The 288358-nt window shown below is 47.6% G+C and overlaps 2 protein-coding genes, 1 long non-coding RNA gene and 1 pseudogene across 3 annotated transcripts; 2 read left to right on the forward strand and 2 right to left on the reverse strand.

The window, feature by feature from the left end:
* Positions 1–47687: 47687 nt before the first annotated feature.
* On the reverse strand, positions 47688–90736 carry LOC107518832. The gene is made up of 4 exons (XR_001598955.2): positions 90364–90736; positions 86519–86619; positions 81010–81148; positions 47688–48231 (listed from the first exon to the last, which is right to left on the reverse strand). It is a non-coding gene; the product is annotated as an uncharacterized LOC107518832 (long non-coding RNA).
* Positions 90508–145184, forward strand: WARS2 (tryptophanyl tRNA synthetase 2, mitochondrial). The gene is given in 10 exon segments (XM_036235028.1): positions 90508–90598; positions 102954–103001; positions 107057–107139; positions 107461–107491; positions 107493–107543; positions 118241–118498; positions 129562–129642; positions 132439–132524; positions 139566–139684; positions 141250–145184. Coding segments are annotated over 10 exon segments (1296 nt in total). The 5' UTR covers position 90508; the 3' UTR covers positions 141699–145184.
* Positions 102468–102586, reverse strand: LOC118613155 (annotated as a pseudogene).
* A 29954-nt stretch (positions 145185–175138) lies between the features above and the next one.
* TBX15 (T-box transcription factor 15) lies at positions 175139–264526 on the forward strand. The gene is made up of 8 exons (XM_016160900.2): positions 175139–175343; positions 221058–221271; positions 225650–225751; positions 227350–227521; positions 228628–228795; positions 239550–239614; positions 251690–251787; positions 262031–264526. The coding sequence occupies exons 1-8, from the start codon at positions 175139–175141 to the stop codon at positions 262813–262815; spliced, it is 1809 nt and encodes a 602-aa protein (XP_016016386.1). The 3' UTR covers positions 262816–264526.
* The last annotated feature ends 23832 nt before the right edge of the window (positions 264527–288358 follow it).

Raw genomic sequence — 288358 nt, forward strand, 5'->3', positions numbered from 1 at the left:
AGGATACTTGTTTCTCTTAACTTTCATTTATTTTTATTACTAAATTTATTGGGGCGGTATTGGTTAATCATGTTATATAAGTTTATCATTAACTGAGTCAGTGAGGCCCTTTCCCACATGCTCCATGCATGCCATCGAGAGCCTCATACAGCTGCTCTGCCAATGAAATGTTGATTTAAATGCTGTTAGTACGTAACGCTTGCCAAGCCAAAGAGATGGTAAACGTCATCCGTCACAGCGGCTACTTCGGGGCTTGGCATCGACGTTTGTTGAATGACTGAATAACCTTCCTGCAGACCTAGTAGAGGACGCAGCTCACGGCAGATGGTTGAAGGTCCCAGTTAGGGATTCAGGGGCCTGGGTTCCTGTCCCCGTTTTTCCAAGCTGTGCGGGTTACCGTGGCTCACTGGGTCTAACCGTCCTTGCCTATAAAACACGCAGGTGGGACCAGGTGATCTCCTGGATTTCTTCATTTTCGAAAGGCAGCGAACTCTTAAGCACTCTTATCAGCGGTGACGTGAACACGCCAGTGCCGCCGCCCCACGTTCACGGCCTACGTGCCGTGAGCGAGTGCTCCCACTGGGTCCCCCGAAACCCGCCTGAGTGACTGTGATGGCCGGCCCTGTTGTGAAAGCGACAACATTAACGCACACAGAAACGGAACGCCCCTCTCAAGCTTGCTTAAGCCGTGTAAGTGGCACGGCCGGGTCTGAGCTCGGCAAACGGACTCTGAATCTGGGCCCTCGAACAGACCGTCTCTAAAGCCCCATTCCATCGGACGTGTCCCGAGCCCCTAGACTCATGGATACACAGGCGCGAGTTGCCGGCCCCCCACGAGGCTGCGCGAGGCACCGGCCAGGGGGCGTCCGGGTCCCGTCCCGCTGCTGACGGGGTGCGCGGGCTCCGTTCGGATGGCAGAGTGTGGGGGGGGGGCGGGCTTAGACTTGGGAGTCACGACGCCTGCGAATGAATGCCGGCTCCACGGCTGGGCAGCTGCGGGGGACCCAGGCCCCCGCACTCGGCGAGTCTCGGTGCTCTCCTCTCGGGCGTGGAAACCGCCATCGGCATGCCTCTCCCCCGACCCCGCAGCACCGTCCCGAGGATCAAAAGGACGGCTGTGGGAGAGCGCTTTGTAAATTTCAAGTGCCATACAAATATGAGTTGTTATCATTTCCAGCTGGGCTCGTCTGGGACTACTTCAATGAGGGCGTTATGAATGATTGATAAGACTTTATGTGGTATTTGTGCTTTAAGGGGGAACAAGTCTTAAGTCAAATGACTGACTCTCTGGTATGGAATGTTGGTTGCAGCATCGTAGCCAGAGGGATTTGGGCAAGTGAATGGGGTATTGGGCCCAAATCCAAAATACCGGTCGGCTTAGCTTAGATTCCAGGGTTAGGAATTTCTATTAAATATTGATTATCATTTAGTTATTCATCGAACAAGCCAAAGAAAGTCAGTATTAATATTAGCAAATATTTATTTGAATGCATTGTTCTAAGTGTTTTTACAGGTGCGTAAATTTAATCCTTAAAACGATCCAATGGGAGGATTATCTGGATGGGGAATGTGACTATCCTCATTTCCTGACTGAGGAAAATAGGCTCAGAGACGTTAAAGAGCTTTTCTAGGGTCGCACAGCTAATCAGCGGTGGCGCTTGGGTTTGACTCCAGAGCCAGAAGGAACGTGGAAGGGTTAGGAGGAGGGAGGGAAAAGGAAGGGAAAGAAGGAAGGAGAAAGTCTGTACACCAAGTATTCCTCGGGCGTATTATTCTGAGACCCAGGGAAGGCAGAGGTCCAGAAGCGAATACTGTCCCAATGAAGCGTGTCCTGAGGCAGCCAGAGATCCTCGGACCGCTCCTTGCCGTAGGGCAGAGCACGCTCATCTCCGCCTCTGTGGACGATGAGGAAGCCACTCCCGCTGTGATGAAGACATGAGCCAGGGCTGTGGGGTTACACGGGAGCGTGAAGAGGGCCGGACAGGTCCAGGCGAGTCCTCCTCGGGAAGTCACGGCACCCAGCCAGGCAGGGGTGGGGACAGAAGCCGGAAACCGCACGATGTCGGCGGAACTACCAGCGATTAGGTAGCGTGCAATGTGAAAGGCAACCAGAGGTAAGGCAGGAGGCTCAGGGGGCGAGAGGTGTGAGCCAGGTAGATCACGTGCGCCGGGAAGCCTCCCCGACGAGACGGGAAGCCTGGGCTTTATTTTGTAGGTGACAGAGAGCCCTGGGTGGCTTTAAGCAGAATTAGATTTTTAACTTAGATATCGACTCTGACTAGAGCAGGGAGGGTGGGCGTGGTGGGTAGCGGGCAGGGCAGGAGATGGGAAGACTGGCCACTACTCCAAGCGAGAGCTCATGGGCTCTGTGACTAGGGGATCCACTCTAGAGCCGATGCAGAGATGTAGGCGCCATCCTCAGAAGCAGTCGGGGGCTGGATTGAGGCAGGGTGGCTAAGGTGGGACAACATCTCCTGATTCAATGACTCGTCCGACTGGAGCGCTCCTGGCAGAGGGAGGTTCGGGACGCTGGACGAGGGGCGATTCTGAGGAACGATTTGGCCAGCAGCAGATGGGAGGAAAGTGAAACCCGGAGACGCGCTCAGGGCTACAGATGTTTGATTGGTTAAAAACTAATCTGTTAACTACGGCTGTCCATGTGAGGCTAGATGCCAGACGTGGAAGTCAGGCTGGGACAGGGCTCGCCGCAGTAACAAGCGGTCCCCAGATCTCAGTGGTAGGAGACAACAACAAAGCGTATTCCTCACTCATACTGCAAGTCAAACATGTCTTATTCAGGGGCTCTGTTTCACACCATCATCTAGGGACCTCGGGTGACAAGACTACATCATCTTGTAACTTCAGCATCCAGAACACGAATCCACTTCAGTCCCCTGCGCAAGAGAAGAGAGACTAAAGGGTCACACGCAAGTGACATACATCGCGTCTGCTCACATATCATTGCCAGGGCTGCACGGGCTGGAAGGCGTAGGTAGCGGAGTGAAAGCCATTTGCGGGGAGCGTTACTGTCTTGGCTACAGAAGGCGTCAGAGTATGAGAGGTGCTGAATCCAGGAGGAGGCTGGGATCCGTTAAGGAAGAAGAGCCCACAGAGTGAAGAGAGAGTGGCCACGGATACAACCTTACAGAACTGCCAGGTGAAAGAGAGGAGCCCAAGGAACAGACTGATAAGTGGCATTAAAAAAAGAGGTAAGAACCAAGCCGGCACACAGGTCTGTAAGGAGGCCAGGGACGAAGACCGAAGTCCCTACGGCATCCGGCAGCCGAGAGAGGCTGGAGAACATTCGCGTAGCTGTGTTTCTATGGAGGGAACACTGCACCGGACTTTTGTTACAGGGCCGCGCGGCACAGGGCTCTCTGCTCCTGAGGCCGCAGCGCCGAGACCGATGCTAAAAGTGACGGCGACTCAGCTGGGGATCCGTCTTTATCTCGCGATACCACTTAAAAGGCTTGGGCGCAGACCGTGACAGCCGAAATGGGCCTTCAGCTGCGTAAACTGTCAGACGAAGAGGGGCTTTTACCTGCTCCTCATTAATCTCCCCGCGTCCTGGCGACATCCAAACTCGACACGTTTATCCGAAGCCCTTGGGCGGAACTGGGAACTCACTCTCGTGGTTTTCTATCGCCCCGGGAGAAGGGGGTGCATTACTTCCTTTTTTTATTTTTTCACTTGAGAAAACTGACCTAAAAATGAGTGGTTGATGATATTATGACACTACAGCTGTTGAGCACTTGGCACTCGGGGACAGAGGAACATGGAAGAGACGTTTGTCGGGCACCTGCTACACGCCAGGCGATTCGCATACACGATTTCCCTTCATTTTCATAACCGCGTAGTAAAAGAGGGCTCTCTTATCCTCGCTCTGTAGAAGCGGCAACGTGGAGCAGAAGGCTCCGGTTCGCAGGCTCCTGGGGCTCCGTGTCATTCGCGGTTCCCTAAGTAGACCCTGGACGTGGGCTTCCTCCACGCCTGCTCCTCGGAGGATGGCTGTGCGCGGCTCAGTTCCCAGCAACCCAAAGCCGCAGGAAGGCAGATGAAAGGCGTCGCGAGCCGCGGACCTCCGCCACGCCTGCGGACCGACCGGCTTCCAGGTTTTGGCCACATGCGCCGAGGGGCCCCTTCCATCTGCAGGCCTGTCAGGCTGCCCCGCTCCCTTGGGCTTCTTTCCTCCCTCCTTGGAGTTTCTTCAATAAAACATTTCACTCCCTTGAAAAGCATCTCCCCTGAGTGGCGTGGGGAGGGCCCGATCTGGTTCCATTTAGCTCTCTGGGGATGAGGGGGAGGCACCCTCCCTCCACATAACTTTCCCGGCAAGTGGCATCTCCGTTTCCTCTTCCTCGAAACCTATGAAAAAATAAATTCCGGTTTACCTGGCCTCCCAACTCACAGGCCTCCTGGAGCCCGTCCCCTGCAGTCTGCCGCGCACTGTGGCTCCTGGGTCCACAGACCCCCGACTCCCCGGAAGATGCGAGAAGAAGGGAGAGACTGAGTGTGAGCCGGCCTCCTGGCCGCGCCTCGGACTTCGCCTTTCTTAGTGGTGGCTTGAGGAAGGAGAGGGGCCCTGGCTTTGCTTGCCAGCCGGCTGCCGTCACCTCCCCACAGAACCCCTGAAGAAGCCGATTCACGGGATCAGACCAATGACCACACTGGCAGCTTTTAAATCCGGTTGTTCTGAACTGCAGCCAGGCCGAGGACCCCTGGAGGCCATCCAGGCTGAGGACCCCTGGAGGCCATCTGGGCCGAGGACCCCTGGAGGCCATCCAGGCCAGGTCTTCCACCCCCACGAAGGTTTCAGACCCAAACAGTGGGATCCGAGAAATGTTCCCTCCTAAACCATCGATACCCCAAGAACTATGTTTCTAAAATTAAAATTTCAGGCCCACGGACAGATCGGGGGAGGGGCTGATATTTTATCGAAAGCCGTCACCCTCCCTGGTACCCTTCCTGTTACGCTGCCTGCTTGCGGCGACCGGCGTGGGCGCCGGGGACAGCTCAGCTCTAGCTCCACCCCTTACTGCTGTGTGACCTGGGCCAGCCCTTTAAAAATGTCTCTAAATTGCAGTCTTCATATCCATAAAATGGGGACAATGAGCTCACCTACTAGATAAAGTTATCACGAGGAGTAAATGAAACAATCCGGGTCCTCCCACGAGTTAGAATTATGCTAACGACGACTGTATTACTGCTGCGATTATCATCACCGCTGGTCTCTTTGTAACTCCCTGGGTCCGCCACGAGGGAGCCAGCGCACTCTCGTCCGGACTCCGGGCCTGAGGCCCTCCTCTGTGAGCTGTGGGAGGCAGGGGCTTGGTGCCCGGGAACCTTTCCAATTCCAGTTTTGGCTCCATGATTTGTTACTGGTCTGTGATCCACCCTGACCCCCGTCCTCGCCAGATCGCCCAGCACAACCCTCAGACTCCACCTGACAAAGCTGACATGTGATCTTGTTCCAGTTCGCTCTCCAGGAATGGCACCTGCCTCTCCCACCTACTCGACTGCTCAAGCTAAAGACCCGGGAGTCATTTTAGACACCTAATGTTTGCTCCCTGCCCACCACCACTCCCAAAAAACCAACCATCCAAGCAAGCAAGCAACCAACCAACCAACAAAAGCCCATAAGCAATCACCTACTACGGCCTGCCAATTCTAATTCTCAAATCAATCTTACATGCATCCCCTCTGCTGCTCACACTTCTGGCCTCACATACCATGTTACCACTCGGGAGATACAACTGTGATCACGCTGTTCGCTTGCTCAGAACTCTCCAGGGGTCTGCTCTCATCCATCAGGTCGAACCCGGCTTACAACACAGACACCTTACAGGCAACACAAACTCATGGTATGGATTGCTGGTAAAAACAAACAAACAACAAACAAACAAAAACATGCACTCGGGCTGTCTGCACTGTGACCTGACGAGGTATGTTGCTTTTTAAAACTCTGTGCGAGCCAAACAACACATCTCTTCGCCGTGACGCCCTCGGGCCACCAGTCTGAATCACTCCTGGTCTACCGTATAAACTCTGGTTCCTTTGGTACGCCCTGCAAGGCCTTTGCTGCTGTGGATCCGGTTCCCTCTCCAGCCGGGCCCCGACGTCGCTCCCCTTGCTCTTCATGCCCGAGGAAGCCGGGATCACTAGGAGCGCCCTGCTCCTACGCCTCGTGCGTCTGCTCATGCCGTGGCCTCTGCACAGAACGCCCCTCTTCTTAATGCTCCTCCAGTCGAATGTGGTTTATATTTGCCAGTCTAGTTCAAAGGCGACCTAGTTCCCTCCAGTTAACACCGTTCCCCCTCCCACTCCTAATCTAACAATGACCACGGTGCATTACTTATTCGCATGTCTCTTTCCTCCACTAGTCTCATCAACTCCTTAAGGCGGGGCTGTCTCCAGCCCTCAGCGCAGAGTCTAATCAGTACACAAACGGAGGAATGGCATTAGCTAACATTCCCTGTGCTTCCTGACTCCCGGGCACTGACCTAAGCTTTCCTACGTGTATTATCTTTTGATCCCTCCATCGGGCACACCAAAAACGAGAGAAGAGAGGCAAGCCCAGAGTGGGTCCCTGGGTAACACGTGCTCCGGCTGGTCCTAGGGCTCCACGCTCAGCTGGAGGCGATCGAGGACGTCGGCGAGAGGAGGGCATGAGCATCCGGGATGCTCCGCCGTGACCCATGACTCCCACTCTCCTACTGCACTGAAATTAGTTTTTTAGTTCCCTATAAGACGGAGAAGTTCTTGAGGACAGTTGTGCAGTTTCCGTCTCAGAATTCTCAGCACCTGACGTCACGCCTGGCACACAGTGCAAATGCCCGATGGATGAATGGCAATTCTCACAGGTCTCTTACCACGTGACTTTGGGACGCTCTGAAGTCCTGCTACGGGCCTCTAGGAGGCTCGGTGGTTTCTCTGACCTTTTCCTTCAGCAGTGTGCTGGGTATCTTAGATATATACGTGATATATTAATGACTATAACTATATGCTGCTTCTGAGATAAAGGGAAAAAAGGAAAGATGGAAGGGAAGAGAGAAAACCAATAAAAAAGAGGGAAATAAAGTACTAAATAGATGGATAAGGATATTAAAAAAACACTGACAGTTCCTACCGCATGCTTTGAACATAAATCTTCGACACAGTTCATTTGTCACACTACAACATATTTTCCTGCAATTAAGCTACATGGCTACAAGGTGACAGTCAAGTAATAACATGTCTCATCGAGATTTAGCAAAGCCTGGCGTTCCAAGCTACGGCTTTAAGATAGTTTACACCGCTGGAAAACACACTTTATTAAAACAGATAACATTAAGGAAACGAAGTAAGAATCAAGACATATACTTTTCAAGGAAAACATGAAAGCATCCAAATTCTTCAAATATCAATGTATTTCTTGACTATCGTACCATAGTTAAAATTCCTATCCCGAATTTCAACTGCTATAGTTCTTCCGACAATTTCTAAGATCGAATAGAGATATTAAGCCGTTCGCTCACCTGTTCAAACTCTTCTCAGTTCCCTTCCTCCCACGTACCATCCCCGGCCTCCCGATCCGCCCCTCACTGCCCGGCTCTTCTCATTCCTGCTGTGAGGTAAGACTCGAGACGCAGCTGACTCTGCGACCCCGCTGGTCCCTGAGGTTCTGAGTCTTCTCTCTTTCTTTTCATTCCCGCTTGCACGCAAGCCCACTCTTTCCTGAGCGCATCTCCTTCTCATTGCATCTTGCCAAACGCAGCCCACCGGGACCAGACAACTAGTCAGCAAAAAGGAAATGAATTACTGATACATGTGACAACATGGATACTGTGCTGAATGAGAGAAGCCGATACATACTGTCCGATTCCACTTATATAAAATCCTAAGACATGCCGGCCAACGCGTTGTGACAGAAAGCACGTCGTGCTCGTCTGGGGAAGGCAGGGCACAGCGAGGAGGAGGGTTACAAAGAAGCCCAGGAAAACTGCTCACTATCCTAATTACGGTGTTGATTTCGTGAAGATACACACGTCAAAACTCATCCAGTTGCACACTTTAAATCAGTGCGGCTCATCGTACGTCAATTATATCTTAATAAAGGGGTTAACTAAAAAGCCAATGCAGACGAATGACAGAGAATTTCAAACCAAACAACTAAGAAACCCCGGGTGCCAGAGTGGCGTCTTTGTTCAGCTTACGAGCTCCCGGTGGAGTGAAGAGTCTCAAGTCCTGACTACATCGCTTCTAACTTCTGAGGGTCCTGGATTTATCGTTTGTGAAATGAGAGCCACGACTTCTCACTCTGCCACCTTCCTCGAGAGGGTCACCGTGAAGACCGAAAGCGACGATGCACGTGAGGGCGGCCTGCGCACCGCGGCACGCCGCGCCGCTGCGGACTCCGGGCGCAGCCGAGACGGGCCGCCCGCACGTGAGTCCTGCCCAGCACGCACGCTTCACGCCAGCTCAACCCCTAACCCCCCGAAGATGAAGTCTAATTCGTCGTGCAAGTTTCTCGAAGGGCAGTGAAACCCAGTCTTCAGGGCACGACACATCCCACACACATAACAGATTCTGGAATGAATCGGCGGCAGCCCCGACGAGAACGGGGGAGGGAGACAGATGCCTCCACACACATGCCAGGCGCGCAAGACCCACCCAGACACGGCGGAGGCCAGGGCAGGGAAACACGGCCAGCGTGGAGACTTGTCGTGTTTCCTGCCAGGGGCTGTTACAGGGAGCGGTGACCCCGTAACGCAGCTGGCCCTGGCGCCGAGGCCCTCCGCATCCGGAGCCAAGCTTTCTTGGAAGTGACCTGGTTTCTTCTTGGCTTCTCACACCAGCCAGTGAGAATAATGGGGCCTCAAGTCACACTCATTTAGCTCAAGTGAAAGACAGCAAACAGAGTAAGAGGTGAATGTGCTCGGAGTCACCTTCCTGTTATCGATCTGATCTTACATCCAGTTGGCACTGCACCGTTCATTTGCATTCATCTGTGGTTATTGAATTTTTTTTTTGCCCAACTCTCTCCAGGGACCTCGAATGTGCAGGACCCACTGTTTGAGTCCAGCTTTCCCCCGCAGACCTAGGGGACACTAAGTGTGGGCGGAAGGAACACCCCTGGGTGGGGCTGCAGAGGACGCGCCCAAAGCCTGGGCGAGCGTTCCCTGGCTGAGCTGTGCCTGAAGGAAGCGGCGGGAACGCAATGCAGGAAGTCTGAGACCTGAGACGCCACTCGGATGGGGGGAAGGGCGGGGTGGTGGAGGAGCGCGTGCAGAGGACAAGAGCAGAATTAGAGAAAACGTGGGGAAGAGTCAGAGAATAATGTGGCCTCGAACGCCGGAGGGCCGGTCAGAAGCCAAGGAGCAGACAGAAGGGCATCTTCCTGACAAACGTCTCAGGGGAGGCCGGGACTCCACGCACCTCCCTGGCTGGGGCTGGGTTCCTGAGACCGAGTGCACCAGTCACCGAGGACACCTGAGGCCTTTCTGGCCGGGGTCCTCTTCATCCAGCACGTAGGCTGGGAGGAGTGGAGACCCACGGGCATATCACAGGCTCTTGGTAGAAACTTCACTGCAGCGATTGCTGCATCTTGGAGGAAGAGAGCCCCTCGTCGGGGGCTGGAAACACATTTCTCCATCTCCCAAAATACATCCTAGCTCAGCTGCCCGAGCATCGCCCATGCACACGCTGCTCTCAGGTGGCCCTAGATCCCGGGGGAGGGGTTCCTGGTAGAACGCGCCTTTCCCATAAGGAGAGTGACGCTTTGAGTGAGGGGTGCTGGGAAGGCCCGCTGCACAACAGAACAGAATTCCTCTGTAGGCGCTTCAGAGTCTCTCACTAAAGATTTATTTGTTAGTGTGAAGTCTGTGTCTTTCTGAAACCTTCAGAATTTTCCTAAGAGGAAAGAGCTGCCAAGCTCCGGCCCCCACGCCGGCCAGTGTGCGCTGACTATGGTTAGCGGCACTGACTCTAAGTCCGAATCGCCAGAGCCCGGTGTCCCAGGGGAGAGGGAACTCCCATGGGGGACAAAGGTCATAGAGGCGGAGGGGACAGGGAGGCGAGCAAGAAAGGGTCCAAGGCCAAGCCCACTTATGCCGCCTTCTCGCTCAGCGTCAGGAGTCCAGTGTCTGCCTTCACTGACTGGAAGTCGTTCGGCAAATGTGGCATCGCAAACTTCAGGTAAAGGAGCACGGAGCGGAAGGGTGCTCGTCGCCAGGTGGGAGGTGCATGCCGTGGTCACCGTGAGAGGGGCAGGTCCTGGGCTTTGGCACCGGGGGGTGCTTCCCTGGCGCCATTTGCAGGCCCCCCCGCCCCCAAAGGTGAGTCCACGCTCAGCCAAGGCGGGCGCACCTCCTCTGTCAACAAACACCATTCCCCGTGTCTGCACGGCGCCTCTAGCAAAGCCAGCCTGGCCGTGCCGGGCGCTGGTCCTGCCAAGCGTCTGTGCACTGTTAGGGGCTTGGCTAAGAAGCGCGGACTGCAGTTTGAAACATAAAAAGCATGAAATCCTTCCAGATCCTGGAGATTCCTTCTTGCCCCATGCTGCGAGGAGCCTTGCTTTTGAGCCAAAGTCGCTCCTGCAAGCTCCAGGCTAAGTGAGTGAAAGTGTGCTTCTCCAACTGGGCTACACGTACCTCAGGGGGCACGTGACAAGGTAGTCCTGGGGACCACGGGATAATCTCCTGCATCTTCCTACGGGGGCAATTTTCCTCAGTAGGAACCAGCTGAAAGGATTTTTCAGTATGGAATATAATCAAAACTGTATACGAGATTTCAAAAAAGTCATTCCAAGCTTTCCTCCTGGGAGTCTGGGCCTCCCAGACTGTCAGGAGTCACGCCTCACAGAGGGACAGCTTAACCCCCAAGCCCGCCACAGTTCTGAGGTGCTTCCCAGAAATCCTATGGGTCCATACTAGCCATTTCGGAAATTAATTCTACTAGTAGAATATAATTCTTTAACTTCGAGGCTTTGAACCCTGGTGACATGAAGACACCTGCCTCCGTCTCAAGACACCTTCGGTCACTCACCAGCCGCGTCCACTTCGGGGTGGAGTGACCACCAACATCGCCTGCCTCGGGGCAGATCCGGGTTTTGTGTAGCATGAAGCTTATATAATTCGTATTTAAGAAAAGGAATGTAAAAATAGCTTTTGTGAATTTACAAAAACATATGAAGAACACATAGCTAGGCTCTCCCGAGGACCAAGACGGAGTCGGCACGACTGAGGGACTGAACATCAAGCTCGTCCGCCTGACGGTATCTGCTCTGCTCCTACGCTCAAACGTATTTATATATTTACGTATTTGCTGGAGGTGGCGGCGGCGCAGGGACGCTAGTGATACATTGTTTTCTCTTCCAGATGTAACGATCTGTGTTTTTCCAAGCTGCGTCTCATTTTGCAGCTTCCTGCCCACATTTCCCAGTCTCTCTGGGTCCGAATCTATTTCTTCTTCCTGGCTGGGCTTTCGGACAGCTCGTCGGGAGGTGGTCCAGGGCATTCGAACAGTGGCCTTGGCCCAGGAGCATGGAATCTCCCGAGAGGCAGCGGGCGCCTCTGGCGGGGCGTTGGGATGGTCCGATCGACAAGTTTGAGCACCGGCGCTGGAGGTGCACCGGTCCACGCCGAGGCCCTTTCTGAGGCAGGTCACATGGAAGCCATCAGCCCCGGTACCACCTGCTAGCCAACTCGAAGGCAGCCAAGCCTGGGGACCAGAGAGCTGCCATGGCAAAGGGCAAAAGTACCCCAGACATACCCCAAACCAGCCAGGAATGCAGTGGGAGGAGTTTCACACTGCAGAAGATGTTCTATTCTCCCACCTGGCCGCCAAAAAAAAAAAAAAAATAAGGATATGATGGACATTGGCTGGAGTTGTTCTTATTCACACAGCACACTGCAGTGGAGGTGAGACGGATCACAAGCCCACCGGCCATTTTCAAAGGCCTCTCCCTCTGCATTCGTAAAAATCTCCCCTTCTAAAGCCGACCGCCCGCCTCTCCTCTGAGCCCTCCTCACGCGCCAGGACCAGGATGCGCTCGAACCACGCCGGCTTCCCGGACGTGCCCTGCCTTCTCCTATTCCTGCCTCGCACTCCACGCGTCAGCCGAGGGGAAGCTTCCGGCCGCTGCTGGGCGGATCCTTAGGGCCTCCGGGAGCAACGGCCGCTCCTCTCTGTGCCCTCTGCATCTGGCCGACCGCCAGGGTGAAGCCGCGGGCGGGGCGTCGGAAGCCGCGGCTCTGTAGCCAGGCGACAGGCACCTGGAACCTGGCCCCTGCGGGTCTCTCTGGTCCGACTTAATGGTTTGCACAGACCTTGCGTGCAGAACGGTTTCCTCTCTCGCTGGTGAGAGGATGCGGCATGCCACGGCTCCTCCGACCCCCAGGAGGACAGGGGAGCATGGGGGCGTCGCTTACCTGTGGAACTAAATGCGGCACGGCGGGCGGAACGGGGTTGGCTGCCACCATCACGACCGCCGTCGGTGCCACGCACGGCTCGGGAGGGACAGGGGACCGAGAGCACAGACGCCGCCCTGCACCGCCCGGGGACACGAGGCCGCCCTCTCCTGCACCCCCTGCACCCCCTGCACCCCCTGCCTGCAGTCCCGCCTCAGGCTTACTCCTTTCCCGCTCTCTCTCACCCATCCTCGAGGTACAGAAACGAGGCGATCGCACGTTTCAGTTCGAGACGCCCTTCTCGGGTCGGGGCAGACTATAAAATTTCAGGTTCAAAGTTCTCTCCTTCCTGGCACATTCTGAAGATGTTAATGACCCCCTCGGCGTCTCGTTTTCAGGGTTGAGACGTCTGACATCAATTAGATTCTTGTTCTTTTGTAGTGAGTCTTCCTTTACCCTAGAAGCTGGTTTTGATACTTTTAATTTTCATTATAATACGTTTTCAGGAGAGTTTTTTTCTTATCAATCCTGTTCAGTATTCGGAGTATTTACGAATCTCCGAAGGCCACTCGCTAGGTAGACAGAGGGAAGACGCACAGGAACAGCCTGTGGAGTCGAAACTGCAGATGTCAGCCTCCCAGAATGCACTCACACCTGCCCACGGCAAACATTCCGGACGGGCTTCACGGGCGCTGCCGTTACTCGATGAACGTTTGTGAGTGGGCGAGCGGATGAATGGATGAGAAGCACCCTGCCTGGCACACAGTAAATTTGAGGTAGCGATTATTATTATTCACAGAAGTGCCACGTAAGGAAAGAAAGACACAAAGACTAGACCCCTGCCTTGAGGAGCGCTCAGTCTAGTGGGAACAGGCAGATGAACTTGCAGTACTTACTGCATCATAATGTACACGCGGAGTACCAGAGCATCGCAGAAGAGGGAGTCACTCTCAGAGAAGCCTTCCCAGAGAAAGTAGAGCTGAGTTTTGAGGATGGGGTGAGATAGGGCAGGACAGGACACCAAGCAGTGGGTCTCTTTGGGTTTCCCAGCCAAAGAGAAAGGCTTAGGCCACGGCGTGTGTGTGGTGGTGGGGGGTGGGAGGGGGGCGGGGAGGGGGAAAGGGAGGGCAGAAGGGAAGGAGGCAGAGCAAGAGGAACGAGATTATCTTCAGAAGGGCGCGAAGGCTGCCTAGGTCCACATAACCCCTCATGTGCCCTGAGTAGGTTTACAGATGAGGAGGCTGGGCAGAGAAAGGCGAAGAGAGTTGCCACGATCACCCGGACATGAGAGGCAGAGCCAGGTGTCAGGCCCAGGTTGTCTGCCTCCAAGTCGCATCTTTGGACATCAAAGAGCAGCAGGTACCGGGATGCAGTAAACGCCCGCCACGAGGTTTTCCCCTTAGCCCTTATCTCCAAAAGACAAGCAGGGAGAAAACTCCATCGTAACTCTTCTTGGGCGTGCCTGCCTTGCCTGCCGCAAACACGAACCCAGCTTGAGGGGAGCAGGTTCCCGGAGCAGCTTAGAGAGGAGCGGGGGGCCAGGGACTCATGGGAGCAAGCAGCAGGGTCCTGGGAACTGGACCACAGGGCCCCTCCCACTCGGCACTGGAGGAAGAAAGACTCTTAGAAGCCCTGAGTGAGGAAAAGAGATGAGTCCTCTTCTCGAGTCACAGAAAATAAAAAGAATCATGAGGCATGAAGAAGTCCAACAGGGACCTCATTCTTTTCATTCCTTCTGGAGGACAACTCTTATTTTTTTAACGTCCTCACGATGTAACTGGGGACGCCGACATGCACCGAGAGGCTCAGGACAACTAACGATCCCATTTTGCAGACAAGAGGAGCTCGGCCAGGGGAGGCCGACCCAGGGACTTGCCCAGCCCGCAGTGTGGCCCGGCAAGCGAGCAGACCTGACTCATGAGAGTCCCGGTTTCTCCATCAAGGGCGATTTCCCCACAGTGAAGTCCGAAGGCAGCCTGAGCTCGAGATCTGCCCGGGCGATGATGCTTCAGGCATCGGTGCCGCCTGTGCGGCTTGAGCCGTTTGTCTTATAAACAGGAGCACATTTCTGGTTAACTGTTTTCTCTGGAGAGAGTGTAATTGGAGTTTGGGCTGTGGTTCTCCCGACGCCACTAGCAAATCCAGGGCCATTACCCGGAGCTCCTCTAAGCTGGCCAAAGGAAAAGCCGGGGCTGGCAGTCAGCGGAGGTTGCAGATGGCGCTGCAGAGGACCAGAGGGCGCTTTCAGATGCACGCGATGTGAAACTTGCCCCATTTCATACCTGTCTGAAGCTCCAAAATTTGACATGCAGAAGGCACATGAGGTCGGAATGCGGAACCAGGGCCGCCGGGGCAGGAAAGCACACTTGCAGAGAGGCTGGGGCACTTGCAGAGCCAGGAAAGACACTGACACTCGTACCTCTTTGGCCGCGTAATCTCTTCACGGGCCTGAAAGCAGCTGGGGATCGCTGGTATTCCCGGGGACGGGGACCTGGTCACAGCCGGGTTAAAGCCGCACGGCCGCCCTGACCTCTAGGGAGCTGAGTATCAGGCCTAATGAAACGCAACACGCCTCTGACATCGGAGCCTGTCTGACCACACATCAAAGGGAAGGAAGTGGACGCTTTGATCGGCTCAGCACCCCTCGGCTACAGAACATTTTAACAAAAGGAAGAGGGAGCTGGTGTGTGTGTGTGTGTGTGTGTGTGTGTGGGGAGGGGGTGGCTCAGGGACTTTGGTTTTCCTTTCTGCTGTTAATGGTCTTCCAGTTATGGGGGTGGTGGGAAGTCAAGCTTTGGGGGGTGCTCCTAGCGTGCCTTCCGTGGCAGAGGTCTCAATCTAGTTTCCTGAATCGCCCCCTGCCTGTGCTGTGATTCCTGAATTTTAATATTAGAGTTTCATTTATTTAGCTGGTGCCTTGACGCTTATTAGGACATAAACCCCTCCTGTGAAAGGCAACAGCGTAAGCCACGCTATCCTACCAAAAAGTGCCATTTTTACAATGCGTTCAAGATCTTGTCACTATAGTAGTCGAAACCATTTTGGCTCCTGGTGACCAGAGTGTGAAGTGTGAAGGTCTCACGCGGGGCACACGTTACATCTGTGACCTGGCCCCTGTCTGTCCCTCCCTGCCAGACACAGGAATCTCAAGGGTCCCAAACTGCCTTGTGGCTGCTCTCTGGGATGGGATGCCGGCCCAAGATGCGGGATGAAATCACACTCACCTGTTATCCTGGTACCTGACATGGAGTAGGCCACGAAACGGTTTAGCATATAAATGAATAAATAAAAAAAAAACGTGTACCACTACGTATCTGCTTTCTTTCTGTCCTGCAGGTTTTCAATGCATCGGGCAGTGCGAGGACAGAGAGGAGGGGCTGGGGCCTGCCCAGGCGGACAGGGCGGCTGGCAGAGGCGAGTCGGCCTCCTGCCCAGCGCGGCCTGGTGCTGGCCTCGCTCAGGGAGGTACCGACGGCGAGGTGGCAGGGACCCGACTCTGAGCTGGTGCGCTGGCGTTCTGAGGGCACGGGGCGGGCGGGCACACCTCGCTGGCGTGGGGAAGGGGGAAAGGGGTGGCAGCAGCCAGAAGAGGGGTTCAGGGCTGAGGAGGAAAGCAATGCGCAGGGAACCTGGGGGGTGGGGGGACCGGAGGGGGATGCTGCCCCACCCGCGCTGGCACCCACGGCAGAAACACAGCTGCCCGTGAACTCTGTAGAGCCCAGAATCCTGGAGATGTTTCCCCTCGATAATTAAAGTAGCATCCATCGCAAAGAAGATCAGAATTATGATTTTTATCCGATTGGAGCCCCAAACCTGCTCTGTTACAGCAGTCGGTTGCTAGAAAGATGACTCTAGGGTCACAGCGAAAAGATTATATAGTCTGTTTTGGGGAACAAGCAATACAGAAGAGGTTTGGGTTTGGACATCCGAAGATGCTCGGGAAGCATGGCGGCTCCTTCCGAGCATCCGAAGGATGATCGTGAGCGTTAGGCGCACCCCCTGCAACGTCGGAGACTGCATTGGGAATGAAAAGTGGAAGCTTCAGGGGAGCAAATTTTGGCTCAACATAAAAGAAGAATTTTATGACAAATCTATGGAAATGGGCTACCTTACCTCAGGTGTTCAAGGGCCGAGAGGTGTGTAAGCCAAGGTTAGAAGGCCACTTTGAAGATGGCTGGGTTTGATGACTACCAAGGCTGCTCACACCCTCACACATTCTTCCTGTAATGATCCTATGAAGCCAGCGGCTGAATGGGACCTCAGAGAACTCCACAGGTGGTAATGGAGACCAAGTAACTTAAATACTCACGCCTTTTACTTTTAAGTTTCGCAAAGGGCTTAGGTGGAATGGAGACGTGGTCCCTCAATTCGATTCGAGTGACCTCCTTGCAGGTGGAAACCAGTGCAGACGCCTTGCCTCCCACAATGCCCCTTCCTCTTTTCCTTTCCAACCTCATCAGGAACTCAGTTCTCAAGCGATACGCGCACAGGCTTCCAGAGACCCCGGCATTCTTCCTTCTGCTAAGTTCTTGGCTCCACCTAGTGGTGCGACTTGATGTTTTGCACACGGTGGGTGCAGCGTTGGGGCTGGAATGAGTGGCTTTCCAAGGATGCTCGGGTCACTTGAACAGGAAGTGATCCTGTCAGTCGATCATGGAAACGATCCTTGATTTGAGCCCTCTCCCTGTGGACCGGGAGCTAGTTGACTTGAGTTGATGATGGTACCTTCCACTTTGCACCTTTAGGACGTCTGGCTTTGTGGTGTCTATATTATTCCACATGGTATTTATTAGCAAGGAAGGGACCTACTGCTTCTCAAACTGTGCATCACGGAGCCCAAGGGGTTCCGAAGAGGTGTTTCGAGAATCACCGACGGCAGTGAAGTAAGCCAGGCCTGGCGGGATCCACCTCCCTCTCTATCCACTCTCCTTAGTCTCCACCTTCCTATAAACTCTTCGACACTGTGTCCATGCTACTTTTTCTCTTTTACAGATTTTGTGTCAACTTTACAAAAGAAAAGTTTATGGTGCTAGAAATTATATGGAAGATTCTAATCTTTCATTTCCCCTCATTTTAGGGTAAATCAAGACCAGCAGATCAACGACTTGCCCGAGTTCACGGAGCTGGCTCTGTTGAAACCATGAACTCACACCTCTTGGAGGCCGCACTGGGGCTGGCATCGCCCACAGGCACCTTTGCGGTCAGCCCAGAGTCCCCGGCCCCCTTCCTCCTTCACGTGTGGAGAAACAGGATTTTAGGTTCCAGAAATAACATTGTGTATTGTTGCCTCACTCTCGTAAAAGAGTTAGTTTTAAAACAGGACAACCGGGTCCTGAAGAAAGCTAGTGATTCGTTAAAAATACACGATTTGTCCACCAGCGACCAATCGATCGCCCTCACCCCTCTCTCGCCCTCCATGCTCGGTTTAGGGCTCTGTGCTTAAGGCCTCCTATGACAGGAACGAACGAATGAAGGGCAAACCCGTGAAGAGAAGTAGACACCTGGCCAGGGTCCGGCTGACGTCTGCATCATGATGCTCAAAGACGAGAGTTTTCGGAATTCTGACTGCAGCGAACGCACAGACAGCTCGCTATGAATCCGACTGTCTTAATTCAATAATTATGCTCCTCGTTTGATTGCTTGTCTTTCTACTAGAATGTAAATGCCCTGAAGGCAGCAACTATGTCTGCCTTGCTTATTACTGCATTTCAACATCTAGCTCGCCGCTGCCACAAAGCACTCAATAAATAACTGTTATACGAATACAAATATATCTCTCACGAAGCGGCCTCGGACCTTAAAAGTACCTAATTATATCAGTTCATTATTTATCATCAGCATTACCTTCGGCGGCCAGCTAGACCAAACATAGCCTGGGTCTCGAAAGCTTAATGATGACAAGGACGATGACATCCACACAGATGGTTTTCTGTCCTACTACAAAAAAATTGAGCTAAAACGTTATCCAGTTTTAAAAGCTTGTATTAGAGTACACAATCTGGGAACTTTTGAGGCGGGCATATCAAATATGCTGTGTGGGGTTTTGCTTCTCGACAAGAGACGGTGTTATTGCTATTACTAGAACGTAACCGTATAAGACATAAATGGATACTAGGGAAAAGGAAGGAGTTGTTTTAGGCCAGTATTCTACAGTTGGTTTGTTGATTGATGACTGCTAACTCCAATAATGGAATGTTTTTCTATTTAATAATAAACTGTTAGCAACTCTCTTTGGGTTCGGGTCCTGTTATCAAGGAGTCTCCCACTCTACGTACATTTAGCCAAATGTAACCCAGATTTCTGGAACAAGTGTCCAAATATGCAGCTCACTTGTCATTAGTCACAGGAAAACAGGACTCCAGAAGGTGATAACAGTTATTAAAATGAATAATGTAGTGTAAATGTGTATTCGGTGTATTCGTTTATTGAAAGTTAATAGTGAATTAGTAACTGAAAGAAGGTGCGGAACACACAGTAACTGCCTAGTGAGTGCTAATTCTCCGATCACATGAGAAATGAGTAGGTTTCGTGGTCCTCTGGGGAGACTGGGAGCGTAGTTTAAGGAGACCACACAGAAACATCTTCCAGCAATCAACGCGGCTCCTTAGGAGGAGATAATTGCTCTTTCCGCACCAGGATCGTAAGAGGTTAGGGATTGGATGCAGCTCAGAAAGCCATTGCTAGGACGTGCAGAAGGATTTCAGACAAGCGGATGCTCACATCAGTCCCATTTCTGTCTGTCACTATTGGAAAAATGTAGCCCCCAAGTTATTTACAAAAAATTGAGAAAACTTTAATTATATAGATTATGGACAGGTCAAATACCATTGGTCTGCAGCACGCACAGAGAGAGAGAGCTGGATGCTGGGGGTTCGGGCTGGGCAAGGGCTCTGCCTCCACACTGGGGTGGGGAAGTCTCATCTGGGCTCTATCTGCAGAGATACAGGGCTTTATGGAAAGAAGAGAAAGAGAAAAAAAGGCATAATGGTTAAGTGGAAAGATAAGAGAGAGGGGGGAGGGGACTGATTCCCAAAATCAGAGCGAGAGATTAGGGACAGTAAAGGGTTGTATTTATCTAAGGAATTCTGCTATGCAAACCCTAATATGGCCCAGCGATCTGGAGTTCTCGCTATATAACCTCAAGACCACAGAACTAACCAGCAGTGAAATATCCACCTGTCTTCAATATCGCCATCCACAGTAGCCAAATCTCAGTGCCCTTATCTGTGAAACAGGAATTATGATACCTTCCTCGAAGGGGCGTTAGATAGACTAAACTGCATCGTGCACGTGGCCTGGGAAGCATTCTACGAGTATTATGTGATCTCAAACACGTCTTCAAAAATATTCTGTTTTTGTGAAGATCTAGATTACGATGGCAAATACGTTTCAGACTTGAACACTAACTTCTGAAGGTTAAAAGTGGCTAGTGCCACTGCGCATAGTGCCGAGTCTTCTGGTGACAAATCTTAGTGAGACAACAACAGGCTCCGTGATCAGTCAGCAATATCTGTCATGGGTAAGAGAGGGGTGTGTGACGACGTGTGTATTTCCTGTTGATGACAAAGTGGCTCATGTGAAAATTCAAACTCCTCTGGAACTGAAATTTTCACTTTTTCATAAACGAGTCTAATGTACATACACACACACAGACACACACACACACAGACACACAAACATACACAATATTTTTTTTTTCTTTTTACAGGTCCAAGATCTCAAGGATCATGACTATGGCAGGCATCTCTCTACAGGACTCCCAGGATGAGTATTTCTCTGCGAACTGTATATTAATAAGCTGCTGATCCCTTTACTTCGGCGTCGTTCTTCTGACGCTACCTGCCGTGACTGGAGTATATAGCTCAAGCGTACATTGGATGAGTTCATCTCCACGTTAAAATGACTCAAGTACTAGCCGCCGCTGTTCATGAAAGAAGATGCATTAAGCATAAACGTACTTTGCCACATTTGGTCCTGTGAAATATTCCTGGTCAACTACCTTCCCCTCCCGGCAACCCTCATTATCGCAATTCCTCTGCCCCTCTGGAGCAAGGTCCTACAAGCAAAGAAAGGTCCCTGAGATTATTCCTAGCGGGATGGCAAAGGGTGGTTACGCCACAATGGCTTTCTGGAAAGGGCGCCCCAGGCACTGGGCACGGGCAGCCCAGGAGCCGCCGAAGCAGGCTGGAATGCTGCCCACTGCTGCCGGGTCTAATTTTTTCCTAAGAAGCAGGTGATCTGGATTTTTATACGAAATCTGATTTTTCAATGTTGACAGCCAATTTTCCATTTTGGTGGCTCAGCTCTGGCCCGAGGGCTCCCGGCCTGCCGCCTCTGACTCGGGGTGCCCGTTGAAGGGGTGCCTCTCAGGAGCCTCCCCTGCCTGAACCCAGAGCCCCGGCCGTCACCTCCCCGCCTCTCAGCCCCCTCTCCCCTCTCCATCTCCCTTCCGCGCCCTGTTCCCTTGCGCCTGTCGAGGGTTCTCGGTCGAGACCGGTGGGGGAAGAGTTGACGCCTGCGGCCCGTGGGAAAATGGGTTGACCTCTGAGAACAGTCAGAGGAACAGGGCCCGCGGGGCGTGCAGAGGCGAGCGGGGGTGGGGGGCGCGACCCGTGCGGAGCTCTCTTGAGCTCTGCACGATGGGCGATGTTCTCCTTTAACAAGCATCAGCCAAGGTCAGATTGACAAGTCAACACTGAAACCGTATCCAAACGAGACGCCCTAATTACGGGGAGAGAGCAGAGAGGGGCCGGAGGAAAGAGTCCAGCGGACGAGACCGACTCCAGAGCCTCCCCTCTCTAGGCCTGCTGGCAGGCTTGGGGCGCGTTTGATAAGGTGAAGGGAAATTGCGAAATTAGAACTGGCAACTTATACAGAGAGGCCCGGCGCAAGGCCGCGGGCCCGAGGCGGGCTGAGAAAGTTGAGGAATTGTGGGGGAAAGAGGATTTGGCAGCCCGACTTCCTGTGGCTGTATCCAAGGCTAATTAGTTTGCAGTGTTGTGTGTGTGCCTGGATGGGAATGATCCCAGCACCGAGAGGCACGGGGGCGAGGAAATCGAAAACACGTGCGCCGTGGAGAAAGCGAGGGGAAGGGGCTGGGGGGGGGGTGGAGGCGGGGGGAGGCCCGGCCTCCCGGCTGCGTTTTCTGTTCTTCGGGAGAGGGCTCTCCTCGTTTCGTTTCATGACCAGTAAATCACCACCGCGGCCCTGCCCGTCACATCTCCCAACTGCCGCAGAACTCATTAAACATCAAAAGACCGCCCATCAGTTCTGCTTAGTTAGAAGTCTGACTTACGAGAGGTCTAACCGGGGAGGAGTTTGCGTGTTTTTAATAATGGCTTAAGGACCTTCTTAGCACCCCATAAATTACTTAACGCAACAAACTCTTCCTGCAGCCCCAGCCGGCCTCTCAAAGTTGCTGAACCGACCCGGACCTGCTGCGCCCATGGCAATGGCTTGTGGGCGTGCCGGGCCAGAAGGCAGCAGAGTGTGGCGTTCGTGGTTCCGAGCCCGGTATTAAAAGCGCGTTACCTGGCTGCGTCTGTCCTCCCTGTGAATGTGCGGCTCGGAATTCCTTTGTCTTTGCATTTCTGACTCACCGTCTAAGAAGGGAACCTGGCCGCGGAGTCGCGTTGCCAGGCACCTCGTACCAACAGGAAATGGCTGAGTTGAGAGATGGATTAGTAACTAAGGGCCATAAAGCCAGAGCTCGGCCCCAACCTCGAGGATACATGCTCGACAGACACTTAAATCAATAAATATTTATTGAGTGCCTACTCTGGGTTAGATCTGAGACAGACAAAAATAAATTCAGACATTTTGACTCTCCTAAAAGAGTCCAAAGTGTTACAGACACGCAGGACCATTCTGAGGTTTAAAAAAAAAAAACCCAACCAAAAAAAAATGAAAGGATGAAATTTCCTCCACCAGTACCCGGCAGAAGTTCCTTGGGTGTTGAGTGTATTTTGCTGTCACCGTTTGGTGACATCTACCTCCTGTGTGCCCAGTCCCGTGAGGGACACTACCTGAGCAAAGCCACGGTGTCTCCTCAAGGGAAACTTCAAAGAACTCTGACTCCGGGCATCACGTCCTCGCTAAGAGAACACGGGGCCATGAGCTCAGTGCATACCTTCGGCCTCCATTTTCTTTCCCACCCACTGGACAAGGACACAGAAGTGTCCAAGCACGTGTCTAGGCGTCATCCCCTCTACGGAGCAGTCTGTCTGGCCTGAGGCTGCTACTGAGACAAAAATCAATCGGGGTGACCATCACACTATGAATTAATTTGTTGTTTCTGGCACGCCTACACGGTGCCGGGAACCGAACCGCACTGGCCGAGGTGATCGGGACGCCCGCCGTCACCTCAGACACCTCCTCCGCCTGGTGAGAGACACAGCCCCCCACGGCGAGGGAAACGCCTGAAGCACAGAGAGGGGGGTCCCATGGCGACACGAGGTGAGCAGGAAAGGCGTCCTCAGCAAGGACGACGCAGTGGCTGAGTCTTAAAGAGCCCGCCGGCCGGAAGTGGGGCGCGGAAACGCTCCCGCTCCGGCCGTCTGTCTCCCCGAGTCCCAGCTGGTTTCGTTACATGCGAAGGGGACCCGCACGCCTACGTGACCCGCGGCCCGGAGCGCCCGATGGGCAGGCAGACGCGATGGCGGCGCCTGGTCGGGGCCTCGCCTTCCTGCGGCAGCGCCGGCTTCACGGGGCTCCGCGCGGCTTCTCGTTTCGCCCTCGCTGTCTTGGGACGGAGGCAGGAGAGCACTATTTGATCCCTGTGCAAAGTGCGAAGACTCACAGGCTAAGGACCAGTGCGCGAGACCGACGACTTGAAGAGGGACACGGAAGAGGAACGTGGCGGAAGGGATGGAGAGCCAGGCGGGGAGGGGAAGCCACTGTTCTGAACACCTGGGCCACGTGCGGCCGTCGGCCTCGAAGCGCACCACCGCGTCTGGCTGAGGCAGGGCCTCCGCGAAGGCCTGGGGGCCTGGGCGAGGAGCCAGGGGCACGCCATTCGGAGTCACGCCGAGAGCCACAGAGGTGGCAGCGTGGGCCCCGGGCTTGTCCTTTCCACGATGAGTGGTGTCAGACCGGCTCGGGGCGGGGTCGGCAGGGGTTCAGGGCCAGGACCACCGGAACGATGACTTTTCTGCCATCCTCTCTTCCCATCTCTAGATGCCGCGGCCCACAGGTTTAACTCTAGACCCCACTCGAGTGCCTCCTCCTCCAGCAAGCCTTCCCTGACTTCACGAGCTCGGTCAGAGACCCGCCGGAACCACCACCGCACGGTCGCCACAGGACACTGAGCTCTTGGCGACTCCGACTCTCCCATCAGGCTGCAGGCCTCCTGAGGGCAAGGATCAGGCTCCTACAGTCCCAGCACTTTCTTCAGAGACTAGGAAACAGCAGGTACCCAAGTTTGCTGAGTAACTAAAGGAATGGCTTTGTGTGCACAGAAGAATACCACCGGACCCTCCGCACAATGACGTCTGTGTCTTCTACATGAAGTGTCTAGATCTGGAGTCTACAGGATGCTTTTTTATTTTTATTTTTTAAATCTGAACACTTTCTAGAAACAAGCTAGGTTCCAAAACACTATTTGTGACGGTCTTTTGATGTGTCGGCTTGACTAGACCACAGTACCCAGTTATTCAGTGAATTCAAACGAAATACCTTCACAATCTCGGTGTTGCTGTGAAGGTATTTTGTAAATGTATTTAAAACCCATAATTGGTAGGTTTTAAATAAGGGAGATGATTTTAGATGACCCGGGTGGGCCTGACTCAATCAGTTGAAGGGCCTTAAGCGCGGAGCTGAGGCTCCTCTGAAGAAATTCTGCCTGTGGGGAGCGGCTTCAGCCCGCCAGCCGCTCCGCCCCGTCCCTCCCCCTGCCCTGCGGGTTTTGGACTTGCCTAGCTAGCCCCCACAACCACATACGCCGATTCCTGGCAATAAATCTCTTAATACATATGCTTCTTGGATTTAATCCTGACTGATACACTATAAATTCAAAATGTCGGAAAGGGCTGAGCTCACAGTTCCTCTCCCGCATTTTCAGTAAATAAGAAGATGCCCGACTCCCCAAGCTTTAAATCCTTGCTGATGTAAGAACGTATCGGCATTCTTTTTTCTACTTCTTGCTGATACATTCTATCAAGAAGAATCTTTTCCTAACATGGGCCCGTTTGATCTATGTTAAAGCCATTGATCTAACCTACCTCCTCAACTACGTCTGCAGGTGTGATGGGGAATAGGACTCCTTAGCAGTCAAGGTTAGATCGGACTGGGCTGCCTTGCTACCCTGGAGTAGGACAGACACGAACTGGCTTTAACGTTATAGAAGTGTCCACGACTCATCCCAGAAGTTTAAGCAGCAGAAGTTTTTACCATGCTTAGTTCCAGGTTCTAGAAAAACACCCCCAGCCTACCTCGCACTGTTTGGTTCCAGCTGGCTGGATGACCTCGGAAGAAAATGAAGCGCAGGTGGGGACGACCAAACAGGCGCCGAGCGCCCCAACTCTCCAGCTGCACGCGGCACGGTTTCCCACGCCGCCCGCCCCTGCGTCCTCTGCCTGTCACTGTTGGCTGTGCAGGCGGAGCGCCCTCCTCAGGCTTCGTGACTGCCTCTGCCTGCGGGGACGGTGTCTGCCGCCTAAAAATGCACTCCTCGTGGATGCACAACCTTCCATTTATTCTCTCACCACCTTCTGTTTTAAAAAATCGTCTCTCCCCTCACCTTGTCATGTTTACTACGCTCTTCTTCTCAGTGGCGAGCTAAACGTTCTCACTGTTTTTGTACTTTGAAGGTATGCGGAGTAAAAAAATGTCTACGAGACATCTCCAAGTCATGCACGTACGCGACAAATATGCCAAATATTAAAGAACGAGCGCTTGGCGGGGCCCCGCGTGGCAGGGCATTGGCCGACGGCGCCATCTCTCGGTCACCGGCGGAGCTGGATTCGATGCAGCTCTGTTCTTATCTACAAAGCATTATTCTTGTGACAGTTCCTGCGAGAAGGGACTTCTGTCACGAGTTCACATACCCTAGGAGTATCTTCTTTCAGTGACTCTTAAAGCCTAATAACTTTGGTAAGGACGACCCAGGTCACCAAGCGATGGGAGCTGGTCCTTTCAGGAAGCCAAGGGAGCCCACTGAGAGTGATCCGCATGAGCCTCTAAATGCCCCCATCACAGTGCTGAGGCTGTTTTCAAGTGATGTCATGGCTGGCAGGGTGACGGCCATGACCTGGACCAGAGAGGCCCTGCTCTGGCTGCACATTGGAGCCTCCGGGGTGAGGCGCAGGCACAGGCATTTTTTTTTTTAAAGTCCCCCCATTGATTTCAGTGTCCAGTCTGGGCTAAAATCCACTTTCCCAAAGGAAGAAGTGAAAGACACGAAGAGTTAACATTCCACGCACTTGTCAAAGTCGCCGCCTGCCTCACCCCAGCACCTACTCTCGTAGGCCACAGCGCCAGTTACCAAACCTACTCTCAGGGAACAGTGGAGACAAAGAGGCTTCCTGACTTCCCCAAGATCGACCGACGCATTCGCGGCAGGTCCGGTCAAGAACTTGGCACTCGGGGTCCTCGGCCGTAAGAGCTGGGAGACGGGAGCTCTCGAGTCCCTGCGGCTTCCGGGCTCTCTGAGGTTTTAATGTGTTGCTGGTGGCTCACTGTCTTGCTCCTGCCCAGGGCACTCTGGCCATGACCCTGGCCAGGTCGGAGAGCGGGCTGCAGGTGAGAAAAAGCTGAGCCTGCCCCTCTGTGGAAAGCCCAACCCCAGGACTTGGATGTGGCTGGAATGTCTTTGTCACCCCCAAATCCCTATGTTGAAATCCTAACACCGAAGATGATGGCCTTTGGAAGGTGCCTATGTCCTGAGGTGGGGCCTTGATGAGTGAGGCCCCACAGAGGTCCCAGCCCCTTCCACACGTGGGGGTGCAGTGAGAAGGCGCCAGCTATGGACCAAGACGAGGGCCCCTGCCAGAACCCAACCACGATGGTGCCCCGGTCTTGGACCGCCGTCCTCCGGAACCGAGATAAGCTCCTGTCGTGTAGGAGCGACCCCGCGGGACGGACGAGGGCAGGCTTGCGGCGGTGCTGAGCGGGACTGGCTCGGCCTCCCGGACACGATGGAAATGCACTGGCCCGAGTTTAGGGGTGCTAAGCCACCCTACTGTTCTAGCAGCTAAAAAAGAAATCTTACAAATTTCGACCCAGGAAGGATGAGACAGTTTAAACAAACCAACAACCTGAATGCTAAAATATTTAAGCGCAGGTGTTACCAAACGCTAAAATATTTTTTAAAAATCTAACTCGAATGGAGAGGGAAAAATGCTTAAAACGAACACGCCACTTGTGTGACCACACGGAGCTGTGACAGTGCTGGAAACCGGCAGGCGGGGCTCCGCCCTCCCGCCCGTTCACGGGGCGCACTCGGCCGGCGACGCCCGTCACGCGCTCCGCACCTGGCCGCCGCCGCCCCCGTCCACCTCGTTCCACCCCACGGCCCCCCGGCCCTCCTCTCCTGCTGCCTCGGCGCCTCACACCGCGGGCCCAGGCAACGCGCGGGTCCAGGCAACGCGCGGGTCCCCACACCACCCCCCGCTGCTCACGCCTTTGCACACGCACACGCACCTTTCCCTCTTCTTCGCTGCACCTCCCCTCTCGCCCACCCGACGAATTCTACCTGTTCTCTCAGAACCCGACATGCTGCGACGTCCTCCCTGGATAGGCGACTGTAGGCACGAACGAACATTCGGCAAACGAAAAACGCGAAGTGCTAATAAGTACTTAAATCCGTTCGCTCCCGCTCGTAGTGTAAGAAAATCAAAGTTAGCAACGGAACATGATTCATCCTGAAGGTGCAAAGAGTAAAAATGATAACGAAGATATGGCGAAGGAGACATCCTTGTTCATTTCTGGTGACATTTACAAAAAGCAAACTGGAGATATGTGTTAAAAGCCTTAAGAATATTATGTACCCAGTAATTCCACTTCTGGGAATCAATTCTAAAAAAATAACTGGAAACTCAGAAAAAAGTTTTAACTTCCAGGTTGACTGCAGACGTAACGGCTCAAAATTAAATAACCTAAGTTCTAAATACTGCGAGAATGGTGAAGGAAAACGTATCTTTGAGATAAAACACTACGCTGGCACTAGAGATAGACCTGAGGGGGACAGAAACACGTATCAGTTGGGAGGATTTTGACTGTAATTCAGAAAATCAAAGTCATGAAATAGAAAATTCCAGAAGTGATACGGGACTTCAGGCCTGGTTTGAGCCAACGTTCTTCCAAAACGTAGACCCTCTTGTCCCTAATCACGCGTAGGGGGCACGACACCGTCTGGGCTCCGTCTACGTCACTCTTCATTTCTATCACGTGCGCCTCCACGTGCAGGTAGCCAGGCTGGCCATGGCACTGCAAGGGCTCATGCAGCCCAAAAGCAACCATGCGACCACCACCCAAATTACTACGTCCCTTTTTAACTTATCGCGGGCTTTTTGAAGCTAATTGGACACACCACTCTGTGTGCAATGAAAGGACTTCGCAACGGTGTATTTCCATTCGGGCTGCGTCTTTTGTACCATTTTGCTTGGATAACATGTATTTATGTTATAAACTATACGATATGATTTTATAGTTTTGTACGAAAGCATGTCTTTAAAAGAAATCAAAAGGAGAAAAAATAGGTTTCTATTTACCTACATAATTACCATTTCTGGTAGTCTTCATTCCTTCCGATTGGGCCAAGTTTTAGCTCCTTAAACATTTCTAATTTTTCAAAATATTACTATGTATAAGTTAAATTATGGTTGAATTACCCCCTTCATAAGTTATATATCCTAAAAATTGCCTAAGCCTTATGCTTTTCTACTTGGTAATTTGAAAAAATGCCTTTGAAAATGGCGCCGTAGTCCAATTATAAACGAATAGAGTACATTACCTAAAATGAAAGGTAGCTTCCCTCTGAAATCTAGATTTGTTTTCTAGCCAAAAGAAAAAATAGCAAAAGATGTTGATTTAAAATAAAATAAAAATTTTAAAAGGCGAGTTCTGTTAATTTTAATTCTCAAGTTACAATCCATGGTAACCTCATCTGCGAAGTAAAAAAGTTTGCTTGATACTCAATCGGAGAAAGTTTCCACACACGTCTCAAGTATCCTTTGTTCGCTGCCTTGTCATACCCCATAATTCAGTTATCACAACGCATCCTTAATTCATTATTTGAAACTTATACTTAATTTTCTACACTTAAAGTAATCTGATGTTTTCTTTTCCATTCAGCAAATATCAATTTCACCATTTCTGTTTTCTATCAAGAGGTGAGGTCAAGTAGGAAGAATGAGGTTAAAAACTGTGTCTTCTTCAGTCTAATGAAAAAACTGTTTTACTTCGTCACAAAGGGCGTTATTCTATTTTCTTTTTTTAAAGTCAGGGTCAGTGATGAGTAATTTGCATACATTAAAATGTACCATTTTTAGGTGCAATGAATTTTGACAGTCTAGTAGCCACCACCACATCAAAGAATAAAACATGTTCTTCTTTTGTTAACCAATGTCGGCATAAAAAATAAATTAATTAAAAAAATAAATAATAATAATAATAATAATAATGATGATGTTCCTCAACCCCAAAGTTCTCTCGTGTCTCTTTGCTGTTAATCTCCTCCCAACATTTCTAGTCCACCAACAACCACCAAGCTTTCTGTCCCTGTAAGTTTGCTTTTTCCAGAATGTCATAGAAATGTAATCGCTTAGTACGTAGCATTTTGAGCCTCGTTTCACTTAATCACGACTCATCTGAGGTTCACTTGTGATGTTGCATGTATCAATAGTTTGCAGTATTTTATTGCTGAGTAATATTCCGTCATATGGATGTACCACCACGTTTTACTGACTTATTCGATAGTTGATGGACATTTGAATAATTTCAGTTTTGGGCGATCGTGGATAAAGCCACTGTAAACATCCGTGCGAATGTTTGTGTATGGGCACATGTTTTCATTTCTCTCGGATAAATGACTAGGGGTGGGACTGCTGAGTCATAATTACCAGACATATTTAGTTCTATAAGAAACCGCTAACCTGTTTCCCAAAGCAGCTGTACGATCTGCAGTGTATAACAAGTTCCACTGTTCAGCATTCTTGCCAGTAACTTTCTAAGAGGTGTTGGCTGCGATTTAAATTTGCATTTCCCTAATTACCAATGTCATTAAATAGTTTTCATGCGCTTTTTTGCCATCCATGTATTGTCTTTGATTTGAAATGTTTGTTCAAATGTTTTGCTCAGTTTTAAATTGGGACGTTTGTTTTCTAAACTCGAGTTATGAGGGTCCTTCGTAGGTTTTGGATATGTGTTTTGAAAACATTTTCCCCTAGCCTATGTCTTCATTTACACTTTATTAAAAGTATCATTCATTTATGGGTTGTGCTTTTTGTATCCTAGCTAATAAATCTTTTCTAATCCCAGGTCACAAAGATTTTCTCCTATGTTTTCTTCTGGAAGTTTTAAACTTTTAGGTTTTACATTTAGGTCTGTGAGCCATTCTCTAGTTAATTTTTGTATATGGCATAATGCATGGTGTTGTCCAACCACTCAGCATCATTTGCTAGAAAAGACTATTTTTTTTCACCACTGAATTGCTCTGCCCTATTTCTGGATTCCTCACTAATCTTTGGTTTTCATTTCACTAATAACCCACGGTTGTGACGAATGTGGTTTCCTAGTAAGTCTTGAAAACGTGTAATGTGAGTCCTCTAACTTTGTTCTTTTTCAAAATAGCTTTGACTCTTTTGGTTCTTTTGATTTTTCTTATAAATTTCGGCATTAGCTTGTGGAGTTCTACAAAGAACCTGCTAGGATTGATTGGAATTGCATTGACTCCACAGATCAACCTGCAGAAAACATGTTAATTATTGAGTTTTCCAATTAATGAACACAGTATATCTTTTGTTGATTTTAAGCACTGTTTCTCTTATCATACTTTTAGGTTTTCAGCCTACGAGTCTTGCACATATTGTATTAGGTTTTCCCCTCAATATTTCAAGTTTCTATGTAGATGCTACAGAGGCAATCATGTTATCTGTGATTATATAGAGTTGTGTTTATTTTTTTCCAATTTGCATGTTTTCTATTTCTTGCCTTACTGCACTGACGACAACTTGCAGTACGATGTCGAATCATCGTGAATGAGAGGGGCAGGCTCACCGTGTTTCTGACATTAGTGATTCGGTCGCTCACCATTAAGTGTCATGTTAGCTGTAGATTTTTCAGATGCCCTTGATCAACCCGAGGTCGGTACCTAGAATTCCTGGATTGCTTAGAGTTTTATCATGGATGGTTGTTGACTTTTGTCGTTATCTTTCTTGATCTAGTGAAAGGATCATACAGTTTTTTATTCTTTAATTTGCTCACCTCGTAAATTATTTTGAATGATTTTCAAATATTAAACAATATTGCATTCCAGGAACCCAGTTTTCACGATGGATTATCATTTTATATTGCTAGATCTGATTTATTTGCTAATACTATTTGTAGAAGCTTTTATATCTGTATTCATGAGGAACATTAGTTTGTAGTTTTATTTTCTTGTAATGTCTTTTGCTGTTTTTGCTATCAGGATAATACTGGCCTCGTAAAATGAGTTGGGAAGTTTTTCTTCCTATTATTTTTAATTTTCTTTTATGGAATTGATATCTTCCATGCAGAATTCAGGAAAAGCTTTAAATTCAAATTTTTAAGTCAACAGAAGACTGTATAGCTCATCTTGAGTAAGCTTTGCTGATTTTGATCTTTCAAGGAATCTGTTCATTTTACCTAAGCTGTCAAATTTATCGACGTAAAGGTGCTCATCGCATTTCCTTGTCATCTTTTTAACGTTCCCCTGTTGCTGGTGACAGCTCAAGACTCAGCTCAGCTCCTTCGCTTTACCAGGTGGCTTGGTGTCTGCCACAGGGCATGCTGGGTTCAGGGTCAGTCAGGGGTGTGGGCCGCAGGCTTCCTCCTCTGCTGTCGCCACGTAAACAGAAATGCAGCAGCATGTTCTGAGGCTTGAGGGAGATGGGCGGAATGTGTTGGGAGTCACAGAGGAAAGGCCGGTCAGTTCCGAGGCGCGGGCGAGTGTCGGGTGAGACTCGGTGTGAGTGAGTGTGGGCCGGGCGCACAGGGGTGTGGTTGGGAGAACTGGCCATTCAGGTCTGAGATCACAGACCTGGACCCACCTGGTGCTTTTAGGAAATGTGCAGGGATGCCGGTGCCCCTGGAGCATGGGGTCTGAGAGGACGGAGACGGGGCTGGGGAGGAGAGCCCTAACGTTGAAGCGTTTGGACTTCACCTCGTAGAGGGTCCTAAGCCACTGAGGAGCCTTCGTCGGGAGGTTGGCGGGATCACGTATGTGTTTTAGGAAAACCCTGGCGTTCATTCCTGCACGTTCTTGATGCCTGTCAGGGCCCCTCCCCGAGGAGCTGGTCTGATGGGGGCAAGAAGCGGGGTCAGCACAGAAGAAACGTGGTCTTTAGAACCATCTGGTCTAAAATAAGACTACAGTCCTCTATTGTGTGCTACACTGAGCCTCTTTTCATGCCAGATACGGTCTGGGGACCAGATCTGTTTGGACATGGTTTGGGTGGAAAGCTGGTTGTCTTTTCCAAAGACAATTTGGATTTCAAGAGGAAAATCACAGCCCCAGAGCTCCAAGCAAAGGGGCATTACAGGCGAGCCAGACTGTGCACGACTGAATGCCACGAAGTAACCACCACCAAGTCTACGTGAGGGCACACCCAGGAGGGCAGCTGAGGCCACGGGTTTCTCGGAATAAAACCGGGAAGCGTTATCAGACGCTATTACTGTCTGGAAATCAGAAATAAAGGAATGAAGATGAATTCAATTCTCTTTCTGGAAATAGGACAAAAAGGTTCAAGATGGTCGCTTGGAGCTGTGGAAGGAACAAAATAATGGGGAGTGGGGAGTGCGCGCAGCAGAAACGGCGGGTCCGTCGCGAGCCGCGCTTTCCTCCTCGGGGCCAGCAGGTCACAGCCAGAGCGTGGCAGCCGCTGACGCCAGGAACCTAGGGGAGAGTCTGGCAGCGGTTCTCAGGCTGAACCCTGGACCGGCCTACATGTCATCACCACGTGACACTTACACTCGGTGCGGCAGTCGGTGTCTGCCCGCACCAACCGGCTGAATTCACTGCCGCGCGACGGTGGATTAAAGCTAAGGCTGGCTTCGCTGCGGTCTTTTCAGAAACGGCCCCACTTGTCTGTCCCGCGTGCCGCCGAGGTCCCCCGAAAAGAATGGCGCTTTGTGGGGTGTTGGACGCATGAGGACACCTGGTTTCAAGTCCCAGCTCTAGTATTTACTCAAAATTAAGCCTAATTTCTTCAACTATAAAGTAGAAATAATGGCACTTGTCAACATGGTCATTACTGATGAGTTATTAAAGAGTCTTGTTAAGGGTTAGTCAGATGTTAATTAACAGCAGTGCTGACCAATGAGAGTGGACAGGATCCAGAGCTAAGCAGCTGAACACAGTGGCCATAAGCTCCGTGTGGCTCTTTGAAACGTGGCTGCCCTGAATTGAGACGTACTGCTACAGTTGGTACTGAAAAATGAAGAACATCTCAGTTTTCACATAAATTATAATAAAAATTATAAGCAATTCTTATATTCTATTATTAAAATTAATCTCTTCTGTCTCTTTTTACTTATTTTAATGTAGCTGCTAGAAAATTTAAAGGTATCGAGTGGCTTGCATTCGGGGCTGAGGTCATGTTTCTAACAGGCAGCCCTGCTCTGGGCTATTTCCCATCCATGACACGAGTGACAAGGAACGTGGGGACTTTAGACCCAGCTTTCAAAGAGAGGCCAGGACACATGTGACGAATGCGTTTATCTCACTCATTCGTTCGCGTTTAGATTCGTTTCAGACGTGCACTGAGCACCTACTCGGTGCCAAGGACTGAGCACGGCGTGACCGGGGCTCTTTGGGGGGGCAGAGGGAAGGGAGGTGTACACCGTAACCACGGATGACGGCGGGGGCATCTCCACGAGGCCACGGGACTCCTCGGCCATCAGGAATGGGTTTGGCTCTGCCTCAGTAGCACCAAATTTGGGGCCCCCAAATGGATCTTCGAGGTAAGAGGAAACGGGAAATCTTGGTCTGAACGTTCTTGCTGCAGCCGGGCAGGCTTCGAGGGTTTCTCTGCTGCACGTGGACCGGAACGAAGGACAGACTCTCAGCTAAGGGAGTCCGAAGGAGCGCAGTGCTTCGGAGGCCACGGGCCCAGTCTGATCCCTGCACGGGCCACCTCGCTTTGCTCTGATCCATGCCCCAGACCAGCCCCTGCAAACTCCAGCCGGCGGCTTGTCTGTGCCTCTGAATGACTCGGGGGACGGCGGGTGAGCATGCGAAAGGACAGGGCCCGTCTCTCACCACCACTGGGGCAATGACCGGCACGTCCTTGACCAACAGTGAGCGCTCTCGGCAGCAGAGCCCATGTGACTCCGTGTGTCACGCTGGACCCAACAAAAGCCACTCTCCCCTGCACAGCTCTGAAGTCACTGGCCGGAGCGGAGCTGGTAGGACGAGGCCCCTGGCCGCCGTGACCGCGGGGCACAGCAGAACACAGGCAGCAGTCACTGGCATGCAGACTTTCTGAAGCGCACGGGGCCACCTCACCTGACCCACGGAGACTGTTTAGACTTGGAAATACGGACACCCATCCAGATGCCTACAGAAAGGTGGCGTGTCTGAATTCCAGGCTGGGAATCAGCCCCACGCACCTCACTGAAGCAATGCTGACAGAGGGCTGGTCTGGGACCTCCAGCTACACAAATAAATACTGAGCAGGGTCTAACAGGGAGACCCTCGCCACCCAATTTTTTCCAGATGGCAGTGATGGATAGCTGTATGTTTATGTTTACTTGGTTTCCCAGGTGACTGGTGTCTTGGCTTCCACTGGTCATGGCTTGATGAGCTTTTCTCGAAGATGTGAGCAGCCTACCCCAACCGCCCAGCGCTCAGAACTCAGGTCTACACCACACTCCACACCGTCAAGAGGGTATTGTGCTCCTTGGATGGCTAGTTAACTCTTTACTCACCACTGCTTCCCTGAGCCTCTCCTTGTAAATTTCCATAACCAGCACGACAAGATTCAAATCTAAATCCACAGGAAGAAACTGTGGTGGCAGGATAATGGCCCCTCAAAGATTTCCGCATCCGAACCCCACGAATGTGTTCTGTTTCATGGCGAAGGGGAGTTAAGGCTGCAGATGGAATTGAGGTTGCCACCCCTTGATCTTAAAATGGGGAGACTATCCTGGACCACCCGGGCGGGTCCATCGTAATCGTAAGTGTCCCTTAATGTGGAGGAGACAGGCGGAGGACAAGGTCAGAGTGACGTGATGTAAGAGGGACCTGACTTGTCACTGCAGGAGAAAGGGGGCCACAACCCAGCTTTCCAGAAACTGGAAAAGGCAGGAGGGAATTCACTCCCACGGCACCCAGAAGGGAACTCGGCCCTGCTGACACCTTGATCTTAGCCCAGTGAGACCCTGGTTGAACTTCCAAATATAGGACCGTGAGATAATAAAACTGTCTTGTTTTAAGCCACTGAGTTTAGGGCAATTTGTTACAGCAGCAATCATAGAAAACCAATACAGACTCAGGTAAGGTAAACCCGGGCTTGGCCTCCAAACTCTGCGGGATGTAAGTACTCATCCCCTCAGCATAAAGTAACCTAATGGAAGACACTCCTCCCCAGGGCGGGCGAGGCTGGTGTCCACGCTGCTTCCCACAGAGCACAGGACAGTCGGGCTGACGGAAGCCCGATCGCCCAGTCCTGACCCCACGCGGGTCGGGAGAAAGAGCACGGGAGGCCGTGTCTCCGATCCCGGCTTTGCCATTTGCGGCTTCTGTGATCTTGAGTCAGTCGGTCTTCTGCTCAGTGCCGTAAGGGGGACCGCACACACTCACAGGGTTGCTGTAAGGAGCGAGTAAAGCGAGGTGTGTGCAGAACCCATCTCGGGGGCCTGGGGGGGTGGGGCAAGGCAGGACGCCGGCAAATCCTGTCCCCTTCCACCCTCTCTGCACCTCTCCTGCCCTCTCTGATCCGGGGACCCTGGGCTGAGGTAGTTTCTCAGTACCTCTTGCTAGGACGGTGTCAACAGCTCCCAAAGGGCCAACAGCAGACTCCTCTCCTCCTTGACAGCTTCTAGAACAATCTTCCTAAAACACAGCTTCCCTCCTGACATGTCCCCGCCTGCCCGTCTTCCGGGAGCTGTTCCCAGGAGCTGCTACCTTCGGACTCCGCCGCCGCCCCCTTCTCCACCACGGCCCTCTAGCCCGGCTTCCCTTCCTGTCGCTCGCTGCCTCCTCCCTGTGCCTTCGCGCCCTCTCCTTTACCCAGGGAGCAACTCTTGTCTTTTAAGGCCTGTTTTAAATGTCCCCGCGTTTGCCAAGCCTTGTCTGGTTCCTCTGAGAGGTAAGCGCTGCCCCCCACCCCCCGTTCCCATCACCCCATGCACGCTGCAGAGCTCAGAGGGCGTTCTGACTGTTAAATACGCCGGCCTCCCCCTCCACCCTGGAGTTCTCTTGTGACAGACAGGTGCACTTTGCACCTTTGTTCTCAGAGCTGAGAACACCTGCTTTGCGTATAACATATACTTAATTTGTTTTTATGGGTATGAATGAATTAATGAACCAACAGATGATACACAAGCGACCCACATCTTTAAAGCTGTTGCCAAGGAATTCGAGCCTACCCTTCACGTCCCAGGTTAGATGGCCCGAGGACGGCCCTTCTATGATACTGTACACACAGTAAGTCTTCTCACAGGACAGGGTTAGCCGGTAACTCTTCACCATTCTGTTCTCTCCTTACTTTGGTTCTCCAAAGTCTATTACCCTTAAATTCCCAGGAAGTGTGTTTTACTAATATAATGGTGGTGGAAAAAATACGGAATGTTTTCGTCTACGCCTGGTCAACTCCTTCCGCCCTGGGAAAGGTACCTTCTGTCTTTCAGGAATTGCTGCCCCGACCCCGAACATCAACTACGGCCGTGGAACTGGAGGGAGGGCTGCCTGTCACAGCAGAAAGGTGGGGACAGGACCCCCACCTATCCGATCGGAACACTTCTTCGCAATTTTTCAAAACTGAAGCCGGAAGAGCTTTTTTCCTTTTCCAGAAGCATTATAACACCGTCATTATAATGCCAGTAGCCATGAAACCTACCAGGTCAAGGAAACCAGGGAAACCATACCTAGAAAGAAGGAAAAGAAGTAAGACGGGCGCCCCGATAGGCTCGAGTGTCCCAGTTCCGGTCCCTGAGGTTCTTGGAGCTTCCATGGTCTACACCTGCCATTAATCCCCTTTTCAACTTACACGTTAGTTAAACTTGGGGGCCCTGTCGCTTGCAACTTAGGGTGATCCTTGTTCCTACTGGATCCCTGACTACTAATCCTGACCTTCTAGTTTCTGGAGTCTCAGTTCCTGTGGTCCCTTAGAAGCGACATGACTGCCCCTGGTATTCCTCTAACTCTCGATGGACCAAAGGCAGGGTTCACAGGTCACTCTTCCACTTAGAATCCTTCAGTGGTTTCTCCTTGCCTTACGAGAGAGTCGAAAGTCCTTGGGACAAAAGGGTCGGGGCCTCTACACAGCCAGCCTTTTGTGTGTGTGTTTTTTGATCACTATGCACTTTAACGGGCCCCCCGCCCCACCCTCTTTCTGAGTTCCCTGAACCGGTCTTGCCTTCCCTCACCTCTGCTCCCATGCAGATACCATCCCCTCCTTTACCAGGAGCACGCTGACCCTGCTCTCTATCTGCTACTTCTTAAAATCGCAGCCCCACCTCCTGTGAGCCGGGAAGGCTTCCTCAGCGCGCCTCTCGCCTGGCCTGGTCCCAGGGGGCTCCGCACCCCCACTTATCACGCGACATACCGCACTGCGCTTTTAACTTTTTAATTTATTCTACTCAAATAAGAGGAATGTACCACCGCCTCTCAACGGCGCTTTCTGCCAAAATGTCAACACGCTCTCCTTAAACTTTCAGAAAAGTTGTTTATGCATCTGTCACTCCACGTGCATATGTCACATCCTTTTTATTTATAAATGAGGTAATACTAGACGTGCCGCTCTGCATCTCTCTTCCCTCACTTGCGTGAGAAAATATTTCCATTCCAACACATGTTTGCTTTAACATTTGTAATGGCCAAACAGTACTCCAGGGCAGCGACAAAGGATAGCCCTATTTCATGAATCTCATAAGGGTAAATATTTGTGCTGTTTTCAGATTTTAAAATTCTTCATCTATCTTAGGCTTTTTTATTCTTATCTCTCTCTGTCTCTCTCTTTTTTAAAATCTTAGGCTATTTTTATAAGTATGTCTCTGAGATAAATTCTTTGGAGTGGTTCGAAAGATATTTAAAAATTTTCAGATATATTGCCAAATTATAGTCCAAAAAGTTAACACTAATTTAAATTCCTACAAACAGTACAAAAATTTTTCTTACTTTGATATTTTCTTTCCAATAACAAATATGTAAAACTTTCTAATGTCTGCCTATCTGTTGGATAAAAAATCTTTTTGTTTTGAATTACATTTTAAAAATCCTCAGTGAGGCTGGGCATCTTTTCATATATTTCAGGTCGTTTGTATTTTATCATTTTCTGAGAACATCCTGTTTATATATTGGCTCTCTTTTTTTTAATTTGGAAAAGCTCTTTGAAGCAAGAAAATTAACTCTTTATTCGTTATGTTTGTTTTGAACATTTTACCAATATGTTATTTGTCTTTGGACTTTGGCCATGCATATTTTTTGGCCATATAAATGTTTTAAAGTTCTCAAATGTAATCTATTAGATTCCTTTATGGCTTCTGGGTGCATTGTGTGTTGAATGTGTTTTCTTAGCAGGAAATCCAGATCTAGGATTCAAAAGAGAAAATCACCCTTCACGGGATTACTTTAAGAGCCATGGAGATGTGAAAAGGTATAAGGAGTTTTATTACAAAATGCTTCTGTTCTGGGTCCTAAGGAGATCCTGTCTCAGCTCCTAACAGCCGGCAAGGTGAGGAGGGCCAGACAGTCTTAATTGAGGATTTCTTAACTTAATTGAGGTTGGGTTTCAACTCCAGCCTTGGGAGAAGCCGTATCTCTCTAAGCATCTCCCTTGTTGGCGCACGGATCCCGCCCGCCTGCTTGCCGAGCAGGCTGAGAACAGTCCCTAACCACGTGGAGCCACAGCTAAGAGAGCCAAGTCCACTCCTGGGTTCTCCCCCACATGTCCCTCTGTGTCATGACATAGAAAACGTAAGGATCGCCGTTTGGAGAGGTCGGCGTCCAGGCCAGCTAGGAGGAGGGACTGGCTCAGGACGGTGGCACTTCCAGCTCCCTCCACACAGGCATAACCTCCGGGACACCTGCCACCGCAGGCAGCTGTCAGAGGCAGCCGCACCGCCACTCAGGCATGACCACCCTGCTGCCCCCCCCAGCTCTCGCGTCAGGAAGCGCAGGTGAAGCACGACTTCCTCCCAGACAGGAAGTGCTCTAGGTGCTCCATGTGTGTAGTCACCGGCAGTTACTGAGCCTTGGTTATCTATCATCTCCGTGGTCGTGTTTGGGCCACGCCGGCCGCTTTTCTTGCTGCATCAATGCTGGGAGAGGATGACAGGGTTAAAAGTGGGCTTGGGAGAGGATTAGGTTCTGGAAGCAGGAGTGAAGAAAATGCCCAAGCCCACTGAAGAAAACCCGAGTCCCGGATCTGGCCAGATTCGGACGGCAGGTCCCCACAAGAGACGATCCAAGACTGGAGCAGAGGCAGAGTCAGAATCTGTGGTCAAGTCCAAGGACGAAGACATGAAGAGCGAATACGGAGAAAAGCGTGGAAGTCAAGTCCAGTTAACTTCTCACAGGCAGCGGGACGGCGTCCGTTACGAGCCCCAGAACCGTGCGCCGTGGGGACAACTCTTAATTTCGAAGGCAAGGGTTGCAACCCTGAAGTTCAGAGACAGAACGACAGCTGGCAGAACTGTGGCTGGAGCAGCTACGATGCCGCCAGAGCGCCACGGGTCCAGGAGGACAGTGGGCCAGGGGAGGGAGCGACCCCGGGGGGGCCCTCGGGCATGTGGTCCTCTGGGCTCCGGTCCCCGCTCCGACTCCGGAGCCTTCCTCCTATCCTCGGCTTTAGCTCTTCAATTTAATTCTATTGCTCCTAGCTTAAGTCCTGGTTTAACTTCTCTTTTTTGCTTTTTAATTGTTTTTAAAAAGTAATGAATGATCACTAAAATAGTCAAGTAACATAAAAGTATATAAAGTAAAAAGTGAAGTCCCTTCTTACACTCCGCTCCCACCTCCCAGCGGACATCGACGTTAACAATGAGATCTGTACACATTTAGGATTCTTCTAGGGCCATGCGCATACGCAGGTTACGTTTTAAACGTATGGGCACCTCGCTTTTCCTCACTCACACGCCTCAGACGCCCGTCCTGTTTCGGCACAGAACTGACCCTGAACAACACAGGTTCGAATGGGCGGGTCCACTTACTTGGATTTATTTCAACAAATGCCGTACATGTACTTTTTCTTCCTTATGATTTTCTAGTAACATTTTCTTTTCTCTAGCTTACTTTACTGTTAAGAATACAGCATATCATACATATAACATGTAAAATATGTGTTGACCGACTGTTCACATTATTGGTCAATAGTAGGCTATTAGCAGTTACGTTTCAGGGAGTCAAAAGTTATACAGGGAGTTTTAAGTGCATGGGGTCAGCACCCCCGACCCCGACATTGTCCCAGGGCCACCTGTATATGTATCTACTACATTCATGTTGATGGCTGCAGAGGCGTCATGATAAGAACATGCAAAATGCATGAACACTCTCACAAGGGTGTTCTTGCTTACCGCGTGTTTCGCAGGATAGATTTAAATTTTGCTATTAACCATTTCATACAATGTACGGTTTACCTACTGTCTTCCCCTTCTTATTTCGCTGAATGCTCATGAGTTTCTCTTTGTGTAAAGAGGCACAGCACGAGTTTGGGGGACTCAGAACAGTAAATGGCTCCTTAAGTTCACATGGTTAATAAAGGAAAGAACTAGGACTTGACCGCCACCCTCCTAAGTTCGAAGCCCATGCCCAAGCCCCGTTTCCCCTCTGCCTCTCAAGAACAGAGCTTGTGTCTCTCTCTGATCAGTAGCTGTCTATCCCTTTGGAACGTCTACGATCTCTAGAGAAACTCAGGTCTGTTGGCTGGTTGGATTTGGGGCTGCCGTCATTTGTGACTTAGGGCTATCGATTTTGCTCATAAAAATGTTTTTAGCAAATTGAATATTCTGGTATGTGGCCCAAGGTGACCGAGGGCAACATCTCCAGGAGAAGATAACTGGCAGGGCGCCCAGAGGCCTCGTGGTGACCTTATCTAGTAAGTGACAGCGTCGGAATTGGAACCAGACCCACCTGACTCCAAGCTGAAGGCCTTTTCCATTTACTCTCCGCACCTCCGCATGAGGGCAAGGTGCTCAGGGCAGAGGATCAATGCATTCTTTCTTTATAGGCAAATTACACAGAAGCCAACTTCTCAGAAGGTGGCCTGCTGAGCATGGAATCAGATCGAGGAGAGTTCAGGGTCTTAAGAAGCTAATTTCAGCTCAAGTAGCTGAAGGCAAGCTTACCCACGACGGGGGGAGGGCGGGTCACACACTCGAAAACCAACAGAGGCTCAAGGAATGTAACGGGGGAGAGTGAGGCAGGCCAGGGAGCGGGCGATGACAGGGAAGGGGGGGACTGTGGCAAACTGTCGAGCGCCCTTCTAAGGGGAGCGGCTGCTCCTTCAGAGCGCCAGCCCACTGCTGCCAGTACGGTTCATCCGGGTTTCCCCAATTTTTCAACGAAGAGCAAGATACCTAAATTTTTCCATGTGGAATTAGCTGACGACACTTAAAAGTACTATGAGTCTACACAGTGTGGGCCCAGCAGGAGCGGCCAATCAGGAGCCAGTCTGTGGCCTTTCACAGCAGGAAAACGTTTACTAAGAGAACCGCAATGCTCGAAGCCTTTCACAAATGGCTCTTTGGGCCTCGCAAAGATGAGGATTGGTGCTCTTCGGATTTTCCCTTTTAGTCTCCGTTTACAGCCATTTCCCAGGTAGAGTGGAACATATTCCGTTCCATTTCCTCTTACTAAGCCATGTCTCCTGGGGACGGTTTCCGCTCAATGTGTGGTTGGGCTGACTCCCACGCTGTTGGTCCCTCCGGTGTGATGACGGCCGTCGTCATTATTTTTGGAGTTGCCCTTATTCTTATACTCTGTGGCTCATCGCTGCCGCTGAGTGTGAATTTTACCAATACGACTCTCTTATGTATAACTTCATTAGCTTACGGATTCATTTTTTTGTTTTGCCTTTTTTTTTTTTGTTTTTTAATGATTTATAATACCCTTAATAAGATTCAGGGAAGTCACGGCTTACAGGAGAGAAAGGAAGAAATGAACACTCTTCTAGATCCGGAAATCACAAGAGCAACTGGACTGGATTTTCATTCAAAATGAAGACTGAACTTTCCTCCCAGATCTCCGCGATGCTGGAATTGACCCGCCTCCCATCCCAGTGGAGAGACGGCTGCTCCTGCCCTGGGGCGCACAGCAGCCGCAGGACCAGTTAAACCATCGCTGGATGCCGGAGACAACGCTCTAGGGAAAGGAAGGCGGCTCCTCCCCTTACGCACATCATGCCAGTCAGAACACGGCCCTAACGTGCCCCGCACAGCTCCAGAAGAAGTAAACTTGTGGATTTGGGCACGGGGACTCCGTCAGCATCTTCAAATAATCATGCCCATAATCAGCTAAAAAGGCCATTTCACGTCTCCGTCTCACCGGGTAGCTTCCCAAGTGCCCCCCGCCCCCGAAACATCCTTCCTTCCCTCTGCGGGTTTCAGGCTTCCGGGAAGGAAGGTCTCTTCATTTTCTCTTTGTCCCAACTTTTTACTTGGAAAAAATTTAAAATCTGCACACAAAGGTTGAAAGAATACCATACTAAACACGAGTCGCACTTGAAGTGCTTTGCCAGGTATTAACATCTAATTCCACATACAGTGGTGTGCTGATAAATCGGGTCTCTAGGGTGGGGAAAAGCTCTCATTTGCTGTATTTGCCAATTTCTGCGGAGTAAAAACTCCTGCCATGGCTGCTTTCAAGCAAATTTTAAGCCAAGAGTTTAACAAATGGCTTGCAAAATTTCTGAAATATTTATCTGCTCTCAGAAGCTGGTAAGAGCCAGTTCCAGTACACATTATTTTTCCTGAACTATTTTCAATAACTTGCAGATACAGTGGCACTGAACCAAATGACTTCAATATGTGTCTCTTAAGAATAAGGACATTCTCAAACTACTCATAACATTATTACACTTAAGAAAAAGTTAGCAACACATTTCATAATATTATCTAATATATATTTCCCAAATGTCCTTTATAGTACTGTTTAAAAAATGGAGAAGCCAGTAAAGATTGCATATTATATATGGTGTTTTCTTTAGTCTCTTTTCATCTAGAATGATCCCCTTGACTTGAGATTTTTAAATGACGTTGATTTTTTTTGAAGAGTCTGAGGTCAATTGCCTATAAAATGTCTCACATTCTAGATTTATGCGGTTGTTTTGCAAGATTAGATTCAAGTTAAATACTTCTTGGTAAAAATAATTCAAAGGTGTACCTTGTATCAGGTAGGCCTCATATCGAAATGCTCAGATACTGTGAGATGACCCCACTATTGGTGGTGCTAACACTTAGAGCAGTAACCACCAAGTCTCCCCATCTTTTAACAAGGCAACCTTCCCCTGTGAAATTAATAAATGACTCGCGGGGAGATATCCTGATGGAGTGCGAACACCGCGTCACCTCGACTTTCACTCTGGGTCTAGCATCTGCTGCTGACCCTTGCCTGAGTCCATTATTGCATTAGGGGCTGAAATACTGTGATTTCCTAATGCTCTCTCTCTTACATTTATTATGTTTATTTTTTTTCTTGAAAACTACCCCTCCCTGCTTTTGAGTATAATTACAGACTCATGGACTTTTTTCAAAAAACTTCAATGGATTATAATCCATTACTGTCATTTTCTTTTTGATGTTCAAATTATCCCAAACGTGGCCAGTGGGAGTCCCTTCACGCAGGATTCTGTGTGCTCGTGACACGGCCTCATTGATCTCTACGTGTTCCCTTTCTTCCTGGTACGGCGAGAGCCCTCAGGCTCACTTGGGTCGGTCGCGCGGCGGAGCCGGCAGCGGCTACTTCTTCAAAGAGCCCTGACGTCTTTAACGGGAAACGATATTAGAAATCGAGATCTGGGGGCACGGTGTGCTCACTGCCGCAGCGACGGTCTCGCGTTTAGGCCCGTGATTAGGGGGCAATTTATAAAAAAATAACAAATAATATATATTTGTGTATATATACATTTATACACATATATGTATACACTACATATGTGTGCATATATGATGTATACATACATGTATAGGTATATACTATATAGGCATATATGTGCACACTGCATATACACATACACACGTATACACTCTACATACATGTGTATACTATGCGCACATGTGTTTATACTATGTATACATACATATATGCATACTCTCCATACACACATATACTGCACACATATACGTATATACTACATATACACACATGCACTACGTGTACACACACACACACACACACACACACACACACACTATATGTAACTCACCCACCCCCGGGGCCCAGAATGGGATCTTATGTAGAGATAGGGTCTTTACAGAGGTAATCAAGTTGACGTGAAGTCATGTAGGGTGGCTCTAATCCAATATGACTGGCGTCTTTATTTCAAGGGGAAATTTGGGCACAGAGACGACGTGAAAACAGGGGAAGACGGTCACTCACAGGCCAGGGAGAGGAGCCCGGGGCAGGTCCTTCTCTCGCAGCCCTCAGAAGGCACCAGCCCTGCCGGCTCTGCGATTTTGGGCCGAGCCGTGAGAGGATGGGTTTCTGGCCATCTAGCGCGTGGTACTTCACTACGCAGCCCTGGCAAACTGATACTCTATGATGACGAATCACCATCTTAAAACGACGCGTATTCATCGTCTTACATTTCTGTATAAGTCTGGTATGGCTCTCACTCAAGGTATCAGGCAAAAATCGAGGTGTCGGCAAAAATCGAGGTGTTGCTCTCTGGATTTTTTAGGGGACAATGTGCTTTCTCGCTCATTTGGGGTGTTGGCAGTATTCCGCACCTTGTGGCTGAGGGAGCAAGGTCAGTTTCCCTGACTGTCAGCTGGGAGCGGTTCCCAGCTTCTGGAGGCCCCTGGCACGCTATGGCTCCCGGCCCCCTTATTCTACCTTCGAAACCGGCGACGGCGGGTCGAGTCCTCCCCACGATTTGGCTCGCCCCCGCCTCCCGCCCCCGGCTGCATCTCTCTCACCTACTCTCCTGCCTTTCTATCCACTGTCAAGAGCCCGTGGTGTTTCACCGGGCCCACTCAGATAATGCAGGATGATCTCCCTAAATTAAGGTAACCTTAATCCTATCTGCAAAGTTACTTTTGCCATGTAATATAACATATTTACAGGTCCCAGGTGCGGATGTTTTGGGAAGGGGGAGATTATTCTGTCTACATGATGACATCGATATATTTAGTTATTTGCTTTATCTAACAATATGCAAAGAAAAGTTTTGGAATTCCAAAAGCATTTTATTATTATGAAATAACCAACTAAGTAAAATTAAAACTTCCTTGAAGTTCTTTCCATCCCTAGAATATTTCCCACAGAGAAAGTGCACATAGAATTTTACTTGAATTTCTTTCTCTGTGTGATTAGGTTAAGGTTATGAATTTGATATATAGCTCAATTTATTTCTTTGTTTGAATTCAGTTTTAAGGTTTCTTTTATGTTTTATCTTCTCACATTTAATTTTATTTTGTGAATAAGTTAAATATTTATATAGCTCAGGAGTCAAAACTACATGAAAAGATAGACCTACAGAAGTCTCATTTGCATCCCTAACCCAACTCCTAAATCCTGCGGATGGGGTGGGGGGCCTGCTTGTCAGATCGTTGTCACCGCTGCCAAGCATTGTTTTATTTTACAGTATTTTTCAGTAGTTTTTCACAGTAACTTCTACTTAAATTTTGTCTTACTACAATAATGTTTTCTGCAAAAAAATTAAGGAACTCTTAATTTCTAAGAGCAAAAAGAAGATAAAGTCATCCATAACTCCGCCGCACAATACTAACAGTTGGTGCCGTTTGTAACCTTTTTTTTTTTTTCCATTTAATAAACATGCTGTGAACATTTTTTCCACATCATGTCATTAACCGTTCTTCTCCAACATCGTATCAATGGAATGTTTCTGAACGCGAACTGACATTTACAGAACGTTCGGGGAAGACCGAGACAGCCGAGGCTGGAGAGTGGGGAGGGCCCGGAGGCCGGGGGTGTGAGGCAGGGGTGGACGGTGCACCGAGGTGGCGAGCGGTGGGAACGGGCAGCCCCGGAGCAGTCTCGGCAGCACCCCGGATGGAGGCGGGGACTGCGCCAAAGCTCAGTCCGCGGGGAGAGGTCACCTTCCCTACCTTTGATCCATAAATTTATCTCTGTGGTAGAGATTCAGGGATGAAAGTCAACCTCACAGAGGAGCAACTTCTTTTAGGGGAACAGCAGCCTTTAAACCCCAGAGCCCAGGCTTGACGCTTGAGTATTAAAAAAGACAGCGCTGTGGGTCACCACGTTGCCATTTGCTGTGATCTAGAGTGAGTCTCTTAAGCACCTTGAACTCCTTTCTCCATGAGATGGGCGTGATGATATTTACTCCACAGTTGTTATGAGAATTAAATAAAACGACGCACGTGAGATGCTGGCCCACGGCTGGCAGGTATTTAGGTGGAGGGGGTTATCGCTGTAAGAGACGCAACGCTGTAGAGAAACGGCTTCCCTGCACATCATCCCACGACTTGCCCCTTCCCTAGAGACTCGTCGTGGCCAACCTGGCACGTGTTTGGCAGCGAGACGGAGTTACTTCTGAAACAGTCTCCTTCGTGAGCAGCTGTCTGCACTGGCACGCGGAGGCCTGGGGCTTGCCTCCTGAGCTGAAGAGAGATTCTGTGGGTGCCGGGAGCGCCCAGAGGTTGCCCGGGAATGCCGCAGAGGTGCACACGGCAGAAGCGAGGAGGACCCTAAATCAATACTGACAGACTCGGTCCTTACTCTTCCTTCCTTCCTTCCCCTTCTGCGAGCTCACGAGTACCTCTGCCCCGATATTTATCTACCGTCTCAGAATACAGACACCGACTGCAATACAGACACTGTCAAATCTCCAGGCAAATTAGTCTCCTTCGGTTGAAGACTGTGCTTCCTCTCAGTGGAGATGACTTCCCACGCTAAGTCTGAGGCTCGAACGGCGTGGTGCATCTGAAAGCGCCCAGCATGATGGCCGAGCGGAGTGGACGCGCACTGCTGAGTTTCTTTGGGGAACCTCTCTAAGGCTGTCTCTCGATAGGCCAGCGGTAAGTAAACCAGGCCAGAACGCAGGGCTGTTTCAGCTGCCTGGTAACCATCGAGCATATGCTCGACAGATGCACCAGAGTAGCCATCACGCCCACCCCACCCCCAACCTGCCACCACCACCAACTCTCCAATACAGCAAGAAACACAAAATATCCATCCTCCTAAATTTTGTCCCGTGGGGTTGGAGGAAGAGGAAACTTAGACCCAACCGCCCATGCCCCGTTTGCCGTAGATGACAGGAAGAGCACTTCTACGTGGCGGTAAAATGCTCCTCCGGAGAACGCGGTGGGACCCGAGGATCTTCCAGAGAAAGGGAACCATTTGCTTGGTATCTAGTACCACAGGTCGAGTCCTGTTATATGCCCTTGCGAGTCTTACTTTCCAACGAGCCTATGAGGTAGGTATTATTGTGACCTTCATTTACTGGATGAGGAAACGAGGACTCAGAAGGACCGAGGCCACACGCGGCATGACGGGGCGGCTACCTCCCCATCGCCACGCTTCTTTTAGGTTAGTTTCCCAGCACATGTTCCTGTCACCTCGGTGGCTTTACAGACCAACAAGCCTGCAGCCCACGCAGAGCCCACAGAGCGGTACATCTCTGGACCAGCCTGCTCGGCTTCATCAGATCCCAAACATGTCAAATTCGGTGCGATTAGTATGGAACTCCACCGTCTGCTAGAGCATTCAACTCTGTCTACTGCACACCGTCAGACCCACGGTGATGAGACGGAACTGTGAAGGTGGAGGCTCATGCTGTTTAGGTGAAAGCCTGACTTATTCATCCGTTTGCTAAGAACAAATCAGTCCTGACACTCTGCGGGTCACCTGGCTTCGTGTTACAATTATTTATCTTACAATTATTTGTCTTACATTATCTGCCCACCCCGGAGCACGGCAAATGAGGCCAGTATCATTTTCTGATTCATCACCGAATCCCTGACAGCGGCTACCATGCTTTGCTCACAGTCAACACGCAATGAATTCGAGAAACCGAAATTCTTTAAAACTATGATAAAATTACATGAAGAGAATTGTTAAGTACGGTAATTAAAGTTTCACATCTTCTGGTCAAAGAGCAGATGTGGTTTGAAGCCTTACCTTGCAGAGTGTGCGCAGGTAAGCAGTGCCCGGAAGTGGAGCCGATCCCAGTTTGTGGACTGGGAAGTCCAGTGCAGGGGGTCGGTGGCTCTGCAGCTCACCACCCCAAATCGCCAACCACGCCGGGAAGGAAGCCATACTTGACCAGGCACCAGTGGCGAATACCTCCTCCAAGATGACGCGAGGTACCTAAGAACAAGTGTAATAAGAATTAAACACGAAGCCAAACCAAGCACCTGTGAGCTGGGCCTTGCCACTATGACACACTGGGGTCACCTTGTTACCTTGTTAGTAACTTCTGAGAGGCTGAGATGGTAGTGTCCGTGCAAAGCTGTCTGGGCCCTGCCTGGGCCCTGGTCTCCTCACTTCTCAAACGGGAATAATACTTACACTTACTCCATCAGACTGACGTGAGGGTTAAACGAAGTAATACACTGGATGAGCTTAAAACAGTGCCTGGCGCACGAAGTAAGAGCGAGCTCATCATCAGTATTATTGTTCCTGCCGCGGTTGTCGTTAAAGACAGAGCGACATGGAAATTTCAGGAGATAAAAGGCTGGCCAACCTCAACTAAATTCTAGGTCAAAGTCACTTTGTTTTACAAACCTAGATTTAACAACCAGACCTGAACACTGAATAAAAACACTTGGCTTCCTTAACTTGGCCTTCGAGTGCGTCCGAAGCCTCAGACGTGGTTGGAGATCTTTCCAAATCTCCAGTGGGTCTTCTGGACCGGATAAGGTCAAAGATTAAAAACCAAAACACCCCTCCTTTCTTTCCTGTCTATCCCCGCTCTGCACCCCCCCCCCCCCCGCTGGAGATCACCTCGCCAGGGTCCCACGAGCACCCCGTGTCTAATTATTGTCACTCTCATTCTTTCCCCGCCGAGTATGTCCTCTTTATCCCTGGATCCTCTATGCGTTTCCCCGTGACCACGAACCTCATTCATCACTCGTTCTCTGAATCCCTGTGGCACTCACCACCTGGCTCACATGGGTCTCTGCAATTTCCTGTATGTTAATCTTATTTCTCAGAGAGCGATGAACTCTGCGAAGGCAGGCCAGACACCTGGCGCGCCGGGTTAAAGTGTGCTCTGAATTCCTGCTGTCTGGTACGTACATGATTTCACCCTGATATTTCTCTGTTTCTTTGGGAAAAAATTTCCAGTGCATGTGATGGCTTGAGAGAATCTAGTCATGCATTACGAAAGACCTTCGAAGAAAATGTAGAACACCACAAACCAGACATTTGCTTTAAATAATTATTTCCTAGGTGCTAATTTTAAACCGTCTTCTGTTCTCACAGAAGGTGCGGCTCCTTTGATTCTTGACTTGTAAGGCAGGGCTCTTCTCTCCCCGGTTTCTGCCGAGCACGGCCCCTCCCAGTTTTGAAGGCAGTCTGACAAAGACTGCTGTTTTTCTAGGGGCTCAGACCCCGATCTGGAGGTCTGGGGACCGATCTTTGGCTGTATATCTGCACCATATCTGCAGGGCTTGGTGTTGAGCTTGACGAGCCAGAGCTACCCCTCTCTCCCATCAGACAGCCTGGTATGTGTGACCGAGCTTCTGCTTCTACTTCCTACTGGACGCCGCCCTCACGAGCTGACGGCCTGCACTGAGCCCCAGCCCGCTCGGCCAGCCAGCCTGGCGCTGTCAGCTCCCAGCCGTGGCAGTGAACAGAACACTGCTAGCCAAACAGCTTCAACTTTCAGTGCTCTTCGGGGACAAGCCTGTTTGCTGAAGATCGAGGCCGAGATCAAGGTTAACTCACAGCAGGGAAATGCTTACAGTGAAACAGTAACCCCGAACGAACTCGTGTCGGGCCTAACTCTATGTTACCACCCTACCCTGACTGCCACCACACTGGTTCGTCATACTGGAGAGCAACTGTTTCAATCAAGTCCGAAACCAGTGGCCCACTCGGGCCGCGGACCCTGGGCAGTCGATCGTCTTTCCACATGGGCTCCTGAGCCACGGCTGATGCCAGCTTCCCACTCTCTGCCTCCGACCCCTACAACGAAATCTTTGCCCAGCTTGGTGCCATTTCCTCTGAGACCGGACTTGCTAGTTTTCCTTCATGGGAACCAAAGTTCGAAGATAAATCTAAGGATGAGAGACCACACCAGTCCCCTCCAAGCTGCCTGGAGGCCCCCACCTGGTTACAACGGCAAGTTTAGAGTCCTTTAACCGAGGCCCAGGAGCTGCCATCGGCTCATCGAAACACGGTGTCCTGGTGCCATTCTCCAGCCCTCATTCCCCTAACGCTGTCATTTCCGACTAAGAAGGTTTTTATTCGGTGTATCTGTTTGCCAAAGCCTATATAAATCAGAGCGCGCGCTTTGCAAGGCTTAGGTTTGATTAATCTTAAAAAATTGAGACGCTGCATGAGTGGGGTTTGAGATTAAGTGTGCAAAGATGTTAGGAGCGGCCTCCCCACCAGCCTCCAGATGGAGATGGATGAGGGGCAGCGCCGGGTTTGAGCTGCCCGTAATTGAAAAAGTGTGTGCCCCAAATACCATGTTGATCCTGCATTTCTCTGAGAGCCATAATTCTAAGGCCTCTCCTTGGAAGATCGATAAGGTGAATGTCTTCAACTGTAAGGGTCCCAGATCCTCTTGGCACTTATGATCCTTAGAGACCAGGGTTAGGGATGCTGAGAATAAAATAAAAGGTACTGCGAAGGAGGAGGAGGGGACGAATTCCCTGAAGGCAGACGGGCCCTTGGATGCCCTGGGCGAGCAGCACGGACCTGGAGAAGAGCCGCGTCTGCGAACGTGTGAACATCAGGAGTGCCAGGGCGAGCTACACCAGTCCCGTCGGCCGAGCCCGGGGGCTGTGCCCGTGGCGGCCACCGCGGTCCTCCCGGAGGCAGCCAGGGCGCAGCCAGAGCTGCCAGGCGCCCGATTCCGGGGCCTCCGTTCACACGCTTGTCTACGTAGGTGAATGTGGTCCCTCGAGCCCTGTGATATGGTAGCTGTGAGCAGCCGCAGCCACAGGAGAGACCACAGGGCAGGATCACAGGGCTCCCGGTCGCCTGCCTGGCCGGACCCTGCAGCTATCACCTAACCTGCCGCTCGGTCACTGACGGCCCAGCCCCCCCATTCCCACCTCCCCCACGCCTGCTTCCACAACTCCTCCTGTTTTAAATGACATACTGCGGACCCCAAAACAGAAACAACCATCGGTTAGACCCCGGACCGCGACTCTCTCCAGAAAATTAACTTGGTTCTTTGCTCCTTCTGGAATACTTAAATGCTGACATTTAAAAGTTTCTAGTTTTCTGGGAGTGTGTATTCACAGCCATCACCCATACACAAATAATTCAGAGGACATTTCTAGTCAAGCACAGGCCCAAAGCTATAAAAGCAACTTTCAGTGTGGATCATAAATGAAATTTAAATATTATAAAGTTGCCAAGAACCTTGCCGTGGCGCTTTATTTCCGATGCAGGTCTGCGATTAAAGGTCATGCACAGTCATGAGCAGAAGAGTGGTCTGTGAGGAAAAGAACAGTGCTTGGTCCTCCCTGTTTTGTTTTGTTTTTTGGTTTTTTTTTTTCGAAACGGGAAAACATGGCTGCGCATCTACCTGAGAGGCTCACGGGGTGCATGCGACTATTCTTGCAACTTACTCAGAGGTTTAAATTTTTATAAGATAAAGAGTTAAATAAAACAAAACAAAAAGCCATCTTCCCACTAAGTGCCTAATTCTGCAAACACCCCCACCTCCCACAAACATAAGCAAACAAGACAAAGGGAAGAGTGTGCCCCCCCCACCCACTGCTTGGCTCGTGTGCACCCTGAAATTCTTCGGCACTTGTTGAAAAGCCGCGTAGGGGCTGCTCAGTCAGAAGTCTGGCCACTTCGGATCAGACCAGATGACAGACTGACAGCATACACCAAGGGGTGCTTTTGTCCTGGACCCCCCCCCCTCCCCGCCCCAGAGGACAGAGGAGGGGCCCTGCCAGGCCCACAGGTGTAGCCACATATTCCCGACTGGGTGAGGAGCCACAGTCAGAAATTCTTTTCCGAGGGGCTAAGAACCCAGCATATGTGACTGATTAGAGCTAATATCTCATTTCTAATTCCATTGATTCCTTGAAAAGAGCAAGTCCCAGAGACCATGGCTATTCTCAGCAGTTTCGACTCCTCCCCCACTGCTCACTGCCTCTGAGCAGGAGGCGGCCAGCAAGGGCTCAGGCCCTCGCCCAGCACCGGTGGGGCGCTGTGCCCTACTCACACGGCCGGTCAGGGCACCACAAACCCGTCCACAGGCCCCTCCCGCCTCCCATCTTTCCCATTTCCAAGCTGTGGCCGTGGCAAAGCCAAGAATAACACCAAAAAGACTCCTCTCTGGGCCCGAGAATTCTCCAGCGTCCAAAGCGTGTCGCTTCTCCTCGGCCTTTCGACCTTCTGTGGCTCGGTGGGGAAGCCTCTCCCATGGCCTTCCTTTCTGTTGTCACAGGAAATAAAGAGAAAGCCTGGCCCCAGACGCCCAAATAAAAGATTTTAGTCCCCAGAGTGGCTTTTCCAGTGCGGACACAGCAACGTCCCAGGAGGCCCGGCCCTCGTGGCCCTCGGCCAGCTGAGGGAAGGATGGTGGACTTGCTCGGCCAGCCCTGCCGAGCGGAGCGGGCTCCGCGCAAAGCCCGGCCGCTGTCCCCATGGTGTCCTCAGCACGAGTGTGCAGCCGCACTGCGCTGGTCCCACGGGACCCCCTCCGCACTCTCCAGGACAGCCAGCCTGGTCTCTGGGGGCCCTGTGTTGTCATGGATGCCTCGAACCTGGAACAACGACCTGACGTCTAGTTCCAGCCCTACCACCGAGTAGCTGTGTGACCTTGGACAGGTCTCCTGATTTTTGTCTCTTTTCCTGCATCAGTGAGAACGAGAGGCTTAAACCGGAATCCAGTGTTTTCTGAAGGGCACAGAGAAGGGTCTGCGCTGGCGCTGGTTTCCCCGTGAGGTCGCCGCCTGGGTGCCAGAGGCGACCGCACACCTCTGCATTTGGTCTCTTTTCTTCTGACTTGGAGAACAGAACAAGCTGAATGCAACCTCATGGTTCACATTTATACAGCAAAAGTCAGCGCCCCCAAAGCCAGCACTGGGGATCGAATGATGATAAATGGAAACTAGCTTTATCATCCAAAAGTACCCCCTCAAACTCTGAAGAAATATTGATAATCACTCTCCATCTGCTGAATAAATCAGAACAAGACTGGAGACCCTACCCAACACTGTCGGAGCGTGGAGGACAGCCAGGAAAGTACTAGAGTTTCATGAAAACCGATCTCAGGAGAACTGACATAAATAAAATATGTCAAAGTTTTAAAGAGGAAAATGAAAATAAAAGGAACAGCCGAAGTATTTGCTGTTTATTATTAGCCTCGCCGTAAAGAACTTTTGTAGAAAGAGCACAGGTCTAGGACTCAGGACGCTTGACTTCCACTAATCTGGTCTCCACCACTGACTCCCACCTAAACTTGGCGAGATCATCTCCCTTCTCTATTCAGGCTACCTCGCCTGGCGACTGTGAGGCGAAAATAAAACATATAAAAATTCTTTGGGAGGAAAAACTGCCTAAAACCTAAGATGCTCCATGAATAAACAGCACGGTTAATTACAAACGATAGCGGCACCGCTTCACGCACCTCCTGGAAAGAGCTGTGACAGGTGGCAGCTGCTGCACGGCGCCCCCTGCAGGCTGGCCCAGGCGCCCGCGCCAGGCTGGAGCCCAGGATTTCCAGTGCTATGGACACTGAGGGGGTCTGGGCTCAGCCTGGGAGAAGCAGTGAGCCCCGCGGTGGGGATGAGCAGGGGCTGGAGGAAGGGGGAAGCTGAGCGAGAAAGCTCGGTGGAGTCTCTATTGCCCACACTCCTATGACGCTATCATTAAGACCCACGGTCCCCTCCCCACCGACAAGTCCCAGATCTGCTGGACGGGGCCCAGAGTTTAAAAAGTGAGGCTGCCATTTCTCCTGTCCTCTCTCCCTCCTCTTCAATCCAATACTCGGGGAGAAACTCGGGTTCTCCCTAGGTCATCCCAAAGTGTGGGGCGGCCCTGGGCGACCGACGGCCGGTGGTGGCTCGGGGTGGGAGAGCTCAGGTTAGGGGACCTCCGCCAGCATGAAGAGCTGCGGGTTCGCGTATAGGTTGCTGATGCCGCCAGTGAAGATCTGTTATGGTCCCCGCCCCCAAACAGCACAGTAAATGCAGTCTAGGTCTCAGGGACCAATCGGCCATGTAAATGGACCCGAACGTCTTCTGGGGATAAAGAGGAGACAGCTGTAATGATGGCGGAACGTAGCTGGAAACTCAGACTGGGATAAGTCCAGGAATTCATAGGAACCTCTGCACGTTTACGTAAATGTGGCCAAACGCCAGGATTGCCAGCACGTACCGCATGGAAAACCCAAAACCTTTCTTCTGTGGGGAGGGGGCTCTCTGAGACAGTCTATCTAGGAGCGAGCTTAAAAACGCATGGCGTGGGAAGCAGTGTACGTGATCCGAGCTACGCGTAATAATCTTTGGGAGTTCGACATCGCGGGGAAAATTCTCCATTTTAAAAAGCCGTGATTTCTGGCTTTCCCCTCTTCTTCATCCTCCTTTTCCAGATCCTGAGCTTCTGATGCCAATGGAATGCCTGAGGCTGCTGCAAACCGCCACGATTCTCAGGCCTCTGGGATTACGGGTGTGGGCAGGGGAACGTCTGGCTTTCGAGCAGTGATATAGAGTGAAGGGTTCCCCAAAGAGATGCAGAGGAGATTGAGTTATCAGCTGGCTTGGCAGCCATGACAGGGTCAATTTCCACAGATTTTAGGAGGTTGAGAAGAAAGTTACGTTATCTGAACAAAATAAGTATTTCAAAGAATTGTGGGATTTTAGCATGAGAGAAGAATGTAAGAATCGTTGTATCTTAAAGAGGAAGAACTCTTCCCCAAAGAAGTAAAGGGGCTTCTTGAAAATGGATTCTATCGGAACCGTGACTTCCACTTGAAAATGTGTGTAAAGAGGAAAAACAGCTGGAAGAGGAAGAGGCAAATGCAGGAAGATACTCGTTTCACAGGGACAGAAAGAGACAGAAAAAGGAAGAATGATGAAATAAATGAGATACTTAAGAAAGAAAAAAGGCAGTCTTGTAAGAGGGCAGAAGTGGCTATTGCACAAATATGAGAAAGATACCGTGGCACACGTTTGACGAGATGCCAACACGTTCAACAGCATTCCAGGCTTTCCTTTCTCGACTTCCTCTGTGTGAAGAACCAACCCTCGAACTTAACCAAATGGGGCATCTTGGAAGAATCCAGATTTCGAGACAACCTGGAGCACTTGAAAGGCTGCCACCTGCTTTGACGAATAGATGCTGGAAAATCAGTGCCTGGGAGAGACGCGGGAAATCACCTTTTCCCTTTTTTGATTCTTGTTTTCCCCCCTCGGCCACACCTAAACCATCCCAGAGACATGAAACTCTAGCGGCCCCGTCCCCAGAAGGGGCCGACTGCCTTGCGGCATCTGGCCCGGTGCCCTCGCGTTGTCACAGCTCATAGCTCATCTTTCTCCGTGCCCTGGGCGGCTGATCTGAATGTAGAGCTTGCACGGACTTCAAAGGAAGCTGGCAGGATGGAGATGGGGCCTCGCTGCTTTAATCAAGATGGATTAGAAACCTTCGCTTATCAAGTAGAAAACTGAAACCAGCAACAGAGAACTAATTGACACTGACTCCAAAGGAAACCGCGATCGAGAAGGTGCAGGGAGCTCAGATAGGTTATACTTAAAGTGGCAAGTCCCTCCTGACAGCTGGTGATGGAGTGTTTACTGCTTGCCTCCAAAAGTAACGTCGGCACCTGGAATAAGACAGCCTCCTATAAGGTATCAGATGATAAGTTCGGGAAACATGCAAAAGCTCAAAGACACCGTTTCCACGAGCATGCAGTGATGATGATATTCCTCCCTTGAGTCTGGAATATCGAGCCGCTTTGGCCGATGGAGGGAGCTGGCCACGGCCCGTGACGCTGCTCCTCAGCGGGACGTCACTCCGCACTCCACCCGCCTCTTCTCTTCTCGGGCTCTCCTTCACGTGGGGAGCATCCACATGCGATGCATCGAATGCTGACTTGGGTTCTAAGTTATTTTTCCCCGAGTTGGTCCCCTTCAAGGAAGCACTGAGTCTGGCACGCAGCAGGTACTCAAAGATGCTTGTTGATTAAATGAGGAAGTAAGAAACTAATGTATCATTTCTGTAACTGGCCCGAGTACCCAACGCAGTGCCGAGCACAGAGATATCTGAGCCTTGTTCATAACATGCTTTGCCCTGGGGACAGGATGGGGTCCCAGCAGCTCAAGACTAAGGTGTTTATAATGTTCTTTCTCAGGGGATGCCTGAAGGTCACTTGGAAACCTTTCTGTGCCAGAGCAGGAAGAAGCCTTGGGGGAAAAGGTGGCCGGGGAAGACGTGCCTGCAGCTGGTCCTGACCATGAATTTCTCATCGGTTTTTCTATGAACTATTTTTTTTTTTTTAAAGTTCTCTCCTTCTTCTAAGACAAAGAAAAATGGTTTCTAGGACCTCTAGGTCTTATAGTTTCCAAAGCAGGACTCGTTCAGAAATAGGACCCAAAGAGAAAGACGGGCACTAACAGATAAAGAGTTTTTCACTCTCCCTTAGGGAGATTTTTCAAATTACACAAACGAGGACATTGGCCCTTCTCCCCGCTCTGCTCCCCAGCAGGTCTGCTGCTTCTGCAGTACAAGTTCAAGTACAATCGAAGAGCAGGTGCGAAGGGTACTGGAGGGCTGATACTGCCCCTGATGTTTTAAGGGGCAGAGGAGAGACAGAAGAAGAAAATAGACAGAACTAATAACAAAAGCCGAATCTCCCTAGCAGCGTGTAAAATACTTTGAAAATATTTTCCAAAGAAGATACACAAGTGCGAAACAAGCACATGAAAAAATGCTCAGCATCATTAGCCATTAGGGAAATCAAAACCACAATGAGAGGCCACTTCACACTCACTAGGATGAGCAAAATAAGAAAGACAGACAATAACAAGTGTTGATGAGGATCTGGAGGAACTGGGACCCTTGGGCATTGCTAGTTGGAATATAAAATGGTGTCGCTTCCTTGGAAGACAGTTCCTTAAAAAATTAAACGCAGACTTATGCGACCCAGCGGTTCCACTAAGTATCCATCCAGCAGAACGGAAAACATAAGTACACAGAAAAAATGGTACACGACTGTTCACCGCAGCACTATGCATAATAATCGAAAGGTGGAAGCAACTCAAACGTCCTTCAACGCACAAACAGACAAAATGTTCACACCCACATAATGAAATATCACTCAGCCATAAGAATAGAATGAAGCACTAATACACGCTGTAACCCAGACGAACCTTGAAAAGATAAGTGAAAGAAGTCAGATACAAAAGGCTACATATTTTTTGATTCCACTTATATGAAATATCCAGGATGGGGAAACGCCGGGAGACGGAATGCAGATTAGTGGTTGCCAGGGGCTGAGGTAAGGCAGAGTCGCTGCGCACGGGCCAGGGTTTCTTTTAGGAGTAATGAACATGTTCTAGTGGTAATGGATGCACAACTTTTTGAATATATTAAAGATCACTGAATTGTACAAGGGCAAATTGTATAGTATGTGAATTATATATCACTAAAAACTTGTTTTGTTTGGTTTTTTAAAGAATCTGGTATTGCTCAAAGGATAACTAGGACCCTGCTGGGAACTCTGATCTCAACTTGACAAGTCTCCCTAGTTACGCAGGTACCAGCCTCCTCGTCCCCTCAATCCACAACCCCCAGTCCAGTGCAGCCCAGATCCGCCACCCCTAACTACTCCTAAAGAAAAAAAATAGGAGGCGCGTCGGTCAGCAGCTGGAGGCGAGCGATACACCCGAGCTTGGCAGACAGTCCCTGTACGAGGGCAGGGAGGAGGCTGGACCTGGGAACGAGCATAAGGGAAGACGAACTGCCGAATCTCCAGAAGACGTCACGTGCGGACTGTGGGAGGCAGGCAGTGTCTTCAGAGAGGCTGCTTTGGAATCCCTGCCCATGTGCTGACGACGCGTTCGTGTGACCAACATAACCCGCTGTAGACAATAAATGTATCTGACTAGAAGACAGGAGGTCAACTCTGAGCAAACGTGAGGCTTGTCTGCCTGCTGGGCTCCTCCCTGGGTTCCTGCTTTGCTGGCCTGACCTCTCCCCTGGTCCGGAGGCTGCCAGTTGCCCACCCTTTATCCCCTTCTCTCTCCGAGGATGGGTGACATCTCCGAAGGGATGGCTGTGTATTGCATGATTCGTTGCTTATTTAACTAACCATGCAATACATGATTTTTACAGTTAACCTTTTACTGAGTTAACAGTAAAAAAACCCAAATATCTAGGGAACCAGCCGTGTTTTTGGAAAATAGCTTTCCTCCTGCCTTTCTATGCAAATTGTAACACTGGGGAAAAAAAAAGAGTACTGAATTAGAGTATTTCAACAAATTCATGAATAAAGAATAACAGAACTAGAATACCAGTGTGATCTTAATGAATTAAGAAGCGTTCACTAATACCACAAAAAGAGAGACGTTACGACACACATGCCTCCTGACGAAGAACCCAGAGCTTCTCACACTCCTCCGCCCCCCAAGAAACCGGGAACCTGGGCTGGGATCCGTGGAACTCAGACACTAGCCGGGCAGGCCACGCTCTGCTCTAGGGGAGTGAGCAGCGGAGGCCGGACTGCAGGAACCCGACAGATCCGTGAGGTCACGCCTTCGGTAAAGGGGTGGTAAGGCAAATAAGGAGATGGAGGGGAAAACCTATGGATTAGAGGATGCGCAAGACATGTTTTGTTAAAAAAAAAAAAAAACTCAGGCACAACAGAACTAGCGTTTCGGGGGCGCACACTTAGGCGATGAGACCCCGAAGCGGGGAAATGACGCGACAATAGGGCAGCGGTTCCTCCGCCAGGCAGCGAGGGTGGCGGCTGGCGGGGGCCGCGGGGGGGTTCGGGGGGGGGGTCCCGGGGAGTCGTGGGGGGGCGGGCGCCGAGCCCACCGTCGGGCGGGGGCCGCGTGGCGCGCCGCTGGGCCGCCCCCGACCGACCGACCACGGGGACGCCCGCCGCCCCCGGGGGCAGAGAAGCGCGGCCTCCGCGTCTGCCGGGTGCGCGTCTGTCAGCGCCAACACTTGGGTCAATAAATAGTCCCGCGATGCGCCCTTCCAGCTGACCTGCGCCACCCGCTCTGCTGGAGGAGAAAATAAACAGGGCTGCGGGCTCGGGGCTTCTGCCCCCGCAGGGCTGCCGTTGTGCTGTGTGTGAGCCCAGAGCAAACGCGGCGTCGTGCCTCCTCGGGCCCTTGGGACTCGTGCGGCGACCGTCTGGCATGGCCCCGAATCCGTCCCCGTGCGTTACACCGCGATGCGATGCCGTCGACATGTCAGCTATGAGAGGGTAACGTTTCGGGGGGTTCGTCGATCAATGAGCAGCTCTCTCCGTAACCTGCCCGCGCGGGGATCCCCAGCTTCTGTCCTCGTCCTCTGTGCCCCGGCCGTCTGCTCCCTGCATCCGCTCCGGCGTTTCCTCTCACTGCTACTGCCCGGGTACCTGTCTCCGTCACCAGCCCGGGAGCCACTGATTCAAGAAGTGTTTACTGAGCAATCTGCATATGAAAGCATTATGCTCGAGGAAGTGGCAAACAAAACAGTACTTCCCAGACCTAAGAGGCAGATATTAAACAAAAATACAAACGAATGCACAGCTGCACATGCTGCGGATGCTAAGAACGAAAAGAAAAAGGCAAGACGAGTGACTGCACAGGGAGATCTGCTTACCATCGCTGTATCAGGCAAGGCTTCGTGAGAAAGAGTAGGAGGGGGTGGCCGGGCTAAGGGCGAGAGTGTGTCCACAGCACAGGGGCGAGAGGGACACAGGCGGCCCCCAGGGATGGGGAGGCAGGCAGGGCCGTAACTCGAAGAGCCTGGTGGACCTTGATAAGGATCTCAGATTTTAACCTAAGTGCAATGGGAAGAAGCACGTTTAGAAACTGGGAGACCCATTAGGCGAGTCTCTTAATAGACAAAAGGAGTGACTAACAGGGCGAGGACTAGCGTGGAGAAGGCAGTGAGGGAGAAAAGTCAGCAGCTCTGAGATGTACCCGAGAGGTGGGTCTGGTAGGAATGCTGGGCGGACGTGACAGGTGAGAGTCATCTCACGACTTCTAGAAAGAACACCGAGGTAGGTGAATGTACCGCCTACCAGCATAACCCAACAGCCAAACGATACGACAAGACTAGCACATACATGTGCAAATGCTACATGATGACTGACTTCGTTTACAAATGTTGCTACAAAAACCCTAAATAAAAAAATCAGCACACTTAACCCAGCAATATAATACTCGCGGCTACCATCTATTAAGTATTAATATTCAATCTATTATTAAGTATTAACATTTACCACAGGGAAATCACCGTTCTAATGCTCACAGTAACTGCACAGATCTGCACATCACTCAGTTACTTACGTCGGCATTTACCTCCACAACCACTACATGAGCACTACGACCATCCACTTATTATCCATTCTCATTAGTTCTTGTCTGTTATCATGCACTTCCCTGAAGGGCGAGCTGTGGCTCAGAAAAATGAACTGCTTCCCCTGTGTCAACGTGGATGCCTCTCCCAGCCATAACGGAGAAGCCAGAGACTTCTTTCCACGTACAATTCCACTGATAGTAGTTCAAGAACGGACAATACCAAGCCGTGGTGTCAGGACAGGGGTGTCCTCTGTGGGGAGGTGCTGGCTGGGAAGGAACACGGGGGAGCCTTCTGGGGAGCGGGAAAGGTTGTTTCTAGATCTAGATGGTTGTTATGTGATCCAACACGGACCATGTTGTAAAGAAGATTTGTGCACTTTATTGTGCATATTTCACTTCGATTTTAATAAAAGGAAACGACAACCTAGGAAAAGGTATTTGGAGAACATATAGAAGACAAAATTAGGTATCTTTATATGTAGAGAGAGCCTTTAAAACCAATTAAAATTTAAAAATCAATCTATTAGTGGACAAAGGACATAAACACATGGTTCATGAATAAAGAAATATAAATGGAAAATAGGTATAAAGGAAACGTGTTTAAATAGTAAAGAAATGCAAGCTAAATATCAATGACAATTTTCTCCTAATAGACTAAAATAAAAACAATTGATAATAGCAAGTATTATGATAATGTGGGGAAATCCGGACTCGAATGTTGCTTGTGGAAGTATAAATTGTTACCAATTTTCTGAAGCCAATTTGATGGCATGTACTAAAAGTTTTTTCGACTACTTGAAATAGCAATCCTATTTTTCTCAATTCATCATAAGGAATTACTTCCAAGCATGCATTTTGCTACATGAATGTTCAACATAAGTCTCTTGATAAAAGTAAAATTTTGGAAAGTACCCATGAATAGATGGTTTAGTAAAAAAAATTATTGTATGTTCATACAATAGCACAATATACAGCCATTAAAAATGACGATGTTGATTAATATCTATTAACACGAAACGATGCCCACAACGTATTGTTTAAATTTTTTAAATTGGGTACAAATCACATATAATTATTATGTGTGTATACATACAAATATATTTGTGTGTATGTACGTATAGATATATGTGTATAATGCACACACTGTATAATTAGATGGGTATGAACTAAAATGACTAGAGCAGTTATCTTTTGGTACAATTATTGGATGATACTTATTTCTTCCTTATAATTTTTCTGTACTTCATGATTTTTTTTATAATAATATATAAATCCAAAATAAAAAAGAAAGCACAGTTGGCTAGATTTCTGGGCAATTTGCATGTATAAGCTTCGTCTACCTTATTTTTCTATGAATAGTAAAATAATGTTTAACAGGTAGTGGCCACCACTCATACAGCGCAGGTGTCCTTACCTGGGGCATTGATTTGCACCTGGGTAGAGCAGTTTGAGGCTAAGACCTTTTGAACAATTCTTCCGAGTTTTGGGAGTTTCCTACGTGGTAACCCCCAAGAAAGAGCCAGCGGTCACAGCCCCCAGGCTCCCTCATTGCTGCCTAGCTACACGTGAACTGGGTGTTGCCAGCCAGACACACCCATGAGTCCTCCGCCTGGAAGCTAACGCGACAAAGCGGCAGATGTGAATGGCGTCCCCCCGCCCCGCCCCCCCCTCCGCAACCCCAGGCGGCCACGGCCACGGGGGCTCCTGGCACCCAGGACCAGGCGTGACCAGCCAGCGCAAGCTTCAGCATCTCTCTGAGAAGCCGGAGCGGTTGCCAAGCGCTGGCAGCCACGTGTTTTCGCTGGAGCGAGCGCTACGGTCTCATCTGCTGTTGTGTTTGGCCTCATCTCTTCTACGTCTGCTTCTCTTGCCCTCTCGAGAATTCTGTGAGTTGCTTAATATTTTTAACAAATAATTTTTCTGCCTAAACGAGCCACAGTGGATCCCATTCTTCGCAACAAAGAACTGTGCCTAACAGTATTACCTTTATCTCTATTTTATAGATGAAGAAATTGCGTTTTTCAAAAATGGAGATTTCCCAGCTAGTAAATACTGAGGCAAGACACAAGTCCAAGACTTCTGAGTCACTTCTAGGCTCTTTAGGAATCTAAAATTAAGATATTCTAATTTCGCCATGAGTGAAGCTCACAATAAAAATAAATGTTACCATGTAATAAATAATTACTATGTGCCAAAATTGCACACCAGCTTTGAGAAGAATCCCAGAGATCATCTAACCACCCTAATTTACAGATGAGGAGACCAGGGCCCAGAACATGATGGACTTTGCCCAGCGTCACCAAGAGAAGTAACGGCAAAGCAAGGAAAGAAAAACCAGGTTTGTATCTCACATGCTCTTTGTATCGGCCGAGGGCGAAGCCGTTTCTTAACCCACACGGAAATATTTTTATCGCACAAGGCCAATGCCTCAATGAAAAAATTTGTTTAAATTTCAGAAGGAATAAATATTAAATGGATGAGGAATAACGACATTTAAAACTGTCAACCGGTTACTCCGATACTCTGGACTATACCACCATCACCCCCCCTCGGGGGGTGTAACTGAGAAGCCTAAAATAGCTTTGGAGAGAACCTCATGAAAACAGTGCCTGGGGGAACTGAGATCGCATTTCCACCTGGCTCTGAAATACAGGATTTGATGCAAGGAAACCGTCCTTTCTGCAGAAATTGGGAAAGTTGTTAGATCCCCTGTTAATCCATAGGAAAATGTAAGGTTGAGCGTCTGAATGTTTTTAAAGCAAAATTTTAAAACAGACATTACTATCTACTCATGCATAGATAATAATTTTTGTTTCAATAAAATCCAAGATTTGTTGTACCCTAAGGGTCATTTTTCTTGACTCTAGGGGAAAAAAAAAGTCTTGTGTCATACGAGGAAAACTGAACCTTTCAATTTCTGATTCATTTCCCTTTAAATCATCCAAATATTACTTTTTATGGGCTATGTAATAGCCAAACCGTCTCCAAGGGGGTATTAAAGCATTTCAAGCCTTGTTTTCCTTAAAATAAAATAAAGTAAGTGTTAAAATGGAGGAAGTAGGATCCAAATCAATCTGCTTGATCTACAAAAGTTCTCATCAGTCCAAGATCTCAAATGTCTAAGTGGGTCCTGAATTTTTAAAATTCTCCTTTTCCTATTAAGACTTGACCCTTGCATGGAGACTGCTTTGGGTATTTAAAATCTATTTTCCTATCTGAAGAAGAATAAATTTTGTCCCTGAAACCAGAGCACCCTATTTTTCTCCACCAGAAATTACCTCGAGATGGCTCAGGGTGAAGGTATTATAACAATCTAAACCAAGTGCTGGTTTACATGGAATCCAATAGACGATTATCAGGAAACTATACTTAACTAAGTTTACTTTTCAAAACCACTGAGTGGTTCAAATAGTTGAGTATGCAGTTCATTAAGGGCTGAATTAAGTAGAACAACACATTACTACAATGTGGATTTCTTCCCTTTGTATTGCTGTTTTTGAGATGAACACCTCTGAACAGCTGAAAGGAATCAGGTTACTTTTGCCTTACTCTTCTTTACCTTACTTAGTTCTCCCATGAGCCTACTTAATGAATAACTTGGATAACTTGGAATAAAGGTTTAAGAAGTCTGAGATGGAAGAAGGCCTTTCTCACACAATAGTTTAAGACACTGTGCCAGTTTGTACAACAGAAGACATCCACCGTGAGCTCCTCATTTCCAGACAAGTAGAGGAGTGACCATCTGGGTTTTTGGCTGGATAAAGACTACCTTGAATCTGAAGACAGACTGGCAGAGATAACAACATAGCATCTTAAGCAGAAGTTAGAGGAAGCTGTTCAGAAATGAACTAATTCATTCCATTAATATTTATTCCTTGCCAACTATGGACAGGCCATATGTCTGGCACTGGTGATATGACAGTGAACTAGAGAGACAGGCATTTTCAAGGAAACTGGATGACCAGAGAGATCTGTTTTTGTGGGGAGGCATGATTTGTTAATAACAAATATTGATTCTGGGACTGCGTAGGGGCATGTTTTACATTTTCAGAGAAAGGAAACATGGAAGTACAAATACCCATTGATGACTCTTTTAGGCCGGTGATATTCAGCCAATGTTCCGTATACCCTCTCCTGCTCTACTTGTCCAACAGCCCCACTCATCATAACACAAATGATTCATTCCAACTTAGTTTACCCTTAGTCTGTATCTCGCCTCCGCCCTACCCAATCCCAGCTTCTGTCTTTGGCTCCTACTTGAAAATTGAAGTAATTGAACTTATACGATCCCAGCTCTTCTCTTAGTCACCTTCAAACTTGTACACTTAATGCGATCCCAATATATTAAAATTCGTGTACATATTCAAGGAAATCTTGAAAATAAGTGAGAGATAATTAGTTCTACTAGATAATGGCAAATTTTTTTGTAACTTTAACAAGTAAAAAAGTTTGCAGTTCAATAAAAAAAAATGGAAAAGTAAAGGAATAGAATAAAGAGTTCAGAAACAGACGCAAATATCTATAAAAGTCTGGCTCATGATAAGGTGACATTCCAAACCTGGTGCGAGGAAGAGAATTCAAAATATGATGTTGCACAACTGGCTAACTGGAAAAAATAGGAAAACTGTATTTCTCTCATCAAAAAATAAATTCCAGATGGATTAAAGATATAAGTGTATAAAACAAAGATCTAGAAGAAAACATGAGGAATGACAGAGACCTTATCTTACTGAACAAAAAACAAATATATATTTAAAAAAATGATTTTAAAACACTGGAAATTAGGCAAGAAAGGACAGCAGTGCCTGACAGATGGGAAAGAAAGGCGCGACCCCCAGACTGGCCCGGCTCACTGCCTGGCTCACTGGCCAGGTTCAAGGCTGCACTATGTGGAACAAGAAGTCCAGAGAGCCAAGCTGAGGAGGTGGAGCTGGGGATCCAGAAAGGGCAAAGCAGCCAGAGCTCAGGGGATGGAGGACTAGAGGGAGCAGAGCTGCACAGCCAGGCAGAGAGCGAGCTCCGGAGGTCTTCGGAGCGTCTCCTTGCAGTATGCAGCTCAGCATGCTGAGCAAACGAGTGCGAGCAAACCGGTAGAGGCCCCACAGGCTGGGCAGGCGGCTGCTGGGAAGGACTAGAGAGAATGACGCCGCACGAAGGGCTGGAAAGTGTTCCCATGGCCGCCAACCACAGTGAAAACCCTCAGAACTCACAGGCCGTCAGGGAAGGAGCTCAGTAGAGCTGCTCTGGTCCTACCAACGAAGCTTAACAGCCAGCTCTCAACGGGTGAATGTTTTTCAAGTAACTTAACTGTGATTGAGGGCAAAACCCAAGAAAGGATGTGTGCTGGAAGTACAAGAGTAATCAGCATCCGAAAAGGTCAAATTCTGGCACTCAATAAGAAATTACGGGGCATGCAACGAAGCAGGAAAATCTGACCCATAATGGGAAGAAAAATCGATCCTTAGAAACAGACCCAGAAGTGATTAAAATAAAGGAATTAGTATACAAGGACGTTAAATTAGTTATTATAAATATAATCCATACATCCACGAAGCCGAAGAAAAGATCAAGCATTCCAGGCCTTACCCTCATATTTATCATCTACTCGGTTACTCACGTAGAAACCCCGCACGGTCGTTTCTGAATATCATCTTCCTCTTTCTTATTCACGTGCTTTAGTTCAGGTTTGCTCGCCAAACAATTGGAACATGACAGTAACTTCATAGTTACCTTCCTGCCTTTGGTCTGTCTCACTTCCAAGATAACCTTCCCACCAGCGCTAGAAAATTCGAAAGCCAACATCTCTTTTCCTTTTACTTCCACATTTAAGGCCCCTTGATGGCTCGTCATAGACAACAAAAATCCAACCTCCCTAACTTGTCAACAGAAAGAATATGCATATCTACAAAGTAAGTGAAAAATTGAATGATAAAAAATAATTGATCCAAAATAATTTTTTTAAAAGAAAAATAAAACAGAAAAAAAGCACAAAATAAGATGTAGATTTAAATCCAAATATATCAGTAATTATATTAGCTGTTAATGGATTAAATATTTTAATGAAAGACAGATTGTCACTCTGGATTAAAAAAACAACAATATAGTGCTATTTATATAAGACACATCTAAAACATAAGAATACAGGGAGACTGAAAGAAACATATGGAAAAAGATATGCCACGTAAACACCAAATGAAAGCTTCTACATATGTTAGAGCACACAAAATAATCTCTTGAGCTTTAAAAAAACCCCAAAACATTATTAATGATAAAGAGAGTCACCTAATAATCATAAAAGGCCTGATTCACCAGGAAGGTAAGAAAGCCCTAAATTTGTGTATACCTACTTGATGGTGGCCGCCGCCAAAAATTCTTGGAAGAAAAAATTCTACTCTTGTACCAACTTTTCCAGGAAACAGAAAAAGATCTCAAAGGACCTAACTCATCAAATGAAGCTAGAATAACATTGTTAATCAAGCAAAAGCTAACAAAGTCAATTCCAGAAAGAAAAATACACACCTGTCTCATTTCTGAACAAGGATATGAAAATCCTAAGAAAGTATCAGCAAAGAAATTCTAGCAATATATAAAAAAGACAATATGTAGTGACCAAGCTGGGTGTCTCCCTGGAATGCAAGATTGATTTAACATTTAAAATAATTTTTTGACGTAATTTACTTAAAGAATAAAGGAGAAATTCACATGATCATCTTAATAGATGCAGAAAGGGTACTTGACAACGTTCAACATCTACTCATGATAGAAAGAAATTCTTTAATGTGACAAAGAAACATACTTCGACATTACACATGATGGTGGAATTTTAAATAAATGCTTCTCCTTTGAGGTAAGCGACAAGCGAGATGTCCACTATCTTTTATCTTTCACTTCCCTTTAACATTGCATTAGATGTTGTGACATATACAGTAAGGCAGAAAAAGAAAAATAGTTAAAAAGATCGGAAAGAAACAAAAACAAAATTCATTATTAGACAATGACATGACCGTATATGCAGAAAACCCCAAATTATCTACAGATAATTATATTTAATAAAACTTTAGAAATGTTAGTTTTACTTCTATATGCAGCCACAAACAGTTAAAAAATAAAACTAAGAAAATGATATCATTTTAAATAGCATTTTAAAAATTAATTACCTAGGAATATATCTAACAAAAGATGTGCAAAAATTTTGAGGGAAAACTTGTAACATTTTACTGAGAAACATTTATTAAAGAAGCCTAAATAAATGAAGAAGCATGATGTTTTGATTTGGAAAAATCAATAGTCTAAAGATGTTAGCTATCCCAAATTACTTTATAGATTTAATCACATTCTAAACAGATTTTTGCAGGGTAGGAAGGGGGACATGAAGTTGGATTGCTACCTTAAACAATACCCAAAGTTCAATTTACAAACCTGCAAAATTTTTAAGGTTTTAGAAAATAAATAGGAGAACACCTTCCTGACCCACACAAAGAGGATTATTTATTATACCTGACACAAAAGCACTAATCATAAAAGGAAAAGATTGATAAATTGACCACATTTAAATTAAAAACTTTATTCATGGATAGAAACCATAAAGAAAGAGAAAGAACAAAGCACAGAATTGGAGAAGATATTTGCAGCACATGTAACTGACAAATGAATACTGTCCTGCCTGAATATAAAAAGGATCCCTACAAACAAACGAACAAACAAACAAACAAAATCAACCTAGCAGAGATACAAGCAGAAGACTCAAGAGGCCATTTACAAAGGAGGAATTTCAATTGGCCAATTAGCATATTCTCTTGGTCTCTACTGCAAGGAAATGCACATTAAAACCACAGGAAAGTCTACCACAGACTCACTGGGTTCACAGAATCAGTGCAGTCTGATAACATCAGGTGTGACAAGGATGTGGAGCCCAGGGGACTCCGCCACTCTTGCGGGGAGGAGGGTAGACATTAGTGCAACCTCCTTTGAAAATCAGAAATTACACATACCCTATGACCCAGAATTCTATTTCTGAGTACTTGAGCTGGAGAAATTTCTGCACTGTCAACCACAATACACGTGCAAAACTGCTCACAGCATCACGGCTCCTATTTGCCCCAAACTAAAAATAACTCACCTGTCCATCAATAGTAGAACGGGTAAACAAATCGTGTTATGTTCATATGATGAACTATTACACAGCAAAAACGCAGATAAACCTGACAAACTTCAAGAAGCCAGACACAAAAGGATATAGTATTATTACATTTATGTAAAGTTTAAAAACAGATATAACATAGTTTAGAAAATATCCTGCCTTAAAAAGGGACATATGTATCAGTGGTAAAACTTGAAAAAGTCTTAACAAAACAAATGTGCAAGGTCAGGTACATAATACTATCACTAAACTCTGCGTCATTCCACAGAAAACACGAGTAAGGACAAATTTTGCCCCTCTATGTCGTGTGTCATTCTGTCGTCAACAGTGAAGCCCACAGGCAAGAATCACCCATGAAGCCGGCTGGTTTACTCACAAGGCCTAGACCACTTAAGACTCAAAGATTCTCTTTCCAGTAAATAAGACGTGATCGGAATGGATAGTTCTTAACAGAAAGATCTGATCTTCAATAGTATTAAATCGGTCTTTTGAGCAAGTTCCCCAGTATTTTGATTTATAATTTTTAATAGAAAACTCAGATAGTTTTAGCCTTAATTCTTCAGATTCAGAACTTGCGGTCACATAATCACAATGAAGAGAATCGCTGTCACATACGGAGTGCCCGCGTTTTAGTTGAGAGTTAAAAATGTCTTGCGCTCTGGCTACGTTCTTGCTGCACTGCAAACATTTTCTCACGTAATTTCCATGGCAATCCTGCAATGTAAGGATATTTATAACTGTTTTGCAAATGACGTTCACAGAGATTAGGTAATTTGTACGTACAGCTAATACGCTAATGACTCTTAACTAGGAATGTCAAAAGCACAAATGTAATGAAGACTTTATGTAATATAAAGGTAACATTTTAAATCTATAGATAAAAAATAGATTATTCAATAAATGACATTGGGACAACTGGGTAGCCACTGGGAAAACATAAAGCTTAGCTTACCTGTCATTTCTATAAGTACCAGAAGAAACCACGGGATTTTTAAAAAACAATCTCAAAGTGGGAAAAACTCATCTAAGTAATGTTAGAAAACCAAAACCCAGGAAACGTGAAATAAAAGGTGAATATATTCATCCATGTAAACAGAAAAGAATGGCAAACAGGAAAGTATATTTGCAACTCATACCATGAAGAACCGGTCTCTGTAATATATAAAGAGCGCTGCCGAATCAAAAGAAGACCAGCAACTCAATAGAAATGTGAAGAAAGGAAATGGGCTGCCCACTGAAAAGGGAGTTCAAATGGCTCTTAAATTTGTGAAAAGAAACCAACCTCACTCATGATAAGAGAAATACATAGCAGTGACTTACTTTTTCCATCAGATGGTCAAAATTCTCAAAATTCTGTACGTGTGCGGGCATGGGCAACAGGTGTTCTCAAACATTAACGGCGAGTGTATCAGGTCACAAGTCAGTAAGGTTTGGACTAGACGACCTGCTGCACATACCCTGTACCCCAGGGATTTACCCTACACATCTACTCACACGTGTGCGAAACGCTTGAGTTACTCGGTGAGGCGTCAGTAATAATGATTATAAAAAACCAGAAAGAATATAAGTGCTCATTGATTATGGACCATAAAATTATAGTGCATGTGTAGTACAGATACTACGTAGCCATAAAAGTACTGAAGGAGTTATTTATGTGCGAATATGGACCAACCAATCTCCGAATCTCCAAGACACGTTTATTGCTAAGAGAAAAAGCAAGGAGAAGAGCAATGCGTACAGTATGCCACCATTTGCATAAAAGCTGAGGGGAGGAGATGTACAGGCACACACAGATACAAATACAGACTCGGTCGCACACGCAGAACGCATCTCTGGAGCAATCCACACAGACACGCGTTACTGGGGCGGCCGCATTACCGTTCTGCGGCTAGGTGACGACCGAAGCAATACTTCCTGTTCATTGTATGTACTTTTGTACCTTTTGGATTCTGAACTAAATGTGACTATCTACCTACGCCAATCAACTAAGCGATCAATAAGAACATTTAAAAGCAAACCCCGGCACATCACTATGGCCCCCAGCTCCGGCCAGCCAAGTTTCCTGCCCGTCTCTACCTCCCTTGCTTCTACAGGTTGTCACCGCTGAGGAAAACTGGGGACAGAGGTTGACAAGTGTGGGGTTCCTTCCTCCGCGTGCACCCAGCCAAGGGTGGCGCTCGGCATGGGTTCGCGACAGCCTGCCTTTCAATCCACAGGGGCGGAGGATTTAGCTTATTTTTAAATTGGGCGGAATTCAGAAAAGAACTGCCAACATGATTAAATAGACTGGAGAGGCTGGTTCATCAAGAAAGGTGAAAAGACCTACGTGTGTGTAGTCTGGCTGAATGACAGCGGAGCCGGGCTGTGGTCAACACGTAACAAGTACTCGACGAGCTCAAACACCAGGACAGGAAGGAAAGAGTCGAGGATGCGAAGAGGAGAAAGACGGAGATATGAAAGACAAACAAAGTGCCTTGGGCCTTCTGCCTGTCTCTATGTCCAGACGAACCTCTTCGGGAAGGCAGTGGGCAGTGCCTGGATCAATCACGTCTGAGAAAAACCTTTACCTTTGCAGTCAGGAGCCCGCAGCAGCCCCAGGCCAGGGCGGTGAGACATTGCAGGCGAGGCCTTTCGGCATTGAGCTCCCTTTTCCTGCCTCCTGGCTCCTTAAACTGATGCTCTCCTGGATCCAAGTGGCCACACTGCCTGCCTTTTCTCCCTTCCCCAAGATACCCAGTGAGGGTCAGACCGCCCGTGGGGAGGGTGTATTAATGGCTTGTTCATAGTCAAACATGTTCATATTCAAACGAGTGCCTATGACGAAGCTGGAAAAAAAAGACTGCAGTTCCTGCCGAGGAGCCCATGACAGCTTGCGACAGCTCTGCTACCAAGAAGTGACTGGTCAGGTGGCCAGGTTGTCACAGAGCGGGTTAGCAGATGGGCTGATTAGGCCTATCTCCCTAATCAGCCTCTCATTAAGCCTACCCCTGGAGCGCAGAGGAATTTATATTACAGCAGCAACGTAATATAATATACAGCAACCATGTTTTGTAAAGCAAGACTCGGTTAAGAAGATGCGGAGGATGCACGCATTCCAGCTTCTTAAGGTGCGCACTGGTCGGTGCTCACTTTGGTGGCTGGCGGGCTTGGCGATTCTTCAGAGCACGTTCCATGGGATTCCCCGGGACTCTCCGTGGAGCACCTGAGACCACAGGGAAGCCAGGTGGGCGAGGCTCTGGGCCCCGAGTCCCGCTGCTTGCGCCATAGTCACATTTTCACATTCTATGTAACTTTTCACTTGAAAAATTATTTCCCCTGCTCGAAAAACTAGAAATTACTGGCTTAGGTATTAAACTTATTAATGGCGATCATCTGATAAAAAAAAGTTGGTTTCATTATCTCAAATGGCAGACATATTGCAGAATACCTGAACAAAAGGACATGGATATATCGTACTGTCTCTTCTCAAACATCCCAGCCTATATCGACATGAGCTGAGATATAAAAACACCAGTAACCATGACTTAGGTGCTAGAGAAGGTTCTAGACATCATTGACTGAAACGTTTAGGGGGAGAGGAAGAAATGCTACATGAAGACGAACTTTGAAAACTCTTAGTTAACCATCTGGAGGGTGACAGCGGCGATGGAGGGAACGGACAGGTGGGTGGAGTGTGCGCTAACCATCCGATTAAAGGTTTCCAAGTCGTGGAGGATTCAGAAACGGTGAAGCCCAGGATTTGGTGAACCTCTCTGAGTTTGAAAGCAGCAGATACACAACAAACGAGAGGAAGTACTACCCCACGAAGCAGGGAGTGAACTTAGGAAACCTAGGACCTCACGTGGGCGTTCAGGATGAAAACATAAACTGGGTACGGAAGAGATTCGGACACAGCGTGGACCACACGAGCTCGTCGGGTCTTGACTTCCGTGCGTGAATCTTAAAGACCCGTGACAGGAAATTGGGATAAGCTAGAAATGTCTTGAAGTCCATCCTAACCTTTTTGGGTCACTGTTATGCAGGGGAATCATTACTTTCCACACACGATCCCATAATTCTACTTTCAGACTCAGATACTGGGCAATCCATGTATTGACGTGTATTCTTATGAAATGTTTTCATATAACGCCGACTGCCGGCATCTCCTCTATAGCCAAGTTTTCCTAAAGTGGTGGGATATAAAGTCAATTTATCAGACACGCACTGCTGTTACTGGCTGTGTGGGAACATGTGTGTGCTTTGCGTGCTTGGCTTTATGCTTTATCATAACACAGATGATAACCACGATAAGCAAGTACTTACGTCACACCCTGTTGAATGCTTTTACTAATTGCTACAGACATGCCATCACTCCTGATTAAAACGTCACCAAAGGCTGGCTTCGTGCCACAAATAAAGTTATTGTAGCTACGGACGGACACTTAAAGCTCTTCATTAAAGCTACCTTTATTACTGAAATTCCTGAAGGAAAAAGAATCAACGTTGTTACTGTAAATCTAAGCCTCTATCTTCTAGCACTTCATCTGGCTCAGAAACAATGGGCTTTGGGGCACAGGAGGTGATTTAAGAACACAATCTCTGCATGACAACAGAGCTGCCGGCACCTGGGAGCTCTGATTCACGGCACAACATCATCCGCAGGAGGGAACGCGATTCGGGAAGAAGAAACAGCGAGCTGGGGTTCGGGCTGGTCTGGGGAGACACGAGTGAGCCCCGTGAGACAGTCCGCTCCAGCACGAGAGGCCTGTGGCCTGCCCGTCACAGGGAAGGGGCTGCTGCCGAATTAAACAGCTGCGAGTGACCTTCCAAGGTCATCTAGTCCATACCCTTTAGGCAGAAACCCTTAGAATCCATAGTAATTGGATGATAAGGCAGCCTGAGGGAGCGCATTCCAGAATCACTCCAACATTGACCTTGGCTGCCAGGAAATTCTTCTTGGGTTTAATCTAATTGCTCATGCTATGGCTAAAATGCTTTTGTTTTTGTTTTCTGTTTTCTTCTACTGAGAGACTAATAAGCTGGTCAGGTAAGATTAAGGAACCAAAGGAACCTGACCCGCCCAGAGGTGGTGAATTCAAAACTAGGAAACTCGTTCTGGACCCATTCTTCTTCCCGGGCCTAACGAACAGCAGATGCTTTTCTTGGCAGGCGGAGGGCACTGGCAGGAGGCAGTTGGTCTATCTGTCTATGGATGACTAAAATTCTTGAGGCTCAGGGTACGACGCACCAGGGAATGATTTGCTAGTGCCAACCAAAAGAAGAAAAGAAAAAGTAGCGGGGAGAGGAAAAAGAGCAGCGATTAAAAAATCTGTAAAGATACTGAGCTCGGCGGGTTTGAGCCTAGTACTTGAGGGTGTGAACGTGTGCGTATGTGTGTGTGTTGTTGGGGGGGGGTGTCTCTTTTTCACCCAGGTAATGACTGTATGAGCCCCATAAGGAGATGGTTAAATCAAACACTCAGAAGACTGCCCTTAAGAGGGGGAAAATATGTCAATCACACTTTGCCTTTGACACAAGGAAATTCCTTGAAAGTGAGAATGGAGAGTGGAAGGGAGGGAGACCGTCTCCTGATGTGGGTGGCCAGGAAACCAGGGGGCCGGAAAAGCATGAGAGGGGAGAGGGAGAAAGAGACAGAGAGGGAAAAGAACACAAGATTGAATTCTAATCAAAATGCTATGAGGCGTTCACACCAGGCCTTGAGAGAATATTAACAAGGTTACCCGAGGGGGGGGCCTTTAGCCCCAGGAATTATTAGCGAATATGGAATTATATTTGCAGAAACATTACCAGATGCAAGGAGCTAAATGTCCTGCAGATGTGGAAGGGGCCGGCGTGCGCTCCAAACGGGCGGCGGCCTTGTTAGTTTTACCCTACTCACAAGCTCCTGACGGGTCACACTCTGGAATGACCGCCACGCCACCAGGCCCGCTTCCCACTGCTGCTTGCATCCCCCACCCCACCCGCCCCAAAAGGAGCATCTGCCCAGGCCCAGGCGGGGTGGCCCTGGGGCAGGTTGGACCCATCTACCCACGCACCTCCACCACCTCCGGGTCTCACAGCGCCTCGCCAGCACCCAGGTGATCTGGGCGGGGGGTTTGGAAAGATAAAATTGCTCAGAGTTGGGTAAATAAATCACAGCGATTTCAAACATAACCAGCTGACGCTGGGGGAAGGAGATGGCCAAGGACAAGAGGAACGAAGTCTCCTTCTGATATGCCGCCCTCGGATCCTCGAGACTCAGGTCCACGTAGATCCCATCCTGCCGCTGAACGAGGCCTGTCTCGTCTCTGCGGCTGGGCAAGTTGCTGCCTTGTGGGACTCTCTTGAATCTGGAACCCCAAGTCCCCACCGCCTTGCTCACTTACAGTAAGCCTTGCCACTCTGGGGGAAGGAACCGACAGGACAGGTAGAGGCAGCTGACCACGAAGTCAACGGCACGAGCCTCTCCCGAGTCCCCGGCAGGGGCTCTATCCCTGCCTGGGCATGGTTGTGTGTCTCTGTAAAGCTCACAGAACTGAGGGATTTAACATCAACTAGTTAATACTGCCCTGACTCCCCCTCGGCCCCTTTTCCCTTCGTGTGGGTTTGCTTTGGAGTTGAGCTGAAGACATATTTCGCTTCAGTGGAGTGGGATGTGTTACGTGGTTCACAGCACTCCTGTGTGTAGTTGACGGCTAGTCAACCAGCTCCCGGAGTGGATTCCAGAAGTACCCCTACCATTGTCTGTTCACCCAGGGAGCTGGGGGGCCACGGTGTGTCCGGAGTGTAAATGCATCTGATGATGTCCAGCCCCCAAATTAAGAGACTACTGGAGGAGAAATAAAAATTGAAATGTACAGAGTTGGAAGCTAGTGCATACAAAGCTTATCTAAATCTTACAATTCTTTCATTAAACCCCCATAGACGTTTTTCCAAAATTAGCAACTGTAAAATTTTGCATACGTTACAAGTAACAAGTTCTAGTGCTGAAAAAATTTTTCTTAAACTATCAATAATAAAAAACAAATTCCGATGAATCATACTAAAGGAAAGTTGAAATATGTTTTCATTCTCTCTACACAACCAAATTAGAAAGCATGGAAAGATTACAAATTTTCTGTCATGTAAAGAGGCCATCAAAATATGCAGCATAGGTAGATCTGTGTGTGTGTATGTATACACACGCATATAACATAGAAGCATTTCGGGTAGTTAAATAGAAATAAACTAAATAAATTAACACTTCATGCTGTTTTCCTGGAATCTGTGATGTATGTAGTGTTTGTCCATTTGTTAGTTATTTTGTGTGATCTATTGCAATTTCTTCTTTCATCCAAATAACTATTACCTAATTCTATAAATATAATTGTGTGCTCTTTTTCTTAAAGAAGGCCTCCACTATTGTATAAGCTTCAGATGCAATATAACCCAAATTTGTCTCTGGTGCTGTGTAAGCAATTTTCACTTTCTTTTATTTCACTTAGCAACCAATAAGGAAGGCCTTGTTCATACCCTTTTAAAAAGGAAGAACCTTGGTTTAGTTGCACTGCTTGTATATAAACCTGAACCAAGGTCTGTCTCAGGCCAAAGGCAGTAAATTGGTCCTGGCCCTAACTGTGTTTCCCACCCCCACCAGAGGGCATGCTGATTCCCCAAGAAATCTTCCCATGCTTTGTCTAGTTGGGTTTAATGGCTTCCACTGACACCCTTCCCCCCACCTCCCTAACCCATCTGCCCCTTGAACTGGCTCATTGTTAAAAGATCTGAAAGATCTCACTGTCAGAAAACGTCTTCATTTCCTCTGCATAACTCTGAAATGTGCCCTGTGGACCCTTCGGTCAATTCCTTCTTCTTGTGATGCTTGACAATTTTTTTTTTTTTCATGGTGTTTACACTCCATAGAAACAGGAAAGAAGTTTCAAAGCATCTGGGCTGGAGGACATACCCTCTTTGAAATCTTTTTTTTTTTTTAATTGAAATTCGAAACACACCCTCTCCTGGAAGCCCACCTGATTAATTCCAGGCAGCAACACTCCATGCCATCCTCCCGAAGTCTGCTCACAACTTGCTATTGGCTATTTGCGACCGCACGGGACGTGTCTGCCTATATGCTCTTCTTTATTAGAAAAGTCAAGATTAGCAAAGCCTAACCATTTTTACTACTTAAACTCAAATGCATATTTAGATTCCAAAATTTCTGTGGAAACTCAGGAAGCAAAGTCTGTGTTTTCCTTCACTATATACCTCAGTATCGGTCATGTTGCTTTCAAAATGAAAAATGTGCAAGCTCGTTTTGTGTGAACACAGAAAACCTCCCTTAGTGGTGGACCGAGAGCTCACCAAGCTCCCGGCCTGGTTCTGCCAAATGCTAACGTATGGCTTTAGCTCGTTCAGTGTGTGAGGGCGGCAAGCGAAAATGCTTCGGTTTCTCTATCTGTAAAGTAAGAATCGTGTTGTTTCTTTCCCAAAAGTCTTCACGAAAGTCTCATGGGGAAGAAGAGATCAATGATTAATGACTGAAAGCTCCTGGGCAAACACAAAGTGCTGTAATCCCTCACTGCCCCAGAGACGGGCACCCAGGACCCGATGCTAGCCCCTGAGGTGGAAGGCAATCCTGATAAACTTTGGGCCCTGTGCATGAATCCAAGCATCCTTTGGTCTGGCGAGGACAGTCTGGACTCATGTGCCTTGACTTCCGCCACTGACACTCTGTCCATGGCCCTCCCAGGCTCACACCCAGCCCCCCAGTAACGTGAAGTCTGCCTTTCCGGTTGTGGAGAAGCAACACGTGGGAAGCTGTAAAATGCACCATTGTGAGGTCATCAGAGTTTCACCTCCCTTTTTCGGGGAACATGCTTGCTCGACTCACGCCACAGCATTATTAAGAAAACTATTTGAGATAAAAACTCAGCTCTTCGTCTAGTTTGGACATTTCCTATGAGGAGCCCTTGGCTAGCTCTGGAAAGAGTCTGCAAGCGAAACCCATTTTCTGTCGTGACTGAGAAGAACTGGCGTGTGCTTGACGAGTACGCACATCTCTCTCTCGGTAGAAGCTGTAAAGGTTATTTTAAAAGGACACCAGGGATCCGGGCATGTTCTTAGATGATTGTGCTTGTCAAACGTGACGTATTCCTGGTCTTCAGGAATAACACGGCCATGTGAAATCACCCTGGACGCGAATCTGATCCAAGAACAAATTCAGAAAACTCCGGCTGCATGCTTATGCAACCAACTCCGCCTGTACCGGACTGTCTCGTCCTAAAACGACTTTCTTTTTACTCCCTTCTTTAAGAGAATAAGAGAAAATAAGGTGGCTCCTATTAGAGAAGAACCACGAAGCCTCGTCATATTTCATGAGACAGAGGATGAGACAATACGAGGAACCTGGGCTTTGGAATCAGACAGGCCCAGGTCCGGAGTCTTAACAGTGTTGGTTCCTGGGCATGGGGTCTTGAGACGGTTGTCTAACTTACCTAAGCCCATTTCCTTATCCATAAAGAGGGGCTAAATATAGATAGATAGATAGATAGATAGATAGATAGATAGGCGGACAGAGATAGAGATATCTCATAGTGAAGGCTGAATTAGATATTGTATAAAGTGTCTGACAGAGTGCCCAACTTACAATAGATAATCAGTACATAAGAGCTAGTAATAATCATAATAATAAAAATATATTCCTGAATTGTCCACAAATCTATCACAGCAAATCAAACTTTCTGAGAATCTATGTGCAGGGAAGTATGGGAAGGGAAACTACAATGACACACAACAGGAAAACTACCTTCGACTCTCAGACCATTTAGTGCCGTTTTTGCAAACGCTAGTCCAGGTATCTCTTTATGTATTCTTTGCTTCCGCCTAAAACATATGCCAACCACAGCATAAGTTCTTAAGTTGGACAAGTTCTAAGTGCTTTACCATAATATACTCATGCCTCAGAAACATTGCATACCATAAAACTGCACATTAAAATAAAAGGGAAATGGAGAAAAACATCTTACGCTTCGTAACCAGAGCACTAACAAAAATGTTAGAAATACTATTTACAAAAGCATTTAAAAAAAATACGAAAAGGTGAATGATAAACCTGACAAATTACAAACTACTGCTAAGAGAAATTTTGAAAGACCTAAAATATGGAGAGATACTGCATTCGTGGATCGTAGGATTCAATACTGCCAATATGTCAATTCTTTCCAAGTTGACCTATAAATTCAGTGCTTTCCCAATCAAAATACCTACAGGCTTTTTTTCTGTAGAAATTGACAAGCTGAAATTTTCACATAATTTGACAAATTTGAAAATTTGTGTTAAAATGACAAGGTCCTAGAATACCGAAAACACTTCGAAAAGGCAGAACAAAGTCAGAGAACTCACAGTACCTGACTTCAAGACATACTATAAAGCTTTAGTAATCAAGGCAGTGTGTATTGGTGTAACGGAAGAAAAACAGATCTATGGAACAGAACAGAGAGGCCAGAAATAGACTCGCTCGCAAATGGTCTACTGGTTTTGACAAAGGTGCAAAGGTAATGAAACAGAGAAAGGACAGTTTTTTGATAAATGGCACTGGCACCATTTTATATTCACACTCAAAAAAGTGAAGGTCAACTTACAACTCACGGCATATACCAAAAATTAACTCAATATGGACTATACATCTTAATGTAAAACTTCAAATTCCAAAACTTCAAGCAGTTTATTTGCTGAACCATGTAAGTCACAAGTACTGTGATATTTCACCCTAAGAACTTCAGCATGTACTTGAAAAAATTATGTGATGGTTCTATGTTTCCAGGTTACTGTTATCACACCAACAAAGTTAATGCTGATACTGCACGACCTGATGATAGTCTATATTCAAATCTCCTTATTTGAGTCAATACTGTCTTGCTATTTTTCAATCTAGGAACAAGTCAAGGGTTATGCGTGGCATTTAGTTTTTAAGTCTCTTTATCACCCTTAATCTAAAATAGTCCTCCTGCCTTCAGTCTTTAAACATTTTTATGACACTGACATTTTTCAAAAGCCCATGCCAGTAGTCTTGAAAGCTGTCCACTTCATGGGGTTTATACGCTTTGACACTACCGCTGTCAATCAAGCATTTGTTTTTGAATTTCGTAAATACAGCTGAGAGAACCATTGCTTAGCAGCAGCCACACTAAAGGAATTTCCTCTCTTACTGAAGGTTATAATTTAATTCCCGATATTCCAGTTCCCTTTGTCTAGGAAAATCACGCTTGAGTTCTACAAATTCCATGTTAGACTGCAGGCCTTTTCTTGTTTGCCAATTGTTACAGAAACATTCTTTGTAGCCGACCAAACTAGACCTGAAATGGTTGTAACTCAGTTAGTTTCCCCTTAAATCTGGACATTGTTTTACAAAGAATTCTTCCCCCCAAAACTCTTCTGCTAGAGATGATTGTGAGAGTGGGACACATGGGTTTTCTAAACTAAAGAAAATGGTAAACCTGGGGACAGATCCGAGTTTTTCAGTTTATGTAAGGAAAAGAAGAACAGAACATACTCTATCCTAGAAAAATTAAATCTGAAAAACATGGATTGTATTGTCCTTAAGATGCAAGAAAGAAAAGCCCTTGGCTGAACCCCAGGGTTAACTTATGATAGTATTTATATGTTGTTATAAAAACAAACTCCCAGTGATGCGAGCAAATGGGAAGCACACACACTGTTGTTAGGTGTATACACTGGTTAACATTTTTGGAGATAAGTTAGGAGATACTTATCAAGATGTAAATACATATAATCTCAGAATTGAGTCATTTGACTTTTAGAAATTGACCCTGAAGACATTAGCTTTGCTTTCTTATATGTGCAAATACATATTTGCAAAGGTGTTCACTGAAGCATTGTTTGTAATAGTAATGATCTAAAAACAATCCAAACATTGACCAAAATAGATGGCACAAATAAACAAATAATGATACTCTTCTAAGTAGAGATATAGATGTTTACTGATATGTAAAGATGGTTAAGACACAATAAGGGGAAAAAATGAAGTTGTAGAGCTTGTGGGGAAAGACAGCGTACGGGTGTTTGTGACGTCTTTGTAACGTGCACAGAACACTTCCGGAAAGGCGTGAAACAAACAGCCAACAGTGCCTCTTGTGGTAGCGGGGTTCCCGAGTTGGGCTAGGATCCTGAAGAAGAGAACTTCTACTTCTTGTTTTGTGTTTTAAGAGTTTTGTTGTTTTTGTTTTTTTTACCATGTACATATATTCTTTTTAAAACGGGGGGAAAAAAGTAAATAAGCAATTTCCACATTCTTGGAAACTGACTCCTACTCACAGTTTCTTGTAAAGTAGGTCACGATGCCTTCATTTCTTGTTGTCCCCTGCAATTTTTCTTTTTGCTACATCCTTCCTTTTCAATAGCCACTCCGCGTGATGCTAGAAAATAGCCGAGTTTTGTCTAAGTTACGGCAGGCCTGGAAGAGAAAAGATAAGCCAGTTGGGCTTTGTCTTACATGATTAATTGTTGTGTTACAGTAACACATTGAAACTCCCAGGCAAAGACGCCGAGATAGGCTTCTGCAAAAGGAAAATGAGCACGAAATCTGAAGTGAAGAGCCTGGGATGGAGACGTGCAGAACATCCGCTTCCCGGCCAGGATCCCAGCATCCCCGATTGTTTGTTATCTGTTTCCTTTCTCAGTCGTGGAACCTGAAAATAGTTTTCTCACACCAACATGACATTACAATTGTAAGATATGGATGCTCCTTACTTTGTTGTGGGGGAAGATTTGACCAGTATCTGTTTGAGAAAGATTAAGAATTACTAAAACTTACCAGACTAAGGCTTTATGAAATAATACCTGGCCATCTTGGACCTACAGAACTTTTTCCCAGCCACACAGAGAGATAAGTATTGGCTAACTCGCCGCTGGCTTAGGCGAAGACCAGATGGCGCTGGACTGCAGGGCCATTGCCGCCCCGTTCTGAGAAGTCACGGCTGCAGCTCACAGCTGCGGCATACGATGCTGGCCACGTCATTCCACGGCACCAACACCTTCTGAAAGCACTGGATGGCATATGTAAATCACAATCAAATGAATATTTAATTTCATTTTTAGAATATTTAGAAGTGTTTTTGCAATCCCCCTGGAGAACTGTGGACTCCTTGGACCGTCTCAGAGCCAGGGCTGATGATCCCTGCCAGGGAAGAGGCTGGTGCCAACTGCTTCTGAGAAATCGGGAATGGTATGAAATGGCCCTGGGATGTGTCGCTCTCACTTTGTGTGATTTGAATTTAAAAAATTCATCAAGAGTTGACCTCCCTAAGAAGGTAGCTGAACTGTATTGCTGTTCAAGGATTTCTTGAAACCCTGTTTTGCCAATTAAGTGAAAGCAAAGTCTAAGTACTTCCCCCACCATCGCTGGCCAATTTCAGCGATGGAAAACCATCTGCGCCCTGGCTGAGCCTGGAACAACTGAATGCTCTGCGCGGCTCCCCCCACCCGTCCTGTGTCCCATCCAAACGCTGACTTCGGCTTCGGTCTGCAAGCGACTGAGGGCACGGGCAGGTGCTGTTGCAGTCGTGTGAAAACCTAAGCTGGTGTCTGCAGCCCACTTCACAGTTTTCAAAGCATCTTTCCCTCACGTGCCTGTGCTCCTTCTCATACACAACGAGTTCGAGGGCAATTAAAACAGTTATTATGTACTCCAGCTGCGCCCCGTCCCCAGCCTGTCAAACCAGGCAGAAATGTCATTCATTTGGTGAATATTTGAGAATTGTTGAAACTTTTTTATGTTTTGATACAAATAATCAATAAACGTTGAAACCATTTTCTAGCCTTCCAAAATGAGTTTGATTTCAAATGTTTCAAAAATTTGTCCAAACTAGCAGCAACACTGTTTCATATTACTCTGTTCAATGAAGCAGTTATTCATCAAGTACTCCTGGTGCGCAGGGTCTGTCACATACTAACTCAAGCAAGACTGGTCACTGCTCTGGAAGGATCTTAGGGGTCTGTGGAGAACGAAGCCAGCAGATGGGATGGGTTGAGACACCCTGTGAAAGACGGGAGCACAGGGTGCCAGTGGAGCACCAGGAAGGGCGCTCACCCTATCTGGGGAGAACACGTCTCCTGTGGCTTTAAAATCGAGAGCCACCGCATCTTCGCAGTACGTTACAGAGAAACATGCCGTTTGGATTCTAGAGAGCCAAGCACCGTGGTCGACACTGGAGATAAAAGAAAATTCTTGAATTGCACACACTTACAGCTTAATAGGGGTCACGAGTGAACAGAAATTGCCCCCACCGAATGCAAGTGTCACCAGGGAGGGAAGCAGGGTTTCGGCGGAGACCCAGAGGACAGCATTGGGGTGGAGGGGTCAATAAGTAGAGAATCCTGAAGGTAACTTCTCAGTTGAGTGGTCTGATGGCTGCTCAGGTTTGGGCCCTTCGGGCTTGCCCTTCCCTGGCCTGGGTGTTTTGCTGGCCAGAGCCAGCCATCTTGTGGGTGCCTTTTCCCCATCTGGCCCCTTCACCCCCTTGTCTCCGGTGCCCTGGCTTGACACAGGCATGTCAGGCCCTTTCCCGGGCACCTGTTTAGAGTAGCACCCAATGGCGCTCATAAGGAGCTACAGCCATAATGGGCTAATGGCGGGGCGTGGGAAAAAATGCAACGAACAGGAACAAAGCCCCCGGGATTATGCATGTTCACACCTTATTCTCTTTACCTTCACCTTCGCCTACTGAACAGCTGATTCAATTGCAGATCCATGCTTCCTTCGTGCAGTTATCACTCCTATGGGCACCCTGCTCCTCTTCCCAACTCAAAATCCCATTCAGCACCTGCTTCGAGAGCCAGCTCAGCCCTCACCTCAGAGCAGCCAGGGCACTCGGGGGACGTGGTACCCTTTGCCACCATCTTTGGATGAGGAGACTAGGGCCCAGCCCCTTAGGAAGCCTGTCCGAGGTCATACGAATCCTAAGCAGTGGACCCAAGACAGCCCCTAAAGTGTAATGTGAAGGAAATTAAAGGATCTTGATACAAAGACATTTTCCCTGAAATCTTGTTTGTTATTTGCAGAGCACCAGGAGGTCCTCGGGTTAAAAACGTGACATGTGTATGAGCATAAACTTAATAGTTAAGGACTATTAACTATAGTCCTATAAAGGAACCTTGAGCATTAGCTGGTTCAACCACTCCCATTTTTTTAGAGAAAAAACAGGCTGACAGGTTCAAGACTTCTGAATGTCGCTTTGCTAGTTACGACAGAGTCAGCAACGGGAATAAAGTCCAGTGTTCTTCTCAAGACCCCGACTGCCTCCTAGAACACGGCCTCTTCCCTCTTGCCTCGCACTGCCTCAGCCGTCCGAATGGAAGCCGATCCTCTCAGATATGGACAGATGCTTATGAAGAGATGCTGGCAGACGGAAAACTTGATGATAAATAGGGAAATGAGGCAAGCGCAAGGCCTAAATCCAGAAATAAATCATATCTCCACATAGTGTTTACAGAAATTGTGTTTTGAATAATTTCCGTAGAAATTATTTTACCCGCCACAGGAATGCTGCTCCCTCCCCCAGGGACTCGACCAAACAAAAAGAGAAGCAGAATGGAGGAGAGGCCGTCATTTAGATTTATATGGAAAGCATTAGTTGGAACCTAAGTAACAACCTTCAACTCATCAGAATATTTGACGCATTCTGCTTCCTAGTGGAAAGACCAGAACCACAGGACACAGGCACGTACCAGAGATTTTAAAAGGGTTTCTAGGGCTTATTTTGGGCTTTGAAAAATTTTCCCCAATTCCCTGCACTGTCTTTAAAATACGTCACCGCGTTGGACCCTCTTTCCCTCACATGTGTTCATTTGTCCCTCAAATCGACCCGCCAATATTTGTTGAGCCTTCCTCTGGTGTCCCAAACACTCTGCTCTGTCGAAGATGAAAACATGGCCTCGCCTTCAAGTTTAAGCCTGGGTAGAAAATTTTCCTAAGAAGATGTAGATTTCTATCACTTTTTGTCCCAGTTACATTTCTGGTTCTGCAGACGGACAGCAGCTCTGTCCTGGAGATTTCCGTCTGGTCTCCCGGATCCGCTGTCCACTACATAGCATCCTGTGCTGGCCTTCTGGGGGACGGAGAAAGAACTGGCCTTTATGGATGAGACAAATCATGTTCCTTTGTCCTGAGGCTCCGCAGAGGGGAGGAAACAGGAAGATCAGAAGATCGGAGAAGATGGGGAGAGAGAGAGGCGGGGTGCTGCCTGCCCCCCACCAGCACCCCAGCACACACCTCAGTCTCCAGGGGTGGACAGTGGGTACCTTCCTCCCCTGAGGACCACAGCGCCTGCTGGATAATCCTCTCTTAGAACCCACTTTTGGATTAGCAGCTGTCATACAAATCATCGCGATTGCCAATTAGGAAATAATGAGTATATTTCCGAGAAATGACAAAAAGCAATCCAGTTGGGAACTCAGTGAACTGCTGCCTAAAGTAGCTAGGTAGAACAAAAATAGGTCAAGGTACTCCTCCTACTTACCCTTCAAAAAGAGATCTGTGGTCAGCCACTCCATGTTCAGTTAGCTGAGAAAAGATTCACATTCTTTGTCTATCGCAAACCTAACCTTGCCATGAGAAGATGACAAACAGGGCCAGTCTTACTTGGTTGACAGTAGGTGCCTGGAGCGCAGTCTTGAGAGATATTTTTAGGCCCATTCTCTATGTCTGTATCTCAGTACCTGCCATGGCGGAACCGAGGCTGTCCTACGAGAAGGCAGGGTTCTTTGGAAAAGACACTCAAACTGGAGAAAACAGAAGGTGGCAGGAAAAGAGGAAGATGAAATCTGAGCGGGACTGACTCTATAAAAGAAGACACAGGCGTGGTTCTGCAGGAGCGGAGCCGGGCTGTTGAGGGCGGGTCACTGGGAGTTGGAGCCAACTCGCTGGGACGTGACACACACGTCTGCCATGGACACGGAGTCAGGGGATATGCCCTGGAATGAGGATCCAGACTGTAATATCTAGCTCTGTATCTCTGAATGAATCTAATTCTGGATGGAACAGAAACTAGTTCCTAGAACCGTAGGAGTCACAATGTAAATCATCTAATCCTTCTATTTTTTCTTTATTTTACAAATAGGGAAAACAGAGGCACATAAAGGTTAAGTGGTGCACTGAGATCGGTGCAAATTTTCTCTGAGTTCACGCTCAGTTCTACTTATTATGGAAAACATAGTAAATGAAGAAAACCATAGCTGACTGCAATTGCCAGTAGCTTTTGGAAAGTCCGCGGGACTCTAACTGCTGGAGACGGGGTATGACTGAGACAGTGGGGTTAACACCCTCCCTGTTTTCAGAGACATCCAGATAACTTTTGACGTTGTTTCTAGAAAGATCAAGATCGAAGCAGCAGTCACCACTGGGATCCTCGCATTACCCGAGATAGACAGGCTGTGGGACGGGAAGGGGTCCTGCGTTAGCCTGATTACACAGACAAAACAGAAAAAGGCCTGTCTCCGGGACGCCCCAGGCAGCTTTTTGGAGAGCTTGCTACCGTTCTTTTCGTAAAACACAAACTCAGAAGTGGGAAATCTGTTCACCGTCATGAAGTCGCTGGAAACAAAGGGTGGTGATTTAAGGACAGAATGAGTGTGCAGGTAACAGAGGTCTTCTCTTTAGGGCCGTGCCATCTGGAAAAGCTGCAGCATGCAAGCAGAGACAACCAAGCAAAAGGCTCTTTCTAAACTTGAATTTGCTAATTTCTAAGCTCCGTTTCCTCCACGGAGTGTATGTCCTAAGACTGAGGGTGAACAATGGGGATAGGGAACATTGAAAATAGTCTCTTACCTTTCTCCAGAATTATTTTCTCCATTCTAGATCCATACTTCATGAAGGGAGCAATTCTCTGTCTTCTTTGAAGACTTGTATTCTGATGTTGAAACAGTAGTCTGAAAAATTATCAAGAGAAAACATTAACTACGAACAGGAACTCCAGGGTCTGCAACGTGCCACGTGATCCTCCCTCCTCCTGGTTCTGCACACTAAAGACTCTACAAGGAATGGAGTCAGTTCTTTGACGATCGATGCACACGAATTACTCACTTAGGTCTGCGCTGACTCTCCCCACCCTCCCCACCTGCACCCAACCCCAATCAAAATGTCTTCACTGTAGAGTGGGAAAGAGAGTCCTTAAGACTCTCAGAAGTTCAATCTGGAAAAAAACTATGGCCTCGGTCCTTAATTTTAAGGAAAGACATTCTGAGAAAAATTCTATTTTGCTATCCTCATCGGCCAGTCTCTCCCTTAATTTTGCTGGATGGCGTATTCCAGGAAAAAGGTGATGGTAATTTTTTCCTTAACACCCCTGAGTAGCTTTCCCCAAAACCAGAGAAGCCTCCCACACAAAGAAGATGCTGTGACTTGCACTTCCTCAAAAGCTACAGCATCTTTCAATGTCAGGGGTGGAGAGATTAGAGAATCGGCTCTTTAATAATCAGCCATTTAGTTGTCCCATGAAGCATGGCACAAGGATGAGCCTTGCCCTTGGACCAGCCCTAGTCATGGCTACTTCAGCTTTATAGCGCTGTCACTTAAAGTAGGGGACTCGTCTGGAAAAAGTTCTTTCTATCTCTGCTCTTATTTGTTCATGCGATTTTTGTCAAGATGCTCAATATCGTTGGACCAGTTTCATCAGCTATAAAATGAAGGGTAGAACTAGAATTAAGCCAAAGATGGAAAAAAAAAAATCTCCAAATCGCCATTATGGTTTCCCACATATTTCAATGACTCTTGGAAGTTATCTCCCTCAAGGGTAGACTCTGCCTCACTTTAAGTCCTTATAACAAGTCCAGCGTAAGACAGTATGGTCAGAGAACTGTAGCTGTACCCCATACTAAGAAGAGAAAGGTTGCTTTCATCATAGAATCTTCCTCTATATTTAAAAAACGCATTCAATATAAATACAAGGTCAGAGGTGAATGGACTGTGCTTTAAGTAAGTTTTGAACACAGATGCCATCTAGTCTTTGCATTCTGCAAAATTCTTCTCTAACTGAATAAATGTGTAGGGTAACTCTCCATTACCTTGATCAGCATCTAATTCCAACCTGACACTTAGAATTAAATTAGAGAAACAAAATTGATACTTTGAGACTTGAGGGCTGATTATACTACAAGAGCTAAATGTGGATTTAAACTCCTTATCCCACTTAAATCTAACTAGATATAAACTCTCCATTACTGGAGAATAGAGGTGTGTCTGCAGAGGAGGGGGTTCCCCTTGATGTCTTGGACAAGGAAACCTAACCCTTTCTTCTGACACACATGGTTGCAATAGAAAGCGTTCTCCAACTGCCAGTCTGGTTTTAATCTATTGTTTCAAGCAGGATAGGATTTGTAGGGAGTGTTAAGAAAAGAGCAAAATCACCAGAACTTACTATAAAAGTGTTGATGAGAAATCGAATTTTAAACAAGTATTCCAAATGGCAGGCATGAACATATATAGCCATACTGTACATGCTGTGTGACTATAAAAGTTTTTAAGTTTATCTAAAGTCTGCTTTTAGTATTTACATCTCATTTTACTAAACTTCTTTGGCTTACCAAATGATAGCAATGGCAAAATACTGCAATAAATAAAGTGGTGCTTCATTTAAACTTGTCAGACAACGAGCTAGTCCATAAGTGAACTTCTCGTTATGCAATTTTTCTTTAAAAGATACAGTGAATAATATATCTTTTCCTCAAGATTCAGGATTAACATTTTAAATCGTTATTAAAATGTGCAGAAAATACTGTACTTCTAGAAGAGCACAAGACAGCGAGCTTAGATAAGTGATGTTTTCGGTGATACTTTCCCCGACAGCAAAAGTTTTCAGAATGTTGTTGTAAAAAGTACAAAAGCTTGCTTATACTAGGTTTGGTGTCTTTTCTGCTGTCATTTCTCCCTCCTGGCTGTTAAAAGCATACTGATCTCTGACGATTAGCCATGTACTTTGTCAAAATAAAATTTGGATTTAGAAGATATGTCCATTCTCGGTAAGGGACTATCTTATATGCTAGGGGAAGTGTCAAGAGTTGCCCAGTCACCACTGTAGCGGGGTACACAATTTGTTACTTCTAAGTGTGAAAACAATTTACTTTGAAAAAATACAGATTTGAAGTGATTATACTTGTGTTCTGATATACATTCTTCTATTGGAGTATGTGTTCCATGGAAATAGTCTCAGTCATGATGGTCTTGGCAGATGAAAGCCTAAATTTGCTGTGTGAGGAAATAAAAAGGGGCAGGCTCTTTGACGGCTTTCTGCTGTAACCCTCATCTTATTTCTCGGCTTTATCTTACAATCGGATGGCTTAGGACGTCGTAAATTGAATCCCGCTAATTCCTAAGGTCACTGAATCTAATTAGTAACATACCTGTACAAAAACTGTATTTTAATGCTTTGCTGGGCGTATGAGTATAAAGCATTTGGGCATTTACAGAACTGCATATTTACAAGGGATACTTATACCGTTATAAATATTAATCATCACTTCCATTGGCAACATCTCTTTCCTGGGTTTCAGTATTACCACATTTGGGGAGGGGGGCTTAAGTATCTTTTGGCTATTTTTTACTTTCCATCATCCAACCATCCACTTCCATTCCACAAACACTACCTGACAGTCTCAGGCTTCCTTGGTGTCAATTACCATCTGCTTTGTAGTTCAGCCCTCTCTCCTGAGCTCCAGACCTACCTACCTAATGAGCGTCATATTCGGGAGTACTATAAGCACCTCAAATTTAACAGACACAAAACCAAACTGATAAGTTTCATTTAAGAATAAGACTCAATTTCCTTAGCTTCTCCCAACCCCGTCATCCCTACAATTTCTTCCCCGCTTATTTCTATATTATACCAATTATGCTTAAACTTCACCAGCACTTTGTACCATTTGTGAGATTTTAACGTATGGTTTTAATTTATAAATTTTAACCTGTTAGATTCATTTAGGAATATGGGCATCCTTACTCATCTCCTACCTCTGCCTATGGCAATGTAACTTTCAGTGTTCGTTGAACGGATAAACACAACGAAACACATAAAGGAATTCTGACGAATTTGTTATATTTTACTGATATCTCTCTGAGCTTTCTGGGTGCATTTACAGAAGCAAGAGCACGATTAACCCCTCCTTTAATTGAACCCCAAACACGGAACTCTTCCATCAGGTGTCACCTTTTTCTGAGGGCTTCCCTGGACCAGGCTGAAGTACAGCAATCCTAATGACTCCTCCTCCCCCATCTTGGTGTTTGGTCCTGTAATACCTAAAACAGCTCATCATTTACTTATCCACTCCCCTACAAGATCATGCACTTCCCGAAGACAAGATATTTTTTCCTTTGCACCTTCAGTACCTAGCAGATGGTGGGGTTCAACAAACGTCTCCGTATCAGATGAATTGAGGCCCTAGAGGTCTCAAAAGACCACTTACTGCTCTCTAAAGAGACTGGGAAGGCCCTGTTCCTAGAGAAACTTCTTAAAAGATGCAGCTGGATGGCTAGGATCTGAAAAGCAACTTACTTGACTTTTTTCCTGTCTAAAATGCCGCTAATATCCCCAGAGGAACCTCTCCTTGCAAGACGCCCGGGCAAAGACTAGGTCTCCAGAGCAAATACTAAAGTCAACCCCACCCCATTCCTATCCCCACCTGCTCTGCAAAGATGATTTCCCCCTGCACGGCTGCCCGCGCCCGAAGGCATTGGCGCATGCTCAGCAAGCAAAAGAGCTTGTAAACCTGGGACCGGACTCTGGGCAGACGTCACTCAAGAAGAGAAAGCTCCGCCCTTCTCAAGATGGCGCTGTACTCAATGAGAAAGGCGCATAGGTGCTGGAGATTCATCCGGGCACTTCACAAAGCACCTGACGCTGCTCCCGCTCCCCAGGTAACCAAAGCTGGCCCTTCTCCCGCCGCCTTTCCATCCCGCTGGGTCCTTCTCGTCCCCTCTCCCTCCTTCCGTTTGATTTTCTCTTTTCGTTTCCTCTGGAGAATCCTGCACCGTTTCTCTTTTAAACCCGACTCGCCGAGACTGCCCTCTTACAACGGAGCGTGGTGACGTAGCAGGGCTGCGTGGTGACGTAACGCGCCCCCTGGTGGGAGGGGCGTGACGCCGTCCGCGCGCGGGGGCTGCTCGCCTTCTCGTGGTTCTGTTACGGTTCGGCTGCGTGTTCCCAAACTGCAAGCCATGGGGGCGCGCGGAGAAATTAGAAAAGACTCCTTGTTGTGCATTGAGAGGTTTAACGCTTGACGCCTTCCCTCCGGCCGTGCGGTGCTGGAGCAAATGATGCACCTTCCGCTCTGGTTCAAGTCGATCTGTATCTAACAGGATTGTGAGGAATTAACAGCAGACGGCCGAAGTGCGTCGCCTTGCCCTGCGCCTGGCAGCGCTGCTCTGTCGTGCTGAGGGCATGACACGGTCTTCAGTCCGTCTCGTCAGTATTTGGAATTTTACCCTCCTGGCAAAAGAAAAAATATATATCTCCCGTTTCATTCAGACATTTACTTCACTCATTCAAACATTTGCCATACGTGTTCTAAGTGCAATCTCAGCGGTGGACACTTTGCCATGGGTCTCTTGGGAAATGTCTTCTGGGAACTAAGGAGAAATGAGATGCTGTGGTTATTAGGTGATTTCTTGGCATCCTTGTGTATTCATTGTTGTAATGCGTAGGTGTGAGGATTTCATATGATAACGTGCAGTGAAAAGAGCGCTAGGCCGGAAGTTAGTGAACGGGTCAAGGAATTTGTCAGCCACTTGCTAGCTGTGTGGCATGACGAGTCACTTCATCTCGCTGAGTTTATTCTCTGTCTATGTGGGTGGAGGAAGGGTTGAGCTGATGGACACGTTAATGCTCCTTTAGGCTTCGGAAAATCTATGGCTCCATAATTATGAAGCCAAAGTACAGCAATGAGATTGATTATGAAAACCAAGATTTAAATTCAACTTCTTTTTCTAATCATCTCATAAGTCACTTAACTTGCAAACTTAAGTTTTCTTCACTGATATGAGCCTTGCAAGATAATGGTAAGAATAAAGGATGTTATATCAGAAAGCTCTTCATTAACAAAACAGCTATTTAAATGTTATTTTAAATTTTAGCCAGCAATGTTAGGTAAGAATGAATTCAAAATTAGATAAATCCATTCAGTACCCCTTTCTTTGAAATTTGAGGGTTTGATTCTGCAGAACCAGAATTGATTACTGTATTTATAGTGGATAGTAGCATATTAAAATCTATGATACCAATGTTACTAAGCCTTAGACCCCAACTTCCTCTCATTCTGGACTCTGAGATGAGGAGATCATGAGAGATAAAGAATCAAGGAGAAAAGAAAAATTAGAGCCCACTAATGATTGCCCAGGGAGATTAAGAGGACTGAATCATTGTAAATGCTAAAGCAAAGATTTCTTAAACCTCTGTTATTGTTTCAGTGGTATTTATGAATATGATTATCTTAAAGTTAATCAGCTGTTCATCTAGATTATTTCAAGATGTAGAATTTCCAGGACAGGTTAGTGTTTCCAAACCTTTGATTTAGCTTTGAGTAGAATAAGAATTAAATGTGAGAGCATCTTTTGAAGTATAAACCTACATATAATCTCGTCATCAAGTATGATGGTTTGAAGGACTAATGCTATCTTTTGGAAGACCAGTTGAGAAAAGATACAAAATTGCATTCATAGTGTCACTACAATATTATATTTGGAAGTAAATATTTATATAAATATATGCACAGAAAAAAGAGAGACTGGAAGGAAACAACCATTCTTAATTTTTTGGTTTTGCTTTGGTCTTCCTTAATAGTAGATTAAAAGTGATTTAAGTTTTCTTCTTTAAGCTTTCCATATTTTTCACATAGTCGAAATTGAAGATATATCACTTTTAGACCCAGGATGAAGTTTTAAAGCATAAATCTCCATATAAGTGCATAGTCTATCATTAATATCATCTGTGATATTTTAGGTCTCTGAGAAAGAAACTTGTCCCACAGTGCCGTTATTAAAATGGCCTTAGAAAAGGACTACTAAAAATTTATGGCCACTTTTCCTGTATGTATCTTCTTTTTCTCTTGAAAAACTTCCTTTGAAGTCAAAGAGATTTTGTGAACAGATGCAGAAATATGTGAAGGAAGAATTGGATTCTTAAACCAGATGCATTAGACATTTTTATGATATCTCATAACCTTTGTAGAAAACAAAAATTATTTTGCAAGAGTCTAGTGTAATAGAAAGAAATGTAGATTTATCATATAGCCATACGATTCTATCTAAAACTAAGGAAGAGCCAAGTTGCTCGTTGTTAGTTTTGGCTGCCAAGTTACTCCCTGAGGTGAGAGAGAAAAGTGGAGGAGCCGTGGCCGCTTCACTGGAAATCGCTATAGTAATGTGATTCCCAGGTTGTTTTCATGTTTTCTTTAAAAAGCAAAATCTCAGGTCATAAACTTGGCCTTGGGAACCTTCAGTTATCTCAGAGAGAGGCTTTTACCCCTCAAGGGTAGATGTAGACTCCAGTTTAAAGTAAAAAATAGGGAGAAAACAGAAATAACAGTTTGTCCGGCGGTACTCATTTCGAGACGCCTACAGTTTACATGAAAGCAGTGTGTTTTGCCAGGTGTTGCCTGACAGAAAACTGTTGAAGTCTGACAAGATGAGGGTAGTCTCGGAGTCAGAACAAGGATCTGACATGTTGTGTTTAAATGCTGATGGCATTAGGTAAATAAAAGCCTGTCGTCATCAGTCAAACACAGAATCCGCACTTTTTTTTTTTTAACACTAACTCATGATTTTACTGTGCAAAGAGTGAAATATTGATGGTTAGTAGAGTTTTGTAAGAATATTTGTAATCATTTGGTTCAAGTATAAAATGTCCTCGTTTTATCACACTGGAACAACACACTTCCTTATTACCTGTCCCAGCATGGGTTCGGCCAGTATTAACAGACTATTCTTACTGTAAATGGCCACCAAATAGAGCCATTAGGTGAAGGAATCACGTCCGCAAAAAAAAAAAAAAAAGGCAATGTATTAAATATTAAATTTTTGATCCTGCTTTTAGTTCTGACAGCAAGGCTTTCTAAAAACTGCTCTCATTTTTAACTTTTTTATTTTAAAATAATTCTATTTATAAAGTTGCAAAATGTGTAGAGTGTTCCTGTATACCCTTCATCAAGCTTCCTCTTAGGTGAACATAATCCGGCGATCAAAGCCAAGACATTAACTTGGTACAATACTAGCTACGGACCTATTTCAGATTTCACCGGGTTTTCCAATAGTTTCTCCTGGTCCAGGATCAAATCCAGGATTCCATATTACGTTTAGTTGTCTCGTCTCCTTCGGTCTATGGTACTTCTCCAGTCTTTCACACCTTGGTACTTTTGAAGAGAATCGGTCAATTATTTTGTGGAAAATTTCTCAATTTGGGTTTGTCTGATGTTTTGTCATGATTAGACTGGGTTATGGGTTTTGACAGGTATACCGCAGTAGAGAGATTGTTCATAACAAGGATTTAAGGCGGGTGTTAGGACCTTATTTTAAATCATGAGGGAATAGACCTTAAGTAACTTGCCTAATGTCACAAAACTTAAATCATCGTGGAGTTCGGATGGTAAAATCGACTATCGGGATTTCGGTCCATATTTCGCAGTTAGTATTTGTTACTGTAGGTTTCTGTGATCGTAATGACCTAAGAATAGGGTAGTGGCCCAGTCATTTTTCCATTCGCTTTTCTCTGCCATGTACTGTCCATCCAACATGGCACATGATCTAATCAGCTCATCAGGCGCTGCGATAGCCATCTGGGAATTTTGCTAGATGATAACTGTGCCCGTTCGATCAGGCTACTTCAGCTCTGACCTTTTCATAAATGGTAAGTAAGGGCGTCACGTGCATCCCCTCCAAAGAGCCTTTTGAGCTCAGTCTGTGAGTCTGTTTGTTTACAACGCTCCCTAGGTCGGTCTTCCTCATGAACTGGCTTAGCTTATTAATAATAATAATATTTAAATTTTCTTAAATGCCTTTGAGTAATGAATGAAAACTGTTGATGGTAACTGTTGACAATAGAGAGGAAGAACAGTCGATAAATGTTGAGGCTGTCTGCTAGCGAGTATTATGGCAGCCACAGCCAGGAAATGCTGGAGAGAATGAGGCTGCTGAGCCCAGGTCCTGCTGCAGGTTACAGAACTGTCTGCAGAGGCTTACACAGTTAGATACTTATACATGTGTCTAAGTCTATACACACACATATCTTCATGCCTTTCAGAAAAGGAGCTAACGTCTAGCTAGTGCCTGCTATGCGCTAAGGCCTTGTGCTACATGCTGTGCGTACTGTATTATTGACTTCTCACAACAATCCTGGAACTATTATTCTACCCATTTTTTAAAAGAGGAAACTAAGGCACTGAGAGATTAGGTCACTTCCCCAAGCCACAGAGCTGTGTGCCAGGATTTACACTCAAGCCTTGCCTGTGCTTTTCCCATTTGGCCCATAGTAGCCTCTTATCACATACAATCTTATATGAACCCCTGTCAGGTAAAGCAGATAAATGCAGAGCTTTTCTGGGTTAAGGAGTAGAGAACCAGCTCCAGCCCTGCCTGTGTGACCTCTCCACCCCCGGCCCCTCCGCGCCCTTCCTCCACACACAACCAGGGGCCCCTGAGATGGTGCCACGCCATCTTGGATTTCTTGTGATGAAGTTCGAAAATGATTTCAGCCTCCTAAAATATCCAGGTGGGTTTGTTGGCTCAGAACCACGTGCGATGGATTCTTTTTAAGGAGCTTTTTAAGGAGCCCTGTAAATGCATCGTCTGGGAGTGTTTACTTTGATATGTATGTATTTTATCAGGGAGATGCGACTTATATTTTATTTATCTTAAGCAACTTAAGACAATAGCAACTTTCCTTCCTTTCTCTCCACACACAGCTCACTGCTGCACAGTCTGGATTCACTCTCGGTCACTAACCCGGCCTCTAGCACCCTCACGAAGAACACCTACTCCGGTTCTGCTCTTGATTCTGACCCGCCACCAGCACTCAGGGCTCAGGAATTTCTCTTCTAGATGCTGCAACATGAGACCTAAGGCTTCTTCCTGAGTTTCCGCAGGGCAACTTTGCTCAGGGCGGACGCTGCTCTGTCGCCGTGAGACCTGGATGCAGAGAGAGAATTTATAGGCACAAGGGTGATCCACCGACTCCAGCTTGACTTAATTTAACTCTGCTCAGGCATTTACAGTTTGCTCTGTATATCATTTGTTAGCAATGCCTTATCTTTTATTCCCAGTTGGAAGCTTAACACTTTTAACTTTCCTGCGCACGGATCGAAGCTAGGTCAAATCGGGGTCTTCACGCTGCCCCATCATCTGAGTTTTGTGGGTCCTGTAATCGTTCGTAAAAACTCACCTATAGCGCTCTTTCTTCTTGGCACGCAGTCTTCCTTGCATTGCCTGAACTTACCTCTGGTTGGCTAAGGAACCGCCTTTTCGACTGCCCCTTTGTCTCCTAAAAAAGCAGAGGCCACCTGATTTCTGGCCCATGGAGATGCTCACTGCCGCAGGACCGGGATGCTAACCAGCATGTAGGGGTGTCAGTTTCTCCACGGCTGCCCGTCCTGGTGTTCTGGCTGTGACTCATTGCAGTGCCAGGCGACTCCACGTGGATGGAGGTTCTTAGGATAATAGCTACAGATTTTTCATCAAGGTATTTGAAAACATGAATTAAAATAATATCACTTTAGAAAACATTTTCAAGCGGAATCTATTACTTTCACTAATAATAATACCCTGTTCTAATATGACACTTTATAGTTTCCAAAAGGCTTCACATATTCTCATTTAATCTTGAGTACGACATACAAAGTTTCACTATTTACCCATCTAAAATTTGTACTCACCGATTACATTTTCATTGTCTCCTCATTTTTTTTTTTTTTAACCAGTTTTGTAATCATGGTGAATCCATGTAAGTACATACGGGTATTCTTTAAAGTTTTAGTTCAGGGAATATATTTTCTTATTTGTACTAAAATTAGTTGAGTGTTTCATTTATTTGGGGGCCCTGGTATGATAGACCGTCATAACTTAGGTTATTACTAAACACTGTGATAATTGGGAGGTGATCATAGCCCACATTTGTTAAGTGCTTACCATGTACCAAGCATGGTTTTAAGCACTTGACATACGTTAGCTCATTTAATCCTCACAACTCAATGAGGTAGATACTAATATTAACTCCATTTTATAGGCGATGATGATATTAAGGCCCAAGGTCACACAGCTCGCAAGCGTTAGAGCCATGATGTACAGCCAGGTAGCCTGATTCCAAACTCAGTACACTAACTGTAATAAAATGACATTAAATTCTGCAACAAATTACCCGTGATAATACGCTGATAACTGCTTTGCAACACTTAAATCTGTTCCATGAAAGCCACTTATATATCTTGCCATGGTGACATGCAGAGTAGGAATTATAAATCATCCTTTGTTGTTGCTGTTCCTATGGTCTTGTTTGGCTCGATGAATTATGAGAAAGGAGCAAAGCTGTCTTGTAAATTTATCTTCATGTCTCTATTTGGCTACTGCCACTAGGATTACCCTGTGTAAAATAAGGGCTTTTAACACATGAGTCCCAAGGTGCACGTAGGAAGTTCTGTTTATACACAGTCTCTAGCTAAAAGGTCAACCTGTGTACAACCCTGCAGACAGAGGGAGGTGGTGAGTGCTGAAGCTGATGGATGACCAGAGGACCACTATCTGGGGTCTAATTGGGATTTATGGCTGGAGTACTTTCTTTAAAAGTAGCGTAGGTGCAAAGTGGGAAGATGGGCGAGGTGAAAATCATTAGTGTTGTGGGCCACTTCTACAAGAGATAAGTGAGAATTTCATTCTTAAGGATTCTCGTTCCAAGGAGTTCTTAAAAGGGTCTGTAATCCACTAATTGAATTAAAGTGAATCATTACCAATTGAGACGATAATTAGGATGCTGCCGAGGCTTTATAATTAGCAACATTGGACAGAGTTTATTTTATATGCCAAACAAAGGGCTCCCCATGGACTTTTCCTTACGCCCCGTGAACAGAGACTGTGCATGGGCCCTTCCGCTTTATATTTATTTAGCGCAAGCTTCGCCCACTGTGTTCCTTTGGACCCCTTTGGGGAAGCAGGGGAATGTAGTGGTGAAGGGAAATGGAGCTGTTTACCCAAATCCCTGATTTGGATTCCTGTCTTCCCTTAGGGAGGATGGTCTGCACACCCAGTTCATAAATTTGCTGAAAGAGAGAAGAGATCTCATGGGCTGGGGGTGAGTGTGCCGGATGAAGGCGGAATCCCAAGGGAGATATTAAGGCCCAGACTATGTGGAGGCCTTGCCGGTTCTGGGGAGAGAGCCAGGTTGGCCCTCCTCGGCTGCTAGGGACATGGCCATCTCGATTGTGAAGGAAAATCCTTCTCTGCAGGCAACTTCGGCTTCTCTAGTAGCTGGCAACTTTCCAGCCATCTGCACGCCACCAAGCTGTGAAGCTCAGTAACCTAGAGAAGCAGGTGTCTAGAGGATAAATGGTCACACGAACGTACTTGTCACTCTAAAGTTGACTGGCTCCTCACTGAGAAGAAGTGTGATAAAGCAGAAGGTATGTGATGTTGGGGATCAGGTAGGCCTGGCTCCACCACATACCGCCGGATGCCAGGCAAGTTATCTGATCTCACTACACCTCAGTTTTCTCATCTGTGAGGTATTAATAATAAGACGTTGTAGGAATTTTATGTGGATTCAAGATCCTGCCGTATGCGTGAAGTCCCTTGGACAGCACACAGCACCTAGTGCATCCTCCATGCCTGATGGTGATTATTTCTTCAATAATATATAATTCTACTCAGCAACCTTTCTCTCCTCTAATGGTATCAATGTTAATAATCCTTCAATTCCCCTATCTCCACACTATCCTGCCCCTCCAGGAGATTAGTCTGATTAGATTAATTTCCCAAAATCAGCACTCTAATTATGTTGTTCCCTTACTCAGAAACATTTGGGGACTTCTCATAAAGTTTCGATTTCTTGTAACCCCACATCAAGATCTCCCTCAGTCCAGATTCAAAACACTGTCAAAGTCATTACTGTCTTACGTGGATTCTTTGTCCTGGCGTTCATAGAATTTCCAACTGTTCAGAGATGTTCAATTTTACTTCTTTGTAAAAGCCACGATCTCTTCTTGAAAAGGCCTTTCTTCCCATTCTTGTCCATATATGAAGAACAAAGTTGGAGGTATCATGCTACCTGATATCAAACTATACTACAAGGCTATAGTAATCAAAACAGCATGGTACTGGCATAAAAAAAAACAGACACGTAGATCAATGGAACAGAATAGAGAGCCCAGAAATAAATCCATGCTTATATAGTCATTTAATCTATCACCGAGGGGGTAAGAATATACCATTGGGTAAAGACAATCTATTCAGTAAATTGTGTTGGGAAAACTGCACAAGGACATAAAAAAAAATTGAAACTGGACCTTCTTATACCATATAAAAGACTAAACTCAAAATAGATTAAAGACTTACATGTAAGACCCTAAAACTCCTAGAAGAAAACTGAGGCAGTAAACTCTCCGACATTGTTCTTCGCAATATTTTTTTTCTGATATATCTTCTCGGGCAAGGGGAACAAAAGAAAAAAAAAATGAGAGTAATCAAACTAAAAAGTTTTTGCACAGCAAAGGAAACTATCGACAAAATGAAAAGACACCCTGCTAAATGATGGAACGGCCTGATCCGGTGTAGGTTTTAAAGCCTCGCTCTGGCTGTTACGTTAAAAATAAGCTAGAGGACCAAAGACAGAAGCAAAGAGATCCCAGCGAGAGGTGCTGGCGGCCCCAATGTGGGCGAGTGGTCTGAAGATGGGTTCACAAGGGGCCGTCAGGTTCCGGATATTTATTTTTTAAAGGCTGTAGAACCAAGACATTTTTTTTTTTTCTTGATTAACTGTAGGGTGAAAGAAAAGGGTCAAATCGATGCCTCGGTGTTTAGCCAGATGGTCAAGACTGCAAAAGGAATAGGACTTGGGTGGGGAGATCAGGAGTCGAGTGTTAGACGCGAGGAGGTTTGATGCCTAGTGACTCTCTAAGTGGAGATGTCAGGTAAGCGGTTCGAGGGATGAGACCAAAGCTCCAGAGAGAGGTCTGAGGAGAGAAGTGAATTCGTGAGTGCTCAGGATGGACTGCGCTTAAAAGCTAAGGGATTGGGTGTGATCACCCAGGCAGTGTTTTTAGGAAGAGAAGAGAGGAGGCCCAAGTACTGAGCCCATGAGCATCCCAACACTCAGAAACGGGGGTGATGGGAACCAGCCAAGAGAGTAGTAGCCAGGTACATGGAAGAAAAAGTAGAAGGTGACAGCCTGGAAGCCAAGCGAGGAAAATGTTACTGAGACCAATGCACACGCACCCACACGCATGCACACGCACCCACACGCATGCACATGCACACACGCATGCACACGCGCATACCACATGTCATAGGTGAAGGCGGAATGATCAGGAGGACCAGCTACTCTTCGCCGATTGTCAGTCTCTACTTGTAGGCAAATTTACTTGGGAAGCCAAATTATTGAATGAGGTAGCTCGATCGGTGTGCAATCAGCAAGGGGTAGTCATGGGATCGCCTCACTGGCTGGGGTAGTCAAGTTCCACTAACCCAAAGCTCCATCTCCATCGTGGGACGTACTCCTTGGGCATCATTTCTGGCCTGTGTCACAGCACCAGGTCCCTCGGAGGGCTCTTTAAACACATGGCCAAGGTTTTCCCCACTAGAGCTTTCTTTCCTGAGCATCTACGCATCCAGGGGGCATATTATTCCCTTAGATATGTTAATGAACATCATCTTGTTTCTCATACTTTGGAGTGGGGGGAGGGGGTCCACTACTTCCTTTGATTAAAATATGGACCTTCTACCAAGAAAAACAGGCACATATATTCTCAAAACTTTGCACAATTTCATAAGTCCATCAACTCAGGTTAAGAACTACTTTTACCTGCCCTATCTCTGTTTTGAGAGGAGGTGAACACGTTCCCCTCTTTCTGATACCGAGCCCTCCTTCTCACTGCTGCCTCCTCTACCACTCGCGCATTGTAAAGCTCGTCTTGTGATCTACAGCGTAGGACCTGCATGCGAAATTGTTGTATCGTGAGGTATTTCCGGTACTTCAGTAAGTAAAACCTCTTGTCTGGAGAGTGAGCTATATACCTTGATACCTTATCCCTTCCTGCACGAATGGCTTTATAGTGAAGTTCTAGTGTATCCTTAGGCAATACCGTGAATGTGTAAGGCTCATGCCAGCCAATTCCAAAATTCGGCCTTCAGTGGGGGTATGAGAATCTTACAATAAGATGCTGCTGTTTAAACATTTAGGAATATGTACATTCTATTAAAGTTTTGGAGGAAATAGAGGAAGATTGAAAATATTTGCCAAAAGAAGGGGGGGGGGAACCGTCCAGAATATGAAGAACAACACCCATCTGAGTTTCACAGAAAGTGTCAGGAGACTGTCAGTAATTAGAACTGATCAGATATTTGGCTGTCCTTTTCAACCAGAAGATGAATTCGAACCAGATTACTACATCCATGGTTTAGTTTTGAAGAGCGAGAGAGAGAAAGAAAAAAAAAAAAAAGCCAATTATTTGTCTCTTTGTTCAAAGGCCTTTTCTGTACTAGATCCCTGAAAAGCTAGTAGAGAAGCCAGCCTTTCACATCCATTAAGGTTAGCCCTGAAACTGTTGAATTTGATCTCTACCATTTGCCATCTGGATACAGTAGAGAAAAAGCTATTCTGCATTGGGTTGCTGGACACCATCCAGAAAATAATATGTCAGGGGCATCAAAGGCTTGAGGCACTTGGTCCAGTCTGTCTAATGATTGCAGGCAGGGTCTGCTCTCCAGTTTTGCTGTGTATATATAAATATATATCCCAGTAAAATAGATCACAAGGATTACTGCCAACTTGTCAAAGCTAGGATTCTTCCATCATAGACATCAAAAAAAGGAGCAGATTTTAATTGGGCAGAGTTTGCCTCCCAAAATTGAGGAAGTTCCATCTTATTTCAATCTATCCCCTTTCTCATGGAGAGTACTTAATGGAAGGAGGGTTTTAATTCCTAGATCGTTTTATCCCACACCCAGATGCCAAATTTAAAGTCTCCTTCAAATTAACCTCGTTTAGAATTGTATTCCTTCTCCTCCTCATAAGCGGGCTCGGTATCTGGCCAGCCAAAGACCACGCTGGCCACTTTCCAGGAGTCTGACAACCACGTCTCATTATTCACACCAACTGGAGCCAATTGTGGCTGGATTTTTTTTTCCCTTTTCTATTCTGTTATTTTAAAACGTGGATAGGAAGCAACAGCAAGCAACGGCATGTCATCTAGTCTCCTCTGGGATCGGGCAGGAGCCTCGCATAATGAGACCCTTAACACCAGGAAGCAGCATATGGCTGTGTTTTAAGGTAGCTGGAGGCCATCTCACGCTAAGCTCTGATAAAGCAGGCTTCGGTTGGGTCTTTGCAGGATGTACTTCGAGATGAATTTATAGCTTCTGTAGTAGGTAAAATGGTAGAGCCCTGTGGGTGAGATTGTTAGGTCTGTTTTTTTGTTTGTTTGTTTGTTTGTTTTAATTTTTTTTTTTCCTTAGGTGAGGCAACCCTTGGTTGACCTCAACAGATTGCAAGGACCTTGTCAATTTACAATCCCTTATTATTATTTTTTATTTGTTATGCCAACAGCACCCGGTCTTCCTAGGTAGTCTCTCATCCAAGTGCTAACCAGGCCCGACCCAGCTTAGTTTCCAGGATCAGACGGGATCGGGCGTGATCGGGGTGGCATGGCCGTAGACCCTGGTCCACGACTTGGACTACCACGAATATGCTGATGATTCCCAAGGCACAGCTCCAGCTCTCCCCCGCGCATCACCTTTGTAGCCACTCTCCCAATTAGCATTCCCACGTGGACGACTAGCAAGCTTCTTAAACATCACTGATCTAAAACAGAATGGAAAATGGCCCTAGGTACCAGTTTTACCAACTCGCCATTTTACTCAGAGCTAATTTAAATCTCCAGTATACTTAAGCTCCCACGAGCTTCCTTCCTGCTATCAGATGACCCTCAGTTCTTGGTTTACCTTCAGCAATTTGCTGTTCCTTTACTGCCGGGGACGCCAGGAGGACCAAAGCATTTTTCTCCGTGTTGCTTTTGGTTTTTAGGAACCGTCACAGTGGAAACCCTGGCCCCTTGAACCACAGCAGCAGCAGGTGAGCGCGGGAGGAACTAGATTTCAAAATATTTTGTTTTAAGAGGTTATTTGTTGTGTCGAAGTCATCACACAACATCTGATGTTGATTTTGAGGTTCTTAACTTATTCTTTTTAAAGATGCAGATTAAAAATGTATATTGAAACACAGTTCTGTTCGGATTTTCCCATAAACCCCATCCCTTACCTCAGCTCAAAATATCCCGATCCTGCGGTGTTCGGCTGCATTTCAGTCACTGCCGGGTTAGGTGTGCTCCGGGGTGCCCAGTGGGGTGCACACAGTGCTCGTCCTCCAGAAAAGAGGAAAGGACACCATGGTAGGTTAGACACCCACTCTCGAACCCAGGACAGAGCTGGTCAGAAATCAGCCCGAATTGATCCTACGGGCTCCCCGTATACATGTCTCTTTGATGGCACAGTTGTTCAAATAAAATGTCAGGAAATGATCACGTAAAATCCACTCTGATTCATAAGGTAAAATTACTTGCATTTAAGATTGCATTTTAAAGAGCGTTGTGCAACTTCACAAGGGGTTTGTAAAAATAGGTTCTCTCAGCATGTTTTAGTCCAAGGGTGTTGAACTATAGGTTCAACTAAAATGGCAATACGGTAAGAATTGAGGAAAGTTTTCTGACCGTCTTAGATATTGATGACTAAAAGATGGCTAGCGTTTGCACAGGTAACCTGGGAAGGAACAATGCTAAAATGCCCTCCTAGTTTGGGTTAATGTCATTCCTTTATTTTTCTCTCTTCTGGGGCTACTGAGTATCAAGGAACTAATACCAGACTTCCAGCTCCTGCATTTCTCTAAAGTGCAAGGAGTTAGCACTCATTTCTACTTCATTCATATACATATATTGAATTTCCACCCTGTTCACATTAGGAAAAAGACACAGTTCTTACCTGTGTGAGTTTCCTTGGCCAGCAAGGGTAAATAGATTCGTAGGGAAAGTAAATCACAGAACAACCACGTGCTATCGTGGAGAACGAAGCATCGCAGGTGCTTGTAGGAGGGAGTAACTCACCCTGCCTTGGGAAGGAGAAGAAGGTTTCACAGATGGGGTAACAGCCAAACTGGGTCTTCAGAGATCTAATTGAAATTGTCGAAAATGCAAGCAATATTCTATTATTTAATTATTTTACTAATGATTCTACCTGCTAAAGTTTAGTCGTAGAGGAGAATTTTATACAAGATAAATTTCCAGTGGGGGAGGGGAGAGTGGTTTCAAAGATTCAGACGTTAACTGCATTTAAAGTCATCGTAGTTTGAGTGTGAGTGTTGGTTCTGTGGGGAGGCTGTTGAAAAGTTATCATTTTTCACTCAAGGCATATTTACAAAAATAGAATATGCCCATATAAGGATATAGAATATATAAAAATAAAGTCAAACTTGAAAGTTTATTGGAAAACAGTATTGACCTAAAGCGGGCATGATAAATACGCATTGGTGAATAAAGGCAGTTTTTTGGAGTTCTTGAAAATCAAATTAAAATATAAAAGAGAATCATTACTTTTGGTTTATACATTCCCCACTTGATTAGTACAAGAAGGCACAAATCCCAAATGAAATAATCGGAATTAGAGGATAACTATTATGCTGTTACCTTATAAATGAGATACGTATTTCTTCAGCTTATTCACCAATACATGATGAGGCAACTTAACCACAGAATGAAAAAAATGTCATCAATTTGTGTAAACAATCAGGGCAGGAAAGGCTATTTTAATTCAAGAAAGAAATATTCTTGGATTTAATTAGGTACAATGAGACAATTGGCTAAGAAGTGTGGAGGAGCTATTTTATACACACACGCATATACACAGGGTGAGTGCAAATCAGAATTGTGATGTCACCACTAAACATGAGAAGAAAATTGAATTTGGTGGTGAAGTTTTAGCGGAAGAGCTAAGTCCTTGACTGCAAAATTCTAAGGTTCATTAGTAAGTGTGAGGAATCGAAAATTCTGAATTGCCTCTAATACCGAGTCTTCTTGGACAAGAAGCCCAGAGATGTGACATGCAGGAAGCTGTGTGACATGTCAAAAATATGTCGGACCGTTTGTTCTATGACATGAGCTGTCATCGTGAGCTTCCGGGGAGCATTCAGATAACCTTTCCGACGTGAAGAGGAATATGACTTAATGACCAGCAGACACTGGTTTCCAAATGTGAATTTTTCTCTTTACTTTCCCCCCGAGTTTATTTATTTCGTACAAAGCATTTTAAGAATTCTTTCTGAAGAGCTTCAAAGACAACTCTCAGACATGTTTACCTACTTTCTTGAAAGTAAAAGAAATAGTTCACTGTTTGTTTCCTAAGAAAATCTATATCTCAAGACCATTTGGGCTGGGGAATTGTGCCAGAAAAAACAATCTCTTAAGGTTTCAAAGAAAAAAAAAGTCCTTTAGGAGGGGAACAATAGATCGTGGCAGTTCGGATAGTGCATAATAGGCTACTTTGTCAGAAAAATGGTACACGATCAATATTTTTTACCAAAAGACCTAGTTTGCTAAATTTCAGTTTTCCTTTCTCTGACGGATAACAGCAGAGTGAAAATTTCAGAGCTACTGTCTAAATGGAAGAAATAAATGGAGCAAAGCTAACCGTGTACAGTAATTTCACGGAATCGGCGGGAGTATGATTCTAGAACTTTCATTTTCCCAGAGCGAGGTGACAGCCAGGCCATCGCCGCTTACGCCCCCTCAGTTGATCTTGGCTGTGTTTACGTGGCGCGCTCTCCGCAGTAACACGCCTTGCGTCTCGGCACCGCTGCCGGTTGGTCGCCGTGGGGTGGCCGGTCACAGGGGCCAGCGCGGAGCGCGTGTGTTCTGTTCTGCCTGTGCCGTCGTGGGCCGACGCACCCTGGAGAAGCAGCCCGGTGCCTGGCGGATGACAGACCCCGAAACGCCGCAGCAGTTCGCGGCATCGGCGGGAAGCATTCGTTCCCTTCAGCTGCCACAACAGAGTGTCACCGACCGCACGGCTTCGAACAGCAGAGATTGACTCTCTCACGGTTCTGGCGGCCAGGAGCCGACATCGAGGGCTCAGCAGAGCCGTGCTCCCTCCGAAAGGGCTCGAAGGACAGAATTCTTTCTCGACTCCCCCTGGCTTCTGGTGGCTCCCCGCAAACAGTGGCATTCCTTGACCTGCGGCCGCGTCACTCCAGTCACCCCCGCTGTCACGTGGCTTCTTTCCTCAGAGTCTCTGTGTCTTCTGCTCTTCTAAGGACACTGCTCATTGGATTTGGGGCCCATCTACTCCCCGTATGATCTTATCATAACCGACGATATCTGCAAAGACCTCGTTTCCAAGAAAGGTCGCATTCTGAGGTTCCAGGTTGACACGAATTTTAGGGGGACGTAGTCAACCCACTATACCGAGCAATGGCAATGCTATAAATTTCATCTTACCTAGAATAACATTAGTTGGTATAGAAGTATTTTTTTTTTTTTTTTTTTCACATTTTGGTCTTTAAATTCTAGATCCGGATGATTACTCTTGTGGTTTTAGTTGAATATGATATCGGCTCTCGTGCTAGGATGATTAATGAAAAAGAGCATGTTGTAAAATGTTAAATGTAAAACTTAAACCCAGAATTTCTCACAGGACTTCTCCCTTGCCTAACTGAGGTTCATTCATGGAGATACTTACCCCTAGTAGGTCTAAGTAATCTGTTTATGTGTCAAGTCAGATTATGAAGGATTTTATACACTAAGGCGTGTGAACTTGACTCCATAGGAAAGGAAGAACCAGTAGAGATGCGTTATTTTAGAAAGACAGTTCAGATGGATCATATTGTGTAAGTTTAATGTGTACAACGTGACGATTCAATACACATGTATATTGTGAAATGGTTACCACAATAAGGCTCGTTAACACATTCATCACCTCACATAATTATAATTCGTGTGCCGAGAACACTTAAGATCAATCATAGCTAAGATTTGTTGAGCACTTTCTACTTGCCAGGCACTGCGCGAAGCACTTTTTATGTACTAATTTATTTGATCCTTGCAACAATCGTATGAAGCAGAAGTCTTAAAATGTTGATTTCAGAGGAAGATGCCGAGGCACAGATACTTGGCAAAGATCACATACGTCATGATTGGAGGAGCCAGGATTTTAACCCACAGAATCTGGTGAGGGGAAGGGAGGAACCAGGGAGACTGGGCGGGTGGTTGTGTCGTTAGCCAGCATTGAAAATACAGAACAGCAGGTTTGGGGGTTGGTGACTGGAAAGGTTGTGAGTCAGGAGAGTTAGTTTTGGATATAGTATTAAGTTTGAAGTGCCGTCGGTGGGAAATCCAAGTGGATACGTCCAAGTAGATAGTCGATAGTAAGTACTAGTAATAATATTTGGTGTCAAAACTCATGTTTTCCCAAAAAGAGAATACCATTTTTAATGTCTATATTTACGCAGCTGCGATAAAACATGTAAAAATGGCAATTCCATCTCCCAGCTCAAAAAAGGAAGAGTGCTTTTCGCAGGGGGGTGGATGTGTTCGTGACTGTGTGTCCTCACGTCCTCTTTACACTAAGTCAGGTAGGTAACTAACTGCCGTACCTGAAAAACTTCGTGACATTTTTCAGCCAGGCCGACAGAGGAGAGGAATCCGTTCATTACGACTTGTTCCCACCCGATCGGCAGCGACTTTGCCACGTTACAAATGCCTCCCCCCCCCCACCTCCAATTCTCACCGTTCGCTGCGCATTCCTCTAGAGATACCCCTACCTCGCCCTAACCCCGGGGCATTCCAGTTCAGACCCCACGGTTTATGGGAACTGCTTTTTCCGACCCCGTTGAAGAAAGCAGGGCCTGTGAACTCTCCTCCCGAAGCGCGGCCCGTTTTCTGTGCCGTCGCAGCCTCATTAATCAGCGCCGCGGCGAGGCAGACACTGCCCTGTGTGCTGCGCTGTCCCCCGCACGGAGGCTCCCGCGTCTCTGCCCCAAGGCCGACTCGCTGGGGAGAAAGGCGGAGGGAAACCATCCATCTTCCCAGCCGCACGTGTCAGCAGCGAGTCCTTCCCCCTTCCTGTGGGCCGCCTCTCTCACCACCTGTGTTTAGAATTAGCCCCGAAGCTGCTGCCCAGATGAATAAGAACCACTGTCCCTGTCACCTGCCCTGGGACAGACCGCCACTTCTCAACGAAAACGAGGAGGACACAGGGCAGTTGTCGTTGCCGTGAGCAGGGCGAGAGAGAGGGGCACACAGATGGTAAGTCGTACGTCCTAGAAGGTAGCATTGGTCATTGGAGCCGAAGGGTTAAAAGCAGATAATTTCTTGGCGCCTTGCTATATCCTCCCTCTGAAGTACGGACGCCTGAAGTTGATCTACCTCGGTTCAAGTCGGGACTCCACTCTTACCAGCTGTGTACCTCTCGCGGACTCCCCTGTGCCTCAGTTTCTTCACCTGTAACACAGATGATTATATCGCCTGCCTCACCGGGTTTCTTGTAAGGGTTAAATGAAATTTTGCATTCATAGCTCTTACTGTCGTACTTTATATGTACTAAGCACTCAATAAACGTTAGTCATTAGTATTGTTAACATCATCATTCAGATAATAAAACAGGTTCAGAGAAGTTAATTTGTGCGATGTACACAGAATTTTTACATAGCACCGCCTGATCCCCAAAACTCATGCCCTTTCTATTATATTATTTCCATTCTAGTCCCATCTTACAAATAAATTCCTATGTGAGCTTCATAAATCACTTCATTTTATTTATGCCTTTATTTACCGTGGGGTAAAATGAAAATGGTAACAGCTGACATTCCTGTTGGTACGAGACTCTACACCTGTCAATTAATATAATCAGCCACATGCAGAGAAACTAGGCATGGTTCAAAAAATTCATTACAGAAAACGTGCATGCCCTTGATAAAAGCTAAATGGTACAAAAGGGTCAAAAAGAAAACATCGCCCCCGTACCTTGGGGTCTCCATTGTTGAGTCAGACATGTATCCTCCTCTCTCCTCGGCATTTATCTCTTTCACTCACGTTGAGGCGGGACCGCCGCGGGCTGAGCATTGTGCCTGAGCCCCGAGGCGGAGGCCGCTGGTCCCCTGTCACAGACGGGAGAGTTCGCTGACTTGCCCAGGGAAACAGCTAGCGGCCTGCAGAGCGGGTGCAGGACTCGGCGATCTGGCTCCGAATCAGGCCCGTTCAACCCCACTCTGTGCCCTCGGCACTTCCACTTCTCTTCCCTGTTCCATCCCATAAAAATACAACTATGGTTTGTTTAATACGTGCCCTGCCAGCGGACATTCAGCTGCTCGTAGTTCTTCTGTTATTACATAATCGTGTAGGGAAAGCCAGCCATCCTTCTGTCCCCGCGTGAGTACTTCTGAAGGACAGATTTCTATACGTTGAATGAGTAGATCAAAAACATATAAATACTTAAAATTTCGACCACCATAAATGGCCGGATAACCTATAGAGGCAAACTATGTGTCAGGCGCCCAGCACTTCAGCCTAATAAAATCATCACAGTCTCCCCCAGCCACCCCGTGTGGTAGATACGTTACTATCCCCGTCTTGTAGGCGCTCAAGGTCATATGAGTAACGGAGCATGGCTTCAACCCAGGCAGCCTGGGGCTAGAACCTGCGCCGTTAACCGTGGTTAATAACCGAACACGTTGAACCGATCGTAACTTCCTGCTTGCCTCTGCCATTTTTCTAACTTGTTCTAAAGTTGAGTTCACAGTGTGAGCCGACAGAGGGGTCTGGACTGATGCGAATGTTGAAACATCCCTGGGGGTCGTGTCCGTCTACAGGATGGATGATGAGAACGGAAGCAGACGAAATTCCTTCTCATAGTGGTCGGGACAGACAGACAGACTATCCTTTTTTTTTTTTTTTTTTGTATGTGAACTATCTTCATGCCAGGAAAATAACTTAAAAATTTTTTTTTCCTGTTTGTGTGCGGGTACCTTGTAAGAAATTCACACAGCGTCTCTAAGGTTCAGAACGCTAGAGATAGTTATGTTTCTTCGTAATGTTGTGTGTGAGAATATCCGAATTTCCAGCATCCCGGCTCCACCCAGCCAAGGCGCTCTGCTGTTAGTCCAGATTTTCAGTCACCCAGCGGAGCTAACCGTGAGACCCCCCTGCTTGAGTGTTGAACTCTGACTCTCCGGGAGGGATCAAAGGGAGCCGGAGAGTTTGCCAGGCGGGGAAATGGGTAGAAAAGAGGATTCTCTGCAGAGAGAATTTTGCTTTCCATCCATTACAATTCTGATGTTAAACCTTCGTAGCGGGATGATTGTCTTGGTGAAGTCCAAGCTACGCACGCTTCCTGAACCCCCGAGCCGTAAGGGGTTATGCCCAGACATTGCCGAGTTAGTCCACCTTCCCGTGGAAGGTGCTGGGCTCACCTGCTGTCCCAGGAGTCTCACCCCGCACGCCTTCAGACTCTGCCGGCGTTCGTGGTCACGCAGTGTGATGTCAGATGCCTGGAGCCAAAGAGGCCTCTGACCAGGCATCAAAAAATAGCTGTTTCGGGGATTTTGTAACCTTAAATGTCAATTATAAGCAAGCAAACTTACTTTTAACGTTTTTACAGTCGTGTGTGAGTGTGTGTGTGTGTGTGTGTGTGTGTGTGTGTGTGTGTGTTTCCTAGCAGGTTGGCAGCTCTGGAGAATAACTCCGTAGTAGTTGGCTTAGAAAAGCAGTTTTTCAGTCTTGGCTGTACACAAACATCACCTGGGGAGCTTTTAAAAATCCCGATGCTCACGCCAAATCCCAAACTGATTAAGTCAGAATCTCTGAGGATGGGGCCCAGGCATCGGGACTTTTAAAAGCTCCCGGTGATCGCTGTGCAGCCAAGATCAAGAGCTGTTGGCTTAGAAGGTCTCTTCTCTTTTTCATTTACAGGGTTTTCATCTGGACCTCATTTTCTGTAGTCGAAGCGAATTTTAAGAATAGTCGTTAGTCCCCCCAAATCCCTTTCAAACTGGGGCATGCCTCAGAATGACCTGGAAGGCTCGTTAAGGCACAGATCGCATAGCTCCTCTCATTTCTTCTTCCGGGGTAAGCCTGCCCTTCGGATTTCTGAGTCGGTAGGTCTGAGTGGGGAGACCCAGGAATTTGCCTTTCTGATGTTCCGTGTTCTGATGACGCTGTTGGTACAGGGAGAGCCTCTGCCCTGACGCCTGCCTTCCACCTTCCTTCTGCTTCCTTTCCCAGCAGCGGGGATCAGGGCGGCTCTCTCCGAGGCAGTCCTCACCACGTCAGTGCGAGGGAGGCTGATGGATGCTCGAGGAAGCATTAGCTAAACATGCTAGCTAACTTTAAACAAATGCGACCCTCTCTTCACACTAGATTGCTCCCCGCGTAGCCCTTGCTAAGTTAGTCCAGAGACGCCACTGGGTAGGTTTCTGGTGGCCCACGTGGACCTCAGATTCTGCCTCCCCACAGAAACGATTTTATGAACCGTGTTCAGGTACAGCTGAGGCAGTGCCATGGAAACCATTCTTCGGAAATGCCGCGGTCTCAATGAGGCTTCCGTGGGCTGCCTTCCAGGACCCTAACCACCATTGAAAGAACTGAGTTTCTGAGTTTCAGAAAACCAATTTTCAGACAAACTCCTAGAACAGAACTTGTTGAAGAACTACCTGTGACTGAAACATTGGGTTCGTTTTGTTTAGTTATTTTGCCCTTTACATTTGGAGCCAAAGGTGGGTGGGGAGGTGGGGAGGGGCTGTCATTCATTCCGCTAATATTTATTAGGTGCTCACAATGTACCTGGCACTGCTATATACTGGGGACATAAAGATGAAAAAGACAGCCCCTGCCCTAGAGAAGCTCATGTTCTAGGCGGGAAAATATTTACTGAGCAAGTAAGAAAATATTTACCGAGTTACCAGTGTGATATGTGCAATAATGAAGAACTGATGAAGGAAGGGTCTGTTCTGCCTGGAGAGAGAGAGACTGTGCGTGTGTGTGTGTGTGTGTGTGTGTGCGCGCGCGCGCATGTGTGCGCGCACACACACACACACATACACGCGCGCACATTTGCTTAGGAGAAGAGACGTGTTGAAGAGCTTTAGAATCAGGAGAGATCTTTCGGCCTTGAAGACCAAGGGGGGTTCCCCAGGCAGAGAAGGGGGTGAGGGAGCGTCCCGAATGATGGAACGGTGTGAATCCAGGGGATAAGAATAAATAATGTTTTCAGGCCGTCAGCTGCAGATGCGATGTCAGGCAGGCACTGATGTGGATGTGTGACCAGTGACAGTTGATGGCAAGAGCCTTTAGTTGGCCACCAGAGGTAATGATAAAATCATATCTTCCCAGGATGATCTAACACTTGAAGATCGATGTTCAAATTCCCTTATGAGGAAAAACTAATATTTTCTTAAGTGTTTCAGATCATTCTTTATACTTTAAAATGCCGTTTCATTGCGTCTTGATCTCTTGTCTCTATTTACTATTCCATTCAACATAAAAATAAATTGCGCAGCAGCATCTAAAATTTTTACACCAAGAATCGGACCCTTGCTGAAATCTGCGTTAGCAAGCAGTGTTATCGTTCGGAATAAAAAGTATATCTCTATACATATCATATCATAATTATTTATGTCATCTTTAGATACTATGTTAATTCAGTTTTAATCACTTTTCCTATAAAAACTAAAGGGACTTGCCCATTGATTCTGTACTTACAGATGACCTTAGCATTTAAACATAGCTCAGTGACCCTAGGGTACCAGTGCCAGGGAATGTCTCCTCCAGCACAGTCATCACAAGAAGGAAAATACATCCGCAAAAGCATTCCATCACACGATGGGAGGATGGCACAGGGCACGCAGGGAGAAGAGACGCACGGCTCTGAAAATGTGCACGTGGCTTAAATAAGTCTCTAGACATCTTTTAAAAGTCGAGAGCATCCCTGTTAAACTCTCACCAGCCTAACAATATTTTTTAAGTGCTTATCGTCTGTGCCCTTAAGGAAACAGTCTAATGGGTTAGTCACTCCGAACCCTCCTGTTTTAAAAATTAATTTTTCCTGCAGTTTTAATTGTGGGTCTGCGTGTTTCTTGTTTGGGGGGTGATATAAGACCTGCTTTCTCTTACATCGAATTAATATTTACTGTATCAGTTCCCAGGTCTGAGCATCTGGTTCCATTTCTAAGTGGAAACGAACCCATTTTTCTGGGTGCTGAGTCAGTGTTTTCTCAGCAGGCCCGGGGATCTCTGTACTTTCTGGAAGAAAGAGCGGACTGTGGCAGAACAATGCTGAGCTGTGGCCAAGGAAAGCTTCAGAGAAGTACCTGGGTCCTCCCAGCCAGGGCGGAAGTGCTGGGTTTTTTTGTTTTTGTTTTTGTTTTGTTTTGTTTTGTTTTATGCTGGGTCTTCTCTGTTTCGGCTCTTAAATCAATAATAGTAGAGGCGTTTTCGAGAAAATGAAGATGTATTCGAGGAGTGTAGCATTGAAATAGTCGGGTAACGTAAGTGATAGAATTTAGAAACACTAACAGCCTTTCGGGAGCGTCTTAGGCTGCGTTTTTCATTTCTACATAATTAGAAGAATAAATAGACTCATAAAAGAGATTTCCGTCCCAATTAGTTGACAATGGCGTTGATTTCTTTGCTGTCACCATCTGTGATAACATGTCATTCGTGGAACCGATCAGATGTATGGTTGTTCAGCCAAGTCGTTGGTTTACCTTTGACTGTCGTGAAAACAGGTGAATGAACGACTCACGAAAATGGGACTTTGTCATAGAGTCTTGAAACCTTTTGTTGAAGTCCTGGGTTCCCACCGCCGTGCCAAACTTGAAAGTGTTTCGAAGCTAGTAGGCAGCCTTCTTTTAATGTATTTTATTCACCGGGGATGAAAGACGGAAGCTCTTTAATTAAACACAAAAGATATCTTTTGCCACAATTAACAGCTTGGGATTTTTCAATTGCTTTTGGGTGTAGTAGTGAAAATTAAGATAATTATAACTTTCGCATATTCTCCGTACCTGAAGACGAGAAGAGTTCTGGCTACATCTGTCAGGTCGATAAGCATGTTCTCCCTTTGATTCGAACAGCCGCCCTCTCTTCTGGACTATTTGGGACCCCAGGGCTGAAGCGGCCCATCGAGAATGCCGATTCTGTTACGAAATGAGCCAATGAACGTACCGATTGGAAGTGGCATTTATTAAGGAAAGACACTCGAAATATAAATGAAGCCCTGTTTTACGAGAATGCTCCTTTTTCATCCTCTGTGCACAGCGGTGGGCCTGCAGGTTGAGGCTGCAGGCTTCCCATGAGCGAATGCCTGTGGGCTCGTCTTGAAGATGTTTTCTTTGTGGTTTGCCTCCTGTCCACTGGGAAGCCTGTATTCCTTTCATTTTCTTTTCTTTTTTTTCCCCAACTCCAGTGCTTTTGAACACAGAACCCCCATCCTCCCACCACCCTAACTCCGCATTCCAGCCCCGTGATTTCATCTTACCAGGCCCGTCTCCCCTGCCATGCCGGCGGGCTGCCTGCTGACTCTTGCCGGGGGGAGCAGACGGGAACATAAACTCACCACAGAAGAGCGGGATTCTTTCTGTGTATTTTTAAGACCAGGAATCCAGTTCTCATTTAGAGGCTGTGTTTTTTTTTAATGGTTCCTCGAACACCAAACAAAACATTTCTTGTTGCTCTTGTTTCTTGACAGCGTCATCCCCTCCACGTGGACGGGCAGAATCACAGAAACCGGAGAATGCAAGAGATGCGTTCGCTCACGTTCGGTCCGTGCCAGCTGCTCCCAGTTCTTTCTTCCCACAGTCTGTCCTCTACGGCTTCTCTCTCCTCGTTTTCTTGAGAACGAGTCTTTCCATGTCTCCTGGGGAATACTTCTTTAGTTTAGCCATGGAGGGATTTATGGGGAAATGTTCATATTATTTCTTTTCAACTCGCTATTCCTAGTCTGCGTAACTCTTTCTTTGAGCATAAATAGTCCCTCTTCATTCTAGGTCAAGAATTTCTGGATGGTATTTGTTTCTCTTCCATTTATTGAGTTCAGAGCTTGTTTTCCTGCTTCGCTTTCTCTTTTCATCAATCAGTCCCTAAAGCCCATTAATCATTCTTTTACCTCACTGAAAGCTCCTTTGCTTATTCCCATATTAAGAACCCAGGGCTGGTTAAGGTCCCAAGTTACTGGACAAAGCCTCACTTATAGGTGCTTTTCTATGCTAACTTTTCTCTTGTCTGTCTGTCTGTCTGTCTCTCTCTCTCTCTGTCTGTCTGTCTCTCTCTCTGTCTGTCTCTCTGTCTCTCTCCATGTGTACCTCTCCTTCCCTCCCAGCCTCAGTCTCAATTACAAAGTATTTTTTAAATAATGGTTCTAAATTATGCTTTGGAGAGTTAGTCATTTGAAGGCTGTGTGTGTGTGTGTGTGTGTGTGTGTGTGTGTGTGTGGTTTCAACTGGTAAGATTATATTTGTTCTCAGTTACTTAAAGATATTTTTCATATCCTCAGAGTCACGAATCTTTTAAGTCTCCTGAGTGCTTGGATCAAGTACAATTCTGAACCATGGAACTATAATGTAACATTCTACTTTAGGGCTATCATCTCAGAAGCAGAGAGGAAAATTAGTAGGTTTGGGAAAAATAGACTATATTTGTAGGATTTGATATTCTTGGGGAAAGAGAAAGGAAAAATTTAAGTAGCCCTGGCATTCACATATCTAAAGCAGATTAGCTCTTAGGAGCTATTAGGTATAAAGATAAGGACTTTTTTAGGTCACTTTTTAAAATGTTCAGCTTCATCGAGGTATAAAACATACTGAGACATGTAAGGGGCCCAAAGCTGAGTAAGATACTCTTGAAGAAGAAGGTAGAAAGATTTGGTCCACCAGATCCTAAGAGTTATTTAAAAAGTAATTGTGGTACTGACGCAGGGGTAGACAGATAGACCAGTGGACCAATGGGACAGAAGAGAATGACAGATGCAGACCCAAACGTATAGAGATAGTTGATTTATGACAGAAGTCGCATTCCAGAACAGTGAAGAAAGACAATCTTTTCAAGAAGTGGTGCTGGAACAATTAGAGATCTAGCTAAGAAAAAGAGAAAAGAAAAAAGAAAGAAATCAGATGCCTACCTCACACCATATGCAAAAACTCCAAATGGATACAGACTTAAGTGTGAAAGATAAAACTGTAAAGCATACACATACCCATGCAGATGCTTTGTATAAGTATATATCTGTGTGTGTGTGTGTGTGTGTGTGTGTGCGCGCGCACGCGTGCGTGCACACATATCTTCATGACCTCAGGGTATTGAAAGATTTCTTCTATAACATAAAAATCTGTAGTCAAAAATTATATCGTTGGTAAAATAAGGAACATCTCTTTATCAAAAAATAACGTGAAGAAAAATAGCCATCCAATGAGAGAATATATTGAACACACATATAATTGACAAAATATTAGTACCCAGAATGTAAAAAAGTTCTTACATCAATAAAAAGACAACCCATTCTGAGAAAAATAGGCAAACTACCTGGAATAGCTCTCCACGAAGAGGAAATAAAAACGGGCAATAACAATAAGCATTCTCAACTTCTTGAACAATCAAAGTAATGCAATTAAACCTTAATAGATTCTACCTCATATCCACTCAGATTAGCTAAAAATAGAAATGTCGGCAAAGTGTCGATGAGGCTGTGGAGCCACAGGAACTGATGGTAGAAACCGCAAATTGTTACATACTTAAAAATAGTTCAGCACACTGTCCTACGGTGGAAGAGACAGATGCATACGTTATGACTTGGTAAGTCTACTCTTAGGGATGCACGCTAGAGAAACTTGGTGCACAGTTATACGGAGATACATGTATTAGAGTGCTCTCTTTTTCCCTGTAACTTTTTTTTTCTTTTGTAAATTTTCAAACCTACAGAAAAGTTACAGAATTGAAGCACTGAATGTAATAAAGTCTCAGTAGATGGCAGCTGTGCAAAACACGACAGCTCACGGAAAGAGCGTATGTGAGCTTGGACCAGTGATACCTGGCTTGAAATCCCAGTTCCATCACTTATTAGCCATGTGACTATTATAGGCGACCTGTTAATATCTGTGAGCTTCAGTTGTCTCATCTGCAAATTGGATAATAATAGGCCACCGTATCGAGTATTATAAGAATTAAATTCATCAATGTTTATAAAGCACTAGGCATAAATGCCTGCAATGTAATAGGTGTCTGGTAAATTATGGCTGCTATTATTAACATTTTTATTGCTGAAAATTATAAGGGTGCATTTTATTTTTTTTTACAACCTTTTAGTTACAGCATATTTACTATAGATATTTACTTTTGTTTTTTCACTATAGAATGCAAAATTGTTCAAGGGGAAAATTGCATTTGTTCACTCTGTATTATATTTTTTTTCTTGTTTTCTATTATAAATTTAATATTAGAAAATATAAATGTGGGAAAAAATAACCATGACAAATTTTTTTTAATATAATTTAAAAAATTATACAGAATTAAAGACTTTTTGGAAGTCATACAAAACTAAGTATGATTTATCAAAAGGAAAAGGAAAAGTTAAGTAACTATCAAGAAGTAATATTAGACATAGAGTATAGGTTTCCAAATTTCTAGCCCAAGATCCTGCACACTTAATTATATAATTAATTTCCCTTAAGATATACACCTTGGTATATAAGATTACTGATACATCAGCAATTACTTTTAAAGAAAACTGAATTTAGTAGTTGGTAGCCTTTACCCCTAATGCTTCATTGCCTTTACTGCAAAATGAATGAAATCACATGCAAACCCTTGAGGCCCCTTTACTCTCCCGTGAAATTTGATTCTCTGTCTGAAGTTTTCCTCACTGACCCCCAGATTCAGTCATCTTTTCCTCTCGGGAACACCTTCCTGTCCCCCACTATTTATCTTTCCAAACCGATCAAGGTCATGTTACTACATTGTACTGTTATTTACCTTTTCATAAATGTTTTCCTCTCTCTCCAATTAGATCACATTCTCTTGGGAATGCAGACTTTTCCTTATGAGCCTTTGTATTTGTAAGTTTTTTAACTCAACCCTCCCCCCACCAGTTTAAATATAAATTTCTGTTTCTAATAGCGCCTAACATCAAACTTTGCTCAGAGAAGGAATAAAATAAATGCACAAAGATGACAACTGTCAGATTACAGTTTAAAAAAAATAGGCCTCGCCATTACAGCTGTGGTAACTTGGATTCGTGGATTATATTTGCCTCCAAAGCAAAAACGTTTGTTTTCCTGTGTTCCAGAAAGACGCCGTGAAGCGAATATTCTCTGGCATCCAGCCTACGGGGATCCCCCACCTTGGGAATTACCTGGGAGCCATCGAGAGCTGGGTGAGGCTGCAGGACAAGCATGACTCCGTGCTGTACAGCATTGCTGATCTGCACTCCGTTACTGTCCCCCAGGACCCAGCCGTCCTGCGGCAGAGCACCCTGGATATGACCGCTGCTCTTCTTGCCTGTGGCATAAACCCAGAGAAGAGTATCCTTTTCCAACAGTCTCAGGTCAGCGTCTTAGATGAGAACTAAGAACACTTTTATTTTCAGATTATCTAAAGAAAACTTCGAATGGCTTATATCACTCCTGTTTGTGATTAAAACAAAAAAAAAAATGTTCAAGGATGATTTCATCAGATGCGATTGTTTCATTTTGATGTTTTTCTCTGTATTTGTATCACTAAGTATTATTACAATGCGGTAGTGTTTTTCAACTTTTCCTCCACCACACTTGGTAAATTTGCAGTGCTTCGTATACCAAAAAGTTGTGTCTCATTAGTACTTCCGGCCCTGGAATTGTCTCCTGTACTGGATTGCATCCAGACTGATCCCCTGGGGATCAAGGACAGGGTTTGGTTTTACCGAACGCCAACGTTGCTTTGTTGAGTACTGCGGTTGGAAGGCCTCTTGGATAAGTCCCGCTGTTCATTCTTTGTGTAATAGCTTTTGAGAAGATTTGCGAGAACTAGCTAGGAAATTGGAAGGCAGCATCCAGTGTTTTGAGTCCAAGCCAAGAAAGGCTTCAGAATGGAGCCAAAATATCTGACTCATATCTTCACTGCGGATGAATCAGCGTACGCCTGGACAGGCAGATAGCCTGGACTAGAGACAGGGCCCTTAAGAGACTCCCTAGCAAAGAAGATGAAAATGTTAATTGGATCCCGCCCCCGTTATATATCTTCTTTAACCTGTGACAAAGCCCCAGCCAGGGAATGGTATGTTATACATATTCTGGCACATGTTATCATATATACATGTGTGGCGTGTGTTACACATGTGTATATCTCCTTCCTTGATCATAAACATTGATAGTTATTATTTTTGTGTGTTTTTTTTTATCACCCATAGAACTGAATATAATGATTCACGGAAGAGCAACCATTTTAAAATATATATAATAAATGAAAAGAGTTATCTTCACAAAATAAACGCAGTTATCAACAAGTCAAACTTGTTGCCAGCTTGATGGTCACTCGATAACATATTAGAATCTAATCATTACAATGACCATAAAGGAAATTTACTTCAATTTCCTTCCTTATAGTGGGTCAGGAAGCCTTTACTTACACACAGGACTTTCGAATTCGACCTTGGACAGATCTAATTGTAGTAAAGTCCTTCTTATATCGAACAAACACCTGCCTCCTTGTGATGCCCATCCGCACATTGAGCTTCTGCTCTTCAAATACTCGGAGATGTTTACTTTGCACCATTGTTACCCTGCGGGGCCTAATCTCATAGGTCTTACTTTCTTCAAACCAGTTGTCCCCAGATCTCTCACCCTTTTGGTCGTTGCACCCCAGAAGCACTCCCGCCTTCTCTCTGAAAGGAAGGTGCCTCTCAGATGCCACGAGACAAGGATTCTTCCACCCGTTCACATCCGTCTCCAGCATCGTGATGCCGGTCACCCTTAGGGTCAGTTTTCGAGTCGCCTGATGCCCTGTCCAGCACACGTCATCTTCACGCCATCTAGCTTGTTTTTGATACAAGCTCTCTTTTGATCCTTATATGATACTATTTCTAAAAATTATATTCCTGGTACCTAGTTCCATACTTCTTGTAGATGAAAATGCCTCCTCTCCCCAAAGTAAGCACTGGCCAGATTGCTTTTTGAAGTGACTTTTAAAATTAAAGGCTTATTTACAACCACGTCCAGCCCTTGCACGTTGAGCTCATACCCCCGGGAATGATTACCATATTAAAATTTTTTTCCTCCTTCGTAAAGGATTTTTGGCAGTGGCCTCCCTCAGCATCTAATATTTGCAATAATCAAGGTTATCTTCTTCCATGTGGTACTTTGTCATTCAAAATAGCGATTGAAGGAGTAACCTACCACACGGGAGACTTTGTGAGAACTCCCTCTTGACTGAGGGATAATAAAATTCACCTTCCCTTTGATTTTTTTAGGGTATGAAATGAGCTCACTGGTTCCCTAAGTGGTTGTGGGTCTAGGTCAGAGTGGAGGTGACCAGCGCTGCCTCTTTCCTCAGTGGCCTTTGTGCACCTCTAAACTACCTCCCTGTTCTACCCCTCCCATCCCTGCCTTCAGCTCCCTTGGGCGAATTTTGATCATTTACCGAGAAGCACTCGTTGGCCCACATTCAACGATTTGTCCCCAAGTATCTATCTGATACCAAGACATGCTTGGTTTGGGCCATTCATTTCTTTACCTGGGGCAACTAACCTTATTCCAACTCAGTGGCCAGGTATCTTACCAGGTGTTCTTTCCTTTCTAAAATATTTCATGAGGAATACATGCAGAAGAATAGGGAACATAGTGTACTATACGCCGGTCACCTACTAACATTTTATGATTCGATCTCATCGATGTCGTTTTCTTCACTGAAGTATTTTAAAGCAGATATCACACATCATAGCATTTCATTTCCTAAATATTCCGATATGCCTCTCCATAAACTAAGGAAATTTTCTTACATGACCACAATACTGTCAGCACACCAACAAAGCTAGTGATAATTCTGTATTTTCATCTAATACCCAGTCCACATTCGAATTATGCTAATTCTCCCAAAATGTCTTTTAAAGTTGGCTTGTTTGAATGATCTAATCAAGGTCCACACGTTACATTTGCTCGTGGATCTTAAGTCTCCTTTTCTTTTATGCCTTTTGATTTATCGATCAAGTTTTATTGATCAATAAATTGATTTGATTTATTCGTCAGTTCATTCTTCTGCACGTAAAAAAAATTAAGACTTTGATTGTTTTTATGCTCCCCCTTTTTTTCATGCCTCTGATATGTTTAGCAGTGTTTTTTATTTGCTCTAAAATTAGCTCTTTGGAGCATAAAAATAAGCCTTAATTTTTTGTTGCTTTCTGTTTGCACTAATCTGTCATCTGATATTTAGTGGCTATAAACTACCATCCTACATAGTCGCTCGTCACCATTTTTAATAGTTTGAATACAAACTAATGCCCACGGAGTGCCTAGAAAGGAGTGTGCTGAGACACCGTTCTTTAGGAATGGCCAAAAGGCTTCAAGTTGTTCATGGACGATGGTGAGAAGTTTTTCTTATGCTTTGTCTTGAAACCGTGGAGGCATGTGTTGGCTTTTGCTTCTTCGAACCACTCAAGTAGAGGTATCATCAAAAAGCTAATGTCCCTGACACAGTTTTTATTTTAAACACGTGGCTCCTTATTTGCAGTGTTCTAATAGGCGAAAGAATCATCGTGGTGTTTGTATTTTATATCTTGCAATACAAAAACCGATAATTAGCAACAGTTTTTATCACTCTGTGGAGCCTTGAACAGTTGGGGACTGCATTTTTAATCTAGAAAAAAACACTGAAAGTCACGTCTGTTAGAAAACTACTCTTTTTAAATGTGTAAGATTTACCAAGCCTTTCAAGCATCTGACTCCCCTTTTAATTCTCAAAACAGTGTGTGAGTTAGGCATTACGGTTCTTTCACAGATTGATCAATTAAGGTATAAAGAGATTAAGTAAATTAGAAAATGAACTTAAACCCATTCTCTGAGAGGCACCTAGGGCTTAGTAAATGTGTCTTCTTAACTGGCTACCTGAGGTCATGCAGCTTGTAGGTGCTGAATCCAGGACACTTTTTGTTTTTTATTTTCTACCTGAGGCACCACTTTTGGAAGATGCACTCGTGGGAGAGAACCGTACTCTCTACCCCACTGTGGCTTTGCCTCAGGAGCTGACAGAGGGCCAGCAGGGAGCCAGAGCTGACCTCCAGGCCCTGGTTACTTCTTGCCTCGACCATTACATTACCCTTGCGGTCCTGAGTCAGTCTCAAAAATGGATAGCCCATGCCCCCCCCATTGTAGCCATCTTTCTACGTAAAATACATCGGCGCCTCTTTCTTTCCCTTGGGGTGAAAATCTAAACTCGGCGCACAGAAAGCCCATGCGGCATGGGGCCCCGAGAACACCAGGCCAGGGTTTTTTCCACTCCTCCGTCCCTTTTTATCACTGGGGTTGTGTGTGTGTGTGTGTGTGTGTGTGTGTGTGTGTCTGTCTGTCTGTGTGTGTGTCTGTGTGCATGTGTGTGCGCACACGCATGTGCGTGCTCAGATGATCTAATTAATTTTACCAATAACTCTTTAAAGCAGAAATTGAGTATTTTTTTTCTGGTTTCATTTTTAGGAAATTCGGTAAGTCAATTCTTAACTTATAAAACAGATAACTTAGAGATCAGTTTACATTTTAACGAGGTTTTCGTTGGTTCCTTTACATTGGATATTTCCCAGTACATTTAATTAATCATTAAATATGTAGCAGAGAGGATGGGCATTTAGAAAACGAACTATACTTAACTATTGGGAGCCAAAGCCAGTTAAAATTACTTATACCTGCCTTCCCCCACCCCCATAATTATTTACGAGTAAAATTAAGAATTTTTAAAATCGGGAATTAGAGACAACAAATTTTTTTATTTTGTATAATGTGGTCTTTTCACGTATATCCATTGTGTTAAGCAAAAATTTTTATAGCTAAATAGAAAGACGGGGTTCCCCAGGTGCCATTGCTATGCATCAGAGTAAGCGCCAGTAACCGTCTGAAGTAGGGAAAGAATTAGCTACGTTACAATGTCCATCTCTTACCAATAATTTTCATCTCCAATCCTTCGCATTCTTTCTCAGCAGTCTGACTGGAACAATTTAGGCTTATTGAAGATTTTTCTCATTATTTTCTTTTTCTTTCTCTCCCACTGGCCCCTAGTCATGGTGCTTCCCTGAAATATGGTTGCCATGTGTGGGGAATTTTACAGAGCCTCCCCTCTGAAAGGGGTGTGTGTGTGTGTGTGTGTGTGTGCGTGCGTGCATGTGTGTGAGAGAGGGAGGGAGGGAGGGAGGGAAAGCCCGCCTCTGTGTGTGTATTGGCAGGGGTTTTCGCCCCAGTGCCAGAGTCAGTGGACTTTGATTTCCAGCAGGCTCGAATGCAGACCCCATCCGATTCCCGCAGCTGTCCCTGAGCTGCGTGTCTCAGCATCTTTCGTCGTTACCTGCCTCGCGATCGAATCGCCCTGCAGATGGGAGATAAAAGCTGGGGTCTGTAGCTTTAGGCACAGCTTCCTGCCAAGGCTGGGAGAAAAGGACAGTTTTGACGGTCACACATCATGTTACAGAGGGTCCCAGGAGTCCCGCAAAGAGCCGAGAGGGAGGAGAACGGAACCCGCAGCTTTGGAACGTGGCCTCGTTCTCTAATGAGAGTCATGTTTTGTTTCCCGGGAAACTAAAATTAATAATAATAACGAAGGAAAGGGGACTATGAGGGAATCAGTTTCTGAATGAATGCCCGAGGAACTGATGACGTGAGTCCTGGCTCGCCGAATACAAACGAAAGTTACACCTGACTCCTCGTCCCTCACCTCGGAGGTGCGACACCAAGGCCTACGCCGCGACGGAGTCTCTTATGTTTTCACTTCTCCCGGTAATTTGGGAAGCATATCTGAGTACAAATTTATAGTTAGTGAACTCTCAAAGTCGTTAGCCTACCAGCGACAGGTGCACATTCCACTCGTAATCAAAAGGAAGGAAGCAAACATCTGACAGACGAATGGACTTGGGGGATTGATTTGTAAAGCGGACATCACCTCCCAAGCTTCTAGGAAGAGGCAGAGGGTCTAAATGGCCCATGGCATAAACAAGATAGAGGAGTTAGGAAGACTATTACGTAACCTAACTTCTCACGTTGTTTCCTTCTCTTAAAAATTTCCAGATAGTTCCACTTCCTTTCCGAGATCTGTTCTCCTGTGTGGCTTGACGGGCAGAGGCTGCACGGCCCCCATCTTGGACCTGGCTTAGGTCGACTCTTATATTTTCAAGAAGATTTATCTTTTCTTCTCAGGGAAATAGTAGGAGGAGCACAGGCTTTGAAGCCATAAATGGTTGGCCCGAATCTCACTGTGGCCTCTCCTTGTGATGCTGGGCAAGTTACTCAAGCTCTCCGAACCCCCCGTTTATGTCTATAATGGGGATATTTAAACCATACGGTGTGTGACACCTGGCAGATGTTAACTCTCTCTCATCCCACCCGCTACACACACACTGCGGCCACCCCGGCACCTTGATTCGTCCGAGGATGGAGTAGAATTGGAAGATGGAGGTCAAAGTAATGACAGTGCCTCTCTTTATACTCGATAGTAAAACATTTTCAGAAGAGTGTGTTGCCGAAGGTTTTTTGTGAACTTTTAAGAAGTATTTCAAACATTCAGGAAAGTAGTGTGGTTTTATTTGCATTTCCCTAATGACAGCTGATGCTGAGCATCTTTCTGTGTGTCCATTGGCTGTTTCTTCAGCCTCATTAGAGTCATGTCTATTCTAGTCCTTTGCCTTTTTTTAAAATCCAAATGTGTACGGAGGGATGTTCATCGGTGAACTTCAATACTGACAGGCGGCAGACCGGCCGGAGAGAGTGAGTGAGAGCTTATCATTGATAACAGAGCTCTTTCAGTTGAAGTCGGATCCCCAAACAAGGTTTCTGTTAAGGGGATTTGCCACGAGCATGATAAGCGTCTAATAAAAATAACTCAGCGTGAAAGTGCTAGTTTCCGAGAAGAAAGGATAATTGGGAATTTGTGAGTCTGAACAGTCTTCCAGGTGTCAGAACTAAAACTTAATAGGACCTAGTTCCTGGGAAGATAACATTTACGGGAAATAGTAAAATCGTAAGGAGCACTGAGGGTATTTGAGATATTTGATCTAGTATTTACTGAACCAGCTGATAGCTTGAAGGGGTTCGATTGATACCTGGCAGCTGCACCTTTTGGAATCATGCTATTCAGTATTCTTTTTGCTAATGGAATATTTTTTGAAAAGTTTTTTAAATACAGAGAATAACATAACAAACAGTCAGAGTCCCAACCAACACCAAAGATGAATGTTGTTAGCGTTTAGTCGTATTTGCACAACTTCCTTATATTAGAAAATGTTTATAAAGTTGAAGTCTCCTTTAACCCTGTGCTTGCCGAGTCCCTTTGCCCCCAAGTCCCTGTTTTCTATCCCCAAAATCTGTCTAACCAAAATAAGATTTACTGTGTATCCATCTAGCCAATTTTTCATACCTGTTTTCATGTACAATTCTTGAACAATATATAATATCCTTATTATATATTTAATATCAATATATAATTGCATAAATGGTGCCATAGAGTAGTGCCTTTCTGCAATTTTCTTTTTTTCACACAGCAGCCTATTTTTTGTGATCTTCACAGGTTTATACATATAAATCTAGCTCATTTCTTCTATTCGCTGCATAGTATGCCATTCTAAAGATATGCTGCATTTGTTTTAGACATATCCCTATTAGTAAACCTTTCATTTCATTCAGGCATTTATTTAACAAATATGTATTGAGTACTTGCTGTGTCCTAGGTACTGCACTCGGTGTTCATGTTACATCAGTGAAGAAAACAGACAAAAATCTTCACTGCCATGGTATTTACTCTGTTGGGGCAATACAGAATAAATAATAATTGTAATAAATAAGTCAGACATGAAGTGTATGAGAAGGCGATCGGTTATACAGGAAAAAATTAAGGGGAGTTGGGAGTGGTGTTGAGGGGAACGGATTGCTACTTTAGACTGTGGGGACAAGCCCCCTCGATAAGATAGTATTCGAGCAAAGACTTAAGGTGAGGGAGTTAGCCAGGTGAGAAGCTAGGTGAGAGAATTTCTGTCACAGAGAGGAAGGAGCCAGAACAAAGCCCCTAATGTGGGAGCGCGCCTGCTGTATTCAGGGACACAGGAGGCCAGCACGGCCAGATGAGACGGAGCAGAGGGAGAGGAGTAGGATTCGAATCGCAGATGTGGTAGGGTCGAATGGGAGCTCATGCCTGGTGTGCGGGCCATCGTAAGGACTTTGGTGGCTTGTACTCCGAGGACACAGGAAGTGCAGGATTTTGAGCGCAGAAGTGACATGATATATATTTTAAAGGGACACTTAGGCTGCTGCGTTAAGAACAGACTGTACGGGAGCTGGGGTGGAGGCCGGAGACCAGCAGGAAGTTACTACAGGAATCCAGGTGGGTGTGATGGGGCCTTGGACCAGAGTGCCATCGGCGGAAGTAGTGAAAAGTGATAAGATTCTAAGTACATTTTGAAGGTAGAAGCGATGGGTTTGCAGATGGATTAGACACAGGGTGTGAAAGACGAGTGAAGAATGACTCTAAGGTTTTTGCCTAAGTAACTGCAAGGATGAAGTTGCCACCAACTGGGGTGACAGGTGTGGATAGAGCAGGTTTAGGATGGACAGTCGGGAGTTTGGTTTCGCATGTGTTGAGCTGAAGATGTCTATTAGATAACCACCTAGAAATGCTGACGGATAGTGGGATGTATGAGTCTAGAGTTCCGCGAAGGAAAGCAGAGACCTCGTCAAGATAAGAAAATCCAGACTACTCGAACTGTGTTGTCTTTATTGCCACTGAAGAATTCGTTGGTGATACCTCAAAGGACAGATGTGATGAACTCCGCATGCGTAGTTTTCTTAAATAGCTTTAATGAGACATAATTCACATGTCATATAATCCACTCGTTTAAAGTAGATACAGTGCAATGACGCTTCGTATATTCAGAGAGTCGTGCGTTCCCCGCCACGGTCAATTTCAGAACATTTTCATCAGTACCCGTGAGGGTCAGTACCCTCTCCCTGGCGACCTTCGTCTTGTCTAGGTCTGTTGCTTCTGAACATTTGATACAGACGGAATCATATGGCAAGCGTTCTTCTGTGACTGGCTTCTTTCGGTTAGCGTAGCATCTTTGAAGTTGGTCCATGTTGTAATATTTATCGGTATTTCATTTCCTTTTATTTTTGACTGATGCTCCATTGTATGGATACACCACAGTTTGATCATTCATTCATTTGTTACTGGACATTTGGGTAGTTCTCACTTTTTAGCTGTTATGAAAAACACTACTATGAACATCTGTGTAAAGTTTTTATGTGGATATGTAATTTCAGTTATCTGAGTATTCACCCAGGAGTGGAATTACTGCGTCATATAGTAACTCTATATTTAATAATTTGCAAACTGTTCAACTGTTTTGAAAGTGGCTATATGGTTTTGTATGAGGGTTCCACCACCAATCCATAAGGACTCCAAATTCTCTGTTTCTTTCCCCAAACTTGTTGTCTGTCTTTATTATAACTATCCTAGTAAGTGTGAAGTGGTATTTCAGTGTGGTTTTGACTTGCATTTTCCTAATGGCTAGTGATGTTGAGCATCTTTTCTGTACTTATTGATCATTTACAAATCTTCTTTGGAGAAATATCTTTTCAAATTCTTTGCCCATTTTTAATTGAATTATTTGTCTTTTTATGGTTTAGTTGTCAGAGTTCTTTAAATATTCTGGATACAAACTCCTTATCGGATATATGATTTGCAATATCGTCTCTCATTTTGTGAATTCACGAATACGAGTGAATTAAGAGAGCCAACGCCTGAAGTTGACTCCCTGCCTTACATAATTATTAATGGTAAATGGTGAAAAAATAACAGCCTCTGACCTTTCACCTACTTTTTCTGTATGAGAATAATTTGGATTAATTTTCATGCTCCCTTGTTTGGAAACGCCAGGAAGATCTCTGCAGAATATTAAAATCAGTCTCATTCCATATGTCCAAATAAAAAGCTACTCCAAGGAAAACACTTGATTTCATGGAGACCCGATGCTAGTTTTTTGCGTGTTACCGAAGCTTAGCACATGAGCCCGAGTCGCAGAAAAGGGATCACCTTGACTTTGGTTGTCAGTCATTCCTTTCCCCAGTTCAGTAAAGAAGCAGCAAAGAAATCCTCTCCTACTCGTTAATGCCAAAAACCAGCTCTTGTTTTATTAGTTCTAATGCGAATGTGTTTTGCTTAATGATGCGAAGCAATAATCCTCTTTCTTACTGTTTTTGTCTGACAGCTGTTTGTTTACAGCAGCAGTTGGCAATTTGCATGGACAATGCTGTCAAAGCCACTGCCCCCGATGAAACCCAAATGCCTCTCGGAAGAAAAGATGACAGATTCAGCCCAGCGGCTTGCAAAACTTTAAAAGTGATTCCTTGTCAAACACATGAAAAACAACTCTTCCCTCTCCATGACTTGAGATAAAAAATGAGAAACTATCTTAGGCCAGATGGCGGTTCTTTGCTCGTAAAACCGGCCTGGGCTGGTTCAGCCCTGTTCCTTTACATTACTTTGCAAAACCCACAAAGAACACATTTGGGGCCACTTTTCAGAGTTGGCAACAGTCTCTGCTTTTTAAGGAAATCATATGGACACAAATAAAGCCACAGTGGACGAAGGGCTGGGATCCCCCAGGGTTCTGGAACAAGATGATGCATAGACCTTAAATTCCAGCTCATGGTTAAAACCTGGCCCGGGGCCCGAGAATCATCTCCATTGTTACCAGGTTTGGTGACTTGTTTAAATTTGGTTGAGACAAAAACAGATTGGGAAAAGGTTATATTTTCTAGTTGACTAGATATCTTTCAAAAAAAAGCGAGGAGGAGAAAGAGGAAGAAAAAGAGGAGGAGTCAGAGTGGAGAAGATGGATGACTAGAAATTATAAAAACACCCTTTGTGGGGATAGGATGGTTCCTGAACTTCAAATTATTCTAGGTCTAAAGGATTCAGTCTTTAAGTTTAGTATCTTTCTCTACCATTAACATGTCAGGTATTATAGCTGCTTCCATATATTTAGACATTATTTAGACTGGATTGGAATGTGTGTGTGTGTGTGTGTGTGTGTGTGTGTGTGTGTGTGTGTGTTTATAATAACCTTGGCTTTTTAAAGATGCAATAGATGTCTTAGGACATAATGAAAACCTCTCACTGAACATTTGAAATAGTCTGGTTAGCTGCTTGCTAGGGATGTTGTAAAGAGGATTTAAACACTAGTCTAGTAATCGTTATTGGTTAATTTTGAAGGTTTCATCTTCACCTAAAATTCTATGCATTGTGGATCAGTCCCCTTCACCTGTCCTTTTTAAAATGACCTTGATTCGGGGGTGTTCTCAGCCATCTAAGGTAATGCCTGTTGTCTGCTTATTTTTGTCATATATGCAGGAAAACACTAACCTTTGTTAACGTTTTGTTTTCTTTCTCTAGGTGTCTGAACACACGCAACTCGGTTGGATCCTTACCTGCATGGTCAGACTGCCTCGCTTACAACACTTACACCAGTGGAAGGTAAATGCTAATGATCTGATCGACAAACAGAAGGGAGTCCGAGGTCTCCATGTCAGCTATGTTTCTACTTTGTTTATTTTCGTGCTGGGCCCTGGGAATCCTGAGTTTATTGGCCTTCCTGGTCTGCTCCTCGGTAGTAGCTAGAAGTTCTATCTTTAAACCCTGCCTCAGGGTATTAAATGGAAAGTAAAAGGGTTTTCCAAGATTCCTTCTCACTTAGAAACTGGATAAAAATACCCAGCTTATTATTCGGTTTTATCTGTGTACGGTTGAATGAGAGTGACCTCTGGATGGACTTGGTAATGACTTTGAAGCTACTGCATTATCATTATCGAACAATCACAATTTCTGGTTTCCTGAACTCTGAAGTTGTCCCATCTCCACTGGAAGTAACTGGCAGTCGAGCAAGAATGTTTTCGTTGTGGGGAGACGAGACAACATATTTGATTTAATATTGAAACCAGTCAAGTCCAGGCAACAGTTCAAACCCACAGAAAAATTAAGGCTGTACTTTTTTCTTAGAAATTCAGCTGAGAAAGATGAATTGGATAATTCATAGTACTTTGCTTCCACTTATTTTTGCAATTGGATAACCCAAGGGTAGGTAGCCCCCAACTACGTCAACGCTAATTTCGATTTCAAGGTTCTCTGCGGCGTGTCTTCAGAGCCATTGGTTTCTAAGAAGCTGGTTCAGGACCCTTCACATATGCTGCAGAGATCGACGGCCTTAAAATGACAGCGCCTAAGTGAGAGGTGTTGGTAATGCTGGGGAATCATTAGCTGCCAGGAATTATAAATAAAATTTTACAAGTTCTCTACCATAGTACTGTAACACTCAGTTAAATACTGAAATCCTTTTTGTAAGAAGCGCATACTCATTTAATGGGAAGTATTCGTACTTCAAAATAGTGTGTAAAGACCTCCTGATAACAAATACACTGATATTCCGGAGAAGCCTTCCCACTAGCCCGTAATTTCTTCTTTGTGGGAAAAACGTGGATTTCAAATGCCAGCCTTATCCCAAAGCACGGTACTGCCTTCTGCGGTCATTTCTTCATTAACAAATACTGATGACGCCCTCTGCAAAGTCTCACGTCACGCCAGGTGCTGGGGGAACAGCCGTCCCCAAGACAGACGAATGCAGCCCTTCTCACGAGGCTCCTTGTCTATTCGGGAAGGGACAATCAAACAAGAAATCGGAAAATGTGGAAGGGAACGACGGAAGGTTCCGGCACTGTGGAAGAGGGTGGGTTGGTTTTGATTGGGGCAGCGAGAGGCGGGACAGCGGGGTGGAAAGGTGGGGTCAGGGCTGCTGAGGTCAGAGTTACTTGGGGGATTAAAGATATAACACAGATGTAAGGCATCTGGGGTACATAATAGACACTCAATAAATATTATTGCTCTCCACATCTTTCCCTTTTCTTTGTAATTTCAAGGTTCGGTATTCTAATATAAAAGACTATAAATCTCATGCAATAGCAACTTTTAAATATTGGGTTCTTTTCCCATTTGCTCACTTCCAAGTTCGGCTTTCATTATCTTTGCCCAGTGGTGGTCATTACGAACTGGGCTTTCTCATGGACATTATAATAAGGAGACGTACCGAAGGAATTGTACATTCAGACTTTCCAGTTTCCTTTGAATGGTCCATAGCCTTAGATGCTGAACCCAGAAACCTCTGGAAGTATCCAGAAATGTGAAGTTTGTAAAACTAACTTATGAAACATTGACATTAAGACGGTTAAAGAGAGAAGCTGTTGCTTTTCAGACCCAGATGGGAAGGGCATGTCTGCACGTTACTGGGGAATGCATGAGCCCATGAGCTTGGTTTTGAGGGCCGCATAAGTTCATAGATTCATTGGTCGAGTCCGTTCAGAAATAATCGGGTCTCTGAGAAGAGATTCTTATTAAATGAACAAATGAGATTTATCTACACCCCAAAATATCTATTTATCGTTTAACAAGCGATGAGATACCTAAGCCTTAGACACAATTGCCAGTGGACTGCACACAGTACTCGCTGCTAATAAGCAACTCTGCTCAGAACCGAATTACCTGTCTGCGCTGTTTAACTGCTGCAGGGCGCTTGGCATCACTGGGGCCCGTAGTCAGTGGGCACACGCCGTAGTTTATAGTTGGCGCCCACCGCTCGCCGGTTATTAAATATTTCTAATGCCACCTCTGCTGTTTCCATCGTCTTCTCCATTAAGGAAATATTTTGGTCTACACAGCACGTCCTGTGTATTGGAATCACTTTACTTTCACTGACTTAGCACCGAAAGATCAATACAGATAAATCAGGATGGGGAGATTAAAATTTCTCTTCATTTCACTTTTTAAATGCCATAATTTTGGGGTCGGTTGTTGTTGTTGTTTTCTTAAATGTGATTTTAAGGCAGCATTCCAGTTTTGCCAACAGCACAGCGCAAAAATTTCTAGATGATTTCCCCCAGATAAACAAAAGCATTTGCTGTTAACTCGTGTTAATTTATAGAAACTTAATTTTATGACATTTTCTGAGCTTACCTGTGAAATAGAGGGAGTGCAGGATCCTTTAAAGGGTCGTAGTGAAGTAGCCTTGCCTTATTATGAAGTAGACCTGCCTTATTACCATTTAAGCCTGGAGCATGAAGACAAGCCAGCTAGAAGATGGCTAGACTTGCTCAGAGGAACTGAGACATCACGTTATTACAGGCGGCTTCAGATCACCCTTTGCCTGCATTAAAGATTTCTTGACGTAGCCATATAATTGGGTTCATGGCAGATTCTTTCCCTCCTCTCTTTTCACCTCCATAGGCAAAAGCCGCCAAGCAGAAGCACGATGGAACCGTGGGCCTGCTCACGTACCCCGTGCTCCAGGCCGCTGACATCCTGCTGTACAAGTAAGGAGCGGCGTTCACCCGGGTGCTGTACGTGCCTGACTCGTGCTGACGAGGGGTCGTTTGAACCTATCCCCAAAAGATTCGGTTCACGGGGGAAGGGGACGGGGAAAGGATCCGATATGTGAATCAGTTTGCTTTACATACATACGTTATTCCATTTAATCCTCACAACGACCTTATAAAAATTGCATGGTTATCGTCCCCATTTTACAGATGAGGGGACTAAGGCCCAGAGTGGTTAGTCACTCACCCAGAGTCATGTAGCTAACAGGATTGGAGTCTCGAAAGTTTGCGTGCAGAGTTTGTGCTCCGAATCAATACGCAATATGTATTCCCCCAGTACTAATTAAACCTCGAGAGTTTTAAGTGGCGATTTCTCACGTAAGCTAGATTCTAAAGCAGTGCAGTTCCACAGAACCTGCCTGTGATTACGGAAATGCTTTCCGCAGCCTTAGCCACTCGCCACGTGTGGCAATCGAGCACTGGGAATGTTGATAGAGGAACCGAATTTTAAATTTTACTTAATTTTAATTAATTTAAAGTTTAATAGCTTCCTGTGGCAAGTGGCGACCGTATTGAACCTGCAGGTCGAGAGTAGGTTTTTCAGCATGGCATACGGTGCCCTCCCGTCTCCTGGACCCAACATCCATCTAATCAGCTAATGCCACCACGTACAGGTCTCACAATGACACAGCCAGAGAACACCGGTGTCCGGACTCTCTGAACCGCTCGCCGGGGCTTCCGGCCCCTTCCCTCTCCCAATTCCTCCCTGCTCGCCCCATAGCACCTCCCTAGGCCCCACTTGGCCTTCTAGATCATCACGCACACGTGGCCAAGCCTCGCTGCCATGAAAGCTTCTGATGAGAAAGAGAAATCCCATTAGCCGTTTTTCTCCCCTGTCCCCTAAAGCCCTGAGCGATTCTTCCCCAGGAGAACTCGCATCCTTCCCATGTTAACGTGATAATAGCATGCGGGTGACAGTGCGTGTACCTTGTGGCATGACCCCAGAGTCCTTGTGAAACTGTGATGGAAACACCCAGAAAAGTAACCGCTTAGCTTTCCTTCTCGAACCACTGATCTATTTAGTGGTTAGACTATGTGCCGAGGATGACATACAATCCCTTTCTGGTCCCTGTTTTCTAAAAGGAGGATTACGGTGGCAGATTCCTATTTATCCCCATCAGGATTCTGATATTCTATGTACAATTTGTTAAAACAAACAGATAAAAGGTAATTATTAAGAGAAACTGTCTACCTGTGATGACATAATTGGGTCATAGGCATAGAGCAGACACCTGTATCTCCTTTGCTTAGGAGAAACAGCCCTATATTTCCCTACTGTCTGGTCTCGGGCCAGACCTCGTGTTGACAGCCACACATGCTTGGCTTGTAGCCTCTGCCCCTTTGGGCTCTTTTCTCCTGCCACCTTCCTTCAGACTGTCCCCATGGGAACTGTTGCCATGCAACACATATCCCGCATCTCCTGGGTACGTGTGCCACTTAGACCACTGCAGGGCGTGCAGACAAGTACAGTAAGATCGGCCCTGGTTTACTACAGCATTTGCTGCGCTGACATACATTCCTCATCACTATGCTCCCTCCCAAGTTTAGAAATCCCTCACTTGCTTCATAACAGGTAACAAAGGCAGGACTCAAACCCAGGTCTGGTTTTCAGTCTGTGCCGTTGTTTTCTCTGTAACAGAGCTCAAGCACTTGGGGGCGTTTTTGTTTGGTTTTGTTTGTTTCGGGTTCAGATATTTCAGGATTTCGAAAAAGGTCATAGCCAGGATATGTATGAAAAGTTACATTTTATAGATAGGTTGAAAAAACAGATAGATAGATCAATCGATAGATAGATAGATAGATAGTGATAGATAGATAGATAGATAGATAGATAGAAAAACATTTGTGTTTTTCCTATAAGCAAATTTATATGTAGCTTCTTAATAAAATGTCGATGCAGGACAAGTATAGATTTTATGTTTACTCTTGTCAAAATCAGCGTTAGAACGAGTGGTGCATGGTGGGCAGGAGAATGAATGTGAGGAAGGGCACGGAGGAGGAGCCTTCGACCAGTGCGTGAAAGATTTATGTGATCGTTTTGGCAGAACTTGGTAAGGAATCCAGAAACAGAGAGCTGAGACCATCTTAGGCTTAAGAGTCTAATAAAATAGCAGCTATTCGAAGAGAGACAAAATGAAAATAGCCAGTATTCATACTTTTTATTTTGCATCTGTATTTTTCTGAAGAGTTTCAAATAGCTGACTATATATTAAATATTCTTTTCTCACACACTCTCTCTCTCTACACACACACACACACACACACACACACACACACACACACACACACACACAGTTTCGTTAAGTACCTAGGATGCCCCTCGTCCAGAAAAAGGCATCACGCATGGACCGAGGGAAAGGGGAGGAAGGAGTTACCACGTGGAGACTATTATCGGCCATGCACCGTATTAGCTGCTGCACACAGTGTCGAATCAGATGCGCACAGCAGCTCCGTAAGATAGGTAAAGCGGTATGACCCCCGCTTCACAGGTAAAGAAATGAGGTTGTAGAATGGCGCCCCTGGATCTGCTCGAACAGAGATGAGCGCGATTACCCGGGCTACCTGCTCTCTGTTTCTCAAAAATCTGAACAGAGAAGTCTGGGAAGAGCGGAGGAACATAGTGAAAGCAAAAGCTGAGATGACACAGGAAAACGAGGAGGCAGTGGCCTCGAGGACCAGAGTGAGCAGAACCAAAGCCAACCGAGAACAGATAAATGCCGGGATGCCAACGCCTGGGTCGCTAATTCCAGCAGGGAGCTGAGTCGCCAGAACGTCTGGGGGTCAGACTACTGCCATTCAAGGCAACTGGGGTAGTCGGCTCCCGAAACTGCTTTGGAGACTTCTCATTCTTCATTTACATCCTTTTCCGTGAGGCCCGTCTGTCTCGAATTTTATGAGCTCCCGAAATCTGCTGGCCAAAAACCCAACTTGTACAGTCTGCCGATGCCCACACGTGCACCCGCAACTGCCAAAGCGATCGTTTCTTCTCTTTCCTTCTCACTTTCCAGAACCCTCCTGGAAGGTGGTCTGAGAAACGTAGCTTCTAAGCTGCTAGCCCCCTGGAAATCAAGAGAAAGCAGAGAAGGGAGAGAAGTGTACAGGTTGTCGACAGACAATCCGGTATCCGCTCCCGAAAGCAATGGGAAGCTGTGCGTGCATTTCAAGGACAGAATGAAATAATCTGACATGTATTTTTACAGGAGAACTGATCAAAATATAGAGAGTGAGCTGTAGGGGACGAGAGCAGCTGGGGAGGGCTGTTTAGAGGCTCTTGCACTAGTCCGTTTGGACTGTGATGGCGACAGTGAAGGTGAGAGAGTAGACAGACTTACGAGATGTCAGGAGGTACAAGGGACAGGACCTCATAAAGGGTTGGATGTGTGTGAAGAGCAGTGTCGGGGGTGACCCTGGGCTTCTGACTCTGCTACTGGACCAATGGTGTTGCCGTTCACTGGGACAAGGAGACGGCACGGGGACCAGCCCGAAGAGCGTCTGGTTCCATTCGGGGTTCTCTCTCTTCCTGGCCTTACCTCCCTAGAAGGTAAAATCTTCAGTATATCGCTCACAGCGCCCAGCACCAGGCCTTGCATGCCGTGGGTCTTCGATAAATCGGTGCTCAATTAGAGTCATCACAGCATATCCAACAAGCAACCAGAGATGGTGGATTAATCGTTTACGAAAGGAAACATGGCACCAAAAGCTTGTCCCGGCCAGGCTGGTTGAAGGCTGCACCACGGAAAACTCACCAGCACAGCCAAAGAAGTAGGAAAGAGAAAAATAAGAGAGTAAATCTCTACGAGCAGATATATGTAGGCATTGATTATTCACATAGACACTAATTCTGCCAGAGGGTTGGGCGGATCCCAAGTAAATGTATATGCGGCGAGGAGCTCTGCAAAAGAAAAACGGCTTTGTCACCAGAGAGGAAGATCAGACGCATTATTATGTGACAGAAGCTATAACAATCAAAATTATGAAAGACTTTTGTTTTATGTCGTGTCTAAGAAAGCACACTCAGAGTAAGGAAAAAAGGAAATAAAATGGAAAAAAAAAAAAGAAGAGAGAGAAGACATATTAATATGGATATCATTATGTAGGGTATAAATTTAAAAAAAAAAAAAAAAAAACCCAGCACTAAATTATTTGAAGTGAAAGGGAGACTATGAAGGAGAGAGGTTGCAAATGTGAAGAGAATAAACCCCACAAGTGAGCAGAATCAAAGACAGACTGAATTAATGTGAAGTGTAAACTCAGCGGCGGAGAAGGACGGGCCAAGATAAATTACGGGAGGTGAGAGCTGCCGGAGCAGAGGGAGGAAAGACTAGAAACAAACAAACTCAAATCAGATGAAGAAGCCAAGTGGAACAATAGGGCCAGGTGAAAAAAATTAACATTTTTTAAATCTTTTTTTTTTAAAAAAAGAAAAAAAAAGCAAAACCTCGCAGAATCATGAGAAAAGAGGAGGCAAGGACTCGACATACGGCAAGAAGACGCACGCGGAGTCATTATGAAAACTAAATGTGTTTTCTGTTTAGTTTGGTTGCTTTGTGAGTCTGGAACCGTTTTGACATGTGGAAATATTCATTCCGATGTGCTTAAAGTGTATTGATTATGGTAATTGTTTTTTCTGTGTCAGTCGCAGTCCGTCGTGATTTCCTACAGGCTACTGTAATTGCTTTATAACCTGCCCTGTTGGCTAATTGGGTTTGGGAGAGTCCAGGTCGCCCTCTGCATGTCGGCCTCACCGTAATTACAAGATGGGAGTCGCAAAGTCCGGTCGAAAAGGGGACACGTAGAAAGCTGGGGAGTGCGCACGCACACCTCAGAGGGACAAGCGCGCAGGGTTATGGGCACCGAGGGAAGCGTGAGAAGGGACACTTCTGTTACCAGTCACTGAGCCATCGGTGACTCTCTGCTCCAGGCGAGACAGAGCGGCGGACACAGCCCTCACTGCTGTTGTGCAGAATTTCCCAAGTCCCTTTACTTTCCGAGAAGAGAAACCACGTCCTGATCCCATGTCACGCACGATCCTTGTGTGTCGCCTCTCCCGTTCCCTGTTCCGCCCCTGTTTTCCTTAAGTGAGGAGAATTCTCAACATTCCTATAGCCATTTGCACTTTGGAATTACCTAATCAGAGGTGTGAGCTGTCAGTTCCAAATACGCTTCGTAGCCACACATATCAGGACTGCTGCCCAGGCCTGTCCCCGTCTCAGGGATTATATGTCGATATTTATGTTTGCGGTGGGAGTCAGTTGTTAGGAAGGAAAACGATAGTGGTTTCAAAAAAGTCACAATGTCCCTCACACCAGGGTCTCTAGCTTTCTTTAACCACTTTGTCTTTCATCGTGTCAGATATTGGTAAATATTTGTTTATCCAGTGTTTACTGAGTGCTTGCTATCAGGTACTATGCTTGGTTATCTCATTTAATCCTTGAAACGACTTTAGGAGGGAGGCACCATTATGTTCTTCATCTTACAGAGGACTGGAAAGTAATTCGCAGAAATGAAAATGATTACAAAATTAGGAGGGATATTTCAAAATTTTTCAAAACGTCCTCAAATATTTTACTGTCTTAAAGTAGCTAGGGCTTATGCTAGTGGAAACTGCCTTCACTTCCTCATGCGCTAGACAACTGTGTTAAACCGACCAGTATCCTGTGGACAGTAATTCGCAAGGACAACAAGAGACTTCTGCCAGTTTTTCAAGAACCACCACTTAACCAAGGGGCTCTATAACAAAGCACCATAATTTTCTAGCAGTTTTCCCTTGCCGCGGCTGTTTTGAAAATCTGTTATTTTTCCACTCAAAATGTACGATTATTTAAATATTCAAGTTCACTCTAAGGTTGCCGCTTTCACAGGGGGAATATTAAACTTCATCGAACAAGAAACAATGGCGCTTTATTAACTGTATTATCAAATGCAAACGCCCCAGCCAAGCCTTACAGACTTAAAATCACCAGTCTCCCTGCCCAGTAATAGTTCAGTGTAAAGTTTTCCCCATTAAGCCTTCTCTACAATGGTGAATTCTTCCCTTGTCTGACATACCTCGCCATGACCCAACACTGCAGACTATGTACAGGATTTAAATAATTGTCAGGACAGTCCCTATATTCTGATAATTTTTGTTTTATGTCTTCGTTTTCTAATGAAATGAAAAATTCAGGTCTCCTTTGTACCTTTCCTCAGCCCTGTTCTTTTCCCTCCTTCTCTAGAGGCACCTACGATCTCAAATTTGTGGACGAGCTACTCACGTATGCATCTGTAAACAATGATAGTATTTTCATGTGTACCTTTAAGAATCACATAAATGTCAGCATACTCTGCACATCTTCTGCGACGTGCTGTTTTCATTCAGCATTGTTTTTGAGACCCATCTACATTGTACCCATAGATTCCATTCATTAATTTTTCATCCCCTGCAGCATATTAATTGTTCTGTGATTGCAATTAACTTGAAAACGAAGCATATTCCGGAAAGATCTAGAGTTACTCCCGAGTGTGCCTGGGAGGAAAACTTGCCCGAAGCGCTGTCTGTTATGTCTGCTTTGAGGGGTGGGGTGGAGCGTCCTTTTTGAGTGTGAGCACGAGCTCTGAAGTAAAAAGCATCTGGCCAAGGCTGGGGTCATATGAGCTGACTCGGTGAGGGATCCAGGAGTGGTTTGAAGACACAATCATACTTAGAGCATGGGCCATTTAAGATACCATTCCTCCCTCCCGGCAAGATGCTGTCACGCTGGTGATGATGGCTGTGCTCTCCTGCAATGGAGGAAAGAGCTAGAGCAGACAAACATCTCGTTGGCGTTTGTCCGATGCACAGACGAGGACGTGGGTCTCTCAGCATTTCCGCTGCAGCGGGCGAACGTTTGTGTGCTGGACGTCGCCAGTGAAACAGGCACAGGACGTGCCGCTGCTGGCGATGTCATTTCCGTTTAAGCGGGAGCCTTGCCGAGTGTTCCTGTCTGTCTTCTGTTAAAGGTCCACGCACGTTCCTGTCGGGGAGGACCAAGCCCAGCACTTGGAACTAGTTCAGGACCTAGCGCGCGGGTTTAACAAGAAGTACGGGGCATTCTTCCCGCTGCCCACGCCCATCCTGAGTAAGTAACATGCCGGGGACCACGAAGCCAGGCCGCGTCGCCGAGGGAGGACTGGGGGACGGATGGCCCGAGGCGGGGAGCTTCCACGGGACTAACCTTGGCTTTCTCGTGCATGGGCTTCAGGACTTGGTACTAGAATCCACATCTCTTTTCTGTCGCGTGGGACTAGTAGGCCTCATGGGATAACTGAATCAAATAACCCTGAAAAGCTCGAAAGGTATGGGAGAGGCTAAAAACTAAAGATAATCGTTCTCATTTAAAAAGGATTGTGTAATTTATATACACGCACACATTTCATTTGGTAGAGCAGGTGACTCTCCCTATGAAACTAAGGCATTGGCAGGGTTAACCTTTGGGTCCAAGTCATACACCTACTAAGCGGCAAAGCCAGGCCTTCGTCGAGTTCTGATTCCAAAACCAGTTTCCTTGGCCTTCCCTCTTCATGATAAAACAAAAATCCTGAGAGTGAGAAATGCTGGGCCATCGTCTAGGTAAAGCAAGAGGGACATGGACATGTCCACACTCTGCCTTCTGCAATGCACGGCCGAGGGGGGCGTGGACAGTCCACCCGCTGAGTGAGGCCTCGGCCGCAGCGGCGAGCCCATGCTAGTCTGGAATCTTCTTGAGGAAAGAAGCTGTAAATCTGGATCGGCATTTCTGTAGCCGTGCAGACTTGTGGCAGAGGCAGAAATCACGGAACCTAAGCCCTGCCCGTCTCTGTCGAACCCACGGCACTTTAAAGGAGTATGAGACGGGCCTCGCGTCATTCGAGAAACACGGGGTGGGTATAAATTTCTAAGTTATTCCAGCAGTTCCCACAGAGAAATTCAGGGCACCCAATGCACTGAAATCCACCTTCTTTTAGACAATAAGGAACATTTTAATGTTGTGGCCTATTATTATTATTTTACTTATTTCAAGTTTATATGCTTCTGAAATAGCCATAAAATAGGCAATGATTAGTAACGCTGGTTTATGAAGTACAGCTTAACATCTTGATTCTATCAGAGTAATAAGCTCCTCCCGTGTGTGTGTGTGTGTGTGTGTGTGTGTGTGTGTGTGTGTGTTGGCATATACGTATATAATTGTGGGTGAAGAATTGGAAGGATTGCCATGGATTGGTAAAACTGGTTTGGAGACAGGAAGGGCAGTGCTTGTGGGGAGGGGTAATTAGCTAGTAGGGAAGCCCAGAGAGGAAAAGAGAGGGTCAGGAAAGAAATAGACGATACTTTTTTAAGAAGTGTACCCAGCAAAAACAATGTGATTGATAAAATTCCATCTGTATAAGACATACATTTTTATGTGCATATATGCGTTCAAAAATGCATAACAATATTTTCAACAAAAATGGACACATTTCGGATGATCTTTAATGCTTACATAAATCTCTTGAATTCTCCATCAGTATTTGATATTTTATACAATCAGATAAAAATAATAAAATCGCTTAGTATTCTTGGCATTTTTTTTTTTTTAAGGTCTAGACACTGACATTTCCGGTGATTTTTTAACGTTGTAATTGTTTTGTTTTGTTTTTGTTTTGTTGTTCGGGTGTTTTTACGTAGCCTCGATGAAGAAGGTGAAATCTCTCCGTGATCCTTCCGCCAAAATGTCCAAATCAGACCCAGACAAGCTGGCCACCGTCAGGATAACGGACAGCCCCGAGGAGATCGTGCAGAAATTCCGCAAGGCCGTGACGGACTGCACCTCGGAGGTCACCTACGACCCGGCCGGCCGCGCGGGCGTCGCCAACGTGGTGGCCATTCACGCGGCGGTGACGGGGCTCCCCGTGCACGAGGTGGTGCGCCGCGCCGCGGGCCTGGACACCGCGCGCTACAAGCTGCTGGTGGCGGACGCTGTGATCGAGAAGCTCGCCCCGATTAGGAGTGAAATCGAAAAACTGACGCTGGACAAGGACCACTTGGAGAAGGTTCTGCGAGCGGGGTCAGCGAAGGCCAGGGACATAGCATATCCTGTGTGCCAGGAGGTGAAGAAGTTGGTGGGCTTTCTGTAGGCGTCTCGATCATGACCGAAAGGCTTTTACGTGTTGTGGTCTGTACGCGCCGATAAAGGCAGCTTTCCTCACAAGCAAAGAGAAAAAACAACAACTGTAGTTTTGGGACATTTAATTTGGTACGCTTGATGATTGGTTTCATTCGATGAATAATACTTCGCAGCCTTCAAATAGAGCAAAGGTCCAAATCCCACCAGCAAAATGCAGTGGCCAAAAAAATAAAATAAATAAAATATATAAATATATATATTTATTTATATAAGTATATATATTTATATAAATAAATATATATAACTTGTTTATATATATATATAAAGTTATAGCTCTCTGAACCCTCAATTTTTGCGATTACTCCCGGGCCTGAATTCTGAATTTATCCCCGTGGATGGGACCGAGTGACTGAGGTGAGCAGTAATTTGGAAAACGGGGATGTCACTTGTATTGGTCTCAAGCGTGCGCTATCCCAGGTGGTCACTCTATCCCAGCCCTTTTGTAGTAATATGTAGAGGTCTTAGACTTAGAATCCTTGGGATGCCATTTGGACCAATTTGCATTCCGATATCATAAAAAAAAACGAGTTTTTTTTTTTTAATAGTTCATTTGTCATTGAGACAGTGCCTGCCTTAACGTATTTAAGCTGCCTAACTTGTTTCCCAAGAGACCACATTGATTGTTCCAGCAAGTTTTTTTTGTGTGTGTGTTTTTTTTTTTTTAATTCAGAGATACATGATACAATCTTCTGAGAAGGTTGCATTAGTTCAACGTGATTTATTTATCGTACAGGAGCCCAATTTCCTGGATTATGTTCTTCAGTACTTCCTTCCACTTTTCTGTCAGTTCAATGTCACCAACCTTCTGTGCAACACAGAGGAGAGGAATTGCCATTTTCCCCCTGAGAGAGGAGGCTCAGAGGGTACAGTCAGCTCGGACAATATTTCTCAGTACGTGAGGAGCAAATCCAAGATCAAAACCTTATTCCTAAAAGCAGCGCTTTCGTCATCAGCACAAAACCCTGAGAGGCTGCGTGTTTGAGACTCTAAACATGTTTGTTTTGCAGGTGGGAACTAGAAACAGAAGCCTTGACCTGAAACTGTTTATATCAGCAACCCAACCAGGAGCTGCCTGCTTTAAATCTGGTCTCGTTTACTACTCGGAATCCCCAAGGCAGGTCCCAAGTTCTGTCTTCCATGCTTAGCGCAGGCCCTTCGAGTATACTCTGCCAGACTACGTAGGGCAGTAGTGAGCCGACAGGTCACATTTCCCCATTGAGGGGAAGCTTCTCATCCCACCCCTTCCCCGGCCTCTCTACTAACAAGTCACTCTGAAACCTGGCTTCTCTGAACTTCCCTCTCCCACACCTGACAATGGAAGAAGTCACCATGCCTTACCAGGATCTGTTAGCAAGATTGAGCTTGTAACAGAATTGCTTATAATTTTTTTGCCAACGAGTATAATGATCATCATTTATGCATAAGGGCAAAGAACTTTTACTCGTGTTTCTTAAGGGAGTAGAGTGGGCCTTATATCAACAGATATAAATGCACAAAACACTATCCCAGGATCCAAATTAAAAGACCCCTTTTTGGATCTTTTCTTGGAATGGGGTATCAATAGTCTTAGAGCCTCTTTGGGCATATTTCTTCCAAGACTTTTTTTTTTTCCGTTCAAAGGAAATCTATCATGAATACTAGAAAATGACAAAATTAAAGATGGATCTATCAAACCATGGTCTGTCTCTCTGTCTGTCCCCCCAACACACACACATCACCTTTTATCCACAAGATTAAAGGTGGCGTGGAAAGAATCTCAGAGAAGAAAACCAGACGACTTGTGATAACTTCCGAGGCGCAACGCCCCACGCAGGTGAGGTTGGGCTTGCGAGCATCCTGCTGCTGTTGCTCTTTGAAAGTGACTGAGAGCTCTTCAAGTTCAAATGCACCTGATAATGATGGAGAGATGCGACCAGTGGTCTTGGGAACTGAGAAAAGAGCCAACACTGGAGCCCAGATCCGTCTTCACAACCAAACCTTCCGCTTGCCACTTAGAGGCCTCGGCACGATCTTTGGATCAAGATGAAGAATCGGGGAGAAACGTGACTTGTGGCTCACCTCAAAAGTTGGTTTTCATTGTTGTTTTCCGTATGTTTTGTGGAGAGTTGAAATGATGAAAAACATTTTGGAAGGTAGTCATCGTGGTCAGGTAACTCGGCGCTCTGTAGCTCCACCGACTGACGAGCCCTGCTCTAAACCTGCCTCGAGGGACTGTCACTCGAAAGGAGCACTGGGGGTGTCGTGCCCTTTGTAGGTGCTTCATAAATGTTTACCAGAACAATGTCAGAAAGTGACCTAGAGACTCCTAATATAGTGCGGGCTTTGCTTGTTTTTCGGAAACCTTTTGATGCGGACCGTGAAGATGCTAATCATAAAACAGTAACTGACGGTATATCAGGCACCATATCGAATGTTTTATAACAGCGTCTTTCCAAGTGTGGCCCTCAGACAGGCAGCCTGAGTGCCACCTGGGAACTCATCAAGAATGCAGATTCTCTGGCTGTCACCCCAGGCATACTGCCTCAAAACTTTGCGGATGAACCCAGCAATCTGTGTTTTGTTAACAGCCTTCCAGGTGACTCCGATACTTGCTAACTTCGAGAACCCCTGCTTCAAATATATTCTCTCATTTAATCCTCATAACCTAGTAAAGTGATCCTATTCTAGATCCTGTATTACTAAGTGCACCCATTATGCAGAGGAGATACTAGCGAGCAGATAAAATGCTGGGTGAGCATGGGAACGAGTGAGTAACCAAGATGTTTCGGACAGGAATGTGATACAGGAGAGGAGAAAGGGGCTTCTGCTGAGACTCTGGGTCACAGCCCTGAAAACCTTGAGGGAAGAGCAAATCCGTGGGCTACGTCAGCAAAATGAGATTGGAACTATGAGACTGAACCCTATGAAATTACCAGGATTTGATTATTATTTTTTTACCGACCAAGTTGGCGTTCCCATGCAGATCAACCTAATAAATCCAATGAATAAGCGTTTGTAGAGCACCTGGTTTGCTGGCGCCATCTCAGCACCAAGAATTAGAAGTGTGACACAGTCTCCACCCTTGGGCCCCTTGTCCACGTGGAGATAAACATGGAAAGCCACCGGGAAGCAGAATACGGACCAGAGCGGAAGTGTCCTGAGCCCTGTGCCTCTCCTGGGTATATCAACGGCGGCATTAGCTCTTAACTACTTGGTATATGGCTTCTAAACATCACACTCAACAGTTCTCAAACAAGAAGGATATTTAGCATTCGATATAACCGCGTCGGCTCTGTGACATGCAAACTCATTTTTTGGGTTATTTATTTATTTTTTTAACATCCCCTCCGCACTCCTACCCACACACGTGTGCAGCAAGCCACTATTTTCTGAAAGTTTCTGGAAAGCAGATGATGTGTCTATATGATTCTATTGAAAATAAACTGGTCTGATTTTACATAGTCACTGTCTTACTCGTCATATCCACCTTAATTTTTTTCTCCAAGACGATTTTAAAATACAGACTCCTCTCGGGAAGAAAGCCACGCACGACCCCGTCCTGTCTGTGGACGCGGGATGAAGAAGCGCCCCTGCCCGCCGTTTACCCCCGGGTGTCCCCACGCTAGCCTGGCCCACGTCAGTTCCAGAAAACAGGTTACCCACAGAGTTCCCTGAGTTTGCAGTAGCCTTCCCTCCCACCAAAAAAAAGAGGGGCTCCCATGATGATTTAGGAAAACAAAGCACTGGGCGGCTTGTCTAGACATGACCGTGGGTACCAGACCTGGGAAGAGAAGTTTCCCACTGAGAGCCAGACAGCCAGCGAGCAAGAAGGGTATTACTCCTTTGCGGTTTTCCAGAAGGAAGTCCTTGGACTAGAAGGGGAAGTGAGTACTCATGGGAATTCGAAGTCCCCACGTTGTTTTGTGATGGAATCCTCTCCTGGGAATTAACAAATGGAATTTCTGAGGATTTCTGGTTCCTCAGCCAATTATTGTTATTCTTCCATTGTTTCTGTGCCTGCCTTTTCTTCCTATTATTTTCTACTCATCTTTAGGGCTCCCGAGTACAAGGACAGGATTCCCCGGGGCTTAGCGTCCCCCCATGTGTGCACAACAGGCACGTGCTCTCAGCATCTCCTGCCCCATCCCCGAAACTAAGCGGATGCCCGTCCAGCTACTGCGGCTGCTCCTCTTCCCTGCTTAGTTTCTAGAGAAACAAACGAACAAACAAAACACACCTTCTCCCGAGACCTCTGCAGCTCTACACTCTCCTGTCTCGGTGCTTCGTAACGCCCAGCCCTGCCGGGGTCGAGATCTTGCCCGACGCCCATGGGAGTTTATTTCTCTCTTCCTTCGTCTCCCTTGGCATCCGACACCAGCGCAGCCCATGGACGCCCCCTCCGCGGGCTCCGACCGCGTCTGAGCCTCTGTGCACCCACTTCCTCCCCACCCCTCCGCAGGAACCGCCGCTGCGAGCATCGTTCCTGCCCACTCTCGGCCCCCTTGCCCCTTCTGCCCTGGAACTGCCCACCTACCTCAGGACCGTTTTGTGAGAAACACACTTTTATCATTTCTAAGCCACTTTATCTTGGCATCTCTTTGTTACAGTACCTTAGCCGCCATCCCAACTACCACACTCACCTCTACCTCTTTGCCGAACGTCTCTCCCGCAACGGGGTCACTTCCAATCAGCATTTTGAGAGAGCAAAATGTTGAGCTGGTGGTGAGGCAGAGCTCCCCAGACCAGCAGCAGCATCCTCACCTGGAACTTATTCCATATGCAAATCCACAGACTCCGCCCCAGACCTACTGAAGGAAGACTCTGGGGGCGGGGCTCAGCCATCAGCTTGAACAAGCCGTTCATCTGCTCCAGCTGCACACTGATGTCTGAGAGCCACTGCGCTGGGGGAAAAAAAGGGAACGAAACCCAACCTCCGCCAAGGAGTTGACAGATGGAGAAAAGAGATGCAAATACATCATCAGTCGTAAAAGCAGTTACTGTCTTGACTTTCTGCCGTTTCCCTTTTTTATCAGATTAACTCAAAATAATTTAGCTGAAATCGTTTTTGTTTATATATGTGACTATTTATAAACGGGCGAAAAACGTAAGTCATTTGAGTCTATGAAACCCCTTAAAGGGGAAATAACTGAAGTTACATTTGTAGATAAACAAAGATTTGATCATCAGCACTGGAGTTAATGGGGATCTCTTGAAGCCAAGAGAGACAAATAAGAAGAGGGAGTTATTGTACACAGTGGGTAGTAAAATTATAGTACTTGTTACCCTATAAAGGATTATATGACCTAGAAATAAAAACAGTTGAGCATGGATTAAATTTATGAGTGAGAAAGTCATAAACTTGCATTAAGCACAAGTGAGGAATGTCGAAATTATTCCTGAAAGTGTCTGATATCGATACCAGAAATTACCGTCTTTGCTGTCACCACCCTTAGTCTCATAATCTTTGCCGTTCGAAACTCTGGACTAGACCAGACGACACAGAGGTGGGATCAGTAGTGGCCCGGAAGGGAGGCCGCCTGCGAATAAGGACTCTTGCGCTTAGTGTGTTTTGTAAAAATCTGTACACACTTCAGATTTGGCACAGGACCTCAACACTTTGGATTATGCTGACGTGTAGAGGAGGTATTAGCACAAACCAGCCAGACCCGAGACTTAAAAACGCCCGACTTTGCCATCACGGAGAAGTGACAGCTAGTCTTGCCCAACTTCCCCAAAGCTATGCGACTCTTCAGAAGAAAGGGTTTAATCACTCCACCCACTTTGTTTGTTAGAAACACAAAGTCGTTTTGCATGTCTGCCATTTGCCGCTAGCAATGATTTTCACTCTGTCGTATATGTTTTTAAAATCTCGCAATACCTTTTAACTGCCAGCCAGTCTGGTAAAATGCAATCACTTTATTTTCTCTTTTGCCTCCTTTATCCATCCCTTTCAGGGTACTTCATCCATCTTCTTCCCCAAAGTACTGTCAGTCAGGATCTCTATTCCAAATAATTCGGAGTCAAAAACATTCAACGGGCTGGAGGCAAGTGAGCTTTTTATGGCATTTTTATGGCAAGTACATTGAACTGTGAGAGCAGGCTGGAGAGGGGCCCCTCCGTGAGCCCCTGAGCCCCCAGCGTGCCCTACTGTTGCCCCCCAGCAAGGAGTCACGTTACAGGAATTACATCACTGTGATCTGCTTATATTGGCTGACCAGGCCCCACAGACCCCTGGGTGCTGCCGGGCACGTTAACTCCTTCTTGGTCCTGGTGAACCTTCCATGAGAGGGCTCATGCGGCCCCCAGAAGCCTCTGTCTTTCATACTTTCTAATCTCATCCTAAGTTAACCTGTGAAGAATCGTTTGGTAAACTCTAACCACATTTTGTCTTCACAAACTTGTGTAAAGCATGAGAATTATCACCCTCTCTTTACAGGTAAGTTTTCCCTGAGTACCTTGGTACCACCTAACCTGTGTATTACACTTGAAGTTTGCACCATAAATTACTATGATTATTTTTTTTATCATGTATGTACTTGTTTAGAAATGACTTTGAGAGCATACTGTTTTAAAGAGATTGGGGATTTTATCTTTTATTTATTCATTTGTTTTTTGATTTGTGAATTACTCATAGTCTTGGGCACAGAGTAAATGCGAAATAAACGTTTATCAAGTGAAAACAACCCCGAGAAGAGAGAGAGAGGTCAGGGGTTGCAAATTCAAATAGCTTCACGAGACAGATAACTTTTTAATTTTCTTAAATAACAAATATTCATTCAGTGCTTGCTGTGTGCCAGGCACCGCCCTAGACACTGGGCGAATAGTGATGAACAAAATGAGACAAAAATCCCTGCCTCCTTTGAATTAACATCATAGTGGAGAGAGACAGATAATAAAACAAGGAACGTAAATGCTGGGTCACCAGGCGACAGGTGCTACGTGGAAATATTAAGAAAATGGGGCTGGAGTGTGTGTTGTTGACTGACTTGTGTTCCTCTTCCCCCATTTGTGTGTCAGAGCCCTAAGCCCCAACACCTGAGACTGCGACTCTCTTGGGCAAGAGGACATTAAAAGAGGTAATTAAATTAAAATGAGGCTAGCCCAATCGGACTGGCTTCTTTATAAGAAGGGCACATCAGCCCACAGAGAGACACCGTGGGAGGACACAGCTGGGGGGGCGGGCGGGGAGCACCTGCAAGCCGAGCAGAGAAGCCGCAGAAGAAACCAGACCTGCCAATGCCTCGATCTCAGGCTTCCACGCTCCACAGCATGAGAAAAGACCTTTCTGTCATGCCGCAGTCCATGGTATCATGTTGTGGCTGTTCTAGCAAACTAACAGGAGTGCTCATTTTAGACGGGGTTATAAAGGATGGTTTTGCCGAGATTAAGTTTAAGCGGAAAACTGAGTAAGGTGAGGGAGATGGCCGTGTAGCATCTGCAGGAAGACCAGTCCAGACAGGGGTACCCCAAACACAAAGGCCTCGGAGCAGGAGCGGCAAGGAGGCCAGTGTGGCTGGGGGCGAGTGAGAGGGAGCATCAGAAGTACAGCAGGATCGATGCTGGGATCTGGCTCTCTAGGGCAATGGAATTGGCAAGCTGACGTTGGCTTAAGTCATAAAAGGCTCATGCTGGCTATTACGCTGGGGAACAGACTGTGGGAGTCAGTGATAGGAGAGGGAAGATCAAGCTAGGAAGGTACCTTAATCATCCGTGTAAGAGGGAAGGCTCGGAGTAGGGTACCAGCGATGGAAGTGGTGAGACATGGTCAGATTTAAGACACGTTTACGAAGGTGGAGCTAACGTGATTTTTTCCAGTCATAGTGAGATATAATTGACATACGACATTGTGTAAGTTTAAGGTGTGCAGCATAATGGTATGACTTACGCACATGGTGAACTGATCGCCACCAGAAGTTGAGTTAACTTCCATCATCTGATAGAGACACAAATTTTTTTCCCATGTGATGAGCACTCCTAAGATTTACTCTTCTAAAAAACTTTAAAATATACCACGGAGCAACATTAACCGCAGTCACCATGCTATACATCACATCCTCGGAAATCATTTATCTTGTAATTAGAAGTTAGCGCCTTTTGACCGCATTAGGTAACAATAACTGGAAGTTTGTAACCGTCTGTATCCAAGTCTCACCCTCTACTGCTCTCCTCTGGTAAACACAAATCTGATCTCTTCCTATGAGTGTTTGTTTGTTTGTTTGTTTGCTTGTTTAGGTTCTACACATATAAGTGGATCATACAGCAGTTGTCTTTCTCTTTCTGACTAAGCATGAGCACTCGGGGTCCATCCACGTTGCTGCAAATGGCAGGATTTCCTTCTCTTTTATGGCTGAATAATACTCCATTATCTCTATAGATACATATACATACATATCTATATATACACATATGTCTATAGATATATAGACCACACCGTTATATTCATCTGTCAGTGGACACATGGGTTGTTTCCATGGCTTAGCTACTGTATATAATATTGCTGTGTACAATATGGGGGTGCAGATATCTCTTGGACATAGTGTCTTCACTGCCTTCAGGTATTTCCAGAAGTGAAATTGCTAGATAATCCGGAATTTCTATCTTTCGTTTTTCGAGGAAACTCCATTGCTATTTTCCACGGTGGCCGTACCAGTCTACAGTCCCACCCACAGCGCACAAGGGTTCCCTTTTCTCCACATTCTTGCCAGCATTTGTTACCCAGCTCACAGGATTTGCTGACTGAACGGTCGTGCTATGTGAGAGAGAAGAAAAAAGGCAAAGATAACTTTAAGATTTTTAACTTGAGAAGTTAGAGGGATGGAGTTGCTGTTTGCTGGGATAGGAGGACCGAGACTGGAGAGCTCAGAGGTTTGGCTTTGGACATGTGGAGATGCTTAGTGGGCAGTTGGATGTTTAGAACTAGAGGTCAAGGAGAGGTCCAGGCTAGAGATATTAATTGGGGAGTCATCAATACAGACATGGCATTTAAAGCCAGCAGTCCCGACGAAATCTCTAAGGGAGTGAGCATGGAGAGGAAAGAGGGGTCCAGGACTGATCCCCTGATCCCGGGTAGAGGAAGAGGGAGACGAGCACACAGGCAGCAAGGAGACAGAAAAAGAAAAGCCAGGAAGACGGAAGGAAAACCAGGACGGAGAGCTGCTCTGGACGCCAAGAGCAAATGCTGGTGTTTTTTTTTTTTTTTTTTTTTTTTTTTTTAGAAAAGAAGTAACGAGTGTTGAGTAAGGTGAGTACTGAAAAAGGACTGTGGGGTTTAGCGATGTGGGGGTCACTGGTGACTGTGATCAGAGCAGTTTGGGTGGATGGTGGGGTCAAAAGTCTCACTGAATAGGTTTAAGAAGAAATGGAAAAAGAAAAAGCAGAGACAGCGACCTTGACAACCCTTGCAAGGAGCAATGTTTCGAGGAGAAGCACAGAAAGGGGACAGTGTGATAGTGATATAGAGTGAAGAGAGAGGTTTTTGTTTTTGTTTTTGTTTTTGTTTTTTCTGGCTCAGGTGCATTTTATTCATTTTCTTTCATAGGGTTTTGTTGCTTTTTAAACTGGGAAAAATAATCGCATGTTTGCATGCCGCTGGGAATGATCGGGTAGAGAGGAAAAATTTGGACGACACGTGAATGAGAGAGGACAGTTACTGGCTCGTGTCCTTGAGGAAGTAAGGGGGGGCGGGACCCAGCGCACATGAGAAGCGGTTGGTGCCAAATGGGAGACCAGAGGAGGAAGAATACGTGGACCCAGGCGCAGACGGGGTTTCCCATGTGGGGGAAAAGCAAGTAGGTCTTACTGTTGCTTCACTTTTCTCAGTGAAATAGGACTCAAGGTCCTCAGCAGAGAACTGGGTTGAAGGAAGGCATGTTGGAGGTTTGAGGAGAGGGGAGGAGGAGGTGGGAACTAGCCATCCGGGAAGAAGGGCCAGGGAAATACAGTGGAACTGGCAGGCAGCATTTGAGGGCTCCCGCGAGGCTAGAAAACAGAAATTTACGAGAGCAATCAAGGCAGTTGATGGTTTTGCTCCAGCCAAATTCCGCTGTGTGGGTGGAGGCAGAGTGTAAACAGAGTTGGATTAACCTAGAGCTGGGCTTTGCTAGGTGATTGCCACATAAGGGCGAAGGGGTCAAGGGCCTAAGTGCATCTCACAGCGAGCCACCACCGCGTCCAGATGGGGCGCGGGCGAGGTGAGGATGCGGGACGTGCAGACAGTGCAGAGATGGCAAGGTCAGCAGCTCACTGGTCCCAGGCCTGTCAGAGAATTGAGGGGGTGAGCTGGAAAGACAGGAGATGTCGGTCCGAGCGCGAGTAGAAGGTGTGGGCGTGCAGTTCCTGGTACTGACAACGTTTGCGGTATGGCCTCGGGAAGGAGCGTTCACAGAGGGTGGAACATACGGTCTCTGGAGGAGGGAAGGTCAAAGAGGCTAGGGCATTGCCAAGGTCATTCGCATCCACGTACGCGCGCAAAGACTATGCCCAGAGTAGCGCTGGAGACAGAGCGAGCTGGGAATCAAATATCCAGAAAGCGAAGGGGAGTGTGGTCTGCAGGCCGATGGCGTGAGTTCCGGAACCGGCGGTGCTGGGGATGTGAGAGGATTCACAATCTGGAAGCGTCCGTGAGAAGCAAAGGGGACACTGGCTCCACCTCCCCCTGCAGTGCTGCCTATCGCCTGGGGCACGAGGTCCCCCGCCCTCCTGTACAGCCTAGGTGGCACACCCGGGCTGGGTGGTGAGCAAGGGGTCCCCTCCGTCTGAAGGATTATGGTGGGGGCATTCAGAAACCTGGGCTTGGCCACTGGACTGTTATTTCTCAAACTGCACATCATCATTTAAAACACCAGCAAACTTTTGTAATTCCGCCACTTGGCCCTACTGGTATGATTCCTAGTCTAAAGCATTTGTTTTTATGACGTCTTTTTGTTTTATTTTGAGGGCTTGGGAAGGCTAGAGGCCTGACAGGTAAGTTAGCCCAATACCTCTAAGTCTTTCTTAGACTAAGTTAGAAATTTCCGGTAGGGATACTGTCTCAGACCAGGCTCGCTCTCTCTCATAAGCGATCGGAACACCTGGGGCGCCCAGGGAAGTGCACCCCCTCTAGGAATCGCCCTGATTTCCTGGTGCTGCATTGTTCCGGACGTCTGGAGCCACTGGGCCTAGTTGAGACTGGCCCACAGGTACTTCAGGTGTTCTGTGACAGGGACACTGAGGTGACGCCCTCTCCAGGCAAAGGGGATGCTACTCTGCACTGGACACTTCTAGCGTTTGGAGTTAGTTCCTCGGCCAGGGCAGCTTTGGTTTCCAGGGGTGCAACCAGATCAGAATATTGGAGTAAGCAATGGTACAGTGTTTGCGTGGCTGGGAAACTATCCCCGAGTCAGTCATTTTGGAAAGAGGCATTCCAAAAACTGTTTTAAGCAATCCTTTAAATAAGATATAGACCTCCCCGCCCCGCCCCCCCGGTAACTTCTGTGAAGGACAACTCCAATTTGAATAAATAAATTCTGGTAGTTAAAAATATACACCAGCCCCATTTTTTCCTTCTTGTCAACTTTCAATCCTTGAATCCTTCAAAAACAAAACAAAAAAATCTTTAGCTGATCAAAGGAAAGAGCCCCACCTTAGTGCACGCCGCTCTTTGCCATCCGGAGGTTATGACAGGCAGGAGGCATGGCTGAGAAGCTGCTTCTGACTTGGTGGATTCAGGGTCAAAGCCAACAGCATGTGCCTTCTAACTTAGCCAACGTCCAATTCCAACGTTCGAGACTTTTGTACATGCTGAAGCAGAAACACGGCGAGGAAGCCAAGGATGAACTCGTCGTCCTTTGCAAGGTGAAGGGTGCTAGTGAGACGGGTCCTCGAGAAAGCAGAAAGTCGAAAGACACACGGAAGTGACAAACACCTTGATCTGGAGTGCCTTGGGAACATTTTAAACAAAAAATATATATATAAAAAAAAAGAGGTGAAAAAAGGAAGCTTGGAAGAGGGTTTTATGTCTTTTTTATTACCCAGCCTGACACAGACGCATAAACCTACGGCTCCTACGGGAATCTCCCACTGGCATACCTCTCCCCAAAACGTCATCTCCCGTGAGGGGATGAAGGGGGGCTCTTTCCCAGTTCCCTTTGGCCGAATAGCATGTATTTATAAGAAAAGCCATTACGGATGTGCTCAGAATAAGGCCAAACGAAGTAGCACCCAAGTGGGCGGAACCTGTGTGGTGATCTCATGAGGACCCACACGAAAGCCACCGAGCTCACAACCGGCAACTAAGGGAGCTGGGGGTGGGGCAGTGGGGAGGGTGGTAACGCGGGAGACCTAACCAGCTCCATCACCCCCTCCCCTGTGCTTCCCCAGCTTAATGTGGGAAGGTCGGTGAGGAGAGGATGTTGGTTCCGGAGAGAATTCGGGCAAGAGGAGGTATGACCCAATCGAAGGAGGGAGGAGTCTGAACAGAAATTTCCCTGCCACTAGCCTCTACTGCCCCGCTACCGGGAGACCCGCCACTGCCCAAAGGGATGCCCACGCATTGAATTTCTCTTCACATTTTCCATCTGAAGTTGAGTCTTCCCCTTCACCATACTCAGAGATGGCTGACTAGGGTACCCAGCAATATGCAAGTCACTGCATCTAAGGAAAGTATGAATACTGAGTCTCTGATCTCAGGATGTCGCAGCTGAGTCAGAGAGACGGCACTTAAACCCGTTTAAACATGGCATCCCTCACGACCTGGCAAAAGCAGCCGTGCTTTGTGCTTTGTGGGACACGTTCACTAGAAAAAGGGATCACGGAGGGGTTTTTAACTAAATGGGGCTAAATGTCCGGCCCCTTTTGTATGCTTTTGCTTTATACTTCTCAAATAATTTGTCCATTCATTCAACAAATGTTGAGTGTCACCCCTTACGAGCAAGGCTCTATGCTGGGCACAGGGGAAGTACCACATCAGGGATACGGGTACCGATCAATGACACCCCCTGAAAAAACATGTCCATGTGAAGCCTTCTAAACAAGCGATTTTAAAAAATTTGATTATTGTGCTTTTTCAATCCTACTATCCAAATAGCGAAAATATTTGAGTGAGGTATGAAACACACACACACACACGTTTGCAATATATAAAAGAATAGATGAAATTGGCACCCTCTTCTGCCCCTGGAAATATGAGGAGTCTGCCTGCTCTGGGGGTTCCTGTTCTTTTGGAAGCCCCTCGACTGGTCTTTAGCAGCAATGATGACATAAAGGGAAATTACATTCTGATGCAGGATTCAGGCCCTTCATCTTTCTCCTGTCTCTACAGCACCAAGCTAGGGGCCCACAGAGGATCTAATATCAAAAGGAAGAGGGTAATGCCACTACATGAAGAAAAAGAATAATAATTACCAAATTTCCTGAATAGTAAACAGCTTTAAAAAAGAAGAAGCTGAACCCTTTGATAGCTTGGCCCTTGGTCAGCCTGTGAATGCCTTAAGGATTATGTCATCAGACCGGCTCCAGCAGCCCGAGCTATTGTTTCAGAACCGGGAAACAAGGAAGGAGGGGGAGAGGGAGGAAGGAGAAAAAGGGGGCGCGCGCGAGCAGGTCGGCACCTTGGGGAGGGGAGTTTGATTCTGAAAGCGCAGTTATCAAACGCTAATGGTAGTGAGGCTAGAAAGACAAATCGGACAAGTTCTCAAATTGGGGAGATTAACTTAAACGTTTGGATTCAATAACTTTTCTACTGCTGATGACATTGGCTCGCATGAGAGAAAGAGACCTCAAGTTGCCCAGAAATGTTATTGCTGAAAACCATCACCTGGGGGCAGACTTGTGACTGTTAAGTCTCCTCTGCCTTATTCTAGCAAGGAGTTTACTTTTTTTTTCTCTCTCTCCTTTTTTTTTTTTTTTTTTTTTTTTTTTTTTACTGGGTGTGCTCAGTTTCTTTCTCTGAAACTGAGGGGTGAGAAAAGGGGGCGAGGGGGAAGGCGGCTTAGGAACCGAGCCTTGACACTTCCCCAGTCAGCCAAGGGGTGATAGATACCACATACCCACAGTTATCCTTTGAAATGGAAAGCCTCGGAAACGAAGCAGGCAGACTGCGGGTCCTGGGATACCAACGACCTCAGCGCGCACGGCGAGAGCGACAGGCCGGGACTCCCCGCCTCCCGGGGACTGACGGAGCCCCGCGCCCCGACCCGCCACACACACGCCCCGCCTCCCTGCCCCACGGCGCGGGGCCAGCCCCGAGACCCCCGCTCCCGCCCACGACCTCGCGGGGACTTGACAGCACAGGGAGGACCGGGGCGCGGACCCCGCGAGGCGCCCCCTGACTGCGCCTGGGGACGCGGGCTCCGGCGCCAGACTTCACACGCGTGCGCTCGCCGGGCAGCGGGGAGGGGTCCCGGCTCGCGGGCCACACCGTCCGCAGTCAGGCCACTAGACGGTCCGAAAGCTTCGCACTCTTCCCCACGCAAGGGGCTAATGTCTTAGCATTAGCGTCACCTAAGACCTTCACGTGCCGGAGTCTAGTCTGTGCGACTGCGGCCCCCCTGTGCGCCTGGAGGGTTTTGTCCCTCCGCGTGCATGCGTGTGTCCTCGTGTGCGTGTGTCTCTTCGTGTGCGTGTGTCTGGCGGCCCGAGAACCGGCTGAGCGCGCGTGCGAGCCGGGCGCGGGAGCTAGGAGAGTGTAAAGTCACCCCGAGACACCGCGCCCGCCGGAAACAAAGCCAGCTCCTCGCCCCACGCAGCCACGGCGGGGTTCTGGCTTCACGCGCGGGGCTCCCCAGGCTTTCCCGCATTCCGCTCCGGGCCTGCCGTGCAGCAGAAGGGGGCAGCCGCACGAGTCGGGAAGAGGCGCAGTTTCCCGAGGGGAAAACGGGGCGCGCGCAGCTCGGCGCCAGCGCGCTCCTTCCCGCAGGGCTCGGCCTCGGCCTTGACCGCCAGCCGGTCCGGGGTCCGGACGCCGCCTCGGGCCCGGGAGCGCGCGCTGGGCCGTGCACTTGGCGATCCAAGCGCAGACTCCACGGAATTGAGGCCCCTTTCGCCAGAAGTTGTGCCCTGCGGGGCAGGCCTTTGTTGAACGAGAGAGAGAGAGAGAGAGAGAGAGAGAGAGAGAGAGAGAGAGAGAGAGAGAGAGAGAGAGAGAGAGAGAGAGACGCTTTTCAAAATCTGGGGTAGAACATTTTAAAGCTCAAAACGGCATTTTTTCCCTCCTCCAGAGGACGGAGAAGAGCGCTTGGGGCGGACCAGTGACCCCGCTGCCCCTCATCTCTGAGCCCCTAGAAACCAGACGAGGGTCTCGCGGCCTGCTCACATGGGGAGCCCGCCGGGTGTCTCGGGAGGGGACGAGACCCTGCTCGTGACCCGTCGCGAGGGGTCACAGGGCGCCAGGGACCCCAAGTCGAAGTCTCTTCTGTGTCCGCTAGCGTGCGAATTCGCGCGTCGCGTCGGGTCCCGAGCCCACGGCACCGAGAGGCACGCTTGGACGCTTGTCGCAGGGCTGGCTTCCCAGGGGGCCCTCGCCAGGGGCTCGGGGCCTCCGTCCGCTCTTTCCCTCCCCCTCCCCCCCTTTCCCTTTCCCCTCTTTTTCTCTCCTCGCAGCCCTACCCGAGCTCTGCGCGCCGGCTTCCCGCCTGGGACAAAGGCAGGCGCGGCGACTGGCCTGCGTCTGAATATTACGGACACGCCAGAGTCGCGCAAGGAGCTCAGGTGCCTCACTGGGTGGGGACCGAGCCCGACAAGCCACTGCTCCCCTCCGCGACGCGTGGAAAGCACCGCGCGGCGGTGGGTGCGTTTGGCACCGCGCGCTTGCGGCGCCTGGGCGGCGGGCGGCTGGACTCCTTTGCCCGCCCTGCTCCCGCGCCCGCGGGCACCCGCAGCCTCTCCCCCTCACCCCTCGGCCCCGCACCTCTGCGGACCCTGCTGCTGAATTCTAGCCGGGGAGGGAAGTTCGCGACCAGAGACCCCCCCCCCAGGTGGTAGCCCCCGGGCTCCGCAAGTTAGCGACCCAACGCCGCGAGGGCGTGAGCGCGTGTCACCTGCGCAGGTGCAGTGGAAACGATCGCGCGCGTTTAAGGCCGAGGCTACATTTCCAAAGTCTAGACGAAAAAATAAGAGCTATGTCCGGAAAAGGGAACGCCGTTTGCTTCACGTGTTTAAGGTGAAAGTGAAAATGTTTTCAGTTTGGTGGGGCTGGACGATTTTCTCCCCCGTCCACTTCGCTAGGCACAGCTAAGGTGTAGGGGCAGGTAGGAAGGTCGCGTGCCATTTCCCCGACCTCCGAAAGCGGAAGAGGAAAGGCTGCGATTTGCAGGGCCTCGGTGAAGGGGAAACTACCCGCTTCGGCCGTCGCTTCTGGACGAATTCACATGGCTTTCCACCCCGACCCCTGCCTTTGCCCCCAGACCCTCCGGCAGCATTATTTTTTCTAATGCAGCTTTTCTATCTTGAGGCTCGTTTCACCTTCCTCTCTACGCCTTTGTCAAACAAGTCCTCCCCCACTGAGACTCCCTCCACCCCCATAAAAGGCACTTTTCAGACCGAATCCCTGCTTGGCCTGGATCTTAGAATTCAAAGCGCCCCAGAACACGCCCGTTGGTGCCCACGCCCGCACCAAGGCTGCGGAGCCTCCCGCAGGTCTAAGAGGGTCGGAACATTTCATACCAGCGAGTGTAGACCCGACTTTAACCGACTGTGCCTGGAAGCCACAGGCCACCGGCTCATTCGCTGCTACACATCCAGGCTAGTGTCTGCTGAGCTGGTCACACACCCATAAAGCAGATAAATTGGTAAGGGCACATGAAAATGACTTAAGAAGCTGAGTGATATTTTGAGCTTACTTGTAAAGTTTCTGAATTTAGAAAGCAGGGGACACTGGATACAGCCTCCTCTCAACCTGCTTTTTTTGTAGGTATGATTATTATACTGTGCAAATAAATGTGTATAGTAATGTAGTATTGGGTGTATTTTTGAGCGCGTGTGTCTGTGTGTGAGCATGCTATTGAAGTGTGTACCTACGGAAATAGCCCTAAATCGATCTCTCCTTCTCTCTGGCACATGCACTGAAAAGAAATTCTTTGGTTACAGGGTTTGTGATTCCTACGAACCTTGGAACGCTCCTGGAAGAGGGACAGGCTTTGAGAGTGGAAAGGGTTATTAGAAGGCACTGACCATTCTCTGCTTCTCAGCATTGCCCTTAAAGGTAGTAAGACTGGACATTGGAGCTCAAGGCCATCTGTCCCTCCCCCCACTTCCACAACTGCAGAGGAGGAAAAGTGTGAACTCCTAGGGCACCAGCAGTCTCCTTACCGCCTCTGGCAGTGACCCAAGGTGTGGGTGCATCCTGAAGCCTGAGCCCCATGACTCAGGTTGTTCAGAGCCGAAAGTCTCACAAACCTGCCACGAAGCCAAATCAGAGTTTGTTAGATGAACCTGCACGCAGACGCACGCACATTTTTACAGAGGAGAGCTTAGTAAAATGGCCTGCACGTGGTAAACATTCAGTGATTATTGGTTGAGTGAATGAATGAACTTCACACGTATATTTATTCTGTCCAAAGAAAGTTTGTTTTAACTAAATAAGCTGGTATATGCATATGTAATATATATGTGGCAAAGAATTGTATGCCCAGAATATAGGGTCATTTTTTGGTATTTGTCTCTCTTTTGCCTTCCAGTTGTCCTGAGCAGCCCCCTACCCCATGTTCCCGCCTGAAGCCAGGGTCTCAGCGACCCACTGGTAAAATTATCCTGCCCCCGCCGAAGCCTGTCGCCAGCCAGTGAAAGCAAATGCATTACCTTGGTCCCATTTTTACTTCCCTCACGGATCACACTCATGTTTCTATAAAGGGTCTTCAGCTGATTTCACCCCCACACACCCCACATTCCTTCGTGCTCTCCCTAGGTGGTATACCGCTTGGGTTTCACAGGCCTGCAGACAGGCGAGTCACCCGTGTTAACCGACCCGGCCTCAGCCAGCATTTTCACAGAGTGGCCAAATTTCTCAGGAAAGCTTGGGGGCTTAATTTGGTAGAGAACTGCCAGTTCCAGGAAGGATAGAAGCCACTGTCCCCAATCTGGCTGAGACTAGTCTCATACTCTAGGTTTGTTTTTACAAAAATGTATACTTAATCGCAGTAGTGTGTGACTTTGGAAATGACAAACATGATGCCTCCAAGAACAGAGAGTCCAATGCCTGGAGCTTAGAGCTCAGTGAGTCTCTTGCCACCCAGTGGTCCCCAAGTCCTCATCCCTCTGAGGGAGTTGGCGCATCCTCTCCTGTGCCCCAGCCAGCCTGCTGCCACCTAGAGGATGCTGATACCCTCTTCCTCCCGCCTCTCCGAGACCCTGTCTGAGGAATAGCAGGCGCGGGAAGGAGCAGCCAACCTGTCACCACAGAGGAGGAAGCGAGCTAATTTCTGCCCCCTCTGAAGAGTCTGCTCCAGCCTGAAAGACCCAGGAAAACCAGGACAAAGAGCCTTCGCTTTCCCGTTCCCCTTTCTTCATCCTCCATCTCTCCCTTCAAACTCCCTTCAGCATTTGGGAGTCTGGGAGGTCCAAGAAGGGAGCTGTCCCTAAAAGCTCCGGCCTGCCCCCCATCCCCCCTGCCCCGGGGGGCAGCTGCTTGTTTCATCAGAAAGGAGGGAGGGGCAGGAAAAGAGAAGTTTAAAAGCTCCACTAAAGCCAAAACTGCCAAAAACAGTGGCGGCTCTTTGGGGCAACCTAGAAAATGTCAGACCCCCTCCCCCCAACCCCACCCTTGAGGGACAATATCTCCTTCTGAAATGAGAGGAGCAGCGATCAGGACTCAAAGCGGAGTGGGGGAGGGGAGTCTACCTTGTTTCTAACCCGAGCAGCTAGAAAGGCGTCAAACCTGTTGCCTCTGGAGCAGCTCTGTCGTTAGCAGGTTCCGGGAACAGGCGTGACCCAGGGCGCAGCTCCCCCAGCGAGGCCTGGGATTTGGGGCAGGACACCTGGGATCCTCTGTTTCCTCACCTATCTGTCCCACCTACATCAGAGGCGAAGGCCCAGAGGGGCTCTGCGATTTGCCAGCGCTTTACAGTTTATAAAGAACGAGAGTGGTGACAACCGAAAGGCTAGTCTAGTGCAGGGCCCTCCGCAGCCTGCTGACTGACGCCTCCTCGCAGTCCTCCGGGGGCCGCTTTCTGAACCGCATTTAAAAAACGAAACCAAACCGTAACTCAACAGTGTTGAATCAGCTGCTCACTCTACCTGGCCCCCCCCCCCCACCCCGTGTGATCTACAGCCGCGATCGCTAACGGTCACCTGGGGACAAATTAAGGAATTGAAAATGCTGAGCTTGAGAAGCCGAATTCCTTACACTATCTGGGGTCGTTAATCACCCAGCAGAAACCAGTCCAGCACGCAGGGAAAGCAGCGAGAGGAACGGAAAGACAGCGCGGGTCTGCGCGCTGCGGCTCAGGTGGCGGGATTCCAATGTAGATGCGCACATGTGTCGAGTGTGATCCGAATCGGCTCCCCAGCTGATGGGTCCCAGGAACCATAAAGCTCTTTTTAGCTACCCCAATCGCCCTAGTTCCACAGATGAGGAATGTGGAACTTGGCAATCACGAGACTTGTGCAAGGTTAGCTCGCGGCTCAGTGATGGCCCAGTGAGTCGGGATAACGCCCACACAGAGAGAAGGCTGCGGGGTTTTCGCCCGAGGTCGTGAGAAGAATAGAAGATTCGTGGTCAGAGAGTCCCCGGGCCTCTTGACAAGCCACCTCCAAGAACCGCGTGGGGTGAAGGGTAGTGCACGCTGCGGGAAGGCGCGCGCCGGGCAAAGTGGGGCGCGCAAGGGTTGCAGAAACAGGAAAGCAAGTATCCGGGAGTGGGGGAGTATAACTTCTGTGCAGACAAGTAAGGGGACGTTTCACCACCTGACACCCTCTAGGGTGGGGATCTCGACAAATTCAATATCCGGAAACCTGGCTCTTCGGGTCGGTAGTCTGGCACTGTCTTCGGAGGAACTCACACTCTCTTCAGCAGCCCGCCGCTCCCTGACTCCCGCCGTGGGCCCACCTGGAACCCCAGAGGCCAGGCCTGGACCCCCTCCTCCCTCGCGGGGCCTCAACACTGGGCGCTCAGCTCCCCGAGGGCAGCGCGCGGAGGCACCGGGGCGCTGCGCTCTGCGCCCCTGGCAGCGCCCGGCGGTGCAGAGCTTCTGGTCACGCTTCCCAGCAAGCAGGCTCCGGGCAGCCGGCACCGGGCTCCTCCCGGGCCTGCCCGGGCCGCTCTTCTCCTAACCCCCCAGTTATCCGCGTCTCTACGTAACCCCATAGTTACAGGGACGATTTGTTTAGTGAAGCGCCTCAGACAATGGAAAGTTCCGAGTTCCGAGATTTCCTGGACATTGTGTTGGGGAGGCGGGGCCGGGACCCGGTGACGGCGGTTTCCCCAGCCCTGTTCCCCCCCTTCTCTGCCCCCTCAGCCACCGGGCAGCAGAAAGAGGCGGCCAGCCTTCTCCTGCCCTTCGGCCGGACGACCCACGGCTGCCGCGCCCGCCACCTCTGCACCTGCCTGGCTGAGGTGAGATGCCTGGCGCGCGCCACGAGGGCGCTGCGCACAGCTCCAGCTGCCAGGGCGATGACCTCGAGCGGCGGGCGGGAGGGAGTGCGAGGCGGCTGGAATCACCCCCGAGGGGGTGGGAGGAACAAGAGTTTTTAGGTGACCTGGGTAATGGGTCCCAACTTCGCCACTCAGGAACCTAGGACAAGTCAACGAAGTTTTAGGGACCTTGGTTTTCTTACCTAGAAGTGAGAGTAAACACACCCTGTCTCTCTAGCGGGAGACGCAGCTCGGCGGCCAGCGGCTCGGGAGACACAGAGCCCAGGACGGGGAAGGGCAGGCTGTGTTAACCCATCCTGGCCTGGCACGAAAATCTGAAATTTAAATCATCAGATATGGCTACGCGGGGACAACTCGGATCAAATGCAATCGAAGTGACGTTGCGTGTGCACTTGGTCTTTCTGGGGAAAGAAAGACGGCCGACGTTTGGGGGAAGCCGAGCCTTCCTGCTTGACACCCCCACCCCACCCCGGCCCGCCCCAAAGGGCGCAAGTAGCTCGGTGGGACCGTGGCCGTCCCCCTACACGCCTTGCTCGGGAGGCGGGTGCCAAGGCCCGAGAGTACAAAGTCCTGATCTGTTCCGTCCGCAGAGGCGGCCGGTCCTTCCCCGGGGCTCAGCCCAACCTGGCTTCACTTCTTTGGCCACAAAAACTCCCAAACCCTGCGAACTCGGGGCGCGCCCCTCGCAGCTGCGGGCACGGGTGCCGCAGGCCACGTCCGAGCGCCGGGCGTGGCGGGTGCCAGCCTCGCGCTTCGCTGGGGGAAAGCGCGCGGGGCCCAGGAGAGCTCCGGCCTAACTCACCAGGCCTGCATGGTTGCCCAGGGGCCTGTCGCTAGAAACAAAGCCACAATCAAGAGTTTCGCTCCCGTGTGCTTGGAAAGCCTGGGACTGACCCGGGTCCCTCGAATAATCCGAATCCTAACCTAGTCCTCCCCAGGCTTTTGGGAGGAGCAGAAGTGGTCTGCCGGCGGGGGCGCAGAGTGGGCTGGAGCCCTGGCAGCTGCCCGAGCAGGAATATAGCGATTCGGTGGCCTCTTCGAGGTTTATCTGGGTATTTGGGGACTCGACTGTCGGTGACTAGCCACCCTCGCCCTCCCAGTCACCACGCCCCCCGCGCTGTGCCGGAGACGGTGACTTCGCCGGAGCCTCGCGGCTCTGAAACTAGTGCCTGGCCGCGTCGGTCAAGGCCAGTTTGCTCCGCGCGCCCGGAGCGCGCGCGGTTACGCGCTTCCCCGCCGTGCACCCCGCGAAGTTGAAGGGGAAGAGAATTTAAAATACACTGGCCAAAATTCACTCTTGAGAACACTTTGAAGTTGGGTTTCTGTGACTGCGCCACTCTCCCCCCTCCCTCCCCCATCTCCCGGCTCAGCCAGATGCACCAGAAAGCGGCACTTTGATCTCGCAAAGCAGCAATTTATATTTCTTTAAATTTTTTTTTTCTGTAAAAAGATGATTGGGCCAGGGAGAAAATAATGCAATTCCGCGGGCGCGGGGCTGAGAAGAGGCTTTCTGGGCCGGGCCAGGGGTGGGCCCGGGGCGCCAGGCACATCTGTTCGCCCGAGTTTGCCTCGCATTCCTCTGCGCCGAGGATTTTCCCTCCCCTCCCGTCCCCCGGCGGACGCGTCCGTGTGATTCACCCCAGGCAGGAAGCTGGGCTTTATTTATCTTTGACCTAAAGATGCTGGGAGGGAAGGTGTGGAGAGGGGAGAGGGAGAGGCGGGTGCCGAAGGAAAAGCTAAGGCTGAGGCTCCATGTCGGGTGAACTGAATTGGAAGGGAGGGGAGGAGGAGCTCGCGAGGGAAGGCCACCTTCCGCCTTCAGGTGGAGGACGCGGTGACCTCGGGTCTCTTCCCGGCGAGGAAAGGCGTGAGGGCGGCTGCAGACTTGGTGGGTGGGGGGCAGTATGAACCAGTTCACATCGGTCTTTGACGCCACAGGGAAATAAAACCGACGTGCACCCTTTCCTGGCATTTTCACTAATCGTCTCAAATTGGATTAAGATTTGGGAGAATATTAAATTACTCGAGCGTGCCAGTCAAACACCTCGGGCTTCCCACCAACCGCACCCACCCTCACGCCCAGCTGAAAGGCCTTCCGCCTCCTGGCCCAGCTCCCGCACTCTGGGGCCTGAGTGGAGTCTCTGATTCCCTGGGGTCTTCTGCCCTTTCTCTCCATGACTACTCTCTTTCTATTCTCTAACTGGAATCTCTTCTCTTTCCTCTCTGGAGACCCAGGGACTCCGTATCCACTACGTCAGTGCTTGAGCAAGCAGGGTAGGAGGCTCCCTCCCTCACCGTCCTTTGGGCTGCAGGCTGGTCCTGCTGGGCCACAGGAGTCTGCGGGAGTCTGCTAAGAACCCTGAGCCGAGGGCCGCAAACCGGCGGTGGTTGGCCACAGGGGCTCTGGAGGCCAGGAGGTGCTTGCCCAGAAGACCCATCTCAAGCTCCATCCTGAAACCTCTGTCTAGACTCACCCCAAATCCCACTTTGGGAATATGGGCGTGGGGGCCCCGGATTTCATGCCCAGACAAGGAGTGGGGCTGAGGCTTCAGGAGTGGAAGCAGTCCTGGCCTCTTCTCTGTTTCTTTCCTTTTTTTCTCTTTTGTTTTCTTTTTTTCTTCTTTTTTTTCTTTTCTTTCTTTTCTTTCTTCCTTAAGTGTTGTCTTTTTCTTCTATCCTTCTTTCCCTCCTGTGTTTCCCTAGCTTTTACTTTCTCCAGTCTCTAGTCCTAAAAGCCCCAATCCACGTGTTTCAGGCTCTAAGGGGACCACTAGGGAGACTGCCACCCTCACTGCTGGACCCAGATAGAGCACTCAGGGACCTGCGTGGGACACTGGGAAGAAAACTTAAGCTGACAGTCTTAGAATGCACAGGGGACCTCGCATGGTCCGAGGGCCGAGGCCCGGGAGAGGGGCGCGGTGATCCTCCCCCCACGAACCTTGTCTCTTCTTTGCCAGGCTAACACCCCCACTCACTCCCCTCTCTCCCCACAGTCTTCCCCAAAAGATACTGGAGAACTCAGCTTCCAGTTAAAATTCGAGAAAAATAGCTGGAAAGGTGGCAAGCAAACGTCCAGGACAGGTAGGAGAGTGAACGTGGTCAGCCGGTTGGGTGGAAAAATGCATCCGTGGCGCTGAGGGAAGCTCCCCAGCATGAAGGGACGCAGGTGGAGGTTACGAGTGAGAATTCGAGAAAGGCTGAAGAGCGGCGTGAACCTCACACCCGGGGTGACACCCACGCCCAGGAAACCGGCACCACACTCCAGGAGTTTAAAGCGCTGTGTGCTCGGAGCGAGTCTGCCAGCGAGACTGGATTTGCCATCAGGGGAAGCGAAAAAAAAAAAAATGGCCCCAAACGAGAGGCTGCCAACATTCCACCCAGAAGCCAAAATCAGAGAAAGGGGAAGAGGAGGAGGGCAGGTCTTCTTGCGTTTCACCGTCTTCCCTATTTCTGGATCCTGCAGGAAACAGCGGCTGCGGCCAGAGCCCCCGGCCAGACCATCCCGGGTCTCACAGCCGCCTTCTCTCTGCAGCCCCAGCTCCCCAGCCAGCCTTCCCTCGGGGTGGGAGGGCTGAGCTAGGCCTGAGACCTGGGCGAAGGAAGGAGGCTGCAGCCACCGGACGGAGGAAACTCAGCCTAACTCACCTTGGGTCTCTCAGAGCCTTAGAGGTCTGGCGGGAGTCTGGGGGCATCACTGTCTAGACACCCTCTTGGAGAGGTGGGGACTCGGATTTGGAGTCTGGGTCTCCTGTCTCTCCTGGCTTCCAGGAGCTGATCTGTGGCTTAGGCACCGGAGACACCTGCTTTATTCCCCTTTCCCTCCAAATTGAGCCAAAAAGCTTCCCCACCCAAGCCGAGGTTTTGGAGGTTTTTCTTCCAAGCGCAGGAGTTCTCCCTGACGCCGGCCCCAAGGACCTAGGCATTTTCCCTCATCGTTCCCTCTTTCACGACAAATCTGATTTCCGAGTCCTCCGTTATTGTGAGGAATAAACCACTGATACTTATCAGTGCCGGAGCCACAAGACCAGTTGCTTATTTGCATTTGAAACAGATCAGGGCTGTAGATATAAGGATGAAAATATGCAGGACCTGGGAGTTGAGCCCTGCGAATGTGCACGTGGGTGGAGGAGGCAAGCGGGCAGGAAGGGAGCTGGGTGTGAAAACATTTGCGGGCCCACCCAAGGGAGCAGCCTCTCGCTAGCAACGGGGAGAGAGAGAGATGGTCGATGGTTGCCAGGCTGGATTAACACACTCGGTCCTCAGGAAACTGCCACTCGGAGGGCGAAGGCTTTCTTCTCTGCCCTGGATACTGTCCACGATGGCGGGGACAAATTCCACCTGAGAAGGACAGGTGCTTCGAACCGAGCTGAGGCTCATTTGCCTCCTAATCGCTCAGTTACCAGCCCACGAGCGAGCGTGGAGTGGAGGATCGGTGGGTGTGGGGGTGGCAGGCAGGAAACCTTTGGGAATATGTGGTTTGCGAGTTGAACCAATATAGAGTCGGAGCCACAGAAAACCGTCGCTTCAAACCCACTGGACCCCTTGTGCTGCGAAGGCCCTGGGCTCGTGAGTCCGCGGTGAGAGGCCGGCTAGAGGCGGGTACCGCGGTGCCCCTGGAGCCGAACCCGAGCTTGGCGCCTTGGTCTTAGTTGACTGAATCCCGCCCGGGACGACAGTTCCCTTCCCGGAAGCAACCAGTGTGGCTAGTGGCAGTACGTCTGTCCTGCTGAGCATCCGCCTGGGGGGAAAATGGCCGGAGCTCCTGCCCTTCATCTCCTTCGCAAGGATGCTGCGCTCAGCTGGGAAGGCCCCCCGCATGCATGTGTGTATTTCAGATGGGGGCGGACTCTTTTCTCCAGTATGAGACAGTTCCAACAGTGCCCCCCCCCCACACACACACCTCTGCCCCCTTTGCTCAAGTCACTTGCAGGCAGAGAGGATCTAGGTGTGCAAATTGCATGTAAGTGCGTTTGCTCCTAGAGAGGCTGCTTGCGGTATAGGGATTAAGAATTCTGGCTCTAGAACTAGACTACCCGCACTGAAAGCTGCGAGAGCCCTGCCGAGGTATGTGCTCCTCTGCTCCTCAGTTTTCTCCTCTGTCAAATGGAGCTGGTGACATTGGTTCATGTTTGCTAGAACTTGAAGTGGGTGGAAAGAGTTAGTGCGTGTAAGTAAAACTCCGAGCACAGGGCCTAGCACAGTGTAAAAAGCTTAAAAACATTCCTTCTTTTGAGCTGGGTGGAAAGTGCTCATTTCCAGTGGAGGCGGCCAAGAAGAGCAGTACTGGGGGCAGGTGCCAGCGGTACAGTGCCCACCTGCCCTAGTGCCACTGGCTCTTGCCCTGCAGAGTCCTCAAACCTTCTGGGCCCCTGGTGCTAGGGACACCGTGAAGAATTAGGAGAACGTGGATTCACAGATCGTTCTGCCCTGGGAATGCCTTCATTTGCCTGGAGTTGCTGACCGTCCTATGAAGTCCTTGGAAAGTATGTGAAGTTAAGGGAATATTTTTCCTGACTAGGGGTAGGCAGCTTTCCTCTGCCCTGGCTTTCTGCGGTGCTTGGCTGTGGGCCAGAGCGCAATGCCTCCTGCAGCTGTTTGAGTGAGACCAGCGGGCTCCCCTCCCCCACCCCTTCCGTGGGGGCAGGGCCTGGAACTGGGGGCAATGTCAGCTTCTCAGCGGACCCCCAACGTGTATCTTTGTTCTGAAAGATGGTCCAGCTTACAAAACAACTATGTATGTGTGTGTGTGTGTACATGTGCATAGAGAGAGATGGTTTTATATGGTGTATATACTATGTACATTCTATATAATGGTTTTTTAATACACAAAGATCCGTTTCGGGGGCTCATTTGTCCAGACACTGGGGCTTTGGCGATCCCCCTACCCCTCTGTTTTCTGTGTCGTCAGAAACACGATGCACGTCACCCAAGAGTTCTGGATTCTTTTCCACTGCCTTAGACTTGGTTTTGCCAAGAAGGGTCAGAAAGGTGGCCTGTGACTTATGGACCGAAACTAACGCAAGCCTCCGGTGACTTAGCTCGCATACCCCTGCCAGCTCCTCCCTCCCCTGTCTGAGGGCAAGTGGCCAGCTACCCAACCACCTCACACCCCAGGATGTCATCCCCGGGGGCCCTCCTCTGAGCCACGTGGTGGGAGAGCCTCTCTGTGACGGACAATCCATTCTCTGCTCCTCCACTCCTGGAGTGGGAGAGGCTGATCCACAAGGAAGCTGTAAAAATCTACTCGTCTGCATTTGCGGGGGACAGCTCGGGGCCGGGCTGGCTGGCATAGTTCTACTGAGGACATTTTGCTCCTGGGTGGCCAATTTTTATTAGTGACAAGTGAAATCTAAACACTTCTGGCAAAAAAAAAAAAAAAAAAACCCATTCCCTCAAGGCCTTGTGCCTCATACCATTGCCTTTCTTTGGCTGCTGGTCGGCCCATCACGGGGCTGGAGGTGGCCCTCTCCCCGCCTGGCTCCTGCCAGCTCCCCTGCCCCCAGGAATCCCCGGTACCTTCTTTAGGTCCCAGGGTCCCAGCCGGCTGTGCTAGACTGCGGGGCCTGGCGCTTCCCCCTCTTCACTCCCGTAAACTTGGGATAATCCTTCCTCTCAGTGGAAAAACCAGAGGGAAGTCTTAACTTGGCTTAGCCAAGCGCACCTGCAAAACCAGCAGGAAGGGGGAGATGGAGTCACATCTAGGGGGCAAACCTGGGGATTCTGGGACGCTGTGTGTCGAAAGAACTCAAAAGAATGCTCTGCCTAGGAAATGCCTGGCCGCAAGGGGTTGGCCTTGCGGCCCCAGGCCGGCTGGCTGCAGGGCGGAAGGGGCTGCCTGAGCTTACAAACAGACTAACTCCTGCTGCTCCTGTTCAGTGCTGCTATTTCTTGCTGCCCAGTCTGCCAGTTCCTCCTGGGTCTCTTGCGCTTTGGAGAACACCCTGGTGTCACTCAGGCACTGTGTGGCTCTCCCAAGGGGTGAGGCTTCAAGACTGGGTGCTTAGCATGTTTCCCGTCTTTTGTCACCTAAGAGACCTTGACCATGAAGGTAGCTCTGTGCAGATGAAGGAGAGGTCAGGGGACAGCCACATGGATTAAACTTCAGGGGGTCAGGGAGAACCCGAGGGAGCTGTGGAGTGGGGAGGGGGTGGGGAGAGATGCGGATGTCCGCATAGATTCCTGCAGACCTTGGGGCCCGTCGAGTGTGTGGCCAGGATGTTTCCCTACATGCCTGCGTGTGACACCGTGTACCCAAGCATGTGTTGTGTCTACGTGCATGCTTGACCCCAGAAAGGTGTGGGCGTGCGTACACGCTGTGTACATGCATGCATGTGCTGGTGCACAGATATAACCATGGCTTTGTGTAGTCGCACAAAATACGTTCAAGAACGTCGTACTTACAAGCTTCCTATGCAAGTATATAGTAGTTACTGTTGTGCCCACATTTATTTCCAGTCAGGGGGCACGCTGGTGGCCTCAAAGTCCTCTGACTTTGGGTTGAGTTGCCTAGGGTCACCAAGCAGCCCTGAGCTCCCGAGAATGTGGAATGTTACCCTTCCAGCTCAACGCAGGGCCAAGCGCAGGAGAGGGGCGGTGGGCACCCCCTCACCAGGAGCCTCGGGCTGGCCTTTTCGTAGTAGCGCCTGGGCATCCAGGGGCAGGCTCCTCCCTCGCGCTCAGTGGGCTCGGCGCAGGCTGGCAGTTTCGCTTCCTGCGAAGGCTGGCAGGGCCTGGGCTGGGAGAGCCGGAGCTGGCGCCCCGGGCGGCGCGGCGCGGCGGGCGCACACTGAAGGCCAAGGTCGGGCGGCCTGGTTGGTTGCACGGCACGCCCCGGGGAGGAGAGGAGCTGGGCCTGGGGGAACGGGATTTCCTCGCCTCCTGGGCGCGGCTGCTCGGGGCCTGGCCGCACAAGGCCCCCTTTGTGGCGGGCCCAGCTCCTGCGCAGACCCGAGTCAGCGAACAATAGCGCAATGTTGCCGCCCGCCCGGCCAGGCTCTGCAGGCTGCGCCGCGGCCGCCGAAGGCGAGGGAGCCGGGTGGCGCTTTTTTATAGTCGCAAATATAAAATCGGGGCTCTCGCCCCTTTCGCTCGCCCCCTACCCCAACGCCGATAGAAAGCAGATAAATTTATGAAGGGCGAGCTAAGAGAATAATTACAGAGTGAAGGCCGTTAAATTTTATTTCCAGTCCCAAAGGCTAAACCTGCGATTTTATTGCAAACATCTGGAAGGACCGAGAGGAGGGCACGCTGCTGGTTTAAAACAAAAACAAAAGATTTTATTTCGCGAAAACAAAAAAACATCATTAAAGACCCTTTCGCCCCCACGGACCTTTATTTTTTAAAAGTGTGAGAGGGCGATTGACTAGCCAACGAGGCTCGACGGTCCCACGGCCCCTGGCGACCGGAGATGCCGGCTGCAGGAGTGAGCCGGGTGAGCCCGCGGGGCTGGCATCGCCAGGCACTCCCAGCAATGCCCACGTGAAGGCTGCGGGACGGTAAAGCAGCCCCATAACTGGGCACCAATTTGGGAAAAGAAGTGGAAAGTGGGTACGTCGGCCTCCCGTTCCCGGAAGATTCGATCACAGCAATCATGAGATCTCAGGCCTGTCCAGCCTCCCTGCGATGGTCTTGCCTGCTTTGTTTGGTTGTAACGTATTTAGGACCCCTTCACCCTGCCAACAGGGATATTGAGGCACTGGCCAGTAATTCACTTGCTTAAGGTCGCCATTTAGAGCTGAATGGCACCTGGTCGCTGGGCTCCCCCTGCCTTGGCGTCCCCATGATTCTCTCCCCCGTCAAGGTCCTCTCATAATGTGTCATACCTGCTTGGTCAGGCCCAGGTCCTTGTAGTTCCCAAGCGCCCACAGGGTGTCCTGCCCACGTGTGCAAGGGCAGCCTACCAGGCTTGCTGGTCAACTATTTTCAACTTCGGTTTTCAATTACTGCGCCCAAAGCTGCAAAGTCACCGCGGTGGCCCACCTTGGTGTCGGGCATTATCGGTGGTGGTGTTTAGGGTGGAGACACAGAAGGAAAGAAAGGATACGTGTGTGGGTATGTGGAAGATCTACGGGCTCCTTTCCAAGACTCTTGTCTCTGTGCCGTGGAGCTCTGTCCTTCCTTAGACAAGTCTAAGGAACTGGATGTGGCCAGTTTTAAGTGAGCAGTCACTACGCTGCCCTGCCCTCTAGTGTCTTCCCCCCTTCAAGGCCAGGCCTGAGCATCCACCTCCCACACAGGTGGTCAGTGAGGTCCCCTCTTCCGCTCACCTCCTCCCAGGTCCCTCCTCCAATTCTCTGGTGCTTAACAATCTTATCCTCCTGGGGACCTTGCAGGGAGTAAGGGGGAGGGGTGTCCTCTAGGTTGGCCCTTGTCAATCAGCTTCGGGACTGAAATAGACCTGAACTAGATTCACCACCACCTGCAGAGGCCGACCGAGGTCCTAAGTTGGAGCCTGTGGCTAGGAGACCTGGGGATGGCTTCAGGAATTAGCCTCCTTCATGAACTAACCCCTCCTATTCCTAAAAATTAAAGGAGAGAAAAATAGGGGAAACAGAGGGAAATTTGAAAGCCCTTTGATGTACTGAGTGGAAGGAAAATGCGTCCCATACTCCCAGATTCTTACATTTAATCCCCCAACTCTCTTTTTCTTCTTCTCCCCAATTGCATTAAATTATTCACCTAAGACACAAGACATTAAACTTTATCTTCCTCCTGAGGGTCTCTCCCATCAGCACGGGTCACACTAAGGAGTGCAAGCCCCTGAACAAAAACTTAGATTGACCCATCGGTCACAAAAAGAAAATGTCTCTGCCCATCCCAGTTACCTAGAGAAAAACCCCTAATTTTGTGACTGATCCGAATCAGCTTGGCTCCATTGCCATCCGATTTGTTCGAATGGCCTCACCTATTTTTCTAGTATTTGCGTGTAGGTAGGAGGGGATGGGGACCACCTATGTGGAACCTGGAGGAAGGGCGCAGAAGCTCCCGGGAGCACTCCGTGCTGAGCGCATGCTTCGGGGTGGGGTGCAGATGCCTGCCCTGAAAGGCTTCCCTCACTTCTCTGTGTATATCTCTGGGACACGTGTCTAGGGACGCCTTCCTCATGCAGGCCTTCCGGATCTGCATCTAGGTCCTCTTTTCGAGAAAGTTTCACGGCCTCGGGGAGGGCGTGTGGCCTGTGGTGCATCTACTTCTCAATCCAAACGAGGTGTGTGCGAGAGAGAAGGCCAAGGCAAGAGGCTGCCAGCGGGAGATGCGGGAAGCAGGCTACGGGGAGGAGGAAAACACTGGGACAGAACGGAGGCCGGCCCCGTCGCTGCCCCCGGGGCCGGTCTGGCAGGCTCCGGCCTCAGGCAGCGACGCCCACATTGGGAGCTGAAAGAGAGGTGTGAGCCTCTGGAGAAGGTAGCTTCCTGCTCCCGGCTGCCCTGGCCTCCAGCTCTGCTGCCCAAGCGGGCGGTGGTGGAGGTGGTGGCCAGCGCATGGGCACTGCAGGCAGCCGCTCCTGGAAGCAACGCCGAGTGAGGACTGAGGTGGGAGACGCTGTACCGTGTCACCCCTGCTCCCAGAGTTTGCCGAGCAGCGAGCAGCGTGGCGGGAGACGCCGAGGGGCTCAGGGGGCCACGTCCGGCTCCCAGGGTCCTTGGAGCGCTGCTGGGGAACCCCAAGCCTGACACTTAGGCTCCCGGAAGGCCTGGGAGGCCAAGCCTGGCTGAACCACACTCATTGGGTGGTTTTTCTCTTCTCTGTGCATTTGCTGCGCTGCTAGCTGCCTCTCGTCTGGGCTGGAGCTCCATCTGAGGAGGCTCCCAAAGCGGTCGTTTTTGCTCGTCTCCAAAGAGTCCCAAGTACATTTAGGACACTTGATTGTTGCCTCCAGCACCAGGGCACTTTCAACAACAATAGCAAGGGCTAGATTTCCCCAGACCCCTCCGCGGTCAGGAGGGGAACGTGGCCTTTCAGAGGCCTCGCGGGCCCTCCCTTCTGGCCCCAGGGTGGGAGGACCGATGGGCGCTCTTTCCAGGGGGGGCTATGACACACCGTGGGGCCCTCTGCCCTAGTACTCGCGGGCTCAGACCCTGCTCAGGGCTTGTCTCTCCGCGAGGCTTGTCCGCTGGGCCTCTGGGCCTGTCCATCGCACCCTGGAGCTGGCTCTTTCCTGCCCCTTCGCGCGCGGATAGAAGCGCCTCGACCAGGGCGTTGAGACTGGAAGTTCACCCCGCGGCGAGGCCGTCGTCCGCGAAACCCGAGAGCCTTTTCCAGCTCGGTAGGATCAACTTCTCGGCCCTTCTGAACTTGCTCTGCGCTGAGCTGGGCTCGGGGGTTCCTGCGGCCCGCTTCCAGGAGCGAGACCTGGGAAGGGCTGTGGGAAATCAGAAAGGCCAGAAGCGTCGGATTTTAAGTTCCTTAGAAATCTCTGGCGCCCGCACTGTCCTGAAAAAAAAATTTTTTTTTTTTTAAGGGTGGAGGGAGGATCAGCGGGGCGGGGAGAGCCGGGCTCCCGAGTTGATCAGATTTGAAGGGAATTTTGGAAAAGCTCTTTCTCCGCTGTCCAAGTTCCCGGCCGCCCTCGCCCAGCCCCTCTCCGTGGGTTCTCCTGAGCAAGCGCCCCGAACGCGCGCGGCCCGGCCCAGCGTCCGCGCCGGAGGGAAGGCGAGCCCTTGCTGCCTGCGGCCCAGCGGGACCCGCCCGCGGGCAGCGCGGTGAGCCGGCCGCCCCACCGGCGGCCTCCTGCGCGAGAGGCCTGCGTCTCCTTCTCCACCAGGTAGAGCTGGAAGGAAGAAGTGATCTGTAGATTCTGAATTACAAGAATCCGGATAGTGACCGGGCTTTTTGTTGTTTCTTTCGTTTTGCGTTAACCAGGGATGTTTAGAAATCGTTCAACAAGAAAATCAGAACCTGTGCGGCGAAATCCGGGGGGAAGCGGCAGGTCTAAAAGCATCTGGGGTCAGGCGCGAGGTTGTCGCAGACATTTCGTGGCGCTCTGGATAGGTTGACATTTGATCTGAGCCCCCCAGATTCCAGATCTGTAGTTAAGATGACTCCCGGCTTGCAGCGTCTTCGACCTGGCAGATTTGGGAGGAAAAGGCACGGATTTTGGTGCTGGCAGGAGTTTGGAGGGGCACAGATCAGACCTCGACTTGGGGCCCTCTCCCTCCCCCACGGGGAACCCCCGGGGCGCCGGGAAGCCAGGGGTTAAAGTCGGTCCCGGGGCGACGCCGGGCGACCCGCGCCGCGCCCCGGCCCGAGCCTCAGTCTCTCCCCTGCGCTCATTGGCCCGCGCTCTCGGGGTTTCTCCTGTTCCCTCCTCGCCATTGGTCGGGGGCCGGCTTTTTTCCCCCTCAGTCTTTCTCTTCCTCCCCCCTCCCTCTCCCTCGGCCCACGGACAGGAGCGCACCGCCTGCCCCCAGCTCTCAGGAAGGGAGGAATTTAGAAAAAAAAAAAAAAAAGTTTCCCAGAAGTTTGGATCAGAGGAAGGACGGGAAGACCAAGAGAGGAAGAGGGAGAGGGAGGAGAGAAAGGGAGAGGGAGGAGAGAGAGGATAAAAAAAAGATGAAGCCCGGCGTGCACAGCCTGTGAGCGCCTGCCCCGGCGGGCGGGAAGCGGGACGCGGGCGCTCATGCAGCGGGCGGGCGGCGCGCCGGGCGCTCGTTCGTAGCCGCAGGGCCAGCGAGGGGCGCCGGTCCGCACCCGCGGCGGAGGGCGGGGGAAGCGCAGGGGGAGGGTGCGGAGGACCCGCGGAGCCGCCGCCTCTCCCGGGCCCGGCCGGGCGGGCGCTCGGAGCGTGAGGGCGCGGGCCGCTCCCTCGGTCGCGGGGGCGAGCGGGGGCCGGGGCGCGGGCGGCTAAGATGAGTGAAAGGAGAAGATCTGCAGTCGCCCTGAGCTCGCGAGCACATGCCTTCTCCGTTGAAGCCCTGATCGGCTCAAATAAAAAGCGGAAACTGCGAGACTGGGAGGAGAAGGGGCTGGACCTGTCCATGGAGGCGCTGAGCCCCGCGGGCCCACTCGGAGACGCGGAGGACGCGGCCGCGCACGGCCTGGAGCCTCACCCGGGTGAGTGCGTAGGGCCAGACCGCGGGAGGCGGGGGCCGGCCGGCGGGCAGAGCGGCGAGGAGGCAGGCCCGGGCCGCCGGCGCCCTGCCCTGCTCCAACGCGGGCTGCTCTTTCTTTGCGCAAATGCCTCGAGCCACCTCCAAATTCGCCGGAACCAATTTGGGGGAACTGGCCTGAGCCGTGCATTTTCGTCGCCAACCTCCAGCAAGGAGGCCTTCTCGCTCGCATCTCCTCTGGGAGCAAAGCGCGGCGCTCCGAGCGCCCCGCAGCCGAGGGGCTGCAAGGCCCCGGGGTCGGTTGGGAGGGGTGAGGACTGCAGGCGACGGCCGCGGCGGAGAGGGGCTGGGACTCGCGTCCGAGAGCTCGCGGGGACCGGCGCGCGGTTCTCGGACGGATCCGACACCCCAGTTTACGGAAATACCAAGTTTATCCCATCTAGGTTTCAACATCTGCCCTGGCTCTCTCCCCTCCCCCCAACTATTCTGGGACTCAAGTTGTTGAATTTCCCCTCCTCGGCGACGAGGGAGTATAATTGGATTTCTACCTCGTTTATGGAAAGAGGAATGTACGCTAGACCTCTTCCCCTGCGGCCCGGGTCAGTCTTCACCTCTGTGTATTTGCGGGGAGCAGTGCCATTAATTTGTGTCTCGGATCCGTGCATATTATATGAACACAACACGTAAAACACAGGGCGGATGTCGATGTCTGCGATTTTAACAGAATCCTGGGGCGCGGGGAGGGGGGGGGGGCAACAACTTAACGTTCTGTATTAAGTGCCAAGATTTCAACTTTGCAAAACAGCCCCAGGGAACAGCTGTTGTCGGAAGAATCTTAGGCGGGCGCGCGCGCACACGCACGCACGACTTTCACGGCGTCGGAAACTTTCCAGGCCGGGCTTCTGAAACTATTCTGGGGGTGCTCCCTCTGACCGCTGGGGAGTAAGCCTGGGTCAGCGCGCAGGCCCTCACAGGACGGGGGAGGCCCTGGGCCCGGGAGCTGGGTGGCTGGAAAGCTGGCCGACCCGAGGAGGGACAGCTGTCGCTTACATTTTCTCTTTCGGCAGTGACGGTTCAATTTCCATGCTCCCGAGGCTAATAATAACGCGATTAGCGGGTGACCTGCAGAGACAGAGTTTTATGAATTCTCCGTGTTCTTGTGGGCTGTTATGGTATTTGGGTTTAGTGCTGGGGAATTATTTTTATTAGTCGATGAAAAGAAAATTAAAAGGAGATTTATTTCGCCCGCTGAAGCCTTCCCCCCGTCTTTGGACGCGGGTGCTTGTCCACGCGGACCCCTGTGTGGGCCGTTCGGAAAGGAACGCGTGGCTAATGTGTTTCCTGTCTCTGGCCAGAACCTGTTTCCTCACCGCGTTTATTTGTTGTCAGAATCTCACTTGCGCCTTCGCCCAAGTCTGCTGGAAGTTCTTTCAGGCCTCATGACAACTCACGGTCTGGGACGTTAGTTTATTTTACTTTCCCGATGGTGGGAAAGGTAGAAGTTATTTAACCTCGCGTGTCAGACGCCCAGTCCCTGGGTACTTTTCTCTAGGGCATGAGGCCAGGTTACCCGGAACTGGCCTAGGGTCGCCTGTTCAAAAGGACCAACACGCGGGGCATCATCTGAGACTCGGCTCGAAGTTTTCTTTCCCCCGTTCTTGGCCATAAGCGAGGAGAGAAAAGTGAGGGCTTGAAAAGAGAGCGGCCTGGGGACATTAAGGCGAGGACCTGGCGGCCCGCACGCTGTTCCCTGCTCCCGAGGAGTGGGGGGTGGAGGTGAGGACCCAGCAGAGGGCTTAATATAAGAGTGCAGTGCGGCAGTTCCTGTTTCCTTGATCGCTTTTTTAAAAAAGGAAAAGATAAGGCGTTTGGATTAGAGAAAACGAAATGCGTCTCGGGGCAAAGGTCCGGGAGGAGGAAGAAGCCGGCAGCTAAGAGCGCTCGCGCGCCTTCTGCGGAGCCGGGCTCCGGGTCGGGCCTGGCCGCGCTGTGGGCCGAGATCTCCCGAGATCTCCCAGTTGGAGTCCCACGGTGGTTCTTAGGAGCCGGACGTAGGACGCGAAAAGACTTTTCAGAGAAAGGTCGCAGTGGCATGGAGACTCCGCAGTAGCGGGGAGCAGAGGAGGCGGAGCTGTGCGCTGGGGAAGAACCCCGAAGGCAGGGCCAGGGCGTAGGGTCCCCTGTTGGCCTCTTTTTTTTTTTTTGTATGTAATACAGCGCCCTTACACACACAGGGCCACACTTAAAGGTGTGTATGGTGGAGGAGGCGGGAGACGGGCTGGAGGCTCCAAGGTGCCCAGGGCCATGTCTCCGCCCGCTGGGCCTCACAGTTCTGTTTTAACTCTCCTCTCCCTTTCCGAGCGAGGGGGGCTGGACCTGCAGGGTGGTTTGCCCGCCCTGGGCCGATAAGAAGTCAGAAACAAAACAAAAACAAAACGACAAAAAACACACACGCGCACACACAAAACTGTCACGGCGCTGGGGAAGGATTGAACGCGCGCGTGCACACACACACACACACACACACACGCAGGACACTGCCTAGAGCGACTGTTACTTGTCATTCTTCCAATCCCCTCTCCCGGACTGGTGTCGTGCTTTTCTGCCCTCCCTGTTTGTACGAGGCTCAGAATCCCGGGACCCTCAGACAACCCAAGAGTTAGATTTACTCTTTCGCACTTATTCAAAGACGTGGCCTTTTGCTTGACTTCGCAGCCCGTTTTTCTTTCCGCGTCCGGATAGAGCTGGCTTTAGTTGGCGCCGAGCGCCCGCGGCCTGGGGCGCCGACCTGCGGCAGCGGGGGACCAGCCCGGCCTGCGCGGTGTAGGCACTCACACACCAGAGGACGCACAGTATGTATTTCAAAAATTTCCACCGAACCTGGTGGTCCTGAAATCCCCCCCGAGGCCCTCAGGGCTTGCGAGGTGCCCTCATTCTTACACCCGGGCCAGCATTCCACGTCCTTTGGAGAAGCCGCCGGGACTCGGCCGCCGCGGGCCGGGGAGCGTCTCGAAACCCGTCCCGGAGAGCCCGGCTCTCGGGCTGCTCGCCCCTGCCTCACCCCCAGCAGCAACGGAGGAAATTTTCGCCGGCGACAGCTGCTCCGGCTGCGGCGGCCTTGAAAGTGTATTTCAGGCACGCGGCGGCGCCCTCGTCGCTCGCACCGCAACCCCCGGCCTCGCCCGGCTCCCCAGCTTGGGTTCAGGCCTTTCCCGCTCAAATCCACAGCAGAGTGCGGCCGAAGCCGCGTCTCCCGCGGAGAAAAGTAATTCAAACCTTCGGCGGGGGGATTTCCCCCATCCAGGGCCCGTAGGCGTGAGCCTCGCAGCCGCCGCGCACGCGGGTGGGCACCCAAGGCGGCGCACCCGGGACCACTCCGCTCGCACGCGCGCGCACGGCCGGCGCTCGCGACCTCCTGTGAAATGACAGAGAAGCCCTCGCGGTGCCCCAGGGCACCGTCTTTGGAATTACCGAGTTCGACTGGTCGCGAGAATTAATGTGCCAGTTTATAGCTCGTTTGCTCAGCGTAGAGCTCCAAGATTTTAATCCCAACACCATTCCCGACCCCCATAGGGAAACACAGGGTCAAAACGGAGGCAGGGACTCTTCACTGACGTCGAAGTAACCGAGAAAAAGGGACGAGTTTGAAGCCTGCGGGGAGAGCGTGCTCTTGCGGGGCTGGCACCAGCCAGGGCGCGGGGCAGGGCTGGGCCCGCAGGGCAGCGCTGTGCGGCGCGCGGGGCCGGACGCCCAAAGGCCGGCCTGGGAGAGAGTCCTGGGTGAGGAATTCTGGTTCCCTGGTGGTGCGCGCGCCCGTGCAGGCCTCGAGGGTGCCGGGCCTGCGGCCCGCGGACCAGCCAAGGGCAGGGCCTACTGAACGCGCCCAAGGCTCCCTCCTGCTTGGTCCAAACGGTCTGAGGCGGTGGCTGCCCTTTTGGTAAGTGACCTTGTGTGAAGGGGAGCGCGTGCGTGCGGGGGTGGGATAGGGTGGCGAGTAGGCAAGATCTAAATTCGTCGTTGGCTGGTGAGGATGGAGGTTAGCTTGGGGGACGACTGCCAAACGCCTTTTACGCGCGCTGGTGGGACGGTGGCTACATCAGACGCCCTCTGGATGCGCGCGGCCGGGAGCGCGCGCCGCGGTGGCCTCTGGGCAGTAGGGAGAGTTATGGAGACGTTCTGTGTTACCCCGTGGCCCTGGCGCGGTGACACAGTAGAAGTCACTAAGAAGAAGGTGATTCTAACCCGCTATCCCGTAGATGGAGCACACCGCTCGAGCAGCTGGGGAGCACAGGGCATGGGGAGAACCCTGCTGCCCGGGTGCGCGGACTTCGGCTTGTGTTGGAAGGAAGGTGGAGGGCGCTGTGGTTCGCACCCTCGCTGGCTCCCCCGCCCCAACCTCCCCCAGAGGGTTTCAGAAACCCCGATGGCTGTAGCAGGTATGCGGGTAACAACGGAGCGTAGGGGAGACTGTCTACGCGGGTCTGGGCAGCCTCTGGCCCGGCTCCGCCACCCACCTCTGCCCCTCCGACGCGGGTCCGAAGAACACAAGCCTAGACAGAGACGCTCACAGCCTGGCGGCGCCGCGGTTCTCAGTCCGCGTCCTCCACGCCCTACCCAACGCTATTTCTTATTACACACATTTTTGGGGGGGATTCAGAGCTGGCTACTTTGGGTTTCCAGATTTTATAGGTAAAACTTCCAGAAGGAAAAGTTTAGGAGATGACGCCCATGCAGGGCGAAGGGAGGATTTAGTTTCTTACAGTTAGGACCGAAATTATATTGACGCCTGTCCGCTGCCGTTTTCCTGTCACCCCCAAATTTCAGCCACTTCAAATGGTGTCGTAAACATCGTTTAATTATTAAAGGAAATTGGTTTTAAATCTCTTTACTACACTTGGCACTTAATGAGCACGTGAAAAAGGGTACGAGATGCCTAACCCAGGAGCCAAAACTAAAATTATGGGGTGCTGGTGGTTCGTACTCCCCATTTGGCAGTATGATTTCCTTTGCATGTGTGGACAAGAGTTTAATGCAAACAAGTCCCTCAGCATTAATCCTTCGTATTGGGGCACAAGGAGAGAGGGGCGAGTACGTTTTGGTTCCAAGGACCGAAACATTTTGTTCATCCAAGCCTCTCCAAGGGCATCGCTAGTATTAAAGGGAAATATTCCAGGTCTGTCACAATCGTCCCCTCTATTGCCAACAACATAACATTAACAAGATGAGAACCCTCTTTTGAGATCCTGATTATGAACTGTAGTAGAAGTTCATTTCTCATATCGCGGGAGAAAAATGATTACAGTGCTTCTTAAATCTGTAAGTTCCTTTTTGAGGCGACTGGAGAGAGAGAGAGAGAGAGAGAGAGAGAGAGAGAGAGAGAGAGAGAGAGAGAAAAGAAAGAAAGAAAGAAAGAAAGAAAGAAAGAAAGAAAGAAAGAAAGAAAGAAAGGAAGAAAGGAAGGAAGGAAGGAAGAAAGGAAGAAAGGAAGAAAGGAAGAAAGGCTGAGGCTGAACTATGCACATTCCACCAGGAGTGAGAGCAGACTGACATTCCACTCTGCTTTCTGGAAACGCAGAAACCCGCCCCATGATTGTCCTGGGGCGTAGCTGCCTATCACTTTGGTACTCCCCAAAGACACGGTCATTCAGTAGGAGAGAATATACTTAAGTGATTTTCTAGTTTTGACCTTAGGGGATACTTTTCCACAGGGAAAAGGAGGGAACCGGTGAAATGTGGAATCTTTCCCTCTTCCTTCTCTCCTCCATGTGGTTTATTTTTGCTTTGCTTTTTCTGGTTTCTAGTGAGCTCTGCATTTTATAGGTGCATGACTGACATACTCGGGGGGTCTGCGCGGGGAAAGGCAATTAGCAAATTTATAAATTAGGGTCTGTTTACACTTCTCTGGGCAAGGATAATCATTGGTTAATTTAAGTGAGGCCCTTGCTCTAAGTGTCAGGGTGGAAAATGAGGCTCAGTGGGGAGGACCGGAGGTGAGATGGGAAGAGGTGGGGGATTCGAGCAACTGGTGGTGACAAATCGGCATTGATTCAGTGCCATTAACGGCTCCACTTTGAGGCTGGACATTGTGCTGACTACAAATTGATGATGAGCTTTTGATACCAGAAGCGAACATAGGCCTTTTTTATTCGTATTGCGCAGCGTCTAGCTTTGCCTTTAATCCATAAGTGTATAAAATATATTAAAAAGTATATATGCAAGTATTGGTGTTCATACCCAAATTTATGTATGAGCATCAGGTTCTGAATGGGACACAGATAATATTTAAGAGAAAAGAAACTGCCTTTATTTTGTGAAGCCAGTTTAACAAGTTGGGAACACCTAAAATCCGGGGAGCCAGTTTTGTCATCTCTAGACATCCTTTGATAATTCAAGAGAATCCCAGATTTGAAACTTCTAGTTATGATGATTTGGACCAAAGTTTAAGAGAAGACACCAGAAAGTGAGACTGTTACAGATGCAATTTAAAAGAACAGGAAGGGTGGACATTTTTTTTTTAAACTAAAATTATCATTTAATTTTGTGAATAATACCAACTTCATTTTGGAGGGGCAGAATGTATCCAGTATTCTGAAGAGTGGTGTCCTGTTCTTCCATGTTAACGGAATCACTGAGAGAAATCTGGATAATAACAATGGTTAATAGAAATAATAAGAGAAGAAACATTGTGATTTGGGGAAAATAATTTAAGAACATAGGAAATATATGCAAAAAAAATTTCTCCCTATTCGCCCTCATATTTTCTGCAATACGGTTGCTGAGGCTCAAATTGCCACACACTTTGGAGGATTAAACAAACAAACAGACTCCTAATTCTGGATTGCATACGTAATCGCTTAATATAGACTTTCAAAAACCAAAATGCTACCAGAACAGTAGAGTTCCCCTGGAAGGGATCGCTAGAGGTCATTGTCATCGACCTAGCCCCGCAGCCTTGGCGTTTTAGCGCCTAAATCTCAACAGACTGAATCGAAATTCTTACTGCCAACCCCCGCTGCCTTCTCTTTATTGTCGCACGGCCCCGAGCGTATTGTCCAAGCCCCGGAGCGGGGCTCTGAAAGCAGTTAGCTCCCCTTTTCTTACCCCTCCCCCCGACTTCCCCCCACCCCGACATCCTGTTCCCTTCCCCCAACCTCCTACGCACACGGTGAAAACGCCCATTCTTTTGCACTCTTAAAAAAAAATTTCAGATGACGTTTCGCCGAGGAAGAAAGCGGGTTTGCATGTCTTCCCGAGAAGCCGTCCTGGGGAGAGCTGGCCGCTCCGCGGGGCTTCACAAGTCAGCGACCTGGGCCCGGCCGCCCGTCCTCCGCCTTAGCCGGGCCTGGCGGGTCTGGCGCCGGCGCGCGCGGGAGCGGCGGCCGGGCCTCGGTGCGCGCGGCCTGTGTCCTGCTCCCGCTAGGGCGGGTCCCGGGGGGTCTTGGCGGCTGCCGGGCCTTAGAAACCCTGAGGGACGGTGGGTGCCCTTCTCGGCCCCCATTCCATCCTGGAGAGGTGCGGGGACTCTGGGATAATCGAACAGGCCTTGGTGAAAGGGCCTCTTTCCACCCAAAAAACCAGGGGAGGGGGGACTCCCAAGCAAACCCCAAACCGAACGGAACCCAAGGATCTTACACCTCGCGCCCCGAGGGGAGTTTGAGCTTTTGCTTTCATCAGGCTGAATTTTCGAGGAATCAGACTGACTTCAAACATTAGCAATTAGGAACGAAGAATCCCTCGGCCCGAAGAACTTTTAATCCTTAACCAGTTCCAAATGGGTAATTCTAGGGTCAGTAAATATCATAGACGGCACGTGAAAAAAGAAAGTCGCGCTGTAGGTTCCAGACACGGGATGCCAGGGCACTTAGGACCCGGAACGGCAGGGGTGCCCTTGCCCAGAACCCGGCTCTGCCCCCAATGCCACCAATGCCACCAATGCCACCGGGACCAAGGGACAGCAAACTGTTGTCCTCCATGCCCTTCTCGGAGATTAAAGACGAGGAAGTAATTCATTTCTTTGAAAAAATAAATAACAAAGAAAAGAAAAGAAACCACCCAGCTGTCCCATAGTGACTGGCTCCCATGTAGGGCTCAGCGTCAGCAGAGGGGAGCCCTGCCTGGAGGCGACCCCGCTTCACAGTGTCAATCACCCTAGGCCCCAGGGTGCAGAATTGTAACCTAGGGGTGAGGTGACTTGGGTGGTTCGGGGCTTCCGTTCTTGCTTATGAAAAATAAATAATTGATTTTCACAGTGGGGAGGAGCAAGCGTTTCTGCCAATAAGTGATTGTGAACACAGCAGTGCTCTCCCTGGGTTTGACGAGGCTCCCTTAATTCAGAAGCCTAATCGTTTACTTATTTTTATTTCTATTTTTTTGCAACAAAGCTTGGGGATACACACACACACACATCTACATACACACTATACACATATGTTATAAGCCTATGCACTATTTAGTTTAAAAAGTTCAGTTAGAAAAAGTAATCGTATAAGCCAGCTTGCAGAGAAATAATACTGAATTGTAAAACATTTCAGAAACCTCATTTGCTCGTGTGGATATGTGAGTCTTCACTATGCGACAGAGTTTTCGGCATAGGTCTTCGTATTCTAGATTACATCCATGTACTATGGTAGGAAGAGGTCGAGACTAGCCTAAATTAGACCTAGTTCCAGTGCTAGCTTTGCCATTACTGTTCCAACCAGGAACACTTGTTTTAAAGGCAGACGTGTAAATGTTGAAAAAAATGTTTGAAAGCTGTTTCGTAGCCACTGATGGGGCCCTCAGTCCTTAGGCTGCAGAATGAGGGAGAGAGGCTCAAATGACACCTGAGGCCCTTTAGCTGTAAGGGTCTGTGATCCTGTGAACTTTTTAAAAAATATTGCTGTTTTCTCCTAACGCATTTTGGCCATCACTTGACTCATGCTTTGCTTTGTTGGAACGTGGGAAGCTTTACTGCAGTTGTAGAAAGTAACTGTATAGCAACACAAAGCCAAAAAAAAAAAAAGTTTTTTTTTTTTTTTTACAGCCAGAATTAAGAGCTTTCATAAAGCTCTTGAAAAGTTTTTAGATTAATATCACATGTTCAGAAGTCCTGGATCAGTGATTTCTAGTCCTTTGTGTTTGACGTAACCTATCGTTGCTTGTGTGGACGCCCAGGACCCTCCTGCCAAAAGAATTCTATGGTATTCATGAATTTAAAGGAAATTTAGGTTAATTTTATGCTTTGAACGTTTTTTGTGCCATTCCCTGAAGTAGCTGGAAAAACTCTATGGATCTGAAAAATGAAGACTGAGAAAAGCAACTTCATCACTGGTAAACTGAATTGGCGGACTAGGCTCCCCCCCCCCCAAAAAAAAAAATCAGTTGCCCCTCATTACTATTTGAGCCTAATGGAAAGCACTAGTAAGTATTTTCCATGTCTAGTCTGCTAAGCCGAGATCTTGATCTGGCAGAGACTGGGGAATGCTAAAAGGATGACTTAGTAACAGGCAAAACGCTTGTCAACAAGATAGATCAGAAGACAGCTTAGCATTCAAGACCTCTATTCATAGCTGCTGAACTTGAAGGCAGGGTCAGACAAAAAACTGTGCCCAGCACACACCTAGGAGGGTTTCTCATGTTTCTAGCTTGTGGGACTTTATTTCCTTCCAGATTTCTACAGCTGGGTTTCAAACCCCAGTGACAGCTCTCCCCCCCCCTCGGTGGGCGCCCCCCGTTCTCTGCAGTTCCGGCCCCTTGACTTCTGCCATCGTGGAGCTTGTGGACTTACTCTCTCGCCACTACCCCAGAAACTGCTATGGGGCAGGGACCTTATTTTCATTGCTCTTATATCTCTGGCACGAGGCAAGCAGTAAAGAATAACAGCGTAATAATGATAACACACATGAACGAGGACAGGCTGACGGCCGGGGAAGAAGACACTGAAGTCCTTTCGGGGAAAGAACACCAGGTCCGGCCACGGTGTCCCGACTCACATCTGGCGGCACAGTTCTGCACCCTGCTCTTCCTTCCAGAAAACAGAAGCTGGATTTGATCATTTACTATGACTTTTTATGTATAAAACTAGTTACACCCCAGGTTTTGTTTATAGTGATTGCTGGCAGCAGAGGGTGAAGGTACGTTCCCAGGGGAAAAGAGACAGACAAAGTGTCCCTCTCAAGCCTCCCACGGCCCCGTCCTCAGCGCCCCTGCCTGACTGGAGGAATGAGCTGCTTTGCCCTGGTTGGAATTCAGGTCTCAGTCTTCAGAACAGACTCTCCGCCCCACATTTTATCTTCCAGACGGATGTTTCCATACTTCTCCAATCTTACAAGCACCGTCTTATCTCAGAGTGCCCACTCAATGCTAACCAATAAGATGTCTCGTGGATTGAGGGCGCACCCTGCACTAGGCGCTGTGCCGATGGTTTGATTCACATTCTCGTTGCATCTACCCAATGGTCCTCAAGAGGAAGCAACTGTTCCCCCATTTTACAGATGAAGAAATTGAGGCTCAAACAGATTGACTAACTTGCGTGCAGACACGCAGCGCCAGTCCACTTGAAGCGGCCTGGCCGGAATTTAAACCCAGCTCCCTGTGGCTTCAGAATCGCCATCCCTAACCACTAGATGACATCGCCTCCCCCTGCGGATGACTCTCCAGGGCTCTAAAGAGAGAGCTCTGAACTTTTGTAGGTGGGAATTTATGCTTGCTATCTCCCCCAAACAGAAACTGTTAAATCGCAGATGAGAGTGAGCTCGGTTACAGTTTCTGGGTCTCTTATCTTCCTTTCCTGGAATTATTCGTCACCTCCAATCTTAAGGTGCCTTCTCCATACCTGCGAGGAGGAGCCTGCGCATGACGCGACACAGGGCGGAGTTTCTAAGCCCTGGTCCCCTGAGCGGCCTGCGCATGTGCAGGCTTCCCAGCGTTTCAGTGTCTGAAATGCGGGGGCTGCACCTTGAACTCGGATCTAAAACCTCCTCATCCTAAGTCCCCTTGTGCGGTGAAATTCAGGGGGAACTTTAACGGGTCTGTTCTGCCCATCCCCTTCTCCATTCATAACGGGATGGATGGGATCTTATCGGTAATTGATTCAAAATGGAACAGCTTAGAAACGTATCAGTTGCAGTGACGAGCAATTCGTGCATTTCTAAGTACTGTCGATTTTTTTTCCCTTCCAAACTCAGCAATCACAGCTGAAATCCCTTTGCCATGGATTGAATTTACAAAGGAAGAGATTCTGATTTGCACAGTGGCTTCTTTTTAATGCCCGGGGCTTAGAAAACTGCCTTGAGCACCCACAGCAAGTACACTCGCTCTCAGAGTCGTGCCTTTGACTTTAACCTCTGAGTGACTGCTCGGATTCATTTATTTTGTAACAGCTCTATTTAGAGCAGCACTGTTTGGTATGGGGTCGGCGATGTGCAGACATCTCTTATCCCGTTAAACGCTTACGTCCCGTGCTGCTTGGCTCTTCTGATTCTCATGAACGGGTTTGCCCCTGGCAGTGAGTTTTAGGGAACTTAAGGATGGTTTTCGGGGGCTTGGGTCCACCTGTTCACTGTCTTTCCATCCCTTTTCCTCCCACTCCAAGTAACCTTCCTCTCTTAGGAAGTCTGGTGTCTCTAACAGGGATTTGGAGGAAAACTACCCCCCTCCCCGATTTTGGTGGGTGGACTTTAGCATTAACGTGTTTCTTGGCTGTCGAACTGTAAGGTCTATCGTAGGCCTGTCTGTTGTGCTAATGACAGAAAAGTGCCTTTTAGAAGCTATAAAGGGAAAGATGTGCAGTCTCTGCCTGTTTTTAAGCTTCCATTTCTCCTCCTACTGCCCGCCCCGCTCTGTGCAGGCAACGACTGATGGGGTTTGATACGCTCTGTAGCAACGTGAGCATGTGAATGAATCTCTGGGCCCATGTCCTTTCCCGAGGAACCTGTGTGGACTCAAACTCTCGAAAGATAGAGTCTGGCAGACGATGAGGCGAATGCTGCTGTGTTAGGTGATGGACTGGATCTGGCCCAGGAGATCTGTTCAATTAGAAAGGTAGATTCTGCAAGAAATGAAACCAGCCGGGCCTGGGCCATTTTGTTTTTCCTCCAGTGTTCAGAGAGAACTCGTTGCAGGACCAACATCCACCCTGGGAACGTGAGATTCCATCTGGTGCGATGCTGCTTGATCCAGATTTCACTGTGACGTCGCGGAGATTTCAGACGGCTCTGTGAGATTCTGACTGGGTGGTAGGGACTGCGGGAGGCGGTTCCTACAGGACACTGTCACTGCCGGAGGGGTGCGCAAATAGTACACCAAGCCCTGGTCTGTGTGTGTGTGTGTGTGTGTGTGTGTGTGTGTGTGTGTGGTGGGGGAGGGGCCCGAGGCGCCTTATGAAGAGCTGGGTGTAACGGTTCCCCAGCCTGCGTGGGTGAATTGGTTCCGGATGTTAACATTTTTTTCCTTGGGGCTTGACTACATTCTTCGTTTTCTTTGCTTGTCTGTTTTCCTGCTCGGATTGTTAGGCCTCCACAGCTGTATGGCTCATTGCTGGTGAGTGCTGAGAACGAGACCGGGCTTTGTTGCGAGGGCACTTTTGGGGCATGGGTATAGGTAGACTTTTGAGAGATTTTTACCCTGCAACTTTCCCGAATTTTGAGGCCTTTTTTGTCCACCATCTTTTTTCCCCTAATCTTAAAACATTTTTATTTATATGCATTATCTACCTTCCTATAGTATACAACAACCCACATTTTTTTCCTGAGACCCTTGTGACTTCTTTTCAATTCTCCTAAGTCTAGTAGGGGTGCCGGCCTATTTCGTAATCAAGTGAGGGAAAAAAACATGAAAGATCAAGAAGTTTTGGTCCATCGTCTCGTTAGCCAAGTACCAACTCTACTGCGAGGGATGGCCTCTGCTAGGGGATGAGTGTGACATGTTATAGAAAGCAGATGGCCTTTCCCGTCCTAGAAGCAGAAGAAACTAGCTAGTGTGAGAAACTCGAGACGACAGCAGGGAAGGGGCTGGGTCTGGGTCAGGGAGATCAGCCCAGGCACACGGTTCTGGCTGTGTGACCTTGGGCAAGGGACTTAGCCCCGAGCCTCAGTTGTGCACACGTCAAGCGAGGGCAGTGGTACCTGCTGCAGGGCTGTTGTGAGATGCGGTGAGTCACAAACGCAGAGTCAGGTGCATTGATGCTCAATATCATCTCCCACCTTCCTTGTTCGTAATTACGCGTTTGGTAAATTGAGAAAACTCAGAAACTCTTCAGTGGTCTTTGTGAGTGTCAGACACAGGATCGTCCCAAACTACCTTTCTTAGCTTGTCTCCACTGCTGTCCTTCATAGGGGCTCAATTTTTATATGTGTAATTGACGTATACATTGTATAAGTTTAGGGTGTACAATGTACCGATTAGATACATTTAGATATTGCAACATGATTACCACTTTTTGTGGTAAGAACATTTAAAATCTAGTCAGTTGGCTACTTTAAAGTACATAATGCAATGTGGTTGACTACCCTCGCTCACGATGCTGTGTGTTGGATCTCCAGAACTCAGTCAGCATCAAACTGCAGGTTCGTGCCCTTTGATGAACATCTCCCCGATCCCCTGTGTGACACCCAGCCACTGGCAACCACAGTTTTCTTCTGTCTCTATGAGTTTGGCTTTTTTAGATTCTACGTATCAGTGATTGCGTGAAGTATCTGTCTTTCTCCGTCTGACTTATTTCACTTAGTGTAATCCCCTCAAGGTCCATCCATGCTATCGCAAACGGTGGGATTTCCTTCTTTCTTGTGGCTGAATAATTTTCCATTGTGTGTATATATACCACATCTTTATCCATCCATCCGTTGATGGACATGTAGGTCATTTCCGTACCTTGGTTACCGGGAATAGTGCTGCAGTAAACGTGGAGGTGGGGTATCTTTTTGTGATCTCGTTTTCATTTCTTGGGACACTCATTCCTGTTTCTCCCTCTGTCTGAAACACTTTCCTCCTTCTCCTCCTTTAAAATACCTTCCGAGGAAATTTTACCCTTGTTTTCGAGACTCACCTTAAGTGCATAATATCACAGAAACGTTCCAAGAGGAAAAAGGGTGATTTGAAATGAATGTTAATTGACTTTATATACAGATTCAAACACGTGGTGACTTGAAGAAGAAAATCACACGTGGCCATGCAGAGCTCACGGACGATCTGGGTGCTGCCAAATGGAAGAAAGCTCTCGGGTTCCACCAATGTTATCCTCACTTGGAGCCTGCTGGAGGAGCTTCTTTTAGGGGTCCATAATTCCCTCTCAGAATGGTGCCAGTTTGTTCTGTGATTTTATAGTCACAAGGGAGTCTCAGCTAGGTAGACTATAACTGCCAAAGCTGTAGGCTAGATGGCAAACGTACAGGGGTCCCTCCCTGGGCACCATCGTCAGAAAGCTCCTCTTGAAGGAGGGCTTCTCCAAGCGATCTGATTAGACCATTTCTGAGCAAGGTTCCTGCTCTGCCTTTGGCTTCATAGAACCTCCTGTTACTAGCGGGCCAGTAATGTAACTTTAGTCCTTTCTTTCCTGGCCGGGATACATACCTGTCATCTTCTTATTGTCCTGTGAGATTGACATTAACCTTTATACTCTTGGATGATTGATGCCTGTGGCCAAGAAGACAGGGACTTCGGCTGACTCCATTCTGTGGCCATGTTTCTGCATGCACACGTGCATACACACTCACACACACATGGTGCTTCCGAATGATCTTTTCTACATTTTAAAATTGGTCACAGAAGAAGGGATCGAGTAGAAGCCTATAAAATACTTTGTCCCTTTCCTATGACATCTGAGACACTTGCCTTGAATGATCACTTTCTGGAGGGCACATTTGTTTTATGAGCCGAGCAGGCCGGAAAACCCCGGAGAGCACTGTGTCTTCCTCGTCCTAGAATCCCCGTTAGCTCTCTGCCAGCGTCTGTGAGGCTGACTCGGTCGTTGTCAGAAGTCAGCGATGGGTTTTGTAGCCACTGCGGCCACTCTGCAGATGATTTGGCTTCAAGATGGTCCTGGAGGCCCAGCGCGAGGTGTCTGCCAGTTGCCTCTAGGTGTGATCTTGGACGTGTCAAGTGATATCTTTATACTCTCAAGTCTCTATCGCTAATGGAGATGACCAGTGGATTTTAGTAAGAAGAGAAGGATAGCAAATTGTACTGCTAAAAAGGCTTTTTTTTTTTTTTTTTTTTTTTTTGTAGCTAGAGAGTGCCGAATGCGCCCGCTCTGCGTGGAGCCCGCCGCACGGCTCTCTTGGCGGGGCGTCAGCTCAGAACCACGGCGAGGGCGTGGGAGCAACTCTGCTCTCGTCTTCCCCTGCTTGTCTCAGGTCTTACGTTCGTGGCAGCCTCTGTTTTCCGCCCAGCGAGAAAGAAAAAGACATAGAATAAAAGGCAATCTGCACGCCCCCCGCGTTAAACAGCAGTGCACAAATATCTCTAAACGAAAGACAGAGCGCAGAGCGGAGTCGGGGGCGGCTGCGGCGGAAGGACAGGCCTTCCTGCTGCGCCTCCCCACGAGCAGTGGGGGTCACGCGGGCGGACTGACAGGAGGTCCCAGCTCAGGGCCCAGTCCTGTGACCGGGGTGGGCGTCGGGGTGGGGGTGGGGAGGACGGGGCGAAGCAAGTTGTCAGGAGAATGCAGGAGAAAAGCCCCTGAAACACGAGGCAATTTTCGAGCAAGATGGAGCAGTGGGGAACGGGAGGCATTCGGAACCAGCACAGTCATGAGAAGACTCAGGGACAGAGACGTACGAAGTGCCAGGTCCTTCTGGGTGCCTGTCAGACTGCACTGAAGTCCGTAGCACTGTCCTGGGTCTGCACTGAGTCTGATCGTCCAGAACGGCCTTATGTCACCATGTCCTTTCGTCCTCTGTCACGTGACCCGTCTTACTGCTGTGTATCGCTGGAACTTGCGTTAGAGGGGAAGGCTCTCCCTTGTCTTGGTTCGGGCTCTCGGCTTCCATGCCCACGGTGGTGGCTGATGGCTGGGACCCACCCGGTGTCATTATGGGTTCCGAAGCACTGGTGGCTTCCTAGCCATTGTTAAATCTTTAGCACAGCAGAGTGGAGACGAAGTTACACAGGGGCCGACAGACCCAGGGTGAGTTGCTGTCTTGAGCTCCAAGTTGTGGGAAAAGGGAACCTTGCGCTGCATATGTAAACACTCAAGATGACTCTGAGTCCGTCTTTCTCTAGTTGGATATCTTCGAGCCTGAACCATGAGGATACTTTAAATGAGTGTGTGGGCCCCTAAGTCTTACTACCCATTGGACTCTAGGAATTACTGACCGTCCTTGCGTCTTTGGGAGTCTGACATTCCAACAGTGCTTGCTCTGAAGGGAATGTGACCCAGGAACTCAGACCTAGGAAGAGTGCGCATGACAACTCACCAAGATCTAGCTGTAGGCCACGAAGGATCCTAATTGCCCGCCTCTGAAGGACAGCTTCAGACGCTGAGTCTATATACTGCCCATAAGAGGTTTCAGAGTTTATCGTTTCTTGGGTGATATCTCTATCCTTAACTAAATGATAAGCTTCTCTTAACTTATCTATGGTTCCAGAAGGTCACCACCTAGTGGTTCCTACAACACTCACACAGATCGAGCTCTCTTCTGTTTCACAAGAAGATGGATGTGGGCCTTGTTCAGTGAAGGAGAGGATAGGGTGACCTTGAGCTGCAGGTGCCGGGAGCTGCACGAGGTACTCTGGTAATGCCAGATTTTTTATGTGCTAAATTTGCTAAAATTAAGTCCTATCTTCCTGCAACAGAGTCTGTATGTTTTTAGGGGGCCTGAAAATAGACCCCCTTTGTATGCTCGGTGACTTGGATTTCGCCTCCTGCATTGCCAGGCTCACCGACTCAATGTAGTACTAACTGAAAACGAAAGCGTCTAGTTCCGGGGAATTTCTTAAAGAAAATTTCAAAATAATTTACAAAGGTCAACTTCTAAAACACTGCTTAAGTTACGGCTGGGAAAAGGGCCCCGACTCCAGATGCAAGTACAACATCGAATGCGAAGGCTCCTACGAGGGGGAAAAGGTCAGGGAGCGGCGGGTATCAGGCGGCTGGCAATCCAGGTGCATTGCCCGCCCTCATTCGTCCATGTACATGGGGGGCAATGCGGCCTGCCAACCAGCTGTCTTTCAGAGCTAGAGGAAGATGGGCCCCGCACGGCAGAGACGGGCCCTAGCTGCTATTACCGTTCTCCTTCGGACGGTTCAAAAACATCGTGTTAGCGACATCCCTCGACACGGAAGTACCACGGCTGCTGAGGAGACGACCCGCCGTGCACTTTTAACGCCACCAGTATGTGCGCTCCACTCGTCCTCCTCTGTTTCCCCTTTTCTGCAGGAGCATTGTAAAGCGAACCTCAGACTTTACGTCATTTTACCACTCAGTACTCAGGGTCCTTCTCTGACCTAAATTCAATGCCGTCATCATACGAAACATGATTCGTACTAATTTTTCGATGTCATCTTAAGCCATACTCAAGTTTCCTTGATTTTTTCAGAAACCGGTAAGTGCTCAGTGCCACCAGCATTTCTCTTCGGATTTGCACACCCGGTTCTTTTAAGGACGCCTTACGCCAAACTAGGTTCAGTACTAGGCTGATGCCCAATGCACCCGAAGCACATGTGACCAGGATAGATTCTGGGTCCCTAACCTGGAGGAGGTCTGGACCGGGAGAGGGAGGGGAAGCCTGTGTTTTAGAAAAGTCCTCCGATGATGTTGATGGGCCACCAGGCTTGCAAACCATGGCTGAATGCCACCATCTTTTCCTTAGGAGGCAAGGGACTAGTTTGTGTGATTGGCATATGAAGAGAGTGCCCAGGAACCTGTATTTTTCAAACAATTGTATCGGTTCTACCAGCACCCAAATAAATGTTACAAATGAGGACATTCATTTTTGTACAAAGGTCAGAAAATTACTTTTTGCTTTAATAGGAATGACTTGTGGCTGTCGAAGTAACAAAGTAACGTGGGACGATAAGTAATATCTGATTACAGCCTCCCTAGGCAAATGAGGCTCAGGATGTTTTTCTGGTTGTGGCAGATACAACTTGTTATTTTATAGAGGTCATGGAAAACGAAACTCCTTCGGGGTTTTCACACTGGCAACAGAATACCATTCTGGAAGTGAATTAAATTAGAATGAAATTTAATTTTATGCAGGTTAACTCAGGGGGCTCTGCTTACTGTTTGTAACTTGGAATGATATTTAGACTCGAATGAAACAGAAGTTCAAAAATGAGACATGTAGTGAGCTTTTTTCTTTGGTCTACGTGGCTTTAAAAATCTGCTTTGTCTGTTTTATCCTCTGCTTGTCCCTTTCCTTCCTCGATCGATGGATACGATCCACTGAACTGGCGGATGGGCCGCTGTTTTGATGAAATACAGCTTACGTTTCTCAGGCACGCTACGAACATAAAACCCGAGCTCGAAGTTGGTGCACATATTATTTGAAGTTATCTTGACTGAGATATTGCCTACTAATGCTGCTACTTACAGGCCATTCGATTTTTTTTTTTTTTTTTTTTTTACCCAGTGTTCCTACCACTGTAAAGTCGGAAATGACCACCAATTATGGGGGTCATGTTTGGTCCTTTAGTTTTGAAATTATCCAGTGAGAGGCTTGACTAAATCAAAATGACACTGAGCAAATATATTGATTAGCGTGCTGTTACAAATCACTTGCGGATTTCTTTACAAACAAATGCGTGGTTTAGCGAGCAGTCGCTAGGAGGCCGTTTACCTTGGTGTTCGGCGAGTGTGCATTTGACGGTTGCCCCGGGGTGTCCCAGAGCCGATGCTTTCATTTTTCTCCTGCGGCCCTCGGCTCGTACCGCTCACAGAACGCTGCGGTGATGGCATCGGAGGGCCGTTGGTTCCCGCATCCTTTTGACTCGCACTGGAGCTCCTACAGGCCGGGAGTCTGTCTTCTCTCTCCGTAGCTTCAGTCTGTCTACCCACCGCCCCTGGTTTCCGGTAAGTGCTCGATAAAGGTGTGTGGCAACTAATAGGCTAATCATAGCTTCGGGTTTTGTTCGTGCTGGGCCGTCGGACCGACTGTGTCGATGGAACCAACTGACTGGACAACTCAGGTAAATTGCCGAAAAGCTCGCCTGTGTGATACTGGAATTTTATATGTTTATAGCGGTTTACTTTCTCGAAGCTCTGTCTGTCTCAGGGCGGAATACCGTGCCGATAATCTCATTTGATTCTTTCACAATCACACGAAACGGAGCCACTAGTCATCTTGGTTTAGAAGCGGGAAGACAAATCGCCTGAGATCACGGCCAGGTGGAGCAGAGCTCTGGGGCAGACTCGCTGTTCCCATGAAGGCCACCCGGCACCCCCAGCTCCAGAACGCCCACTGCCCTGCCCCCGGGCAATGGGAAGGGGGCTCAGAGAGTGTGCCGGAGCAGGCCGGGCGCCGGTTCACACTGCCAGGGCCTCTGCCTGAGCCCTGGGTTTTCCTCGCGTTCTCCAGGGGTCTGCCTGGCGGAGGGCGGGGCCTGAAGGCTGGTGACAGGGACAGTTTCTATTCGAGGAGCCGGAATATCCACCTGTGCGTTTCCTCAGCTCTGCCCAGTAGGCCCCGGAGCACTGCTCTTCCCCACCTGTCAAACACCTGCTGAATGCCTGCAACCATGAGGTGCCTCCTTCTGGGGCTGGGCCTCTGGTTACCTACCGCCACACCTGTAAATCGCTGTCTGCTTGGCACGCGTGTTCCTACATTTCCCTGAAAGACTGACTCAGAGCCTAAAGTCACAACGCTGGGTCCCGTGCTTTGTTTCCCCTTGAAGTACCAGGTCCGCCCCTGGGTCTTAGACGATCGTGTTGAATCGCGAGTCTCCATTCTCCAACAGGCTTTGACAGTTGATACTTATTCTCTTCTCTTACTTCTAAATTTTAAAAAAAACTTGTAATTTCTTCACATACTACACATACAGCACACACACACACACACACACACACACACACACACACACCCCCACACACACATAATCACTGAAAAGCATAAATTGAAAAGTAGTCTCCCATCCCTAGTCTTCCCGGTTATCGGCCCGGGATCGAGCTGTTACCGGTTTGTTTTGTGTCCTCCCGGACACACGTAGTGTGCACATGCGTCATTATATGAACGATTATGCACGTATACGAGTGGTTATATGCTCGTATACGAATGGCAAAATTAAAACAAATTGTGGCATCGCACACACAGTGCTTTGGACTTTATGAGTTCAGTTTCGAACTGTTATACTGGAGATTGTTAAATAAACATACTTGCAGGTCCCCACTTCCTGCTGTTTTAAAAGCACGAAATATTCCACGGTGTGGATTTATCATACTTTTTATTGAACCTATTTTAATGGACCTTTAGGTTGTTTTCAATCATTTGTTTCTATAAATAAAGCTATGTGACTACTTTTAGACACGCTTGTGGTAACATTTGTAAAATAAATTCTAGAAATAGAGGCGTGTAGTTGAAGTTACGCCATCTAAAATTTTTGATGGATGTTCTAAATTTCTCTCCGAAAAAGGCTGTTCGGTTTACACTTCCACCCGCAGGGGTGACAACCCATTTCCCCACCCGCCTGCCAACGATATATGAGAAGTCGTTTCCATCTTTGCTAACTAATATCCTTGTCTTTGAAAAATGTGTGCAAATTGATCTCGTCATAAATTCCATCCAGCCTACCTCGACTTCCCTGTTTTCTCCAGGTACAGAGCTTAAGTTTATAGGTCTGGGGGGGGGGCGATTCTTTCTTCCCTTGAAGCGGGCATAGGGTTTTGTTTAATCTCTCAGGCTTCCCTGCTCCTCCATTTATTACCAATCATTACTTTAACTTATTCTTTTAGGATCCCGGGGTGCAAGTCATCGGTGCCGGAGGCTTTCAAGGTGTTGAGTAAATAAGATACAGCGGCGAACATTTCTTGTTAGTGAGGAAGAGAATAAAAGGCATGTCACTCAGGGTTTCTGGGCGCGACTTCGGTTCAATTATCTTCAGATGTTTAAAGTCAAGGCTGTTTCCAGACCATTTCAAAGAACAGCAGGGCAACCTGCTGAGAACCGTGTGAAATGAACACCCTGTTACAACTAATTAGTGTTACTGTTTTCCTTGCAGTTGGGGGCGAGAGGAAATATATGAAGGGTGTTTATCCCTTCCTGTAGTAGGAAAGAACCGGAGCCCCTGAGAAAGCCTGGAGGGGACCTAGAGTCCGATTCCGACGTGGTTAGTCCCGTCTTTCTCCGAAGAAGGGCCGGGGGCAGTTCTGATCCACGTCACTTGCTTGCGCCCGGCGCCCAGGCCTTCTTTGATCCAGGCACAAGTTCTTCGGCTTGTTTTTATAAGAGGCCTAAGACAAATAGTCCATGCAATTAAATTCAGCAACTATTGATCGAACACTTACAATGCACAGACGAGTGAGAAATGTTCTCTGCCCTCAGGACTTTAAAATCTAGGCACAAAGGACAAAGGAGTCAGTGAGTGTTTAGAGTCCCGGCACGATTTCCGGGAGGTTAGTGGCCATGAGCTTAGACCGGGTTTGAACTGTTACTGTGTCCCTCACAGGCTCTGGAAACTCGGGCAGCTTGCTTATCTTCTCTTGAGTTCAGTTTCCTCCTCCGTAAAGTTTTGTTACAAGGACCTGAAGTCCCCCCATAGCTCGCGGTTAATATTATCAGATGCTTTGTCATTGGGGCTATGCCTTAGGAAGATTCATGTGACAGCAGTAAATAAGACGACAAAGTGTGGACTGGAGAAGGAGGGGAACGAGGAGGTCAGAGTTTAGTCGGGATGGGTTAGGCCCCATGGCGGCGACAAGCCAGCCCTGGGCAATGCTCCTTGGCCCTAGCGAAACTGCAGCCTCATCCTGACCACTGCTCTACAACACAGCAGCACCCCACCCCCCGGTGACAGCGGCGGGGGGTGGGGCTCGTGCTTTTATCATAGCAGTAGTTCATCCACTCATTCAGAGAGCCGCAACCTGGGCGACAGGTGCTGGGGGCGCAAAGGTGCGTGAACACGGCCCCTGTTCTCGAGAAGACAGACAGTGAACAGACGAGTGCGACACGGGACGAGCGCGTGCGGAGTGCAGAGCAAGGACGCCCCCCGACCCGGCCTGGGCTGGCGGGGCGCCAGGAAGTCACTCTGAGTCCCCCGATGCCCACCAGGCCTCCTGGAAGCAGCGCTCGGGGGAAGGAAGACCTCGCATGAGTGCCCAGTCCCTGTGGGGTCGCCCCTCTCCCGCTGCCCCCACCGCCCGGTGCCACTGCCAACCCCCCTCTCCTGCTCCCGGCCCCTCCTGCTGCTGCTGCCCACAGGTCTCTGGCTATCCCTGCCCAGTGTCCATGACAGCCGCAGTGACAGACTCTCCCTCCCTCACACCAAGAGGACGGGTCGGGCCAAGCCTCGGGTGATTATGTTGCACTCTGAGCCACGACTGAGTTGACCGGGCCTCGGTCCCCGCCCTCCCAACTCCCTTCAAGGCACTGAGCAGCAGAACTTCTGTATGACTGAGTGGGAGAGGCCACTTGTCCCTGTTGCCTCGCCCCTGCTCCGCTTTGGGACACGGAGGCCCGATCCCGAGGGACACCGCGGCCTCACGCGCCGGCCTGCTCGCGAGGCCGCGCCGCGTCCCGTAAGCTCCAGCCCTGTACGTCCTGCCGCGAGGCGCTTTCCTGCAGCCCTTCCCTTCACTGTCCAGGGTGGCCTCCTGGTCCCGCTGCCTTGTCGTGCAGACTTCTGGGGCCTTGGGAGGCTGGCAGCAGCTCAGTGATGGAACCTGGTCGCTCAGGTCAGTCGCCTCAAAGGTTCGATGGCGGCGCTTGTGGCACGGGTCGGGGCGCAGCCCAGCGAAGGGCTGCGGGCGCTCTTTGAGTTTGACGCGCACTGCTGCTCCCATCCAGCTGCACACATGCGTTGGGCTCTGCAAACCGGCGCGTCCTGCTGCGAATGAGACGACTCCGGGACGGCGCGGGAGGTGGCAAGGTCTCCAGTGCGAGCCCGGCGCGTGTCCTTGGGCGGGAAGTCACATCGGGCCCGCGGACACGGCGAGGCGGAGGAGAGGCTGCCAGAAGCGGAGGCAGCGACAGCTGAGCGGCGCCCCGTCCGCCTCGCTCACACGCTCCGGCTCCTGCCAGACTTGCCCCCGCTCGCTCGGCCTTGCCTCGTTCTTAAACTTGCATCTCCCTCCAGGGACTCTGCAGCTAGCCTCCGGGCTGCAGGGGTCTTGCCAGCCTCCGAGGTGCCGGGTCTTTGCTTGGGGTGCAGGAGAGATGCTGGAGAGCCGTCTTCACCAGAGGCTTCTCCTTTCTGCGAAGCCACAGGAAGCGGGCAACTCTGCCCCGCCCCAAGGAGATACGGTCCAGGTGTCTGAACCAGCAGGAGAAATGGGCTCCCAACTCACGTTTTTATCAGAGCGTTTTCGACATGTTGAATTCGCTGCAGACATCTGTGCTCACGCTGGTCCTGAAGCCGAACTTCATCTCTTCCTCACCGGGTCCGTGGGTAGCTCTCCTCGTGCACTGACCGAGTTCATTCTCTATTCAGTGATGACAACCTGGGAGGCCGCAGTCGGGTGGACGCCGTGCCGGGGAACAGAGCTCTATGTTTTGCTAGTAGTTTTAGGAGCTGGGTAAAACCGGAGGTTCAAAACAGGTGCAGAGCCGCGGCGACTCCAGGGCAGACTCGGCTCCATCGGGCAGGGATGGCGGACTGTCTCCAGCTAGAGGCCGGAGCCCCTGCAGTGCTGACAGGGGGCAGGTAGGGGAGTGTCAGGGGGCGTCCTCGCTCCGGCGCTGGCCCGAGACAAGGCTTCGGTTCAGACGCTGAAGCCTTACGCGCCTGGCAGGCCCCGGCCCTCTGCCTTCCCGCCGGGACAGCTGGTAGTTTCTCTCTCGCAGGTGTCTGTGAACACATGCTCGCCCGAAAGCTGCTGGCATGGGGGCTGATTGTGTCCTCTAGGGAAGACAAGACGAGCATACACTACACCATGGCAAACAGCACAGGGAAATATACAATTCGTCATTGTGTAGTATGGGCGCCAACAGTAAGTCCGAACCAACTCTGGATGGTGATGGAGAAGACGGGCAAGACCCCATGGCTCAGAACCATCAGGTCAGTAGGAGACCTAGGACGAACTCTGTGCACATTTACTTTGCCTGGAAAAATGAACTGTTTTATAGCTGGTCTTTCACACCTGGGCTATAAATGGAATGGAAGACACGCAGAGAAATGTGGGCCGCTGTAACCAAGCCTTGGGTCTCACTAAATTTTCATACGTAAGCATTCCTTGGAGCCTAGGACAGTCATTGAGTCGAAGCAAGAGAGCATGACCTCATGTGATTCTCTGCCTTTCTTCACTCTCTGATGGACTTAGATCAGGGAGCTCTTACTCTTTGTAAAATTGCTCTGTAGGTTGTTTTCAGACCCTCATAGAAAGAGTATCACCTAACAGAAAAGCATGCCAGGTTTTTTTTTTTTTTTTCCTGGCCCAATAATTTTATATTTTCACCCTGTCTACACTCTAGGTAAAATGCCTTGGGGGCAGGGCCCCGCATTATATATATTTGCAAACCATCTCCCCACCCCACACTGCATGTGCTAAAGAATTATTCATTGATTGATTCATTTTCTGAAACAAACCTGACCACTTTGGGATGTGCGAGATGGCAGATATAGCGATGAGATTTGTTGACTCATGTAAATATAATGCTTTTGCTGTGTTAGCTTAACCTCGTGGCCCTGGGGTGTCTCTAGACTTTCCCTTGTTGAAACAAAATCCTTATAGCAGTTCCAGATCTCACCTTTCCTAAACATTTTTTTTTTTTTTTACCACATTGTTTCTTATTTAAAAAGCAGATGGCCTTTTAATAGGAAGGGGGCTCCTACATGTTGAAAAATCTCCTTTAGATAAAAATAAAACCATGGTCTAGAGGAATCCAGGGTTGAACTGTAGGTAAATTTAGGGCAGGAGAGGCCCTCCTGTCAATCCTAAAATGACACCATGTAGGTGACTTTTATGCTGCCCCTGAAGATGCCTTCCGGAAAGATGGCTTACATTCTTCACACACCCTTCCCGGGCTTTCCTCTTGGGCCTGGTGATACCTGAAGCTTGGTTTCTTGTAATTCTTCCAGCCAAGGAGGTGTTGGAATTCTGTCCAATTATCGATAGGTGTAGGTGCTGGGGGAACTTGAAGGCTGTACCGAATGAGGACCCAGCAGGTCACGCAGTGCTTCCGGGCTGGGTGTATCCATTGCGAAAACCAGCAGTTGGGTTAAGGAAATCCCCCAACCTGAAATGCATATCGGCTTGAGTCGTCAAGCCCAGAAATATTTCCTGTCTTCGAGATTTGCTGGTAGGCCGCGTGTGCCTTAAGCTAAAGGGTTGGAATTTCCCGTAAGCGCTTGAGCTCTCTTGCTATTTTGGGTAACCGCCTCTCCGCACACGCATGCTTCATCAGGAGCCGGAGGGCAGTGACTTCTGTCGACTTTTTTTTACGCTGCATTAGGATCTTTGGCCAAGCGAAGGCTCTTGACGCGTTCGCTCCCTTCTGCGATCCGGTTATAGGGCTTTTGATTAGACATTGTTATATGTAATCCATGCCCATGTTAACAGGCATTCCTTCGAGTGAGGACAAGATCTGGCCTGCGGTGGATGACGGCTCTCCCCTGGGATCTCCTGGGGACAGGCTGGTGCTTTCGGAACGGCCGTGTGCCTTGATCTTAATTTATCTGTTGTATTCAGTATCATTGGAAGCCGGGAAAAGGCCAAATACCTGACCTCTGTCCCAGGGCTGTGATCTTGCACCCACTCCAAGCTCCCTTTGATTCCTTTGATCCTTGCTTTGGCAAGCCAAGTAGGGGAACTCCTTAGCTTTCTGTGATTCCAAAAGGTTCATCTGACTTTGTCGATTTGTGACATTTAGTCTTCAAATGATAGTCTGATTTGATCGCAGGTTGGAGAAAAACAAGGCTTTGGCAGTCTACTGGAAAATAGCTGATCAGACCGATGCTTTTCCAAGCGTCCACGTGAAGATTAGTGTTTCTCCCTGTCATCACCTGGCCATCACGTGACACTTCTTGAGGGATAGGACATTGGGTCTTATTTGGTCTTCCTGGTTATGAGCACTTTGAAAGGTGGGCAAGGGTCGCCTATAGACAACTTATAATATTTTATGTCAAGCCCACTCCCACTCTAAATAATTTATTTTAGAATGTTTACTTAGAATGAATTCGGATCTGCTGAAATAATATCTCTACCCTTTGTAGGGGCCAAGAAAATATTCACCAATATTCATTAAAAAATTTCCTGTAGCGAAATGGAAAATTGTAAACTTTCTTGAGCCAAGAGGTCAATAAACTTAAAGAAAGAAGGAAAGAGGAAAGAAAGGAAGAAAGAAAGAAATAAAGAAAGAAAAGAAAAGAAACAAAAAAAAAAGAAAGAGACTCGAAACAACTCTATGTATAAAACATTAGTGCCGGGTTAGAAAGACACGGGTTTCAGATAATTCCTGTATGTGTAACGTTATATACGTTACAGGCACATGGCCTTTCTCATATAGCTCCCATTCCCATCTGAAACCTTATTATGTGAACCATGAAATAATAAAAATGCATTTTAAAATGTACTTTATAATTAGAATCAGCGGCTTTAATGAACTTTGTCATAAAATACAGTCTTAAAAAGAATATTCTCAGCTGTCCACAGGCCAGAAACCAGTCCCTGGCAATATAGAAAAAAGTATTACGTCTATATACTTTTTTTTTTTTTCAAAAAAATGAAATACTTCTCTTTCCTCCAGCCGCCTTTTGTGGCTGCTTTCTCTATTTCTATACCACTCTAAGAGACCTGAGCTGAGGGTAGATCTAAATGTGGGATGCACCATTTCTTTAAATGCTAAGAGCCTTTTCCTGGCGGTTTCCTGCACTTGGTTTTCTGAGAAAGCAGAATTTCAAGTAAAATAAGTATTTGATTTCTGCCTTTTATGGGCTCTAGTGCAGGTTCTTGGCCCAGGAAAAAGTCCTTGTCAGCTTTTCCGGAGCCAAAGAGTAGCTGTGATCCTCCTGCTGAGCCTCCTCTGTCTAGCCCACTGGGGAAGTTCAGCCATCCTACGTGCGGGCGCCCGGCCTGGGCATTTGTGGGTGTTTAGGGCTGTGTGAGGGCAGCCTGCCCGGGAGACAGAGGGCTTAAACACCTGGAACTGAGGTTGGCGCGAGGCCTGTAAACAGTCTTCTTAGAAGAGTGGGCCTAAGACTGTCGCCTCGCGGCGAGGCCCCTGCGTGAGAAGAGAACTCACACGCAAATCGGGAATGGAGAGCCTTAGTTTCAGTGTGAAGGCATGGTTGGCTTTAAGCACAGAAGATCGTTTCTTTCTTTTTTTTTTTTTTTAAACTGCACTCTTCGTTGTATATGTGTGCCGTCCCCCAGCCCAGCCCGAGACTCCCGCGAGCTGAAGGCGCCGCTAGGCAGCCCCGTTCGCGTTCTAGCACTGGCGGGGCCGGGTCCTCCCGCACTTGCCGCAGGGATGACAGTGGGAAGAGAGAACCTAGCAGGGGCCTGTGTAGGGACCGGGGACACTGTGACATCAGTCTGTCGACCTTCGGTGTGAGCAGTGCCAATGGGCAGGGATGGGCGCAGGACGCAGTATTGGCCCAGGTCAAGGGTGACGACCTTCAGGTCTCACCACTCGGGGTCAGGAACAACGGGATGTGGCAACCCAGGCCAGGAGGCAAAGCAGAAAATGGCACTGGTGGCAGCAGCAGGTGAACGTTAATGACTGCCAAGGGGAGCTCAAGAGCCATTTGGAGACCCTGCCAGCCAGAAAGGAGGACCAGGCCCTGGGATCCCACAGATCTCCTGTCCTGGGCTTTGAGCCAACGACTGTTAGGATTGTTACTCAAAACCCCTCGAGTGGCCTTTCTCCAGCTGGAGAAGCGTGAGCAGTGCCGGCCACTCCTGTTCCTTATTCTGTGGCCTTGCACGTTACAGTGGCCCGCGTGTGGAGCTCTGTAGACCTCAGTGAGGGCTCGACTAGGAATTGAGAGTTTAGAACACCAAGCCAATTGGGGACAGTTATCTCCTACTGTTGGGAGATCAACATCTTCCCCATGATTTTGTTATCCTTCTGACGGCTGGAATTTGGACATTTCTAGTCTTTGGAGAAGCAGAATCTTTTCTCTGCTGTCAAAGAAATTTATTCCAAACTAGTTTTAGTGCTTTATGACATTACTGATGAGATCTTGCATTTTTGTTTTTTCCTTGTTTTCTAGAGTATTCTGTCGTTATTGCAAATAGCTCGGTGGCATCGGAGTTTGATAATGGTTCTGTCCTTAAAAGTTTAAGTCTGCTGCAGAGTGAAAATCGCTCATGCGTGCTGCTCTCTGAGCATAAACATTTGCATCTATTTGGACCGCCACAGTGACATGCTAGGCTGTCTTGTTTTCTCTACAGTTTTGACAAAGAACCGCGGTCAGAGGCTGAGGTTGAGACTGACTGACCTGCTCCTCCCACGACTCGAGGCGCAGTGTGCTCTCATACCGGCAGGCTTCGAGACACCGAAGCTGTTCTTTCTCTTACTTTTCTTGGTCATGGTGTTCAAACGCCATCCAGTATTTCGAATGAAGCTTACGTGTTAGAGAATGGTGAGGGGTATTACCGTTGTTATCACGTCATCAAGGTGCAAAATATCAGATACTCATTCAAAAAAAAAAGTAACAGCAAAACCACGTGGGAGGACATGCAGCTCAGGCCGGTGTCCTACGTTTGGAGTTTGCTCTGAAGGAAGGCGCTTACATATTTTCTTAAGCTGTTGTTGGCAGATACTTCAGTACTTCAGTGGTCCACACGGCTCTCGTCCTCATGTAAAGGCCAAAGGTGAGACCACAGTATGGGGACCTCTGTCCCCAAAACACGCGAAGGGAGCGGTTCTCTTTATGCCGCTGGGTCTTAGCTCTGCGTTCTGTCTTGGGTCTCTCATCCTCAGTCCCCTCATGCCCCCTCCCAGGGGAAAACAAGTCGGACGTGGTCCTGCCCTGATGAAGCCTCACACCTCCAATCAGCAGAGGAATCTCTCCGTCATGGCCACGTGTGGCTGGCCCCCGAGGCTGTGTGACTGTTACCGCGGAGGGGACTTTCTCTTTGTGGCCCACGCGAGTAGTCCTTTACAATTTTTTTTGACACAACTTCCTTCGCCTTCCATATCCATTCCTCCCAGTGGTGCCATGTCGCCAGAATGTACCAAATTAAAAGTATTTATTGTGGACTTCTGCAAGGGGATGGTTTTTCAAGCAAGAAATTAGGGTAATAGCTCCTATCTATATATTTTAAATGTAAATACAGATCTGAAGGATCACAGAATGAAATGTTTGAAGTTAGGACTGTCTTAGAGAATCCAGGCTGGGTGATTGCCACAATTTAGAACATATAAAGGAAGTTTAAGACCATTCTTACCCTGTGATTATTTGGAGATTTCAAGAAACTCATTGACGAGGCCTGGAGACACCCTGAATTATGGATCATGGTTTCAAAGCTCCTGTGTTTTCTGCCCATCTGCTCCCAGTTCTCGGGGTCCCAGTGTCCAGGCCACCTTGAGCCACTGGACCAGAGAGACAGAAAAAGTAGCAGCTGCTGTTGGTACTCTCAGGTTCAAAGGCCTCAGCTAAGGGCCTCCCTACCAGGTCCCTGCCAAAGACTTTGGCTTTCTAGAACAACTTGATCACACACTGATGTTTCAAAGGCTGGGTGCTCCCCAGCCGGAGCCCTGAAAATGCTTGCGTGGCACCGCTAGAGAAGGGAACTAACTTGAAAGAAACTCCCACAAAGTAAATCACCAGGACCGGATGGTTTCCATCCAAGAGTTGGGGAAGGAAATGAAGTGTGAAATAGCACAGATACTGATGAAGACATTAGTTCTCCATTAAAACCACCACTGGGTCAGAGCACAGGAAGTCTGCTAACATGATGACCTTCTTGCTAGAGGAGAGAGATTAGTGGCCTATCTGCTGCCTCCGAAAAACCTGGCCCGCTTGGAAAGAATGACACAAAATACGAACGATGACATAACGGCCTTTATTCCTTAAAACAGGTGAGAGGGGCAGGGAGGCGATTTGTGCATGGTGGCGTTTCAGCACAAAACGTGGACAGACTAAGACAGCGAATACGTAACGTGCAGGGCAGTGTCCCCCCTGCCCCCGTGCCCATGGCGACGCCCCGAATCCGTTTGGAACTCTCCTCTCTGAGCTCGGATTGCGCCTCATGCTCCTTAATTTTGTGCTCTCGACTGTCACCATCAAGGGACTGGAGTTGACACAGATGTTAAAGCTCGTTTGTTCTCCTTAGCTAAAGGGATGCATTTTATCATGGATCATGTTGGCTCGTAATTAAATCATGAATCACGACACCGTGGAGGTCTTTCACAGGGAGCCTGGTTCAGGAGCACGACCAGAAACATGTCGCGTTCCTTCTTCTAAAGACTGAGTTGGCGGGGTATCCATCTCCAGAGATAGATGGTTTTGTGAGAGCTGAGCCCGGATGTGTAATCCTGGCCGTGTAAACCACGGCAGGCTCTTTGTGACAGGAAGGGAAGTCCCTGCCTCGGAGGCCACAGGAGCCAGCTCCGGGAGAAACGGGAACCAGCGGCCGTGCCCTGCGTGTGACATCTCCTTGTAGAGCTTAAAGGCTGTCCACATGGCTGAGTCCCACCACAGCAGCGACCGTGGGGCAAGGAAGTGGGGTCGGTTCGCAGGGAAGAGCCACGCTGAGGCCCAGAGAGAGAGGAAGAGGCATCTTTGTTGACCTTGGGGAAGCCGAGGTTCCACCGGGACTGGCCCACATGTCACACCAGGGAGCAGAAGGCCAGCTCTGCTGCAGATCTGGGGAGCCCGTGGGGACTGCACCCAGCCTGCTGTCACTGGGCATGGTTAAGGCTCTTCGGCCATATTAAGTATCCTATAGCCTAGTGACCTCTGTATCAAGGGGTAGGTGATATGGAGTGAACTGTAATCGGATCATTTAAAGAAGGGATCTGCCTGCCCCATTCGGGGATGGGCTGTTTTGTTTGATCTGTGAAAAGATGCTATAGAATCTGATTCACAGAAAATCAGAACATAGAACAAGGCGCTACGCATGGGAGAGACCCTAAGCGTACTGTGACGTCTCCGTGATAATTCGGGATCTTGTCACAGCACAGGCTCGTCGCTGGGGAGCTGGGCTGGTGCTGTGGTCCCGATGCCGTGGCAGCAATGACATGACGGGGTCCACCGGCCAGCAGAGCTGGGTGCGAGTCCCCACTCCATCGCTAGGTGCCCCGGGAGGCAGGTCGTGGCACGAGATGCTGGGGAGGTCATCCCGCCTCGATCTTGCCTCACAGGAGCTAGGGATTATCGCCTCCATTTGAAAGGCGAGGCGGTGGTTGCTTGGTGCGTGTGGATGAGGCGTGCATGAGTCAGAAGGGAGGATCCGGGCTCCCAGCAAGCGGGTCTCCTCACGTCACCGCCTCGCCGCTGAGTCTCAGTTCCCTGTCTTTCATGGGAGCTGTGAAGTCGGTGTGGCTCTAGCATGGTGTTCAGAGCACACACGAGAATCTCTGTGGGTTAAATGACTACGTGTGGCGCCGATAACCTATGTTTCTAAGGCGCTTGTAGTTTTCAAAGTGCGTTCGTCTGCACCGTTCCACCCTGCTGAGGACTCACCGAGCTGGGTAAACAGCGGCATTCCTTGTCCACTTTCCAAAGACGTGTCAACCGAGACGCCGCTGGGTTAAATGGCTTCCTCAAGGTCACATCAAGGTCAGCGCCAGGGCTCCAACTCCCACCTTCCGATTGTGAATCTGGGGCTCCCTTAGCCGTGGAATGATAGATAACGGAGAGTCGGCTCTGTTTATTACTCATTTTAATGACAGTAGAGTCTTTGCGTCACTGCTTGGTAAAAATAGACCATGAGGGCAAAGAGGTTCTCGGCAGCAAACAGACACCTCACCAGAGTGTTCTCGCGGGCAGTGTTCTCTGTGGCCGTGGCCTTTGCGACAGCGGTGGCAGTTCTGCAGCGGGCAGCGTCACCGCCTCGCTGAGCCCAGCTTTCCCCGAGGAGCTGCCTCCCGGGTCCAGTGCCAGGCGCAGGCCCTGCTCTAGAGGACATGGGGGCAGGGCTGGGGGGTGGGGGTGGGAAGAGTCTTTCCGAGGTGTGGGGACTGCGGACTGAGAGCACGTCCCCAGCGAGGGGACAGGACTGGGCGTCCCGCAATAGCAAACTTGCTGTGGCTCTAGCACACACAAGGAAAAACAGCCTGGCCTGCTGAGGGTTTTCTGAGAGGCGAGAGGAAGGAGGAAGAGAGCGTAGGAGAGTGACAGCAGCGAGGCCAGAGAAGGAGCCTCGTTTTCATTCACTTAAAGATAATTTATAATCCCCCTACTTCCCGGAATGATTCGATATGGATGATCGTAACAGAACAACCCCATTTATACACGCGTGTATATGTGGTTAAAATAAAGATAAATGGGAAATAAGGAATCCTGCAGAAAAAGCTGGAGTGGTCCCATATGACCATTTCGCACTGACAGAGGAACACAACCACTTCGTCTTTGGAAGTGAGACAAAGAATATGTTTTTATTAAGATGCACCTATGTTCTGTGTCGTAGTTTTTGGAATGTTTCTTCCACTGGAAATATCTGGCTAAGGGGAAAGGCTTCACTTTATAGCAGAAGAGAACTTGGAAAGTGGACATTTGTCCCACTTGAAGAAAACCTATCAAACGAGTGGTCCTTGTCCTTTTCAAGTCATAGATTCCTCTGAGAATCCAATAATTATCACACATCCTCTTCCCAGAAAAATGCAAGCTCCTACAAGTGTAACTTAGAATTTTTGGTCACTTAGAAACTCCCAAAGCCTGTCATTGACTTTAGGTTAATAACCTCTGCATTTAAAAAAATTAGAAATTAATATTTTATAGGATAATTTTTTTTACAAAAAGGCTCATTGCCTATCGTTGAGATGATTGTAATGAAAATGCAGGTATATAGCCAGCGTCATGCAAAATATTCTGATTTCTATGAAATTTCTAGCTTATAACATTTGTATTTTAAATATTAGTCATTGCACATTCAGTTATAGTTTTCTCTTGGTCTTTTATTAGTTCTTCTAAAGATGCTACATAATGTGTGCTCCATTGCAATGTGTACCTGATAACGTGTAATATTTGGTATCGTAAGGAAAATCTGCCTTCATTGTTAAGTCAGTTTGATTACCTATAGAATATGGACTATAAAGTAATATTTTAATATATACAACAGCCCACAGGCCATCAATAAGCTCTCATCCTCCAGACTTGTGAATTCTTGGGAAAAATTACTTCCACATGTTCCTAAAACTACTTAAGATTTTTGACTGGTTGGTGGTCTATTGATTCTAAATATCTGACCTGTCAAAATGCCATCTTTAAACTCCAGTGATGCACAGAGGCTTGGAATTAGCGGGGCCGAATTTATTACAGAACAAAGGGAGGTGATGTTTAACACGCCCATCTGAGCGGCAGGGGGAGAATAATCCTTGAATGGATTAGATGCCATAATCCTAAAACCACATTCTCTGAGTGTTGGGTCCTTGCCCAGAAATGGGGAGAGGCCAAACCCTGATGCCTTTTAAATGACAGAGTATCTCCACGGGCCTCTGGGCCTCTGATCAGGAACACTGGGGCCGAGAGTTGAGGGTCAGTTAGGAAAAAAGCCTTTCTTTCTCCTGTGGTCTGGCAGAGTGGACGACCTAGACCCTCCAAACTGACAGCCCACCGATTAGGGTTTATGCAGTTATCAGTCTGCCTGCTTGGGTGGAGATGGCATTAAAATATAAATAAATGAGATTTTATTTTATTTTTTACCACTAACCAAGAATCAACTTCTGATTTCTTTCGGACTCCAGTAGGCTACTTTCAAGACTGGCATAGGGCTGCCAAGATGAAGTGAATTATTAGGGACTGCCCCACTAGAAGCCAAGAGTCACAGGCAGGCGCTCTCTGTTTACTGGAGGCGTCCGGTAGATTCTGAGCTCCGAGGATGTAATTCCAGGGAAATGCATCTTTGTAAGAATGGTCCTTGAACACAGCACCAAACCCATGTTCTGACTGATTTTCCCATTATTCTGTCTTGCCTCTGCCATGTCTTGCAAGCTTTATAAAAACCATGGGTGTTAAAAATGGCATCAGATGATGGTGCTGAGGGAGACCGACTCCCTGAGAGACGCCTTCCACACACGGACCCCTCCCTGAGCAGGAAACAGACAATTAGGAGAGTCATCTCGACCCCCATTCCCTGGGAGGAGGGGCACTTGAATCGCAAGCCCAGGTGCTCAGGAAATCTCCTGTCACTCTGAGATGGGCCAGGACAGGGTGCCACGTCCGAAGCTTCTAAATACAGTTCAGGCTGGGTCATCACGACAGATGCCGAGCTGGCACCAGGACGGGGCTTGAAGTGGGAACTCTGACAGTGCTTAAATGCCACGGCCCCTGGGCTCGAAGTCTTCTTGGGCCGGGACAGGGAGAGGCAGCGCCGAGCCTCCTGGGGAGGAGGGCAGGTGCGGCTCTGCCAAGGCGGTCCCGCTGCTTCGGCGGCACCGCCGCCCGCCCTCGGAAGGCGGCGGACGCCCGGCGACACTCATCGGCTATTTCAGACGTTGTCGGTTTCTGCGCTGCTGACACACTTGGAGGACACTGTCTCTTTAAAGGTCGTGCTGACCCTGCCAGGTAGGGAGCGCGGGGGGGGGGGGGAAACAGAGACATGCGATGGCCAAGGTGTTGGCTGAGGGACGAGTGGAATGAAGCCACCTGGTCAAGGTGACTCGAGGAGCCAGGAGCCGGTGGAGCTGGGAGCGACATGCTGGCTTTGGGATCCCCAAATCAGCCTTTACGCAGAAGGCGGCGTTAGGCAGTTCTCACCTCGCTCCACCCTCTTCTTGGCCATCACCAAAACCCACCTGGGGTCAGCGTCCTTTGGCAAGTCCTTCTCTTCTGGGGACGGCGTTAGAGGAGAACAAGGACACAGGAGAGACCTGGGAGGTGGGCTTTTCCCGGAGGGTCTCGGGACTTGGGACGTGATGGTGGGATTCTACATTTTACAAGCATCTCGAGCTGGGGTTGGTGAGTCGTGAACGTAAAGATGCTGCTGTGAATATGGTTAACCCAGGGTGTTTGTTTCACTCCCAATGCTTGCCTTGTGCCCCCGAAGTAGACCCCTTTCTATCATCGAAGCATCGGGTTTTAGGGTTTCTGAAGGTGGTGTGGGATGGTGGATGAGTTCAAGCTTGGGCGTAAGGCCCCGGTTCTTCTCCCTGATGCGTCTGGGGGGGCGGGGCGCATGAGCCATCCGCTTGGCTAAGTCTCGGCGGCCTCACTCGTCAGTGATGAGCCGGACTCTCAGGCCTCGCCCCTGCGGACGCGCCATCTAGGTCCTGGATCTTCTCCGTGTGCGTCTTCCTTGCCCTGGGCCGGAGGGCGGGGGCCCCGCGGCCTCCTAGGCCTCTCGCGGAGCAGGGCCCTCGGGCGGCCGCCTCCGCCAGCGCCGCGCTCTCCGCCTCTGTTCAAGGCTGGAGCTGCCTCCCTGGGTCCGTGTCTTTACTGAAGACCTAACACACGTCGCGCCTCAGTGGCCTGCCCTGTCCTCTCTGCCGCTTCCAAGGCGTGCGGCAGCCGTCGCAGGCCGGGGAGGCGTCGCTTAAGGACACCCGCACGGAAACGGGCGTTCTTCGCTGGCGTTTTTGCTATTTTTCTATGTTTTCCCTCCTTCTGCCTTTCCACTGTCTCTCCTAATACCATTCCATTTTCGCAGTTTTTGCCCCAGGCCATAAATTATTATTTTTTTCCACCATGTAATCTCTTCCCGTTCTACATTTAAAACTTTCTTGATTGCATTTGCTTTTCTCCATTTGAAAGAACGCAAACCTTTTCCCCCCTCAGATATGGATGAGGAAATGACTGGGGAAAAGATCTAACCCTTTGGTCACTTTCCGTCCCCAGTGCCGGAAGGAACTGACATTTAATATTCTCCTGCTGTGCGCCAGGGCCTTTACTGAGAGCCATCGGCATCTCTACCATTGTCTATGCGGGAATCGGCTCCGATGGGTTAAATCACTTATCCAAAGTCACAGAGCTGGGTCTGTGTGACTCTAAAGTGGACCGTGCTTGTTCCGTTCCTCGCGTCTGCTCTGAAACCCCACTTCCCTGCAGACAGACGGACAGCGGGCACGCGAGCCGCGGGGGTGGAGCGCGCTGGCCGCGACCGCTCCGCATGGAACGCACTGAATTCACTGAACTCATCCAATGCCCCGAAAGACTGCAGGTCGCTGTTCACACAAGTCACAGTCATGGGATGAAAAGCTAGTGCATTCTGATAATTCAGATTACGCGTGGCAGTGACCGTGCTGGGACTTCACTGGGAACGTGGTATTCATTTAATAAACCTCATCGTTAGGGATGCATTGCCGTCCTGAAGATCAGATGAATAGCATCCACGATTCTCCCCCTGGCTGCAGCCTATCCTCCCAGCTCTTCCCTGGCCTTACCCCTTCTTTGTGAAACACACGCCATTTTTCTTTTACTCATTCATTCACTCATTAACAACAGTAGCATTTAATGAGTGCATAATAGGTTCAAGACACTGTCCCAGGTGCTGATGGTATAAGAGGAATAACGCCGGCGGGGTCTGAATCACTTGCCGTTCTCCAAACCTGCCTGGTGGACTTAGCTGCCATAAAGCTCCCTTTTCCTAGAAGATCCTTCTCCTCCCCCCACCCCCATCTCACAGGCATCTCTTCATTAGGTCCAGAAAAGACCCCTGGGCTGGAAGTGGTTCTTCTCACCTCTAAATGCCCACAGCGTTTTGTAGATACTCCTCATGAATATTAGCATCCATGGGTTCTTTTTACTGTTGATGAAGTATTTACTTAAACACGTAGACGCGCACTTTGTAAACGATTCCTAAAAGTTTCACGGAGCGGACACTAACATTCTCCTTATTTTGCGAATGATACGACTAAGGCTCAGAGAGTTTAAGTGACTTGTTCTAGATCAGACGGCTGGCGAAAGAACAGGTGAGCTTTAGAACGTGGCCTTTCGAATTCCAGTCCCCAGCATGCTACGTGCCGTGCTGGATTTGACTATACTGCCTTCATTGGATCCTCTATTGACCTTCCTGTTTCCTAAGGGATTTCGTAAGCTCCACAGAGCATATCTTATTCAGTTTTGTGCCCCTCACAGTACCTAGTGCTTTGCCAGACCCAAGCTAGATATTAATAAGTATTTACTGAATACGTGAGTGATTGATTGAGTGGACGAATTCAATGACCGGAGAGGTCGTTACATAGTTGCCCGCCATGCGGCTTTTCTAGCCATTAAACACATGGTTCTCTAGGTCTGGTTTGGTAGGTGGGCGGCTTTTAAACTTAGCGTAGCTGGTGGCCTCCTGAGTATAATCTGAAGGGCATGACATATCCCTGGCTGTACTCAAATGTCTATCCTCGTTACATGTTTGAAATCGTCACCCCCCAAGGGCACTGTCTCCAGAAGTCAGTTAAATGACACTTGTTGCTTGGAATTTGGCTGCTCAGTTCCTACGCTTCAGGGTATGAGCATGAATTTGTTTGTTTATTGGTACTCGGCGAGAATATCCTAACAAGGTAAAAGGCAGGTTCTAGGGCCTTGGCGGGGAGGCTTCCTCTTCACTTCAGGGAAATGGACCACCGCGCAGACGTTAGACGGCGTGATGGCCGTGGGGTGGGGGACGGAGGCGGGAGGCGGGCAGTGGCTGTGGCTGCAAAGAGCGAACAGGCACTGGCTGGGGGATGAACTGATGTGTCACACAGAAAAAAAATGCCAAGAGCCTCGGGAGGGGCCTGCGTTGACAGCTGCTGGCCTAAAACTGACTGGCACTTCTTGAAGACCACCCAGTCAATTAGGATCGAGTTTTTGGAGGACTTCTGGTGCAAGAGGGACTTTACATTGAATACTCCCGTGTGGCTTGCGACCCAGATTTGATTATTCCATTTACGCATTTTCCGTGCTTTCATCGGGAATAGTTTCTGAACCAAGAGTTGGCGTCCAAAATTTTAATTTTGTGGGGAGGGTGAACTAAAATCATCGAAATTGGGACTATTCTAGTGAATACAGGACTTGTTTCTTCTTGGTCTTCCTGATGAACTTGATCATTGGCGTATGATCTTATATGTAATATGATACGTCACTGTTTACAGTGTGCTCTCACATGCATTATCGTCAGACGAATTCTCCTCAAGTGTAGATATCCACTTAAAATGGTCAAAAACTCTTGGGCCCTGAACTCTGACCTGGGGTAAGCCTGAATAAACCAAATTCTGTCCCAGCGAGACTACCTCAGCTGCCTTTTCTTGTCTTTCAATGGTGTCATTACGCATTTCTCAAACTCCAAACATCTTCCAAGTACTTTCTGTTATTTTGCTCATGGTCTAGGCTAAAGCAAAAGGGCGATTTGACATTGACAGTGATCTTCAGTGATCTGTCTGTCATATTTGGATGTTTTACCTGGCGGGGCTGGGGACAGGAAGTTAAGTACGACAAAAGAGGGCCTTGCACACTTGTGCACACTTATTAAACAGTGTTAGGTTGCTGAAGATACATAAAATATTCCTGAACATGATCGCCCTGCTGCTGAGAAAGACCAAGTCCCATGTGACCTTGGTTTGAACTTTCTCGTCTCCCCAAAGAACTGACAGCGTTTTAGTTTCCATAGAGCTGTTTCCGACAGAGAAGCCCGCACGTCAGTTCTGCATTTCCACGTTCAGAGAGGGAAGCCCCCAGCGCTGCCCGTTTGGCTCGGAAAATCAGCACCGCTCTACATGGCAAGAGCATCACCACTCGTGTCAGACTGACTCAAACCCGCTCTGACACCTCCCAGTTACATAATGTGAGAAAAGCCTCTTCATTTTGCCAAGCCCCATTTATAATGTGGTAGCAAGGATGCACGCTTCGTAGGGTTTTCTGTGAAGGCTGCATGGGATAATGGAGATGTACTGTCTGGCGTAGTCCCTGTTACTTCTCTTTCCCTTTTTCTTTTCACCTTCAAAGCGTGCTGGAGCCCTAGAACCTGAATCCTTAATGATATCGAGCCTTGGTTTGATCAAAAAGAGATGGATCTGAAAATGACCACTGCTACTTCTTTGCAAAACAACTCTTTAAAAGGCTTAGATCTCGGGGATGACTTTGGGTCCTCGCCTCTGGTCCTGTGCATCACTGACAGGGGGCTGGTTGTCAGGTGGAGATGTGTGCCCTTACTCTCCTTAACTGGTTTATTGGCATGGGAGTGGTGGGTTTCAGGTTACTTCCCCGTTTTTCCCAAATAGAAATTAGAGGCCACAGAGAGCTCGGAGACTTCATTCCATTACTAATCAACTAACAGGCTCATTTTGAGTGTTTGCTATCATCGTAATTTTAGTTTAATCCAACCTGGGTTATAGTTCATTCCCTTGAAGCTCTGGACTGGGTATCAAATTTGGGCTCAGCCCGTACTCGGGTCAGCGCCAAATGCTCTGCTTCTGCCGTATTTAGAATTACTCTGTGAAAACTTTCATCACCAGATTTCTCTTAGCTACCTGATAAAATGTGACATCCCAGAACTAATTTCCACTGCAGAGGTCCTCTGGAAATAGGAGTTCACTGGAGCCCGGTACGCAGAGCGCTGCCTGGGTGAGCTTCTGCTGTCTGCCCCGGTGTGAATGGGAGCTCTGGGATGGCTGTGGGCTGTTGGTTTAGGGACTTTGGGACTTAGGAAGCAGACCAAGGAGTGGTTGCCCTACAAATACTGGATAGGCACTACCACTCAGTGAAGTCATGTCCCAGTTGTAGTAGAACGAACAAACAAACAAACAAAAAGCATGATTATTTATCATCTAGGTTGGGCCTTTCTCCTTTGTTTCAGATTATTTTATTCCTTGGAGTAAAATATAACAGCTAAGGACCAGTCTTAGGGAAGTGGCACTGTGTATGTAATCTGAGGTCCTTCTCATCTCTTATATGAATATACAGTAGCCTTCTACCACCCATCTTCAGCACTGAAATCAGGCTATTATTATACATCATTCATTCCAGAGATGTGGCAAAGCATCAGACTTAGCTTAGGGAATACACAGTCTGGAAAGGAAGGCAAAAGTATCTTCACCTGCATTTCAAAGAAAACTTTGGTATAAAGAATATAAAGACCATGTGGCCAGGGATTTTTTCCCCCTTGATTATGAATCTCAAGAACCTAGCTGAGTGACCGGCACATAGTAAATGTTAAGTAAATAGTCATTTAGTTGCGTTGAACCTAACTTTCCACCTTTATCTTGTATCTCACCTTCCCTCGTCCCTTATGAATTTTAAGTTCTGGCCATATCAATGTGTTTGTAATTCCCTAAATATGAGTAAGCTTTACTCATATTATTCCCACGATCTTAAATTCTGTCCTCGTAATTTCTTGGCCTGCTCATATTGAACTCATGTTTCAAGTCCATTCTCAAACGTTACTTTGTGACATCTTCTTGATGCTCTCATCATTGACTTGCTTGACCTTCAAAGCTCCTTAATACTTTGTCCCCACATCTATCTGTCGGAGCACCTATCACAGTCAGTCTTTTATAACAGTTTGTGTGTCCTTTCTACCAAACCGTGAGTTTCAGAGCAAGAATCTGTTTTATCTGTCACAGGCCATTAACATATAACCCGATCTATACAAAGCAGAAATGTTTGGTGAAACGAAAGTGGAATTAAATGTCGTCTCATAGGCCTGCCCTCCTTAAGGGGGGTGAGCTGATGTAACCTGGGTTTGCGTGTTCATAAGGTATGAAATGGAGGTGATGATAACTCTTAGATTTGGTCTCTGAAATGATGCTGTGGATATAAAGTCTTAGCGGAGCTCCGGACACACAGTAAGGGCTCAATAGACGTTGACCATCTGTCTGGCTGGAATAGTTCTTACGAGCTTATATTCATCTCACTGTCCAAAGTAATTAACATAACTAGCATCAGAATCATTAGATTCAGTTTTATCACAAAGACATAAATGGAATATTTCGATCAGGAACACCTATTCCCCCAGCATCTCACGGGAGAGATAGATAAGGAAGCAGAGGCTCTGTGATGTGAGTGGCTTTCTAAGACCCCACTGGCGAGGAGCCTTGATTTCTCAAGACTATTAGTTTAAGTGGGGATGAAAGTCACCTGGAAGACTGTGAAATATGTTTTAATAGTGCCTAATTAATTTTGATATTAAATCAAAGTACCAACTCAGGCATTTTTAAATACATGTCAACCAAATCAACTTCTTGCGGTTGGTTTCTTGCTGCTGAACTTGGTGGTCTTTAAGCTGTACTGTGGATCTATCCATTAATCATTAGATTCAAAAGAGACTTGGTAGCATCCCTAGTTAAATGGGCATGTGCTGGGCTATAAAGATTAAGGAAAATGGGGACTGGAAGAGTTATGTGACTTGGCCAAGATGGAACATGCTGAGCCATTTCAGTTGTAAGGGTGGTCAAGATGGTGGAGAGGTGTCGCAGAACTGCTGACTGCTTGGGCCGGGGTTGACCCGAGTATGATCTTGGGGAGACCTGATCGTTGGATCTGTAGACTGAGGACTTACTTTCTAGGCCATGTTGTTTTCGGTTTTTCTTAGGCTCAATTTTCTCATCCAGAAAATGGACATAAAAAATATATGCCATGTCGACCTCATCGAATGGAAGGATATATTGGAAAATGTGTAGAATATAAATTAAGAAGCTATTTCATGATGGTTGCTATTTGCATGAATTGAGAACTGAATTCCCTCTAAGCTAACCGCAGCTTTCTGTGGGCACTTTGTGTCGTAGTACCCATTTTGTCACTATGGGATGGGTCAGAGAGAGTAAATGAGCGGCACTGTGAACTGATGGTTAGGCTTCATTTTTTAGGAATTTTTTGGACGGTAATAGACATGTCATGTGACCCTATGTTCTTCAGTGACTTTTAACTGGTTCAGTGCAGGTTCCCAAAGTTTTCTCCTTTGACTTCCTTAGTTATGCGTAATGTTATCATTTACGCTTCTGAATTACTCAAACTTCTTTTGTTAAAATACTATTCATGAGAGGCATCAGATAGCCAAGAAGTCTTTCCAGGTGATTCAAATGAGCTCCTAATGGTTATTTTTTGAAGGCAGGAAGTCACAAATTGCCAAGAATAAAAGAACTTGGAAACTCAGAGGTGTTCTCAGATCTTCAAGGGACTGATTATATTTCTGAACGGTGACCTGATTTGATTGAAACAACCAGCTATGCGTTTCTTACATTCACGACTTTGGTAACTTTATTACATACTGTGGTTAACAGCTGAAATAACTGATCCGATTAGCCTAAATATTTTATATAACTATGACTTAGAAATATATCTTACAAAGGATTAAACTTTAGTTTTACCTAGACTGTGGATCTTGACTCTGAGATTACTATTTTTAAAGTATTATAGGGTAGCTTATTCACAGGTACCCCTAACTACTCAAGAAGTTTTCTTTAAAAAACTATATGAAATATGATATTAGTTCTATTTCCAAATTAGAAACAATCGAGAACGGAAAAGTACATGGTGCCCACGTTAGTGCGAACATGGGCTGGCGTCTGCGTTCTGTATATAAGTCACATGGCCTCTTTCTGAGGCAGTGAGAACCTAGGAGCACAGGGTATTTCCGAGGAAACAAGTACCTGTGTCCAAGAAGCCTCTTCAGGGGTGGATGCTGCCTCTGCCTCCACCGGCTGGTCCCTTTCTTTTTAACGGCCAGGGGTCCCCAGGACTGTTCCAGCTCATCGACCTCCCTCTCTTCTGATTTCTGTGTGACATACAAGACAGTATGTGATGGTGTGGGAAGCTGTGTGGCAGTATCTGTCTTTGTTTCTGATTATTTGTGTCAATGTTCCCCGTTTCTGTTCATACTGGAAATGCCTGTAAGAGGAGCCACATCGTGTACTTTGGTATTTGCCAGAACCTAGCACAGTACTGGGCACATAGTAAGCACTCAATAAACACATAATTAATCAGCACTAACTGGGAAACTTCTCAAGGTCTGGGATTCTGTTTCAAATTACCTACATGGTACCTCATATAAGGCCATGTGCTGATAGGTGCTTATAGATTGATTTGATTGAAACTATAAACAGAATATCCATTCGATTCTTTAACTCCTGTGATAATGTCAATTTGGGCCCCGAGTCTTTTTCTTGATATAACTTGTCTTGCCCAAAGAGCTTTAAACATGATGGTTGTAAATGAGGTTGCCTAGCTTATCACGGAAAGCTGCATTAGAGAAGATTCTTACATTCTTCAAGTCATTGGAGGTGGAAGAGATTATAGAAGTTTTCAGTTCAGCCTTTCTGATGGCATGAGGGGGAAACAGGTCCAAAGTGATTCACCGATCCATTTAATGCTACATTCCGAGTACTCATTTTATTCTGGATGACACAGTGAGTTACGAGTCGAGTGTCTTATTTTCCAACTTTCCAACCATAGTCCCCGTTCCAATCCCAACCTCCATTTGGCTGCCATGAGATATTTGTCACTTACTACAGTGATATCTTTCCCTCTCCTCCCCTTTCCTAAATGCACATTGGGGAAATCAGATGTCCAAAATTTCTGCTGGGCCTTACTTAGGGTGTCTATTTCCAACTTTTTCATAATTACAGCACTCTGGGGCAAGGAGATATTTTAACATTTTGTTCCCAAAGATGGGACAAGGTTATTTTAAAAAAAAAATCTTGCTGAGAAAGTTTTGAAAAATTCACAATATTCTTGATAAGTGAAGAGCTCTTGGCATATGACAGATACAAACTGGGATTTGGGAATCCGTGTCTCAGAGGATCGCAGTTACTGTGCTTGGCTGAGCGTGTGCTGAGGTAATGGCTCTGCTACTGGAAGGTATGCAGAATCAGGCTAGGGAGGACATTTGTCACTCAACGGCGGCTCTCATCTTAGATAAGTAGCTCCACTTTTCCGTGTTTGAAGGATACCAAAATTAGTAGCTCCTGTTTAGCCCGAGGTATAAAATTATATGCTTAGACGTGTAAAACCTAGTTATAAAACTTCTTTATTTTTTTTTTTTTGGTAAAGATGGTGACTTGACTAGTGATTGTGGATAAACTGAAAGTTGTGGGGAGAGACTTCCCTGTTATTTAGGAGCTTGGTTCAGTTCTGCAGTCCCCTGAATGTCTTTGGAAGTAAAGGGTGAGGAACTGGGGAGGATGGAGAGAAATGGCACTTTGTTCCCTGTGGGCTTTGGCAAAGGTGTGGGAGACTCTTGCCGGAAATGCTGCCTGGGTTTGAGAGAGGAACGCATCAGGGCTGGAAGGAAAGAAACTAAAGGTATCATGGGATGGGCTGTTCACAGGCTAGAAATCTGCTGTCAGTTAGTAAGCATGGGGGCAGGATGGTCCAGCGCTGCCCCACCCTTCTTCCGTCTTCCGGTGTCAAGGACTGATGCCCAAGAGGCTCTGACCCTTGACAGCACTGACAGCCAGATGTCAGAGTAAGATACCGCTGTTTCCAACCTTCAGTTATGTATTATTTACTTATGGGGAAGCAATCCGATGTTAAGGGCGAGTTAGAGAAATAAGATTCTTACGCTCAGCTCGCAGTATCATTTGACCTGAGAAAACTGTCCTAGCTAACCTGAGTTTTTAGAAATCTTGGGAGACAACAATTCTTGGCCCCCGGCCCGTAAAAGTAAGGAATTTAAGAAATTACAGAAAATTCTCTGGTAAACCTGAGTCTAGCCTTCTCCGTCAGCCTCCACGCCCCCATCCCATCGCGAGCTTGGAGGACATGGGAGGAAAGGCCTATCCGGCCCAGCAGGCCAGCTTGCTCTCAGTCCCGCCTTCCTGTTTGGATCACCCCGCCCCTCTGCCCGTACTTCAGAAACCAGTCAAGGTGTCTCTCTTCTGAACTCATTTATTCCCTTTGTTTCGACCGCCTTCTTGGGTAACTTTTTCCATATGCTTACACCCTTGCCTCACGATGGTTTCTTTTCTTTTCTTTTTTTTTTATCCAAAATGTGGTCTGCTTGAACTCTTAGGAAGAGCCGTTTACTCAGACATATGACAAAGTGCCTCTAAAGATCCCAAACAACTTTTCATTACCTTTTGATATATACACGGAGGGAAAATTGCTGTGTTTAAAAATAACCGATCGATGGCCAGTGATGCTGAGTGGGCCGCGATTCAAGAACATGTTGTGAGCACTGGATCTTCCCCAAGTGAAATAGTCTAATCTAGATTTGGAGCTCGAGTCTGTAATTATTAGTATTATTTTTTTTTAAAAAAATGTGGCCTTTATTTATTTTGTTGCCCTGGTTAGGCTTCACTCCCTTCAACACGGTGACATTAGTCCTCTTGATATTGCCTGTTGCTGACCAATTTTCTTCAGCTGTTGCTAAAACTTACGAAAATGCCAGATGTCATGTTGGAAACACGAAACCTGAAAGAAGGTCGTAAATCACAAAAACAAACCATAAAAAAAAAAAAAAGTAGCCCGAGTGCCGTGCTCTGGAGCTTCCCGGCTTTAAGGCTCCTTTTGTTTGCCTCTCCCCCCGACTCTCCCCCTCCCTCCCCCCCATCCGTCCCCGCCTCCCATCTCCTGGGGTCAGGAGCTTTGGCTGGAGCTCAGCAGGTTCTCACCTGAGGCTCTATGGCTTGTTTTGCAGATTCCGAGCCGAGCACTGGTTCAGACTCGGAGGTGCTCCCCGAGAGGACTTCCTGCTCCTTTGACGCTCACGGCGACCTGGGCCCCGGAGCTGCGGGCGCCGTGCCTGCTGCCATGTCTTCCATGGAGGAGATTCAGGTGGAGCTGCAGTGTGCTGACCTCTGGAAGAGGTTCCATGACATCGGGACTGAGATGATCATCACCAAAGCGGGCAGGTAAGGGCGAGGTCCTTTGAATGGCCACGTTCAAAGAGCAGGAGCCGCTACATTTCCTCTGTTCACTCGTCTGTGGTCGGTAGCCGTGGTGAAGCCAAAGCCACCTGCGCTCACTCTCCTGCATCTGGACGTGTTGGCAAAGTGATCTTGTTGTGTTAACTGGGATTTTACCATTTTCCTCCAAGGGCCATTCAAACCTAAGTCACCTCTATCTTTGCAAACATTTTTCACCCACAAGTGTATTTCGGCTGATACTGGAGATCCATGGCATGTAACAGCTAAATCGTTTTCCAGAGCCAGTAATACATCACCATCCTGTGTTTTCAAGAGAAAAAATTTGCTCCCACAACAATAGCTTGCATCTTCTAAGGCATTTAAGGCAGACAGACATTCGTGTAAGAATTTTGTTTTTGGTAATAATTGGGCTTGGTGTATCTTCTGAGCCTTACTTGTTGATCCACTATATTTTATAGTGGGCTTGAAATTATTAAAAAACTTGTATGGAGACCTCGTGGAAACTCTTGCAAAACTATTTATGTTGGATGATAAAAGTTTAAAAAAGGCAGTTTCTCTTTAAATACACACTTTCAATTAAGTTACTCTTTTATTGGTATCTTTCAATTTTCCATAGTTATGTATCTGTTTTGTGCTTGCTACTCAATATCTACTTCATAAGAATCCTATAAAGTAGGATATAATAATCCCATATATGGATGAGGATGCAAAGGTCAAAAGGGACTAATGAACTTGACTGGGGCCACATAGTCAGTAAAAGGCAGCTCTAGAATTCTACACAGATCCGTTTGATTCTAAAACAACATAACAGCCTCAACTATTTATAACTCTGCCCTGTTAAGAAATGGCTGTGGTTTTTGCCCCTTGGATTAAGAATGAAAAATGATTTAAATAAAAATAAATCAGGGCTAAGCTTCTTAAGTGTGTAGGGATGGTTCACTGAAATTAAAACAGTTACACTGTTTTCCTGTTTTCGAAGCTGATCTATGTAGTCTCTCATCATGGAGACTAGAAAGACTCACGTCACTGATCAGAAGACATCTTCATAAACGTGGACATTTAAAGTAAAAGGATATTTTAATGGGGTCCAGTTCACTTGAATGCGCATAGAGGAACCTCCCAGTACAGTAAGACAGCACAAAAGCGATAAAAGGAACCCGAAACCTAGGGCATGTTCTTCCTCTCCTAGAACCCTCTTCTCTCCCCAAGTTTTAGTAGAGAATAAAACCACCGAAAGGCTTCTTAGGAGGAGCAGCTCTGAGGGAACATAACTTTCAACGCCATCTCTTTTTCATTGCTCGGGTTCCCATCTACTCCTGTTCTACATTTTGAGATGTGACATCGTGAAAGGAAACAGTAATTCAAGAAAAAAGTTTTCGTCAAGGGGCTTGGTTCGAAGAGAGGGGGAAATGTTACTTGTTTTGTCTGTAAGGTCTTTCAGTTTTATTTTGGGTTTTTACTTATCACTACTGGGTCTGCGTGGTCCATCATTTTTGTTCTTGATATCAATCACACCTCGTTTCCTGTGCTTCAGTGAATTCAGTCCCCTTGAGCACCTCATTGCCAACTCCGCTGTGACCTCATTTTATGATTTCTTCTGCAGTGTTTTCTTTGCCATATCTCTACCTTTGCAAATTTACTTTGATGCCTGAAGATATTCATAAATTCCCAGCACATACCTACAGTCTGTTCTTTAGTCATATCCTTTTATTTAGGTGTAGAGACTACATTGCTTCTGTATCGGATTGCCTCACAAGTTGCTGTTACTACACGTAATGCTGCAGAAGCAATTCTGGAACAACTCCGAAACACACGCACAAAAGCCTTTCCCATCCGTGAATTTCCTTCGCCCCCTCCCCATTCTCTCAGCTGATTTCTACATTTCACTTCTTTTTCCCTCCTGTGCACTATCCTTTTACATTTTATTTCCAATTTCCATTTGTTAGTTGCATTAGTTATATATGACTCCCTGGTTCTTTTTCCTGATCAGAAGCGCTTAGTCACTATCTACTTCTTCTCAGCCCCACAAACTGCAGTCCTGTTGGTTTAGGATGACTGTAGTCTACAGAGGCCTCCATCTTTGAACGTTACCAACCTAATCTGTATAATCAGCACCATGGACAGAGGCGGCTGTGGGGATTAATGGGTTTGGAAGACAAAACAATTGGCCTACATTTAGCCATCAAATTAAAACCAAACACATCTCATTGTGTGAATGTGAAAGATTAATTTTCCTCTAGGGTATTATGACTTCACTTGATATTCTGTGCTAAAATACTGACAAACAGGAAAAGCAACTTTTGGTAAGTTTTAAGGTAAAGAGAAGTTAAATATAGTCATAGGATTTCAAAGCAAGAGGGCACCTTAGAGATCATCTAATCTCTTTCCTTTGTTCTGTAGGTGATGAGGTTAACGGACTTATTCAAAGGCACACAGATCAATCATTTTAGATCTTGAGTACTGGGAAGAGGCAGGTAGCTTCTCTACTCAAGGTCATGTAAGTGCCTTAGACAAAACAGGTATTACATTTAAAAACATCCAACCCCTTTTCTTGAAGTCTTAAAGTAAAGAAATTCAGCTCTTTCAATGAAAAGTAGCCTCTATAGAAGCCTGAGAGGAACCACATTTTCTCATCACAGATAGCAAGTGAGAGGACTTTCTCTCCATCCCTGGCAAGATACTCTCCCACCATACACAGGGCAATTATAACTCATTGTTACGAAGAAGGAAATTACTGATCTATGTTTAAATGTATAAACCAAAGTTTCCATTAAAAAAAAAACAGTGTGGATTAAAGTGCCTAACCTGTAGCGATTTAGTCATTAGGAGCAGCAGTCCATTACCAAATTTCATCAGCCCACCATAAGACTAAAACATAAGGCTTTCTAATTAAACTTGAGACGGTAGAGGGATAAAACCTAAACAGATATGCCAACAGAAGCTTCTGAAAAGTTATAAAGTGGGAAAGAAGGAACTGTTATTTCTCTAAGCATTAGCCTTCATCCCTATTACAAGGTCTGTAGTCCCTCTTACATGTTCCCTCGAACATGATTATGATGTCATTGACCTACTACCAGAGGACATTTGCTTTTCAAGCTGCTTTTGGCAAGCGGTGGAATGTGTGACTAGCACAGACAGCCGCTCATGTAAACAACCAGAGCGCATTGACAAGATGGTTGTCTGGGGTCATGGTATGGTCTATGGCCGTGAAATGGAGCAAAGCCAATTAGGCTGTATGTGGATCAAGCCTGTGACCTTGACCTCATTAGCACCGTGCTCTGCCCAGCTCTGCTAAATGGCCCCAGATGGTTAAGTTTGATGTAGCATTTTTGTGTACAAGTACTTGAGAGCGCATTCAGGGCGATCCAGAGTTCTGAACTGAGCTTACGTCTGGCTCGAAAAAGAATGACATGGAAAAGAGCTTGATGTTTTTCTTATTTCTTATGGTTAACAAAGAATGGTGAATTTCATTCTGGATTCCTTGAAACACAATACCTCTTTTGGGTTGTTCCCTCTTCAATTAGGAGAGTAAGTTGTAAAACGCCATATCCTGACCTCGCTTGCTTTGGCAAGTGTAATGAGCCATTGTGGTACAAACAAGGTATTGCCCAGAGGCCACTAGAATGCATTTGGTATTTGCTCCCTATTCCACAGGGTCCTTCCCCTGACACACATGTTGACAGCCTGAGAACTCACAGGAATTTTTCTACAGTTTCATGCATAAAAAAAAAAAAAAAGCAACCCAAAAAACAAAAACCAAACCTTTGGTGGCCCTTGGTCTGGGAAGTGGTCGAACCTTCCTTTTTTTCTTCTTTTTCTTGAGAGGTTATTTTTAAAGTGGTCATTTTAAATTCAATCAATTAGAAATATTTTATGATCACCAATAATAAGCTGCGATAAGCTACTTGGGGAACAAGAAGATTATAAGTTACTCAAGTGTGTTAAGTGTAAGAGTGTGAGTATATTCAAGAATGTTGTGGTATAATAGGAAATGTACGTGTGGATACACACACATCATCCATCCATCTATCTATCTATTATCTATCTATCTATCTAACATCTCTCTCTCATTACACTAAAGGTTAACTAATAATATAAAGCAGGGTATGGTATGAGCCCTTTGAGTGTATAAATCATCAAATAAGTCAATCTAAGTGAAGAAGAGGTGCTGTTTCAGCAGCATAAGTCCTCAGCATATTTTATAGTGGTAATTTCCAAAGTGAAGACTATCTGCCAACTTTGAGAATTAGAGGACATTGGACCCTGGTGTGCTTCAAGTTCCTAATGAGAAGAGACTCAGCTTTTTCTCCTGCTACTTCTTGCCCTTTAATGGCTGAGCTTCCTACCTTACTCCCCTTCATAGGAGGATGTTTCCTGCCATGAGAGTGAAAATCACTGGCCTGGATCCACACCAGCAGTACTACATAGCGATGGACATTGTGCCTGTGGACAATAAAAGATACAGGTAACGAATGGCTCTGAGGGGTGGAATTGCGGGTATCAGTGACATTCTAGAAGTGTTCTTTAAGCTCATTCGATGAAGTGCTTTAACAGTGCACCTTTAATGCACTGTACGGGGAACAAGGATAAGGATATGCCAATGGCCTGCGGCAGAGCCCAGGCAGGTACAATTCACCAGAGGCAGGAAATCGGGGTTCAGTGGCAGTTTGGTCTGGACTCCCCACTATATTTCTGGGGAGAGTCAGACTGTATAGTGTCTGCCAGGGTAGTATAAATCAAGTGGATCTGGTCTAAAATTAATTCAGTTAACATCGAGAGTGATTAACGTACTGAATGATTTAGTTTATGAAATACTAAGTGAGATGAGATGATTTCGGAAAGGGGAGAAAGTGGACCAGTGCGTTCAACATATTTGATGGATTGTCCTGTGGATGAAGGAGGGGAAAACAGGAGGACTGGATGAGGCTTCACGAAGAACATCTACTTAGGGAGAATTATTGTTCATTCGTGTGAGCTGAGAGTGAGTCATTTTCCTTTGACGTCATGAAAAGCCAACACAGTCTCCGTGTCTCTTGGATGGCTTACGGGTAGTTCTTGTCTGAAACGAGTCGTGGCTTAACTGATCTCTAGAGATCTCAATGCAATCAGTGGATCGTGACTCATTTTGAAATATCTGAAGACCAGGACGGGTATGGCAGGGTGAGGGAGAAGTGGTCCTGATGGTAGGACTTATGAGGGGAGATGCTGCACATCTGTTTTCGAGGATCCTGGGAACTGCGCCCCTGTTTGCCAGTGTCCAGGTCCCAGGTGGTCCTTCAGAAATGGGAGGCAGGAAGTGTCGGATTCATGGAGAATACTCTAGAACTACAGGGCCATTAGCAAAGTCTGAAAACCTGACCTCCTTTGCTACCAACAACATCTCATCTCCAGTGGTTTTGTGGGAAAATAACGTGGAGGTGATGATGTTTAAAACCGGTTTCATCAAAGAAAACACCAACGGGGAGGACTTGGCAGTGTTTCCGGCGATGCTTGCTCTAAGGCAAAGGCCCTCCACTTTTATAGAAATGCCTCAAAATCCAGATTCTTAGCAAGGAAATAGTTAACACGTGAGAGGCTTGGAGGGTCTCTGCATATGGCTGTGTTTTATAGGACAATATGGAAGGTGTTTTCAATAAGGAACCAAATCCCGAACAAGTGGCCAACGGATTATATGGTTTGCATTTGAAAGGTGAAAGGTTGCAGTAAAATACCTTCTCCGTCATATCTAGCCACGTGGGTTCAGGATGCCTGTGTGCACGCGGGGGTGCAAGGCGGGGGGTGCGAGGCGAGGAGAGGCAGAAGGAACAGGGCTGAGAAGGTTTCCCTGTGAGACGCAGCTTCCATCATTAACCACGGCACTTCTCTGCTCTCGCCCATCTCACGCTCCCTTTCCACCTCTCTCTAATTTTTCCTCGTTATTTACCCTTCTCTGTTTAATCTCTACTTCTTCTCCATTCTTGTCACCGCTTTGTCTCTCCTCTCTCCTGTCCCTCCTTGTTTCCTGAGCCTCTGCTCCCCCTCTGCATCTGTCTCTGAATTCTCCTCTCTCCCCCTCTGTCTCAGATATGTGTACCATAGCTCCAAGTGGATGGTGGCTGGCAACGCTGATTCCCCCGTGCCCCCGAGAGTTTATATACACCCCGATTCTCTAGCTTCTGGAGACACTTGGATGAGACAGGTGGTCAGTTTCGACAAACTCAAGCTGACCAACAATGAACTGGATGATCAAGGACATGTGAGTCAAAGAATCCCATCTCCCTCTTCCTACCTCTTTCCCCTTTTGCCGTAGAGCTGACTAGCCCCAGGCTTTTCCAGCTAGGTAAAAGAAGACTCTCCCTGCCACTTTAAGTCATCTTAAGGAAGTAAGCATAAGTCTTGTTTTCTTCCTGTGAACTTCCGTTCATTACAAATCTAACATTTAGCAAATGTCTACTGTATATTACGTGGTGTTTATCAGACAGACTTCTTGTGCTCCAGGGACTCTGGTCTAGTCGGGAGAATTCAGAAACAGAAACACAAGATGAATTCAAAAATGGTGAAATCACAACATTCGGTAGAATAACTTACAAGGGAATATACTCAGGAAAAAAACTAAAGTGACGGTTCTGGTTAATTTGTCAAGAAATTTATGAATTTATCAGAGCAGAATAGGGCCTAAGGCTTTTGGGGTATAACTGGAACACCCAAAGCTATTAACGATCTTTGGCAGTAAAGCACATACTGAATTTTCTCTGAGTGCCAGAATCCATACTGGGTGCCGTGGGAAAATTGAAGAAGCTGAAACCATGGCTCCTATCTTCAAACACAAAACAAAACAAAACAAAACAAAACAAAACAAAACAAAACAAAACAGAAAAGACCCTTTTTTTGAGGAAGGGAGAACACACATGTACCATTCACTCTCACATGACATAAGAGAATGTCCATAAATTCAATAAGAAAATACGAATATTGGCTTGTAGGATTTAAAGACAGCGGGGCCCATGCTGAGAATTTAAAGTGGGAGGGAACCACTGTCACATGGCAGAGATTCTGAGAGCGCTTAGTGGGGTGACGTGTATGGTACCGCGAGAGCCATTCGGTATTTACGCAGGTAAAGCAAATATATTACAACCACCAGCTGGATTAGGATGCTCTGCTCCACGGCTCCACGTAATGCGCTCAGTGACTTCTCCTTCCTGCCATGAGCACGTACACTGATTTCCAGGTTCCTGGACAGCCACCCCTGATCTGTGCTCCTCCTGTAATGCTTCCATCCTATGATTTTATTTGCATGAAAGCCTAAAAGATACAGGGACCTTAGAGCCGACCCTGGCCTGACGCTCCCCCTTCTTATTCCAGATCATTCTGCACTCTATGCACAAATACCAGCCCCGAGTTCATGTGATTCGCAAGGATTTCAGCAGCGACCTTTCGCCCACCAAACCTGTACCTGTCGGGGACGGAGTGAAGACGTTCAACTTCCCCGAGACCGTGTTCACCACAGTCACGGCCTATCAGAACCAGCAGGTAAGAGGCTGCCTTTGAGAGTGCCCCGCCATAGCTGCTTTTAAAGGGCTCGTTCAGGCTTTCGGGAAGAAACGCTCACACGTGGCACCGAGGACCTGGCGTGAGAGACAGCAGGCGCGCAGTGCACACGTGGCACGGGCGATGACAAGCGGTGATGCCTAGTGGCAGCTGGCGGAGTCTAGATTTAGATCAGAGGGATCCTTGCCCAGGCGGGCCGGGCCTCCTGAGCCGTTTCCACGTCTCTCTGTGCGCGCGCCCCTGTTCATGATCCCCGCCGCGCCCCGGCAGGCACCCCTCATCCTTTGCAGTTCCTTTGCAAGTTCTGAGGTTGCATTCATTCCTTCCCCCTTATCTGCGATTGCCCATGCATCCCTCCACCTGGCCACATGGAAATAAATCATCGGGCCTCTCAAACTCTAAGACCCGCGAACTTCATTGACACTTTCAGACTAGATTTACCTCCGTGTGACCTACGCCCTACGATCTGTATGTTTTTATGTCAATAAAATGTTCATTCATTCCACAAATATTTATTGAGAACGTACAGTATTCCCAGCCTAGCAGAGAAATCAAGCAGGTTAAGACTTATTTCTCGCTAAGCAAAGAAGAGTCTTAGTTGAATAAAAGACACGTAAATACATAATAATAACACAGTGGAATAATTTAACAACAGAGATGTAGACGGGGTGTTTTTTGGTTTGAGGAATGAGGTAAATTTTCCTGCTTTTTCTGATGTTGAGACACACATATGAATTAGCCAGACTAAGGGAGGAGGTACGTGGGTGGGGGAGGGAGAGAGAGACCAAGTCTGGAGTTATTGTGGGCATTCTAAACAATATTCTTTTTTTGAGGAGGATGAACAGATGGATTTACAAGTGATTTCACTTTATGCAATTCCCTAAAAGTTGCACGTGAATCTTATTTTTGTAAATCAGGTTGTATTTCATGTTTTGGCAAATTATCTAATAGGATCCTGCAGTGAATCCTTTTTCTGAAACAAAGTGTTCTTGCTTATTTTGCTTGAAAGTCCCCATACTTTTATTTTGGGCCTGCTTGGGGCAAAATGAACTTATACTGTAATACTCAGTACCTTTGGTATGGGTAGTGCTCTGCTAGAGAAAGCAACAGAGAAGAAGTATTCACTAAATATTCGGCAAGTGCTTACGATGTGCCGGGCAGGTGAAGGTGAGTTATGTAACCTTTGGGTCACGTGGAAAGCGTATTTCTTCCTAGTGAATCTGGATAGGTTTCCTCAGACATTCTTCCCCTTCAGAGGAATGTGATGTACAACAACCCCTTAGTCTGGTAAATGTCAAATGCTACTTGGTTGTTGTGTTATCTCGGCAGCTATAGAAAGTTCCCAACTTCGGATTTTCCTGGTTGATGCCACATTTGATCTAAACTAGAGGAAGAGTTTAGTTTGTTTTGGGTGCTATTTGAAAACTGTTAAATCCTCTCGAACTCTTAGGTAATTAAGATCGCAGAGGCCCTGGAGGGTCTTTATGGAAAGCTGATATGAGATAGAGCAGAAATGTACGCATGGGCTTTGGAGCAGCCGGAATGCTGCGGGAGCATAAGTCTGAGGTTTTGAATTACTGATCGGACTTTTTCCCAAGGTGACCTGAACCAGCATTTTGATCATGAGTTTCTCACGACGGCAGAAGTGTGGCAGTAACTACTACAACTTGAGAATTTAATTTGTAGAACAGACGAGAACACTGATGAGTGAGCTCACTGAGATGGGTCCTAGAGGCCAGGAGGGTCACTTCTGTGACCCAAGCTGAGACGACTCACGGTGACAGTGAGGGAAGACGAAACATGGCTACCTGAAACTCTGTTGTCTGCCTCGACCTCTCGTAGGCACGTCCCTGCGCTGAGCACGTTCCTTGGACAAATATTTTGTCCACATCCTGACGGGGGCGGGAAGCCACGAGGTGGCAACAGGCACGCCTCATCTGACTTCTCACCTCTCTACTGACGAACTGTGCGTCTGCGAGCAACTTTCTTAACTCCTTTCAGGTTGTTTCCAGAATGTCCCAGCCTCACAGAACTGCGAGGACTAGAGGAGGGGACATGCATAGAGCCAACGACGCAAACCTGGCGTCTGATTAGTGGCAGTCAGCTGACGCCGCTCAGTGGCTGGGTGGGCACGGGCTCAGGGGAGTGGGGAGGAGAGGCCGTGTCACAGGACCAACTGCTCGTTAAGGAGAAAGTGGGTTGTTGCCTTGGCTTTCGAAGCTAGCATAATCGCTAGGTAACTGCTGTGATCTCTCTGTTCTCATGTCCTGTCGGTGAATTCATGATGTGCCACCATTCAAAATGGATGAGATGTACTCAATTCTGCCCGTTTTGAAGCCAAGATAACAGCTTTTGCCTGTTTAACAAGCCTCCCGTCTGCGGATAAATCAACACAGAACTGTTTAACATTCCCTTTGGCTGCACAGATACGATTTAATATAATACGGTGTCTTGTAATAAGTCAAACTAACCTCGGCTCTTTCTTCCAAGAAACTTGAGGTCCGTATTGTGTAAGTCAGAGCTGTCAGCTAACAATCATTTTCAGACTTGTCTTGAAGATGCCAGGGAGCATAAACTGTTCTCTTTTGTAAGCTATCTTCACTTACTACTCTGCTTTTATTTCCCTCGACCTTCCAGAATGAGAACAATTACTATTTTATGGGAAATTGCTTCCTATATTTCTTTTTAAGGGAGTGGTTAAGAGGCCTATGAGAGAAAGGAGAGGAAGAGTCAGTGGTAGGTTCTCATTGTTCTGGGAACTTTGGAGAAGCCAGCGAAGGAAGGATAACAGAGGAAATGGAATTAAAACGTCACCCGGTCTTTGTAAGGAGAGGCAGTGTCCCGTTCCGCAGACAGCAATGGGCTGGATATTTGGAGACCCAGGTTTCAGTCCTAAATTTTCCACTGGCTGCCTGTGTCACCCTGAGCAAGCCGTTTTGTCTTTCTAGGTTTCATTTTCTTCTCCAAGCAAACGAGCAGTTGGCCTACGCTTTCTAAGGTCTCTTAGCTCTGAATTGATAATTTCCCCTTTTTTTTTCCGCATGCTTAAAATTTCTTTTTAAACTGATTTATTTTCAATTAGTATTGACATTCAATATTATTTCATATTCATTTCAGGTATACAGCATAGTGGTTAGATGTTTATATAATTTTCACATGATTTTTAATAGGGTTGGGAGCAATTCATTGTTATCAAACAGAGGCAATTGACACATGATTTTCAAGTATTGAAAATTATTAGAGTGTTCTTTTTCTTTAACCCTGGACCAACGCGGTTTACCGGGTCCACACTTGAGAATGGGAGCGCGGTGTCTCGCTGCTGATAAACGAAATACTCTGGACTGTACTGTTCATTTGTGACTCCGCCCAGTCCTCACCATCGCTCAAGCCTATGTTTCTTGTTGGCTTCTACTTTGTCACCCAGACTGGACACCTGACTCTCCCACATCCCATCTGCCACTAAACTCTGTTGCTTCTACTGATGGAATATTTTCTTCTTTCTAATCTCATTGTTTCTGCCCTCGTTCTGGACCCACTTTCTTCTCATCTGTGGCGGTTGTGACAGCTTCCAGCAGAGTCACCTGGACTGCAAGCTTAAAGTCTCATATAATGAACCGTCATGTATATGACGGATGAATCTTCCTCAAGCACAGCTCTGATTGCACCGTTTCTGTCAAAAACTGTCTGTGACAACTCAGTGCCTCGGGAGTAAGTCCGGGATCCCAGGCCTTCGGTCGAGGTCCTCTGTGGATAAATTCCAGCTTCGTTTCTACGCTTATTTTCCATTAATCCTCGTTATGCATCCACAAGAGTTGCGCGGTCTGGTTAGAATTTTGCTGTTGTTTGCATGTGCTGTTGTCTCTCTAGCAACGCCCTTCCCCGTCATCTTTATCTGTCTAGGTTCCTTCTGTTCTTTAAGTTTGGGCAAATACTGTCCCCTGTAACCTTCTTTACATTTTTCAGCTGCAGATGAGCTTTCCCTCGTCAAACTGCTAGTGACTGTCTCTCTCTCCTGATCCTTATCACTTTCTATCGTGTGTGTGTGTGTGTGTCCAATCTCCCTCTCAATATTTTGAGCTTTCTGAGAACCAAGGTTGCACATTCTACAAAAAGCAATGCAATACGGTAGAAAACACCAGGCTGGGCGTTAAGAGACTCGAATTCTAGACCCGGTTCTGTGGCGGACAGACCATACTGCCTTTGCAAATCACCCCACCTCTGAGTTCCTATTTGCAAATTGATGTTTTGGTCTGGATCAGTACTTCTCGGTCACCAGTCTATGGAAAAAGACTTTTGTGGTCCACTGAAAGATGAGAAAAATAAAAACAGTATAGAGATTTTTTTTATATACCCAAACTTCATTTTAATAGATAATACATTATTTTATTTTGTCCTTTAAAATTTTTGATGTTAAATGTCATTTACTTTATGAAATAATGATAGCAGGGGATAAGAGATGTGAACTCTCTCTCTACTTGGTAGAACAAAAACACTGGAATATCAATGCTGATCTTTCAAATGTTGTAAGGGAGGGAATTAGAATTGGCCTATGAAAATCCGAACTCCAGAAACCACTAAGTCAGATAAAGGACACTTCCATCACCATATTCCTTTTTAAAAATAATTTTTTTATCTTTCGATCACAGTTGGCATACAATATCATATTAGTCTGAGGTGTGCAAAATGATCAGACATTTATACACCTTATGACTTTCTCTGTCTGACTTATTTCATTTAGCGTAATACCTTTCATCCAGGTTGTCGCAAATGGTAAGATTTCGTTCTTTTTCATGGCTGATTAATATTCCATCATAGAGATGTACCACATCTTCCTTATCCATGTATCTATCGATGGTTACTTAGGTTGCTTCTGCATCTTGGCTCTTGTGAATAATGCTGCAATGAATATATGGATGAATGTGTCTTTTTGAAGTAGTGTTTTGGGTTTCTTCGGAGAAATAACTAGAAGTGGAATTGCTGGGTCCTTTTTGTCTCTTGCTATAGCCTTTGTTTTAAAGTCTATTTTGTCTAATGTAAGTATTGCTACCCCAGTTTTTTTTTTTGTTTCCACTTACATGAAATGTTTTTCTATCCCTTTACTTTCAGTCTGTGTGTGTCTTTCAATTTGAAGTCGGCCTCCTGTAGACGGTATATGTACGGATCTTGTTTTCTTATCCATTTAGCCACCCTGTGTCTTCTGATTGGAGCATTTAAACCATTTGGATTTAAAGTAATTATTGATAGGTGTGTAGTTATTGCCACTGTATTATTCATATTTTTAATCTTTCTTCTTCTTAAAGAAGTCCCTTTAACATTTCTTCTAATACTGGTTTGGTGTTGATGGACTTCAGCTTTTTCTTCTTTGGGATTCCGTCTCCGTATTTCTAAGATATTTGTGTCTGTCCCACAGTGCACAGCTCTGAATGTGTCCTTGAAAAAATGACCGAGCGAATGATTAGCCAACATGTCTCTATTACCAGTTTCTTTATGCATCTGCGGTTCTGCTCTTTCGGATGTAAGTAGTAGTGAAATGTGAAGAAAGAGTTTCTATTTCATGAAATAGTTTATGCTCCTCTTTCCCCCTTCCCTACTCCTTCCTCCCACCCTTGCCGACTGACCTGTGCTAGCACGCGGGGCTGCTAGCATACTGAAGTTATTATTACCGTTATTTGCTCTCAGAGTGCCAACTTGGCAGGCCTGCGGCGGAGAGGAAGGCACACTGTGCCCAGAACCTCATCGTGGAGAATAAGGTGGTAGAGGTGGGAATCCAGGTGACGCCACACTTTATGCTTTTTCTTGGAAGAGGCTGACACCAACATGTCCTCATGGAATTAGCAGGAAATTTCCATTGCAGAGTCTTTGTCTTTTCTAAGGGGAAAAGCCTACTGAACCTTGAGTCCCCCCACCCCACCCCAAATAGTAAAGTAGATTTCAAAAAGACACAGCCCTGTTCTCCTGAGGTAACACAGTCTTATTTCTTGGTGAAAACTGGCGATGTGAACCAGATAGGAAGTCTGCTACCATGGCCAGTTTTGCGTGAGCAAATTCAGCAGGATTTCTGAGCCACTCGTTATATCTTAAACTATTAAGTCAGTTTTGCTCTAACTTTCCAATCAAATTGGTACAAATTTTTTTTTTTTTCATACAGGCTATGGTTTTTGTTTTTGATTGAAATCCCAACAGAACACCCTTCAAGCACTATGGTTAAAAAAAAAAAAATAGTAACTAAGAGTGTTAATAGGGCAGGCTCTTTCAGCCTCGGTCCTATAAAGTCATACTCAGGATTTAATTTTCTTTGTAGGCTGTACTATTTATGCCTTCGCTGTGCATTGTAAGCTATACCTCATTTATTAACTTCCTCTATGTTACTAGGCAAACAAAAGTCAGTGAAAATGATTAAAATTAATGGTGGCAGCCCAGCAACCACCTCCTTGTGTGCCAGAGACTTCAATAACTCCGACTACACAAATCAGTATAAGGTTAGGGAAATAAAATCAGTAAAAAAAAAAAAAATGCTTCCATAACCTCTGTGTTTTCCATGTCTCACTGTCATTGGACCAGTTTGAACATGACTGCTATAGAATAGCTTTGGCTGCACAGGAAGTTACTAACAGACCTTGCTCTGAGCGGGAGGACATTTGAGACTTTGTATCGTCTGCAGTGAAAGCGAATGGGTTGGAGGGGATTGTTGGGTCTGTATTCCCTTAGGTGTGTCATGGCTTGGGGACCGGTGATGCCTTTTTCTTCATTCACGTATCTTCACTCGCTCACTCACTCACTGATCAGGTATTTACTGAGCATGAACGGCATGTCATGTTAGGTTCTGCTTAATAAAATGGTACGTGAAATAGACATGGTTCCTACCTGTAGACTAGGGGGAGAGACCAATAGTAAATATGCAAACAGCAAAACAAACGAATAGTTGCCAACTGGGTTAAGAGCAAAGATGGAGTTCAAGAGAGTGCAGTTAACAAGAGAAGCAGGAGCGTGCAGTTTTGGAGGGATGATCCAGGAAGACCTCTCTCAGGAGGTAACAGTTAGACCAAGGCTGAGGACGAGGAGTCAGCTATGTGAAGGGGACAGGAAAGGGTATTTCTGCCTGGAGGTGGAGTGAATGTGAGGGCCCTGAGCAGGGAAAGAGCTAAACATAATTGTGGAGTAGGGTTGAAAATCAACTACTAGAATGTGTGCTACACACATACACGTATATGAATGTACCTAATATATATTATATGTATTATACTTTAAATAACATATATGTATTATACATATAATTTTCTGTAGCTGATTTTCCTAAAAAGCTTTGACCTCTGTATTGGGGCTGGGGATGGGAAAATGTAAACTTTCCAATTCTATTTTGGGTTAAATATCCCTTCACGTAACTTGATTTATTTTGGGTACAATAATGTTTGGCTTTTGTTTTTTTGCCCCCGGATTTCCTTCCCCTCCCCCACTGTTGCAGACAGCATCTAGACGTGAGGTGTGTGTGCAGGGGAGGAGGGGTGGGGTTTGTGAGTCCTCGTCATGGTTGCTGGTAGGTCCCTGTGCTTCTCTGGGTCTCGCGTGCGTGAGGCTCTCTGCTGTGTGGGATCAGGTCCGGTCTGGCCTTCGGGGCCCTTGGTCGATGTGCTGTACTGACCGGAGGCTGCTGAACCTGTGCTCTGTGTTCTTGCCTCAGCCAGGACCTCCTGGGCCTCCCTGGTTGGCGTGGCCTCGCCTCGGGTCTCATCCAGGTCCTCCGTTTGGCTCCTGCCTAGCCTGTAGCACCTCTGGGTTAGGGCCATGTGCCTTCATCACAGCACGTGAGGACCCCTGACTCCCTGACCCGCCACAGAAAGGCCATGAGAAGCCACTCAGCCCTCTTGTTGCCTCATCGGACCAGCTGGCATTTTTTCCTTTGGCGCGGCCATCCCCAAGAGCGTATGGCGGTTACTGTGCCAGTTTCCGGAGTCTCCCCACCCCCCGCCCTGGATTCTGGTTTGCAGAGGGAGCCAAGGCGTAAGTCTAATGGCTCGCTTCCCCTTTGTCTCCTCATTTCTCATACTCTACCAGATAGAAGGGGAGGGGTTTTTTTTTTTTACTTCTTTTTCTACCTGTTGAGAATTCACTTTTATCACATTCCTGTCTTCCACAGGACAGCAGGCTTAATGGCCCAACTGCCATGTGCTGGGTCTACCGGGCTGCCTCTTTGTACCGTGGGACTGTTAGAAACTAGGACCTAGTGAGGATGAGACTACATTGGTTTCTGTCCTTGCTTCCCTTGGTCTTTGCGGACAAAGCCAAAGTTGTCAGCACTCGCATTAACTGGGATCATAATTTGGTTTAAAAGCTAAAATCGCTCTCTTCGCCCATAGCCTACCTAAGCGCCTAAGCAGGGCGAAGCAGGCGCCCCGTGAGGTGGCCTCAGGCCAGGCCCCGCCTTCTCTCTCCCCGCTCCTCTTCCCATACCCCGTGCTCTGGGCAAATGGCCTCCTCGAGGTTTCCTGAACGTGTTTCATTCTGTCCCATTTTGATGCTCTGGCTGACGCAGGACCTTTCTTATGAAACGTTTCCCTTGTTCTTTTCTCCCTTTATCGCATTTTTTTTTTTTTTCCATCAAAAACCCTCCCATCCTTCCAGGCCTGGCTCACGGGCTGCCTCTAAGGCGACACCTCAGAGCCTCTCGGCGCGGAGCGATCCTGCCGCCTCTGCTCTCCCGGGACCCTGCCTTATCGCAAACTTCATCGCTTTCTGTTTTACACTGTCATTATTTGTGTGCATGTCTGGATTTCTCCGCTAGACTATAATAAGCTTCTGGGGTTGGGTGGGAAAGACAACACACAGCCACGTACTGTGACTGTGCATGACTCTGTCACCTGCGCTACCTGTCACACTGCTTTGCACAATAAGGCCCTTGACGGTAAATCACTAATGAGTAGAACTACCGCACTCTTTATGAAGTTCTCTAAATCTCACATTAAAAGCTTTGAAACACATACAGAGGCGTTGTTTTCCCTAACATTTGGTGGCAGTTATCTATTAAATCTCCATACAGGCCCTTCAGCCTGGGAGCCAGTGACTTGTGGGAAACAGGTTTTCAACCATTTCTCCCAGGCCCATGAAACGGAATGTTGTTATATTTACAGGGGTCTGTGGAGGCCCCCAAAACACGGCGGCGCAATCATATATCAGAAACCGCTATCATAAATGAGTCGGACAGGATAAGCCAACTTGAAAGAGAAAATAAAATATTATAACCCCAACTTGAAAAGAAAATGTGGTGTGTGGTTTATTGCTGTGGATTATGGAGGAAGAAAGAACCGATTTTAAGTCAAAAGCAGAACGCAGTGACAGTCTTTAAACTCAACTCAATATTCACGCGGCAGACAGTGGGCTTCAGAAGCCGAAGCTTCAGGCTCCTGCTCTGGTCTATAAAATAGAAGTAAAATTGCGGTTGCTGCATTTCAGCGCTACCTTATTAGTTTGCCATTCTAGAGGCAAGGAATGTTTAGGGGGAAAAAAAAAATAACCTTGGTACTTTCAAGTCCGAGTCTGTTCGTCAGAATCTCACGTTGCATTTTAAAGACTGTGGCTTCGGGAAATTCTGCTCTGACAGAAGAAGGACTTGGGACGATTCCCAACATAGGAAACAACCCTAGCCGTCCTTGGACGAGCTCTGCGATGGGCAGAGATGGGAAGCGGGGCTTGAGGTTCTCTCGTCTACAGAATGGCCTTCCATCGAGTGCCTCCCTCCTCTCCTGAGCTCCCTAGCCCTTCCTCCCTGTTCTCTGTCGCTTGAATGTAGTGAGTCGTTAACATCTGGTTCAGACATGAAGGTATCAAAATGCGTCCCATGACTGCGGCTGAAAGCGGAACCTAGTGCACATATGGGAGTTGTTGGTCAGGCTTGTTCCAGTCTAGAGGCGTGAGGATAATACACACAGCCACCGCGGAGGACGAGGGGACCGGCCTAGGATGTGGAGAAGGGCTTATGCGCAGAGCGGAGGCCGAACCACCCAGCCTGGGTCAAGCCATTGCTTGCTCAGCCTTAGGAACCTGCCTGCTCCTTCTCCTTTGCTTGTGAGCCTCGGAGGCGGAATGAGATGCACGGCGCCCTGCCCCATCCAGTCACACGTCTGTAGATTTTCCTTTGGGTGCAAACCTGACAAAAGTCTAGCTATGTTTTGTGTTTTTTTACAAGGCCATTTCAGGTCACTGAATTAACAATTCTTAGGGGCAGGAAAGGCATAATGTCAGTGAAATGGGCAAAACGGTCGATTATTTGGATCCTTCGGGCAGAGGCTGTCTGGCAGTCTGATTCTACCTGATTGGACTGGCCGAATGCATTCATTCATTCATCACTCCCTCGCCCACTCATTCATTCTCTCGTTCATCCAATGAGCACTTTTCAAGTGTCTCCTGTGTGTCGTGTACCATAGACCCGGTTTTCCATTTTGATGGCTCTGTCTAGGCAAGCGATTTATCACGATTTTAGGGCGAGAAAGGTGAGCAGAGGAGTTTACAGAGTCGTACTGAGAAAACCTTGGTGTTTAGGGAGAAAGTAGGTCAGGCGGGTCAGACATCTGTGTGCCAGGTCCAAGTCCTATATCAACTTCACTTGAAATCTCCAACTAAAAGGAAATTAAATAAAAATAATAGCTATCATTAACGAACTGGTTTTTGTGAAGTTTCTAGGCACAACCAAAAAAGCGGTCCATTAATATAAATACAATTTATGCTTTTTCGTTTGTTTCCAGATCACCAGATTAAAAATCGACCGAAACCCTTTTGCTAAAGGATTCAGAGACTCTGGAAGAAACAGGTAAGGATAACTGGGAAAGAGATTCAGTGACGTTGCTTTTCTATGTGACATTATTCCTCCCACACCCCGACTGGCGGCTTTTGGCTCCTGTTTTTTTGCCACTGTGCTGACTCAGGAAAAGCGATGTGGGTAGCTGATCCGAGAGTGAAGAGCTACTCAGGAAAGGCCGGATCGTCCGGATCCTTTGTTAACAGGCTCTAAATCACCAGGCCAGACCCCCCTGCATTGTCCTTGGAGATTTTCCTTTGGGTGCAAACTTTACAAAAGTCTAGCGGCTTTTTGTGTCATTTATAAGACCATTTCAGGTCACTGAACGAACAATCCTTAGTGGCGGGAAGGGCACGACTTAAGCGAAATGAGCAAAGCAATCGCTTATTTGGATCAGGCACTTAAAACAAACTTTAGGCCGATTTATGATCATCAAAACATTGCCACCTTTTTTTTTCTGAGAAGCATCTTAATGCGGCTACAGCACCTGCAGTGACATCTCGTTTATTTTTCATTATCAGGAAATAAGGAGTTGTGGACAAATAAATTTTTCAGAAAATTATTACCTTTAAGAGCTATAGCTTTGTTTAAAAAGTTAACAACTTTTCTGGGAAATATTTCCAAAATATGTTAGATGTTCTCTGCTTTAATAAAGAGAGTTTATGGAGCACCAACTCTCTTGATGACCTAATATCATCATTGTGATTAGGCCGATATAGTGAAACTCTCAGGAATTGCTGAAATTTACAGGACCATTTGCTCCTGTTGTAAATGGCTTTAGAGACTGTGGGTTTTTCTAGTTAATTCTTCTTTCGTCTCTCTAAATCTTTCCTATCTAAAATTTAAATATGCTATCCATATTTAAATGGGAGTTAGAAGGGGAGTTAAATGAGTTAGAAGAGGAGTGAAATTGCCAGGAAAAGCAGATCTACTTAAGGTTATTCAATCAGCAAATTCATTTCATATCATCATACTGAAACAGTAAACGTGGCGCATGGATCTCATAGCGTGGGCTTTGTGACAACTATTTAATGTTCAGACATTTTCCTAATTTGGGGGCTTTCCTTCACATCTGAGTGACACAGAGTGTCAAGAGTCATCTTTGCTGCTTTCTGTGCAAGAGTTTTCAGGTAAACTATCTAGTATTACATTTAGAATCACTTCGTGAACTATGTAGCCCATTATATTGGAGCCTGGATTTATGCTAAAAATCAGTCGTAGTGATCATTTCTTTAAAAAAAAAATGACTCATGAAGGCACTTCTTTATAAACTCTTATTGTATATTTAAAATACATTTAGACATCTATAAAATTTAATTTATCTAGAAATCTTTGAAGGTCACATCTATTGATTAAAATTAAATCTACTTAGACTTCTGGCTTGCAGATGATGAAATTGAGTGACATGTTCTAGGTCAAGCAGCTACCCTAGAACTCAGGCATATGGACTCCAGGCCAAATGCTTTCCTGTTCAGTGATTGTTTAAAATGAGACGGACGCCTTTGTTTTCAAAATTTAGCCAATGAAGAACGAATACCTATTTCTTCCTTTCAGATGGACAGTCCTCTTCCTCCAATGTGTTTATATTCCATGTCTAGGTCACGGAATATGCCTGTGGGCTGTTTCCTGTCGCCTCCTTTTTCAGGCACTCTGGGCTTATTGGGGACCTTGTTAGTGATTAAGAGCTCAAAGTAGATGCTGGCCTTTTAGGAAGAAGCCTCTAGGATATTTAAGATCTTTAGCTTAGGTGGATGAGTTCTCAGATATTGTAAGTAAAATTGTATGTAGATGAGCAGGTGTGTATTTTTCCAGGGACAGGTCTATAGGTTTCTTCAGAATCTCAATAAAGGTCTACGACCAGAAGTTAAGAATGTCTGCTCTAGATGTAGGGGCCAATCCTCCCGATTTTCGTTATTCAACTACTTTTTCTTTCCTCTATCTCTCCAGTGGCATTTAGTGTTTCTTTCTTTCTTGAGACTCAAAGGCATGTTTTTTTTTTTTCCTCTCTTTCCCCCCGCCCCTTTGCTTTTCTCTCCCACAGGAGCCTTGTTCTTTAGAGGCATGACCTAGAATGGAAAATTGGTATCGATAGGTTGTTTTGATCAGCACAGGGCTTTGCTGTGGGAACTGGGGCCACAGTTCAATCTTGGGAGTAAGACCATGTATCTTGAAGCATCTGCCTCTGGTTAGAAAGTTGCGATGACATCTCAGTTCAAGTCCTGAGGTCCTCCTGTATCCTTCCTGGGCGAGGAGGGACCTCGACACTTCTTTGGCCTTGGCCTTTGTCTGCCCTAAGACCGGTGAATGTCTGTCTTGCCTGGCAAACTGCTATTCTTTGTAAGAAATCCAGGAAAGCAGAACTATGGGTTGTCATTAGCCCATTTCCATGCTTTCTTTATTTTTCTGAGACAATGGAACTTTGTCATTATATATCACTAAAATCTACAGGCTATTTCAAGTAATATTAGTAATGACAGAAGTTATCCATGATTGAACAGTTACTGTGTTCCAGACCATATATTCTTTCTAATCTTCAAAACAACCTATATTTTACAAATAGGGACACAGGCTCAGAGACAAGGATTACAACCCAAGTCCACCTGACTTTCCAGCCTGTGCATGTCATGCTCTATCTCGCTAACAGTATAAACTTGACTTATTTTATCTCCAACGGATATGGAGAATAGACGTCCTCTAAAAATCCTTCATTTACTTTAAAGGTATTACTCAAGTACCCAGAACCTTCTATTTTCCAAATAAAACCACCTGTACATTCTCTGCCTGTCTCTTTATACACTGTCCCCATGACGGGAAGTCAGGCTGAACTTCCCTAGCAGGTGAAACTGTGATACAATGACAGTGAAGGCACCTGTTTCACGATGGGGCAAGATGAATCCTTAAAGGTAGATGCCATTTTCCTCCCCCAGCATTCTGGGAAGCTAGATTAAAATAAACATGTTGGGGCGAGTACGGTGGCCCCTGTAATTTCTCTTTGAAATGCTCAAAATTACCTGATAATCACACTTTAATCCTCACTGGCTGCCTCCAGAATCTGATGAGGGCAAGAACTGCTCATGCCATTTTGCAGATGGGAAGGATTGATGGCTGAGGACATAAAGGATTATCCATGAATCTGCTGGGAACCGGAGGTTCCGTGCCAGCCTCAGAGCCCAGCCCGTCCAGTGCCTCATTTACTGCCCTTCTCGTGCCAACAGAGTTCTTATAAATCTGTGACGTTCCCCGTGCATTTTAGATATCAGATGACTCATACGGATGAGCATGGTTTAACGAGTTGCACAGAAATGTACCCCAAACATACGGATTACATTTCCTTTAAAAACACACGGGCTTAAAAATTAGGGAGGAAACGGCTCGGCCAATGTTTTTTGGTTTCGCACAACACAAAACATTTGTGGAACACTTTGCCAGACCTCAAACCAAAACACGTTCAGGTTTGTCGATCTCAATCCATCCCAGTGCGATCCGAAGGCTGGGAGGGGAGGAGTGTGGGGGAGACGGGGGCGATGCCCCGCGTGGCGGTCGGTTGGTCGGCAGCCCCCCCGAAAGCCGGGCCGCCAGCCTTGTCCTCTGCGGGCAGAGCAGGACTGGGGGGAGCCGTGGGGCGGATACTCACTCCCCGGCCTTCGCGTTTGAACGCGGATGGTTCCCTGGGAGAGAGGTCCTCCTGGCTCCCGGCCCCAGCGCTTCCTCCTTCCCCTCAGCGGGAGCCAGGGAGCTGATCTCAGGCTGGGGGAAGGCCGCCTCCCTCAGAAGCTGCTCGGCTGCAGAGAGTTCCCTTCTGGGCCCTTTCCACTGCGTGGTGAGCCCGGCAGAGGAGGCCCACAGTTTGGGGGAGTCGGCTTATTTCAGGGAGCGCTGGCCTGCTCGAGCAGCCCTCACACCTTTGCCACGGTCTCCAGACACTTTCATCAGCAGTGAAACTGGTATTTTGGTCTCCATTGCGTCAGGCTCCTAGATCTTTCTCCAAATTTATTCTCGGTTCAAATGAGGGCAAAAAGCGGTGTTCGTGGGGCTTTCCAGAACCCTACGGACGCCCCGGTGAGTCCACACTGTCAGCCTTGTGGTGTCACCGCCATCAGAGCCTGTCGCGGTTCTCCCTGCTTCTGCAGGAAGCGTCATTCACACACTTCAGCGTGAGGCCGCCGTCCTTCACACTTCTCTTACGGAGCTGCTACTTTGCATTCCCATGGAATGGTGTCCCTGATGAGAAGTCTCCACCAGAAGCATATATGTGTGTGTGCATGTGTGTGTGCATATGCGCGTGTGAGTGCGTGTCAATGTGTTTGCGTTTGTATGCGTGTGTGAGTGCATGTGTGTATATGTGTGTGCGCGCGTGTGCATGTGAGTGCGTGTATGCATGAGTGTGCGTGAGTGTGCGTGTGGGGGAGAGAGTAGTGGACAGTTGGCCCTTTCCACGCAGAGACCATGACAGGTTTCGTTCCAGCCATTGCATCTGCAGTGAAAGGAGAACCGTGTTTACTTCTAAACTGTTCCTCCTTTTAGATTTCTCAGAAATTGTGTGGCCCAAAGCTGGCTTTGGGTGTCAGAGGGGTCAGCAGAGGTTGACATTTAATGAGGCCTGGCCGCAGGGCACAGTAGTGGAGGGACCTCTGGGAGACGCCCCCTGCCGGGAGGAGGCAGTAACGCCTTCCTGTGCCTGGGGAGACCAGAGTCCCTCCCCTGGAGACGGCTCTGTGTCCTGTGGTCTGTGTCCTGGGCTGTCCCTGCTGGAACGTAAGCTCCTGGGAATGGGACTGTACCTTTTTCAGGTTTCTATTCTTAGATTTTTTTCCCCTATAGTGCCAGGTATACAGAGGAAAATAATACGCACTCGTGTCGTTACGAAATAGTAAACAGAGCTGATGAGTGGCAGAGAAATTAGAACCCAGGAACTCTGGGGTGGGAACGTTCTCCAACCAAGCGTGAGTCAGGCACAGCAACGGCGGGGGGCTAGTTTTGGACATCGACTAAGAAGGGAATAAAGAGTGAAATCTATAAATAGGCTTAATTGGAAAGATGAAGGCAGTTCTGATTCCGGTCTGAGATGGACTGCGCTGTAAGACACCGACTGGCCCTGACCGTGGATCAGGTGTGGACGCGCACACCTGCCAGGCCATGTGAGCTGGCTGTGGACAGGGAGGGCATGTCTGTGCGCCGCGAGTTCCAGGGTCCGTGAGTTGGAAGGAAGGAAGGAAGTGAGGGAGGGAGGGAGGAAGGAAAGGAAGGGAAGAAGGAAGGAAGGGATGTTTTATACAAAGGCAGGGATCTCCGCTGGCGGCGGGACAGCACCCCCCCTCCCTCCCCCCGTCCTCAAGCAGCAGCTATCCCAAGGCCACGTTCACAGATCACAGAGCGAAGGCCACAGACAGGAAGCCCTGTCCAGGCTCCGCCCCTCCTCACGACACTCAGTAAAGATGAGTGCGCAGCTCGAAAGAGGGCTGGAGGTGAGGAACTAGAGCGCCCGAAGGTGGCAGCAGGGACAGGAAAGGTCACTTAGACATTAGCCCCAGAACCTGGGCCAGTTCGTCTTTGCTTAGATCCAAAGGAAACGACGTTTCTTCGGAAGTTGGAGACGGAAGGGTGCAGGGTGAGTCTCGGTTACAATCTGTCTACTGGGTCTAGAATTCTCTCTTATAATCGAGTACCTCACATCTTGTCTTCTCCCTTATCTATCTATTAAGCTGAACATATAAAATTACTGCATTTATAGGTCAAGAACGATAAGATAGCAACAATTTTACACAGTCCGACTTCATATATTTATTTCTAGTCATCCACATTGTAAGTACACAAATACCATTTCACGTAGTTTCTGTCGTCCGAGCTGTCCATCTTCATCTCCCAGTTGACTGGCGTTGGCTCCGTGTTTCCCATTTTACTGATGGTAAAACCGGGTACCGAGGCGCCGACTTTCAGGATGGCCAGATCCACCGGTGCCGGCACCCAGAAGAGTGTTGTCATTCTCCTGCCGGGCACAGCGTGCCAGTCGGCAGACAACCCTGCCCTCGCCCAGGATCCCCGTCGCTCCTGGAGGCTCGTGTGGCCAGCTCGGAGCCAGCGAGCTGACCACTTGCCTTCTTTCGACCAGCATGGCTTTCCAAGTGTCTCCCTCACTTTCAATTTCTGTGTTTTCATTCGTTCTCCCTAGAGCCATTGGCTGTACGTTTCCAGCCAATCTCCTCCTGTTCTTTCCTGGCAATCTTTCCGGCCTCTGTAGACTCTGCATAGTCTTTTGTTATCCCTGGCACGGGTGACAGTCAGCAGAGCTGTGGGAGTCATGAGTGCTGGACTCCCTGTCAGGCACGGCTGCATCTGCAGTTCAAGGTGGCTGGCCCTGTCCTGGACTCTGGCAGCCACATCCTGCCAGGCTCCTCCTCTTGATCCAGGCCAGCACTGTTTGTCATGTCCCCCGGCTTATGGCCTTCCAGCTAGCATGTAACAGTCCTCTCTGCCTTATTTGTTCCTCCTCCTGTCATGAGCCCTTTTCACCATTGTCCTCTTGGCCACGCGGGTTTGCCAAGGAAGACTGGCAGCGGTTTTATTGTGTATGGCTCTTGCTCAGGGATGGTGTCATCTAACAGAGTGACGTCTTTTTAATGGCTAACATATTGGAGTCTGAAAGAGCTGCAAGACGATGAGGCCTCCGGAGGCTGGAGGGACACGTCTTTGGTTCTTTGAGGAGAGAGTGAGAAATGGAATCAGGCGAGCACGCGGACCCCTCCACCTTCAAGGCCGAGCCGGAGGGCCGCCGCAGCTCCGCGCTCCAGGGGAGTCAGGGTGACTTCTCCGGTTACAGGTCGCGGCCCGAGCGGGTGTTGGGATTTCTTTTTGACCAATGGTCCTCAAGCTTTCATATGTTTTCCCTCTTGTTTTGATATAATTTGTCTTTAGTCAATGTGTACTGATGAAGTAACAATTAAGAGGGAGTAGTGTCATGGTCTCCATGCTACACACAGGGGACTAAGGCTCAAAAGTGTTCTATAAGTTGGCCGGGGCTGCATTAATGAGCAGCAGGCTTGCGATGCGAGCCTGGGCAGTCCGGCTCCAGGGCCTGCTGTGCTCTTCTGCCCCTCGCGGGATCCAGCATCACCAAATTAGACTGCTGCAGTCGGATGCAAAGAAACCTAATATTTGACTCAGCCCGCTTTATGTTATCGTGGATTTTCACTGCGCTTCCTGAGGCAGTGAAAACTGCCGTGGCGACTTATTCAGACTCTAAGTGGGCACAAGTCCCCAAGCTGGAATTACTGGGTAAGGAACAATTTTAACTGAACTCCAAGCATTTGACCATGGGACACTTGTTCTTCCAAACCATTGGAAGGCACATGGGTGACAACCAGTTCCTCATGTAGACATGTTTATTGCACTACCTAAAGCCAAGTTTTGAATGATGGCCTGTTTTGTTTTTGTTTTGTTTTGTTTTGCCAATTTACAGACCCCTGTTGGGAGGTCTTTTTGAAAATCCCTGGACAACAAATTCCCTGATGAATCTAGATGTAGGAGCTGATTCCAGATCCTGTGAAGAAGGATGAGTGGAAGGTTTGAGCTTACTTCAGTGGACCAAGGACAGTCTAAGAAAAAGGATTAGGAAGTTGAGATACGATAATTAGATCTGAAAGAACAGAGTATTCTGGTTTTGTGTCTTCAAATGCCAGAACAGGAAGAGAAAGGAAAGGAGATCAGAGGCACAGTGCCGCCTGCAGGCTAAAATCCAAGCACCTAACATGGAATAAATATCCATGAGGCCCCCCGCCCCCATCTTGCACCAAGAGCTCCAGTCACCATGGACTACCTTCAGTTGCCAGAACACGACTTCTCTTTCCTACCTCCAGTCTTGGCATCTCCCGTTAACCCTACCAGAGAAGCTCTTTCTGCCCCTTGCCTGTGTTGGAAACTGCTGAGTGCCCTTTGATAGTAACTGGCCTTTTATGGACTCTTCCTTGAGTTTCCCAGGCATAGGAAGTACTTCTTGCTCAGTGTTCCACAGCGTCTTCTACATATCTCTAGTGTAGCATTTATCACATGTTTCAGAAAGTGGTCATTAACGTATCCTCTTTTTACTGACAGGACACTCCTAAAGGGTAAAGACCTTATGTCTTTTTTTGCCTTTATATCTCCTGAACCTAGCATGGTTGTTTTCCTGGTTGGATAACTCCTTTACGGTTTGAAGACCCTGACTCAGTAGACTTACCTTTGCCCTCGACTGTCTTCTATTCAGAGATGACCTATGACCTTATCCACCCCTATCGAATGTTCCCTTCATCACCAGTATCACCAGCAGATAGTATGGGGAAGAACCAAAACTCAGAACCACAGAGAAAATAAGTGGAAGAAACATAAAAAGCGGCTATCTCAAGACAAATAAAAAGCAGAAACGATGCACTGGTGTGCTACCTAACAGGTTCACAAATGTAGTTGTAATTGTTGTTAAAATGATCAAATATTGCTGAACGTCAAAGAGATGTTCCCAGATTTTTTTTTGGAGAAGGTTAATTGAAAGACTTCCTTCCTTCCTTTTTTCCTTCTCTCCTTTCTTCTTCCCTCCCTCCCTCCTTCCCTCCTTCGGAAGACCATTTCTTTACAGTCTGGCTATTTTTCCCGATCATCAATTTGCAAAAGAGCTCGTTGGCTGGCTTCCTCGCCTTCCTTTTCTCCCTCCTTTCAGGACATTCTGTTGCTTTGGCCAGCGAGCAGCCTGAACAGTCTAAAGGGAAAAGGCCTGGAAATCAGAGAGGCGATTACAGCCAAAGGACTGAACAAAGGGGGTTTGGCTGTGGCCTCCTCTGTCACTGGCACAAGCAGGGAAAAGTCAGCAAGAGGAGGACACTTGCCAATTTCATCATCTCTGACTGGAAACCTCAGGGATGACATTGGGTCTCTGGTGTCCAGCAAACTGGGAGAGGCTCACCATGTGGGACATGTTAATGAAATGTAGTGACTTAAGCCCGCTTTTGAAAAAAAACCTGTTAGACAATGAATTCACTTTTAAGAACCTTGAGATAAAATTGTACGAAACTAGGGTATGATGATGAATAAGTAAACAGTGTGTTACTCAGGATGGGCTCTGAGCAGACATCCAAGTGGTGGGTAGTTGGCAAGGACTCTCGTTAGAGAAGAGCAGGGAGGAACGGCCTGGCCTCTGCTGGGGACTCAGACTCCGCTGAACGTCAGAAATTCCACGACCGGAACGGAAGAAATCAAAGGAAAACTGAAACTTCTCTGAGCCTCGAGTCAAGAAAGGCACAATCAGCTACAGAAATGATTCCCAAGTCTCTAATGCTAAAGGGTTTCTTCCGTCTTCAGAGTTTTGATTTTATATCAAGTTGTCTTCCTAAGTATTAGGCTTAGCAAAATGAATGCTGGTTAAAGTTCATGAAATGATGACTCATATCAACTGAGATCTTGCCATGTAACGGACATTGTGCTACGCAAGCAATGGGACATTAAAAAACATGGGATCCAAAGTAGACATGCTAGCGGTGGAGAGGTGAATTACCTAATCACCATCTTGTCATGGCACGTCGCCAAATCCTTCTACACAGAACGAGTCCTTTCTAACAATTACATCTATCCAGTGATGCTTAATGAAGTGTAAGGACCAAACAGATGTGGCAGATAGTGGATGAACAGGATGAAATTTTACACTCGGGCTACATAAATAGATTCAGTAAGGGTCCAGGACAAATCTACGTGAGACAGGTCCACAGCGAATGCGTGAAGTATGGACAGGAACGCGTGGGCTCGGCCATTATGTTTTGGTAGCCGCAGCCCCTCCACACAGTTCCGCTACCAAAATGACCCTTGTTCTGACAGACTTGTGAACTGGGTGGCCCATGGGTGCATCCACATGTGGCATGTTGTTCACGACATTCTTTACCACTGAGGAAGGTCTCCCTGATGAGGATGGGGAAACGTGTGGCCCTCTCCCCGTTTACCCAGTGCTCATGAGGTCAGAGACCTCAGCTCAAGGTCAGAAAGAACTTTCTAATAGATCTGTTAAAAAAACCGATTATTTTCCTTGGGAAATACTCCAACAGAGAATAGATAACCATCCAAGATGGGATTATAGAAAGTAGAAGTTGATGACACCCAAGATGCCTCTCCATTTTTAAATCCGATTCTAGATTGCAGTTGTTTCAGCTGGATTTCGGATTTGAATAAACTGTCACTATCCTATACAGAGTCGACTGCTTTAAATAAAATCATTAATAAATCTGCTACAGTCTTTTTGCCTATTATGAAAACGAAACCAAAGTGCATCTCCTATTTCTTTAAGAAATATTGGCAGCGTACCAGTGCGCTTCTCAGCCTTCTATCGCCTTATGAAATGAGAAGGGACTGTTCTTTGAACTTGAGCTACTATTTTGTCCCCACGATTGGTACGTGTTCTTGGGAAGGATGTAACAAGAGGCAGGAGAATAAAGACTTTGCCATTTGCAGCGAGCCTCCGAGCCGCTCAGGGGAACTGGAAGGAGTTCTGGTGGGCCACCAGCACCCTAAAAATGAAGCAGGAGGAGCCAAGCCCGTGCTCTCTATTTCCTACACCCGCCGAGGCTCGGCGTGGCATTACCTTCCTATCCCCTTGGTACTCGGAACTTCCCGATCGCCTGGACGCCTTCTCGCTGCAAATAGTTTCATGTACTGTATTCGACATTAATGTAGGGTGACCGCGTGGAGATGTCTTCTATTCCTACTTTTAACAGATTAACAGCTAATAAACACCATGCAACACCCTCTCCTCTCAACCTCTTCTAAAAATACAGACTTTGATTTGCCAACATTGGTGTATTTAAAGCCTCCAAGATTCCAGAGAAGACTTTAGAAAGTTAACTGTGCAAGTAAGGCCTGCTCAGAGAGGAAAATTTCCAACACGAAGAGCCAATCAGTGTATCGGCAGCTCATTTGAGAAGAACGAACCTCAGGGGATCTTACAGCCATTTGTGAGGGAAGGAAATTTGTTCTTAAAATAAAACTTCTCTCTTTATTCTTGGTAGGCAAGAGTGAAGAGAACTCTGGGAACGCATCACTTGGGGAGGAGGGCAGGCAGCACAGCTTTCATTTCAAGAGGGAGCGCCTGTCTTTTCCAGGAGGGGACAGCGCGTTACAGTCCAGTGACTTACGCCACTTCTCTACCCTCCGTCTCCTACCTTCCCCTTCCTCCACTTAGGCGGGAGCAGTTAGTCTTAGAGGAAAGTCGAAATATCAGAGCTGTGTCCAGAGCTGTGTACACGACACGGAGAGAGCTTATCGAGGAGTCAAGCGGATAGTGTGCGGTGCTATGTATAGTGTATGAGCTAGTATCAATGCAGCAGAGGCCCCGAAGCAATGGATTGGTACAATACTGGGTGTTTGCCGAAGTCTGACGGTCCCAAGTATCTGACCCTTGGAGACCAGCTTGATTATTAGATTATACAATACAGGCAAATATTTCCAGAAATGTATTGGTCATTTTGCTTGAAGTATAGTTTCTGGGACCAAACCCTTTCTTTGTCCTTCAGGTAGGCATTTCTTGTTGCAACAGAAACACCAGTGTATTTGATTACTTCTCTCTCCTTTTGTTTCTTGCTCGTCTCTGTTGATTTAAGGAGCCTTTAAAGCCACAGCAATTTGACAACTTCGCTGACTCCACATACCCAGTGGAGGAGTTGACTCGGGGACAGGCTCTCGATGCACTGTAATGGTGATGATGACCTTGTCCTGTGCTCGAGACACAGCCAATGCTACTCTCTGCTCAACTTTGTTCACGGTACCTGTGGCCTTGACCTTTAGCACCTAACATGTATTTTTTTCATACAGACCAAACCTCCTTTGAAGAAAGGTCTTAGTGAAATCCCATCGCAGTTATGACTTGCTTGCAAATAACCCGAATTGGGTTCGTTTCTCCTTCCTCCGGCAACCCAGTGCCATTCGTGCCTGGTGAGCTTCCAGGCTAGTTTACCCCGGCGGCGCTCTCTCTCAGTGCCTGTGTGCACGCCATTTGCCAGACAAACCACCCAGGATCTCTGAAAAGTCAGTGCATTTCTTGGGATTGTGTACAAGTGCTGTTGCTGGCTTCTCTCTCTGCAGAACCGGACTGGAAGCCATCATGGAGACTTACGCATTCTGGAGACCCCCCGTGCGCACGCTCACCTTTGAGGATTTCACCACCATGCAGAAGCAGCAAGGTAAAGCCCTGGGGCCAGGCCTCTGCTCGGGAAGAGAGCCGGGGAGGGTGAGGGAGCCTAACGGAATGCAGTGCGTCTGGCAGCAGGCCCGGCCGCCGATGTCTCTGGAACAAACAGAACTCAGTAGCTCCGTAAATAACTAACAAACACATCACCACTCGCGCAAACAGGCTGGTTCCGGAGGCGGCACTTCACCTGGCACCCAGATCCTCTCTCTCCCTAAAGGCAAGGTTACGTGGTCATGATCAGGGCGGTGGGAAGGGCTCGTTTCTACCGCTAAGCATTCACGCCGCCCTTGGTGTTTGAAGAGATCTTCATGATAACTTCGTTTCTTCCTCCCGGAGCCGCATCGGTTTTCTTATGCTAGTTTTGCAGATGAGAAAGAACTTAGCTCCGGACAGGGGGATTGCATGGCTCGGGGTCCGCACGGTGGGAGCGGCCGCTGCCCGCCCGGCCGCACTTTGCCACTTGTGCCTCTCCTTTTTTGGCTTCCTTGCAACACGCCATCAAGTCGATGGGCAGGTGGACTCTCCGCTCCCCTACTGCCTTGGGCGTCTGATTTCTGATATCCCTTCCCTTGCAGCTCAGGGTGGGAAACCTTTGGCCATGCGTATGGATGGCAGGTCGGCTGATTTCACTTTTTCTCTCTGTCCCGTGAGTGGCTCTCCCAGGCGCAGCGCCCGCACTCACCTGTACTCCTGAGTGAGAGCTTGGCAAAGCGTCAGACGCCTGTGGGCCTCCCTCTCCGGTCTGTTCCTGCCGCAAGGTGACACTGATCAAAATTACAGACTGAGCTTATTCTGTTCCAGCAAATGGTCACCGTGCACAGAATCCCGATGTCTGAATTTGTGGCTTTGTGACACAGGAGGCCGCCCTAGGACTCGATTACGCGTTATATTACATTCCCTCCTCAGGGCGGCTGTTGGCAGTTTACACACTAAAGTAGGTTTGCAACCTAAAATGCTGAGATCTGTCGGGTTTTAAGATGAACAGAGATTAAAGCATAGGCTCTGCATCCAGACAATGCGGGTGAGGCTGTCATCGCTGTCCCCGTCTAGCTCTGCGACCTTGGTCAAGTCCCTCATCTTTTCTGACACTTAGTTTTCTCATCTGCAAAGTGGGAGAATGTAACAGACCTCTCCTGAGGATTAAATGAGCGAATGCATTTAAGAACTCAAGCACTCAGTACCTCTAGCTATTGTCGTCGTCATCTTCCTCCCCCTTGTGTCTGGATCCCTAAGAGGAAGATGAGTCCCAGACAAGAGGTACTGCCTTCCTGATGACTGCTTATTCAAAACATGGTGAGACCATTCATTTCTACAGGGATCCGGTGAGGCGAGTGATTAGAATTTCTATCCTTTTTTATAAGTGGAGGAGACGCGGAAGCCCTTCACATGAAGCGACTTGCTCCCCATCAGCTGTGGTAGCAGCAGGCTGACCAACGGCCCGGGAGTGACTCTGCTCTGAGGCCCCCGGGCCCAGAAGAGGCAGAGATTTCATGGGAGTGGGGAAGATGGGCCCTTCTCTCTGACAGCCACTCGCTCTCTCTATATCCTCGGGCAAGTTACTTCTCTGGACCCAGTTTCCTCACCCACCAAAGAGGGATAACTTTTTGTGAGGCCACTTATATAAACGCGCTTTACCAATGACAATGTATCACACAGAGACACTTACTTGATTCTATTTATTTCTGAGGTGGCTTCTTGCTTATGTGCCCTTGCCTTACTCGTTGACTTTCCAAGGTCTAGGTGAGGGGGCACTTGTGTCACGGAGGCTGGTAGGGGAAGGTTGGCAGGGATATTGCCAGGTCCTGAGAATAGGCATCGGTGGTGGCTTTATGTCCACTGCTGTGTCCCCAAGATTTACCCCAGGGGCTGGTACCCAGGAAGCTCTTAATAAACAATGAATGAGGTCGTTTGGTGGCACCGTGGCTCAGGTAGGCGGGGTCGCCGTCCGATTACATCCGGGAGCACGACCAGCTGGCACGTGCGTGGATATGGACGTGGCGCGAAGCCGGGGGTGCCGCCTGCGTTTCGCCAGCCCGCGGGGCCGCTGAGCGGGCGCGGCACCTGGGTGGGCTGTGTAGGTGTCCGGACCGCAGGGTTCACGGTTCTCCTACTGAAAACGCATCGAGATGAAGCCTTATTGCGAACACTTCGCAAATAACGGCTTAAGAGAAACAGAACTTTTGAAGCAAATCGTCACACTCATTCGGTGACTCTCTTTTTCATTGGTGGAGGGAATGAGCTTGAATTATTGGATACATATGGCAGTGGGGTGGGCTAGAGGAAAAGCCAAGGCTCTATTAAATACTTTAATTGGAATACATTTTTGAACAATACACTGAACCTGATCCAGATTCTCATTATTGAAAAATATGCGGCTTGGTTCTTGACGTTAACAGAGGACGTAAAAGTAACAATACCCATTCCCTCTCCCCTTAAGAACTAAGAGTCCCAGTAACTCTGGACAGTATCACTCATAAAATAAAAAAAGAGACACAGCCGTCTATGGTGGACTGCTTTTGCATCTTAGAAGAAAAGGAGCGTGGCGAACTTCTAGAGAAAACTTGAGTGACAGACCGGTTGTGTAGCATTTCGCAGTTAGTGACGAGAGTGTTGGCACCAAACCTAAGATCCAAATAATGACTGACTCACACAGGTGTCCCTATTACCTCACGCTTCAAACCCATAACTATCTGGCCTGCCAAATACATGGCCCTCGGACAGTGCCGAGCTGCTGCTGCTGGAGGCTGCATCAGCCATTCTGCTTGGATGAGGTTAAGGATGCTTTTTTTCATCCTGCCCTTGCTGTCATTTTTATTTCTCTTTTATTAAGATCCATCTGTTGATAAAATATCCAGGAAAGCCCTTAGGTGAATTAGCCAAAGTTTTGCAAAAATCCAGATCTTTCTGTTTTTAAAAACATATCGAATGGGTGTTTTATGTAGTTGTTTTCTCTTATGGGAGGAATGCATGGGATTCATTATCCTCTGCCTTTTGCACAGACAGGGACTGAGGCAGGGAGCTCTCTAATGCCATATCTGTGAGTAAGTAGCGGCAGGGCTGAGGTCCAAATGGATCTCTCGCTTGACAAGACAGTTTCCAGCAGATGACATTGTCTTTCTCATTTCTTACTAATTAGAGCTTTCCTTTTCGACAAAAACAAATTTAGTTTGCTCTTCCGATTGATGGATTTTCCCCCAACAACTTGTACATTAACTCTAAAGAAGTCCATCTTTCATTTTTATGAAGTCAAGTGCATGACCTTCAGACGTCTTCATTTAGAATTAGCAAAGGAGTTTATACTTTTGGAGAACAGGAGATAAACATTATAGTTCTGGAGTGGCTTCTGCTTGAACACGGCTAGTGACGGGGACAAAATGAACGAACCATGTAAATTATGCTTGGGGAAGTTGACTGAGACAACGCAGAGACAGAAGAAAAGAAAGAACAGCTCAGGTCAGTTCCAGCCAAGTTCAGTCCTATTTCTGATGATGTTCTGATATTGTTCTGATAATGATATATACGATGGAGCTATCTGTATAGACAAAACGGAGAGAGCTTCCGTGAGCAGCGTCTCCAAGTGATTTGATATCTGCTGTGCTAAAAGGAACCGTCCTGGACCAGTGACACCAAAGCCGGCAATATGTCTCCTCCATCCATGGGAACGAGGAAACCTGCCATTCACTGAGGGCCTCCTCGCTCCTCACCTGGGACAGACATCATCACACAGATTTCCACACCACGGCCGTCCGGCATCTCAATGTTTGTCAGGCAGTTAGGATTATGAGGGTCTGTGTTGGCGTTGGGATTTGTATTAAGTAGAGATTGGCCAGAGCAAATTCATACTAGTAAAAGGTTGGGAAGGGAGGACAGCCGAATGGACAGCAGCCTTGGAACTACGAGGAGATCACGCTAATGATGCCAAGAAAGCCAGTGGACGCAAGTCTCGGTCATCACTGAGCGGGGGAGTAACGCCCGTGAGGGGCTCGGGACAGGGCCCAGGGGGCGTCTCAAGTCAACCCACCAAACGAAGCTTTGTTCACGTCCTCCATTCTGCCCTCCGAGTCCCTCGCACTTGGCGTGTCCCAAACGGACTTGGCGCCCTCTCCCGAGGGGGGGACGCCTCCATCCGTTCATTGTCCTAGATGTCCCCTCCTTTCCACCTGCCGCGTCCAACCGTCACCCAGTTCTTCAGTCTGTCCACCTCTCCAGTCTCCCTTGCCACCACCCACTCCAGGCTGTCGCCGTCTCTCACCTGACTTCATTCTCAGGCTCCCCGGGACGGAAACGGCCGCCGGCAGCCCCGGACCCGCATCCTTTTAGGTTGAAATCTGATGGGAAAGGCCTCATGCCTCTCTCCTAAGGTTTCTAGCAAAACCTCACAAAGTCTCACTGACTGTAACTGAGTCGCCCCTGAACCAGTTCCTGAGGTTGGCGGTGAGGGAATACGTCGCCTCCACTGTCCGGGCGTGAGTCACATGGTCTCCCTGGAGGGAGGGGAGCAGGCGACAGTGGGTGTTTCTCAGCGGGAGACCGGGTACCGTTGCCAGGAGAGAGACGGAGTGGTTCCAGATCACAGTAACAACAGATGTTCACAGCAGCGAGGAAGGCAGGGGAGCAAGGGGCAGGGAAACCAACGTGTTAATGGAAAGTGAAAAAAAAAAAACAAAAACGGGCGTAAAACAGGGCCTTCCAAGAAGCATCAGACCGACGCACGACATGAGATCCGGGCACATGTATGAAAAGCTGTTTTAAAGGGAAGAGTGTTGGATAATGCGCATCTCTAAACTTCACGGAGAAGGATGCACTGGGAGCCCTTCTAAGACGGAAACCACACAGTCAGCGGTGCGCTGTTTCGCACGTGCGTTCCGAGATGGGCACTCATTCCCGCTAAGGGGGATTCCTTGGTCGAGGTGAACAGGGCTGTGGTCATGAAGTTTTGTGGAATTTGACCAGAGGGTGCTGACATTTTACCTCCTACCTGTTCGAACGCCTCAGAGGAGGCTACTCAGGGACACACGGTGAATCAGCACTCCTCAGGGACAGATGCCACCAAGTTACGTGAGAGAAGAGTCTGGCTCATGGAACCACGTAACTACATGCAAATTGATTCTCCACTAGCCCAGATGGGGTTTTGTTTTGCTGTTTTCCAGTATTTTTTTGGGGGGGAGGCGGGGGAGGAGGAAGCACAACAAAATAACCCCAAAAGGAAACTGTATGTGAAAGCCTCCCTATTACAATCTGGAAGCGATCAATTTAAAGATGCAAAATTCAGCAGGTTTGGTATTCAGGATTTTCACAGTCACATTGAACTTGTCTTCATGGTACACAAGTAAGTATGTTTTAGGCTATCATCCTCGTATGGAATCACTGTTAAACACGTATTCTTCTGGGTTACTTTGGCTGTTAGCCTTGAATATGGGAGCAAATTAATGTCAAATATGAATTTTAATGAGTATTTCCTCGCTTCTGTCCAAGGGCAGAAACGTGGGGCTGGTGGGGCCTGGTCCCAAAATACCATGGGGTTTCGGCGCGTTAGGGTATTCTGTTTTCAAAAATTAAATTATTTATTTTTATTAATTTATTGTTAAGTTAAAGTTGACATGTGATATTATGTCAGTTTTAGGTGTACAACATAGTGATTCAATAATGATATATTTTACGAAGTGATCACCATGATAAGCCTAATATCCATGTTACCATACGGTTATCACGATATTACTGACTACATTCCCTATGCTGTACTTTACATCCCTGTTCACTTGTAAGTGGAATCTCAAAAACCACACAAATGAGCAGACAACTCAAAGCGGAAAGACTCACAATATAGAGGACAAACCGACGGTTGCCAGTGGCGAGGTGTTAGGGAGATGGGTGAAAAAGTAAAAGGGATTAAGAGGCACAAACTTCCAGTTATAAAATAGATAAGTCACGGGCATTACATTTTAATCACCTCTTGAAAGTGGATCAGGACCTCTGAGGATAGTCAGTGCTCTTCATCCAATGGGAAGAAGACACCGAGCTATTTGTGTTTGAGTTTGCTTTGCTTGCTCTGAGAGGAGACAGAGACCAGGGACATCCCACTGCTGTCCTGGGCAAGGGTTGGGGGAAGGGACAGACAGCTCAGAGAGGGAAGAGAGTTGGTTTGGCCTTTGGGAACATGGCCCTGGTGGGTCCACGGCTGTCACATGCTCAGTGTCCTGTCACCCACAACCATGGAGGCCCCCCAGCCTGTTACATGGGGGCATCACCAGTGTGTGGAGAGGCCGAGATGCTCAGCTCCGTGGACGGAGGCCAACTGCTGAGAGCCATCACCATCAGAACCCAAATGCCCCAAGGTCCCCTTCGTCTTCCTTCAATCTTTCTTCACTCATACCAGGAGAAAGGAAAGGAGGCAAATATTCAAGGCCGAGGTGCACTTTGTATATGTATTACTTCACCTACTTCTCAAAACATCCCTACATATATGTATTTCTAATTCCGTTTATTTGGAGAGGCTAACTGGCTAAGGTCAGCAAGACAGCCGGGATTGAAGCTGGGTTTGTCTGACACTCTAGTCCAAGATCCTCCATTAAATAAAGATGAAATCAAGACCCTAGAGCACCTGGACCTGGCGAGTACAGAGGGGATGAGGGCGAAGGGAAGAGAACGCTGTGCAGGAACGGGGGGCGCGCTCTCCTCCGAGAGGCAGCTCCGACCCCAGCGGCGGTGCGGCCTGGCCCCCCACTCCGCCCCAGCTCTTCTGCGATGGGAGCCCTGCAGGCAGCCAAGTGTCGACGTGCACAGGGCGGGCAGCCTGCCTCCTCCTGTGTATGCAGCGCTCGGCTGGCACTCGCGATCTTGTTTAATAGCTGACAAGTTGTTAGATCATGAGAGAGCAAAGACTTTTCAGTATCTCGGTTTGCTTCTCTGCAAAACGAATACCGTGGTCTTCTCTCTGTGGGCTTTGAAAAATCGCTATTATCTGTATTGAGTACTTTAAGTGCATTAGAGCATTAGTTCTTCAAAGCAAATGGGAGCACTGTGACCTTCTCTTGGACAGGTTTGCTCTCTCCCTTCAAACACTAGTTCATATGGGGGCTCCCCCCCAAACTGAAGCTCAGCAGGCCACCAAGTCTCATTTCCAGTGAGTGTCATTTAAGAGCCAAAGCGAGCTGACTACAAACTTTTAACATGTGCCTCTCATCTGCTCAGCAGAAATCCCTGTAACTTGTTAATAGTTCTTTGTATTTTTTTTGTAGTGAAACCAATTGAGGCCTTAAATCAGTACCATTCGTTCCATCTCGGGCCATCCGAGAAAACCATTTAGAGTTGTAAAAAGTCATCTGCTCCGTCCCACACTTCCTGCCACAGGGCGAGGGCCAGTGCCTGATGGAGCGTACCTATACCAGGACAGTGGTGTGCTGGACAGGGGGTCTCCTGGGGGACCATATAAACACCAGACCTGGGAGAGCAGGGACAGACTTTCAAAGGGAGGAGACCAGATACATCGCCCATAAAACACAGCTCTCTCTACAGCTGGAGTCAAGTTTCCCCATTTGTCCCGTAGCACTTATTTCACGGAAGCTCATGGCATTTAGGGTGGAAGATGAGGAAAATGTGGAGAATGCCTCCAAAAGGACCCACATGCTTGCAGAAAACAAATTCCCGAGCTTCCTGTAAGGCCCTGCAAGGGTCACAAAAGCAAGCAGCGTGAGACCCTCTTCCTCACCCTCTCGGCCTCCCTCTTGGACCCCTTCATTAGACTGAAAAAATTCCTTGGAAGGTGCTTGCTATTGGCCATCCACACTTTAGCATCAATTGAATCCTCAGACAGAACTATGAGGAGGACAGAAACCGAAGGCATCAGTTTGTGGCCCTCGTTCCACAGATGGGGGGAACTGAGGGGCCGCCCACCTCGCCGGTGCTCGTGAGCGGGGTGGAGGCCTGGAATCAGGCTCGGTTCTCTTCCCGCCCATGCTCGGCTGCCGGCTTACTTCGTCCAGTGGTATTATAGAAAGTTGGCCTTATCTCAATTTATAGCATAAAAAACTTTTTACCTCTCTTAAAGGAATTTAAGGCATGAACAAGAAACAAGGAAGAATAACCTAAAATGGCTTTAAAATCAGTAGCTATTTAGAACTTAGTCCAATTCTACCTTGCAAACTCATAGAGGAAATTCTTTTGACCAAGGAGGAGATGATATCAGTTGGGCTTCATAAAAATTTAACTTTGAAAAAAATTATTAATGAGAGCTAAATTTGTGCTTCTACAGCCAGTACTATACCTTATCTGTGGAGGTAGGCCGAGGCTTTTTTCTTCCCCTGTTAAAAGTGAACTTTGATGCTTCTGCCTCTCAGTTTGCACATCTGGACCCTCCTCCCTGGCACACGATGGTTTCTTTGCATCCCAGTATCTGGAACCTTACTGGTTTTCTTCACATTTTCCTCACTGATAAAAACCTTATTCCTGCTCCTTTCCACTTAAAGTGGCCTTTACCCTTTTATAGCGTCTCAGTATCTGAGAGTCCCTACATGAGTTGTGGGTGACCCGCATGCTCCTTGGGGAATCGTGGCTCTCAGCAAATCAGGGAAACCTCCAACCTTGCCCCGAAGGAAGAAATGCACCTGGGAGAGTCCCCGTCGAGGAGGAAGTAGCCACTCTTTCTGGAATTCAAGTAGATGAAAGGTCGAGGAGCCCCGGCACTCGCGCCGGCTCAACTGCCAATGGGTGAGGCCAGAAGTGGGTGCTGTGCTGCTGCTTCCGGGCCCGGGCAAGGGGAGGCTTGGAGAGGTCGTTTCTGGCCTTCTCTGGCCATCTGAGACCACATCCGAAGCAGGCTGGGTCGTGCCGGCGCTTCGTGTGTTGGTGCGTCAGCCACCAAGCCAGTTCTAGTACCTACGCGTCGTAAGAGAAACCCGTTCAAATACAGACTCGGGGCCTTTAGAGCCTCTTGCCCAGGTGTGCTCTCTAGACCTACAGCATCAATACCACCTGAGGACTTACTGGAAATGTAAATTCTCAGGCCCTGCCCTCTAGACCTATGCATGGAAGCCTGGGGTGGAGTCAGCGACCTGAGGTTTAACACTCCCGCCGGCGATTCTCAGGCACACGGTGTTTCAGAATCACTGCTCTAGGCACTTGGAAGTAAGGAATCTGGGCTGTAACACTGGTTGTCAACCCAGGCTGCACATTAGAATTACCTGGGGAAATTTTAAGACAATATGGATACGGAGGTCCCGTACTCAGAAATTCTCGGTCTGTCTGAGGTGGGATTCTGGAACCTCAGCAGTTCTGAGAGCTCGCAGCTGCTCCGAGCTTGAGAACCACTTACCCAACTCAAGTTCTCATCTTCTAGATGAGGAAACCACCCTAAGGGGAGAGGGTGTGCCGGGGTCAGAAGGGGGCCTGCGTGGCAGAGCCGTGAGTACGACGCAGATCCCCCGATTTTATGACCTGCTTGGCCTCTCATTATTAATATCCCAAACCCAAGGATTATATTTACGGTCTCTGCTCCAGTCTCTGAGACTGGGCAGGCTCTAATAAGGGGAGATTAGCAGATCCTCTGGATCATAATGATTTCATTTTGGGTTAGCTTTGCTGTATGCTAACCTAGCTCTTGTAATTGTGCTTATAATGTCTTTCATATGACAGAACCTCAATCTCATACCTCAGTTCCCACTACCTGGGCCCCTCAGCCCTCCCAGGCTTCAACCTTGACTTGGCATCCTGCCCCAGTACCCCATTTCCTCTGAGATTAAGGTCCTGAGATTCGGTATCCTATATTTTTAGCTGGAAGACTAAATATGGTGAAGTGAGCGACAGTGCCAAGTTGAAATACTTATGTAATGCATTTGCACTGAGAACGGGAAAAGCTGAGCGAATGGATTTTAATGCCGATTAGCAGAGGTCTTACTGGGAAGCGCAGCCGATGGTGAGAAAAGGCAAAGCGAATAGTGGAAGGTTTATTACTATGATGATTATTTTTTAAAAACAAGACTTATGAAGACCTGCTTCACAGAGAAACGTCCCCCTTTGTCCTCTTGGAGTGTGTGTGTGTGTGGGTGTGTACATGTGTATGCGTGCACACACAGGTGGAATCACTTAGCAGAAGTCTGCTGAGTTAAGAGAAAGCAATGGATATGTAAAACTCAGCGCATCTTGGACATTTGAGGGTGCCTCCTGCATGGCTTGCATCTGGCCTCGACAGACAACTTAAAAGGCCTCTGTCTCAATGGAATTCATGTTTTATTTTTCAGGGGGCAGCACAGGCACTTCTCCAACCACCTCCAGCACTGGGACACCATCCCCTTCGGCTTCATCTCATCTTTTATCTCCATCCTGTTCTCCTCCAACCTTTCATCTGGCCCCCAACACTTTCAACGTGGGCTGCCGAGAGAGCCAGCTGTGTAATCTGAACCTCTCTGATTATCCACCATGTGCCCGAAGCAACATGGCTGCCTTGCAGAGCTATCCAGGGCTGAGTGACAGTGGCTACAACAGGCTCCAGAGCGGCACCGCTTCAGCCACCCAACCCTCCGAAACCTTCATGCCTCAGAGGACTCCATCCCTGATCTCAGGAATACCAACTCCTCCCTCGTTGCCTAGCAACAGCAAGATGGAAGCCTACGGTGGCCAGCTGGGGTCCTTCCCCACTTCCCAGTTCCAGTATGTCATGCAGGCCGGCAATGCGGCCTCCACCTCCTCATCGCCACACATGTTCGGGGGCAGCCACATGCAGCAGAGCTCCTACAATGCCTTCTCTCTCCACAACCCTTACAATCTGTACGGATACAATTTCCCCACCTCCCCTAGGCTGGCTGCAAGCCCAGAGAAACTGAGCGCCTCACAAAGCACTTTACTCTGTTCTTCTCCTTCCAATGGGGCCTTCGGCGAGAGGCAGTACCTGCCCGCGGGGATGGAGCACAGCATGCACGTGATTAGCCCTTCGCCCAGTAACCAGCAGGCGACCAACACCTGTGACGGCCGGCAGTACGCGGCGGTCCCCGGCTCCTCCTCCCAGATGTCTGTGCACATGGTTTAGTGGCCAGTGCAAACGCCACGGAGCCCGCAGTGGCTGTGGCCCCTCCTCTCGGGAGCCCGGTGCCTCTGAAACGCAGGAACTGTGAGGTTTTTTCTTTTTTCTGGAGGGGGAGATCATATACCCAAGAACAGCAGAGACATTTAAGCCACTGAAGTGTACCTGCGGTGGATTCATCTCCAACTCAGTGGCCGTTTTCCTGCCTTCCCACAGCTTAGTTTTTATAAAGCATCGTCTACCCAGAGTGGCCTTTGAAGAAAACTGAATAATCATTTTATAATAATGTTAAGGGAGATGCTAGCGTTTAGCAGCTGTGAAGTTAGCTGCAGACACACAGAGACCTACCCATACATACATGCATGCATACACACACACGTTCGTACACGGACTCATACAGACACACGCATCCATGCACACTGACTCGGAACTGGGCGAACTCTGTGGAGAGGCTCAGAACAGGTGCTTCCACCAGGAATTCGTCTGCGTACAACACTAGATGGACTGGGCCGGCGGCGGCTGTCAACCTGTCTCCCCTGCGGCTTCCCGTGTTTCTGGAATGAGCCGTGTATCCTGGAGCCCCTTCCCAGCCGTGAAGGTGGAAAGACATCAGGACTACGACTGGACCTGGCTTCTTGAAAAAGACTGCTTTTCACTCTTGGTTGTCTTCACTCAGTATCTATCACTGACGGTCCCAGGGGTGTCTGTGAAAAGAGGGAGTAAGCGCAGCCGAATGAGAGAGAGAGTGAGAGAGAGAGAGAGAGAGAGAGAGAGAGAGAGAGAGAGAGAGAGAGAGAGAGACTAGAGGGCAAGAGGCGGAGAGCGAGACTGAGAGAGGAAGTGTGAGCAGTGATGAGAGTTTTAATTCACCAAGGAAATCTGGCTTTGGTTTGTTTCTCTCCGTTCTCCCTACAGGTTATAGAAAGAACCATGGCATTATTGAGGAGTAAACGTCTCTGGGACACTGTGCGTGGTCAGGATGCTGGCAAGAGGGACCGGGGCCAGGAATGCATCTCGATCCCACAGCTCTGACGGCTGTGGCCCGGAAGAGGGGTGCGCCGCATGGGGAGTGCCGACTCCAGAGCAAGCGCCTGGCAGGGCGAGGGACGTAGAAGGAGTGCGAAGAAGAAGAGCGTTAGAATCCTGGCGGACGAAAGGAGCCAAGCGCAGAGGCGACAGACAGAGGCCTGGCCCCCGGCACGCCAGGTCCAGACACCGGACCCGCCCGCCCGCCCCACAGCCCTGTGGCAGGAGAAATCCCGTCAGGGCCCAGCGAATCACGGATGGGCCTAGACATCCTCCCACCCGCCCTTAGAGCTCCATTTTTTTAATCAAATAGTTCATTGCATTTTGAAGTTTTGGGTTTTTTTCCCTTCACCTTTCCCTTCCCTTGAAATCCTTTAATGATTAAGAAAACAAGTGGAGTTTGGTGCCAGCTAAACTTTTAAAAATGGTGTGGAAATGCAAATAATACCAAGTAAAATAATACAGATATTATTAAGATTTTTGGTTTTGAGGTGATGTAGATAAGTGTATTTATGTGCCTAGTGGGGAATCAATATTATGAATATTAAAAAAAGGGGGCAATAAAAAGGGTATGTAAAATATGTATGAAGAAAATGTGTATAAAAATTTGCCCTTATGCACGGAACTGTTTCAGAGTGCCAAGCACAGAATGCCGCTAAATAAAATCTTCGCCATTATTTTGTGCGTGTTCGTTCACATGGAGAAGCAGGTAGGGGGCTGTGCTGTCCAGTGAGCACGGCACCGCCACCTCTGCCACTTCCCGTGACCTTTATTCAGACTCCATCCGGAAGACACTACTGTCCACATCCCGTGGTTAGACACTAAGGTCCGGAGAGATCGAGCGGGTCAACTGGAATCGTACAGCCCATCCGGGAGGGAAGTGGAACCTGAAACCAGGTCTGACTCTAGTGGGCTGTTCACTCGCAGGTTCTCTGCAGAGACCTGTGAGTCTGACAGCCATCCTCACGTAAGCCGCGTGCCAGACATCGCACGGTCTCTCGTCGAATCCTCCCACAATTCTGAGATGGGTATTATCATCATTTTATAAATCCGGAAATAAACTTTAAAAAGATTAAGTGCTTGACCAAGGCTTCCGGGTAGCAAGTAGTTCTGCTGGCACTCTGACCTTGGGGTCTGTGCTATTAGTACAAAGTCGTTCCTTGAAGTCCCAGTAGTCCTGCGAGACACTTGGACAATCAGGAAAGGAGATACATTCTAAGGGGGTGAGGCGGGACTGCCTCTGCGGCTGGATTGACTGAGTATGTTTAGTTTTTAATATACACCCTCTCCTTTGAAGACACCGCCTGATAGCACCAGAGGAGTGATTTTGAGTTGTATGCACCAAGTGACGACTTGTGAGAGACTAATGATGTACCTAGGGCTCTTCAACTCATAAGAACTTTCCCATATTACCTCATTTGAGCCTCTCAATAATTACGAGATGTAGACAGGGCAGGAATTATTGTTTTGCAAATGGGAGACTAGGATTATAAAGTGACCTGTCTGGGAGGCAGCAGAGCCAGGACTTGAAACCTTCTGCTCTTACCTCTACCCTAGATTGCTTCTTGGTGGACAGTTACCCTGGAAGCCCACGGACCCATTTCACTAGGGCTCGATTTGGGGGGCTCTAGTTGCTGTCCACTGTATTTGTTCACCAGAGGTTGGTTTGGGGGAGCAAAAAATTAATCACTGGTTTTATAACTTCAAAGAGTGGCATGCCAGTTAATTTTGTTAGCCACCGGATCACTTGTCAAAATAGCTGGGACAATGGCTGACTGAGGCAGCCTCTCTAGGCATGACACATCTCAAAATCTTAAAAGACTCTCCTATTTGGAAATCTTGCAGCCAACCCTCAGCTTCATAATGGAAGACCTAAAACAACTACACATGAAGCTCATGGTTATTTCCTCCTGACTTAGAAGCACAGCAAATATTGTTCACTGGTCTAATAGTGTTTGAGATTTTAGGTAACATATAATCATAACATGCCATGGAGCGAACACGACATAGAAATATCCCCATTTTCATTTAATAGAATAACAACTTCATAATCATTTTAGAGTATTAAGTACAGATTTGGATGAATGAGAACCCAAATCGGTTACGTCTGGATTATGGCATGTGTTTCTACGTGTAATTGAGAAGTAATAACACCTAGTTCGACACCAACTGGATAAAGAATTGTCAGGAACCTGTTCTACCCAATTCTCTTAAATGAAATGGTGAAAATTCATTACAATTGGTACACTGGTTACACACAAAGGGCTACAGGAGGCTTATTCCTCGGTAAGTTAGGACGCTCCGCCCTCGCTCACATTTCTGGAGGAAAGGTTGTCTTGCCGCTCTTTGCACTCGCAATGCCTGGGACAGTTCCTGGCCTATTAGAGAACCTCAACACACATTCATTCTCACTGTTGAATCTGTTGACCAAATCCGTTTTTCAAAGACAGTGCAAAATGGTAGCGTGGCTGAATTATTTACTCAAATTAATGGGACCTAAATTCACATGGATTTATTGTTCTTCATATTTTGTGACAGATTAATGTAGATTTAATTCAGATACTAGTTTGCCAGCATCCTTACGCATAATGGAGGACTGAAAAAATATATGTCATGGTTGCTTTCTTGAAAGGAAGGGTGTACTTTTCAGGCTGTCATGGGCATGTGAAGCAGATGACAGAAAAGGCTCTGAAAATGCAGAGGAGATGCTCAGTGAGAGAATGTGAGGCTGGGGATGTTTCCACTGGGAGGGGTGGGGGGAGGCAGTGGGGGCATGACTTGATTGAGCTCTGAAGGATGCTGAGAATCATTATGGAAGGAATGATGGGCTAAGAAAGAAATAACATTTTAAAAGTCAATAACAAGTTTTAGAGGAAAAATGAAAGCATCTCAATTCAAACCTAGCAATTTCATAAAACTAGAGACATTCAGAACGTTCTTGCAACCTACAGACTAATTAATACCCTCTTTTACGAAATAGTTCATCATTAGCGAGAGTACTGAGGACTGAGACTGAAGGGCAGAGCTGTCTGGCTGAGGCCAGTGTTTGAGTCGCTGCTGAGTCCTCTGAGGACCAGAGAGGCTCAGCTGTGCCTGTTTGCACCCCATAAGCTAAAACAGAGTTATCCTCCCAAGGAAAGCCACCACAAAGGTAAATTTTCACGAGGCTTGTCTGCTTGTGGTTGTCAACTGGAGACCTGGTTTCCAGCAAGGGCCAAGCCTATGGCCAGCTTCCTTGATTCGTCTGGTTCCACTCAGTAACTGCTTCTTCAGTGCCTAGTCTGCACCAAGTGCCACTCTCGGATGAGGACACAGCGGTGAACAGTTAGGTACGTCCCTGCTCTCAAGAGCCCCTGGTCTTACAGGAGAGCGAGGCAGAATACAGTCGTCCCCGGGTCCGCGGTTTTGCTTCCCGCGATTTCAGGTCCCCACGGTGAAACGCGACCCAGGAATATTAAGTGGAACATTCCAAAAATGAACAGTCCCTAAGTTCTAGGTGTGTGCCGCTCTGAGCCGTGTGGCGAGGTCTCGTGCAGTCCCGCTCCGGCTGCCCGGCTGTGAAGCGCCCCGCTGGCCCACCCGCCTGTCACTCAGCAGCCACCCGGTTATCAGACTGGCTGTCGCGGTGTCACAGCGCTCGCGTTCAAGTGACCCCTAGTACTTAATAATGGCCCCAGAGTGCGAGAGCCGTGATGCTGGCCTTTCTGGTGTGCCCGAGAGAAGCCGCGAAGCGCTTCTTCGAAGTGAAAAGGCGAGTCGAGTACAAGACGCTGTGAGAGAGAGAGACCACGTTCACTTAACTTTTGTGACAGTATGGTGTCATAAGTTCTATTTATTAGTTATTCTTGTTAATCTCCTCCTGTGCCTAATTTATAAATTAAAACTTTATCACAGACGTGTATGTATAGGAAAAAACATAATATGGACAGTCCCTGACTGATAATGGTTTGACTCACATTTTTTTGACTTTAGGATGGTTCATAAGCTATAAACATTTGGTGGAAACTGCACTTCAAATTTTGCATTTTGATTTTTCCCCGGGCTGTCGATATGTGGTTCGACTTTAGGATGGTTCATAAGCTGTTTGGTGGAAACTGCACTTCAAATTTTGCATTTTGATTTTTCCCCGGGCTGTCGATATGTGGTTCGATACTTCCTAGTGATGCTGGGCAGCGAGCCGCGCCCCGCCGGCCCCGAGCTCGCAAGGGTGCGCAGCGAGCACTGTGCGGTGGGCTGCCCGGCCAGTGCTCTTGTAAATCGTGTTCTGAGCACGTTTAAGGTAGGCCAGGCTAGGCCACGATGCTCGGTAGTGTAGGTGTATTAAATGCATTTTCGACCTACGATGTTTTTGACTTGTGACGGCTTTATGGGGACGTGGCCCCGCTGCGAGTTGGGAAGCATCTGTGCATGTAGGGTTTCACACCATCCACTGCTTCGGGCATCCGCTGGGGCTCTGGGAACGTACGGGGGCCTCCTGTACCCTAGCAAATCAGTGAACAGTGTAATTTCAGATTGTAAAAATCATTTTGAGGAAATTAAAAACAATAGGATGACAGAGAGTGACTGCGGAAGGAACATAAAGGCGCACTTAGAAAGGCTTTCTAAGAAGGCTCCTCTAAGTAGGTGCCATTTGAGCTCGCGCCAGGGCAGACATTGTCTTAGAATTTGCTGACTCCAAGTTACGCCAATGGCAGCCACGTCCTCACTGGAAGACGCATCCTGCTAGTCCGGCATCAGCCGAGGCCAGGCATTTTCCTGTCCTCCCCAGGGCTTTGTAGCACTGACACGTACTTGCTGAAGCCCTGCTGCTGGCCTTCGGCAAGCTGTAGGATACAGCTCGGTATTCTTCAGTTTTCTCAGAACTGCTCAGTGTTACATGGGAATATAGACAATTTCTAACTTCAAGAAGATTCTGGGCTGGCTGAGGTATCAGGTCATGTGCACAAGAAACACTGAACAATGAAAGTACTGACCTGGTGTAAAGACTGTCAGACACACCTCTTTTTATTGCACTTCGTAGATATTGTATTTTCATCAATATTGAGGCGAGACCTCCACCCGCAGAAGAGTACAACTTGCTGGAGGCTCAGATGAGGTTTAGCATTTTTTTAGCAATAAAGTATTTTAAATTAAGTTATGTACATTATTTTTTTTTAGACATAATGCTCTTGCACACTTAATAGACTACAGTATTGTGTAAACATTACTTTTATATGCACTGGGAAACCAAAAAATTCATGTGACTCACTTTATTGCGACATTCGCTTTATTGTGGTAGTCTGGAACCAAACCTACAATATCTCTGAGGCATGTCTGTATGTGCTGCACAATTTTAGAAGGGAAAAAAATTTTATTGAGTGTTTATTACATGTTACACATTATGCAAAGTTATCCCATAATCCTTGCAACTACCTTATAGGATTTGTATTTCAATCCCAATTTTATAGATGGGGAAACTGAAACTCATAGTGGTTAGTAATATGCACGAAATCACAGCGCTTGCAACTAACAAAGGCAGGGCTCCAACCCAGCCTTTCCACGACTATATTCTTCTAAAAATGAGATTTATGGGGACTGTAATAAAGAGAGACGTGTTCATGGAGAAGGCTGAACTGGAAGTTTCCTTTGAAGAAATCATGGAAATGTCATAAACGGAGGAGAAGGGAGGGCGTCCTGCTGCGGGGGTGGGAAGCGGCGCGTCGCGTGGAGAGGCTGGGGGAGAGGACGCTCATTCCCTCCCTTAAGTCAAATCTCGACTCTCTCGAGTCAGATGCTCTCGCTGCTGCTCCTGGCACCGTGACTCCGGATTCCCATTTCTTAGGTGAGATGTCCTAGGAAGACGCGGAACTCCCTCCAGGTCTCAGTGGGGGGCCTACACCCTGGAAAGGCCCAGTGGGGGTGGGGAGCGATGGCGGAGTGAAGCGACCCGCCCCGCGGCACGGCACGGCCGCGCCAGCCCCCTCCCCGGCCAGGGCCCCAGGGGGAGGTGCCCGCCACGCTCGAGCCCAGCTCTGCACAGACGCCCCTGCTCTCTCCAGCCAGGCACGCGGCGCCACGCGGGGCGGTGAAAGGGACCTCGCTGCCTGAGGCCGAGAACACACTCACCATGTTTTCCTTCTTAGCTCATTTTACTGCTCACAGCACTCGTCTTTTATGGGCCAGCCCAACGGCACTTCCCACTTCAGATGCTTCCTACTCGCCCTTTCTGCTTCTTACAGTTGTCCCCAACCTTTTGGCACCAGGGACCGGTGCTTCTATGAGAGGCTAATGCCTGATGATCTGAGGTGCAGCTGAGGCGGTGATGCTGGCGCTGGGGAGCGGCTGCAAATACAGATGAAGCTTTGCTCGCTTGCCCACCGCTGACTTCCTGCTGCGCGGCCTGGCTCCTAACAGGCCACAGTCCGGTACCGGCCCATGGCCTGGAGGTTCGGAACTCCTGCCTATTAGATCTTTTTACAGGCCATGCAGAGTTACAGAAAACCTAAGAAGCTTTGAATCCTTCTTAGTGTTTTCACCCAGTAAAGCTGAAGGAAACAAAGCATTGCCGAGTCAACCCTCCAGCAGTTCCATATTCTAGAAGTTTCTGGATTCCATGAAGAGGATTCTTGGAATTCTCCCCACCTTTCTAACACTGCACATCTTTTTCCCCTCTATCGGCAGGTAAAGCTCCTCCTAAGCTGTCTCTAGATGATGTAACAGATGAACCTCCAAACATTAAAACACTAAAGTTTATTTCTCACTCATCTCACAATCCAGTGCAGGCTTCCTGGTTAGGTGGCTCTGCCCCAAGCAGTGATTCTGGGAACCAGGCTCCTTCCAGGCTTCACTGTCTACAACTCAGAGCTCAGTACTTCACCATTCAAGTAGGAGAGAGAGAAAGAATGGAAACTCAGACATGGGAGATGTTTATAAGTCAGGCCTGGAACTGGTTACGTGACTTCCTCCTAACTTTAGAGTTAGAACTCTGATGCTCACACCTAACTGCGAGAGAAGCTGATAAATATAGCCTAGTTGAATGCCTAGGAAGAAAAGGAAACAGATTCATTAGGCGACAGGGAGTCTGCAAGCCCCTGGGCCAATCTAGACTTATTTTCTAGGATCTGCTTCTCCTATTAAACCAGCAGGTAAGGATAAGGCTAACTTCTAGTCCTGGCTTCTCCAATGCTTTAACCTGGACCAGCTGACTCACCCCACTAGAGTTCAATGTGTTAGTAAGATTTATAGTTCAGTAAGAGTTCCTTCCCATTCTTCAAGAACATCTTGAGGGCTTATAAAATGTGGAATAAGCTTTTATCAAGTAGTGGTTAACTACGAAACAAGAAATATTTATCAAGTGCTTATTACACGCTAGCTACGTGCTTTCCATACATCATCTTATTTAAATCTCGACAGCAATCTTATGAGACAGATATGATGATGATGACGATGATGCCCATATAACAGGTAAGAGAAAAAATACAAAGAGACAAAGTATCTTGCCCAAGGTCATAATCAGGGACCCCCATTCAGTCTGCACTATTAAGTTAACCTAACTTATTACAGCAGGCTTTTAGCTTGTTTGTTTTCATATTTATTTACTTGGGCTAACTGCTGAGAATGCTATGGATAAGTCATATTCACCACCCTAAGAAAGCTTACAGTATAGAAACGATCACTTCTTACTTGGTTTCATTCAGAATGATCCCAAATATGACCCTGTAGTATAAGCGCCTGACGATTGGCTTTCTCGTTGCAATGTTAGTGCCTGACATAAAGGTTTTGATAGCTGCGGCATCCACTTCGATGACATCCATCTTGAACAAACACACTGCCAGCTACATAGTTAGATACAGGCCTCCCCACCCGTGAAGTTCCCCTGTGAGAAAGTCTTGGGTAGCCTAGATAATTAACTGCTTGGGTGATCCTGTTTTTCCCTTCCCGCCCTTAAACTCTCGCTCTTCTGTTTTAAATTCGGGAGTAAAGAGTGAACTGTGAAAGCCTAGGCCCCGGGGGATTCTCAGACAATAGCACCCCCACTGAATGGATGTGACAGCTGCCTCTGTAGTGTCAGGATCCCATTCTACTCAGCCTGCAACATTTGTAGGTCTCAAGATGACACGTCCCACTTCAAAGTAGAAGCATGGAAAGTCCTGTCATGTAACGTTCCGTGCAATCCCCAAAGGTCTGGCAAAATCTTCCTACGTGGCGTCCAGACTAGGTTTCCGAAGCTAGGCTTTGTGCAAGCCATGTCAGCACCCAGGCTTTGACGCGAGAATGCTGCTCGCGATGCTCCTCCCCAGCGAGGAGGCTCGGGGCGAGGTGTGCAGGACAGCGGTGTTGAACCAGCGCCGGCCTCCTCGCTAACTAGTCCTCTCTCCAGAGGAGAGCCAGTTCAGCAATCCCTTCATCCGGATATGGTTCCCAGAAAGACGTGGGCTCCACTTCCCAATTCCAGAGCCTGCTGGTCCGAGGTTTTCATGTTTCATCAACAGAGCTTTTTTCCTGAGTGCTGGGTTCGTTTCTTTGCAATATGGGCTTACCTTTATCTTCTCATTAAAGCTGCCCAAGCCTCACCCCAACATGGGCTCATTCTCCTGGGCCAGGGAAGGCCTTCCTTAGTCATTTGGAATTAGAGAAGACTGAGGCCCTAGCAAAATAATCAGGGCAAAAGCCAGAGGATCCAGAGTTGGAATGACTGTCTTCTCATGAAACCACCACAATGCAAGACTCCTCAAGACTCAGTCACTCAGGGAAATCCTCTATTGTGTGGTCGGACAGAGTTTTCCGCAAGCAGACTGATGGTGTTGAGATTGGCCGGGATGATCTCTGGGCTGCCCGATCTGTACCTAAGACAGAAGCATGCCCGTGCAGCAGGGGTGTGGCCGGAACTCTGATACAGAGGGTGAGGTTCCGTATGACAGTTTGGTTTGATAATATCCATGAAGCCCAGTGGAGTCTTTTGGGGAGACTTAAGGAATATCCTCTGGATACTGCCAGAGGACAGTGAGCTACAGACCAAACTAAAGGCTAGTCCAGAGCGGCCGCTGAATTCCTTGTCTCTTACAAGGTGAAAGCAAGCATGGGAAAGTCAGCCATCCCCCATCGTGGTCCTCCACAAAATCTGGTAAATAAAGTTCCCCTTTGAGTGTTAAACTAATCAGTCTTTTTGTGATGACATCTTTAGCTGGATGTGTGTCCTTCTAGTTGAGTGTCAACACAAGCCATTCTTAATATTTCATGACAAAGAAATACTGGCAACAAAAAGAGTTTCTGGAATAGAATTAATTCAGAGGCCTGGAAATAATATCCACCCAAACTTACTCAACTCGACGATGGCTCATCAACATGTACCGAACATCTATTTTGTGCAGGACTTAATGCTAGGTGTTGGGAATATACAGATAAGCAAGAGCAGCTGCTCCATACAGTTTAGGAGCTCACAGTCCAGTATGGAGATAGAGCAGAGAGAAATAATTCCTGTAGTGAGGAAATGCTATGACAGAGATAAATATAATATGGATGCTACAGAAGTTCAGAAGAGAAGCAGCTGGATCCATCCAGAGTTCAAGGAAGACTTCCTGGAGATAATGATGGGTGGTTAAAAGCAAGACTGCTTAACACAGATGGAGGATGAGCTGAGCACGGGTGATTATAATCAGTGTGGTCTATCGTGATGCTCTGAGGACATGCAGAACCCACTCCGACACCACTCAGTATGTCTGCGGAATCCGGAAACGTCAGATCGGAGGAAATGGCTCTGCAATGCCAGAAAGTAACAACACGATCTCTAAGATTTAGAGTTCAAAGGACTAGGTGCCACTAGACATGTGGAAACTGAATCTGATTAAAAAAAAAAAAAGTACTGACCAACGCAAGGAGCTACAAGAGGCACGTCGTGGAGACACGCGGGGCATATCTTATCTTGCCGTACCGTCTTTGTCCATAATGATCCCAGAAAGGGCTGCAGAACTTCAACTCTCTTGCATATCTGGAGAGCGACACCATGTATGGCCGCGTCATCTTCACACCAGGAACCCGATGATGTGAATGTGTGAAGGCACTTAACCCACCACAGAAAAGCCAAGCACAGAGTGAAAAGGTCACTTGTGGGAAGGTGTGAGATGTGTGGAGAAAGCCAAATCGCAGAAGAGTTACCCATGCAGGCAAAGCCAAGTCAAGCAACATTCAACAGGGGCCGTCCTGCCTGTTCGGGCATTTCATAAGCCCACACTCAAGAGTGCTAGCAGAACCCAGAGATCAAAAATTATGAGTTATTTAACTTGGCCTCCAGCATGACTAGCTCTTTTGTGACTTGGCTGTTCTTGGGGATGTCACACCTTGATTCTATTGGGCTTTACTGAAGAATATTTTTTTAGGTGCATTTTATACTTTCAATGACATAGTCCTTTCTGTTTAGAGAAATAATTAAAGAAGAACCAGTAGGAGAGGATATATTCATTCTAGCTCATCATTTCAGGAAGAATGCTGCTTTGCAAAGGGTTGTACTATAGGAATACAAGCTCCAATGAGACCCGCTGTTGCACATAAAACCATCCTTTTTCTCCCACTGCATCAAGCAGTGGACCTGAGCAGAACCAGGAGATATTAAGGAACTAGGAGGATAGTAGAGGAATCCTTAGACTTAAATGAGGAGCATCTATTTTTGCTTTCAGCTCTTCTGGATGCCCACCTCAAGAGGATGAGATTTACAAGATTTTAAAGTCAAAGACCTTCCTCTGTTCCAAGGAAGCACAGATTTTACAGACTGCCCAAGCACAGAATGAAGTGCTGCTGTGATTAGAGAACAGGAAGCTGGCCTGACGACAAGATCTAGAAATCTGGAACAATGAGAAATGCGCCCGGAGGCTGCGACTCTCCAAGAGTCTGGCCTTCTAACTCAGGAGATGACAGAATGAAACGCACTCTTATTTGATTTCCACTGACGCCCCTCCACTGGAAGCAGAGCTTTCATTAGCACCTTTTGCTTCTAAAGAAGCCACAGTCTTTGGGCCACAGCCAACGTTTTTCCTGCTATGCCGTGGAAGGCACCACACAGGGAACACGCCTAGGTATTTTAAAGGCCTGGATTTGAGGCTTCGGTTCTATCACTTATTAGCTGTAAATGGAGATGATAACCTACCTCTTAGATTGTTGCAAGAGTATGTAATCAAAAGCCCTACTTTCAGTGAGGGGTGTATAACAGGCACTTGATAAATGTTAGTTATGCTAGTTATGTGTTTGTCCATCTGTCTTCCTGGTAAAAAAAACACGATTAGAATAGCATGGCTGCCTGCCCCATTAAAGCTGATCTGAGGAACTCTGACCAGTGAGAATCTTGCCTGCGTCAGGCTGCAGTTGGTGGGAGCACCTACTTGGTACACCGGGCTACGTGGGAACGTTAGCTCAGAGTCTCACAGGGGCACTCATGAGGGTGACATGGTGTGCGTGGGCGGAACCGGCAGGATGTCCGAGCCCCAGCCCCGCCCCTACTCAGCTGTATCACAGTCTTCAGACCTTTCTGGGCCTCACTTTCCTATCTTTAAAATAGAGATGTCACAAGAGGTGATTTCTATCATCTCTACTACCTCTGACACTCCATGAAAGACAGGTGGGTTGTGTTCATGATTTTTGTTCCATCTTTGGAGTAGATTCTGCTTTTAAAAAATAAGTGAAAAGCAATATGCTGACAAATTTCACTTGCGTAGAAAGTCAGGTTTGAAACTTGGGTATCTTGCCTCTGCCTAAGCACTTCTAAACTCTTTTTAATTAGGTTTTGTTTTCTTCTTTACAGCCATGGCACTGACAAATATAAAACCTCAAAGAAAACAGTTATCTTTAAGCATTCGGCAGTGAAGATCCTGGATTTAGAACCAGACTCCCTTCACTTCATGGCATTTGGCCTCTCTGATCCTCGGCTTCCTTCATCTATAAAGAAAGAATGCTAGCTCTCTTTCACTTATGAAAGTAGAAGGACTTGATTGCTTGGGTTTAAGTAGTATTTATAACCCATATATATATATATATATATATATATATATGTTCCCCTCGTGGATTATAATACTCAAGGACCAGAGGAGTTTTTCTTTTATATTCTTGATGATACACAGTATAGTATTAGAGTCACGATTGGTGCTAAAGTAATTATGAGTTGATTTAATCTGATAAGGATTAAATATTTTCTTATTCATTTTAATTTACGTAATTACATCATGCTTGAGGTAACAAAACAAAATGCCAAAGTATATTCAATAAAATGCATTTTTTTTTCCTGGCAAACTATTGTTTAGTATGTGTCTTCCCAGATTCTTTTCCTAAGCCTATTCAGCTCACATGCTCATGTATCTACTTACACGTACACATAACATTCACATAAGTTTTTATTTCTTCACTTTATTAGTTTTAACCCTAAAAGTGATAATACCATACATATTATCCTACAGATAGCTTTTAAAATTTAATTTCATTTATCCCATGTCTGGCTGTATCTATTGGATAGGATGGATGTACTATGATTTTTATTCAGTTCTCTAGAGATAAACATTTAAGTCACTTCTATTTTATTTACTTATTTTGCCAATTCAAACAACACTGAAATAAAAATTTTAAATATATATTTTGGCCACTCGTAGGTATTAAATCTTAGCTAACCCTAGAGCTAGCCTTTATGGGTTGAGTCTGCTGGAAAATGATGTTGGATTCCAAAGATAGACTTGGCTCTTAGGGACCCATCCAAGCTCCTTCGGCTCCCTCATAATGGTCGAATGTGCAAGGCTGACTTAGCAGCTGCCACCGGCCCTGGTTCCCCCAAATGGATCGTCTGTGGGCTTCAGCAGACCTGCGCATGAACACTAGGTGTTGGCTCCAATGACCTCCGCCTTGCTTCCACGGATGCAGAGGGCAGGAGCGGGCTCTTCTGCTCCTAACCATACATAGACAATTTTAGCAACAGCTTGCCTGGCATCTGTCTCACCAGGTTCTTAATCTCAGCACCATTAGTAAGTGACACCATAAATAAGATCACCGGTGAGTGCCTGGAATCTTGGGATGGGCCAGGAATTTGACCTGGAGATTCTGGGGGATCTGACAAGAGCAGCCTGGTGGTAAATTAATATCTGTGACAAAAAAAGGGTGACTCTAGCACATAGCTGAGTGGACACGCAGGTTTCCCAGCCCGGAGGTGCTCCATAAATAAGATAAGGTTTCCTGACCTATCTCTGGGATTATCTGTAGTCATGGTTACAGCATGTGGTAGCTACAAGTCCTTTCTGTGACTAGGGGAATGGGGCTTCGGGCTTCAGGCTTTAGGCCGAAGGGTGCAAACTGCTGGTGTGTTGTTAGTAAACATGGAAAATGCTAAATAGTAAAAAAAATAATTTACCGACATTTAAAAACTGTGAGATTTTACATAAAAGTCTGGATTTTTGGTTTCTCTTAGGAAAAAAGCACAGGACGCTTCGTTCACATCAAGGCCACAGTTCCCCGTGGGTGCCGAGTAGGGCACCCTCCTCTTGGGAAGGCTCGTGAGTGCTCCGGTGTGGCAGTCTTCATCTGTTCTGTGTCCCTGGTGTCTGAGTCTATAAGTGCTAGCCTCTGGCTTGGATATGGTGACATTTACGACTCAGAAATTTGTTGCTTCTTATTGCTAAGTAATTTACCACACATAGTATGACATAGAATTTACCACACATAGTATGACAACTGCAGGGGCTCCCGCTTCTGACATACTTCCTTCTTTCATTTACCCAGAGGGCAAAAATGCCAACATTAAGATTCATTTGATGATAAGTAATAGGCAACATTTGTCCTAGCAGAATTATTACCCCCATTACACATATAAATAAACTGAGGCCCAGAGAGGTTAAGCAGATCGCCCAGGGTCACAGAGGTAGTACGGCAAAGGCAGCATTTGGAGCCAGGTAGTCTCTCTCTAGAAGTTGTGCTTAGAATCACCAAACCTCACTGCATGGGTCCCTTCCAAAGACGGAAATGCCTCCAGGCAGAGACTTGCAGTGCTGGGCTGGTACCAAAAGGTAACTGACAGCTATATCCTTAGCTGATAAGCCCACGAGGGCAGAGCATGGGCCTGCAGGAGGGCAGGCAGGGCACGGAGAAGACTCTTCCCGATGAAGATCCTGATTGCACAGAGCAGGGAGCCCTGGTGTTTAGGAGGGCGGAATTCAAAGAACAGAGTCGATACAAGAAATACGGACTTCTGATAAAGAGCAGAAGGTCCATCCAGAGGACACAGTGGAACCAAGGATCGCTAACACGATTGGGGGGTTTTAGGTGAAAGATGGAGGGTGAGGCTGGGGTCGACACAAAAGTATAAGATGAGTTGAAACTTGTGAAAAAATTGACAAAACTCCTTTTGCTAGAACATGCTTGATCATTTGGTGAACGCTCAGAATGTACAACAGACATGAGAGGAAGCAGGTACTTCAGTTTCTGACAAGTTCGCCTTTTCCTTCACTAGGGAGAAGTGTCTCACTGCTGTACAGTGAACAGCAGATATAATTAAAATGGCCAGGACAGGCGAGAAGACAGAATAAGGGCCCTAATAATGAGCTAGGCATGGCTCGGTGGGTGGGCAGAACCTATGTTTTGGAGTTAGACAGTCTTGGGTTTGACTCCTGACTCAGCCTGGTTCTAGTTGTGTAACCCTTGGTCAACTTTCCTTCCTGAACCCCTGTTTTCGTGGTGAGGAATAAATGAGGGATGCGTGTTGGGTGTCTGGCACGTAGCAGACCCTCGGACACAGCTGAGCAGATGCGTGGGTTTCTCAGCCCGGAGGTGCTCCATAAATAAGATAAGGTTTCCTGACCTATCTCTGGGATTATCTGTAGTCATGGTTACAGTATTTGGTAGCTACAAGTGCTTTCTGTGACCAGCGGAGTGAACTTTGGATGTCAGTTCAGTTCTTTAGAGCCAGATGAATCAGACCCTGAGTGCCAGAAGATCTTATAGATGAATGAGGAAAACTATCATTGGTAACAGTTAAACAATCACGAATACTGAGAAAGGGCCTAGAGAAAACTGGAAGAGGGCAGATGTCATTATTTTGAAAGATTAGTTAGAAGAAAGAGGGTTTAAATACTATAGACATAGTGTCAAAACCAGGCAGAATTCTGGAATATATTAATAAGCAGATGGTTTGAGAGAGAGACAGCGAATGGTTTAGAAAAAACAACAGATGGTTTAGAAAAAACAGTGACAATGACTAGGTTTCAGCCCAGGACTGTTAAGAAAAAGGTTATTCCAAGTGAACCCCATTTTAACTTTTTGTCATAATTACTGAACTGATTAGGAGAACACTATGGATTAGCTAACCACACCACTGGTGTGACTTCCGACAAGGATTTCAAGATACTTTGTTGACAAGATGACGAGACTGGGGTTGAATGACAACAGTCCACACTTGTGGAACTCTGACTGTTCGAAGGTCAACCACTCTCAACTCTCGAGAGAGGCCCCTGTCCATGCTACAGGTTTCTCTGCTCGGCCCTATCAGCAATTGAGATGAAAACGGATTACATATCAGAAAGACTCATAGTTCATATGAAAAGTTAACAGAGTAAATGAGGCACTGAACGAGAGAGTCAAGACACTGAAATATACTGCTAATCTTCAAAATGGACCAATAACGAAAACAGTAAACTTACTGGACGTGCTTATTTACTTTTAGTTTTAAATTTTAAAATGTTCAGTTCTTGAAAGCATAGAAAGGGGGAGAGCCATGTTGAATGAAACACATGAAAGAAATATGTTTTTCCTTTTCTTTTCCGAGGTGTTGACTGGAATTTCAATATAAGTCAAAGTGTGCAGTGAGTCCTCGAGTAGTGATGCAACTTCAGGCTCACGTGACCAGAGCACGCGACGGAACGATGCACGGGCCGGTCAGACTACGCCTGCAGCGGGAGTAGCTGCGGCGGCAAGTATCAGCGGCGGCGGGGGCGATCGTGGGAAGGGAGCTCGTATCTACTGAGGACTTTCTCTGCACTCGCCCTGCGTTCGTACGTGAATGAATAAGCCCGACCTACATAACAGTATTAGGCTGATGGCTGAAATGACTCTAAAATCTCAGCGACTTAATAAAATTCTATTCTTCGTGTGTCACACACCGGTGTGTGTGTGTGTGTGGGGGGAGGTGAGAGCGGGAGTTCAGGGATTCGGTCACGCGGAGACGCGGGTTCTTTCCCTCCTGTGGCTCCGCCCTCCTCTAGGTCCTCGGAATTATCCCCATTCGGCAGGCAGACAAAAAAGAAGGACGCGCACACACAAGAACGTTTTTGGGGAAAGAGAACAGTTCTCAAAGCAGCGTGTGTCAGTGACTTTTGCCCACCTGCCATCGCCTGGGTCACGTGGCCTCGTGACTGCGAGGGGGACCAAGCGTACTCCAGCCGCATGCCCAAGAGATGAACGAACACTCACAGTCTCGATTATCCCTTTGACTATCTGACACACACCTGTGAGGTAGGTACTACTATCAACCCCACCCTAAAGGCACGAAACACTCATTCAGCAGTGGCACAGTTCAGATCTATGTGTTATACTAATGAAGAATCGTGACAAGTTATATGTTTCAAACAAAAGGGACCAACCTGTATATAAGATGTCACGTGACTTTGTTAACGTATAATGCGGAAAGGAGAAGACAAATGGATGCTAGGATAAACATCTTCGAATAGCTAACAGTTGAATTGAATTTGAAATCGAATTGAAAAGAGACGATTTTCTGGAAGTCGAAGTCACGATCGCTGGCATTGCTTCTGAGAGCTCTCTGGCCCTGGGGAGTTCCTGTGGAGACAGACGGCGTATCTTTGAGGGACAGTTAACGGGACCCCCACACTGGTCGGAGTGTTGGTTCCATGATTTTGTGAGGTGGGAAAAAAAAAAAAGACACTGTGCCCATTTAAACTCGTTGCCGTGGGCCTCCACTTTCTCATTTGGCATCATGGATGGAAACGGGCTTTTACAAATTTACCGTGCAAACACAGTAAAATTCCTTTAACTTAGATTAATGGAGCAGGGTGTGTACGTGTGAAGTCGTGGGGGCGGTGGCGAGGAGGAAGCAGGGCATGGGAAGCTGGTTTGAATTAGGTCTTGAGAATAAGATAATATTTTAAAAAAGAAATCTGGTTTTATCCTATTATTTTCAACTCAATTAAATCTGACCTCATTTTGTATGTGTTTTTAGTGAATAAGCCTAACTTTATTGTATATATTCCATTTAGGCAAATAAAGCAATGCTTTAAATGGGTAAATGGTTTTTATTTTTCATTCGAGTGAGTTAATAGCAAATTCTCCCATATTCTTGTTTTATTTTCCCCCTCTGCTAATTGGTTAGACCATCTTTCTTAATATGTACTAGAAGTACAAATTAAGTTTCAAGCCCTGTTCTTAGCATTAAAACCTTTGAATTAGGGGCGTCTGAATTAAGAACATTTGAGTGAACGAAAAACATATAAGTAATTTTTGTTCCTTAGGCACATCTTTGAAGAATTTCTACTAAAACTTCATTTAGGTAAAAACAATAAAGTAAAACTGAATTACTTTGAAAACATTCCTTTTTTTGGGTTCATGCCTAATTAGGAGTAGACCTCTCATTCTCTCCTCCCTCCCTCTTCTCAGATGGTGATCTGCTTACTCTTGATTAATTAAGTTTGACTGCTTTTTGGGGATCTTCCCTTCTTCCTCCCATTTATGGCAGCAGTGATGATGTATCCTGGGCTCCAGAGCCCTAAGAAAGCTTGAGGGGATATACATGGAGGGCTCTGAACTGCCAGAATAATGGTCTGATGACTTGACTAGCACTTGCTACAATTCATCAGAAGGACTTCATTGGTGGCGTATAGACCCAGCCTTACTAGAGTGGGGCAGAAGGCATGGGCTGGAATTCTGGCTCTGCCTTCACAAGCTGTGGAAATCTGGGGCACTGGTTTAACCTTTCCGAGCCTCAAGTTCCCCATTTTAAAAATGGGAATAAGAAGATCACCCAACCTATCTTCACACGCTTCTCAAGAGCAGAGTCAACACTGCAGTGTATGTGGACCCACTTTGTAAGTAAGAAGTTCTTTCCTCTTCCCTTACCCACATCTCTTTCTTCCTTTGTTTTTTCCTTTTCTTTAAAAATTATTTTATGGACCATAACAGCCAAAAGATACTTAACTTTTGAACAATTTCCCCTGAATGACCTTCTAATGCATGGATGGAGAGCCATGGCTCCATGACTGAGTGAGTCTCCGTAAACCAGAGTGGAGCTCGGCAGTGAGGGACGCATTCTGCGGAAACACTTCTCTTCCTCGAGACACAGGGCAAAGGCATCTTTGGCAGACAGACCCTGAGTGTCTAGGGCCAGGCAGAGCCACCAATTCCAACAGGATACTGTCCTGCTCTTTGAGAAAACGACGGCTCACATTCCACGGAGGTGCTGGGCTAAGTGAATTCTTTTCAGATAAAAGAGTCAAGAGCAGATTTGGTGTTGGCACCAACGTGAAGTGAAGTCCAATGTGGTAGCTATGGAAATGCACCCCGAAGCCCTCTGAATACAGAGAGCGAGTGACCAAGGGCCTTGATGCTGTGCCCTGAAAGCCACGGCTGCATCTGCACTTGGACCACGCCTCCCATGATGTTCCAGCTAACGACAGAGCATGGCTGGGGGGCGAGGAGAGACCATTCCTGGGAGATGCGGGACTCGGCTGCCTCCAGCGGGCTGAAGGGCTCCCCACTGGCCTTGCTGACTCTTCCTTAGATCGCACAGGCGTCGGGGGCACTTCCGCCCGACTTCTTCTCACTCCTCCTTCCAGTCAGAGTCTGACTTAATTCCTGGTCTGAGTGCTACTCGGTCTGATGGCTCTTCCATCTTTTTTTTTCTGGCTCCCTCCAATTTCACTAGCACAGGCGTTTCCTCTAATAAAATCTTTGCACATTTAATCTGAGTTTGACTTCTGCTTTTCAGAGGACCTGGAATAACACGCTTGGCAGATCATTTAAAACTGCTTCAATTTTTTTTTTTTACATCTTGCAAACTGGGAGAGTTGGGGGAGAGAAGAGCTAGAATCTTCTAGAGAGACTTAGTCAGTGTCTACCTCTGTCATATGGCAGGTACTGTCACCTATATTATTTTACATAATTGTCACATCGACTTTACTGTGGTAGGTAGTACTATTTTATAGAAGAGGAAGTTGAGGATCAGAAAATTAAGGTTACTGCAGTCTGGATTTGAACCCGTCTCTTCTGACTTCAAGGTTATGTTTTCTCTACAACTTTCTCTCTTTTTCTAGCTGCTTAATTGTGAGGATCAAATAAGATAACAGATGTGAAAGCACTTTGCAGTTGATTGCAGTTAAAACCATTATATAAGTTGCAGGCCCAGCGCAAAATGAAAATTTGGGGCTTCTTGTTTGAAATTGAGAATTCCAAGATGGCAGAGCAGAGAATTAAACCAAGTGTGGGACCCATGGAGCCAGCCTTGGTAACAACATAATTGTTAATAGAGAAGCAATCAAATTGAGCTTGTAGGAAAGTTACTAGAAAAATAAGTAAATAACTTAATTGTTCAGAGAGATAATGGAGACTAAAATTCCTAGCTCCCTGGGACTCTCAATGCCACAGAAATGGTCTCTGGCTATCTCTGAGAGAAGTCACCATACATTCCAAACAAAGACAGAGACTTCTGAGCCAAAAGAATTCAATAATGTTTATCAGAAAGCATGGGACAGAAGGCAGGATGTGCCTGTAGCAATTCCTTAACAGTTCCAGTTTCTGGTGCTGGATGCCTAGGCTTCTTCCAAAGACATCAGGGCCCATCTCTCCAGGCCCAAGTTCACAGAAAAGCCCAAGACCTCCGCCCTCCCCAGTGAGCTACACGAAGCTCTGCCTGCTTAATGAGTTCTGGGCTTGGTTTTTGAGACAGCTTGCTTTCTTGAGGGCACTGCTGCTTTCTTTCAAGTGTGAAGCGAATCCTATTTTTGATCTAGCAGAAATTAACACCCTCTTTGCAGATGGGTGGCACCATGGTTCTGTGCTTTAGATTTAAGCAGCCCCATTAAGGGCCCCTGGTGGTAGTATGATTAGGACATTTTAAGGCAATACACCAGCATGATCGCTCTCTTGTGGCTGGGGGCATCTTTGTTGGATCAGGCATCCATCTGTCTGGAAAACCCTACATGAGCCTCTGTAAGGCAGTGCAAGGCGTACATGGACATTATCCTGGCCCCCGATGCAGTTAGTTTCCATTGAGCATACGGATCCTCTTAAACCGGGCAGGGAAATCCATCAGCATCGTCCTCTCCTGCTTGGCTCTGACCTTCCACTTTGAGCTTTTGACATGGTTAATAAGAGCTACTTTGTCATTTAGTGGCATAAAAGCTGGTGACAGCCTGGAGGAAAGCAGTCATGAATCTTACAGTTACTGAATGGTGGGGATCTCAGCTGTCCACCCTTGTGCCTTTGGGCAATCTAGCGCCAGCCTCATCTTGCACCGCCTCCTCATTTGTTCTTCGTGCTAACTAATGCCATACTGTTTTACACTTGTTTACTCCTGCGGGGACCATTTAATTGGCCTGGGATGCCCTTGTCTGCTTTGTCCACACAAGGGACAGCTACTTCAAGATGTTGCTCAGAAATGTCAATTGCTTGCGCCATCCTCTGGGCTCTCATTCATCTCTTAGTACTATCTCACATACAGTCATCATTCATTTACATATTGTCATCCCAGATAGTCCGTGAGTGCTTAAAGAACTGGAATTGGTCTTCCTGGTCTCCATGAGCTTGAAGACTGCAGTGTTCAAACCACAGTAAATTTTCACTACGTGATTAATGAATAAGAAGTGAATGAATGAATCAACCTATATCCAGAGTTCCTGTCCCAGCCTCCGTCCATAGAATCGAGTCATTTGCTAGTGCCATCTTCTCTTATTCAGTGAAAATGTAGACATTATTTCTGTAATAACGAACTGTAGACCATCCTCAGCCTTTTCCTCTCATATAGAAACAATCCTTGTCTCTTTACTATCATGCAGGCCTTATTTTTCAACCATGTGGCTACATCCAAGGTTTTTCCTAGAAATTCCTACAGGAATGGGTTGTACCAATAACAGGGTTCATCTTTCCAGCTCACTTCTTGATATTCAGGAGGCCAGGGTGTAGTCAGTATGGCTTGATAGAGTGAGAAGTATTCAGCTCTATAAAGTTCTGCAGGGTGCATGTGTCTGGTTGGGGTGAGAAGTATTTCTCCAAAAGATCAAAGGGGCTCTAGGCCTTGAGACCCAGGATAAAGTAAACTGATGTCATCAATAATTCTATAAATGATACTCGCTGAAGAAGTTGTTCAGAGTCCATTCTATCTCATCTTCGCTGAGGACCATGGGAAGTCATTTTGTAAGAGGTGGATGCTGGCATATCACCTTGGTACTGTTTAAGATTTCAGAGGAACACAAAAGATGATCGATCTGTAAGACTATGACCAAGCCTGTAACAAATGGGAAGAAAATTTATAAACCAGAAATATTTCTTTAGCATAGATCTTTTGAATGGAGAAATAAAAGACATGCCTGGGGGAAAAAAAATAAGAAGAAAAAAAATCCTAAATTTATGACTGAGAAAATGCAGATGTCCAGTTCTCCATGCTGTGCAAGTCTTCCACCTGTAACGTTTGCAGACGACTCCTCTGTGCTGATGACTGTACAATGGAATAGGCTTTAGCTCCTCCAGATGCCCGGATATGTCAGAAGTACAAGAGTTAGCGGTTTGCTTCCTTGGCAAGATCTAGTTATTTACACCTCTACTCCATGAATGACAGAGGAGGCCGCCACGACTCCATGGAGGGTGTGTGAGCTCCCTCTGCGTCTGATCACTTGGTTTCTTAGTGATCTCTGGGCGGCAGAGCAGGCAAGACTGTGGGAGGGAGCAGTGGTCCCTCGTAATCGTCCCTCCTCGGGCCAGGCCTTCTGCCGCTCAGCTGACCCTGCCCGAGCCCTGGAGTAATGTGCCCGCCAGTGACATCAGGTCTCCCTCTGTGTGAATGCCTATGACCCCTACTTGTAAAACGGCCAATTGCAAAAACAAACAAGCAGCTTCGAGGACCCTGGGAAAAGAGGATGCCATTTCACCCAAGATCTGCCAAATCAAACAGTCTGGGAAAAACGAAATAAATAACTTTCTTAGGCCTAACAAGAAACGGCAAGTGTTTCTAATTCAGACCTCCTCTGGGCCTCCTCTCTGATGGGCCATGGAGCCTGGTCGTGCAGAGGCCGCTGTGCTCTGCCCAGGTGACCGGGCCCGGTTTACAGTTGTCTTAGATGGCCTGGGCTTCCTCCGAACGGCTGGGTCTATTCCATGTAGCGCTTTGCCCATTTCTTCCTGCCTACGTCAGACAATTTTTCAAATCTTCCATCAGCTGAGACCTTGTGTTTATTCTGCCTGACTCCAACCGTGGGCCTGAACCAGAGAGAGGCCAGCGGACCACCACCCCAGCCTCCTTCCTCCTTGGAGCAGAAGCAGGCAAGCTCCAGGTCATTCGCTAATTGTCTGAATACACGTGCTTTGGGGAAAATGATATGCACAGTGACATGATTAAATTATTATTATTATATAATTTTTTAATGAATAACCCTCTGGCCGCAGTGGAAAGACTGGATTGAAAGGGACAATTCTGGGGGCAGGGAGTCCGGCAAGGAGGGTTTTGCAGGAGTCCATCTCCATCTGTGCTGGAGGTGGAGAGAACCCAGGTCCTTTGACATTCAGAGTGATTCTTGTTACTTTCACAGCTATAGAGGAAGGACCAGAGTTGGCAGCAACCTGTAACCAAGGCTTTGATTTGCACATAGACTACCTGTACTTTTAAAAGCACTTTCACAATTATCCATGTGATCTTATGCATTTGGTAGTGTCAGGGCCTGTATTTCCATTGCAGAAATAGGGAAACTGAGGCTCAGCTGGTTTAGTGTTTCTGCTGATGGCCGCTGTGGTGGTTAATGACAGAGCAGCATTAGGACTCAAGTCTCCTAATTTCCCATCCTGAGCATGTTTTACCTCAGCGAGCTCCTCACCAGACAGCAGGTCTTTCAGGGTTCAGGGTGCATGTGGTGAGTTTGGAAGGGGACATGGCAGACATACCTCACCACTTGATAATGGCAAAATGTGTGTTCTCCACAGAGGGGAGGCATGAGCTTCTGTTTCCTTCAAAGGACAAGTTTGCCAATCTACTAAGTGAATAATGTCCCCTGAAATGTATGTCCTACTTGGAATGCGATCTTCTTTGAAAAGAGTCTTTGCAGATGTAATTAGTTAAGATGAGGCATTAGTGGAGTAGGGTGGGTCCTATATTCCATATGACTGGCATCCTTACAAGAAGAAAAGACACAGACACGGAGATACACCAGAACGAAGCCAAGTGACAATGGAGGGAGAGGTTGGAGCAATGTGTCTACAGGTCAAGAAATGCCAAGGACTGCTAACGACCACTGAAAGCTAGGAGAGAAACGCGGACTCTCCCTCAGAGCCCACCAGAATGAACCACCCTTCCGACACCCTGATTTCAGACTTCTGGCCTCTAGAACAATGGGAGAATAAATTCCTGCTGTTTCAAGCCTCCTAGTTTGTGGTGCTTTGCTATGGCAGCCCTAGGAACTAATAGATCTTTGCTTTGGAACAGCGCTGTCCAACAGAAATACAATGTGACTCACACACGTAATTTAAAGTATTTTACTAGCTGCATAAAAACGCTAAAAGGATAAATTAATTTCAATAATATACTTTATCTAACCAAAATTTAAGTTATGCAACATGAATACACTGCGGAGGTCTCCTGTACAAACTGCGCCTGAGTTTAACAATACTGTGCTGTGCGTTTAAAATTTGCGTCAAGAGGGCAGGTCTCATGTTAAGTGTTCTCACCACAAAGAAAAAAAAAAGCAACACAACAACAAGGCCTGAGGAAGCTTTTGGAGGCGACGAATATATTTATTACCTTGACTGTGGTGACGGTTTTATGAGTGTGTGCATATGTCCAAACTCATCAAGTTGTATATATTTGATATGTAAAATTTTTCTTAGATCAATTATACCTCAATAAATGTGTTAAGAATCAGGCAAAAATTGAAAAAATTTAACATATAATAAACAGAATTAGTAATGCTATATTTTACAAATTTTTTTTCATATCATGTCTTTAAATTTGATGTGCATTTTACATGTATGGCACATCTCTAATTCGGATCAGCCATTTTGAGTCTTCGACTGCCACCTGTGACCAGTGGCTCTGTTCCGGATAGGGCAGTGCTGAGCTCTCCTCTCCGTGTGTCAGGCTGGTGTGCACAGAACTGCTTCAGTGAAGGCAGGACGGGCAGCAAGAAGGAAGACCTCTGCCCTCAGGCTGTGCCTTCTGGTGCTCTCTCAGTTCCTCTTGATTTGTCTTAAACACAAAGCTCTTCAAATACCCGATGCTTCTCTACCAGCGAACAGCAGGCCCAGCCCTGCCCCTGGTACCAGCGGCACATCCTGGGTCGATGGGATGGGGAAGAATTATTCTCAGACACACTGCTTC

The sequence above is a fragment of the Rousettus aegyptiacus genome, unplaced genomic scaffold, assembly GCF_014176215.1.
Source record: "Rousettus aegyptiacus isolate mRouAeg1 unplaced genomic scaffold, mRouAeg1.p scaffold_m13_p_17, whole genome shotgun sequence".
In the NCBI taxonomy this organism is placed as follows: domain Eukaryota; kingdom Metazoa; phylum Chordata; class Mammalia; order Chiroptera; family Pteropodidae; genus Rousettus; species Rousettus aegyptiacus.

Coding starts and splice junctions, on each gene's coding strand:
- TBX15 (XM_016160900.2), top strand. CDS start 175,139: ATGAGTGAAAGGAGAAGATCTGCAGTCGCCCTGAGCTCGCGAGCACAT. Junction 228,796..239,549: donor CGGCCTATCAGAACCAGCAG/GTAAGAGGCTGC, acceptor GTTTGTTTCCAG/ATCACCAGATTAAAAATCGA. Junction 251,788..262,030: donor CACCATGCAGAAGCAGCAAG/GTAAAGCCCTGG, acceptor TTTATTTTTCAG/GGGGCAGCACAGGCACTTCT.